At 47.7% G+C, this 227,332-nt stretch overlaps 5 protein-coding genes across 14 annotated transcripts; 2 read left to right on the forward strand and 3 right to left on the reverse strand.

The window, feature by feature from the left end:
* Window positions 1-559: 559 nt before the first annotated feature.
* THBS3 (thrombospondin 3) lies at window positions 560-57,556 on the reverse strand. 2 transcript variants are annotated; one of them, XM_080984564.1, is made up of 23 exons: window positions 57,431-57,556; window positions 39,087-39,293; window positions 37,096-37,352; window positions 34,434-34,536; window positions 33,654-33,680; window positions 32,683-32,765; window positions 32,014-32,065; window positions 30,579-30,727; window positions 28,888-29,028; window positions 27,796-27,873; window positions 26,073-26,225; window positions 22,292-22,402; window positions 21,324-21,431; window positions 20,046-20,205; window positions 13,522-13,640; window positions 13,073-13,125; window positions 11,784-11,977; window positions 10,187-10,365; window positions 9,685-9,733; window positions 8,464-8,660; window positions 5,905-6,077; window positions 1,943-2,082; window positions 560-965 (listed from the first exon to the last, which is right to left on the reverse strand). In XM_080984564.1, the coding sequence occupies exons 2-23, from the start codon at window positions 39,256-39,258 to the stop codon at window positions 910-912; spliced, it is 2,754 nt and encodes a 917-aa protein (XP_080840690.1). In that variant the 5' UTR covers window positions 39,259-39,293; window positions 57,431-57,556; the 3' UTR covers window positions 560-909. The 2 variants fall into 2 exon arrangements, with proteins under 2 accessions (XP_080840690.1, XP_080840689.1); XM_080984563.1 differs by lacking the exon at window positions 57,431-57,556 and adding an exon at window positions 46,445-46,605.
* Window positions 57,557-57,741: 185 nt separating this feature from the next.
* Window positions 57,742-70,256, forward strand: MTX1 (metaxin 1). Its single transcript, XM_080984823.1, has 8 exons — window positions 57,742-57,968; window positions 59,291-59,360; window positions 60,827-60,906; window positions 62,016-62,108; window positions 65,417-65,599; window positions 65,946-66,022; window positions 67,981-68,135; window positions 69,871-70,256. The coding sequence occupies exons 1-8, from the start codon at window positions 57,888-57,890 to the stop codon at window positions 70,095-70,097; spliced, it is 966 nt and encodes a 321-aa protein (XP_080840949.1). The 5' UTR covers window positions 57,742-57,887; the 3' UTR covers window positions 70,098-70,256.
* An 18,697-nt stretch (window positions 70,257-88,953) lies between these two features.
* On the forward strand, window positions 88,954-116,195 carry LOC308464950 (lysosomal acid glucosylceramidase-like). Its single transcript, XM_080984682.1, has 11 exons — window positions 88,954-89,107; window positions 98,726-98,830; window positions 99,725-99,916; window positions 101,117-101,266; window positions 105,132-105,265; window positions 106,725-106,897; window positions 108,389-108,626; window positions 109,327-109,551; window positions 111,493-111,656; window positions 113,105-113,221; window positions 115,209-116,195. The coding sequence occupies exons 2-11, from the start codon at window positions 98,773-98,775 to the stop codon at window positions 115,345-115,347; spliced, it is 1,590 nt and encodes a 529-aa protein (XP_080840808.1). The 5' UTR covers window positions 88,954-89,107; window positions 98,726-98,772; the 3' UTR covers window positions 115,348-116,195.
* Window positions 116,196-118,245: 2,050 nt separating this feature from the next.
* LOC308464933 (lysosomal acid glucosylceramidase-like) lies at window positions 118,246-163,068 on the reverse strand. Of its 8 annotated transcripts, none has more exons than XM_080984640.1 (11): window positions 162,816-163,068; window positions 142,910-143,009; window positions 139,153-139,344; window positions 136,335-136,481; window positions 136,106-136,242; window positions 133,497-133,669; window positions 129,839-130,079; window positions 125,364-125,588; window positions 124,114-124,277; window positions 122,594-122,719; window positions 118,246-119,787 (listed from the first exon to the last, which is right to left on the reverse strand). In XM_080984640.1, the coding sequence occupies exons 2-11, from the start codon at window positions 142,974-142,976 to the stop codon at window positions 119,631-119,633; spliced, it is 1,629 nt and encodes a 542-aa protein (XP_080840766.1). In that variant the 5' UTR covers window positions 142,977-143,009; window positions 162,816-163,068; the 3' UTR covers window positions 118,246-119,630. The 8 variants fall into 8 exon arrangements, with proteins under 8 accessions (XP_080840766.1, XP_080840769.1, XP_080840767.1 ...); XM_080984643.1 differs by lacking the exon at window positions 162,816-163,068 and adding an exon at window positions 157,751-158,117; XM_080984641.1 differs by lacking the exon at window positions 162,816-163,068 and adding an exon at window positions 157,293-157,625.
* Window positions 163,069-180,238: 17,170 nt separating this feature from the next.
* On the reverse strand, window positions 180,239-218,306 carry LOC308464954 (lysosomal acid glucosylceramidase-like). 2 transcript variants are annotated; one of them, XM_080984691.1, is made up of 11 exons: window positions 217,922-218,306; window positions 196,227-196,373; window positions 194,318-194,509; window positions 192,429-192,575; window positions 189,418-189,551; window positions 188,274-188,446; window positions 186,420-186,657; window positions 183,955-184,182; window positions 183,262-183,425; window positions 181,792-181,917; window positions 180,239-180,843 (listed from the first exon to the last, which is right to left on the reverse strand). In XM_080984691.1, exons 2-11 carry the CDS (start codon window positions 196,288-196,290, stop codon window positions 180,741-180,743), a joined length of 1,569 nt encoding a protein of 522 aa, XP_080840817.1. In that variant the 5' UTR covers window positions 196,291-196,373; window positions 217,922-218,306; the 3' UTR covers window positions 180,239-180,740. The 2 variants fall into 2 exon arrangements, with proteins under 2 accessions (XP_080840817.1, XP_080840818.1); XM_080984692.1 differs by lacking the exon at window positions 217,922-218,306 and adding an exon at window positions 199,901-199,992.
* Window positions 218,307-227,332: the final 9,026 nt, after the last annotated feature.

A 227,332-nucleotide genomic window follows, 5' to 3' on the forward strand; every position in this document is an offset into this window, starting at 1 on the left:
CTTTCCTAATAATCCCCAGCACTGAATTTTGCCTTTTCGTAGTTGTCTCACAATGGAGTGATCTTTTCCATCCACTACAATCCCAAGGTCAGCAACCTATGGGCATATATGTGAAATTAAGATCCACATAAAGGTCAGCTGTTTTAATAGCTATTGGTCCATGAAGCATAGCTCAGTCGGTAAGCTCTTAATCTCAGTGGGTTCAAGCCCCACGTTGGGCAAAAGATTCCTGCATTGCAGGGGGTTGGACTAGATAACCCTCGGGGTCTCTTCCAACTCTCTATGATTCCCAGTAAACTCTGGGGATTCTAGTCCTCTCTGAGGTCGAATGGGGAAGTGAGGCTTCTTTTAACAAAGACTTCTCAACCCAGAATTCTTTATGGGAAAAGAAAAGGATGTCATAGTGGTATAAAGCAGCTGTTTAAATATCTGGCTCCCTCATTCCCTCGCTGAAAGACGATTCCTTTGAAGGTGAAACACTGAGAAAACTAAGTCTTCTACTATTTTGGACCCCACCCACCCACCAGTGCCCTCACCAAACAACAAGAGGAGCAAGAAGTTAGAAAAACAGCCAGGACTTTTATGGACAAATCGTTTCCCAAAATGAAGACAGCAAAAGACGGGACATAGTGGGAGTTTGCTTCGTCGCCACCCTCTCTGATTGGCTGGGCCCTTGCTGGCCCAGAACCCTTTGCTGGTCCCTGTAGCCAAGGAATCTTGAGAACCCCACGGAAGAGACTGCGGCCAGCAAACTCCTGGGGGGTTCCAGAAGCTTATGGGGTGAGGTCTGCTAGTTTTCCAGTCCATTGTGTGTGTGTGTGTGTGTGTGTGTGTGTGTGTGTTGTGTATGGGGGTCTGAAATGATGCCCACTTCTAGGACGGGTGCTGAGCCCTTAGTTCAACCTTAGTTCAAGCCCCTTCCAGTAAGATCCGGCGGAACGGCTCAAAGTCCACAGGGATGGTATCTACAGAGAGAGGGGAGAAAAAGAGAGAGTGTATTAGGTAGAGTGGAATCATCATAGTCAAGGTTTTGCATTGGACCTATGGAAAGCAGAGCTCTGGAGAACATCGGTGGCTTCCCAGATGTTGTTGCACTCCAGCTCCCATCAGCCTCCAGCCAGGATGGCCAACAGTGAGGGGAGATGGGAGACGGGAGTCCATCTAGAGGGGCACGTGCTCCTCAGCCCTCCTTTACACATCTGTAAATGTATTGAATATGTGATCCCTGATAGGTTGGGACACGGGTCTAGGAAAGGGGTGAAGAACCCTGTGGTCCTCCAAATATTCCTGAACTACAACTCCCATCATCATGGGGCTGATGGGCGTTGGGAGTTCATCAACATCTGGAGGGCCCCAATCCCTGATGATGGAAGGATCTGTTGATTCAGTTGCTCTTCATCTTCTCCTTGTTAAATTCAGATCTTTTTGTGGGGGGTTTTTAATCCTCATGAAAGTCTTCTGCATTTTAGTGTCAATTTCTCATGAAGAACACATTTTGATCAATGCACACAATCATGCATGCCATTTCTCCTAATACAAACCCCTTTTCTATGTTATTTGAACCAACATATTCATTTTCGATGTATACTTTTACCTAATGTGCATTTCTTGGTAAGCACCGGTTGGATAACTGCATTGCAAAATTCAGAAAAGCGCAACTTTTCAAGCATGGCTTTAAATGCAAACTGAATCAAATTCTGCCTTTGTCTCCACCTGGTATATAGAATTTCAACCTCGGTGATAAAAACATCCTGTCATTTTCCCAGAACAGGCTCAACTATTTGGGGAGGGCAGAGGGGATACTACCCCCCCCCACACACTCTGATCTGGTGGGAAAGACCTCCATGGAAATCCCACCCCCCACCCGGGTCTAGGAGAATGAGGCCTAGCTCAGGTGAGCGAAGCCCTGCTTTGAACCACCCCGAATTGTCCCACAGCTGACCGTTGCAGCGATACTGCAGGTTGGACCAGATGATGTTCTCCTGGGAGAAGCAAAACACCCCCAAGCGGCCCCCTCGCATCGTCGTGTCGATGATGACGCCCGAGTCGGCCACCAGCTGGGGTCCCTCGTATAGCAGCACCCTGTGAGGGGGAGACAGGAGGGGGTCAGATGCGTGGAAAGTCCTTGTTGGGGGGGGTGTCACGATGATCAGGAGAAAAAAGAAGGTAGATGAATGGCAGCCGACTTGCAAGGATGGTTTTGAAGCAGGGAAGGTCGCAAAGCCCAGGGCCGGCACAGACATGAGTGGACTGGGATAGTTGGCCCTGTCTTAGACAACCCTGAGCCTTCCTCAGCTCTTATCTTGCAACAGCCTATCCCTCCCAGCTGCTGAATATTGAGAAAGACTGGATGGAAGACCCACTCCACCTTTGGGCTCAGCTATCATAAGGACTGGCACCTGGAGTTTTCCTCTTCCCTCCTCAGCCCCTTCTCCTCTTGTGTTGTACCTTTCACATGGCAAGCCTGAGGGTCAGGGAATGCCTTACTTTTATCGATCTCACACAGGCTGCTCTGGGGCCCTTTCCAAATGGAGAGAGGGGTAAAAACTGCTTATAACAGAAGCAATATGTCCCGGTATAGACAATGGTGAGGCCGCCACTTCAGGTTGTCCCCATTTCAGGGTGACCCACCCTTCATAAACACAATATTAAAAGCAGTTTAAAACAACTTGCTGTCACAGAAACAAGGCAGGTCCCTATTTACCACAGTGCAGTGATACCTCGTTTTTCAAACGCCTCTGTAGTCAAACGTTTCGGAACTGAAACACCAAAAACCTGGAAGTAAGCACCTCGGTTTTCAAACACGCCTCAGAAGTCGAACAGGAAACGTGGCTTCCTTTCTGAGTTTTCCGTATTGAGGCTTCCGTTTTTCGATTTTCAAAAACTGAGGTACCACTGTATATTCATTCTCGTTCCTGGTATTTGGCTGGGGAACAGCATTGCAAAATTCAGAGGAATTTCACAGGGTGGCTGGGTTTTGTTTCACACGTTGTTTTGGAAACAGCAAAATCGGCAGACTGAATTCAGCAGCACCTGAGGACAAGAGCGCCTTCATCTTCTGTGGATCTCAATGGCCGGCATTCAGAAACATAACTAAAGCTGGACCCTTTACTCTGAGTAAAGACGCTACTCTGAAGTGGCCAGAACATCTGAAGGACGTTAGGAGACATGTTCCTTCCAAGCCACCATAACCGCGCAAGCCATCGTAAGGCCTCTTTGCCTCTTGTCAAAAGTTGGCGTGTTTTGAGGGTCTACAGAAATGTAGGGATCTAGTCCGGTTCAAGGTGCAGGGGGGGGCACAGGCCGGGTGGTGGAGTTGCAGTGGAGAGATGGGGAGATGTCCCCCCCCCACTCTTTTCCTGCTCTTTCCGCAAAGGAGGGGGGGAAAAGAAAGTTCCCAGGCTTCATTCCTCCTCCTCCCGCTCTGCCCTATTCTCCGCAGGATTGCCCCCCGCCACCTTTCCCCATTGTCCAGACTTCTTTTCTCCCTTTTTTTTTGCATTTTAAAAAGGTCTGCTGAGGGCCAAAAGCATTCCACCCAGACTCGGGTTGCCATGGTGAACCAGACAATGGGCCTTGGGGCCCATCCAGTGAATGGTTCTTGGGGAAGGGAGTGGAGGGGGTGGGGGTGAACTCGTTCCCAGTGGAATGAGCCACCCCCCCTTTATACACACACACACACACACACACACACACACACACACAGAAGACCGGCCACATTGTTAAACAAGGAACAGCTCAGACTCTACGCCAGCTGGGAGAGGGGAGGCTGGTGGTGGCGGGGAAAGAGAAGTATTCAACCCCCCCCCCCAGCCTTTTTACTATCTCCCTCTTACACTCAATCCAACAGATTCATAGTCCCCTCCCTCAATCTACAAATTATCCTTTGCCACTCTAGAGAGGTCGAGCGAGCAAGCCAAACTGCACAAGCTAAAGGAAGGCTGAGATGTACTTTTAACATATCAAACAACACTTGCAATATATGAATGGATTGCTTATAGTTGCAGACTTTGTTTGGACAAATATAATGACATTTGGTATGAGTTTATGCTGTACATAGGTAAAGGGACCCCTGACCATTAGGTCCAGTCGTGGCCGACTCTGGGGTTGCGGCGCTCATCTCGCTTTATTGGCCGAGGGAGCCGGCGTACAGCTTCCGGGTCATGTGGCCAGCATGACTAAGCCACTTCTGGCGAACCAGAGCAGCGCACGGAAATGCCGTTTACCTTCCCACTGGAGTGGTACCTATTTATCTACTTGCACTTTTGACGTGCTTTCGAACTGCTAGGTGGGCAGGAGCAGGGACCAAGCAACGGGAGCTCACCCCGTCGCAGGGATTCGAACCGCCGACCTTCTGATCAGCAAGACCTAGGCTCTGTGGTTTAACCCACAGCGCCACCCACGTCCCATGCTAAACATAGTAGACTATTAAAAATCATATATGCTATATATATATATATATATATATATATATCTATCTATCTAATAATGTATGGAAGAGTAACTGATTATATTTAGTGTACTATTTCTTTCTTTCTTTCTTTCTGTATTTTTTGTACTTTTTTCTGTCTCTCTTCCTTCTTTCATCGCTTTATTTTCTGTAACTGAAATTCTTTCCATAAAATATTAGTAAAAAACAACGTATTAGTCACCCCTGAAAATAGTGCAGGATAGTGAACAGCACATCAGACACAGACTGAGGGGCATCTACAAGTCCCTTGCTCACTGGGTGGGCTATGCATCGCCACGTGACCTCCCTCACAGGGTCGTTGTGAGGATAATTTTATCGCAAGGGAGGCATCCCAGGCTCCCTGGCAGAAGGGCTGGGTTCTACATGAAACATGTGAGTTAATCATTGAATAAATTTAGATGGGCCAGCATTCATTTCAAAACCTCAACTTGAGGAGGTGAGCTTTTGAAGGAAGGGTGTGCTTAGGATGTAATAATCAATAATACCTTACTGGCCTGAATATAAGTCACACGTTTTTTCCAAATTCCAACCATGAAAAGTTAAAGTGCGGTTTAAATTCGTGGCCTTACAAAAATTGGCTTTTTTATGATATCACTGCTGAAACAGGCACACGGTAAAATGGAACAGGTGTGAGTGCCTGTAGGATTTTAAAGGAGTGGCTTATATTCAGGTATTAACTTTTTCTCTCCCTCCCCCCCGTGAATTTTAAAAGTGCGGCTTATATCTGGGTGCGGCTTATATTCGGGCCAATATGGTACATTAATGACAAACGTTGTTCAATCAGCCTAGCCTTCGCTCGAAAACCTAAAGTTGAGGAGGTCAGCTCTTGGCGGAAGTGTGTGATCAGAATTTATTAGCTAGTTAGTAATAAATATTAAAGGTTACTTAATTTAATTAATAGTAATGTATTGACAATGATAAGTCAAGATGGAATAGTAAGTAAGTAAATAAATAAATAAATAAATAAATAAATGCTTGAGGTTAGGAGGCAACGTCCACCTTAACTATTACAGTCATACCTCGGGTTGAAGTAGCTTCGGGATAAGTATTTTTGGGTTGCGCACTGTGGCGACCCGGAAGTAATGGAGTGCATTACTTCCGGGTTTCGCCGCTCGCGCATGCGCAGACGGTCAAAACGACGTCACGCGCATGTGCAGAAGCGGCGAATTGCAGCACGTGCAGACGCGGGTTGCGTTCGCTTCAGGATGCGAACGGGGCTCCGGAACGGATCTCATTCGCATCCAGAGGTACCACTGTATTATGCCTCCTTAGTTTTCATTATCACCTAATTATATAAGATAATGATTAAGATGACTTCTAATCTCAGAAGGTAGCATAATGTCAGAAGGGTGCTTGGCTGTTCCCGTCATGAAACTGCCCTTGTCAACCTGCCCCCTCACCGCTGAAGCGACCGCTGCAGCCCCACACCTCACCTGATGTAGCCCACTTGGGGCCGATGGAGGAGCCGCAAGCGGTAAGAGGTCTTGTCCTTCCAGCCCACGTTGCGGGGGTCCTTCCAGAGCAGGCGGACGTGGTCGGGGGTGTGGCCCGTGTGCCACAAGGCGTTCCGCAGGTATTCTCCGGGACCGGTGCTAGACTTCACCGCCTGCCAGCAAGGAGAGGGGTTGTGGGGAGCAGGAGAAACAGCACGCATCATTTCAGCCAGGAGAGAAAATATTAGGCCTTGCAGAAGCCAAGCTGGTTTCTGCTTCAGCAAGACTCGTTCGCACCATACCTTTGAAGCGCTATGATACCACTTTAAACTGCCGTGCCAGCCCTCCCTGCAGAGAATTCTGGGAGCTGTAGTTCGTTAAGGCTGCTGAGAGTGGCTGGGAGACCTCCCTGTTGCCCTTACAGTTCCCAAGAGCTCCCCGGAAAGGAGGATCGGTTGTTAAACCACTCCGTAGCTCTGGAAGGGAAACGGAGGTCTTCCAGCAAGTCTCAACACTGCAGTCCCCAGATGACGTTGATGGATTATGCTGAAATGGCTAAAAATGACTGAAAAATCAGAAATCAGGAAGATCAAAATTTTAACAAGGAATGGGGAAAATTTATAACTTATCTTAAACAGTTAAAACCGTTAGTAGGTTTGGAATATCACCAGTATTTTAATGGTGAATTTTATACAATTTAGGTAGTTCTTTCCCTATAATTCCCAAAAGAAAAGCTTCTGGGGTTTTTGATCAAAGTTATTTTGAACATCCTTTTCAATTCATTATATATCATTTCCCAGTAAGTTTTAACCTTACTACAAGACCACCACATATGACACGGGTAGGCAAACTAAGGCCTGGGGGCCGGATCTGGCCCAATCGCCTTCTTAATCTGGCCTGCGGATTTTTACATGAGTAGAATGTGTTCTTTTATTTAAAATGCATATCTGGGTTATTTGTGGGGCATAAGAATTTGATCATTTCCCACCCCCCCAAAAAAATATAGTCCGCCCCCGACAAGGTCTGAGGGACAGTGAACCGGCCCCCTGCTAAAAAAGTTTGCTGATCCCTGACATATGATAAAAAGAACCTTCTTTCTCTTTACATTTCCAGCATTTGTTTGATTTAGATTTATACATTTTTGCCCATTTACTTGGTGTTAGATACTATTGATATATCATTTTGGACACAATGGAGAGGTAAAAGATTTGGATTATAAAAAAAAAATGCAGCCGGGAATGATTAACAATAGGACCCAGAAAGGGGAGGAGGGAAGTCCAAGAGATTCCTTGGAATCTTGTTTTTGTGTTGTATGTTGCACATGTGACTGTAAAATTTCAATCTGAAAAACCAAATTAAAGGGTTCTTTGTGGGAGGGGGAGGGGTCTCTCCTAACAACTCTCAGCACCCTTAACAAACAAAATTATATTAAAGTATATTAAACTATTATATTAAAGTGATATACTGCTATAGACTGTATAATGCAGATGAGGCCTCGCTGAATGCTGGGAGATTGGATGAGGTGATCCATCAGGTCCCTTCCAACTCTGCAATTCTATGTGTCCGGCTCATAGTTGATTCCTTGACATCCACCTTTCTTCCTGCCCAGGGCAGCCCTGCCCTCTTCCTGCCCCTCTACAAGTCACTTGCTTGCTGGGTGGGCTATGCATCGCCACGTGACCTCCCTCACAGGGTCGTCATGAGCATAATTTTATTGCAAGCAGACGCATGTATAGCATCCCAGGCTCCCTGGCAGAAGGGCTGGTTTCTTCATCAAACATGTGAGTTATTCATTGACTAAATTTAGATGGATCGGCATTCATTTTGAAACCTCAGCTTGAGCAGCTGAGCTTTGGAAAGAAGGGTGTGCTTAGGATGTAGTAATGAATAATCAATCATACATTAATATTTTTTTTAATCTATCAGCCTTTGCTTCAAAACCTAAACTTGAGGAGGTCAGCTCTTGACGGAAGTGCGTGATCAGAATTTATTACCTAATAGCAAATATTAAAGGTTACTTAATTTAATGAACAGCAATGTGTTGACAATGATAAATCAAGAAGGAATAGGAATAAATAAAAATAAGCCGATGTTATATAAAGAAACAAACTAGCATATAAATAAATGCTTAATGTTAATAGGCAACATCCACCTTGATTATTATTATGTCTCATTAGTTATCATTATCGTATAATTATACAGTGGTACCTCGGGTTAAGAACTTAATTTGTTCTGGAGGTCTGTTCTTAACCTGAAACTGTTCTTAACCTGAAGCACCACTTTAGCTAATGGGGCCTCCCACTGACGCCGCGTGATTTCTATTCTCATCCTGAAGCAAAGTTCTTAACCCGAGGTAATATTTCTGGGTTAGCGGAGTCTGTAACCTGAAGCGTATGTAACCCGAGGTACCACTGTATAAAGTAATGATTAAGATCACTTATAATCTCAGAAGGTAGCATAATCCTGGGCATTTCAGGATCAAATGAGAAGCTGTGGTGGCTTTCGTAATTCTGGGACTGTCCCTGGAAAATAGGAACACTTGAAGAGTATGGCACTCACTTTGAGCTGCAAGCTCGGCTCAGCCGTGGCGCGGAAGGGCGTAGCCTGCCAGTAGGTCTGCTCTGTCTGCTTCCACATGACCACGTAGAAACTGGCGCTGTCCTGGTAGGCGAAGATGAAGCCGGCGTAGTCGTCGTCGGTGATGGTGTTGACGTGGAAGGTGCCTTCAAAGTCCACCCCGTTGAAGGCTGTGTACCCTGCCCCGTGGTTAGAGAGAGGAGAAAAGAGTTAGCGGCCGTCTCGCTGAGATAGAGGAACGGACTGGTGGGCACAGGCCATGGGAAATATTTTTCTCTGCTTGCTTGAAACCCTGAAGAACAGTGGCTAGGCCACACTCAGACCATAGGCTTCAAGCGCCATGATATCGCTTCGAACAGTCATGGCTTCCCCCAAGGGATTCTGGGAACTATCGTTTGTGAAGAGTGCTGAGAACTGTTAGGAGACCCCCCATTTCCCTCAAAGAGCTACAATTCCCAGAGTTCTCTGGGCAGAGGGATTGGTTGTTAAACCGCTCTGGGAATTGTAGCTCTGTGAGGGGAATAGCAGGGTCTCCTCTCCCTCAGCACCCTTAACAAATCACAGGCCCCAGAATTCCTGGGCGGAAGCCATGGCCGTTTCAAGCAGTTTCGTAGTGCTTTAACTGTATGGTTTGAGTGCAGCAAAGAATCATTGGCGGCCGGGTATGTTTACCGTATTTTTCGCTCCAATAAGACACACTTTTTCCCTCCTAAAGAGTAAGGGGAAATGTGTGTGCGTCTTATGGAGTGAATGCAGGGGGGAGGCAGGCAGGAAAAGCCCCCAAGAGCCGCATACAAGCTCCGCGCGGCTCTTGCGGGTTTTTCCCCAGGAGGGAGAAGGGACTGACGAGGCCAGTCTCCCTCCTCGTAGAAAAGCACACAGGAGCCGCACGCTCCTTAAAGGGTGCGCGGCTCCTGTGGGCTTTTGCGGGAGGTGGGGGAATTGCCATAGCCCGGCTGGAGAGGTTGCGCACAGCTAAAGAGGAAGATGGATCCCACTCACTGTCTTGGCTTCTTTGCTCTTTGGGGCTGGGGAGGGGAATCCGGGCTTCCCCCGGCAGCCCCGAGAAGCTCTGGGAGAAGCGGACAGGCTGCGCGCTTCTCCCAGGGGGAAATAATATTTTTTTCCTTGATTTCCCCCTCTAGGTGTGCCTTATGGTCCGGTGCGCCTTATGGAGCGAAAAATACTGTATATTCCTCTTACCGACAGCCAAGCCTGGGTCACTGTTCATCGTCTGTACAATCTCCATGCCCTGGAGGTTGGGAAGAAAAAAGAGAGAAGGAAAGGGTGGTGACGAGACGGTCGAGTATAAGCAAAGGGCAAGGCAGCTGCCAGACTGACCCCTGGGGTTTTGCATCTAGCACCCAAGCACCGAGAGAAGGGCCATAGCTCAGTGGTTAGAGCCCTTTAAAGACCAGATTCGGTAGAGGGCATCTTCCTATGCCCCTGTGGCACTTGACCCCCAGGAACCAAGCCTGATAGGCAACATGACCACTTGTCTACTCGTCCCCAATGAACCCCAAAGGCCTTTGAAGTTTTTCAACGGGGGCTTATCCTGCACTGTGCAAAGACTAAGGTCTTCTCTACCCAGTGGCTCACCAATATGCACCAAGATTTACTGACCCTTCCCCCTTTTGCCCATGGAACCAATTGGGTTTATTTCGCCTCCGAAGCCTGCAGCATCTTCCCAGCTCCCTTGCCGTACCTGATTGAGAACCACCCAATTGGGATCGATCTGGGCATCGCCCTCGGGATCCAGGATGACCGTCTGGTATGCGCGGAAATCGGTCAGCGTCACCTCGGAGCTCTCCGGGCAGACATCCAGCGGGTCAGCCACCGTGTCATTGTCAAAGTCCTCCTCGCACACGTCCCCTACGCCATTTCCTGTGCGAAGAGCAAAAGATGGTGAAGGCCCAGCCACTAAAGCACGTTGGAAGATGTTTCGCCATATTCATACCTATCAGGCGTGGGGGAAATGTGGTCCTCCAGATGGATTACACCCCCCATCATCCCTGACCACTGGTCATGCTGGCTGGGGCTGATGGGAGTTGGTGTCCAACAACATCTGGAGGGCCAGGGGTTCCCCATCCCTGCTTTATACCTCTGTAAGTGCATTGGATAAGGGACGCGGGGGGCGCTGTGGGTTAAACCACAGAGCCTAGGACTTGCTGATCAGAAGGTCGGCGGTTCGAATCTCCGCAACGGGGTGAGCTCCCGTTGCTCGGTCCCTGCTCCTGCCAACCTAGCAGTTCGAAAGCACGTCAAAGTGCAAATAGATAAATAGGTACCGCTCCGGCGGGAAGGTAAACGGCATTTCCATGCGCTGCTCTGGTTCGCCAGAAGCGGCTTAGTCATGTTGGCCACATGACCCGGAAGCTGTACACCGGCTCCCTCAGCCAATAAAGCAAGATGAGCGCCGCAACCCCAGAGTCGGCCACGACTGGGCCTAATGGTCAGGGGTCCCTTTACCTTTAAGTGCATTGGATATGGGATTCCTGATTGGTTGGGGCATGACTGGTCTAGGACAGGAGTGGGGAGCCTGGATCGCCCCAGATGTTGCTGGACTCCAGTCCCCATTAACCCCGATGGCTGAAGGAGCTGGAGACCTGCAACCTCTGGCCTGCCTTGGTTGTGGTGTTCATGATCTGAGTGGGGAAGTGAGCAATGATCTTAGTTTGGGGTATCGTATAAGGTTCTCCCCCTCCCCAATATTCTGTTTCAATCCTCACAACAACCCTGTGAGGTAGGATGTGAGATGGGTGGTGAACCTGTGTCTCTCTAGACGTCACTACAACTCCCATCATCCCTGACCATTGGCTCTGCTGGCCGGGGCTGATGGGAGTGGAGTCTAGCCACATCCACAGGTCTAATAAGTCCAATTTCATCTGCAATTCTGTGTGCTCCCTTCAAGGCACTACTCTTTGAGAAGGAGGCAGTCTGGGGACCGCCAGTGTGACACACTCCTCCTCCTATGGTGCCTCAAAAAGGTCTCAGTAAACAGATGTTGTCTCTGTTCTGTACAAAGGAGAGGTGTAAAGAGCTTCTTTCTGCGAGCGAGACCAGCGGCGGTGGATGGAGGTGCCTTTTCACGCACTGAATGGACATCCCCTCACAATTTTGTGGTCCTGTCTCTTTTTCTGTTCTCCGAGGTGCGGCAGCCATTTTGCGCTACGCCACATAGCAGGGCATCCATTTTGTGTCGTGCCATACCCCCCCCCCACGCTGCAGCAGCCATTTTGTAGCTGGTGCCATTGACGTAAAGAATTCTGAACGGATTCCACTTTCAATTATCCTGCGCTCACCATCAGAATCCTTCTGGTTGGGATTAGGGACGAGACGGCAGTTGTCAGGGCCCGGGGGCACATAATCGGGGATCCCGTCGTTGTCGTCGTCATTGTCACACTCGTCTCCCAGCCCATCGTTGTCTGAATCGAGCTGGGAGCTGTTGGGGATCTCTGCACAGTTGTCTTTCGTGTCCTGGTGACCGTCGCCATCACTGAACAACAACAACAATTTTATCATTTGTACCCTGCCCATCTGACTAGGTTGCGCCAGCCACTCTGAGTGGCTTCCAGTATATAGATACAGTGGTGCCCCGCAAGACGAATGCCTTGCAAGACGGAAAACCCGCTAGACGAAAGGGTTTTCCGTTTTGGAGGTGCTTCGCAAAACGAATTTCCTGTGTGCTTGCTTCGCAAGACGAAAATGTTTTGCGAGTTCCTGCGGGTTTTTTTTCCTTCCCCCCCCTTTTTCCCAAGCCGCTAAACCGCTTATCAGCTGATGGCTAAGCCTCTTATCAGCTGATCTTTAAGCCGCTTAACAGCTGATGCTAAGCCGCTTATCAGCTGATCTTTAAGCCGCTTAACAGCTGATGCTAAGCCGCTTATCAGCTGATCTTTAAACCGCTTAACAGCTGATGCTAAGCCACTTATCAGCTGATGGCTAAGCCGCTTATCAGCTGATCTTTAAGCCGGCTAAGCCGCTAATACTGTAGCGCTAAGCCGCTAAACCTCTAATGGGCTTGCTTCGCAAGACAAAAAAATCCGCAAGACGAAGAGACTCGCAGAACGGATTCTTTTCGTCTTGCGAGGCACCACTGTATATGATAAAGTGATATGATAAAACATAGAACATTAAAATCTTCGGTGCTGCTTTCAGTTGTACAGTTATTTATTTCCTTGACATCTGAGGGCAGGTGCCACTACTGAGAAGGCCCTGTGCCTGGTTCCCTGCAACCTCACTTCTCACAGGGAAGGAACTGCCAGAAGGCCCTTGGAGATGGACCTCAGTGTCTGGGTTGAACAACCGGGGTGGAGATGCTCCTTCAGGTATACTGGGCCGAAGTATCTCTTTTTCTAGAGAAATAGCACTGGGAAAATAGCAGTGAATTCAAAATACCAAATTGATTCAAAATGGGGTCCAAACATAGACCTAAACCTGCTCCTTGATATCAGGGGCCATCATGCCAAATTTGGTAATGATATCTTAACAGGTATCTGAATACATAGAAGGACAAACAGACAATATAGATTCTGAGATCATGCATTTTCGTGGGTTTTAGGTTTGGGATTTCGTTTTGCTTTTTCCTCACCTGTCCACGTTCGTGTCGCAGACGTCACCCACCAGGTCGCTGTCCGCATCTGTCTGAAAGAGAGCATGGCCTCAGGTGAGTAAGCAAACGAGCATCCCTGGAGTCACACGCAAACGCCCCTCTCATCTTCACCGCACATTTAAAGCATGATGATGTGATTTTAATCACCATGGCTTCCCCTAAACTGCAGGCATGTCCAAAGTCCATTTAGGGTTCCCAATCCGGACTGCCGGTCGGTTTAATCCAGCCCCTGTGGCAGTTTATTTCCTGGGGTAAAATCCTAAAAAAAACCCTCAACAACTTCAATCCTAAAAAAAGGTTAACAACTTTGGTCGGCCGTTTGGTTGGCCCTCACGGCCCTTCACCATCAAATCTGGCCCTCTTTGAAAATAGTTTGGACACCACTGCCTGAGGATCCCGGGAACTGTAGGATGTTACAACGCTCATACCTGAGTGGGGTTGCTGATCTCAGGACAACTGTCGCAGGCGTCTCCCACGCCGTCTTCGTCGCGATCCGTCTGCAGTGGATTGGGCACTTTGGGGCAATTGTCAAGCCCATTGGGAATTCCTAGGGAAGGGGAGAGGGGGAAAGGGGCTGTTTCATAGGAGCACAGGAAAGTGCCTTAAACCGAGTCCATCTAGCTTAGTGTTGTCTACACTGATAGGCAGCAGCTCTCCAGGGTACAATTAATTACTGTATTTTTCGCTCTATAAGACGCACCAGACCACAAGACGCACCTAGTTTTTGGAGGAGGAAAACAAGAAAAAAAATATTCTGAATCTCAGAAGCCAGAACAGCAAGAGGGATCGCTGCGCAGTGAAAGCAGCAACCCCTCTTGCTGTTCTAGCTTCTGGGATAGCTGCACAGCCTGCATTCGCTCCATAAGACTCACACACATTTCCCCTTACTTTTTAGGAGGGAAAAAGTGAGTCTTATAGAGCAAAAAATACGCTAAGTTGAATTGCTTCCCAATAGCTTTTTTTTTTTAAATTAAAAAAACCCAAACATCCTTAGAGCATGTGTTGTCATGCTTCTGTACTGGATGTGTCAGGGAACTGCCATCGGAAGGAAGGGAAGTGAAAGGGCTCACACAGGTTGGGAGAGACTCAGCAGCTGAAGAGGGAACCAGTAGGGGGAGAGGAGCTGAGCTGAGGGAAAGGGAGCTGGAGGGATGGCTCAGAGACACTTCCAGCGAAAACAGTGGGGAGGTTTCAGGACCTCCTGTAGGGACACCCACTCCTCGCCGGAAACTGTCACGCAGAGAGTCCAGAAGACGTGTTTCCGTTAAGGAGCTTTTATGTTGGAAGCGATTCCGAAAGCAACCACTGTCGGAATCTGCCAGCGACTGAAGGAGCCATGTTTAAGGGGCTCCGTTACAGACAGAGGTTTGCAAACTTGACCAAACTCTGAGGGACTTGGATTTTACACACAAGCAGCTCATCGTCCCATCACAGCATTCCGACAGTCTCCGTGAGCAGCTTGTGCAGGAGAAGGCATCATGAGCAACCCAGCCGGAACCGGAGAAGCAGGAGCTGGAGCGGGTCCAAGCCTGGAAGAAAGGTACCGGGTGTTGGAGGTCCAGCTAGCGCTGCAGACGGCGAGGCTTGAGGAGAGGAGGGCTCAGGATGCAGACAAAAAGGGGAAAGACACCCAGCTCGTCAGAAAGGTACCAGGATTGGTGCAGAAGTTTGGGGGGGAGCCCAAAGACTATCATGGCTTTCGGACAGAGATGCAATATGCCCTCAATCTGCAGTTTGATGAATTCCCTGACGAGGAATCACGAGTGGCTTTCGTGATTGGGCATCTTGAAAAGGGGGCGAGAGACTGGGTTAGACCCCTGATGGCAGCGAATAGTGACGTCCTAAAGGACACGATGAAGTTCTTTCGCGCCATGGATCTGATGTTTTCCAGCGATATTGAACAGGGAGTGGTCCGCAGACAGTTAATGGCTTGCAAACAGGGGAGCCGATCTGTCCGTGAGTACTGGACTGAGTTCACCATGTTGATCCATAAATTGGGGTGGGATCTATCGGCGGAACCCATTCAAATGCTCTTTGAAGAAGGGCTTTCTTCGGCTGTGAAAGACGAACTTTCCCGGGCGCCCAGGGCGGAGTCTATGGACCAGCTGACCAAATCAGCGCTGACCATAGGAGCGCGCCAGGAGGCGAGAGCATTGGAGAGGCGGGAAGGGAAGGGGGAACGTTGGAAGGAGTTCCGCATTCCAGACATTCCAGAGCCAACTTTCCCGCCGGCAGAGCCGATGGAAATCGGAACAGCGCGCGCGCGCGCAGTTTCAAAGCCCAGTGAGGGGGGAAAGAAGGAGGGAAAAGGCGCCCGGAAATGCTATCTCTGCCAACAGCCAGGTCACTTTGCCAGAGTCTGCCCCCAGAGGAAGGAATGGCAAGGGATGGTAGGAGCTGTGGAGGGAAGAGAGGAAGAAATACCGAAGCAAGTAAAAGCCAACGCCTGGCTGCCACCGTCGGGGCACAGCAGCCAGGCCAAAGAGCAGTGAAAGTGCCCACGCCAGAACCTCCTAAACCCGCCCTAGTGATAGAAGTGGCGCTAGAGCTGCCAAACGGACACCCTCTAAAGATAAAGGCACTGTTGGACTCAGGCAGCTCCTGCAATTTCATGAGCAAAGAGTTTGCAGCTGAACACCAGATACAGACGATCCCTTTAAGCAACCCCCTGCAGGTGACCACGATCGATGGCAGGGAGCTGTTGGGAGGAGAAGTCAGCTTGCAGACCGTCCCAATGATAATGAGGGTGGCAAGGCACACCGAACTGATAGCGTTTAATGTGGCCACCTTGGGAGGAGCTCCCATTATATTGGGGATGAGCTGGCTAGCGTTACATGATCCGCTGGTGGGCTGGCATCAGAGAGTGGTTTCTTTTGGTTCAGCACATTGCTTAGAACACTGCAAAGAGGGAAAGGGTTTGGCAGGGGCCCAAGCCACCCTAGCAGGGACTGAAGTAACGGAGAACGTGAAGGTACCACGACAATACGCAGATCTCCGCGACGTCTTCAGCGAAAGGGAAGCTGACCAACTACCCCCGCATAGACCCTTTGACTGTCAAATCAATTTACTCCCTGGGGCACAGCTCCCTGTAGGCAAGCTGTACGCCATGTCAGACAGAGAGATGCAGGAGCTAAGAGAGTTCATTGACAAGAACCTGAAGAGAGGGTTCATCAGAGAGTCCAGGGCGGTGGGGGGCAGCCCAGTGTTTTTTGTGGATAAAAAAAACACGAACAAGCCGAGGCTTGTGTGTGACTTCAGGGCCTTAAATGCAGTGTCAGAACCAGTGGCTTTCCCTATGCCCAGGATTGACGACATTTTGACAAGGGTCAGGAAGGGAAAGATTTTTACTAAACTGGACCTAAGGGGGGCGTACAACCTGATACGAATAAGGAAGGGGGATGAATGGAAAACCACCATGTTCACCCCTTTGGGGGCATTTGAATATTTAGTTATGCCCTTCGGCCTACAAGGAGGCTCCGCGTGCTTTCAATCGTTTATGAACCACGTCCTGGGGCCTTTGCTTTACAAGAATTGTGTGGCCTTCTTAGACGACGTGTTGGTGTATTCTGAGAATGAGGAGCAGCATGTGAGAGACGTCAGAGAAGTGTTGAGCAGGCTGCAAGCCAACCAGCTGTGGGTGAAACTGGAGAAGTGTCAGTTTCATACCAAGGAGGTGGAATTCCTGGGGTATCGCCTGTCAGACAAGGGATTGGCCATGGATCCCGGCAAGGTCCAGGCGGTGCTGGAATGGAAAACACCCAAAACAAGGAAGGATGTGCAGAGGTTCCTAGGATTTGGGAACTTCTATCGTAAGTTCATCCGAAACTTTGCCCACCTGACGGCGCCCATTACGGACTGTCTCAGCAGTAAGAAGAAGTTCGTTTGGACTGAGGAGGCGGAGCGAGCATTTGAGGAACTAAAAAGGGCCTTCGCCTCGGAACAACAACTCCTGCATGTGGATTTACAAAAACCGATGAGAGTGGAAACTGACGCATCAGACAGAGCGATTGGGGCGGTGCTTCTGCAGCCAGGGAAGGAGGAGTCAGAGTGGAGACCGTGTGCCTTTTTTTCGCGAAAGCTGAACAAATCCGAGAGGAACTACACGGTGTATGACCGAGAACTACTAGCCATTCATGAGGCGTTCCGGAGATGGAGGCACCTGCTAATTGGCGCACAACATAAGGTGCAAGTGTGCACTGACCACAAGAACCTAGAGTATTGGAGGACGGCACGAGTGCTCAACCAACGGCAAGTGAGATGGGCCCAGGAGTTCTCCAAATTTAACTTTGAGATTTGTTACGTGCCAGGCCCAGAGAACATTAGGGCGGACGCTCTCTCACGCAAACCTGAATATTTGGAGGGGGAGGGAGCACCCGAAGAGAGACATGTCATTCCAGAGGACCGCTGGGTGTGTGGGGCGGCATTGGTGGGACAAAGAGAACTGGTAGAGGAAACAGAGAATGATGAATACGCCCAGAATAAGCTCAGAGGTCTTAGGGGTGAGGGAGAGGAACCAGGGGGTTTCGAGGAAAGAAATGGAGCTTTGTATTACAAAGGGGCACTGTATATCCCTGAAGGAGACTTAAGGGGGAGGGTACTCAAGCAGTTGCACGACAGCCCCACGGCGGGGCATTTTGGACAACACAAAACCATGTGGTTGGTCACCAGGGAATTTTGGTGGCCTAAGGTGAGGGAAGATGTACGGGAGTATGTAAGAGGGTGTGAGCAATGCCAGCGAGCCAAAGGGGAGAGGCGGGCACCGGCGGGGCTATTAGAACCCTTACCAACCCCAGAACGACCTTGGGAGGCAGTGTCGATAGATTTTATGACTGATCTGCCGAAGTCCAAGGGGAAAACAGCCATCATGGTGGTGGTAGACCTACTAACAAAGATGTGCCACTTTGTAGCCTGCTCGCATGCAGTCACGGCGGAAGAGACAGCGAAGTTATTTGTAGAACACATTTTTAGGTTGCACGGGGTGCCATTGAGGGTGGTCTCAGACCGAGGAAAACAATTTACTTCCAGGTTCTGGAGGAAGCTCATGAGCTTACTGCAGGTGGAGGTCAACTTTTCGACTGCCCGGCACCCTGAAACCAACGGGCAGGCGGAAAGAGCAAACGGTGTCCTCCAGCAATACCTGAGGTGTTATGTCAATGACAGAGAGAATGACTGGGTAGAAAAGTTGGCGCTGGCGGAATTTGCCTACAACAATGCCGAGAATGTGTCCACAGGGATGAGCCCCTTCTTGGCTAATTATGGGTGTCATCCCAGGGGTTTCCCAGGGGGAGAAGGGGAGAGATGGAGCGTCCCGGCAGCCGAGCATTTTGTAGAAGAAATGGAAGCAATCCATCGTCAGCTCCAACTCAACTTAGAAAGGGCGAAGGAAGAATACAAGAGGCAGGCAGACAAGAACCGAAGGGAAGGTGAAACCATAAGGGTGGGAGATAGGGTGTGGCTGTCAACCCAAGGGTTGCCGTTCAAAGGAGGTTGTAAGAAATTAAGACCCAGGAGATTGGGTCCCTTTGAGGTCATTCAACAGGTCAACACAGTGGCTTTCAGGCTCCGGTTACCCAACCACATGAAACTGCACCCAGTATTTCACAGGTCGTTACTGTCACCGTATGAGGGGGGACGAGAAGGGATGGCCACTCGGGGACCGGTCATAGAAGAAAGGGAATGCAGCAGCCATGTGGCAGAAATCCTCGACGCCAGGTGGAAGGGGGATCAGGTGGAGTATTTGGTAGCGTGGGAAGGAGAACCGGAGTCAGAAAACACTTGGGTAATGGCAGAAGATATCAATGACGAGGTATTGATAGAAACGTTCCATCAAAGGTTCCCAAGGAAACCTCAGCCTGTGGAGAGGTTCCGGAGGGAATACTTTGGGACCACCGATGAGGAGGAGGAGTTGGAAGGATTCTCGGACTCGGAAGGGGAAGGGGAGATGGACTCTGAGGAGGAGGAGTACTTCGAGACCAGGAACCGCAACAGGTGGAGAGAAGTGTTCGGGACATCGGAAGATGAAGGAAGTTCATTCCGGGGTTTTGCCTCCTCACCGCCCGTAGAGGAGGGGGCGAGAGGGGATGAAGGGGGCCCTGGAGGGGAGGTGGATGTCAGGGAACTGCCATCGGAAGGAAGGGAAGTGAAAGGGCTCACACAGGTTGGGAGAGACTCAGCAGCTGAAGAGGGAACCAGTAGGGGGAGAGGAGCTGAGCTGAGGGAAAGTGAGCTGGAGGGATGGCTCAGAGACACTTCCAGCGAAAACAGTGGGGAGGTTTCAGGACCTCCTGTAGGGACACCCACTCCTCGCCGGAAACTGTCACGCAGAGAGTCCAGAAGACGTGTTTCCGTTAAGGAGCTTTTATGTTGGAAGCGATTCCGAAAGCAACCACTGTCGGAATCTGCCAGCGACTGAAGGAGCCATGTTTAAGGGGCTCCGTTACAGACAGAGGTTTGCAAACTTGACCAAACTCTGAGGGACTTGGATTTTACACACAAGCAGCTCATCGTCCCATCACAGGATGTTAAATTTTTTTTCTCAGATCAGACATATTAACTGTGTTATAAAAACCGTAACCTGAGAAACCTGTGCCTGGGCTTGGCCTTTCCTCCTCCCTCCCATTCCCTTTTCCTCATCTGCTGTGCGTTTTCTTTGAATGCAATCTTAATATTGATCTTTGGAAACCACTCTAGGAGATCCTTTTTTGGCTAAAGGGTGGTGTACAAAGACCTGAAGGAAATAAATAAGTGTTATTTCTCCTTTTGGGGAGGGCTTACATATTTCTTAAACCTCAGAAAACAGGACAGGACAGAACTATGACTGAATGAATGCAAAAATGGGCATGGAATGGAAAGAAGACTCATCCGTCTGTCCTTAGCTTTGGTGGGTGCTGGCTCCACCTGTATGACAAAGCCAGCCATACGAACTCTACCAGGATTTGACCTTTCCACTCACCGTCACCGTCGATGTCATTGTCGCAAGCGTCCCCCTCCCCGTTGCCGTCTGTGTCTTTCTGGTCATTGTTGGGTACGTTGGGGCAGTTATCACAAGCATCCCCAAAGGAATCCGTGTCTGAATTCTGCTGGTCTTTATTGGGGAAGAGACGGCAGTTGTCCTATGACCAGGGCACAAGAGAGAGAAAAAGGTGAATTCAGACATGGGGAACATCGCCTGAGCTTTCCTGATTGCAGTGCTGGTTCTTCTGCCCCGTTTCCTGATGTTCCTTTTGTGGAAGGTTGCAGTCAAACATAACTATGCGTTGCTGTTAGTTAGTGCATGAAGGGGGTAAACAACCACAGAGTTGCACTGCTAGATAGACTCAGCTAGGTCACGCCCCCTCTCCTCTGGAGACGGAGACTTTCTACTCCCCCCCCCTCTCTCATCATGCAGTCCACCAAGACAGACATGTGTGAGCTCGCTCCCAAGTTTGCAGCATGTGTTTGGAACTATATTCTGCATTTTCTACCCAAGAGCATTTTGCCTGCGTTATCCTTGCTGCTGCATGGAACAAAGCATGACTGAGACCTTGAATCTGTAAGTAAAGCGTTCTAAACATACTTTGCAGTGTGTGGTCTGATCCTTTGCAAAGGGGCTAGAAACAGGGGAGTGTTGTATATGGGATAAGAAGGTCTAAGAGCCTATATCCTTAATGCTTCTAGGGATGGGACGCCTCAGGCCCAGGGCCCAATTGCCCTCTCTGTCTGACCCATGGTCCTCTGATCCAGCCACACTCCCTTTTCCCTGGCCACACCCTTCACCAGCCTTCCTCTGCACAATAAATAATAATAATAATAATAATAATAATAATAATAATAATAAAATAATAATAATAATAATAATAATAATAATAATAATAATATATTATTATTATTATTATTATTATTATTATTATTATTATTATTATTTATACCCTGCCCATCTGGCTGGGTTTCCCCAGCCACTCTGGGCGGCTTCCAACAAAATATTAAAATACAATAGTCTATTAAACATTAAAAGCTGCCCATCCCCTGTGGTTCTACCTAGTTGGAACAAGTACTTGGAATGGGATAATGCCTCATGCTTGTCTCAATGGGAAGATGGAGAATGGGGTGTGTCTCTGGCTGCACCCAGCTTGGTAAGCGGCCCCTGGGAGGTTGCCCACGAGTGTAATGTGGCCCTTGGCCAGAAAAGGTCCCCTACCCTCACTCTTGTCCGATACATCCAGCCTGAGTGGGAAGTTGCGCTTGGGCCTACCTCCACGTTCTTGATCCCATCGCCATCTGCGTCGTCATCACACTGGTCCCCGATGCCATCGTTGTCAGCATCCTCTTGACCCGAGTTCGGCGTAAGCCGGCAGTTGTCCTGCGTGAAAAGGGGCAAGGTGGAGGGTGGGACAAGTCAGAAGAAATCCCTAACCGGCTGCGACTGTTCAGGGTTTCCGACATAGGTTTCCCCCAGTCCTCGGTGGAGATGCCAGCGACCAAACCTGCCACATCCTGCACTCATAGCACAAACTCTACCCCCTGAGCTACAGCTTTTCCCTTAAAACATAATTCTATGATTTCAGTCCTCATGTTTCTGAACAAAGGGATGATTTAAATGGGGTTTTAATTCTCCAACAGCAGCTGCATGACGACAGGCTTACATTCTTATGTATATAGGAAGATATGTCAGGAGAGAAATACTTTGATTAAATATATATATAAGACACACATATATATGGGACGCGGGTGGTGCTGTGGGTTAAACCACAGAGCCTAGGACTTGCCGATCAGAAGGTCGGCAGTTCAAATCCCCGCGACGGGGTGAGCTCCTGTTGCTCGGTCCCTGCTCCTGCCAACCTAGCAGTTTGAAAGCACGTCAAAGTGCAAGTAGATAAATAGGTACCGCTCCAGCGGGAAGGTAAACGGTGTTTCCGTGCACTGCTCTGGTTCGCCAGAAGCGGCTTAGTCATGCTGGCCACATGACCCTGAAGCTGTACGCTGGCTCCCTTGGCCAATAAAGCGAGATGAGCGCCGCAACCCCAGAGTCGGCCACGACTGGACCTAACGGTCAGGGGTCCCTTTACCTTTAAGACACATATAACAGCACTCACCCCTCCTGTGGTTTCCAGGAACTGGTATTCAGAAGCATTACTCTCTCAGACTGTGGAGGCAGAGTATAGCCAATGTGGTTAGTAGCCATCGATAGGCCCTTTGGTTCCTCCTGCCGCCACATCTTACCTTGGAGCAGTGCTTGTTGTTATCAATGCAGGGCAAAGGCTCGTCTGGGTAGCCATCGATGTCGGTGTCGCGTCCGCACACATTGCCGTTCCCAGCCCAACCCACGCTGCACTGGGAAGGCAAAGAGGAAACAATATTTTTGCAACAACTGGTACTACAGGTATCACCCCCCATGTCCCCAACTGTCTGCAAGTTGGGGGCGTGGGGACATTTGCCCCCCGCCTCATATGAATAATAATAATCTGTCGATTTCAGCCTTCATTGAAAAGAAGAGCTAGCTTCTAGAAATCGTAGAACCTGAGGTACAAGGCAAAAAGGCAGTGTGGTGCAGTGGTTAGAGTGCAGGACTAGATGTGGACAAGATGGACTGTTTCAAGAAGTGGCAGAGAGATATTTCTAGATTTGTCTGGCAGGGCAAGAAGCCCAGAATAAAATTTAAGATATTAACTGATGCAAAGGAAAGAGGTGGATTTGCCCTGCCAGACTTTAAACTTTATTATGAATCAGCAGCTTTTTGCTTGTTGAAAGAACGGCTACTTCTTGAAAATACAGACATTTTGGATTTAGAAGGTTTCAACAACGTATTTGGATGGCATGCATATTTATGGTATGATAAGGTCAAAGCACATAAAGCATTTAAAAACCATATTGTCAGGAAAGCACTGTTTAATGTCTGGATAAGATACAAGGATTTATTGGAAAATAAAACCCCAAGGTGGTTGTCACCGATGGAAGCGAAAGCTCTGAAAAGGCTCAATATGGAGGCCAAATGGCCGAAATATTGGGAAATTTTGGAACAAGAAGGAGACAAATTGAAATTGCAGTTTCGAGAAACTAAAAAATAAAGTGAGAGATTGACTTCATTATTATCAGATAATGGAGGCATATAATTTGGATAAGAAAATTGGCTTCCAGGTGGAAAAATCAAAACTAGAAACAGAACTGTTAGAACCCAAAACTAAGAACTTGTCAAGAATGTATAACTTGCTGTCGAAATGGAATACTCAGGATGAAACAGTGAAATCTGCTATGATTAAATGGGCACAAGATGTTGGACATAATATTATGTTTGCTGACTGGGAACAGTTATGGACCACAGGTATGAAGTTTACGGCATGTAATGCCCTAAGAGAGAATATTATGAAAATGATATACAGGTGGTACATGATCCCAGTCAAGCTTGCAAAAATCTATCATTTGCCCGATAATAAATGCTGGAAATGTAAAGAAACTGAAGGTACATTCTTTCACCTTTGGTGGACGTGCCCAAGGATTAAGGCTTTCTGGGAAATGATATATAATGAACTGAAAAAGGTATTTAAATATACCTTCTTGAAGAAACCAGAGGCCTTTCTTCTGGGCATTGTCGGCCAATTGGTGCCAAAGAAGGACAGAATTTTTTTTATGTATGCTACAACAGCAGCAAGAATACTCATTGCAAAGTATTGGAAGACACAAGATCTACCCACTTTGGAAGAATGGCAGATGAAGGTGATGGACTATATGGAATTGGCAGAAATGACTGGCAGAATCCGAGACCAGGGGGAAGAGTCGGTGGAAGAAGATTGGAAGAAATTTAAAGACTATTTACAGAAATATTGTAAAATTAATGAATGATAGAATGATGTTGGATAGTAATTAAGCGGTTTCTAGCTGTAATGCTTTAAGAGAATATGAAAAAAAGGGTTATAAATGGGTGAAAATCTAATGGTAAGGATTTGCTGAACCAATAAATTGAAGTGGAATAGAAAAAAGGGAGGTACGAGGAGGTCCGGGAAACAAGCTAAAGGAAAATAAGTAACTGAAAATATGTGTGTTTTTAACTGTTTTTATTTTGTATTTTTCTCTTTTCTTTTTCATTTTTACTGTAATATTTCAAAAAAACCTTAATAAATATCTTATTAAAAAAAAAAAAATAGAGTGCAGGACTAGGACCTGGGAAACCCCTACCAGGTCATGAAGCTCATTGGGTGACCTCATTGGGTGACCCGGAAACTACAACTAATCCAGAATGCGGCAGCTAGACTGGTGACTGGGAGCAGCCGCCGAGACCACATAACACCGGTCTTGAAAGACCTATATTGGCTCCCAGTATGTTTCCAAGCACAATTCAAAGTGTTGGTGCTGACCTTTAAAGCCCTAAACGGCCTTGGTCCCGTAAATCTGAAGGAGCGTCTCCACCCCCATCGTTCTACCCGGACAATGAGGTCCAGCTCCGAGGGCCTTCTGGCGGTTCCCTCACTGCGAGAAGCCAAGTTACAGGGAACCAGGCAGAGGGCCTTCTCGGTAGTGGCACCCACCCTGTGGAACGCCCTCCCACCAGATGTCAAAGAGAAAAATAACTACCAGACTTTTAGAAGACATCTGAAGGCAGCCTTGTTTAGGGAAGCTTTTAATGTTTGATGCATTACTGTATTCTAATATTTTGTTGGAAGCCGCCCAGAGTGGCTGGGGAAGCCCAGCCAGATGGGCGGGGTATAAATAAATTATTATTATTATTATTATTACTCCTGACTCCCAGCCTAACCTACCTCACAGGGTTGTTGTGAGGATAAAATAGGGAACAGAAGTATACCCGCCCTCTTGAAGAAAAGGTGGGATATAACTGCAGTAAATAAGTAGATAAATAAAATGTATGGATTCTTCTAATTTGGAGGTGGGGTAGAAACAATTAACCTGCTCCCTCTTTTCTGTGTTTTACTTTTCCACACACCCCGTCCCCTGTCCCCTCCAGGGGAAAACCCTGTAGATGCCCATGACTGCAAGATGTAGAATGGAATTTGTACGAACACAGGATCAGTTCCAACTCAAAAAAAAAGACACTGCAGAGCTGGGGGAAAGGAGGCAGATTGATTTGTGTTGTGCGAGAGAAGTCTCTTGGCCGCTTTGCAATGGTGGCAAGATGGAAGACCAACAGTAGGTGGCGCCAGAGCCAATGGAAAGCAGGGGCAACGTGCAAGTCCACACCATACATTTGAAGCACTAGGATGACCCTTTGAACTACCATGGCATCCCGCAGAGAATTCTGGAAGGTGCAGTTTGTTAAGGTTGCTGAGAGGTGTAGGGAGACCCCTATTCCCTTCACTGGGCTACAATTCCCAGAGTGGTTTAACACACAATCCTTCTTCTAGGGAATGCTGGTATTTGTAGTTCTGTGAGGGGAATAGGGACTTCCTAATAACTCTTGAGAGTCCCATGGACTGCAAAAAGATCAAACCTCTCCATTCTGAAGGAAATCAGCCCTGAGTGCTCACTGGAAGGACAGATCCTGAAGCTGAGGCTCCAATACTTTGGCCACCTCATGAGAAGAGAAGACTCCCTGGAAAAGACCCTGATGTTGGGAAAGATGGAGGGCACAAGGAGAAGGGGACGACAGAGGACGAGATGGTGGGACAGTGTTCTCGAAGCTACCAGCATGAGTTTGACCAAACTGCGGGAGGCAGTGGAAGACAGGAGTGCCTGGTGTGCTCTGGTCCAGGGGGTCACGAAGAGTCGGACACCACTAAACGACTAAACAACAACGAACAACTCTCAGCTCACGTAACAAAGTGCATTTCCCAGAATTCTTTGGGGGAAGCCATGCCTGTTTAAACTAGCATCATAGCACTTTAAATGTATGTAGAGTTGCCATACACCCAGAATACTGCAATAGGAAGCAGTGTCCAGGGGAAATCACAAGAAATGTGGTTTTGGAGATAGCTCAAAAACATCATTTTCAAATTTGGCAAAAAAGCTCAACAATATGGCACCCCTAAATGCATTCGCCCCAATTTTGCCTCACCGCGCAGGAAACGTCCCCGTTGCGTTCAAAGAGGCAGTATCCATTGATGTCGCAGGGGTTGTGGCTGGGGCTTTGGCAGGTCTTCTGCGGGGTGCAGCTCCCGTTCTGGTTCCCCACAAAACCCGACTTGCAAGGCCCACATTTGTAGGATCCCTACCAAGGGAAACAAAACGAAAAGGAAATGTGGTTTTTGTGTGTGTTGGTTTTTTTGCAGAAACGTGGAACACTGTTGGTCCATCTAACTCAGTAGTGTCAACACTGACTGGCAGCAGCTGTCCAGGATTCCAAGCAAGAGGGGCAGATAGCCACAGCCCTACCTGGATATGTTGGGGATTGAACCTGGGACTTTTTCTGCAGGCAAGGAGGGTGCTCTCCCACTGAGCCACAGTCCTGCACCCAAAAAGAAACCAAGATTCCAGTCCTCATGGTTTTAAAGGACTACAGTGGTACCTCGGGTTACATACGCTTCAGGTTACAGACTCCACTAACCCAGAAATAGTACCTCGGGTTAAGAACTTTGCTTCAGGATGAGAACAGAAATCGTGCTCCAGCAGCGCAGCAGCAGCGGGAGGCCCCATTAGCGAAAGTGGTGTTTCAGGTTAAGAGCAGTTTCAGGTTAAGAACGGACCTCCAGAACGAATTAAGTTCTTAACCCGAGGTACCACTGTAGTTCAAATAGGAACAAAGGGTTCTTCAGAGCCAGTGCCACAAACCCACTTAAGCAGCCTTAGGCAAGCCGCTCTTTCTCAGCCTCCAATATGAGGGATAATCAATAGTTTACCTTACAGCAGGGGTGAGGAACTCTGAGCCCAGGGGCGAAATGTGGCCTCTCCCCCCTCCGGCAACCCTCCTTTTGCATAATGAATGTGGCACGCACACACTATTTAAATAACAATGCCCATCAACTTTGGGGGCGAAGGGACCTTGGCCCCTAGGAGTTGGCTCCGATGCTCTCAGGGCTCTCCCTCGGCCTCGCCCCTCACAAGCCCTGCTCAGCTGGAAGTTCCACAGGGAAGGGGACTGTTTGACTTCAGCTGGAAGGGAACTGCGCAAAATTGGACTCACACTCCTAAATGCACAAGTTCTGATGGATACAAGATGTGCATGCCCCCAAGTGTCACAGAAAAACTGGAACATCCCATTTTTTTACTGTGAGAGAACGGTTGCCATTTTGGTTGCCTTGATCTCATGTGATTTTGTGGCATGATTCTCGCCCCCAGCAAAAAAAACCCCTTTTTTCGTGGCCGCAACCTTCGTGCGGCACCCAAAAACATGCATTCTGGGGCGCCGCACTCCAAAAGTGCTTTTTTTAGGAGGGGAAACCACAGTGTGAAATTGTATGAGAATGCAAGAACCAAAATGGCTGCCGTGCTCTTGTGATTAAAAAACGAGAAAGTGGCAACCGGGAAGACGGTGTCCAGGATTTTGGCCTCAAAGTGTTGGAGCGTGTGGACGTTTATATGAGGCATGGGAGACCCCTAGCATGGTTGAGCCCTAGCAGTGGCTCCCCCAAACAGCTCCCTGATTGGGCAGGGAAATAAAGGATCAGGTGATCCTTGAAGTATCCTGGATCCAAATTGTTCAGGGCCTTGCAAATCAATACAAGAACCTGAACCAGTCCCGGTAACATAAGGACAGCCTGGGCAAGTAACCGTAGCCTCTTCAGTCCCTGGGGCCTGTTTTCACATGGAGGACCCCATTTCTTCACCCTAGACAGACTCACCACTGTATTGGTACAGATGGCGTTGGGGTCACATCCGCCATTGTTCCCATCGTTGCATTCGTCAATGTCTGTGCAAGTCTGGAGAGACGAGAGAGATCGTTTTGATATATAAATGCAATACATAAAGAAATAAAGGCCCCTCTCGAGTTTTTATTTATTGGAACCTTTGCTTATTCATCTATTCATTATTGATTTATTGCACAAAATTTATATATCGCTCAATCGCCCACAAGCATCCACTTGCAACGGTTTTAGTCCAATTTTAAACCCGTCTGTTGTTTTTGCCTTTTTAACTGTTTTAAATTGCCTTATGTGGAAATCATCTTGAGATGGTGCCTTAGAAGGTGATCAATAAATCGACTGTCATTGTAATAGCTAACAGCACATGTAAGAAAACACCTCAGAGTGGTTTACAAAAAGAATAAAACAATGAAATGATTGTTGAAACACAGCTAAAAACACACTTGAAAGGTAATTAAAATGAACAATAAGATAAAAACGTGACAACATTGTATGTGTCTGGATAAAAGGTAAAGGTAAAGGGACCCCTGACCATTAGGTCCAGTCGTGACTGACTCTGGGGTTGCGGCGCTCATCTCGCTTTATTAGCCGAGGGAGCCGGTGTACAGCTTCCGGGTCATGTGGCCAGCATGACTAAGCCGCTTCTGGCGAACCAGAGCAGCGCACAGAAACACCGTTTACCTTCCCGCCAGAGTGGTACCTATTTATCTACTTGCACTTTGACGTGCTTTCGAACTGCTAGGTGGCAGGAGCAGGGACCGAGCAACGGGAGCTCACCCCGTCGCGGGGATTCGAACCGCTGACCTTCTGATCGGCAAGTCCTTAAGCCAAAACTTTTTTAGCAGAAAAGAATGTGGCAAACGCCCCTCTTTGGTGTCAATAGGCAGGGAGTTCCCAAGTGTAGATGCTGCTACCCGAAAAGGTTGGTGTCTTACAAATGGGGAACGAGCATTTTGCAGCACCAGTAATGGTGCCTGTTCCACCATGTGCCTGGGACAAAGCAATATAACCCCATGGGCAATCTTGGTTTTATATAAAAGAAACACCCCCCCCCCAAAAAAAATTCCTCACCTGTTTGCTGGCTCTGGCATAGTCTGCCCCTACTCCAGATATGAGGTTCCCCTTGTAGCCGGGCGGGCAGGGTTCGCAGCGGAAACCGGGTGCCGTGTTGAGACATTTGGATCCAGGGAAGCAGGGGTTGGCATGGGCACACTGTGGACGACAGGAGACCTCCGTTGTGAGTCCTTCCTCTTCAAATTGGCGCCAACCCTCAACACCATGCTACAGTGGTGCTCCGCAAGACGAATGCCTCGCAAGACGGAAAACCCGCTAGACGAAAGGGTTTTCCGTTTTTGAGTTGCTTCGCAGGACGAATTTCCCTATGGGCTTGCTTCGCAAGACGAAAATGTCTTGCGAGTCTTGAGATTTTTTTTCCGCTTCCCCCCCCTTTATCTAAGCCGCTAAGCCTTTAATAGCCTTTTAGCAGCTAATCCACTAAGCTGATAAGCCTTTAATAGCTGCTAAACCGCTAATAGCGCTAATCCGTTAAGCCGCCAATAGGGTTGCTTCGCAAGACGAAAAAACCGCTAGACGAAGACACTCGCGGAACGGATTAATTTCGTCTTGCGAGGCACCACTGTACCTGCCTATCTCATTTTTTAAAACAATCACTTTGTTTATTAGGTTTTACAAAATTCTCAGGCCCTTCCAATACCCACAACTTGCTCTCGACGGGTTATACTGATGCATAATAATCACACAAAACTGGCAATTATTCCAAGATAATTTCATCGTTTGATGTGACTCTGTCTTGGTAGCGTTAATGCTGCTCTATGACCATAATAAAGATTTGCATTGCTGTGTCGGTAGCAAGATTCTGTTAGGTGTGTTTACTAGAAGTTCCTCTGTTTTGTTTTCTTGAAATCAAATAAAAATTAAGGAATGGCGGGTGAAGATGATGGATTTTTTGGAGCTGGCTGACCTGACCGGAAGAATCCGCGATCGGAAGGAAGAGGAACCTCAAGAAGAATGGAAGAAATTTAAGGACTATTTGGCAAGATACTCAAACATAAATTAAGTAGAACTACTTGAAAGTACCAAATTGGCCTAGGAGTAAAATAGATTGATTGTTTAACATTATGGATTGAGAGCAATATGAAAAGAAAGAAAGATGTTAATGGAACAAGTTAATTTTATTTGAAAGTGGATATTGGAAAACTGCTAAAATGAGTATTATGGAAACACAGTTGGGGGGATCTGAGGAAATCACCTAACAATGTTATTTAAAGTGGGATTCTAACAGTTAAGATATATGTTTGTTTGTTTGTTTGTTTGTTTGTTTGTTTGTTGTATGTTTTCTTTTTGTGTTTATTATAAATTTGGAAAACCAATAAAAAAATTGGGGGGGGGGGATTATTCAACACACACAAAAAGAGAAGAGTTAACAGCAGGCAAAAATCGTTCAGAGTTATTGCCCAAGGAAAGAAACCGAACAAAGAAAACACTTGACCTTAAGAAAGCGGGGTGGGACCATTAAGCAAGATCATCTGTAAATCAGCCTAAGAGTTTGTGGTGGAATAAAACTCTTTGCCAAAGAATGACAAATCTGATCTGGCATCGAGCTGGAAACTGCGAGGTCACCGAGATCTGAGCACGACCGTGTCGACTCCAGCACAGAGGATGATGAATCTGGCTGGCAGCTAAACCTCAGCCTCAGGACGGCCAAATTACTAGCTGAATGACGCTAAAACTACCATGCTTACCTCGTTGATGTCGGCGCAGTGGGTGCCGTTGCCTTCAAAGCCTGGCGGACAAGGTCCGCAACGGTATCCCGGGTACTCGTAGGTCTCCATGCAGTCGACGCCGCTGAAGCAAGGATTTGGGTTGCAGCGGGAGCGGTGTTCGTGAAACCCTGTCGTGGGGAGGAGGGGGAACGATGGCAGCGAGGGGTCAAGTCACAGAATACTGGAGCAAAGGAATAATAAGGGGAAGGATGCTGATAACCAGAGCCTGCATCAAGGGTTGGGCATTTGCTCTGGGCCCATATTCCAGTCCTATTGCAGACCCACCAAGTGCCCCTATTTTCCAGGGACAGTTCCGGATTTACAGAAGCTGTCCCAGTTTCTGATTTGATCCCAGAATGTCCCGCTTTCCCCTAGGACGTCCCTATTTTCATCAGAGAATTGTTGGAGGGTATGGATTTATGCAACCCCAGAGCCAAGGAAATAAGTAAATAAACAACCTTTAGAAAATATCTGAGGGCAGCCCTGTATAGGGAATTTTTTTTATGTTTGATGTTTCATTATGTTTTTATATATGTTGGAAGCTGCCCACAGTGGCTGGGGTAACCCAGTCAGATGGGCATGGTGGTAATAATAATAATAATAATAAGGCAAGTGACCCACCCACCCCAGAAGGCTGTGCTAGGATGACGCAGGGGGACACATGCCTCTAACCATTTTGTGAATCTTTGTACTTTTGTCCATTTACTGTATTCATTTCCCCCGATTTGAACTATAAAATGGTGATTTTCTTGAGTCAAAATGAGAGTACCTCTAAACATTTTTGTTAGGAAAAAAAGTACTGATTATAGCACATATGTTTAAAACATTATAAAACACTTCACAGATACAGTGGTACCTCGCAAGACGAATGCCTCGCAAGACGAATGCCTCGCAAGACGAAAGAGTTTTTCGTTTTTTGAGTTGCTTCGCAAGACGAATTTCCCTATGGGCTTGCTTCGCAAGACGAAAACGTCTTGCAAGTTTGTTTCCTTTTTCTTAAAACCGTTTCCTATGGGAAACCGTGCTTCGCAAGACGAAAAATTCGCAAGACGAAAAAACTCGCACAACGAATTAATTTTGTCTTGCGAGGCACCACTGTATACACAAATGGCAGACAACTCTGTGTGCAAGACAGGACTTTAGGGCTTTCCTGAGCTGAGAGGCTTTTAGCACAAACTTCACTGTGTTAAATATAACCAGTTTGTCCAAGCCAGACAGCAGGTAATAGATTTTATTGATGTTGCTAAATGTGGCAATCGACTCAAGGGGTCTCTTTAAGTATTTAGTGCTGGGAATTTCATGTAACTTACAGCCCAACATATAATCATGAATGGTGCTTGCCTCACAGTCCAGGAAAGCACCCAATTTCACGTCATTCAGTCTTTCCCACCCAGTCCCCTCCCTCGGCACTCACCGCACACCTGACATTCCATGATGGTGTTCCGGATCAAAGACATCTCCTTCACCTGGGAAGAACAGAGACACATCACTGTGCGCAATAGAGTGCGCCGCAGATGTGGCGCTGGAGCAATGGACAAGGAAATGGGGCAGCAGAGTAGTTTGCAACAACTGCGCAGCAAACCAAACAATACAAAAAATATTAATAATAAGAAATTGGGTAGATGTTAAGTTGTGGGTGAACATATCAGACGACACAGCGATTCTTCAGACAGCTCTTGTTTATTCACAGGCCAGAACAGAACTGAACTGAAGGGCTCAGTCAGCCTGCTTATATAGAGCTCAACTACAAAGCAACAGTAACAACTTTCTGTAACTACCCAATCACTGAACGTCACTTTCAATTCCTTATTTGCATATGCGGACCTGAGTGAAAACTATCTACAGTATCCCCCTGCTGGCCCAGGGTGAGAACTTCAGTACATAACAGTAGCTATTTTGAAAAGATGTATTCTTTGACTCTGACCGAATATAAAAAGTTTTCAGTCTAGGGTTGCCATATTTCAAAAGGTGAAAATACAGACAGACACAAAAGTGGTTGAGATTTGATTTTTTTTTTTTTTGCAAAGTTATATACCCCCCCCCCCCAGGTTGACCTTACCTGGACTTATTGTCCCCCTCTCACCTGGTCTCTCATGTCCTCCTGAAGTTCCATCAGGATCTGGTTGAAAAGGGTGAGTTGTTTCACGAGGGCCCTGGTTTGCTCCCCTGTCACAACAATGGGGGGAAGTCAATTGCCTCGACTTATTTATTTTTATGGAAAATTCATTTATGTACAAGAAAAACCACCTCAGAAAGTGTTTTACAAATGCTGAAAGAAATGCTGAAATTATCAGCGGGAAAGCAACCGTTTAAAACATTTGAAAAATAATTAAGATCGTCGATAAGCTAAAAAGCCAGGTCAAAACACATGCCGATGTTCCACAGGTCTGGATAGGCTTGCCTAAACAATGATATTTTTAGCAGGCACCGAAAAGTGTATTGCAAAGGTGTCTGCCTGACGTCAACAGTTCAGGTACCGCCAAGCTAAAAGACTGACCTCTTATAAATGCAGAATAAGTATCATGTTGCACGTGTAACAGAACCGGTTCCACAGATCAAAGTTGTCAAATGGGAACATTAGGGGTAAAGCTATCTCTCGCAGGTAAACTGGTCCCAAGCTGTTAAGGGCTTTATGTACTGCTAGTAACACCTCACAGGGGTCAGCAAACTTTTTTAGCAGGGGGCCAGTCCACTGTCCCTCAGACCTTGTGGGGGGCCGGACTATATTTTGGAAAGGGGGAAATGAACGAATTCCTATACCCCACAAATAACCCAGAGATGCATTTTAAATAAAAGGACACATTCTACTCGTGTAAAACACGCTGATTCCCAGACCCTCCATGGGCCGGATTGAGAAGGCGATTGGGCTGGATCCGGCCCCCAGGCCTTAGTTTGCCTACCCATGCCTTAAGACTTAAGATGCTTGAACCAAGAACATCATTGCCCGCACAAGCTCTGCAACTGAGGAAAAAGCTTGTGCTTAAGAAGACAAGATTTGTTCTGTGACACGCATGGATGAGGGGGACATAACCAAGGAGCAGTCATCAGACTCACCAAAGAGGGAATTGATCACGTTGGATACTGAAAGGGAAAAGAAAACAGAATTAAAATGTTATGTAAGGACTTGAAAAAGTTCAATAACACACTGGTGGACTCAAACCGAGGATGTGGGCCTCTGCTATCAGAATAAAGTGGAACCTCCGTTGTCGAACATAATCCATTTCGGAAGACTTCCGAAATGTTTGACGACTGAGGCGCAATTGCCAGTCGGCAAATTCCTTTTTTAAAAATGGAGAAACGCTTCGACTTCCGAGGCGTGTTCGAAAACGGAAGCATTCACTTCAGGGTTGTTGACATTTGGGTTCCAAATTGTTTGACTTCCGAAATGTTCAACAACCGAGGTTCCACTGTAACTCAGAGGAAGCATTCACAGCATCCATTTAAAAAGCTCTCATCCCACTTTAAGCAGCCCTGGCTTCCCCAAAAATATTATGGGACCTGTAGTGTGTTAAAGATACCAAAATTGTTTAGGAAACCCCTCCTATCCCTCCCAGCCCCGAACTACAATTCCCAGAGTTCTCTGTGAGATTGGATTGACTGTTAAACCACTCTGGGAATTGTAGCTTGGGGTGGGTTTCCTTACAACTCTTAGCACCCTGAACAAATGATAGCTCCCAGAATCCTTTGGGGTTAAAGCGGTCCGACACGGCTTTAAACGTGTTGTGTGAATGCGGCCATAGTGGGAATGCTCCACAGGACCCTGAGCCCAGATCCTGAACGTGAACGGAATATCCCGCTCTGGCCGTTCAAATAAAAAACCGGAGAAATCCTTACCTGTGTTCTGCATGGATTCATCCCCCTGGAAGGGACATTCGCTTAAGGCTCCCACGCGACTCATTGAGCCTCCCAGGATCAGCTTCAGGGATTCCAAGAAACCCTTCGATGGAAATGGGGGTGAGGAGCAGTGTCAGTACACCTAGGTTGCAATCCCCTAAATGGGGGCAAGTGAGACTAGTAAAGTTCAAGGGCCACATTCGCCTTCCAGGGGCCACATGCAGGCGGTGGGTGGAGCCAGAAGCAAAAGTGGGAGGAGCAATGAATGCAATGCCCCCCCCCCTTTGTACGGTAGGCTGGTTATTGCAAACACCCCTCTCGAATTCTTCTTCTGGAGAGGTTAGAGGCATCATGAGGAATTCAAGGACACATTCCAGCCTGGCAAAAACATTAGAGGAGGGTGCAAAGCAAGGGTGGCGAGGGGTATGGCTTGGGAGACACTTCTGATATTATTATACGGTCCTGTATACCTGAAGGAGCGTCTCCACCCCCATCGTTCAGCCCGGACATTGAGATCCAGTGCTGAGGGCCTTCTGGCGGTTCCCTCATTGCGAGAAGTGAGGTTACAGGGAACCAGACAGAGGGCCTTCTCAGTAGTGGCACCCGCCCTGTGGAACACCCTCCCTTCAGATGTGAAGGAAATAAGCAGCTATCCTATCTTTAAAAGACATCTGAAGGCAGCCCTGTTCAGGGAAGTTTTTAATATTTAACGCTGTTCTGTTTTTAACACTTGATTGGAAGCCGCCCAGAGTGGCTGGGGGAACTCAGCCAGATGGGCGGGGTATAAATAATAAATTATTATTATTATTATTGAGGGCCAGATAGTGCTTTTGCCCAAGGCTTCTTCAACCTCAGCCCTCCAGATGTTTTGAGACTACAATTCCCAGCATCCCTGACCACTGGTCCTGCTAGCTAGGGATCATGGGAGTTGTAGGCCAAAAACATCTGGAGGGCCGAGGTTGAGGAAGCCTGCCTTTTGCCAGTCAACTTATCTCACCCAACCCTACCTCACAAGGTTGCTGTACAGATAAATGGCTCAGGACCTCAATACCTCAAGGACCGCCTCTCTCCATATGAACCAACCTGGACCTTGACATCTTCCTCTGAGGTCCTTCTTTGTGTGTTTCCTCCATGTGAGGTCTGGAGGGTTGCAACACAAGAACGGGTCTTTTCTATGGTGGCTCCCTGTTTGTGGAATGATCTCTCCAGGGAGGCTCAACTGGCGCCTTCATTATATACCATTAGGAGAAAATGTTCCTCTTCAACAAAGCCTTTGGCTGACGGATATCAGATGCATTTTTAAATGTGTCGTGGAAAGGGAGGGGTGGATTATTGGCTTGGTTTTTGTTCTTATTTTTATTATGTTCTTTGTGGTTTTTATATTGTAATTTTACACTGTGAACCGCCCTGAGATCTACAGGTATAGGGTGGAATACAAATTTAATTATAAATAATAATCTAATAATAAAATGAGGGAGTGCTATAAGAGAGGAAGGCTGAATTTTTCTTCATTAACATAAATCAGCTTCGTAACGTAATAAAAAGCTTCAGCCATTGTCTTATGGAGGAAACAGAAAGGTCAGCTCTTAAAGATCCTATGGGCATGGTGAGAATTAAAACGGCACCACAGGAGCCAACTCCTAATAAAATATTTGAGGGGGCCGGGGGCCCCCAAAGTTGATGGACATTGCCATTCTACTGGTGCATCATGTCATGCGATTATGTGTGGTGAGGCTTAGCTGCCCCCCCCCCATATTTAATCCAAGTTGTCACTCCTGATCATCACACTCTCCCTAGAGATCTGCAGCCATTGCAAACCGGGACGGCCCCTTTCTGTACTGCCCCTCCCTTTCATTTGCATAGCCCCGCCCTTCGCTTCCCATCCCATTTGTACATTGAAAAGTATCAGAGAAATCAGTGTATTATATAAAAGGCCAAACTATCATAATATTGATGACATCTAAAGTAAAAAGTGTTTGGTTTTATTCTAAGCCTTAATTGGAGCTTTAGTCGCCTTACCCAAACAGCATATTATAGCAGTTCAACAACGAACACCATTTATGTAAAAATGTTATTGGGCTATTGTTTTTAACTTTGATTTTGTACCGTATTTTTCGCCCCATAGGGCGCACTGGCCCATAGGGCGCACCTAGTTTTCTGGGGGGGAAATAAAGAAAAAAAATTATTTCCCCCCCAGGTGCGGGGCTGGGGTGGGGGAAGCCCGAGCTTCCCCCGACCCCAGCCCCCAGAACAGGCTGCTATCCTCAAGCCGTGGGAGAGCTGCGCGAAGCCTGAAGCCTGGGGGGCGCTGAGCTCAGCGCGCCCCAGGCTTCTGGGTGCAGGCAGCTCTCCGCAAGAGAGAGACTTCGCGCAGCTCTCCCACGGCTTGCGGAGAGCTTCCTGAAGCCTGGAGAGCGAGAGGGGTCGGTGCGCACCGACCCCTCTCGCTCTCCAGGCTTCAGCGAAAGCCTGCATTCGCCCCATAGGACGCACACACATTTCCCCTTCATTTTTGGCGGGGAAAAAGTGCGTCCTATAGGGCGAAAAATACGGTATATTGTGATCTTTTCTGTGAACCACCCAATCAATCAATCAATCCCTCGGTCACACTAAAGGGTGATGGAAAGGCGGCAGCGGCTGGGCTCTTCTTCTCCTCCCTTACCTGTGAGCGGAGATAGCCTTTCTGTCCCGTCCGAACCTCCACCGCCTCCACCTGCTCCGGGTCGAGGGGCGCCATCTCAGGCTGCCCGGCGCTGGAGTCCACTAGCTTGCAGTCCACGTAAAGCTCCACCGAGAGGCGGCCGCCTTGCAGGCCGCTCATCCGCAAGAGGGCGGTGTGGCTGCGCCCGTCCACCAGGTTGGTGTTCTGCAGGTTCACCGAATGCACCTTCCCGTCGGCCCGCAGGTATCGGAGGTGGACTGGGGGGAGAGAGAGAGAGAGAGAAAGAAGGGATGGGCATGGTATTCAAAGCTGTGTACAGTCGTACCTTGGTTTTCAAACAGTTTAGTTTTCAAATGTTTTGGCTCCTGAACGCCGCAAACCCGGAAGTGACTGTTCCGGTTTGCAAACTATTTTTGGAAGCCGAATGTCCGACGGGGCTTCTGTGGCTTCCGATTGGCTGCAGGAGTTTCCTGCAGCCAATCAGAAGTCGCGCTTCGGTTCTGAACATTTTGGAAGTCAAACGGACTTCCGGAACAGATTCCGTTCGACTTCCAAGGTACGACTGCAAATGCTATAGTTGCGATGGCTGTTAGGTTGTGGGTGAACATATCAGACGACACAGCGATTCTTCAGACAGCTCTTGTTTATTCACAGGCCAGAACAGAACTGAACTGAAGGGTTCAGCCAGCCTGCTTATATAGAGCTCCACTACAAAGCAACAGTAACAACTTTCTGAAGCTATCCAATCACTGAGCGTCACTTTCAATCCCTTATTTGCATATGTGGACCTGCGTGAAAACTATCTACAGTATTCCCCTGCTGGCCCAGAGTGAGAACTTCGGTACATAACAATGACCAACTCCTTAGACATGTAAATGGACTCACCCCGATAACTCTCCCCAATTAAATATAGTGGACTCATGGCACGCCGATTAAAAATTTTTCTACAATTTACCGCAGGCTATCTTTTGGGGTTCTCGTGGGGGGTGCATCTTCATTCCGGGAGTCTCAGGCAGGGGTTGATCGAACAATAAAAGTTTTATTTACGGAGAAAAAAAGGTTGGTAAAACAAAGTTGGGTCAGGAGATGCGTTTCTTTCAGGTCAAAGTTAACTTATTACAGTGGTACCTTGGTTTATGAACTTAATCCGTTCCTGAAGTCCGTTCTTAAACCAAATCCGTTCTTAAACCGAGGCGCGCTTTCCTTAATGAGGCCTCCCGCTGCCAGTGCCCTTCCACTTTTTGGATTCCGTTCGTAGACTGAGTTAAAGTTCGCAAACCGGAACACTACTTCTGATTTTGCGGAGTCTGTAAACCGAATACAGTGGTACCTCGGGTTACATACGCTTCAGGTTACAGACTCCGCTAACCCAGAAATATTACCTCAGGTTAAGAACTTTGTTTCAGGATGAGAACAGAAATACTGCTCTGGCGGCACGGTGGCAGCAGGAGGCCCCATTAGCTAAAGTGGTGCTTCAGGTTAAGAACAGTTTCGGGTTAAGAACGGACCTCCGGAATGAATTAAGTTCTTAACCTGAGGTACCACTGTAGTTCGTTAACAGGACTGTTTGTAAAACGAGGTACCACTGTACTTAAACTCAGGACTTCCCCCCCCCCCAGCTGGAGCAACAGTTAGGAATCAGCTTGCAATTTTTTAAAAAACAACCAACCTGGGGATTGTAGTTTGTTATAGGTGCTAAGAGTTTTTAGGAGACCCCCCTCCTACAATTCTCAGAGCGGCTTATCGCTCAATCTCTCTTCCCAGGCAACTCCAGGAATCAGAGGGGAACGGGGGACTCCGAACGACTCCCGGCGCCTTTAACAAACTACAGTTCCCAGAGATCTTTGTGGGAGGGGAGCCGTGGCTGTTTAAAGTGGCAAATGCTGCTTTAAATGCTTGGTGCAGGTGGGGCCTGAGACATTCCTGGCCCTTTTCTTTCCCCCTGGACAGGGTGGCGGGTTCAGATCCTAGGTTTCCTCGCTCTCACTCACCTTTGTTGGTCTTGCCCACCACTGTGGCTTCAAGCCAGCGGCTGTTGTCCTTCTTGTAGTAGAGCCCAAACAACACGCCGCCTTGTTTGGGGGGCAGGCGGAAGGTGGAGAGCAGGTAGAGGTCACGGACGGTCAGCAGCTCCGTGCGGATCTTCTCGGCCACATTGGCCATATGCCTGGGCTCCGTCACCGACAGGAGGTCAAGTACTAGGGGAGGAGCAGTGGGAGAGCAAAGGTCAGGCATTGGCAGAACCGGCTGTCCGTCACAGAAGAAAAAGAGTTTGTGTTGTGGCACTTTGTCCCTCTGCCTGTCTGATGTGCGTTCGTAGACGTCCGAGGTTCAATCCCCGGTGGCAGCTTCACACAGGGCTGCTTGAAACCCTGGAGAGAGCGGCTGCCAGTCAGTGTAGACAATACTGAACTAGATGGACCAATGGCCTGATTCATAGAATCATGGCGAGTTCTCGTCCATCCGTCCCCCAGTGGAAATAAAGACACATGACACAATTATTAAGGTTAATGGGCTAAATAAGGCCACAACTTTATTGGTTACAGGTGATGAGAGGTATTGGCTTAGGCACTGGTCCTAACCAACTATATCTGACCAGCCTGTCCGGAAGGATTAACCACCAGTAGGGGGAGTCCTGCTAATGCACATCAACTAGGAACTTCCCATAGCTGTCAACTTACAGATTTGAAAATAAGGGACCAGCAGCCTCGAAAATAAGGGATCAGAAGCCAAAATAAGGGATTTTCCCAGCACAGGTATGTTCAACTTCTGAGCCCCTCCGAGCCAAAGGCAGAAAGCCCAGCCAGCAGCCAAACGAAGCCTCAAGCGGTGGTTCCCACAGCGCAGCAACCCGGCAAAGGGGATGCAGCAAGGAAAACCACCATCACCTCCCCGCTGGGAAGCGCTGAGCAAAGGCAAGTCCCCAGGCAACGCGGCCGATTTGATCGGCACAAGGCATGCAAGCTCCACCCCCCCAGTCATTCTTAGACTCCTTATTGGGTGAGCAACGCAGCCAAGCAACACAGTTGGAGCCTCCCTCCTCCCTGGCCGACAGGGAGGGAGGGAGAGGAGCTGCTTCCTTTGAAACCCGGGAATTTAAGGGACATCATCAATAAGGGACAGCAGCGGGACACGGCGCTGGGATAAGGGACTTTCCCGCCAAACAAGGGTCGGTTGACAGCTATGCTAGGAACTCCCCCAGGGTAACTGCTTGGGGGCGTGCCTTGGGCCCTCACCTCCCTAGGGTTTGGACAGGGCCAGCCCCCCCCCCGGAGTCCTTTATCGGACTTCCCTTCAATATGCGGGGCAGGTGATGGCGCTTCCTCCCCTCTTCCAACAACAGAACAATACCAATGCCTAACCGCCAATACCAAGAAAGTTGTGACGATTTGCTACGAGGCAGGCGAAAACCAAGTGGCTGGTGCCAATTTGCCAAGTGGAAAAAATTCCTACCAGGCCCCTTAACGGTGACCAACCGAGGTCCATAGCAAGGTCAAGGACGAAAACCTTAAAGGGTGGGGAACCGGAGCAGCTGGAGGCGGCAAAAGAGGGAGATCCCCGGCTGTGCCAGCGATAAATAGGGCAGGCCATGCCCCCCCCCCGAGCCAGCCGATTGGCTGTCCAGGTGGTGACGTGGTTGGGGATTCCCTCAATTGCGCAGGGGCTGAGAGCCAGCCACAGTGCACGTGGTGGGGGCGTGAAGCCTGCAACACCACCACCTTTGGCAGGGCGGAAGTGGCTTTGTATAGCTGGAATCATCCTCGTTCAACCCCCTGCAATGCAGGAATATGCAGCTGTTCCCATACAGGACTTGAACCTGCAACCTTGACGTTATCAACACCACGCACCAATCAGCTGAGAACCATGAGGACTGGAACCCTACCGGTCTATTTAAGGCAGGTATAGGCAAACCCAGATGTTTTGGTACTGCAACTCCCATCATCCCTAGCTAACAGGACCAGTGGTCAGGGGTGATGGGAACTGTAGTCTCAAAACAGCTGGAGGGCCGAATTTGCCTATGCCTGATTTAAGAGAAGGGCCATAGCTCGGTGGTGGGATCTCTGCTCTGTGTGAACAAGATCTTGGGTTCAAGTCCCGGTATCTCTAGGTAGGGCTAAAACCCTGGAGAGCTGCTGCCAGTCAGCGCAGTCAGTACCAGCCAATGGTAAGAGGTAGCTGCCTATGCAAGCCAAGAAGGCCACAGACAATTTCCAAGTGTTCTGCAGGACGGCAGGTAAGTTTGGCTCAGGAAAAGATGCTGTGCTTTTTGAGCCAAGTGCAACTCCTGATCTCCACACAAGGTGGCAGGCTAGATGAGTTTCAACCTTTCCCAACCCTCCACCTGAAGTAAGGTCTTCTTGACTTTAGGATTTTATTCCACACCCTCCAACATTTCTCCTATGAAAATAGGGACATCCCATTCCATAATGATGATTTTACTATTTATACCCCACACATCTTCCTGGGTTGCCCCAGCCACTCTAGGCAGCTTCCAACATATATAAAAACATAATAAAAATTAAACATTTTTTAAAAACCTTCCCAGTACAGGATTGCCTCCATACCCTCCAACATTTCTCCAATGAAAATAGGGATGTCCTAAGGAAAAGAGGGACATTCCAGGATCAAATAAAAAAGGGACGCCTTCTCTAAATCAGGGATGTCCCTGGAAAATAGGGACACTTGGAGGGTTTGTTATTCTCATCTACCTTGATTTCTCTGCCCTCCTTTCACATCAGGATAATTTACTGCATTTCCAGAACAAAATGCAACCATCCAGCTTGTTCCTGCGTCAAAACATTACCCACTGCAATGCAATCTCGTGTGCGAGTTTTGTTTTTATGATTGGAATTATTATAATTTAAAGGCAGGGTGTGTTGCCTTGAGAGTGTCTAGCTGAATGTCTCTTTCATTTGCAGTCGCAGCAGACAATGTTGGCAGGACTGCCCCACTCACCCAACCTTCATGTAACTGAGTCACTGCAGAATAATACCAGGATGGAGATGGGTGTAGCAGGGAGGTCAGCGCAGTGGGAACATACTGGCAGGGAGTCTAGTTCTGCTGGTGAGTTTGCACCAGGTCAACTTTGCTGCTGCTGAGCCCTGCCTCTCCCCAACTCAGTATGCTGTCTGCTGCCTCACTCCAGAAAGGATATTGTTTAGCTGGGAAAGGTTCAGGGAAGAGCAGTTAAAATCACCAAGGGGGTGAACTGAAAGGTTGCAGTGTTTGGGACTTCTTAGTTTAGTGAAAAGGTGACATGATAGAAGTTTATAAAAATTATGCCCGGCATGGAGAAATTGAATAGGGAAAAGTTTTTCTCCCTCTCTTATAATGCTAGGACACATGGATATCCAATCAGTGGCAGGGTGTGGGGTGGGGGCCAGAGGGACGGCTTCCCCAGGTGAAAAACTGTTAGGGGCACAACATTTTGACACCCGGTGCTGCTTCAACATAGCTGCGCGCTTGCATCGCTGGGCTCCGTTCAAAACGGCTTCTCAGTGCGAACCAGGAACTGACCTCTCCAGACAATAGAACGACTCTTCTTTTCTTATCTCTGCAGCTTCAGGGCAGTTGAATGTCTACGTTTCCCTTCCTCCCACACATGCTGCCCCGGGCACCAGCAACCCATGCTACACCACTGCAATGAAGCTGAATGTTGGAACAGATAAAAGAAAGTCTTTCTTTGTTAAACTGTGGAACTCAATCCCACAAGAGGCATAGATGGCCACCAGCTTGGATGGCTTTTAAAAAGGTAAAGGGACCCCTGACCATTAGGTCCAGTCGTGGCCGACTCTGGGGTTGCGGCGCTCATCTCGCTTTATTGGCCGAGGGAGCCGGTGTACAGCTTCCGGGTCATGTGGCCAGCATGACTAAGCCGCTTCTGGCGAACCAGAGCAGCGCATGGAAATGCCGTTTACCTTCCCGCTGGAGCGGTACCTATTTATCTACTTGCACTTGGACATGGTTTCGAACTGCTAGGTTGGCAGGAGCTGGGACCAAGTAACGGGAGCTCACCCCGTCGGGGGATTCGAACCGCTGACCTTCTGATCGGCAAGTCCTAGGCTCAGTGGTTTAACCCACAGCGCCACCCGCGTCCCTTGGGTGGCTTTAAGAGGACAAAATCTTGGAGGAAAAGGCTGTCCATGGCTACTAGCCATGACAGCTACATTCTACCTCTACGGTCAGATGCATTCTGCCTCTAGGTGCCCGTTGCATGGAGTCGCAAGTGGGCAGAGTGTTCTTGTGCTCAGGTCCTGGTCGGCCACTGCGAGAGTAGATGGAGTCAATGGGCCCTTGGCTGTCCTTGTGTACTTATGGAAGGCACTGCAAATCCTGGGAAAAGGGGGCCTCCGGCTTGCAGCCTTCCAGCCCGATATTTATTTACAAGAATGGATTGAGCACACTGTCTCCGTTCAAGCACACAGAAGCCTTTGCATCTACTGGGGGTTCTGTGGTCTCCTTCTGGGCAGGAGGAAAGGCTCCATATTCACAGCTTCGCCACCCGCCCCGGACCAGACCTCCCAAAGGTGTGTGCAGTGTCTGATAAAGAGTCCACCTGGAACATCTTCGGATTCCACTCCCTGGCACAGAAGTCGGGGCAGATCCTGCCCAGAACTTGGAGTACAAACAGATTAACTATATATATCTAAAACCAGGAATACTGTTAACACTTAATTTGGACAGCTGCTACGGAAAGGAATGTTACAGCCGTTGGCGACGATTTGGCCCCTGGATGGATTAACAACTTGCCTGGTTTTTTTGGGGGGGGGGGGTTGGCTGCCACTCTGAGCAGCACAGAACCTTGTCACAGAGTTAAGCATAAGAGGAAAAGACCATAGGAAGAAGCTGCCTTACACTGAAACAACTATTGGTCCATCTAGGCTAGTGTTGCCTACACTGACTGGCAGCAGCTTTCCTGGAGTTCAGACGGGGTCTTTCTCCCAGTCCTACCTGGAGATGGTGGGAATTGAACCTGGGACCTTCTGCATACAAATCAGGGGCTTGATTCATCCCCTGTTCACACATGCATCTGGACAAAGCATTGGAATGGACTGTGCCACTTGGACTCCAAGTGAAGGGGAGGTTTTATTCCACCCCTCCGCAACACAGGCAAATGCTCCTCTCTGTAAAAAGCTCCCTGCCCATTGCTCTCCCTGAAGTGCTACATTTCTCCTCACAGAGAGTTCAATTGTTTTTTGTATGTGGAGGGAGAAGCTTCTCAAAGTGTCTGGAGTGATACAGTCCATTCTATTGCTTTATTTTGGTTATCTGTAGACCCTGATTGAATGGTCTGTACCACTTTAGGCCATAGGAGAGAAGCACCACTTCCAAATGCTCCTCCACATTAAGATGACAACAAATCCCCGCAAGCAGAAACACAGCTCATCAGGGAGATGTGTCCTAGGAGACCAACGGTTTGCCTTTGGAGCTGGCTTTCTCCATGCAGGGAAAGGATGGTGTTAATGCAGGGCAGCATTCAAAAATGTGGCATCCCCCCCAACAACATTTGAAGCGCTGAACTCTTAAACTTACGATATTATCTCAGTCCCCCTCTACTTCTCCACCACCACTCTTCCTATTTTGATCACTTGTTAGATTTGCAGAACTAAGAACACCAGCACCAATATATTGCTTTATTTATCGATACTAAACTATTTCTTTTTTGAATTATGGTGCTGGAGGAGACTCTTGAGAGTCCCATGGACTGCAAGAAGATCAAACCTCTCCATTCTGAAGGAAATCAGCCCTGAGTGCTCACTGGAAGGACAGATTGTGAAGCTGAGGCTCCAATACTCTGGCCACCTCATGAGAAGAGAAGACTCCCTGGAAAAGACCCTGATGTTGGGAAAGATGGAGGGCACAAGGAGAAGGGGACAACAGAGGACGAGATGGTTGGATACTGTTCTTGAAGCTACGAACATGAGTTTGACCAAACTGTGGGAGGCAGTGGAAGACAGGAGTGCCTGGTGTGCTCTGGTCCAGGGGGTCACGAAGAGTCGGACACGACTAAACGACTAAACAACAACAACAACAAACTATTTCTTTACATTGACAGCCAGTGAACCTTAAATGTTTAGAATATTTAACTGGAGAGAGTCGGGTTCAGAAGCTCAGCGTCTCTTGGCTCAGCCTACCTCGAAGAGCTGTTGTGAGGATAAAGGGAGAAGGAAGAGGATGTAAACTACCTTGAGCTTCTCGGAGAAGAGAGAGAGAGGGGATAGAAGGATGATTTAAAAAGCAGATCCAAACGTGTGTGTCATGGGATTAGAGATGGCCATAGTGACTTGGGGACAGGGAGGGTTAAATTGTTGTCCTCCTTGCCATCTTCCCTTCCTTCTCTTACTCAGAGTTGCACCATCAGCTTTGCAGGCGAAAGGTCTCCCGTTCAATCCCTGGCATCTCCAGTAGGGCTGAGAATGCCGTTGTCCCGCCTCCCAAACCCTGGAGACTCCCTGTCCAAGCTAGCTGGACTAAGAGTCTGACCGCGAGGAAACATCTTGCTGAAATCAGCCCTTAATCCAGAGTCATGAGGACTGGACTCTTACTTTAGATTTAAGGGAAGGACTATTGCTCAGAAGCAGAGCATCTTCTTTACATGCAGATGGTTCAGTCCCCGATGGCATTTCCAGGTGAGGCAGGAAAAGATACCTGCTAGGTGGAGCAGCAGTCTGCGTATCGTCCGATGCTCCTGTTTAAATCAGCCTCCCAACATGAGAAGGAACCTGGGACATTCTGAATTCAAACCACATGCTCTGCTGTTAGGTGGTGGTTCTTCCCAGAAATGTGAAGCAAGAATCCAGACCTCGTGGTTTTGGATAAAAGGTCGTCAGTATTGAGCCAGTTGGACCAGTGGTCTGGCTATTGATCAGTGCCCTCTCTTGTGATTTAAAGCAACCATGAGAACTAGAAGCTTACTCTGCGTTTAGAAAAGGACCATTTTTGCATTCGGCTGATTTAAACAGATTGTCTCATATACAAGTCAGACCACTTGGTCCATCAAACTCAGGACTGTCGACACTGACTGGCAGCAATTGGACCATTGGGTCCACCTAGCTCGGTATTACCAACACTGACTAGCCCCATGCTGCCAACACTGACCAGCAGCAAAAAAGACCTGTCTAGCTCCGGATTGTCGACACTGACCGGCAGCAATCCGACCACTGGGTCCGCCTGGTCGACACTGGCTGGCAGCATCTCTCCAGCAATCCCTCCCCGTGATCGAACCCGGCACCTTCTGCCCCTAAACCAGAGCTCGGGCAGCGCTTCCGGACGAGCGAGCCCTTCGGGGATCGAACCCGGGACTTTGGCTGGGCTTGGACCGAGCGCGCCGTCCCCGCCGCCCGCTTACCTTGCAGCCCCTGCCTGGCTGCGCCCGCTGCGCCCAGGAGGAGGAGAAGGAGGAGCGGGAGGCGGCGGAGGGCGGCCGGGGGTCTTCGCAGGAGCCGCTCCATCCTCGCAGCTTCCAGGCGCAGGAGGAGGAGCGGGGCGTGGACCGGCGGCCGGCGGGGCGGCCGGCGGGGGCTGCGGATGGGGGCGCTCCGAGGAAGGGGCGGCGCCGCCGCAGGGACAAAGGGCAGCGGCGGCAGCCGAGGCTCGCTTGCAACGGCGCGGCCGAAGAAGCGCTGCCTCCTCCGGCGTCCCTCGCTCCCCTTCCACGATCCGAGCCGAGCCCTCCCTGCCTCTGCGCCCGCGGATCGGAGCAGGTTTCCGGGCAGGGTGGAGGGCACGGATCGGGGGGAACAGGGCGGGCTGAGGATGCTCTGCTCGCCCTCCCAAAAGGAGAAGGGAGCACGACTACAGGACCTCGCCTGTCCTCAACGCGGACCAAGTCGCGGCGTCCGGGCTCCTGTCCCTTTAAGGAGTCGCTTGCAGTCGCGGGTTTCCATCTGATGTGGTTTCGCTCGCGCGCGCTCCCCCCGCCCACTAACACACATCAAAAAGATGCAACGAGGGGAGAAAGCTGCACGGGGTGGAATTTTCCGTCCCGGGATCTCTCTTAAAGCGGCAGGAAACGCTGCTGGACCGGATCGAAAGAGGGTTCCCTCCAGTCCACCGTGGGCTTTCCATCCGGTGGCCAAGCCAAATAAACAGCATAATCCTGCGACAGGGGCAGCAGAATATGCCCCTCTGCTGTCGTTGGGCCCAGTAACTGGTAATGAGGTAGACTGCCCCTGATCCTGGAGGCTCAGTTCTTGGTCCTCAGGGCAGATAGATAGATAGATAATTTATTATGGTTGGAGACCAGCTTATAAAACGCACTTGGGGGTACAGTCACAGAAAGAAAACAAACAATTAAAACAATGTACAACAATAAATTTAAAATTTATAAATGCGATAAGCATATAGACACTTAAAACTTTAAGATAAACTGCCGCAGGGAGCTGACCCAGAGTCACCCATGGAACCGAGTTTGGGGATTTTCTTAACGAACTAGTTTGAGCCGGGAGATGGTCTGCGCCTGCAGATCTGTACACAGAATCTGGTGACCATCCGGGTCGTCTTCTGATCTTTGCCTAACAGGAAAAGGTCGAATTTTTGCTTTTCCTGGAGGTCAGTGAGCCTCACCAGTAGGGGATCAATGGTCTTACTTCGTGCCTCTACATAAAAGGGACATCTAAAGAACAAGTGCTCTGGGCTTCCTATCTCCCCCAATGAAGAGGCGCAAAGTCTCTGAACACATGGGATTTTTTAAAGGCTCCTTCCAGGACAGGCGAGGACAGAGCCAAGCTTCTGGCAAGTGTAAAGGCCCTTCTTGCATTTTTCGATACGAGAAAGAAGAGATATGCTGCCTGTGCAGCTATATCTCTCTCGATTTCTCCAATTTTATACTCGGGGCACCTTGAGCAGTCCTGTTGTCTCTCGGTGTCTATGATTCCGTAGATTTTGCCTGGCCCAACCCCAGACATAGAAGGGCTTGAGGGGCAAAACCCAGTTTCTGAAGGGTGTTCAGGACTGCTGTCTGCCAGGGTCCTCAGGGCAAATAGCCGCTGCTAGCCAAACAACGGAACATGTCTTGGGACTCGTCTACACTTCCGCTTTTCCCCGGGGGAAATGGGAAAGCACTCGGACCCGTGCTTTAGAGACACAAGACGAGCAAAGTGTGAGCGAGTCCCTGGCGATTCTTTATCAGAAGGACACTGGCAGACTGCAGAAGAAGCACCAAACAGGAAAGTCCTGGGGTTCTGGTTTCAAAAGGTGTCCAGACAGATGCACCCACTGAAGGGGGGTAGATGGCTGCCCCCCACCCAAGCTATTGGTTCTGCAGGGTGTGATGTTCACAGGTAGGCTGCCTCTGAAGATGGCGTGTTGACTCTTGAATTTATTAAGAATAAAGGTAAAGGGACCCCTGACCATTAGGTCCAGTCGTGGCCGACTCTGGGGTTGCGGCACTCATCTCGCTTTATTGGCCGAGGGAGCCGGCGTACAGCTTCAGGGTCATGTGGCCAGCATGACTAAGCCGCTTCTGGTGAACCAGAGCAGCGCACGGAAACGCTGTCTACCTTCCCGCCAGAGCAGTACCTATTTATCTACTTGCACTTTGACGTGCTTTCGAACTGCTAGGTGGGCAGGAGCAGGGACCGAGCAACGGGAGCCCACCCCGTCACGGGGATTCGAACTGCCGACCTTCTGATCGGCAAGTCCTAGGCTCTGTGGTTTAACCCACAGTGCCACCCATGAACGTAAAAAGAGTCCTCCTGAACCAGATCAAAGGCCCGACTTGCCCAGCATCCTGTTCTCCCAGGGGCCAACTTGGTGCCTATGGGAACACCACAGCTAGGAAGACCTGGGTGCAATAATCCCCTCTGTACTTGTGGTTCCCAGCCACTGATATTCAGAGGCACCTTAGTATCCCACCAAGAGTAGAGCTGGAACACAGCCTTTGAGGTTATATTCTCCATGAATTCCTCTAGCCCAGGGGTGAGCAAACTTTTTCAGCAGGGGGCCGGTCCACTGTCCCTTAGACCTTGTGGTGGGCCGGACTATATTTTGGGGGGGGAAATGAACGAATTCCTATGCCCCACAAACCACCCAGAGAGGCATTTTAAATAAAAAGACACATTCTACTTGTGTAAAAACATGTGATTCCCAGAACGTCCGCGGGCCGGATTTAGAAGGCAACTGGGACGCATCCGGCCCCTGGGCCTTAGTTTGCCTACCCATGCTCTAGCCCTCTTTCAAAGCTGTGCCTCACTGTGGCAGTGAATTCCATCATTTAATTATAACTTGAATAAATAAGTCCTTTCTCTTATCTGTCCTGAATGGATGTCCAGTGGATATCAGGGATCGAATGAGAAACTTGCCTGTGCCTAGGATGTGCTCTCCTTCCCATTAACAGGAAGAAATATGGGGCAAGATCCCTTGAAAGCTTGGGGAGGACATCACTACCAGCTGGCAACCTTCCCTCAGAAACAGCCCAGCAATGCATGACTTGCAGGAGAGTACATAGTTGTGCTTGGCTTACGAGTACAATGGCAAGATCCGTGAAGGCCGGCCTGAACTGGGGATGGACAGCTGGAGATGGAAGAAAAATTGGATCCAGTTTGCATTTAAAAGCAAACCTACCTAATTAGCCCTTTCAGAAAGAATGCACAAACCAAAACAAAGCCATCTTTCCAAATTCTCACTTCTCTGAATTTTTGCAATGTGGTTCCCCAGCCAAGTCATGGTTACAAAAATGCATGTTTTGGTAAAGCGTGTGTTGAAACCCTATGTGGGTGAAAATAACACACAATAAGGCATTGCATCACTTTAGGGAAAATGGCTTTGCAAAAAAATAATAATGTGTCTATCAGGCGAAATTGCATACAAGAATGCGTCCGTTGGGAGAAATTCACACTAACGTGCTGTTATCTCATAGAAACCTAGAGCTGGAAGGGACCCTGAGGATCGTTCTAGTCCAAGTCCTTGCAATGCAGGAATTTGCAGCTGTCTGGGATCGAACCTGCAACCTCGCGGTGTTGTCAGCAATACGCTGTAACCAACTGAGCTATCCAGCTAAAATGCATAATAAATAAATAAATAGCAAACTGATGTGGAAAACTGAATAGATCATAAAAACTAAAAACTGGGGAAAACCAAAATGGAGAGATTCGCCTAGAATATATCCCAAATTGCCAGTGACGATGCTCTTGGGTTTTATGGCAGATGAGTCAATGCAGAAAGGACACTTTGGCACCAGTTCAGTGTCTACTTCACAAACATACACACACACACCATTCCAGCTGCTCATATTGTTTCTGGCCTGACGCTCCCAGCATATTCTTTGTAATGGGATGCCTCGTGGGAAGCAGTTCCTAAATGAAATAAATCTTCCTCCTCCTCCCTAGCTTGTGTAGACAAGGACTGTCCCATCTCTGTTCCCCCTTTGCCCCACCACCCTCTCTCTCCTCCGATGGATCCTTGAAGGTCTGGGCTCTTGTCTTTCACAGCGCTTCCAAGATGACCTCATTGTTTTTCTTCCAAGACTTGGGTCGGCTCCCAGGAGCTGGAGAGGGGTGCTTTTTTTTGTTTTTTACTGCTGTTGAGGTTTGGCCCAGATCCCTCTCTCCACCCAGCGAGCAGCAGGATTGCGGGCACGTGGCATGTCCTAGGGATGAAGGGAATCCCCTTCCCATTTTTCAGAGGCGGCGGGGGTTGAGCAGGGAATACATATTCTGAGAAATCTCCCTGCAAGGCGCATTTTTCTGTGGCTGAAAATGAGTGCATCCCTTGTAGGACCCAATGGAAGCGGGAAGCCCAGATGTTATTCCTGCACACATACACAGCCATCAGTATGGGGCACAGTTATCTTAGGAACATAGGAACACAGGAAGTCAGTCCATTTGGTCCATCTAGCGCAGTGTTTGCAACACTGACTGGCAGCAGCTGTCCAGGCTTTCAGGCAGTGGGTTTCTCCGAGCCCTACCTGGAGATGTAGGGGACTATAAGAAGGCTGATCGACGAAGAATTGATGCTTTTGAATTATGGTGTTGGAGGAGACTCTTGAGAGTCCCATGGACTGCAAGAAGATCAAACCTATCCATTCTTAAGGAAATCAGCCCTGAGTGCTCACTGGAAGGACAGATCCTGAAGCTGAGGCTCCAAGACTTTGGCCACCTCATGAGAAGAGAAGACTCCCTGGAAAAGACCCTGATATTGGGAAAGATGGAGGGCACAAGGAGAAGGGGATGACAGAGGACGAGATGGTGGGACAGTGTTCTCGAAGCTACCAGCATGAGTTTGACCAAACTGCGGGAGGCAGTGGAAGACAGGAGTGCCTGGCGTGCTCTGGTCCATGGGGTCACGAAGAGTCGGAAACAACTAAACAACAACAACATAACTCTACCATTGAGCTACTGTACAAGCCTGCTAAAAATAAATCAATATTCCAGTCCTAATGGTCCCAAATAAAGGGTTGGTTGAAATAGGAACAGAGGGTTCTCCAGCACCAACTCAGGGGTCTTGAGATGCTCTATTACTGAGCAGAGCTCCCTTGAATGGGAAGACTTCCCAGTGGTTTGTGAGTCGGCAAAAAGCACAAGCCACCTGTGGAACTCCCTGCCCCAAGAAATTAGGCTATCTTCCTCTCTGTTTGCCTTCTGTCCAAATCATAATCATATCTTTATTTGTACCCTGCCCATCCAGCTGGGTTGCCCCAGCTACTTGGGGCAGCTTTTGCCTTTCAAACTTTCGGTTCTGCCGCTGATTAATTCAATTTAATGTGAACTCCGGTTTCGGTGTTTTCCGTGTGCGATGGCCAGCCTACTCAGAGCAGACCCATGGAAATGAATAAAGTTAGTCGTGCCCATTGATTTCGCCCTTGACACACACAAAAATGTGTTTCAGCCCCTTGTAAAATAGGGAAACGCAGCTGTTGGTGGCTGGGGCAGGACCTGCGAGAAGCCTCCCCTCCCCAGAAAGTTGGCCAAGACGGTTGTCCCCTGAGCGGCGGCCAATCCCTCAGCCGGGGCCGCGACAGGCCAAGCTGTGTTTACGCTTTGTTTCCCCTGCCGCCATAACAACGGGGCCTAGTTGCGTCCAGGTGGGCCTTCCCTCCGCTTCTCCTCTTGCCTAGGGGAGCCTCATCAGGCCGCAGAGACAAACTCGAGCCAGGCTTTTGTGGCCAGACAGGGCCCCGATCCAAATATTTCCTCATGAAACGGGAATTGGAGGAATATTCCTTTCTGGATTCCCTCTAAATTACAGAGCGAGGGTTCCTCCCCTTCCCTGCCTCCAGAAGCCTTGTTGTCTTTCCATAGCAACCCGTTTCAGAGAGTGTGGCGCGGGCTGGGTTTTGGATCCAAGCCTCACGCCACCTCCCACAAAAAACCAGTCGGCTTCTGGCAAGGACTGCAGGCTGAGGGGATGAGCAAGGCGGCTGAGAAGACAGAGGGTCTTTGCACATTCGCATGAAAAGCACTCTCTTTCAGAAGCATCGCTGCTTCCCGACTGTAGAAGCAGAGCGTAGCCATCATGGCTAGTAGCCACAAATTTATCCAGTCCTCTTTTAAAACCTTCCAAGTTGGTGACCAGAACTGCCTCCTGTGGCAGGGAGTTCCATAGTTTGAGTCATAGCTGTCAACTTTCAGATTTGAAAGTAAGGGATCAGCAGCCTCGAAAATAAGGGATCAGCAGCCTCACCTATCCCGGGGACAGTCTACGGGATATCTAACAATCAGGGATAGCAGCAGGAAGCGGTGCTGGAATTATTGAATTTCCCACAAAAAAAGGGAAGGTTGACAGCTATGCTTCGAGTATGCGCTGATTATATCTTGTCCAACCGAACTGGATAGTTTCCCTGAGTTGTCGGGATCTGGAGAAGTACGGTAGATATCAGGCTGCCTGTCTCTCTGAACTCTCTATAGATTCTCCTAACCTCGGTTTTAATTGCTATGGTTTCTTTGACAGTCCAATCGCCAATCCCCCTCTTCTTAGGTGACCTATGCAAGTGCAAGTGGGACAGTTCAGTTATTAAATGTCGATAAATTTGTCAAACCGGGTGACTCCAACAACAGGGGAAAGATCACCTTTCTCTGTCGAGAACAAACGGATCACACGGTCAGAATTCACCAAACTTTGGAAAAGAGACAGAGTGTGCTCATTGACTCGTATCCTTGAATGCTGGGGTCTCTGCCTCCTTTCTTTTAGCAAATGTTCTGTGCCACTGGGGAAGTGGTAATTCTGTATTGATTTGTTTTGGATGTTGTATGTGATGCCAATAAAAGGTTTTATGGTACAATAAGAGTTTGCCCTGTGCAAAGGAGGACTTTATCTGTCCTGAATCTTCCAACGTTCAGCTTCATTGGAAGAGGGAGACAAACTTTTCTCTATCCTTCTATAAACTTCTTACTCGCCTTTTCTCTTCCAGCAAGGCGTTTGCCAGCAGCGGTTGTTGCGGATTCAGTCCCTGAATCAAAGAATCATTGAGCTGGAAGAGAGCTTGAGGATCATCTAGTCCACCCCACTGCAATGCATCTTATCTCTTATGGGGCTCGAACCTGAAGCCTTGGCGTTATCAGCACCACGCTCTAACCTAGGGTTACCATATGTCTGGGATTTCTGCAGTCCGGAATACTGCAGTCGGGAGCAGTGTCCGGGTGGAAATTGGTAAAAATGTCCAATGTCGGCAGTGCCGTTTCTGCCGATCTTCCACAAAAATTGCTGGAAAACAGCATTTTTTTGCGATTTTGCCAAGAAAGCTCAACAACGTTGGGCAGAACTAAAAAATAAAAAAGCTGAACAACTTTTCTGCCCGGGTTGCCATATTTTCACTGTTTGAAAGACGGCAACCCTACTCTAACCAACTGAGCTAAAGGTAAAGGTAAAGGGACCCCTGACCATTAGGTCCAGTCGCAGACGACTCTGGGGTTGCGGTGTTCATCTCGCTTTATTGGCCGAGGGAGCCAGCGAACAGCTTCCGGGTCATGTGGCCAGCATGACTAAGCCGCTTCTGGCGAACCAGAGCAGCGCACGGAAACGCCATTTACTTTCCCGCTGGAGCGGTACCTATTTATCTACTTGCACTTTGATGTGCTTTCGAAGCAACTGAGCTATCCAGCTGCAATAAAGCCCCAAACGCTGCCACCTTTCATTGTGGAGCTGCTCTGTCCCCTGGATCACTTGGCTTGCCCTTTTATGAACCTTTCCCAACTCTACAATATCCTTTCGGAGGGTTTGAGAGCTTCTGGAGAGCTGTAGTCCACCCACTCTGGCTCCCTCTGCAGCGGCAGATCTGAGCAACAGCGTTGTAAAAGAGGCTTTCTCCCTCCCTTCCTCCTGTGTGTGTGTGTGTGTGTGTGCGCACACAGACTCCTGCCCAGAATGTGATGGAATCGTGTTCTGGTGTCCCCTTCGAATGAGATCATTGCGGAGGCACTATTTTTTGCAAGGGAAATATAATGAGGCAATAGCCACAGAGGAATGTGCTGGCTGGCTGCCTGGGCAAATCCGCCTCTTTTCTGAGACAAGGGTACTCCCGAGATTGAGTTCTCTGCCTCAGACAGGAACAGAGGCCCATCTGCTGCAGCCTCAGAGCTGGATCTCACCTCCCTTGGCAAAAGGGACAGGATGCGTGTCTCTCCCTCTCCCCCCAACCAAATCAATCTCTTCTTGTTTCCTCTGGTTTGGATCCTTCGCTCCTCTGCAAACACAAGAGAGCCTCCTTGACGTCAGTGTCTGTCTTTCGACTTGTGCTTGGCTGAACAGGGGGCAAAAATGAATGGTTATTGTTAAAATGGAGGGGTTGCGTCCAATGTTAGCCCTACCTGGAGGGAGAAACGAAGGAACATGACTAACTTGGGTCCATTAACAGCAATAGGTTCGATCTTGAGTAGACCGTAGCTGGACAGTCAGAGACAGTGCGGTGGAGTGGTCAGAGTGTTGGACTAAGACCTGGGAGTCCAGGGTTCAAATTCCCTACTAGACGCATGATTAGGGCTGCCATATGTCTGGGTTTTTCTGCACATTTCCAGGAATTGGGCTCTCAAAACGGCATCCGGGTGGGTTTTCGCTGAATTGGCAAAATGTCTTGGGAAACCCAGACATATGGAAAGTTGGACTTTTTTTTTAAAAAAAATGCTTTAAAAATAAAAAAGCACCCCAAAAACCTCAACAACTTTGTCCGGATTTTCACTTTGGGGAATATGGCCACCCTACCCATGATGTTCCCTGGGTGACCTTGGAGAAGTCACTTACTCTCAGCCTAGCCTACCTCACAGGGTTGTTCTGTGGATGAAATGGGGAGGAAGAGGAACCATCTGTGCTGTTCTGAGGTCCTTGGAGGAAAGGTGTGATATCAATGTAATCAATAAATGAATGAAAATAAAGGATAAATGCAACCCAGTGTCAGAGAAGGCCTGTCCATAATGTAGAATCATAGAATTGTAGAGTTGGAAGGGACCCTGAGTATCATCTAGTCCAGGAGTCAGCAAACTTTTTCAGCAGGGGGCCGGTCCACTGTCCCTCAGACCTTGTGGGGGGCCGGACTATATTTTTGAAAAAAACAACAACGAATTCCTATGCCCCACAAATAACCCAGAGATGCATTTTAAATAAAAGCACACATTCTGCTCATGTAAAAACACCAGGCTGGCCCCACAAATAACCCAGAGGTGCATTTTAAATAAAAGGGCGCATTCTACTCACGTAAAAACATGCTGATTCCTGGACCCTCCGTGGGCTGGATTTAGAAGGCTGCTGGGCTGAATACGGCCCCCAGGCCTTAGTTTGCTTACCCATGATCTAGTCCAACCCCTGGCAATGCAGGAAAATGCGAATCCCATATGGGGATCAAACCTACAGCCTTGGTATTATCAGCATCACGTTCTAACCAAACTGAGCTATCCAATGGCTTCTGCATGTGTGTGTTTGTGTTGTGCAAGGGGGGGGGGGAGTTGTACAAAGAGAGATGCTCCCTCTTTTGGTAATACACAAAAAAGCAGGTAGAAGCTAAGAATGTTAACACACCAAGGCCCTCTCTGCTCTGTACATTTAAAGCATCACCATAGCACTCATGGCTTCCCCAAAAATCCTGGGAACTATAGTTTGTTAAGGGTGCTGAGAGCTGTTAGAAGGCACCCTGCTCCTCTCCCAGAGCTACACTTCCCAAAATGGTTTAATGACCCATCCCTGTTCCCAGGCGACTTGTAGCTCTTTGAAAGGATTAGGGGTTAGCCCAGAGGCAAAATGAAAGCAAATTTTAGTCCTCTGCGAAAGAGGACTGGAGGGCTGCATTTGCCCCCCTCCCCGTGGGCTTTAAGTTCCCCACCCCTGTATTACGGTAAAGGAAAGGCATGCTCAGAGAAACTTTTCCTTTAATGGTTACCCAGAGTGAAAATCTTCTCATGCACACAGCAGCACTGGAAGTCTGGTCCCCATTTGTGTGGGGCCTGAGTAGCCGTTACTCAGAAGTAAGGCAAAAGCCTTCTGTGCTTATCTGTCAATGGTTAGGGGTGACACATTGAGAGGCTTCTCTGTGGCTGCTCCCATGTTGTGGAATTCTCTCCTGAGAGAGGCCAGACTGGCTCCCTCCTTGTTATCCCTTCTGTAAAGGTAAAGGTAAAGGGATCCCTGACCATTAGGTCCAGTCGTGGCTGACTCTGGGGTTGCGGCGCTCATCTCGCTTTACTGGCCAAGGGAGCCGGCATACAGCTTCCGGGTCATGTGGCCAGCATGACTAAGCCGCTTCTGGCGAACCAGAGCAGCGCACGGAAACGCCGTTTACCTTCCCGCCGGAGCGGTACCTATTTATCTACTTGCACTTTGACGTGCTTTCAAACTGCTAGGTTGGCAGGAGCAGGGACCCAGCAATGGGAGCTCACCCCGTTGCAGGGATTTGAACCGTCGACTTTCTGATCGGCAAGTCCTAGGCTCTGTGGTTTAACCCACAGCGTAGGTCGGATAAAACCTTCCTGTACAGACCAGCCCTTGAAAATTAAGGCCGCTGTCAAGATCACACTGCATTTTAATTGCTGGCTCCAAATGCGTTCTGATGTGTTGTAATTATAGCTTATCTCTATCTATTTTTCAATTGAATTTGTATACCACCCTACACCCGTAGATCTCAGGGCAGTTCGCAACATAAAATCACAATATAAAAAACACAAGATACGTAATAAAAACAAAAACAGAGACAACCCAATAATCTCTCCTTCTGCGACACATTTTAAAAGGGCATCAGATGACAATCAACTTAGTTTGCTTTTTCTACTTTGTATTTTATAAGGTTTGCAAATGTTGGAAGCCATCTTGAATCCTGGCGATAAAAGGCCAGATCTAAACACTAATAATAATAAGTGCTTTTTCTGGGGGTACTCAAGGGTACGCAGAACCCATATGTTAAAAGTGTGGCACTTACTGTAACTATTTCACGGTGAGAACTGACACCTTTGGGGAAGCCATGAGCTTTTAATGATGCGTGTTGCTACAAGCACGCCACTTTGGTGGAAGAAGTCTGCGATCCTAGTTCCCCTTCCCCGAGAAAAGCAAGCCTCTCCAAACTCAGTGGGGCTTACACCTGGGTAGACCGTGGCTAGGAAGAGCGCGCTGTTTGAAGCCTTCGTGCGGATACTCCCGAGTCAAACCCGCCCCTAGGGCTCGGGTTCAAGAGAAAATCGAGGGGAAAGCTCCCCCTTGGCCATCGAACGCAGAACCGGGTTGAATTCCCGCGCTGCGATCGGGGCCGTTTTTCCGCTGCGCCCTAAGCGCAGAGCGCACGCTTTTACGCGCGGGGACTGGACGGAATCGGAGTGACTTCTCTTTTCTACCCCCCTCTTTCCTCGGAGGGTGTTGTTCCGGGTCGGAAGGGCTGCATCATGGCGGCGCCCATGGAGCTGTACTGCTGGGCTGGCGGCTGGGGGTTGCCGTCGGTGGATCCCGACTGCCTGGCCGTTTTGGTGAGCCTTGGAGACCGAGTGGCGTGGAGCGGGGGACCCCCTCTCCAAACGCGGGCGCCGCTGGCTCTCCCCAAAAGCTTTGCCCTTTGGGACGCAGCCTCTGCCTCTCCCCTGCCACGGTGGGGAGGACTTGGAAGAAAGACGAGGGGCCACGTCTTTACCTCCTGGCTGCTCTTCGCCCTTTCCCTGGGCCAACTTCAGTCCCCAGCGCTGCTCCGGTGCTTTTTAGCAGGCAGAAAGTTGGCAGCGTTGGAGCTTTCGAAGCCCTTAAGCAAAGCAGGATATTATAAGAAGCAAAGCGCCCAGGATGACGGTTTCCCCCTTCCCCGCCTTTTTAAAACTAAGGAGCAGGGCCAGTTTAAGAAAATAGAAAAGGATGACAAGCAGACCTGCAATTCCCAGGGGGTTGTTAATATTTTAAAGGAACATGTAACCCTTAAACTTTCTCCCTTTCCTCCATGACCTTCTACCATATGGCAAAAGGTCTTTTAGCTAATTATGGGCCAGTGGTGTGTTTATAGCTGTGATTTAGTCACTGACTTTGGGTTTATTTTTCCCCCCTGGGGTGGCTCTTAGGCTTGTTTGCAGCCTCCCCCTTGCAATCATATTTTTAAAAGTTTATTTTTAATCTGCCGATTTGACAGATTGACGGAGACTAAGACTTATCAGGGGCTATTGCCAAACCAGTTGGGCCTACCACATTAGACAGAACAGTTATTGGAAATCACAAGTGGAGAGACAGCTGCTGTTGCGCCCGGGTCCAGCTTACGGGCTTCCCATTGGGGCAACCGGTTGCCCTAGAGCTAGATGGGCCACTGGGCTGATTGGTCACGGGTTCCCCCAAAGAATTCTGGGAGCTGTAGTTTGTTAAGGGTCTCAGAGCGGTTAGGAGACCCCTGTTCTCCTCACGGAGCTATAATTCCCAGAGTTCCCCAGAGAGAGGGATTGATGGTTAAACCACTCTGGGAATTGTAGTTCCAGAATAGGTGTCTCCTCCAAACAATTCTCTTCATCCCTTCACAATCCCTTAACAAACTACAGCTCCCAGAGTTCTTTGGTGCAGGGGGAAGCCATGACTGTGTAAAGGGGTATCATAGCACTTTAAATGTGTTGTGTGAATTAGGGTTGGGAAGACCGGCGTTCAGCCATGGAGCTCAAGCGTGCTTGATCACTTATTGCTTCATAGCCTTGCCTACCTCACAAGATTGTTGTAGGGGGGAGAGGGGATTTTATAAGCCACTCTGATCTCCTTGAGGGAATGTAAAAAATAAATACATGTACACTACACAAAAGCTCAGTTTGTTTCCCCCCCTCCTTTCCAGACTTATGCCCGTTTCACAGGTGCACCCCTCAAGGTTCACAAAATCACAAATCCTTGGCGAAGCCCCTCAGGTAAGATTTTCGTGGGAAGCAGGGAAATTGAGGGACGTCTGCCTCCTTCTTTCTGCACAAGTGGTTGGTAGTAATGTTTGTTTCTTTTTTTATAATTTTTAAATTAATTTTCCAACATATCATTTTCAACAGTAATTAAACACTTTCCTATCTTACACCATTTTTTTGACTTCCATCAATCACATCTGAAAATTTTCCAGCCTATTCACTTAATATACATTTCTTACTTCAATATTACATTTATCTCATAACTAGTATCTCTGTTCTTTCTCTACTTTGCAGTGTTTCATACATTTCTCCTTACAAAACTTCTTGTAGTCCTACTAGCGTAATTTGTTGATTACAGTTCCACTTCAAATAGTTCGTATATTTCTTCCAGTCTTCTGTGAATCTCTGATCCCTCAAGTTTCAATCAGATCCCTCTGATCCCCCTGTCATTTTATCTAATTCTGCGTAGTCCATTAATTTTGTCTGCCATTCTTCTGTCAGAATTTCTTCTTGCTTCCATTTCTGGGCTAACAATACTCTGGTAGCAGTGTTTCAGAACACCAGTATTTGGAAATCACAGGAGGGGCGAGGGCTCTTGAGTTCGGGTTCTGCTTGTGGGTTTTCCAAGAGGCACCTGGTCGGCCGCTGTGAGAACAGGACGCTGGACTAGATGGGTCATTGGCCAAACCTTATTCTTCGTTTTATTTTTTATTAGAGCATACGACACGCAGCGGTTACACAAAATGAAAATCAAAAATAAAACAATTGCAAACACTCAGAGAAACGTCTTCAAATGCACTAACAAAGTTATGTCAGAGTGTATACCAAAACCATCACAGTTTTAACAGACACAAAACGATGCATCACACCATATATTGGCTTGGATTGTTGACTACAAAGAGAGAGATTTTGTTTCAACAGCAATTATGATCTACAGGAGTTTATATGAAGGCAGGAGGAAGGAGCAGAAAATAATAATTAAAATATGTGCTTTTTGCACACCAAACTGTGCGGTAGACGATGGGTACTGCTCTCCCACATGCCTCACTATTTGTGCAATTGAAGTCACCCCAGACTGCATAAAAATTGTTGTGTTTCTTTTAGCCTCTTGCTCCTTTTAATTTCTCTGTTGGTTTTTCCAATAATGCTGTTTGCCCAATTGCATTATGACATTGGTCCATATTGAATAATTGCAATGATTTCCATGTCCTGGCAATGGTTGTTCTTGCAGCGGTTAACAGATGTGTTATGAGTTCTTTTATTTCTGATTTGCAACATATACATATTAAAAAGAACCAGCCATGGGAACTTTGTGTGCCTTGTGATCAAAGGTATCATTTCCCCATAACTTTTCCTTTTTTGGGACACTCCCTGATTCAGTGGGTCACTTGTGAAGGGCTTCAGGGCTGAAACCCAGCTCTCCTAACTGTGCCTGGGAAACAACCCAGTCACCTGCCTCTGACGTCGTCTGTTTGCAGGGACCCTCCCGGCACTGAAGACAAAAGATGAAGGCATCATCTCAGACACTCAGCAGATCATCACCCACCTCAGGAAACAGGTACCTCCCTTACAGTCTCCTTGGGATCGCCTCTGGGGCAATCTTGGTCGGGTGGGGGCAAAGGTAGGGAGTCCCCCCTGATTCTGAAATCACAGTTGCCCAACCTCTCTAGCACTGATGGACACCCAAGGCCCTTTTAAAATGTGTTGGGGGGTGGTTATTGGGTTGTTTTCGTTTTTATTTATTGTGTGTTTTCATTTTGTGAAATTTTGTTGTAACTGCACTGAGACCTGCGGATATGTATGGATTTAAGGTGCTTGTTTTGACTTTTAAAGCCCTTCACGGCCTAGGACCCTCGTACCTACGGGACCGCCTCTCCCGGTATGCCCCACGGAGGACCTTAAGGTCCATAAATAGCAACACCCTAGAGGTCCCGGGCCCTAAGGAAGTCAGATTAGCCTCAACCAGAGCCAGGGCCTTCTCAACACTGGCTCCGGCCTAGTGGAATGCTCTGTCTCATGAGACCAGGGCCCTGCAGGATCTGATTTCTTTCTGCGGGGCCTGTAAGTCAGAGTTGTTCCGCCTGGCCTTTGGCTTGGAATCAATTTGATTCCCTCCCCCTCTTTTTTTCTCCTGTGATGGAACTCCTATTTGGGGACTTCCCTGGCTTTTTTCTGGCCCATGTAGGACCAGTCTGGATAGTTAGCCTTGGTGAAGACCTGATGTTTTCATCTCCCAAAAAGTTTTTGATTTGAGTTTCCATTGAAATGAGGCTGCATTTTAATTTAAATGTTTGAATGTTGTATTTTAATCTTGTTTTTAAGTTGTATTTCAATCAATTTGTTTTTATATCGGTTGTTAGCTGCCCTGAGCCCGGTCTTGGCTGGGGAGGGCGGGGTATAAATAAAATTTATTGTTATTATATATAGGGTTGTATACAAATTTAATTAAACAAACAAACACTGCCCTGTGATCTTTTGATAAAGGGTGGTATAACAACAACGACAACAACAATCTGATAATAATTTGATGGTAATTAAACATAAATAATAATATAAACCCACCACATGGGCCCAAATGTGCCAGCAGCACCCCCTCCCCATGCCAGATCTTAAGGGAGCTGTGGGGGACCTCCGTCCTTGCCCTGATCCTCTCTCCCCCCATCGCAGAAATTCAACGCAGACTACGACCTCTCGGCTCGGCAGGGAGCCGACACCCTCGCCTTCGTGTCCCTGTTGCAGGAGAAGCTCCTGCCTGTGCTGGTGAGTTGGGGCAGGTGGGAGAAGTTGCTGCGTTGATCGTGGGGCCCTCATCCACCCTACACTCCAAGCTTGTAGGGTCAGGGCCCAAACAGGCTAACCCCATTGTGTTTGTGACTGACGGGTCTGACTTTCCCTTTCATGCAGGAAAGGGAAGCCGAGTTTGAATGAATAAAAACAATAGATTATGCAGCCACACACACAAAAAAACACCCCTGCTTCTTCTCGCAGCACATAGTTAAACTATGGAACTCGCTGCCACAGGAAACAGTGATGGCCAAAAAGAGGGTTGCAGAGATTCACAGAGGACAAGACTATCAGTGGCTGCTAGCCGTAATGGCTATGCTGTGCCTGAATGGCTGGAGGCAGTAATAATTCTGAATACAAGTTGCTAGAAGCCACAAGATGGGAGAGTGAAGTTTGACTTCCTTCCCCCTCTTTCTGCGGTTCCTTAAATTTATTTTTTAATATCTTCTGCATATCCAAATTCATTTAATTTGCTCATTTAATTATCTACTTTAAATATATACTCTTACGAATCCGCAGGTTATTACAATAATCCTGCTAATGTTTTTATCTGTTTGCAATTTAATTGTAAATATTCAATAAACCATTTCCATTCTTTTATTAAAAAAAAGTTTGTTATCTTGATTTCTTATTCTTCCGGTAAGTTTTGCCATTTCTGCATATTCCATAAGTTTTTGTATCCGTTCTTCCTTCTTTCCATTTTGGGGCAAGTAGCATTCTTGCTGCTGTAGTAGCATACATAAATAAATTTCTATACAATTTAGGTGGTTCTGTCCCTATAATTCCCAAAAGAAAAGTTTATTTTGTTCTTAACCATGAGGACCAGAAACTTAAAAGAGTAGCAAAGCTGCTGTTGCACCCAAACGTGGCATCAGGCACATGGTTAGATGTTGCGTTCAGCCCCTGGGTCAAGGAAGCAAGGTTAGGTACAGCCAGTGTTGTGTAGTGGTTAGAGGCAGGGCTGTCTTTAGCACAGGGGTCAGCAACCTTTTTCAGCCGTGGGCTGGTCCACCATCCCTCAGACCATGTGGTGGGCTGGATTATATTTTTTGGGGGAAATGAACGAATTCCTATGCCCCACAAATAACCCAGAGATGCATTTTCAATAAAAGGACACATTCTGCTCATGTAAAAACACGCTGATTCCCCGGACCGTCTGAAGGCCGAATTTAGAAGGCGATTGGGCCGGATCCGGCCCCTGGGCCTTGGTTTGCCTACCCCTGCTTTAGCATATGCGCCTCCGGAGTGCAAAGATCCGCCCACTGCCCCCAAATTTAGTTTAGCCCCCAAATTAACTATTATTATGCTTATGTCACTATTATCATTTGATAAACAGCGCTCACGCCTGTGTGGTTCCAAAATGAGGTTTTTTTGTGGGTTTTATTTAAAGCCAGCTTTTCTAAAGACAAAGAACACATTGGGAGTCGGTGTAAAGACTCCACGCATGCGCTTACGGTCATAGGGAGGTGTCTGAAAGATGAGACAGGAGAGCATTGTGCGCATGCGTGGGAGAGCCATTTCGGGCAGCCTTTCATTGTGGGAGCGTTATGGCTAGCAATTTCTAGAGGAGCTGGAAGGGCCCTTGTGAGCGCACATATACAACTTCTTGAGAAGGTTCCGGAGCCTGTGTGCGTTCCGTCACTAGATAAGCGCATTCTCCTTCTGTCTGTCTCTCCCTCTTTCTTTCTTTCTTTCTTTCTTTTTTTGAATTTGCATTTTATTTATTTGTTAACATTCTTACATTACATCGGTAAACGTTGCCATATTACATTACAGGACTTACTATAACAATAATTTACAACATGTATTCAAAAATTATATACAAATTTTATATACCTAGAAAGAAAATGAAACAAAAAAAAAAGAACAAGGAGAAAAAACAAAAACAATTTCCCCCCTAAAATCATATACATACCAACACACTAGACTTCCTGTCTTTCCCGTTGTATATTCCTTTTTTACATATGAATGTACTCTTATTATTGTATATTTCTTTACATATTACCTAATACATTCCTATATCAGTATAATATAATAATAATAATTATAATAATAATAATTTATTTATACCCCGCCCATCTGGCTGAGTTTCCACAGCCACTCTGGGCGGCTCCCAATCAAGTGTTAAAAACAGTACAGCGTTAAATATTAAAAACTTCCCTGAACAGGGCTGCCTTCAGATGTCTCTTAAAGATAAGATAGCTGCTTATTTCCTTCACATCTGATGGGAGGGGGTTCCACAGGGTGGGCACCACTACCGAGAAGGCCCTCTGTCTGGTTCTCTGTAACCTCACTTCTCGCAATGAGGGAACCACCAGAAGGCCCTCGGCGCTGGATCTCAGTGTCCGGGCTGAACAATGGGGGTGAAGACGCTCCTTCAGTATGTGCTCTTAGTCTTATTTCTCAACTCAGTCTCACTCCAACGTCAATCAAATGCTTTCCTGTCACTCCCCTTCCGCCCGGCTTTGGTGACCAAGAATTTCAAGAGAGTTCTCCCTGAGCCTGGGGCCCCCCAGAATCTGGCGTCCGGGTGCCTCGCACCCCTTGCACCCCCGGGTAAAGATGGCCCTGGTTAGAGGGCTAGACTAGGACCTGGGAGAGACCAGGGTTCAAATCCAGACGTGAAACTCACTGGGTGACCTTGGGCCAGCCTCTGCCCCTCAGACTAACCTACCTCACAGGGTTGTTGTGGGGAGAGAACTGAGGAGTGGGGAGAGAAAGGAATGATATACCGTATTTTTCGCTCTATAAGACGCACATTTCCCCCTTCAAAAATTAAGGGGAAATGTGTGTGCGTCTTATGGAGCGAATGCAGGTTCCTTGGCTTCAGTGATAGCAGCGTGAAGCCTCCGAAGCACAGAGGGAGCGCTCCCCCCACGCTCCGGAGGCTTTGCGTTGCTTTTGCTGAAGCCGCCTGAAGTGAACTCCCGCTGCGCTCCGAAGGCTCTGAAGGCTTGCGGATAGCCGCCTGAAGCCTGGAGAGTGAGAGGGGTCAGTGCACACCGATCCCTCTTGCTCTCCAGGCTTCGCTTCACTGGAGAGGCGCTGCACAGTTTTCCCTCTCTTCGCAGCGCCCCTTCAGTGAAGCGGGAGGAGAAATGGAAGGGGCTCTGTTTCTCTTCCCGCTTCGCTGAAGGGGCGCTGAGCAGAGAGGGGGAGAATGTTTTCCCCTGTTCTCCCCCTCCTATGGTCCGGTGCGTCCTATAGAGCGAAAAATACGGTAAATGCAGAAAACAATAAAGAAAGGGAGCTGTTGTCCCACCAGGCTTCGTTTTCTCCGACAGATCCACACGTTCTGGGTGGACGCCAAAAACTACGTGGAGCACACCCGGAAGTGGTACGGGGAGGCCATCCCTTTCCCGCTGAACTTCTTCCTCCCGGGCCGCATGCAGAAGCGGCAGCTGGAGCGGCTGCAGATGGTCTGCGGGGAAAACTGCCTGGACAACGAAGAGGAGCTGGAGAAGGAGGTCAGTGGGTGCAGGATGAGGCCGCAACAAGCAGGGGCAGCGACAGCAGGGTGGTGGAGAACTTCAGAGGCGGCCCTCCTGCCCTCTCCCCCTGGCCCTCGGAACTCTTCCGAGGCCCCGCCTCCTTTCCTCAGGGCCACACCTTCTGCTGGCCCCGATTCGCCCTCCCTTGAACTCTGATCTTTGCCTCTTGCTTGCCTGGACAGAGGGTCTTTTCCACAGCCCGAAGAAGCAGGCCCTGGTTCTTAGGGGGGTGAGGTGTTTGGGAGGTTTATGTCAAGGGACAGGGCTTGAGAATGGCAAGGGTCACAGCCTGACAGCGTTTTTCTCTCCCTGTGCCCCACAGCTGTACCGGGAAGCCCGTGAGTGCCTGACGCTGCTGTCCCAACGCCTTGGCAGGCAGAAGTTTTTCTTTGGAGATTCGTAAGTTCGCCGTTTGTGAGCGGAAGTATAGGCTCCCATGAGGGCGTGCGAAGTCCCTTAGGAACTGGAATCCCTGCAGTTCTTTAATGTCTCCTTACTCTGCCGTGAGTGGGAGCACACTCTGCCCATGCTCAGAGGCACTGTCTTCTTTCACATTAATTTAGCCAAACGCTGGCGATGCTTGCCATTTATTTACTGTGTTTATAGACAACCTTTTCTTCCAAGGAGCTCAAGGTGGCACATGTGGTAATAATAATAATAATAATAATAATAATAATAATAATAATACGTTCGTACCTTGTAAGTCGAACGGAATCCGTTCCGAAAGTTCGTTCGACTTCCAAAACGTTCGGAAACCAAAGCGCGGCCACTGATTGGCTGCAGGAAGTTCCTGCAGCCAATCGGAAACCACGGAAGCCCCGCCAGACATTCAGGTTCCAAAGAACGTTCGCAAACTGGAACACTCGCTTCTGGGTTTGTGGCGTTCAGGAGCCAAAACGTTCGACTTACAAGGTGCTTGGGATCCAAGGTACGACTAATAATAATAATAATTTATTACTTACCATATTTTTCGCTCTATAAGACACACTTTTTTCCTCCTAAAAAGTAAGGGGAAATGTCTGTGTGTCTTATGAAGCGAATGCGTGGTTCCTGGAGCCGAATTGCCCAGGGGCATAAAGCAGATCATGTTTGTTTGTTTTTTTTTAAAAAAGAGGGAAGTGAGTGTTGAAACAAAGCCGCTGATCGCAAGCGAGATAAAGGACACTAGCAATAAAGGAGGCTGCCTGGGAGGAGGGAGGTAAAGACAGAGAGGAGACAGGAAGATTAAAGCAATGAGGAGAGAAATTAGAAGAAAAGGAGGAGCAAAAAACTGCTCCAGATAAGGAAAAGACACTAAGGCAAACAAGAGGGAAGGGGGTGTTGAAACAAAGCCGCTGATCAGCAAGGGATCGGGAGGGAGATAAGGGACTCTAGAGATAAAGGAGACTGCCTGGGAGGGGGGGAGGTAAAAGCCCATGGATCCTCAGGATTTCTGCATTGGGTCACCCCAAATTCACCAGCAGATAATAATAATAATAATAATAATAATAATAATAATAATAATAATAATTTATTTATACCCCGCCCATCTGGCTGAGTTTCCCCAGCCACTCTGGGCGGCTCCCAATCAAGTGTTAAAAACAGTACAGCGTTAAATATTAAAAACTTCCCTAAGCAGGGCTGCCTTCAGATGTCTTCTGAATGTCAGGTAATTATTTATCTCTTTGACATCTGATGGGAGGGCGTTCCACAGGGCGGGCGCCACTACCGAGAAGGCCCTCAGCGCTGGATCTCAGTGTCCGGGCTGGACGATGGGGGTGGAGACGCTCCTTCAGGTATACAGGACCGAGGCCGTTTAGATCACATAGCATGTCCATGGCTACAGCCTGCACCAAAAAAAACCCACACATCCACTGTTTCGTGGGGCCGCAGTGGCACAGAAACGTGGTTACAAAGCACGGATCAACATGGATTCTCAGGATTTTTGCATTGGGCTACCCCAAACTCACCGTCAAATCACATGTCATGTCTGTGGCCACGGCATGAACCACAAAAATCATACATCCACTGTTACGTTCAGAATATTTTTTTTCTTGTTTTCCTCCTCTAAAAACTAGGTGCATCTTATGGTCAGGTGCATCTTGTGGAGCGAAAAATACGGTATATGGTTCTCTTTCCCTCCTCATTTAATCTCCATTTATTCTTTTCATTGTGTATCATTTTGGTAAGTTTGGGTTGTGAAGTGGTTTGTAAACCTGCAGACAGATGGCCACAGGATTTGAACCCTGGACTCCCAAGTCCACCACACTGCTGACAGGAGAGGGTTAGCCTTCGCCTCTTGCCCTCCTGGGGATTCCCTCACCTCTTCTGTTCTTTCTTTCTTTCCTTATTTCCTTCCTCCCTCCCTCTCTTTTCAGGCCTGCCTCCCTGGACGCCATTGTCTTCAGCCACTTGGCCCCGCTCCTGAAAGCCAAACTGCCCAACGGGAAATTCCAGCAGCACCTCAAGTCCCTCCCGAACCTCTGCAATTATTGCACGTCCATCTTAAGTCTCTACTTCCCCTGGGATGAAGGTGGGTGCTTGGTTCTGTTGCCTGGGGGGGGGGGGGAGCGAGGAAGGGACCCAGGGTAGGAGAGGAGGAAGGAACCACAGCAAACCCCAAGCGGCTGGAAAAAAATTGGCATAAGATCAAGATGGCACTGGAAAATTCATTATTTATAATAACCAATAATACGATAATTTTAAGAATTTTATTATTTGTACCCAGCCCATCTGGCTAGGTTGCCCCAGCCACTCTGGGCAGCTTCCAACAAATATAAAAGCATAATACAGTGGTACCTCACAAGACGAATGCCTCGCAAGACGAAAAACGCGCAAGACGAAAGAGTTTTCCGTTTTTTGAGTCGTTCCGCAAGACGAATTTCCCTATGGGCTTGCTTCGCAAGACGAAACGTCTTGCGAGTTCTTGCGAGTTTGTTTCCTTTTTCTCAAAGCCGCTAAGCCGTTAATAGCCGCTAAGCCACTAATAGCCGTGCTTCGCAAGACGAAAAAACCGCAAGATGAAGAGACTCGCGGAACGGATTAATTTCGTCTTGCGAGGCACCACTGTAAAACATCAAACATTAAAAACTTCCCTATACAGGGCTGCCTTCAAGTGTCTTCTAAAAGTCAAATAGTTGTTTATTTCCTTGACATCTGAAGGGAGGGCGTTCCACAGGGCGGGTGCCACTACTGAGAAGGCCCTCTGCCTGGTTCCCTTTCAACTTCATTTCTTGCAGTGAGGGATATATATTGCATTTATATCTTACCTTCTCCAGTGAGCTCAAGGTGGCGTACATGGTTCTCTGCCTCATTTCTTCTTTAATCCCCACAACAACCCGGTGAGGTAGGTTAGGCTGGGAGGCACCCAGTGACTTTTCACGGACGGGGTGGGGATTTGAATCCTGATCTCTCCCTAATCCTAGTCTGACACTCTAACCATGATGCTGACAAATCAGGCATTTCAAATCCATTGACTGATTTCTTATGTAATGTATTATTTTAGAAATTTAGGCATGTTTCTTAGTTTCCACTCAGAAGAAGACCCATTAAAATGAATAGCCCTTAAATTAGTCATGCGCATTACTTCAGCAGGTCTGATCTTGAGGGCGGCCAGCAGGGGGGCTTATTTTTATTTAACAACATTTATATACCAATATTTCTTTTTTTGAAAAGCAACAACAGCAACCCCCCTCTAAGTGGTTTGCAGCACCCCAATCAGATGGGTGTCACATTAATAATAATAATAATAATAATAATAATAATAATAATAAATAAATAAATTATTATCAAGAAAAGACAAGCTAAAAGTACGTATTGAAAATATTCCAAACGGTGATTTTAAAACCAACGGTAGCTTAAAAAGAAATAAAATGATTTCTGCATGTCTGGATAACTTGCCTAAGCAAAAATGTTTTAATCGGGCACCGAAACCAGTATGGCATGTTGGTAACTTGCTGGGAATGGAGGCCCATGGGAAATGGGATTTCACCCCCTTCTTCCCATAGCTAGGGAGAACCTCCAGTCGCTTTTGGACTCCAACTCCCATCAGCCCTGGCCAGCGATGATGGCGGTTGTAGTACCAGAATGTTCTCTGCCTCCCAGCCGCCAGGAATGAAGGGAGCTGGAGTCTAGCCGCGTCTGGGCAGCGCCAGCTTCCCCAGCCCTGCTCTGACCGATGAGTCGCCTCAGCCGCCACGCCTCCGCCATCTTGCCTACCTCACGTTGCGATTCTTCCCCCTGACGGCCGCGCCGGTTCTCTCCCTCAGGCGACCCGCCGCCCAGCGTCCCCAAGGCAGCCGCCGGGGACGGGAGCGATGCTGAGGAGGAGCCGTACAAGCGCCGCAACCAGGTCCTGTCGGTGCTGGTGGGCCTGGTGGCAATGGTCGGCTACGCTCTCCTCACCGGTATCGTCTCGGTCCAGAAGCAGCAGCCCCGGCCCGGCGGCCCTCGCGCCATCGCCCTCGAGGAGGAAGAAGAGGAGGAAGAGGAGTGAGCTCCGGGGACCTGCTCTGCGTTCTCCAAACGGACCGTTGTTTTTGTATCTCGCTGGACCCAGACCGTCCCTGTTGCCCCCTCAGACTCTACCCTCTTGTTCATTCCAGAATCATGGGGGTGGGCGCCCAGCCGGGCCCAATAAACCTCTGTGAACCAACCTCTGCCAGACGACTTGCTTTCGCTTTGCGTCGCCAACCTCTAAGCCGGATCGAAACCTGATGTTTGGGGGGGAGACGGCCGTCAAAGGGTCCAGACCGGCCTTCCCTCCCCAGGAAATTTGAGATCCAGGAAGTTCCTCTATAGCGGCCTTTAAAGCTTTGCTGAGGTAGTCCGTGGCATTAAATATCCTTACTGAGGGTTTTTTAAAACAATAAAAATAAGAATTGTTGCTTCTTTTCTTTCTTAGATTGCATTTTTGTATTGCATTGCAGTTTGAATTCCGTGGAATGTGAATGGTAATGCAGTAGAATATCAGTGTAAGAAATAGAAAAACAATAAAATGCAATTTTGAAATGCAACGTTTAGCACATCTAAAGGTAAAGGGACCCCTGACCCCTGGCTGACTCTGGGGTTGCAGCGCTCATCTCACTTTATTGGCCGAGGGAGCTGGCGTACAGCTTCCAGGTCATGTGGTCAGCATGACTAAGCCGCTTCTGGCGAACCAGAGCAGCGCACGGAAACGCCGTTTACCTTCCCGCCAGAGCGGTACCTATTTATCTACTTGCACTTTGACGTGCTTTCGAACTGCTAGGTTGACAGGAGCAGGGACCGAGCAATGGGAGCTCACCCCGTCGCGGGGATTTGAACCGCCGACCTTCTGATCGGCAAATCCTAGGCTTGTGGTTTAACCCACAGCGCCACCCGCGTCCCTTTTAGCACATCTACAGGAGGCAAAAAAAAAATCCCAACTGCTGAGACCACCTGTGATTTTCAAGTGAGGGGAGGAGAAATGTGGAAACCACTGCTCTAGATGTTGCTACTGACATTATCCCTAGCTGCTGGCCACGTGGAATGGGATAGACAGATTCTGCATCCGTAGTGCAGGACAAGAACTTTCTTAGGTTGGCCTTGAATCAGGGGGCACCATCAATTTTCACTGGCTGATTCCACCAGCATAAAAACATAAGAGTTCTGCTGGATCAGGCCAAAGGCCCACCAAGTCGGTAAAGCATAAAATCACAGACTTGGAAGCTCAAACAGCTCTTACTGTTGGGAAGTTTTTTCTGATGATTGGTCAAAATCTCCTTTGCTGTAACTCGAAGCTGGAGCAAACAAGCATGCTCCATCTTCCATGTGGCAGCCCTTGAGATATTTGAAGGGGAGGCTAGCCTGTCTCCTTTCCATCTCCTTTTTCCCAGGCTGAACATACCCAACTCCATCAACTGCTCTTCGTAAGACCCTCAGTCATCTTTTTTTTAAAAATAATTTTATTAAGTACAAATTAAAAAAACATACATATTCACAGCAAAAGAAAATACAAAAGAAAGAGAAAATACATCTAACCAAGGAAAAACAATTAGAGAAAGTTTTGTCTCTTTTCATATTTACATTATTTATACCTCTATAAAATGCTGTTTACAATAAAGCAGTGAAATGAAAGATAAGATATCGAAAAAAAGAAAAAAGAAAGAATAAAGAAGTAAAAGAAAAAGATCATTTTTGAAAAGAAAAAAAGATTTCCACCGTTTACCTCACGCGTTTTTAATACTCTGTTCGTCAGAACCTCTGTTCTTCATATTTTCCCTTTGGATTTCCTTAATGTCTCACTTTGTATTTTTTATATTACACACAAGATTATTCTAAACACAAGCAGATTTTTGTAGTTGAGCCCTGGTTTTGTAAATAATCATTTAAGCACTCCCATTGCTTCATAACTATAGTTTTGGATTTTCTCCTTATTATATCTGTCAGTTTTGCTAGTTCCAGGTACTCGCAAAGTTTCCCCAACCATTCTCTTTTTGTTGGGATGCGTTCCTCTTTCCAATAGCTAGCAATCAAAATTCTTGCCGCTGTTGTCACGTATAGAAATAAGTTAGTTTTATCTTTTGGGATCTCTCTATCTAGAATTCCTAATAGATATGCCTCTGCCTTTTCTTTGTGTGATGTCCTTATCAATTTTTTTATTTCGTCATGGATCATGTCCCAAATGGACATGACCCTCAGTCATCTTGGTTGCCCTCTTCTGCGCACCTTCCAGCTTGTCAACATCCTTCCTAAATTGTGGTGCCCAGAATTGGATGGACACAGTATTCCAGGTGTGTGGTCTGACCAAGGCAGAATAGAGACTCTTAATCTTATTTTTTATTTTTTTATTTTGCCCATTCTTTATAATCACACTTTCATCCAGGGATGTCAATAACTTACAAAATAAATCATTCAGTTGAAAATCTAACAATAACATACATCAAAATTATCCTCCTATTAGTTATGCATAACAATATATACTTTTGTCCCTACTCATTTATCCTAATTTCCCCCCCCTTCCTCCCTCCCTCCCCTTTAACCCCCCCCCCCAAATTGTTCTCTCTTCAAATCTTTAACCATGTGCACAGATTATTCATTCTAATTTGGATGCTTGGGTTGGCTTCCCCCTGTGCTATCCAATTCCTATAACTTGTCCATTGATTCAAACTCTTAATCTTATGAGACTCTTAATCTCAGGGTGGCGAGTTTGAGCAAAGAAGATTCCTGCATTTCAGTGGGTTGGACAGGCTAACTCTCATGGCCCTTCCAGTTCTGCGATGCTAAGTCCAGCATCCTGTTCCCACGCTGGCACACCAGCTGCCTTTGGGAAACTCGCAAGCAGGACTTGAGCACAAGAGCATTCTGTCTTCCTGTGGTTCCCATCAGCTGGGAACCAAGCATTGCTGTCTCCAACCAAGTTTTTCCTTTCCCCCTCCCTGCCAAGCTGGGCTCCCTCCATTTGCTTCTGACCGTTGGCCTGGCTGGCGGGGGCTGATGGGCAGTAGTATAGCGGCAAATTCAGAACTGCACGGCACCTTCATGATAGCCACAGCCGCGCCCCATTCTAAGAAAACCCCATTCTAAGAAAACCCCATTCTAAGAAAACCTTCAAATATTATGCAGTATTGTCTTGCACATTAATAACAGCTATGAGTGCATGGGACGCGGGTGGTGCTGTGGGTTAACCACAAGCCTAGGACTTGCCGATCAGGAGGTCGGCGGTTCTAGTCCCCACGAGAGGGTGAGCTCCCGTTGCTCGGTCCCTGCTCCTGCCAACCTAGCAGTTCGAAAGCACATCAAAGTGCAAGTAGATAAATAGGTACCGCTCCGGGGGGAAGGTAAACAGCGTTTCCGTGCGCCGCTCTGGTTTTGCCAGAAGCGGCTTCGTCATGCTGGCCACATGACCCGGAAGCTGTACACTGGCTCCCTCGGCCAATAAAGCGAGATGAGCGCCGCAACCCCAGAGTCGGCCACGACTGGACCTAATAATCAGGGGTCCCTTTACCTATGAGTGCATTGCATCAATCTAGTCAGATCTCCATGCTGCAGAAATAGTAATGGGTGTTTGACCCCCGGCAACCCCACACCACTGCTTGCTGATAGGAGCCTGCGCCTTTCCAAGCCTAGTGGCTCTCTGGTGGCCCAATGGAACCTCCATGTGCCAAAGCAGCTTACCTGTAAATACTGCCTTGCTCTGAATGTAGGCCGCACTTCTCAACCCCAGCTTGTATAAAACCTGAGTGCATCTAATTGTGCGCTCTTGTAGGTGGAGAAGCCGTGATTTCAGAAATCTCATTTTGGGGACACGATCTGTCTTTGGACGAGGCTGGACAAACAGCGGAGGCTGCCTTCCTCAAAAGATCCGCTGGATCACAGAAACGCCCAGAATCCTTTTTCCCTTAGTGGTTGTTTTGATGCTTCTGGACAACCTGTGAGCAGGGCTGCTCACAGCAGCTGCGATGCAACAGGGCTAGTGCCTCAAATTATTTTCAGCAATCCTGAGGGAAATAAATGGGTGGGTGGGTGGAATCAAAACAGCCCCCTAGGGACTTGTTCCTGCTCACTGGGCACTGAACACTGAACAGCAAGGATGGCGGGGAATGGGATGGCACTCCCAGGAAAAGGGCATGACCGGCTGAGTGGCACTCGCAACATGGGCTGTCCAACGATAGCCTAACCTCCCGGTTAATGGTTCTTACTGGGACTCCATAAGTGGGTCATAAATGATCTTCATCAGAAAAGGCTCCGGGAGCAGCGTACATAAGCAATTGATGGCAGCTACTCAGCCAAATAGGGACACGGGTGGCACTGTGGGTTAAACCACAGAGCCTAAGGCTTGCCGATCAGAAGGTTGGCGGTTCAAATCCCCACGAGAGGGTGAGCTCCCATTGCTCGGTCCCAGCTCCTGCCAACCTAGCAGTTCAAAAGCACGTCAAAGTGCAAGTAGATAAATAGGTACCGCTCTGGCGGGAAGGTAAACGGCGTTTCTGTGCGCTACTCTGGTTTGCCAGAAGCGGCTTAGTCATGCTGGCCACGACCCGGAAGCTCCCTCAGCCAGTAAAGCGAAATGAGCGCCGCAACCCCAGAGTCGGTCACGACTGGACCTAATGGTCAGGGGTCCCTTTATCTTTTACTCAGCCAAATGACTGGAATAGCCCTGCTTCAAATCGCTTACACTTGTGCCGATTCCTTGTGGCAATGAGTTCCTTATAATAAAGCAAGGAACTTCCTTCTCCCCTCAGTTTTACTGGGTTTCTCCCTGAGCTATACCCTTAGAAAGGAGAGGAAGGAAAAACCCTCCACCTTCTCCATGCCACACCCTGATCTCATATAGACAGCCTCCCTTGTTTCGCCTTACATAAACCCCAGTTCCATGCGTAATCCCACAACCCCCTTCGCACAGCTGGATCCGCTCTGTTTGGTGAGGCTTTGAGGCCTAGGCACCCACGGCTTTGGCCAGGGGATCGATTTCCTGGCAGCCTTTGCCAGACAGAAGCTCCTGCCTGACTTGTTGATCCAGACAGGGTGACGTCGGCTCTCCCTCGCCTGCCAAGTTCCACAGCCGCCTGCTTCTGTATCCGCAACGAGGTCTGGAAACGGGCCTGAAGCCTCTTTGCCCCATGCTGGCCGGACGTCTCTTGTCCGTCGGCCTTTGGCGTTGCGGTTGACCCATTTATCTTGGCAGCGCTGTTCACGGACCCCCTTCTTTTCCCCCCCTCCCTGCCTCAAACATGAATTTCTGGAAACCAAAGTCCTTGTGGTGAGGAATTGGTTCTGCTTTTTGAAGGTTCTTCTGAGCCATACATTCAGCCGCTGACGTGATGGGTGGTCCTGAACATCTGGGTATTCGTTTTGGTTTAGAAGTCTGTGACCTTGAGCCAGTTTTTCTTTCTTTCTTTCTTTCTTTCTTTCTTTCTTTCTTTCTTTCTTTCTTTATGTTCTCTCTCTTGTGCTCAGATCCATGTAATCCCTAAACTGGAAGCTCTGCCCCCATAATCCTGACATACCCTCCAACATTTCTCCAATGAAAATAGAATAATAGAATCATAGAGTTGGAAGGGAGCCCCAGAGGCATCTAGTCTGACCCCCAGCCATGCAGGAATCTCAGCTAAAGCACATATGACAGATGGCCATCTAACCTCTGCTTAAAAACCTCCAAGGTAGGAGAGTCCGCCATCTCCCAAGGGAGACTGTTCCACTGTCGGACAGCTCTGACAGTCCTTTTATTCCATAATAATAATAATAATAATTTTATTATTTATACTCCACCCATCTGACTGCATTGGCTCAGCCACTCTGGTTGGCTTACAACATATAGGAAAAACATACTAAAACATGAAAAACTTCTCTGTAGATAGCCTTCAGATGTCTTCTAAAGGTTTAGAGTTACTTATCTCCTTGGCTCAGGGTAGGGTGGGATCACATAACACACAAGGATGGAAAAGATCAAACTCAGGCCTCTGAAACAATTACTCTTATAATGACCATCAAGCCTAGTTCAGGGGCAGGAGGTGCCTGATGGAGCCGAGCCTTAAGAAAGCAGTCGAATTGAGCCCTGCTTCCCTTCTCTCCCATCGTTGTGGGTGCTCCTTGCAAGGACTCGACTCTATATGATCTCAGGACACACTGGAAGGGATGCTAGCAAGGTCCCAAGGTGTGAGTGCGGGCTCCAAGGTCAAAACCACCAGTTCCCTGGAAACAGATTAGCAGCCAGGGAAGGTATTTGCCGATCGGAAGGTCGGCGGTTTAAATCCCCGCGACGGGGTGAGCTCCTGTTGTTTGGTCCCAGCTCCTGCCCACCTAGCAGTTCGAAAGCACATCAGTGCAAGTAGATAAATAGGTACCGCTCTGGCGGGAAGGTAAACGGCATTTCCGTGCGCTGCTCTGGTTTGCCAGAAGTGGCTTAGTCATGCTGGCCACATGACCCGGAAGCTGTCCATGGACAAACGCCGGCTCCCTTGGCCTATAGAGCGAGATGAGCGCCGCAACCCCAGAGTCGTCTGCGACTGGACCTAATGGTCAGGGGTCCCTTTACCTTTTTAATATGTTCCTAGCATCCGGTTCCATTTAGCAACCTTGCAGCTTTACTCTGCACCAGCAGAAGTTCCCAGGCCGTTTCCATGGGCAGCCCCATGTGCAGCACATTGCAGCAGTCTAGGTTAGCGGGACATGGATCTCTGAACTCCTCCAAGTACAGTTGCAGCTGGCAAAAGGCACTGGAAAACACAGAGACCACTTGAAGTTCACCCTCTCCAGATACGTCAGACTCCAGCTCCCATCAGACCTAGCCAGCATGGCCAATGGGCAGGGATAATGGGAGTTGTAGTCCAGCAACATCTGGCAGGCCACAGATTCCTCACATCTGCCTTAATATCTCTGAGACAGATCTCCCGTGGGGTAAATAAACATTGTTGTTTCTGATGAAATTCCTTTAAATTGGACGCTCAGGGTCAGTCTTGCTACCTGCTTAGAAGCTGAATGGTAGAGTCTAATAAAGCTAATAAATAACCATTGAAATTAATCAATCGATTAAGTAATTACAGCGGATACTTAATTCTTCTCATTGTTTCCAGACGGACAATCTTCTGTTTGGATTCGGTAAAGAGAGTGAGCTATCCCGCTGAATGTTTATATATTTAATTTTTTTTTAAAGTAAATTAGGTTTGAAATAACATGATAAACTAAGGTGGCATAAAAGCAAACATGTTGATGACAGAAAATTGTGTGGGGAAATATATACGGTAATTATAGAGGGCACATGAACAGCATACACTGAAAGCATTACGGTACCACTTTAAACTGCCAAAGCGTTCTGGGGTCTGTAGTTTGTTAAAGGGCGCTGAGAGTTGTTAGAAGACCCTATGATCCCCTCACAGAACTACAATTCCCAGAGTTCCCTGGGAAGATGGGTTGATTGTTAAACCACTCTGGAAATTGTAGCTCTGTGAGGGGATCAAGGGGCGGCTAAATTCTGGATGTTGTTGGGCTCCAACTCCCATCAGCCCCAGCAAACATGAGCTACACTGACACCATCCATGTAAAATACTAAAGATACCATAGCTTCCTCTTATGTACTGAGTTGAATAGGATCCAAAATGCAGCAGTCTGATTGGTCCACAGGAGCCGCCCAATCCAGCTCCAGGTGGAAGTGAATCCACGACCTGATTGGGCTACAGGAGAATCCCGGAATTAGCCAATCACGTGGGGCCCATTATGTAAATAATGTATATAAAGCAGACATTCTGGGGGAACTTCCATTCCTCCTCACCATTCCCTCAAAGAATGCTGGGAGCTCTAGCTTAAAGGTGTCAATAATTATTGAGATATGCTTCTTCTTCTTCCCATAATTCCCTGGGAAGAGGAATGGTTAAACCACTGTGGGAATTCCCACCCTATTTAAAAGGAGGTTGGGATGCTCTCTCACTGGAAATGTTGCTTAATGAAGAATAACCTGATTTATAAGATAAATGGGAACAATGTAAATCAAGACAGGTGTTCCGGCAGGCCGGCAGGAATAACAAGAAGCACCTCCAAGTTTGTGACATCTCCGGCAGTTAAAAATCTCCGGTGAGGGAGCTGGGAGGAGGCCCTTGGGACTTGAGAGGAGAAACTGGGAGGAGTTATTTATTCCCCCCTTCTTTTCCTCGTGTATTTCAGCTTTAGATCCATTTTCATTTGTGTGCAGAAGAGGTTGCTACACAGCCTTGGCTTTCATTGCACTATATACACTTCACTGACCTGTAGAGGACGCCTGCAAGCAAATAATTGTGCGTAGTCAAGAGATGCAGTAGACATTGTGTTTCTGGTGAAGAAAGCATCTTTGCGGCCCCATCCACCATGCATATGATCTGATACCACTTTGAAAGTCAAGGCTTCCCCCAAAGAATTCTGGGGGAATTATTCAGAATCCCTCTCACAGAATCGCGACTGCCCAGATCTATCTTGTCTGTGATCTTCATCTTGTGTCTTGCAAAGCTTGGGCTTATCTCTTGCGACAGAGGCACTCCTTGCTCTGAGTTTAAAAGAGGATTGGGCAAGTTGCGGGAAGATAAGGCTACTAGCCGAGACAGCTGCGCTCTGCCTCCATAGTCAGACCCCGCGATGGTTCTATAAAAACCCCATAAGGGGAGGGTGTGCTCTTGTCCTCAAATCCCGCTTGTAGGATTCCCACTAAGGCAACTGGTTGGCCATTGGGAGAACAGGATGCTGGACTAGGTGGGCCTTTGGCTTGATCCAGCAGGCTATTCCTGGGTTCTTAACCGCTTCAGTTAGAGGGCCCAAAACCGGGGAGGATTCTAATCAGAGGGAGTTAACTAGTGAGAGTTAATAGTTGCTGTTGTTTTTGGCATCCGTTTGACTCGAAAGACAACGGCGCACATACCCACCAACATTTCTCCGATGAAAATAGGGATTTCCTATTCCATAATACAGTGGTACCTCAGGTTACATACGCTTCAGGTTACATACGCTTCAGGTTACAGACTCCGCTAACCCAGAAATAGTACCTCAGGTTAAGAACTTTGCTTCAGGATGAGAACAGAAATCGTGCTCCGGCAGCACAGCGGCAGCGGGAGGCCCCATTACCTAAAGTGGTGCTTCAGGTTGAGAACAGTTTCAGGTTAAGTACGGACCTCCAGAACGAATTAAGTACTTAACCCAAGGTACCACTGTAATAATAATAGTAATATTGTTCTTGTCGTTACTACTATTATTATTATTATTACCCCGCCCATCCGACTGGGTTGCCCAAGCTACTCTGGGCAGCTTCCAATATATATAAACACATAATAAAACATTAAGCATAAAAACTGTCCTGTACAGGGCTGCCTTCAGATGTCTTCTAAAGTTTGTATAGTTACTTATCTCCTTGGCTTGGGGGGTTGCATAACAATATAACACCCCTTCCTCATTTGCCCCCATCGTATGGTTATTCTAAGGTAGATTGCCTCTGAATGTGGAAGTTCCATTTAGCCATCATCAGCAGTGGAAGGCGTCTCTGGAGAACAGAGGAAGAGCCTGGCTGCTGGATCAGACCGATGGCCCATCTGGCCCAGCTCCTTGTACAGTATTCACTCTCCCCAACAAGAATCCCACAAGCCGAACCTGAGGGCAACAGCAACGCTTCCCTTCTGCATTTTCAAGAAACTCATATTCAGAAGCATTACTGCCTCTAGCATGTAGGTGGATCAAAGTCAGAGAGCTGAGTGGCCATCAATAGCCTCGGCCTCTGCTAATGTCTTTAATGTTTAATGCTGTATTGTGTTTTAATATTCAGTTGGTAGCTGCCCAGAGAGGTTGGGGAAATCCAGCCAGATGGGCGGGGTATAATAATAATAATTATAGCACTTTCCCATAGTTACTCTGATCCTGCTTTGAACCCCATACCCTCCAACATTTCTCTGATGAAAATAGGGACATCCTAATCAATAATAATAATAATAATTTTATTATTTACTGTATACCCCACCCATTTGACTAGGTTGCCCCAGACACTCTGTGCATATAAAAAACATAACATAACATTACACATTTTTAAAAAACCTTCCCTATGCAAGGCTGCCTTCAGATGTCTTCTAAAGGTTGTATGGTTACTTATCTCCTTGGCTTGGGGGGTCGCATAACTCAATAACCTCTGATGAAAATAGGGACGTCCTAAGGACATTCCGGGACATTCTGGGATTAAATCAGAAACTGGGACGGCTACTGTAAATCTAGGACTGTCCCTGGAAAATAAGGACACTTGGAGGGTCTGTGGAGCATAACTCTAGGGGTGATGTGAAACTGCCGGAGAATCACAGTGCCTGCTGTGGCTGTAGAGACCGGTAACTCATAAATGCCGGTAACTCATAACTCCCCCCAACCCACAAACTGGGAACTATCCGACGGTTTGGGGACAGTAGTGCAGTGTCAGATTCAGAAATGCAAGGTCCCGAGCACAATTCAAGGTGTTGGTGCTGATCTTTAAAGCCCTAAACGGCCTCGGCCCAATATACCTGAAGGAGCATCTCCACCCCCATCGTTCAGCTGGTCACCTTCTGGCGGTTCCCTCCCTGCGAGAAGTGACGTTGCAGGGAACCAGGCAGAGGGCCTTCTCGGTAGTGGCGCCCACCCTGTGGAACGCCCTCCCGTCAAATGTCAAGGAGATTAATAACTATCTGACATTTCGAAAGACATCTGAAGGCAGCCCTGTTTAGGGAAGTTTTTAATAACTGATGTTTTAATGGACAGTCATGCCTCGGGTTAAAGTTGCTTTAGGGTGAGCATTTTCAGGTTGCGCTCCGCGGCGACCCGGAAGCAATGTTTACTTCCAGGTTGCACCGCTTGCGCATGTGCAGACGCTCAAAATGAGGTCACGTGCATGCGCAGAAGTGATGGATCGTGACCTGCACATGTGCAGACGCGCAGACGCGGGTTGCGTTCACTTCAGGATGCGAACGGGGCTCCAGAATAGATCTCATTCGCATCTAGAGGCACCACTGTATTTTTAATATTCTGTTGGGAGCCGCCCAGAGTGGCTGGGGAAACCCAGGCAGATAGGTGGGGTATAAATAATAAATTATTATGTATTATTATTACACCTTCGTGATCATCTTATAATTATCCAGGAATAATAATTAGGGGTGCATTGCAACCCTAATTATAACCCTAATTTCAACAAGCAATGCAGATTTCCATGCTCCCTGAGTTCCCTGGGAAGAGGGATTGATTATTGAAGCTCTCTGGGAACGTTAGGTCTCCTAATAGCAATCCGCATCCTTCCCAGGTTCCAGAATCCTTTGCAGTAAACCATGACTGCTTAAAGAGGGAATCATGGAATCTGTTGGAAGGGACCCTGTGGATCATTTTCTAGTCCCCTGCAATGCAGGAATATGCAGCTGTCCCATACAGGGGCCAAACATGCAACCTGGGTATTATCAGCACTGCCTCTAACCAGGCAAGCAGCTGGTAATTGTGGGGCTTTAAATGAGTGGTGCAAACCCGGCCCCCCTGGTGTGGATGGCAAGTGGTGGGAACCAATATCTACCACAACCAGGGCCGGATTTAGGTTTATGAGGCCCTTAGCTACTGAAGGTAATGTCCAGCTGTCCTTTGTCAACAACAAATAGTCGCGCTTTTTTGTGTTGAATATGCTATGCAGTGGTACCTCGGGTTACATACGCTTCATGTTACAGACACTTCAGGTTACAGACTCCGCTAACCCAGAAATATTACCTCTAGTTAAGAACTTTGCTTCAAGATGAGAACAGAAATTGTGCTCCGGCAGCGCGGCCATTAGCTAAAGTGGTGCTTCAGGTTAAGAACAGTTTCAGGTTAAGAACGGACCTCTGGAACGAATTAAGTACTTAACCCGAGGTACCACTGTATGGTAATTTATGGACCTAATAGGTATCTAAAGCCATTTGTGCATGTTGCCATGCAACCAGTCCATGCAGAATGCAGGCATCCTATATATAGAAAGGAGCAAAACCAGTTATATTTTAGGGAGCAGGCTAGCAGGCGGGGCCCATGACTTACGGTACATCACAGGGACTTCACAACACAAAACACTGTTGCTGTATGTAGGTTTTATTTTATTCGCTTTTTATCTTATATTTTGGAAATGGACATCCAGGGTTTTTTCCCCTTTAAATTTTTTGGGGACCCCAAGAGAGTGGGGCCCTAAGCTATCGCTTCTTTAGCTTATACATAAACCCTGCACTGACCACAACGTAGAAAAGAGGTGCAGCAGCTGATGCATCACCTCTGCACACAGGGAAAAAACTAGAGAGATCCAAACACGGGCTTGCAATGTCAAACTCCTTATTCTTCAAACTCTTCACTCTGCCCAGACACGACTAATTCCCAGTGCCACCTAGTCAGTGACGGAGAAACCCTCTCCGGCACCCGGGGCGGGACATCAAGGGGCGTGGTGAACCGCCCGGTGACGCACACGTGACGTCTGTACAGACTGTGCATGTGCGGCATCCCATACAGAGTGCACACACGCGGCGAACATACGGGATGCCACACATACGCAGTTGGTATGGGATACCGCACATGCACACTCTGTACAGGCTGCCGCTCGCGCACGGCGGCCTCACAACTTCTATCCGTGGGCTGTTAGGCTGCTGAATGAAAAGATAACAACAGGGCAACTGACTTTCGGGTTTGATGTGTGTGTGTCAGTAAACGAGGGGAATTACGACTAAGAGAACTGTGAAGTGATGGACATGAGGCAGGAGTTGATAATGCAGGTGAGCTGCGCACAGGTGAGCTGCATGCTGTTAGGATATTTCCGTTCCACCTTAAAAGGGAGCAGGATGTTTGTGTCACAGCCTGCGTATTTCCTGTTCACAGGATGTTTCTGTTGTGTCTATGCTTTCGTTTCTCTCTCTGTGCCTGAGACACCGAAGCAGGCAGTCATGTTTTCTTTGTTCTGACCAACGCTGAATAAAATTGTAAATAATGCTCTCCTGCGTGCATCTTTCGCTGTGCATTATCTGCTGATAGAGCGTGCATCAGCTCTGGAATGTGGCAAGCTATTTCTGGAGCTCGTGTCGCTAATTGCTGATACTGTATCTACGGGAGATCGATGGATTGTCCGGAGGCGACGTGGAGTCATGATGGACTTCGTCTCCCTGGCAGTATCCCAACACATGCAAGCTGCCAGCCAGCCCTGTGGAGCCTCCTTTTATTGAGACAAACATGCAAACCAGGCAGATACATTTGGGGCTGTGACCTTTACACATCTTCCGGTTCCGAGATCGTGGGGTGGTACAAAGTTATTTTGGCACCTGTTTCCACCGCGTCATTTCCCCCTTAAACATTGTGTATGACGAAGGAGACAAAAGGTCTCAGAGACCAAGGTCACAGACAGGACACTGCTGACTACTGAGATCGCAAAAGCTTAGACAGGGTACAATGTTCAGACAGCTGTGGCTTGTCTGTGAGGAGGGGTGTGCCCCGCACCCCAAGGTCACGCGTGCAGGCAGACTGTGGCTGCCTCTGGGTGGAGACTGGGCTCCCTCCGGACCCCACTCCCCACTCCGCGATCATCCCTATAGACCTGAGTGGGGGGTGTTTTGTGTAATCTCACTGTATACAAGTTGTGTTGTTGTTGTTGTTTAGTCGTGTCCGACTCTCCGTGACCCCATGGACCAGAGCACGCCAGACACTCCTGTCTTCCATTGCCTCCTGCAGTTTGGTCAAACTCATGCTGGTAGCTTCGAGAACACTGTCCAACCATCTCATCCTCTGTCATCCCCTTCTCCTTGTGCCCTCCATCTTTCCCAACATCAGGGTCTTTTCCAGGGAGTCTTCTCTTCTCATGAGGTGGCCAAAGTATTGGGAGTCTCAGCTTCAGGATCTGTCCTTCCAGTGAGCACTCAGGGCTGATTTCCTTAAGAATGGATAGGTTTGATCTTCTTGCAGTCCATGGGACTCTCAAGAGTCTCCTCCAGCACCAGAATTCAAAAGCATCAATTCTTCGGGGATCAGTCTTCTTTATGGTCCAGCTCTCACTTCCATACATCACTACTGGGAAAACCATAGCTTTTACTATACGGACTTTTGTTGGCAGGGTGATGTCTCTGATTTTTAAGATGCTGTCTAGGTTTGTCATTGCTTTTCTCCCAAGAAGCAGGCGTCTTTTAATTTCGTGGCTGCTGTCACCATCTGCAGTGATCACGAAGCCCAAGAAAGTAAAATCTCTCACTGCCTCCATTTCTTCCCCTTCTATTTGCCAGGAGGTGATGGAACCAGTGGCCATGATCTTCGTTTTTTTGATGTTGAGCTTCAGACCATATTTTGCGCTCTCCTCTTTCACCCTCATTAAAGGGTTCTTTAATTCCTCCTCACTTTCTGCCATCAAGGTTGTAAGGCATCAATTACACAGGTGTAATTATGATGCAGCCGCCGTGAACCTCACCTCCAGGCCTCCTGACACACCTTGTCTGCTTTCCCACACCCTCTCTTTGTGGTGGCAAAAAAAACCTGTCCGATGAGAACCACGACGATTGCTACATGTACTTCATTGCCTTTTCACAAGCCCAGAACGTTTTAATCCATGGCGCCGACTCTTCCTTCGTTCCCTTTCTTGGGTTCCTTTGAATGTTTCGCAGCTGGAAGGTGCAACCGAATCTGGCTTCCAGATGTGTTAGCAAAAACGCTCATCGCCAAGTTTCTAGATCTCATGGTCCCGGAGAAAAATCTTGAACCGAGGAGTGTTGGTGGGTCAGTGTGCCGGGCTGTTAACCAGAAGGTTGGTGGTTCAAGCCCACCCAAAGACAGCTGTGGACAGGATTTCTGTGCCACAGAGGGTTGAGTTAGATGACCCTCACCCTCAGGGGTTCCCACCCTAGGATGATGTCAAATGATGTCACTAGGGATGGAAAAGTCACTTAAACTCATCTGGTTTCTCATTTTTACAATCCTAAATTCAGTTCCCCACATCTTGTAGCAATGTTGTGAGATATATACCATATTTTTCGCTCTATAAGACACACCTTTTCCCTCCTAAAAAGTAAGGGGAAATGTGTGTGCGTCTTATGGAGCGAATGCAGGCTGCGTGACTAAGCCAGAAGACAGAACAGTGAGAGGGAGCGCTGCCTAGCGTTCCCTCTTGCTGTTCTGTCTTCTGTCTTAGCCACGCGAAGCCTCCGCAGGGCACGGGGAGCCTTCATCCCGCTGCCCTGCGGAGGCTTCGCGCGGCTAGCCGTGGCTCTTGCTGGAGGTGGGGGAAGTGACGGAGCGTGGCTCTCTCACTTCTCCCGCAAAAGCCCCCAAGAGCCGCGCTCCCTTTAAAGAGCCACGCAGAACGTGTGTGCGGCTCTTGGGGGCTTTTCCCTGAGGAGAGAGAAGGATTTTTTTTCTTGCATTCCCCCTCTAAAAACTAGGTGCGCCTTATGGTCAGGTGCGTCTTATGGAGCGAAAAATACGGTAGATAGCTATAACAGCTATATCCTCATGAAGACTCATCAGCAAATTTCTCTACTTCATTTGTTTAATTTATTGACTTGCTTTGTTGCTTGATTGATAACATGTTTATTTACCGCTATGAGAAAGATCAAAGCACTTTGCAGTAATATCTACATATATTTAAAAACAAATTAGAAATGTATATTGTTCTTTAAGGGAGGTGATCAGAGCTGTACACAGCACTCCAAGTGTGGTTGTATCACAGATATAACAACAACAACAACAACAACAACAACAACAACAACAACAACAACAACATTATTTGTACCCTGCTCATCTGACTGTGTTGCTCCAGCCACTCTGGGCAGCTTCCAACATATATAAAAACATAATAAAACATTAGATCTTAAAAAGCTTCCCTATATCTTTATGGCAGACTGGCAGTTTTATTTTCAATTCCCCTCTGCAAAGGAACAGACTTTGTCTTTTTCACAATTGTCATACACTGGGGTGACATTTTCATCAAGCGAATTGCCATGAAACCCTGAGATCCCTTTCCTGCCAAATGTTCAAGAGTATTTGTATTTATTTATTTTTTTAAAAAAGTTCAAATCACAAATTGCGGCAGAAATGTGCCCCCTGCCACCAACTGCCACCACAGGGATATTTGAAGGACAAGTGGCAAAGAAGCATTAAAAGCTTTCCCCTTAACAAACAAGTTGTCTTTTCCATTCTTTCATAACTTAAAACAACAAACAAAAAGCAACCGATGCCTTTTGTTGTAATAATCTTCTGCAAACTGCTCTATGAGCTCCACCTGATAAGTGGCATTTGCATACTGCAAGTAAATAAATGGAGAGGACTGATGTGGACAGCTCAATCCATCCCTACATAGCCTGTGGGTATTCTAAAACAGTTAAAAAAACACTGTAAAAACAGTTAAGAACATTCTGGAAGTCTCAAGGGGTGAGGCAGGAAAAGATGGCAAGCGTGATAGGGAGACTGAAGGACAAGCAAAGAAACGTTTAAACATTTCAGTGTAGTATATATATTTGCAGAATATGGATAGATACCTTTTCAAAACGAGAGCAACAGCATCAAATGATCCTGAGTACGATCTTTTCCTTCCGATTATATTTTATTAAGTTTCAACATACGCAATCAAAACACAATTTCACCTTTTCTCTCATTTTTGTCGACTTCCCGCCTCTTTTTCCACAGAGTTGCTGTTTCTCTCCTTCTGCTGCATCCTACCTTCTGTCTATCAAATCATAACTGCAGTACAGTTGTACCTTGGGTTACATACACTTCAGGTTACATACGCTTCAGGTTACATACGCTTCAGGTTACAGACTCCTCTAACCCAGAAATAGTACCTCGGGTTAAGAACTTTGCTTCAGGATGAGAACAGAAATCATGCGGTGGCAGCAGCAGGAGGCCCCATTAGCTAAAGTGGTGTTTCAGGTTAAGAACAGTATCAGGTTAAGAACGGACCTCCGGAACGAATTAAGTACTTAACCTGAGGTACCACTGTATTATAATCAAATGACTTCTGTTGCTCCACAGCTCAAATCCTGCTCGCGAGTTCACCATACTGTAATATTTCTTCAAATTGTCCGAGAAAGACGTCCGTTCTTCTCCTGAGGACAATCCTAGTTGTGATCCGGAACCGCTGTTCGAACAGAGTCCAGCCTCCTGTTCTCACAGCGGCCAACCGGATACCCATGAGAAACCCACAAGCAGAATTCAATCACAAGAGCTCTCTCCTCTCCTGTGGCTTCCAGCAACCAGTATTTGGAAGCACTGCCACCGTGGCCAGAGCACAGCCACCGTGGCCAGTAGCCATCAATAGGCCTCTCTCCTCCATAAGTAGTAATAATAATAATAATAATAACAACAACAACAACAACAACAACAACAACAACAACAACAACAATAATTTATAATTTATACCCCGCCCATCTGGCTGGGTTTCCCCAGCCACTCTGGGCAGCTTCCAACAAAACACTAAAATACAATAACCTTTTAAACATTAAAAGTTTCCCTAAACAGGGCTGCCTTCAGATGTCTTCTAAAAGTTTGGTAATTATTTTTCTCTTTGACGTCTGGTGGGAGGGTGTTCCACAGGGCGGGTGCCACTACCGAGAAGGCCCTCTGCCTGGTTCCCTGTAACTTTGCTTCTTGCAGTGAGGGAACTGCCAGAAGGCCCTCGGTGCGGGAACTCAGTGTCCGGGCAGAACGATGGGGGTGGAGACGCTCCTTCAGGTATACTGGACCGAGGCCGTTTAGGGCTTTAAAGGTCAGCACCAACACTTTGAATTGTGCTCGGAAACGTACCGGGAGCCAGTGTAGGTCTTTCAAGACCGGTGTTATATGGTCTCGGTAGCCGCTCCCAGTCACCAGTCTAGCTGCCGCATTCTGGATTATTTGTAGTTTCTGGGTCACCTTCAAAGGTAGCCCCACATAGAGCGCATTGCAGTAGTCCAAGCGGGACATAACCAGAGCATGCACCACTCTGGCGAGACAGTCTGCAGGCAGGTAGGGTCTCAGCCTGCGTACCAGATGGAGCTGGTAGACAGCTGCCCCGGACACAGAATTGACCTGCGCCTCCATGGACAGCTGTGAGTCCAAAATGACTCCCAGGCTGCACACCTGGTCCTTCAGGGGCACAGTCACCCCATTCAGGACCAGGGAGTCCTCCACACCAGCCCGCCCCCTGTCCCCCAAGAACAGTACTTCTGTCTTGTCAGGATTCAACCTCAATCCATTAGCCGCTATCCATCCTCCAACTGCCTCCAGGCACTTTTTCACTGCCTTCACTGGTTTCTCTAATTCCCTTTCAAAGTCACCCGAGTTGGCAGCCGTCATGGCCTCCTGTGGGAGGGAGTTCCGAAGTCTAACTGTACGCAGTGTAAATAAGAACTTCCTTTTATGTGTCCTGAATCTTCATTGGATGTCCCCAAATTCTAGTGTTATGAGAGAGGGAGAAACGCTTTTCTGTAGCCACTTTTTCTATGCTGTACATCATTTTAAAAACTCCTGCTGTGTCACCTCTCAGGAGAACAGCTACCTTTCAGAGTTCCTAAACTGTATTCTTCCCGACAGTGCAAGTGGACACAATTCCACCTAGGCACTTTCCTTTATTAAATCCCCACTAGAGAAAACTGGAAATTCAAGGAGGGAGACCAATCTATCCCTGGTGAGTCAGGAAGACCCTGCAGTTCCACGGCTGAGTTTACAGCCTTGCAGTTGCCTCAGCTTTTAATTTAAAAGCAGGCCTCTGCCCTGAAAATTTGGGGGTTTTTTTCTCTGCCTAAGACTTGGAATGAGCAGGTCTGTGTGGCCCTGCGGCGAGGCAGAACTCCTGCTTCCACAACTCTGGGCGCGTCAGAGAAAGCGCTTGCGACACCAGGCCCCAATTCCCAGAGGAATTGCAGATCCAAAACAGGGGGAACCAGGTTTCATCAGGGGTGGATTTTCCTGTTGAGCCAGACGGGCAGGATCCCTCCCACTGATGCTTGCCAGATCCACCAGCCAGTTGCTCTCAGGTGTTTCAGGATCCCGGGGAGCCACGCAAGGGAACTGGGTTCTGGAAGCATCAAGACTGAGCCAGGGGTCCTCCGTCTCACATCTGTGGCGGACAAACAGGTGAGTTGGGGCAGGGGTTGTCGCAGAGAGTGGGGGACAGGGCGTGGATTCCATCTTTCCCACATGGGAGAGAAAGCTGCTATTGAATTTCTTCCCCTGGCTAAGAAAATCACCGCATCTGGCTTTTTTTTTATTCTTATTTTGTAGAATTCTAAGGTCTCAAATATATATATTAAAAATTCATAAATGTACAAGGCAAACAGATACATAAGTATATAAACCACATGTCTGAAATAGTACAGAAGAGCATCTGGGGGTTTTGAGCTTGAGAGAAAAAGCAAGTAAGAGCTCACATTTTGGACTCACAGCTGTCTATGGAGGCACAGAAAAGGAAGTTCTTACAGTGGTACCTCAGGTTAAGTACTTAATTCGTTCCGGAGGTCCGTACTTAACCTGAAACTGTTCTTAACCTGAAGCACCACTTTAGCTAATGGGGCCTCCCGCTGCCGCTGTGCTGCCGGAGCACGATTTCTGTTCTCATCCTGAAGCAAAGTTCTTAACCTGAAGCACTATTTCTGGGTTAGCGGAGTGTGTAACCTGAAGCGTATGTAACCTGAGGTACCACTGTATTTACACTGCGTATAGTAAGGGCATGAATTCGAGCCATTTCCCCCTTGCCGCACTCCTTTCACAGGGAAAACCCACTCTTAGCTCGGAGCAATGTCAGCCTGGAGAAAACCCAAACTGAGCCCTAAAGAGCTGGTTTCCCCCCAGGAAACAGGGGGTGGGGGCGGGAAGAGAAATGGGATGTAAGCAAGTGTGGATGAACTCTTAAGAGGCGACACAGCAGAAGGTGCATGTCTTTTACTGCTTCTTTTAATTTTTTCCAATTACCTTACGGAACTCCCTGTCGCAGGAGAAAGGGATGGCTTCCAACTTGGAATGGCTTCGAAAGTGGATTAACGGAGGCAGATTAGCAGAGACAAAGGCCACTGATGGCTGCTAAGCTCTCCGACTATATCCACCTCCACGGTCAGAGGCAGTAATGCTTCTGAATATAATTTTCTTGAAAATACAGAAGGGGAGATTTGCTGTTCCCCTCAGGTCCTGCTTGTGGGATTCTCATTGGGGCGAGTGGTGTTGGGGGATGAGTGTTCAGACCCCTGGGCTCTCACTTGTGGGGTGCCTCAGGGCTCCGTCCTCTCCCCCATGCTTTTTAACATCTATATGAAGCCACTGGGAGAGATCGTCAGGGGGTTTGGGCTGGGTGTTCATCAGTATGTGGATGATACCCAGCTCTACCTCTTTTTTAAATCAGAACCAGTGAAGGTCCTGTGTGAGTGCCTGGAGGTGGTTGGAGGATGGATAGAGGCTGAATCCTGACAAGACAGGAGGACTGTTTTGGGGGGACAGGGGGCAGGCTGGTGTGGAGGACTCCCTGGTCCTGAATGGGGTAACTGTGCCCCTGAAGGACCAGGTGTGCAGCCTGGGAGTCATTTTGGACTCACAGCTGTCCATGGAGGCGCAGGTCAATTCTGTGTCCAGGGCAGCTGTGTATCAGCTCCATCTGGTACGCAGGCTGAGACCCTCCCTGCCCGTGGACTGTCTCGCCGGAGTGGTGCATGCTCTAGTTATCTCCCACTTGGACTACTGCAATGCGCTCTACGTGGGGCTACCTTTGAAGGTGACCCAGAAACTACAACTAATCCAGAATGCAGCAGCTAGACTGGTGACTGGGAGCGGCCACCAAGACCATATAACACCGGTCTTGAAAGACCTACACTGGCTCCCAGTACGTTTCCGAGCACAATTCAAAGTGTTGGTGCTGACTTTTAAAGCCCTAAACGGCCTCGGCCCAGTATACCTGAAGGAGCGTCTCCTCCCCCATCGTCCAGCCTGGACACTGAGGTCCATCTCTGAGGGCCTTCTGGCAGTTCCCTCGCTGCAAGAAGTGAAGTTACAGGGAACCAGGCAGAGGGCCTTGTCGGTAGTGGCACCCGCTCCGTGGAATGCCCTCCCATCAGATGTCAAGGAAATGAACAACTATCTGACTTTTAGAAGACATCTGAAGGCAGCCCTGTACAGGGCAGTTTAAAAAAAATGTTTTATTATGTTTTTATATATGTTGGAAGCCACCCAGAGTACCTGGGGCAACCCAGTCAGATGGGCGGGGTATAAATATTATTATTATTATTATTATTATTATTATTATTATTATTATTATTGAATAGGATGTCCCTATTTTCATTAGAGAAATGTTGGAGGGTATGCTAACCTACCTCACAGGGTTGCTGTGAGGATAAAATGGGAAGGGGGGAGAGATTTATATGTGCCACCTTGAGTTCCTTGGGGTGGGGGAAGTAGGCTATAAATTTAATAAGTACAGTGGAACCTCGGGTTAAGAACTTAATTCGTTCTGGAGGTCCGTTCTTAACCTGAAACTGTTCTTAACCTGAAGCACCACTTTAGCTAATGGTGCCTCCTGCTGCCGCTGTGCTGCCGGAGCACGGTTTCTGTTCTCATCCTGAAGCAAAGTTCTTAACCCAAGGTAATATTTCTGGGTTAGCGGAGTCTGTAACCTGAAGTGTATGTAACCTGAAGCGTATGTAACCCGAGGTACCACAGTACATAAATAATCTCATCCACAAACCATGGGGGTCCTTGTCCCAAATCAGCAGGCCACGAAATACAACCATCTAATTTCTCCCAAGCCTAGCCTAAAACCTTTGAAGTCTTTTTGCCTTCCTAGAGCAGGAAGGCTATCCTCTGATCATCTGATGTTGTCTGCGCCTTTTCTCGAACCCTTGGCCAGTGGTGGTGTCACAAAAAGCAACAGATGCCTTGCTCCGTTTCCCTGGTGCTGCAAAAAAAAAAGCATGTGCTGATTGCATCTGCGCAATCACCGCAGTGTTGACTTTGATCCTGAGATTGTAAGCTTAGTGGGGCAGGGACCTGTTCTCTTAATCCATTTCGCAATTGATTGCTTGATTGTAAGGAAACCGCAAAGCAATTACTAGGACTTCCAAGGAGACTCTCTGTACTTTGGAAAGCTGAGCCGCTATAGAGCAGATCAGGGAAATACCGGTACCTCCTTTTTTGCAGCTGGAGAGCTGCACTCACTTCCCCACAACCTTCCGAGGGCCACTTGCCAGCGGCGGGAAGGGCCAGAGACAAAAGTGGGAGGTTTTTATATTTGTGCAATAGGCTAGCTTTTTCACATTCACACTTCCCTCTATCCAGAGGCGCCGAGTTCTGTGCAGCATGCGGGCGGGGCGGGGCGGAGCTTGTCGAATGCACATGATGTCACACGTATGACACACACGTGTGACATCACACCTGGCGGGAGGAAGTCTTCCTTTGTTCTAGATATAATTTTATAGTGTTGTGAAAACTTCAATAACAATTTGTAGAAGGAGGCTGCAAGTCCCTACAGGGCCCTCCACTGCTATGGGGAGGACCTGCGGGGACCGGTCTGGGCCCTCAAGATTGTGGGGGGGGTCAGGCCCATCTCCACATATTTTGGGGGGGTCTTTCTTTCTTTCTTTCTTTCTTTCTTTCTTTCTTTCTTTCTTTCTTTCTTTCTTTCTTTCTCTCTCTCTCTCTCTCTCTTCCAGCCAGGCAAAGCATCCATTCCAACCAAGCCCATACCGTTAAGGGGGTGTGTGTGTGTGGGTGGGTGTGTGTGCGCGCGCGTGCCAAGCAGAATCAATGAGGGATCTGACCTTGGAAGGATCCCCCAAAAGAGGAGGGGGATGCAGAAGAAGGACCATAGCTCATTGGCAAAGCATCTGCTTTGTATGCAATCCCAGGCATCTCTACGTTGGGCTGGAGAATGAATTTTATTATTACGGTCACAGACCAGTTCCGGCTCACTTACAATATCGGAAAAATCATAAAACACAACAGGAATACATTGGATTGCGATTGGGTTTAACAGAGACACTTCCGATATAACAGCAGTTAAAAATATACATTAAATCTTGATCACTAAAATATAACCTAAAATTGTCATTGAAAACCGTAATCATTTTGGTAGTACAGCCTGTTCCCTAAGTTGGAAGCTGGAGAAAGACTCCTTTCCTAAGACCCTGGAGAGCTCTTGCCACTCAGTGTGGACGATGCAGAGCTCGCCGGACAAATGATCTCATGGAGCCCAAGGCAGCTTCCAATGCAGATTAAAAACTTTTCTGCCTCTCTCCTAGCACTGGAACTCACAGTCATCCACTGCAGGTGAACGCTGGCAGATTTTTACCCCCCCCCCAAAAAAAAGATTTATTAGTTTTCTCTTATAAAACACAGACAAAAACACAAAAGAAAAACATTACATTTGACACAACATAAAAACTTAACAACAGTAAAAACATACAAAATAAAAGAAGAATTTTTTCCTTCTTATTCCTTGGTGTATTTACATGGCTAAAAGACTTCCTCGACACCCTCCAATCTGGATTTCATCATATCACATATTTAGCAGTTCCCAATTTCCTATTTATAACATCAGTATCTTCTGAACAGGGACGCGGGTGGCGCTGTGGGTTAAACCACAGAGCCTAGGACTTGCCAATCAGAAGGTCGGCGGTTCGAATCCCCATGATGGGGTGAGCTCCCGTTACTCGGTCCCAGCTCCTGCCAACCTAGCAGTTCAAAAGCACGTCAAAGTGCAAGTAGATAAATAGGTACCGCTCTGGCAGGAAGGTAAACGGCGGTTTCGTGCGCTGCTCTGGTTCACCAGAAGCGGCTTAGTCATGCTGGCCACATGACCCGGAAGCTGTACACCGGCTCCCTCGGCCAATAAAACGAGAGGAGCGCCGCAACCCCAGAGTCGGCCACGACTGGACCTAATGGTCAGGGGTCCCTTTACCTTTACCTTTGAGTTGGTGATGCCAGGTGACGCTGACCATATTGAGCACAATTAGAATCTTGCTTGTGGGTTTCCCAGAAGTGGCTTGGCCACTGTGAAAACAGGATACTGGACTAGACGGGCCCTTGGCCTGATCCTGCGGGCTCTTCCTAGGTTCTTATATTTAGCTACTGTCATTCTTGGAGAACTGAACTGAAGCCCGAGGGGTGGGAGAAACTTGGAGGATCAAAAGAGACAGGTTGGCCCACCTGCATGTTCTTCCATCTACGGATTCAGCCTTCAGAGCAGCAGAACACAGAACTAATAGTCCTCTTTAGGGAAGTTTTTAATGTTTAATGCTGTGTGTTGTGTTTTAATATTTGGTTGGGAGCCGCCCAGAGTGGCTGGGGAAACCGAGCCAGATGGGCGGGGTATAAATAATATATTATTAGTACTACTATTATTATTATTCTAGCACTTTCCCATAGTTACTCCTATCCTGCTTTGAACCCCATAGCCTCCAACATTTCTCTGATGAAAATAGGAACATCCTATTCCAGGCTTCCTCAACATCGGCCCTCCAGATGTTTTTGAGACTACAATTCCCATCATCCCTGACCACTGGTCCTGCTACCTAAGGATCATGGGAGCTGTAGGCCAAAAACATCAGGAGGGCCGAGGTTGAGGAAGCCTGTCTTATTCAACAACAACAATAATAATAATAATAATAATAATATCCTGCCCATCTGACTGGGTTGCCCCAGCCACTCTAGGTGGCTTCCAACATATATAAAAACAGAATTAAACATTAAAAAGTGAGATACGTCTCTACACAGGGATGCCTCCAGATGTCTTCTAAAGGTTGTATAGTTACTTATCTCCTTGGCTTGGGGTTCGCATACCTCCATACCCTCCAATCTTTCTCTGATGAAAATAGGGATGTGCTAAGGAGAAGCGGGACATTCTGGGATCAAATCAGAAAACGGGACGGCTTCTGTAAATCCAGGACTGTCCCTGGCAAATAGGGACACTTGGAGGGTCTGCAAGACCGGCCCACTCACGAGACAAGGTGCAGCGACTGCCTCTGGAGGCAGGTACCACCAGGGCAGCAGATCCTGATGTTGATCTTTCCTCCCTGCTTTCTCCTGATGCAGATCTGTCCAAACCCCTTCTTCGCTGGTGGGGAAGGAGGCTGTTATTTTGGGGGTCCACCTCAGGTGGCAAATTGTCTTGGGCCAGCCCTGTTTGCACCTGCAGACTGCCTGGGGAAAATATTCTCCCAGCCGCCCTCTCCCTCTCATCCTCCTACGCCAGCCACACCTTAGGGCCTCCTTGGCCCATCCCAACAGACACAGGCGTATTTGTTTTTGCCTAATGCTGTAGCAACTTGCCCTCCAGTCGGAGCGGTTGCCATCTTGTTTCAACTGGTCCTGCTCCTCTGCCTCTTAATGGACGCCTGGCAGACAGAAACTAAGCCAGAGAAGCTCTTCCTCATCACTTCCTTTTATGTGCTCTGATGTCTGTCAGATAAGAACTAGCGAGGAGGCTCAGGCACTTGCCACAGCTGATTTGCATCCCTTCCTTACAAAAAATAAAAATAAAAAATGGCAAAAAAAGCATGGGCACCATATATTTGAATAGCATCGTTTTCCCTTCCCTGCAAAGACTCATGGGAAGTGTAGTTTATACCTCACAGAGCTCCATTTGATAATCATACAGTTGGAAGGGACCCGAGGGTCATCTAGTCCAACCCCCTGCAATGCAGGAATCTTTTGCCCAATGTGGGATTCGAACCCACAACCCTGAGATTCAGAGTCTCCTGCTCTACCTACTGAGCCATCTCAGTACCCTTAACAAACTACAGCTCCCAGGATTCTCTGGAGGGAAATTATGTGTTTTAATGTGTTTTAGATGGACCCTGTGTGCAGCCACACACTGCTGAGCATCAGTCAAGGTGGTTTGCCTGATCCAAGCAGAGAAATGCCTCTAACCCAGATTCCTGTTTCCAACAGGGGACAGCCAAAGTGCTTCTGGAAAACAAATGCTGAATGCCCTCATGCTATGCTGATTCTTTTTCTCTCTCTCTCTTTTTAAAAAAAGCATTTTTCCTTCCTAATATGCATGAATGTTAAAGGGAGCACGAGTATTCAGCTTAAAAGGAACAAGGAGCTGTCAAATTGAAACGTTTGGGATCTCTGTTGGCAAGCAGTGAGTTAACAGTTACGCAGCATGCGATGGCCAAAAGGGGGTCGGTTTATGCAAATATCACACCAATGGCCGTCGAGCTGACCTGACAGACGGCTGAGAAATGGATACAATCAGCAGAATCCAGTATTTTTGAGATTAAACTGCCCATCAAAAGGCTGGTGCGTTGGGCAACAGAAGCAAAAACGTTGCCCGAGCATGTTTTGTGGAACTGGAAACGGTGCTGATTCCGTGGGGGCGGCGAGCGCTTTGCAGTACCAGGTGCTCACCGACAGCTCAAAAGGCATCGGGAAAGGAGACCCGCTTAATTTTTGGTCAGCTTGGTATCGCTTCTCGGCCTTTTGGCTAAGATCAAGTGTAGTATCTGTTCTTATCAGTTTAATATCTGATATGTCCTCTATTTGAGGACTATATATTAAATGGATTTTTGGAGCTGGGAGATGGAATAGGGGCTTGCTCCATCCACTCCATGCATCGACCTGGTATTGCAGTACCTCCAGGAACGGTGCACCTCCCTCTGGGGGGAATATTGCTGGTGCGAAAAAAAGATCAAAAGAAGTCTAACGTTTTTGTAACCTTGCATAGTGACGACGGGTGGTGCTGAGCCTAGGGTTTGCCGATCAGAGATGGGGTGAGCTCCGTTGCTGGTAGCTTCTCCTGCCTATCTAGCAGTTCGAAAAGCACCTCAAAGTGCAAGTAGATAAATAGGTACCACTCCGGTGGGAAGGTAAACGGCCAGAAGCGGCTTAGTCCTGCTGGCCACATGACCCGGAAGCTGTACGCCAGCTCCCTCAGCCAGTAAAGTGAGATGAGTGCCGCAACCCCAGAGTCGGCCACGACTGGACCTAATGGTCAGGGGTTCCTTTACCTTTACCTTTATAGTGGAAGCAGTGGAATTCTACGTTCCTTCCACTACATACATGCAAACTCATTCAGCAGTAAGGGTGTTTCATGTTCTCCCTAAACATTGTACAGTGGTACCTCGGGTTACATACGCTTCAGGTTACAGACTCCGCTGGCCCAGAAATAGTGCTTCAGGTTAAGAACTTTGCTTCAGGACGAGAACAGAAATCATGCTCTGGCGGTGCGGCGGCAGCAGCAGAAGGCCCCATTAGCTAAAGTGGTGCTTCAGGTTAAGAACAGTTTCAGGTTAAGTACGGACCTCTGGAACGAATTAAGTACTTAACCCGAGGTACCAGTGTATGGAACATTTCGCTGTTATTCCTCGTCTCATTCGATTCCACAGAGCCTAGGGATTGCTGATCAGAAGGTCAGCGGTTCGAATCCCCGCAACAGGATGAGTTCCTGTTGTTCGGTCCCAGCTCCTGCCAACCTAGCAGTTCGAAAGCACGCCAGTGCAAGTAGATAAATACCGTAGGTACCGCTCTGGCAGGAAGGTAAACGGCGTTTCTGTGCGCTGTTCTGGTTCGCCAGAAGCGGCTTAGTCATGCTGGCCACATGACCCGGAAAAACTGTCTGCGGACAAACATCGGCTCTCTCGGCCAGTAAAGCGAGATGAGCGCCACAACCCCAGAGTCGTCCGCGACTGGACTTAACGGTCAGGGGTCCCTCTACCTTTACCACTTTCTGAAACAACACGAGAAGCAAACCACACCCATCCTTCCAAATCCACATTTGGCTCAGTTTTGCAGTACAGCTCTCTGACCAATGTTCACAAAAATGCAGAGATCAGTGCCTAAAAATGAGCATGTTGTTTCAAATGACACACAGAGATGCGTTATAGTAGGAAAAATTGCTTGCAGAAATATCAAAACTTTGTTAAAAATGTGTTTCTTAGAAGTCACTAAAATGTGTGTATGTGTGGTGGACTAAACTGCTGTTTAATTTCCATGAGGATTTTAAGAAAAGAAAAATGGGAATTTGCTGCAGGAACGAGGAGAACCAAAACTGAGATGGATAAAATGAGAAAAAGAAATGGACGGATCCTTCTGTCCGCCCTCACAAGGGAAGCGTGCAGATGACTAAAGGCATCTGGTCCAGCCCCTCGATTGGCTCTGCCCCATCTCCCAGATCCCAGTCATGCAGAAGGAATTTGAGTCAGTTTGCATTTAAAGGCAAACCTCCCTCATTCGCTCTTTCTGAAACCAGTAGATGAAACTTTAAGATCTTTCAAAATTCCCTCCACCTCTGCATTTCGCAATGAGCTTTTCCAGCCCAGTCACGTTCATCAAAATGCATACATCAGGATAAAATGTGCATCAGAATGCATATAATTGCAAAAATCATGTACCCAAATGCACTATATTAGGGGACCTGGATTGGAAGCAGTACATTAGGAAATATTTTTTTTCCATAGAATCATGAAAAATGCCTGCTAAAATGCTGATTAATTCTCATGAGATCTCCCACCCCCCTTTTAAGTAATAATCACAAACTGATGAAGAAATGTGGAGAACAGCACTTAAGACTGGAAAAATGAGACGGGCAGACACTGAAACAGATGAAGCCACCTGACTCTTTTTGCATTGCACTTTGCACATGGCCATGGAAGTCTTGTTGGACAAAGCACAGCTGGAGGGAGAGCTGGCTAGCTATGAGGTTATCAATGATGAGCCTTGAAATCATGACTGAACACGCCCCCCCCTTCCCTCTCCCCTTTATTTTTGTTTCAGGACCATCTTTCCCAGCAGCAGCATTTACTGCATCTGGCTGTGAAACCATGTGGAAAGGGGCTGTTGTTTGCTTCCTGCTTCTCCAGCTGACGGTTGCTGTGACAGGTGAGCGGCATTCGACCGAAGGTTTACGATTACAAACAAGCCTGGCCTTACCAACCAAGAGATTTGCCTCCAGAAGATGTGCCAGTGACCTCCCCCTGCCCCGTTTGAGGTCTAAGTAGAGCATCCACACCAGAGGCAGTCTACCTGTGGTGATGAAAGGTGTTGCTCAGTCATTGTGGTGCTGGATGGCAAAGGGGGGCTTTCCGATGGGGGCTGAATATTGCAGAAGCAAGATGGGTCATTAGCTACCGGGCTGTTTTATTAACAAAAAAGGTCAATTCCCCCCCACCCCCCGCTTCCCAGAAAGGAAAAATTGGGAATAATCGGGGAGGAAGGATGTGGGCTGATGTGGGCACTGCAGAGAATTGCAGGTATGAGGAGCACTGATTATCTCACAATGAACACCCTTTTAGAAGCACTTTGGGTTCTGGAAATATAATCCAAGGCTCAGCCACCATTGGCCATTCTTTAGCTTTATAACTATACCAGCTCTCTGGGCTTGCCATCACTTCACCCCCACTCTCCCAACTGCGACATCATAGACCAATGAGGTGTCCCTGATGTTTCCACCTATCAGGGAAAAGCCATTTCTATTCCTATTATGGTTGTCCCTCTGACACTTGCTCGGATCACCCACCCACTGCCTCTTGTCATGCTGTAGTTCATAGCGCCACCTGTCTGTGGTCAAGCCAACTGCAGTGTGATGACATGTTTACATTTTTATTATATGCACAGAAATAAATTGCAATTGTTCTAGAGCATACGGCTTTGTGTGGATACTGATTCGACAGAGCTTTCCTGTTGAGATAAGGCTTCCTCGACCCCTTCCTGACTTACCTCTCCGCTTCCCATAAATGGAACAAAAAAAGCCAGATTTTTCCTTCCTTTCCCCAGGCGGCCGTCCATGTTCTGCCAGGAATTTTGGGCATGGCTCGTTGGTGTGTGAATGTGGGGCTTCCTACTGTGACACCTTGGAGCCTGTCTCCCTCCTTCCTCTGGGTTCCTACGTCAAGTATGAAAGCAACAAAGCTGGGTCGCGTGTGGAGCGCAGTGAAGGAGTCCTGCACAATGACCCTCCAGGAAAAGGTGGGTTTGTCTACTTTTTTAGATCTACCTCCAAGGAGACTCTCTCTCTCTCTCCCTCTATATCCTAACCTTTCTCCAAGAAGATTAAGCTTACACACTCCCTTTTATCCTCACAACGACCCTGTGAGGTAGGCAGGACTGAGATATGGTGGCTGGAGAAGGGAAGGTTAAGGGGAGACTTCAGATACCCAAAGGGCTGATGCACTGAAGGAAGTATAACTTCCTAAGGGCATTACTTGTAGTACAGTGGAGCTGCCTGCCATGGGGTGAGTGGCTGGGCTCTTCTTCTCTGGAGTCATTCTGACAAGACAGGAGGACTGTTTTTGGGGGCCGGGGGTGGGCAGATGTGGAGGACTCCCTGGTCCTGAATGGGGTAACTGTCCCCCTGAAGGACCAGGTGCGCAGCCTGGGAGTCATTTTGAAATCACAGCTGCCCATGGAGGCGCAGGTCAATTCTGTGTCCAGGGCGGCTGTTTACCAGCTCCATGTGGTACGTAGGCTGAGACCCTACCTGCCCACGGACTGCCTCACCAGAGTGGTGCATGCTCTGGTTATCTCCCGCTTAGACTACTGCAACGCGCTCTACGTGGGGCTGCCTTTGAAGGCGACCCGGAAACTACAACTAATCCAGAATGCGGCAGCTAGACTGGGGACTGGGAGCAGCCGCCGGGACCACATAACACCAGTCCTGAGAGATCTGCATTGGCTCCCAGTACGTTTCCGGGCACAATTCAAAGTGTTGGTGCTGACCTTGAAAGCCCTAAACGGCTTCGGTCCAGTATACCTGAAGGAGCGTCTCCACCCCCATCGTTCAACCCAAACACTGAGATCCATCGCCGAGGGCCTTCTGGCGGTTCCCTCGCTGTGAGAAGTGAGGTTACAGGGAACCAGGCAGAGGGCCTTCTCGGTCGTGGCGCCCACCCTGTGGAACGCCCTCCCTTCAGATATTTTTCTTTGTGGTTGTTGTTGCGTTTGCTATTGTTTGTTTTTTATTTTTGTTAAATTTCGAAAATTTAATCAAAGTAAATAAATAAATAACTGATGCGGAAATTTAGAATTTAAGGCTGGAAAAATAAGAAAGCGAGGGAAAACTGCAATGGACACATTTAGCCCATCTCTACCCTAAAGTAGCTGCATCCGCTAGGAATAAGCAAGCAGTGCTGTGCAATCTAAGCCACCTTCCTTCTTCCTTCACTATAGAAACCCTCACTCTGAAGATCAAGACATCCCAGAAATATCAAAAAATTAAGGGCTTTGGTGGGGCCTTGACAGATTCTGCGGCAATCAATATCCTGGCGCTTTCTCCAAAGGCTCAGACAAATCTCCTCAAATCCTATTTCTCAGAACAAGGTAAGTTGCCAAGAGGTGGGTAGCAGCAGCCGGGTTGCCAACTTACTCCGCTGGTTCTGCTCCTCTGCTATTTCAGTGGGTGGGGGGGAGAAAGCTCTGCCCCGTCTAATATCTGCATGCCACCCTGGTGTGGAAGGCAGAAGAGCAAAAACGTTGGCGAACCTGAAGGAAACTGACAAGTCCCAGAGTTGGTGTAACAGTCCAAACCAGGCATAGGCAAACTCGGCCCTCCAGATGTTTTGGGACTACAACTCCCATCATCCCTAGCTAAAAGGACCAAAACATCTGGAGGGCCGAGTTTGCCTACGCCTGGTCCAAATCTTCACAGGGAACTCTGGGAATGGTAGTTCTGCGATGAAAACAGGGGCCTCCTCCTGTCAACTCTCAGCAATAAACTACAATTCCCAGAATCCTCTGGGGGAAGCGGTGTTCAAAGTGGCAGGATGCTGATTCAAATGTACAGTTGCAGATGGAGCCTGAGAATGGGAAGATGAGAAACTGCAATGGACAGATTTATCCGTTACTACTCTAAGCAGTTATGCTTTTTTTTTTTAATGATATTTATTGGGAATTTAAAGTTACAGAAAAGAGAGAAGAAGGAAAAGCAAAAAAAAAAGAGATTAAAAAATACAAATCAATAAAAAGAAAATAAAAAATACCAAACATACAATACATCAAAAACAAAAACAAAAAAATAAATATAAAAACAAATCCAATATTCCCATACCCTTATCTTCATTAACTTATTTCCTCGACCTCCTCACACCTCCCTTTTTTGTATTCTAATTATTAATTATCTCAGCAAATCCTTTCCATCTTTCACTGTATTCTGTCCTTTAATTGTCTTAATTTATTTTAGCCTTATCTTACCACAAAAAAACCCTAGAACTAAAAAGCTTATTTATACATAACTCCTTATAACAATTCTACTAAAGCCTAATAGTTTCATTCCAGGATTTTCCTAACAGTCGTTAATTTTGCAATATTTCTCTAAATAAATTTTTAAACTTTCTGCCAATCTTCATCCACTGTCTCTTCTTCCTGGTCTCGGGTTCTTCAGTCCTTTCTATCTGTTTCATCTAGTCCATCAACCTGGTGATCTTATGTCCGAGGCTCTTAACTCTTTTCCATGTCCCTTCTGCAAATCTTCTTCATAACTGTACCTGCACTTTACTTTGTCTTCTGCTGGTCTTGTTCTTAATTTCCTTCCTTTGTCTCTGAGGAGTAGATCTCGGGGGAATAACCTAAGAGTGTCTTTATCCCTTCTCAGCCGGTCAGCCCGTTCTCCATAGTTAGCACTAAAATCCAAGAAATATTCCAAAACATACTTCAATGCCCCTCCAAAGTTGAGTGCCTCGACCACTCCAATCTCCTCCTGGCCCAAAACCAAATCCAAAGGTCAAAACATCCCTGCATAGGAGGATCTGACCAACTTGCCATCTCCAGTCTCGACAGGACTCCATCTCTCCAAGTCTGTCTCACTCCAGATTCAGTCCTCAGAAACAACAGCTTATGCTCCTGCAGGGCCGCATCTCTTTCAACTTGTATTACTTGAGGTTCAACAACAACCTCCTCCTTTGTCTTCTTTGCAACTTGCCTTGTCAGAGCAGATTCCTGGGTCAGTTGTTGAGCAGGTTCTATATCAGTGGTCACTGTTTGACCAAAATTATCAATTGCAGTAGTCATCAAATCCATCTTCACATGAAGCTGCTCCAACAAAGCACTTGTCCTGCACAAAGCAGACACTAAGGTTTCCTGTGTCAACATTCTTATCCAAGGTCAGAGCCTGTTTCCCACGCTCTCTAATCTTCTACAACTATAGAGTTCCCCAGGTCCACTCCAACAACAGTTCAAAAGCTCCCTCTAGAGGAAACAATTTCTATTTGTATCCATCCTTTTACAAGCAGATCCAGCAACAAAATTGCTTTCGTTTTTCAAATCTTTGTTCCTTTTTAGTGCAAAAGGACACATTGGAGTCAATATGTTTCTCTTATTTAACTATCTGTCAACGTGCGTTATTATTCACAGTCAATGAACTTTCCCCAAACGTCTATCTTTGACAGCCCGTTCCCAGGTTCAAGACGATAGAAATTTATCTTTCTTTACTCCCTCTCCTGCAGGCTTGAACAATTTAAGATTTCCCCCTCTTCTCCTGCTTCCAAGGGGGGTTTGTAGTTTAAACCTATGGAAATTTAGTCGTTTACAGATGACTTTCCAGACTTTAGCTTACGATGTCTTTGCTTCAAACTGTTTACAAAAGCGGAAGGCGGACTTCCTGTTTAGACCTTCCCGCTCCGGTGCCAAATTACGAAGTTTAGTAATCCAATTTTCCGTTCTACTCACGGGTACTTGTTTAGAGTCCAATTGTCCACAGGAAAAAGTCGGCGCTCTCCGGCAACAGCAATGCGCCTTCACTCCGTGAAAAGAGCAGTCGATTCGAAGCACCGCGCCGCTCACCCCATGTCGCTCCGGATCCCCGAAACCGGGTTTCCCCGCGAGTAGGGGAGGCGCTAAAGGTGCCAGCCGAATCCCAGGTCCACAGGCTTCTCCCGCCTGTGGTTTTTGATGGGTCTCCGCCTCGCCGTGGCGGTCCAGACCCTAATTTTCACGGAGCGGGTTCCTCCAGATCAGAGGAAGCCCGCCATTGCTGGTGGCGCTAACCCGGAAGTCTCTAAGCAGTTATGCTCAGTCCTCACTAGACTTTTTCCACTGGCTTCTTCCCCTGCCCCTCATCCTCCCACAGTAAATATATATATTTTTTAAACTGCTGCAAACCATGGGGCTCCCTGCAAGCTTCTTGATACTGCCATCTTGTGTATGGATGGTGCCATTGCACTAGGGTTTTCTTCCTTTCCTTATACAGTGGTACCTTGGGTTAAGAACTTAATTCGTTCCGGAGGTCCGTTCTTAACCTGAAACTGTTCTTAACCTGAGGTACCACTTTAGCTAATGGGGCCTCCCACTGCCACTGCCACGTGATTTCTGTTCTCATCCTGAAGCAAAGTTCTTAACCCGAGGTACTATTTCTGGGTTAGCGGACTCTGTAACCTGAAGCGTATGTAACCCGAGGTACCACTGTACATAAAAATCGCACGTGACCCCAGAGGGCAGCCCCATACAATGTCCTTAGCAAGCATGTTGCATTGTCCTGTACCATAACTCCCAGGAAGATTTGCCTCATTTTCCCCCCAGCTTGTGGTGAAATTGCTGTCTAACACTGTTTAACTCTCTCCCTAATTCATTCTAACTCACTAACTATTCTAATGCTCAAACTCTGAGTTTCACTCTGTCTCAATCTGTCTATCTAGCGATCTGTTCTCTCTCTCTCCCTCCTATCTATATTAGGACCCAATCTATTCTCTTGGTTGTTTTAAACTGATTTAAAATATTATAGTTTTACACAGTGTTTTTTTCTGAGGGGACGCAGGGGCACACATGCCCCTAAACATTTTGTGAATCTTTGTGCTTTTCTCCATTTACTGCATTTATTTTCCCCTATTTGAACTATAAAATGGTGATTTTCTTGAGTCAAAATGAGAGTACCCCTAAACATATTTTTGTTATAGAAAAAAAGCACTGGTTTTACATCATTGTGACCTCCCCTAGGACCCCACGGTGACGGGCAAGAAAGAAATTGAACAAGTAATAATAGCCACACTCATCACCTCCAAAGATCCAACAGAATTTGTTAGGCATGTGGGTTCCAAATCAGACTTTGTCCAATTTACACATTAATTTGGGGATCAGGTGAATTCACTTTGAAATGTGGAAGGACCCCCCCCCCCAAAAAAAATAATTTTCCTCAGTGAGTCCTATTTCTGGGAGTAACCCTGCTCTGTCTGCCTTTGGCTCCACTTTCTCCAAGGCATCGAATACACCTTGGTCCGCGTCCCCATGGCGAGCTGTGATTTCTCCGTGAGGCTCTATACGTACGACGATTCGGAGGACGACTTTGAGCTGAAAAACTTCAGCCTGACGGAGGAAGACACCAAAATGAAGGTGAAGGGATTCGCCGATCCCAGCATAAAGATTTAGGCCCATTCCCAGGGGAGAAAGTGGATTCGGTTTGCTTTTTAATGTGAACCCGTTTCCTTTGTGCTTAGGGGGACCAGCTAGTCCTTGACTGACTAAGAAACCTTAGCCCAAGACTCTCAGGCTCCACTTTGAACCCCGAATGCCATTTTAGAAGATAAAAGAAAATGTCCATAGCTCACTGGTAGAGCATCTGGTCTCAGGTTCAATCCCCAGTCCCCTGTCTAAAACCCTGGAGAGCTGCTGCCAGTCAGTGCAGACAATACCAAGCTATTTTATTTAGTTATTATTTTATAGCTGGACAGACCAAGGGACCAATGCTCTGACCATAGCAGCATCCTCTATACTAAGCAGCTGAGTCTTCCAGGAAAATTGTTGAACTGCAGCTCTGCATCATCCCTGACTATTGGCCAATACTGGCTGTGGATGATAGGAGTTGTAGTCCGCCAATAGCTGGAGAGACACAGTTTGATCTCCCCTGCTTGGCCAGCTCTGTTGCCTTTACAGCAGATCCTAAGGACTGAACCGCAGATCTTCTGTGTGCTCTCTTCCACTGATCTGGAGACGAGGGGACCTGCTATCCTTCAGAATATAATTGGACTCCAATGCCCATCATCCACATCCAGTACTGGCCAATAGTTAGGGACGATCGGAGCCGCAGTTCTTGGCCTCCAGCTCTCACCATCCCCATCACAAAGCATGGCCAATGGTTAGGGATGGTGACAGCCCAACAAGAGCTGGGGGCCACCAGAGGAACCTGAGAAATGCGTCAGGAGCTCGTCCTACACTAGAGTAGGACCCTGGCAGAGACACATGCCCGACTGGCATGTTCTCTCCCTCCTGATCGTTTGTTTGGCAGCTTCAAAAGCTTTCTTCTGCCTGAACATCACAGCGACTGATGCCAACAGACATCGGCACACCTAGGGATCCGCAGAGTCTGCGCAGTTTGTGTGACAGACCTCAGCAGCTCAGCATTTTGGCTAATCTACTTTATTTACATATGAACACACACGGAGCACTGCAACATGGCTCCCTCTCTCTCTAGCATCAGACAGCAAAGAGAAAAAGGACAAAGGACAATAGTCCCATTTCATGGAACACAGTCATAGCTGTCAACTTTTCCCTTTTCTTGTGAGGAATCCTATTCGGAATAAGGGAATTTCCCTTTAAAAAAGGGAAACGTTGACAGCTATGAACACAGTAACACAAACATCCTGTCATTTCTCACTCTGTGGAGTCAAAACATATACCATCATGTGATAGACAACATTCCCATGACTGCAATCACGGAGCAGGAATTCTAACAAAATGTTCTCTCTGGCCACCGTGTGAGAGCAGTGAAATCACTGAGACACGACACAGGTATTGGGTGAAATCAGGCCAAATCTTCATTGATGACAAACGCTGTTCCACATCCCCTCCCCAGATCCCAATCCTTCAGCAAGCCCAAGCGGTGGCCAAGAAGCCACTTGCCCTGTACGCCAGCCCTTGGACCTCCCCAGTGTGGATGAAGACCAACGGGGCCATGACAGGCCGAGGGACCCTCAAGGGGAAGCCGGGAGACAGATACCACAAGGCCTGGGCCAACTATTTCATCAGGTAACGACACCAACCACTGACGTCGTTTGGTTCCATTTTATTTGACGGCTGACCAGTTTGCAACAGCCACAGAGCAATAAAGTTGTTAGGCACACAAACAAAGCACACAGCTAGTGCAGCAAAGGCTCCTGGGAGATGTGATAGGAATTTTGACGTCTGTAAAGGTAAAGGGACCCCTGACTATTAGGTCCTGTTGTGGCTGACTCTGGGGTTGTGGCGCTCATCTTGCTTTAGTGGCCAAGGGAGCCGGCGTACAGCTTCCGGGTCATGTGGCCAGCATGACTAAGCCGCTTCTGGCGAACCAGAGCAGTGCACGGAAACGCCGTTTATCTTCCCGCCGGAGCAGTACCTATTTATCTACTCACACTTTGAGATGCTTTCGAACTGCTAGGTTGGCAGGAGCAGGGACCGAGCAACGGGAGCTCACCCCGTCACAGGGATTTGAACTGCCGACCTTCTGATCGGCAAGTCCTAGGCTCTGTGGTTTAACCCACAGCACCACCACGTCCCTTTTGAGGTCTTAGATATATGTTAAATGTTCATAAGTGTGCCAACCAAGCACGCACATAGATCAGCACAGGAAGACCGACCTGAAACCATTTTGATTCCCAGACTGACCAAATATTTTCCCTGCAAGGAGGGAGGTGGGTCAGGGAGCCTTCCCATTGTCTCAGGAACTGAGTAACCAGCATTCTAATAGGGGACAGACTATCAGGAAAGGTAATCAGATAACCTGGCAAACAGGAAAAACAACATCCAAATTTCTGTTTTTGACCGCCTTTTCTGTGACGTAGGTATGATGTTTCTGGGGGTGGTCTTGATCTACAGAGTGGCAATTTCAAAAGTCTATATAAGGCCTTGTGCGCCATTTTTCGGGGTTCCTCTTCCCTCCTGCATGTGGTGAGGACCCTGTTGCAACAGATCAATAAAGATCAGGCTTACTAGCTGCTTTGCTTCTCAATATTCTCTGGTTGGCCTCTGTTATTTTCTCCTACCAATAGGAAACCTACGTAAGGACTCTATATGGGCTCTTGGATACCCCATAAGGGAAAAGGGCAGATTTTTTGTTTACAACAGAGAAAAATGGCGGAGACGCGAGGAGACAATTCAGCACCAAGGGGTCGCCTTCTTCCTCAGGGAAGAAAAATGATATCGTAGAGCTGAGAAAGGTTCAAAAATCATCAAGGGGAGGGAGCGACTTCACTAGAAGGAAAAGTTGCAGCATTTGGGACTTTTCTCTTGGAAAAAAGGCGGAATGAGATGAAATGGTGGATGTTTATAAAAGTTATGCTTGGCCGAGAGAGAGCGGATAGACAAAATTATTGTATCCCTCTCATAAAACCTGTGGACATTCCATGAAGCTGAAAATGGGAAGAGTCTGGACGGACAAAAAAGTTTAGTTTCTTAAAAGAAAAATCTCAGGAAGTAATATCCTCAGCGACATCTTGGCTCGCAGCTCCTGCTAACTTTCTCTGCCATTCCCCTCTGCAGGTTCTTAGACGAATACGCCAAGTATAACTTGACTTTCTGGGCTGTGACGGCCGGGAACGAGCCAACGGCTGGCGACATCATCTTTTACCCCTTCCAGTGCCTGGGCTTCTCCCCTGAGCACCAGCGGGACTTCATCGCCCAAGATCTGGGTCCTGCCTTGGCCAACAGCTCTTACAAGGGCATTGAGCTGATCATTCTGGATGACCAAAGGATGATGCTCCCTTACTGGGCCGAAGTGGTGAGTGGGCCGCCCTGGACTGGTGGAACTCCAACCCCAGGGGCTCTGTTTTCCTATTTATTTTGCTAAAGGCGCTGGAGCTGAGGCCACGTTGGCACCATGCATTTAAAGCCCCAGGAGGCCGTTTGGACAGTCATGGCTTTGCCCTAAGCATCCCTTGAGTCCAGAGCAATAAATTGTTGTTGTTATATGATACAAATAAACCAGGAAGGATCAGGCTAAATACCGGTATCTATCGAGTTTGGAAACCCAGCCACATGGGTGGGGTATAAATAAATTATTATTATTATTATTATTATTATTATTATTATTATTATCTCCCAATCAGAGCAGCCGGAGGAAGGACTAATTGCTCTGGCCTGAGGTCTAAACTGATTGCCTCAAGGGGAGCGGGGTACACAGGTTACCCACATCTGTGGGGAGCAATTGCTAAATTCCCTTCTTCATAATCCAGGACAAGGAATTAAATTTCCCCTCCCACTCCTCACCGTTACCTTACAGAGTCTCAAATGTGCACATCCTGAAGATAAGGCCCACTGAAACCAGCTAGCCTTGAGTTTGCTTTGGGGATTTGTAGCTCTCATCTTCACTCTCCTCCATGAGGTCTAGAAACATGCCAGTGGGGGGTGGAAAGGCCAAGAATATGAAGCTGTTAAGAGCTCTGTGAGCTTGACAACTCTGTTTTTATTATCCCTTCTAGGTTCTCAAGGACCCCGTGGCAGCCAGTTACATCAGTGGGATCGGCATCCACTGGTATTTGGATTTCCTGGCCCCCATCGACTTGACTCTCTCTATCACTCACCACCTTTTCCCCAAGTATTATCTCATCTCCACCGAGGCCTCTACAGGATCGTATTTTTGGGAGGCCCGTGTGGTGCTGGGGGAGTGGGACCGCGGCAGCAAATACAGCCACAGCATCCTTGCGGTAGGAGCGCGAGCTGCAATGACTTCCTTTTTTTTTAAAAAAAGAAAAGTTTAGTAGAATTTCAGAGCCTGACATTTGTTTCTTTTTCTGAACAAAATTTATATACCAATATATATATCAACTTGAAGGAAACCTCTCTGCAGTTAACGAAAAATACAAAATGAAATATGAAAGCAATAGATTAAAAAACCCAGTGAAAAATGAGTACAGGCAGCAACAGTTTTTAGGCGCGTCTGATATGTTCGCAGTGACTGCCCATTGTGCCGCTCAGACGTGATCTGAAAACGTCGCAAAAAGGGGTGGAATGGGGTGTTTTCAGGCTTTCTCGACGGGTGTTCAGATTGTAGGCGATTTCATGGATGTGCGCCAATGTCTCGGAACATAACACCTGCACAAATCGGCCACTGCCTGCTTTTTAAAATATTCAAAAGCTCATTAAAACCAGCTAAAAAGAACTAAAACACCTGTAAACTTCTACGTGTCCGGGTTGGGTTTGCCTAGACAAAGACGTTTTCAGCCGGCGCCCAAAAGAGTACGGTGAAGGTGCCTGCCAATTGGAAGTCAATTTGCAGGGAGTTCCAAAGTTTAGTGTTCTTGAATTCTACTCAGTATTGATCCAGAACAGGATTCCCCAAAAATAGACCAGAGGCAATTGTATTTCATCCAGCAGAAGTTTACTGGTACTGAAGGCAATTGAGCATAATGGTCACAAATCCAATACATTCAGAATTGGCACTGTTCATAAGAAATCCAGCTGCAGCAGACTTAACTTAAAAATTCTAATAACTTATAATAAGACTGAACCTTAACAGTATATACAGAATGCCACACCAGAAGGAAAAGAGATAGAACGAGAAAGTCAAATCCAGGCTCCTTGCGGTCTATTTTTATAGTCAGCATGATCTTGACAGAAAGAGATAAGAGAACCAGTTTAAGCCATCTGTACTCAGCTTCTCTGAAGCAATAACCCAAGCATCAGGAACTTTCTGCTTGTTTCTTTCACACAGAGACGCTTCCAGAACCCTCTGGAATTAAGTAGAATAGGAAAGGTCTCTACACATCAGATCAATACTTTCATTACTAAGAAATGCAAACTGACATTTAGAACACTAAAATATCGGTTTCTTACAACTGCTTAGGAATTCCCTCCCATTAAATATTAGGCTCCATTTCTATTGCCTTAGTGGTTCCTCCTAAAGACCTTCTTCTTTCAAGGAGACTTTTCAGTAGAGATACAAATCCAAGTTTGCTTCTGCATTAGAATTGCTCTGAAGATGTTTTAAAGATTTCCTGAATCTCCAATTGTTTTATCATTGCTTGTTTGCTGCCCTCAGGTGGTTTTGGGAGGAAAGGAAAAGCAAAAAATTGAATTACGGTAATGAGTAAATTAAGCCTATTAAGAGGCATGTATGACTATGATTGGGACGCGGGTGGCGCTGTGGGTAAAACCTCAGTGCCTAGGACTTGCCGATCGTATGGTCGGCGGTTTGAATCCCCACGACGGGGTGAGCTCCCGTCTTTCGGTCCCAGCTCCTGCCCACCTAGCAGTTCGAAAGCACCCCTAAGTGCAAGTAGATAAATAGGTACCGCTTTATAGCAGGAAGGTAAACGGCGTTTCCGTGTGCTGCGCTGGTGCTGGCTCGCCAGAGCAGCTTCGTCACGCTGGCCACATGACCTGGAAGTGTCTCCGGACAGCGCTGGCTCCCGGCCTCTTAAGTGAGATGAGCGCACAACCCTAGAGTGGGACACGACTGCCCCGTACGGGCAGGGGTACCTTTACCTTTACCTTTTATGACTATGATGCATTGGTTTCCTTCCTTAGTTTGAAAAGTACTTCTATGCAGCCGGCGCATACAATCTGATCAACCTAGCGGTACATTAAAAATGTAAAATAAATAAGAATAATAAACGAATCAAGTGTTCTTCTCCGCCTTCCTGCAGAACCTCAATAACTACGTCACAGGCTGGACGGACTGGAACCTTGTCCTGGACATGGAAGGAGGCCCCAACTGGAGCAAAAATTATGTTGACAGTCCGGTCATTGTAGACGCGGCCAATGATGTGTTTTACAAACAGCCCATGTTTTATCACATGGCACACTTCAGGTGAGACAGCGGGAACCTCCACAAGTCCCCCAAGCAGGTGACCCCCCTGCCAACCATATTGAGTCCTAAAATGGGGAGACCCTGTGGGTGACACCACCTCAGGCTGCGGCCTGCTGGGCTTTGATGAGTGACAGGGCCTTCTCGGTGGTGGCTCCTTGTTTGTGGAACACCCTTCCTGGTGATGTGCGCTTGTCCCTCGTGCTGTCGAGTTGCAGGCAGATTTTTTTAATGTGTTCCCGTTCACCCAGGAATCAGATGGCTGATAGATGTGGGCCAAGGCAAGGGTGAAATTAAAAATCAGGAGGGAATATGGTTGCTCCAGAGGGTGGCAACTCAAGAACATAGCCTTCTCTGCAGTGGCTCCCCGTCTGTGGAATGCTCTCCTTGGGGAAGTTCACCTGGTGCCTTCATTATACACCTTTAAGCGCCAGGAAAAAATGTTCCTTTTTAACAAGGCCTTTGGCTGACCTGATCAACATCCTGTACCCTTTTAAAATATGGCTTTTTTTGGGGGGGGGGTGTTACCAGTAATTGTTTTTACTTTGATTTTATATATTGTGATCTTTTATGTGAACCAACCTGAGACCTCCATGTATAGGGCAGTATATAAATTCAATCAATCAATCAATAAAAATAAACGTTTTAGATGTTGTAAGTATGTTTTTGGAAGGTTTCCCCCCGCCCCAATCATTATTATTTTAAACCGTAATGTTTTTAAATATTTGATATTTGCTGCCCTGGGCTCCTCTGAGAGGAAGGTACAGTCATACCTCATGTTATGTCCGTTTCATGTTATGTTCTTTCAGGATACGTCCCGTGGCGACCCGGAAGTACCGGAAAGGGTTACTTCTGGGTTTCGCCGCTCGCGCATGCGCAGAAGCACAAAATGACATCATACGCAGAAGCGGAGAATCACAACCCGCATGTGCGCAGACGCGCTGCTGCGGGTTGCATTCTTTTCATGTTGCGAACGGGTCTCCGGAACGGATCCCGTTCGCAACCAGAGGTACCACTGTACGGGATACAAATTTAATAAACAAGCAAACAGATTAGCACTCTCAGGCCCAGCCCCCCTCCTCCAAACCCCCTCAGGATAACCCCCTTGGTTGTGTTGAGATGGGACTACAGTGGTACCTCGGGTTACGAACTTAATTCGTTCTGGAGGTCTGTTCTTAACCTGAAACCGTTCTTAACCTGAGGTACCACTTTAGCTAATGGGGCCTCCTGCTGCCGCACAATTTCTGTTCTCATCCTGAGGTAAAGTTCTTAAGCTGAGGTACTATTTCTAGGTTAGCAGAATCTGTAACCTGAAGCGTCTGCAACCTGAAACATCTGTAACCCGAGGTACCACTGTACTAGACCCTCACTGCAGCAGCAGGGCTGGTCCTGGGCTACTTAGATCTAACCATATTCCCCGTTCCCCCTGCTTCTTTGATATGCTACTGCAGCAAGTTCCTCCCGGAGGGAACCCAGAGGATTGAGATTCAGAGGAGCAAGTGGACCGACCTGGAATATTCGGCCTTCCTGCGTCCAGATGGCTCAGCGGCCGTTGTTGTCTTGAACAGGTGAGTGGGAGCCAGGTGGCCTCCGAGCTGCCGCTGAACGGCCGTCAGACGAAAATAAGACGAAAACCCGAAAGATCACCTTCTCAGTGGGGTTTCCTCAGTGGGAAACCAGCAATCAGGATTCGCACACAGGAGCAACTCTCCCCTCCTGTGGTTTCCAGCAACTGGTATTCAGAGACATTGATGCCTCCAGCTGTGGCCATCATGCCTACTGGCCATTGATCGCCCCATGAGTTTGTCAAGTCCTCTTTTAAAGCGATCTAGGTTTGTGGCCCTCGCTGCCTTCTGTGGACGGGAGTTCCATAGTTCAACCAAGCACAGCATAAAGAAGTTCCTTTCTTTCATCGGGCCTGGATCTACCCACATTCAGCCCCCTCCAGTTCTAGCGCTGCAAGATTATTATTGGGGTTGTGGGTTCAAGCCCCACGTTGGGGAAAAGGTTCCTGCGTTACAGCTCCATGACTCAGATTCAAAGAAATGAAGAAAAACGTTTCAGTATCTACCGTATTTTTCGCTGCATAAAACACACCTGACCATAAGACGCACATAGTTTTTAGAGGAGGAAAACATGGGAAAAAAATATTCTTAATCAAATGTTGTACTAAACTATTTAAAGCAGCAAAGCAGACAGGAGCCGCTTACACATCCCTCTTCCACGCAGCATTCACTTCATAAGACGCACAGGCATTTCCCCTTACTTTTTAGGAGGAAAAAAGTGTGTCTTATGGAGGAAAAATACGGTACTCTCTCCACGTCACACAAAAATACAAATTTATTTCTTGCTCGCCTTTCCCCTAAACTATAAAGCCCCAAATTCTGTAACCTTTCCTCTTGGGCAAGTTGTTCTGTGCCCTTGATTGTTCCGGTTGCCCCTGCCATTCCGTCAGCCTCGTGCGATTCTGTAGCATTAAAGGCACTTTGTGGGAATCACAGAATTGTAGAGTTGGAATGGGACCCCAAGAGTCATCTAGTCCAGCCCCCTGCAATGCAGGAACCTTTTCTCCAATGTCTTCCTCTTCTCTTCCTTGACTCCGCTGCCCGGCCTTTGAGCTCGTTTCGGTTGCTGTTTTCTCGTGGGCCAAGGAAGGAGCATTTCCCTGATTTTCTCCCAGGGTGCCCTCCAGAACTATTCCTGGCCAGTGCCAGATTTACGTATAAGCTAAACAAGCTATAGCTTAGGGCCCCACTCTCTTGGGGGGGGAGGCGGGGGGGGGGCAAAAATGTAAAGGGGAAAAAACTGGAAGTACATTTCCAAAATATAAGATAAAAAACAAATAAAATAAAACCTGCATACAGTTAGAGCTTAATAATTATTTCACTAGCAATATATTTCTTCTTAATTGTATTCCACTATTAATATACTTCTTAATTGTATTTCAGTTCAACAATTGCTTTGCTAAAACACACATTTTGTTATGTGCAAATGGCTTTAGATACCTATTAAAAGGTAAAGGGTAAAGGGACTTCGATGATTAGGTCCAGTAGTGGCTGACTCTGGGGTTGCGGCGCTCATCTCGCTTTATTGGCCGAGGGAGCCGGCGTACAGCTTCCGGGTCATGTGGCCAGCATGACTAAGCCACTTCTGCCGAACCAGAGCAGCGCACAGAAACGCCGTTTACCTTCCCGCCGGAGCGGGAAGTATTTATCTACTTGCACTTTGTGCTTTTGAACTGCTAGGTTGGCAGGAGCAGGTACTGAGCAACGGGAGCTCACCCCGTCGCGGGGATTTGAACCGCCAACCTTCTGTTTAACCCACAGCGCCACCCGTGTCCCTTAGATACCTATTAGGTCTATAAATTACCATAAAGCATATATTCAACACAAAAAACAGTGACAATTTGTTGTTGACAAAGTACAGCCCCATTACTTTCAGTAGCTTAGGGTCTCATCAAACTGAAATCCGGCCCTGTTCCTGGCCCAGATTTTCCCTTCGGCACACCGCCTGCCTGTCTTTCTAAATCGTTTCCTGTCTCGCCCTCTTCCTCAGGTCCCACAAGGATGTCCCGTTTGTCATCTCTGACCCTGGCGTGGGCCACATCGAGGCCGTGTCGACCGCCGATTCCATCCAGACCTACCTCTGGGAGCGGCCCAAGGAGGCGTCGGCAGAACCCCCCACTCAGCAATAAATGTTCTGCGCCCGTGAGATGGGTTGGCGTGAGCAGGGAGAGGGGGAGATCAGGATGCTGCAAGAGTCCTGGGGATGGGTCTGCCCGCTCTACAGGAAGGCCTGTATGACCCAGGAACTGAACGGGGTGTTTTCTCTGCAGCTGGTGTTGGATAGGTTTAACGCTCTCAGTTTTATCCAGAGAGCAGGGGTCAGCAAACTTTTTCAGCAGGGGGCCGGTCCACTGTCCATCAGACCTTATGGAGGGCCGGATTATATTTGGGGGGGGGGAATGAATGAATTTCTGTGCCCCACAAATAACCCAGAGATGCATTTTAAATAAAAGGACACATTCTGCTCATGTAAAAACACGCTGATTCCCGGACCGTCCATGGGCCGGATTTAGAAGGCGATTGGGCTGGATCCAGCCCCCGGGCCTTAGTTTGCCTACCCGTGTGTTAACGTTACTGGACCCAAGCTAGCCATGCCCATTACTTCCAGCGGGTCTACTCTGAGGAGGGCCAGCATCGGCTGCATAAAAAGGCCATAAGATCTTTGAGCCGAAAAATGTTGCCGAATGACCGCTCCCATCCATGAGTGCGGCTGGTGGAAGGTAGATTTGAACCATGTTCCTGTCTCCCAGCTCCCAGCAAGCATGTCCAAGGGATGGTAGGAGTTGTAGTTCTGCCACATCTCAAAACCCCGCACTGGCTATAAAACGCCGAGTTTTATAAAACGCCTCTCCTTGCTATTTGAGTTGCCATTCATTCCATAGAGGGCTTTACCATGCTCACCTCATGGGGCTGATCGCTTCCTCCTATCTCAGATGTTTTCGTACAATAAACCAGTTTTTTTTTCTTTTTCTAAAAACCCACCTGCTTCCTGGCTTTCTTTCATAGTCTCTCGGGCTGGGATGGAACTGCAGGGGGGCAGGAGGAGGGCTGTGTTGGCGCTGCTTCCCATATATTGTGAGCTCTTTCCCTGTCAGTGTTTCCCAAGAAGTGGAACGACAACTCCAGGGTTTCCCAAAGCCTGAGATGCAAAGAGCGGGAGGCTTGTGACATTGGGTGGGGTTTGGGCCTCGTGGTGCCAAAGGCCTTTTATGTCTTAAACAAAGGGTTTAAGACAAAGGGAACCTGTGGCCTTTTGGGTGCTGCTGGGCTCCCAGCTCCCATCACCAGTCATGGTGGTTGGGGCTGCTGGGATCCAGGAATCCTACATTATTTCTACACTCCCCTTTAGCCTGGGATTGTTATCAGGTTTAGCAGATCTCACTCCATCCATCTTGTGTGGCTCTGCTCAAATAAGGACCTTAAGGGGGGGAGGAAATGTATTTTGGGTGAAATTAGTCCCCAAGGGGCAATACTCAAGAGGGAAAAGGAAGAAGGGGCAACCATTTGAATCAAATTCCGTCCCAAGTAGTTTCCAACCAAAGGGCTGGAATATATATATTAAAAACCCACCTACAGAAATGTTCTTGGAGCTGAAATGTCAGTCCTATCGAAAGAGCTCTTGTATGTTCACTCTCCAACCAACCCCCCTGCAAAGCGAGTAAAACCTAGAATCCGTTTCCGCACTTTGTTGCCTAATGGAGTACATCTTCCTTTTTTTTTGTGTGGCTGCATTTCGTGAAATCATTGGACGAAATTTTCATCTTAAAACTTTGCACAAATAATCTTGGCTGGGTCTGTGGACAGATGACTGTTTTTGTCAATTTTCCCCCCTTTCGTTTGGTTGGCCTGAGCAAGGGAAGAGCTGTTTGAAGCGTAATAGTGCCTTCTGCAGCAATTGCCAAATAGCTGGCAGATTTCCTGTGAATAATTTTTTGGGGAGGGGTTGGGGGGTTGGGGGGGTGCTAATTCTGTCCTGTAACTTGGGAGGTGGCGGAGGCAGCTGTGGTGATGGAGCTTCAAGAGACTCCATCTGTCTTAGCGCCACCCAGGTGACCAAGAGCCAGTGTGGTGTAGTGGTTAAGAGTGGTAGACTCGTAATCTGGTGAACCAGGTTCGATTCCCCGCTCCTCCACATGCAGCTGCTGGGTGACCTTGGGCTAGTCACACGTCTTTGAAGTCTCTCAGCCCCACTCACCCCACAGAGTGTTTGTTGTGAGGGAGGAAGGGAAAGGAGATTGTTAGCCGCTTTGAGACTCCTTAGGTTAGTGATAAAGCGGGATATCAAATCCAAACTCTTCTTCTCTTCTTCTTGTAGGGGAAATACCATGTACACATTTTTAGCACTATGCAACAAACACTCTTTCCAAACCCAAAGGCTACCTCCTGTCTATCTCACCTACCTACCTCATCTCTTCCAAAACACATGCAAAACTTTTAATGGCGTATTCTATCGCTGTAACGCACCCTTAGGGAACCTCAGGGGTGAGAAGGGTGGGAAATAAGTAAACAATTCACTTTGAATGGGAGACTATTCCCAACCTCCTTTTCAGTTCTCTGGAAAACTCAAAATACCCAAGTTGATGGGAAAGGATGCAGGTCAGGGATACAGCACCAGCTTCGCATATTCCTAGTTCAATCTCTGGTTTCTCCAGGAAGGGATAGGAATGTCTCCTGCCTGAAATGATGGGGAGACGCTGCCAATCAGAGTTGCCAGTACTGAGCGGCATGGGCCAGTGGTTTGGCTCAGCTAAGGGGAAGTTTCCCTTGCGTCCGATGTTCTTTTGTTGTCCTTTATCCTAAGAACAAGCAATCTTCCATGCAAAACAAGGGGATTAATGCCTTCCTTTAAGATAGAGTATGGAAACCTCATGATATGTAAAATAGCACAAGTACAAAAATCCTGAATACAAAAGGAGGGATGTCATGGAATTCTACTCAGTATTGATCCAGAGCAGATTCCAGCGTATAGTTAGCAGAGTAAAAACTTAAACACGTTGCAAGATTCCCCAAAAATAGACCAGAGGCAATTGTATTTCATTCAGCAGAGCTTTACTGCTACTGAAGGCAAATGAACATAAAGGTCACAAATCCACTACATTCAGGATTGGCACTGTCCGTAAGAAATCCAATTGCAGCAGACTTAACTTAAAAATTCCAATAACTTATAATAAGACTGAACCTTAACACTATATACAGAATGCCACACCAGAAGGAAAAGAGATAGAATGAGAAAGTGTAACCTAGGCTCCTTCTGGCCTATTTTTATAGTCAGCATGCTCTTGACAGAAAAAAAAGAGAACCATTTAAGCCAGCTGTACTCAGCTTCTCTGAAGGAATAACCCAAACATCAGGAACCTCCTGCTTCTTTCTTTCACACAGAGAAGCTTCCAGAACCCTCTTGAATTAATTAGAATGAGAAAGATCTCTGCACATCAGATCAATACTTTCTGCACTAAGAAATGAAAACTGCCACTCTCTACTTCAAGAATAAAGCCTCCAAGCTTTTAACCCAGCTATAGACTAAACCAATTCCTCCTCCCACCCCCAGCACAAAACCCAAGAAGGAGCACACAAGTCCCGTCCTCGTTCTCTCTGCTTGGACCCCGTCAGCCACACGAATGCAGAAAAACATATCTGCGTTAGGGAGGGTTCAAATCACATTTAATGCTTGAAAAATGAGTGTCTGATTATAGCCCTGGGAAAAAGGAAGAGAGTTTATGTATGCCTTTTGGTGGGGTGGCGGAAGGGACGCGGGAATCTGTAAGCAGGCATCTCCTAGCCTCCCTATTCCAGGTCTGGGCAGAGTCTCACCTCCTTTCCACATTGTCCCAACAATTGCCAGGGGCTGCTGGACTGAGGAGGAATGGTGGGAGTCACTGCCCCCTTCTCCTGAAGCTTCCCAAGGGCAGGAGGACAGTATTGAGTTAGAACAGTGGTTTGCAGAAGGGCATAGTCCAGCGGGGGAAAGCTGGGAAATACTGGGTGAGGAACAGCTAGAAGAGGAAACACCAGGAGGGAGACATCTGGCAGATTCAGTGTCCTTGGACAGCATTCCTGACCCCCCTTCGCCTAGGACTAGACGGGCTCCAAGAGTGATAGAACAGAGAGCGCAGCGGCAACAAGCTCAGGTTACCCGACGTAGGAGTGGCACAGATTAATGGGGACAGAGCAGGGGAAAACCTTTACTGGGAGCACCGCCATTTCTAGAGAGATATGCATTCCTTTGTCTCTCGCTGTGATTATTAAAGAACTAACTGGTAAGAACGCTCCTTTAGTTTGATCTGCTTATTTACTGGCACCGGGGAAGGGATCTGATTCCCCGAAAGCCTGACAACAATCAGGCTCTATCCACGATCTTGAGGTTTGCAGGGTGAGGCAGGGGGAAGATTGAGGCTGCTTCCATGCATCCGGGTCACTTTGTGGGGAGAAGGCATTTCCCTTGCCCCTTTCCTCCGAGGCAGGTAGTGGACGTCTTCCACAGGTAAGTCTGGATGGAGTTGGCCGGAGCCACATCCTCAATGTAGCCAAGCTGACCATCTGAGATGCTGAAAGGCACATTCCAGATACACCTGAGGGAGAGAGGAAAGGTCTGGGTCAGGGGTTGGGATGGCGCAGGGCACAGAACCACCCCTATCCCCACCAGGGTTGCCAGGAAAAGGTAGGGGCACCCCTAGAAATATTTTATATAGTTTTTAATAATTTCATTATTTATAACCCACCCATCTGGCTGGGTTGCCCCAGGCTTCCTGGTGAATTTCTGCACTACTGGGAAGTGGGCAGATTGGGCATGCAAGGGGTGCCCTAGTATAATCCCTGGCATCTCCAGGCAGGGCTGGGAAAGACTCCCTCTTTGAATGCCCTAGAAAGCCAGTGCCAGTCCCCGCAGACAGTTCTGAGCTAGGTGAACCCATGGTCTATGCACCAGGTGATGAGCCCAGGTGGCAATGTGGGGGGCAGGCAGGGAAAAAAAGTACCGTATTTTTCGTTCCATAAGACACACTTTTTTCCTCCTAAAAAGTTGGGGGAAATGTTTGTGCGTCTTATGGAGCAAATGTGTGGTCAATCGCTGGCTCCCTTTCCGGCTCCAGCCCCTTGCCCAGGCCTCCATTGTTGAATGTTCTGCAGACGGAGGCTGTTTGTTTCCCCAGCGACATGTGACTGGCCAATTAGATTATCTGTCTGGAAACTGTAGAAACGGCTTCCTTTCCTTTCCTAAAGAAGCTGCAGAACTGTGAGTTGAACCCCATAAAAACAGGATTTTTCCCCTTTGCAAAGTAAGCTCAACAACTTTGAGCTGATCCTCAAAAAAACAAGGCTTTTCCCCTTTGCAAAAGAAGCTGCAAAACTTTGAGCTGATCCTCAAAAAAATAGAGCTTTTCCGCTTTGCAAAAGAAGCTGCACAACTGTGAGCTGATCCCCCCCAAAACGGGGCTTTCCCCCTTTCCTCCTCTAAAAACTAGGTGCGTCTTATGGAGCGAAAAATACGGTATATCTGAGTCCCAACAAGCCAGCAGTCAAAAGCGAGGCAGCTGATGGGGAGATGCAAACTGCCTTGCTTTCAACAAGAGGTAGGGTTGCCAGATCTCCAGGGCGGAACCGAAGCCTTCAAGTTTGTCTGGCCTGTTCTAGAGAGCCAGGATGAAGCTTGAGTCTCCATCTGGGTCAGAGCACCCAATATTTGTTTATCACTATTCAGAAGACTGTGCATGCAGCTGAAAGCCGCAGCCCAGCAGCAGCTAGCCTCAGGCTGTAGCATGGGTTCCCCGGGTCTCCTAGGTCATAGATTACCGTCGTAGAATTGTAGAGCGGGAAGGGACCACGAGGGTCATCCATCCCAACCCCCTACAATGCAGGAATCCTTAGCCCAACATGGGGCTCTGTGGGATGTATCATCACTGTAGCAGTCAAATATAACATTTCCTGTTTCCTAGAGTGGACGCACAGGGGAATGTTGCTCCAGACAGGGAGGACTTCCTGTCATACCTGTTCTGGAGCCTCCTCCCCCTGTGTGTGACCAGGTAGATGGGCGTGACTCTGGGAGACCCTATAAAAGGGCTAATCACGCAGCCATCTTCCTCTTTTCACCTTTTCCCATTTCCTCTTTTGCCATCTTCCTCTCTGCTGGCACAAGGCTCATCCTTACAGAGGATGGAAGCCACAAGGTAGAAATGTAACTGGAACCACAAGATTAAAGCCTGCCTTCAGGACACTACTGTGAACTGAATGTAAGTAAACTTTGCCATTACTTTTAAAGAAGACTGTTGTGTTGCTGTTATTTTTAAGAGAGGGAAAAGGGGGAATTTACCAGGAACAATCCAATCTGGACAAGTCAGACTGCATTGCTCAATTTACGTCCTTATCTCTCTCGCCCTGACCTAGCCACTGTGATCCACGCGACGGTCACCTCCAGACTGGATTATTGTAACTCGCTCTACGTGGGGCTGCCCTTGAGACTGACCCGGAAACTCCAGCGGGTGCAGAATGCCGCGGCGAGACTCCTTACGGGGTCCTCGCTGCGGGATCACATTCACCCAGTGCTATACCAGCTGCACTGGCTCCCGCTGGAGTACAGGATCAGGTTTAAGGTGCTAGTTTTAACCTTAAAAGCCCTATAAGGCCTAGGACCCTCGTACCTACAGGACCGCCTCTCCTGGTATGTCCCACGGAGGACCTTACGGTCTTCAAACAAAAACATCCTGGAGGTCCCAGGCCACAGGGAGGTTAGGCTGACCTCAACCAGAGCCAGGGCTTTTTCGGCTGTGGCCCCGATCTGGTGGAACGCTCTGTCACAAGAGACTAGGGCCCTGCGGGACTTGACATCTTTCCGCAGGGCCTGCAAGACAGAGCTGTTCCACCAGGCCTTTGGCCAAGGCACAGCCTGACCCCCTCCTTTGGTGATCCTCATAGAACTCTAGCCCAATGGTTGCCATTAATTTGATTTAAACTGATTTTATAATGAATTGATTTTAGAATGCTGCATTATTTTACTGTTGTTAACCGCTCTGAGCCAGGCTTCGGCTGGGGAGGGCGGGATATAAATAAAATGTATTATTATTATTATTATTATTATTATTATTATTCTAACAAAACCATCAACTTGCTTCTAACAATGTGCAAGGGAATGTGTTCTGCTTCTTGCTCACTAGCCGGAGTGAGGAGGGATAATATTTAATCAATATATCCTCACCTATGTTCCTCAACATTCCCACAGGCTCGAACCCAAGACCCTGAGATTATAAGAGTCTCATGCTCTACCGACTGCGTAGTTTTGCTGCAATGTGCTGCGTGCTCCAGCCCCGAAGTTCTCCCGGGGCCCCCAAATACATGCTGACAGCCAGGCAACCTGCTCTTCCTTCCCCAAGGCTGCGCACTCACTTGTTAAGCACAACCACCACTGCCACGCCATCCGGGCGTAAGAAGCCCTCGGTCTGTAGTTGGCACTTGCCCAGGAGGCTCTTGCAAGCCAGGAAGACTCGGACGGAGCCTTCCGGGATGAACTTGCTGGGGAGAGAAAAGAGAAATTAGGAGGAGGGTGGCGGGGAAAGAGGATTGACGCCGTGCTCTATACGGCAACCCCGTGTCATCGGTATATCTTTGCATCTGCATAAAAAAGTACATTTGGGGTGCGAGGGGTAGGGGGAGTCAAGGGGGTGGGTGAGGGGTGAAGGGAGGGGGTTGGTCAGGGGTAGGAGAAGGGCCAAGGGGTAGGCAGTAGCGACTAGGAGAGGCAACCCCCAGTATATCTTGTCTTTGAAATACTACTCAGGATTGATCCAGAGCAGAACTCAGACGTATAGTTAGCAGAGTAACAACTTAAACACGTTGCAGGATTCCCCCCAAAATAGGCTAGAGGCAATTAATATTTCATCCAGCAGAGCTTTACTGCTACTGAAGGCAAATAAGCATAATGGTCACAAATCCACTCTGTTCAGGATTGGCACTGTCCGTAAGAAATCCAGTTGCAGCAGATTTAAGCTTACAATAACTTATAATAAGTCTAAACCTTGACATTATAGCATACTATGTACAGAACACCACACCGGAAGGAAAAGAGATGGAAAGTCAAATCCAGGCTCCTTGCGGTCTATTTTTATAGTCAGCATGATCTTGACAGAAAGAGATAAGAGAACCAGTTTAAGCCATCTGTACTCAGCTTCTCTGAAGGAATAACCCAAACATCAGGAACCTTCTGCTTGTTTCTTTCACACGGAGAAGCTTCCAGAACTCTCTTGAATTAAGTAGAATAGGAAAGGTCTCTACACATCCGATCAATACTTTCTGTACTACAAAATGCAAACTGACCTTTCTGTCTGTATGAATGTGTATATTGTTCCATGCTATCCCATTCTCTAAGGAGAGCACACCCAGGTTTGTGTTTCTTTTTGGGAATGAGGGAGGCTGATATATGGTTTTTTTACACATATATCGTTACCTGAGCCTACGGTGGAGCCGCACACAGCATTAACAGCCCAAGATAATTATGACAATTAGCATTTTTAATTAAGCTTTAATTATCGTTGTTATGTACTGAAGTTCTCACCCTGGACCAGCAGGGGGATACTGTAGATAGTTGTGCAAATAAGGGATCGAAAGTGACGTTCAGTGATTGGATAGTTTTAGAAAATTGTTACAGTTATGTTGTACTGGAGCTCTGTATGAGCAGGCTGACTAAACCCTTCAGTTCAGTTCTGTTCTGGCCTGTGAATAAACAAGAGCTGTTTGAAGAATCGCTGTGTCGTCTGATATGTTCACCCACAACTTAACAGTCGTGATTACCAGAACCAAGATAGCTACGTGAAAAGGTACATTATGCCGGTGCGACGGGGCTTCTTTGATTACCCTCAGGGGCATCCTTGGTGGGCAGTTACAGCCAAAGTCACCCTCTGAAGCCTTACCTGAAATGAGCTAAGTGGTAGAACATGGGCTGCTTGTAGAACTCATCTTTTGCAGCATTCACGATGATTGGGCTGTCCACAAAGTTCTCAATGAAGTTGGGTCCCCCGCGCATATCCAGGGCCAAGTTCCAGTCGATCCAACCCACAACATGGTTGCTGATGTTCTGCAAGGGCTCAAAGGGCATAGGTCAGCCAGGGAGGTGGGAGGGAGGAGGGGGTGGCCCACCAAGGGGAAGGGGCAGGGGGCTCCACAGCAGAGCCTGCAAGAGGTCCCAAGGGTCCCATCTCTGGGAAAGGACTTCTGCCAGATTCCCCCCCAAAACCACTTCCATCCAGGGCTGGATCTACACTGACCTGTTTAGCGTTATTTCCTGCTATTATAATTATATTAGATACAGCGGAACCTCGGTTTTCAAGTATCTCGGAAGCTGAATGGCCCAAACCTGGAAGTGATTGCTTCCGTTTTCGAACGACTTCTGCTGCGTGTTTTTCTTTTTTTTCTCAATGGCTTTTGCCAACTGCCCATCGCTCCTCGGTTTTCGAACGTTTCGGAAGTTGAACGGTCTTCCAGAACGGATTATGTTTGAAAAACGAGGTTCCACTGTATGCCGTTCTAAAACATCACAGAGCACACGTGTTCATTAAAATGTTTTTTACCTTGGCTTTTTCCCATCAAGGTAAAGATGTAGGATGTCGTATGTCCATCTATGTTGCCAAAACCATTCATTAACCCTCCCTTAATGTTAAAGAAGGGATGCGGGTGGTGCTGTGGGTTAAACCACAGAGCCTAGGGCTTGCCGATCAGAAGGTCAGCGATTCGAATCCCCGCGACGGGGTGAGCTCCCGTTGCTCGGTCCCAGCTCCTGCCAACCTAGCAGCTCGAAAGCACACCAGCGCAAATAGATAAGTAGGTACCGCTCCAGCGGGAAGGTAAACGGCGTTTCCGTGCGCTGCTCTGGTTTGCCAGAAGCGGCTTAGTCATGCTGGCCACATGACCCAGAAGCTGTACGCCGGCTCCCTCGGCCAATAAAGCGATATGAGCGCTGCAACCCCAGAGTCGGCCATGACTGGACCTAATGGTCAGGGGTCCCTTTACCTTTAACGTTAAAGAACATGAGTGTAGATCCAGCCCTGACCTGCGTGGGCACCGCAGTGCGTTCGCTCACCCCCACCCCTCAGATGAAGATTTTCGGAAAGCTCCCTCTTCTCAAGTTGCTGCCACAGTGGGCCCATGGGTAGCAGTACCTTACCTCCAAGATATTCTGGCTATACTTGACGCCCCGGTCCCAGCTCCCGAGGTCCACTCTCACGACATTTGGTGGATAACCGTTACAAGATTCCGTGTAGAGCAGGAAGTAATTGGGGAAGAGGGAGTGTGTGGGATCCAAAGTCAGGCTCGGAAGGGTTGTGGGATCGTAGTACCAGTGGATTCCAATGCCTGCAATGTACCTGGCGGAACTGCTGTTTCCAAGGATCTGCCAAAGGAGGGGGGGAGGGCCAAAGCTTTAATTCTTATTTGCACCAGGGAGGAAGGAATTCGAGTGTCCTTTGCCTATCCCTTGGCTTGTGCAGTTTAAAAATATTGTCTCCCATCCCTCCACCCCACCTTAAAGATAATGGCAGGCTGATGTGGTTCTCCTTGCTCAGGCAAACAGAAGATGGAGTGCCGAGTCAAAAGCAGCGTTCCAAAATGATTGGGTGCAGCTACACACCCCTCAACTGCCCCGGTTTTGCCGGGGAGGTCCTGGAATTCGTAAAGCCATCACGACTTCTGACTTGAAATCGCCGCGAGGGAGAGAGAGGTGGTGGTGGCCGATCGCAGAGGCTAGGCAGGGTCTCCAAGGTAAATGCTTGCTTTTTAATGTTAGGTTAGGAATAAAAGGGGAAGCGGGTGGCGCTGTGGGCTAAACCACAGAGCCTAGGACTTGCTGATCAGAAGATCAGCGGTTCGAATCCCCGCTACGGTGGTGAGCTCCCGTTGCTCGGTCCCTGCTCTTGCCAACCTAGCAGTTCGAAAGCACGTCAAAGTGCAGGTAGATAAATAGGTACCGCTCCGGCGGGAAGGTAAACGGTGCTTCCGTACGCTGCTCTGGTTCGCCAGAAGTGGCTTAGTCATGCTGGCCACATGACCCGGAAGCTGTACGCCGGCTCCCTCAGCCAATAAAGTGAGATGAGCGCCGCAACCCCAGAGTTGGCCACAACTGGACCTAATGGTCAGGGGTCCCTTTACCCTTTACCTTTACCTAGGAATAAAAGAGGGGGGGAGAGAGGGGAAATGGTGAGTGGGGTGCGGTGGGGTGGTTATGTTTCTGTTCTTCTACTTAGTGTATGTATGGAGTTTTGTGTCAGTGTTACTTGTATGGGTTCTCTTACTATTCACTCATCGTGTATCCTTGGTGGTGAGAGTGGTTGGGGTGGCCCAGGGTGTGGTTGGTTGTCTTTGGTTGCCTGTAGTGAGATTTGTTTATGTGTGTGAGTGGGGTGTGTGTGTGTGTGTGTTTGAATCAGGTTAGCCAGATTGATTCATATGCTATTGGCGATTTTTGTTGGACTATGTATGTGATGAAGGAGAGCCATACCGGGGTGAAGGTGTCCTCTTCTATTTGGCCCCCTGTCTGTTTCAGTTTATCGGTTAGTTTTTCTAATAAGGCTGTTTCTCATACTACAGCGGTGCCTCGCAAGACGAAAAGAATCCGTTCCGCGAGTCTCTTCGTCTTGCGGGTTTTTTCGTCTTGCGAAGCAAGCCCATTAGCGGTTTAGCGGATTAGCGCTACAGTATTAGCGGCTTAGTGGGCTTAGCGGATCAGCTGATAAGCGGCTTAGCGATCAGCTGTTAAGCGGCTTAGCGATCAGCTGATAAGCGGCTTAGCGATCAGCTGTTAAGCGGCTTAGCCGATCAGCTGATAAGCGGCTTAGCGATCAGCTGATAAGCGGCTTAGCCGATCAGCTGATAAGCAGTTTAGCGGCTTGGGAAAAAGGGGGGGGGGAGGAAAAAAACCCCGCAGGAACTCACAAGACATTTTCGTCTTGCGAAGCAAGCACATAGGAAATTCGTTTTGCGAAGCACCTCCAAAACGGAAAACCCTTTCGTCTAGCGGGTTTTCCGTCTTGCGAGGCATTCGTCTTGCGGGGCACCACTGTATTTGATACCATTGGTCCATGATTACTCCTGACAGGTCTCTCCAGTGTCTGGCTATGTTGTTTGCAGCTGCTGAGAGTAATAATAATAATAATAATAATAATTTATTATTTATACCCCGCCCATCTGGCTGGGTTTCCCCAGCCACTCTGGGCGGCTTCCAAAAGAATATTAAAATACTATGTTACATCAAACATTAAAAGCTTCCCTAAACAGGGCTGCCTTCAGATGTCTTCTAAAAGTCTGGTAGTTGTTGTTCTCTTTGACATCTGGTGGGAGGGCGTTCCACAGGGAGGGCGCCACTACCGAGAAGGCCCTCTGCCTGGTTCCCTGTAACTTGGCTTCTCGCAGTGAGGGAACCGCCAGAAGGCCCTCGGTGCTGGACCTCAGTGTCCGGGTAGAACGATGGAGGTGGAGACGCTCCTTCAGGTATACTGGACCGAGGCCGTTTAGGGCTTTAAAGGTCAGCACCAACACTTTGAATTGTGCTCGGAAACGTACTGGGAGCCAATGTAGGTCTTTCAAGACCGGTGTTATATGGTCTCGGCGGCCGCTCCCAGTCACCAGTCTGGCTGCTGCATTCTGGATTAGTTGTAGTTTCCGGGTCACCTTCAAAGGTAGCCCCACGTAGAGCGCATTGCAGTAGTCCAAGCGGGAGATAACCAGAGCATGCACCACTCTGGCAAGGCAGTCCGCGGGCAGATAGGGTCTCAGCCTACGTACCAGATGGAGCTGGTACACAGCTGCCCTGGACACGGATTTAACCTGTGCCTCCATGGACAGCTGTGAGTCCAAAATGACTCCCAGGCTGCGCACCTGGTCCTTCAGGGGCACGGTTACCCCATTCAGGACCAGGGAATCCCCCACACCTGCCTGCCTCCTGTCCCCCAGAAACAGTACTTCTGTCTTGTCAGGATTCAATCTCAATCTGTTTGCCGCCATCCATCCTCCAACCGCCTCCAGACACTCACACAGGACTGTCACCGCCTTCACTGGTTCTGATTTGAAAGAAAGGTAGAGCTGGGTATCATCTGCATACTGATGAACACCCAGCCCAAACCCAGAGTAGGTGGGTTATGAGCTCTTCATGAAGTGAGTGGGCATTATTATCTTGGAACATGTTTAGTAGGGCCAGTTCTGAGGTGACCTCTAATACTTGCTTGGTTATTTTGCATATTTCTTGTATGATTGCTGTCCATAGCTGTCAACTTACAGATTTGAAAATAAGGGACCAGCAGTCTCGAAAATAAGGGATCAGCAGCCAAAATAAGGGATTTTAGTCAACCAGCAGCCAAACAAAGCCTCAAATGGTGGTTCCCATAGCACAGCAACCCGGCAAAGGGGATGCAGCAAGGAAAACTGCCGTCACCTCTCCGCTGGGAAGTGCTGAGCAAAGGCGAGTCCCCAGGCAACGCAGCTGATTTGATCAGCACAAGGCATGCAAGCTCCACCCCCCAGTCGTTCTTAGACTCCTTATTGGGTGAGCAACGCAGCCAAGCAACACAGTGGGAGCCTCCCTCCTCCCTGGCCAGTGGGGAGGGAGGGAGAGGAGCTGCTTCCTTTGAAACCCGGGAAATTTAAAGGACATCATCAATAAGGGACAGCAGTGGGACACGGCGCTGGGATAAGGGACTTTCCCGCCAAATAAGGGACGGTTGACAGCTATGTTGCTGTCCAGACGAGTTGGATTTTGGGACATTCCCACCACGCGTGGAGGTATGTGCCTGTGGAGGTGCATCCTCTCCAGCAATTTGGTGAGGTTCCTGGGCGTATTAGCGCTCGTTTCCTTGGTAACAGCTATAAGTGAGTTTCAGGGTGAGTTCTTTCCTTTTCGCTGATACAGGTTTAAAGGGAGGTTTAGACCACATTCTAGGCCATTGGGTGGGGTTAATCCAATAGCCTATGTCATCCTCTCATAGTTTTTTTATTACATCAAGTGGGTTTGTGGGATTTTGGAGCAGCAAGGTAAGTGCTTGTGGCCCGGTCCACATGGATCCTGCCTCTCAGCCCCTCACAATATAGTTGCCCGCTCCAGACTGGGCAACGCAGCCTGATGATGTCATTTGCCAGGGCTCCGCTGTGAACCAGAGGCAGAGAGACAGAGTGATACAGAAGGGCATGGGCTTAAAAGGGCCATGGTGCAGATTAGAGCCAGCGGCCGTGGTGGGTGAGAGGAGGGCAGGAGGAAAGGGAAGGAGGGTTGCTCCCCAGCACTTAGAGTCCTACCCGGTAACGTGCGAGGGAATGAAGAGGTGGCAGTAGCCCCTCTGAACATGTACAGAGTATTTCTGTGACCTTCGCTTTCCCCCAGCCAGTAACACCTTGAATTCCTCAGATTAAAATGTGGGCCACATTGGTGGGGTCAGTTTGGATGGCAAACTGGCATTTCAGATCGCCATGCGGCCTGCCTGCTCATTGGGATCTGGTGGAGGCGGACACCAGGGAGCCAAACAGCAGGCAGACCCAGAGCCAATTTTAGGTGGAGTCAACAATTGCAAGGCCACACTCCCACCATGCATTTCAGGCACTATGGCACCGCTTTGATCGAGCGCCGCTTTAATGGGAGATAGTGAACTGGGGACCTACCACTTTGGCCCAGTCGAGGATTTCGGACCTCTGGTCATCATACATGATGAGCAGGACATCTTTGTGGGAGCTGGCGGCCAGTTCAGGGCCCAGGTCTAGGATGATGAAGTCTCGCGCCTCTTCGGCCGTCTGGCGGTTGACGGGGAAGTCGCCACTGGGCGAGAGGACAGCACTGTTGGGCTCGTTCTGGGGTGTCACCGCCCAGAAGGTGATGTTGTGTCTGGCGTATTCATCCAGGAACCTGGACCCCAACAGATGGAGGAAAGAGGGGATGTTAGCCCCGGCGCTCAGTACATGAAAAGGGCCAGAGCTATGCTCTGGGAGGGGGCTGCGAGGGTCTCAGGGATTTTCTACCCCATCCCCAAATGTTCAGCTTTAAATTTAGATTAAAGTTTCTATTCCTTTTGCTTACAAAGAGGCAGCGGAGCAGTTGAGTAATCCTGGACTTTGGGGTTAAAAGTCCTAATGCAGGCCTTCATCCTTTAGAATTTAAAGTTTTGTTGGTAATGGGCATAGAACCTTCTTTACTGCAGATTATTATTATTATTAGTATTACAGTGGTACCTCAGGTTACATACGCTTCAGGTTACAGACTCCACTAACCCAGAAATAGTGCTTCAGGTTAAGAACTTTGCTTCAGGATAAGAACAGAAATCGTGCTCTGGCGGCACAGGGGCAGCAGGAGGCCCCATTAGCTAAAGTGGTGCTTCAGGTTAAGAACAGTTTCAAGTTAAGAACAGACCTCCGGAATGAATTAAGTACTTAACCCAAGGTACCACTGTATTAGTATTATTATTAGTTGTTCTTGTTGTTGTTGTTGTTGCTGCTACTACTTTGTCCTCCATGAAGGGGGTTCTGGTAAAAGTGTTGGCAGGACCTGAGAAATTTCTGTCTGTTGACATCGGAGGACAAAAGCTCTTAATATATGTCTAACATTCTGGACTTTTAAGTACCGCATTGCATTAATTCCTATGAATGGAACTGAAGTTGCCTTCAGCTAGGTAAAGGTAAAGGGACCCCTGACCATTAGGTCCAGTCGTGGCCGACTCTGGGGTTGCGGCGCTCATCTCGCTTTATTGGCCGAAGGAGCCGGCATACAGCTTCCGGGTCATGTGGCCAGCATGACTAAGCCGCTTCTGGCGAACCAGAGCAGCGCACGGAAATGCCGTTTACCTTCCCGCCGGAGCGGTACCTATTTATCTACTTGCACTTTGACGTGCTTTCAAACTGCTAGGTTGGCAGAAGCAGGGACCGAGCAACGGGAGCTCACCCCGTCACGGGGATTTGAACCGCCGACCTTCTGATCAGCGAGTCCTAGGCTCTGTGGCTTAACCCACAGCGCCACCCGCGTCCCATTGCCTTCAGCTACAATAGCCCTATTCCCCCTGCTGCTAACGTTACATCTTCCACTTTCCCAGACACTTTTACAGTGCGGAAGCTGCTGAAATCGGAAATATGTCTATTACTCTGGTTCATTTCTTTTAACCAGATCTTGCTGTGCACTGATGATGCAAATGCACAAGTTGGACTTTTGCAGTGTTATTTACTTGGAAACTAATAGATGATGCCACTAGATGTCGTGATGTACATTTAAAGTGCAGATTATTTGTGTATGTTTTTCCACCAGGAGGCAGAATGTTGCACTGTGATCTGACCACTTGAATATTTCACATCAGCTAATATATCCCATCATCAAATATACAGCATATAGTGCATATAATAACAACATTTTACTATGTTTTTATATATGCTGTAAGTCACCCAGACTGGCTGGAGAAACCCAGTCAGATGGGGAGGGTATTATTATTATTATTATTATTATTATTATTATTATTATTATTTTAACTACCCTTTGCCCTAAGTTCCCAGGGTGGGTTACAACACAATATTAAAAACAGTTTGAAAAAACTTGAAAAAAGGTGGGTCCTAAAAAAAAAAATACCGTATTTTTCGCTCTATAAGACGCATCAGACCACAAGACGCACCTAGTTTTTGGAGGAGGAAAACAATAAAAAAAATATTCTGAATCTCAGAAGCCAGAACAGCAAGAGGGATCGCTGTGCAGCGAAAGCAGCGATCCTTCTTGCTGTTCTGGCTTCTGGGATAGCTGCGCAGCCTACATTTGCTCCATAAGACGCACACACATTTCCCCTTACTTTTTAGGAGGGAAAAAGTGAGTCTTATAGAGCAAAAATTACGGTATACAGCTCAGGTCTCAAAAGCCAGGGCAAAGAGATGCGTCTTCGGCATTTGACAGAAGCTGCATAATGAAGGTGCCAGTTGGATCTCTGTGGGCAGGAACTTCCACAATTTAGGGGCTGGCGCAGAGAAGGCCCTCTCCCAGGCTGCCACCTGCGAGGGTTGCCATATTCCCAACAGTGAAAATCCGGCTATCTTTTTTTGGCAATGCTGTTGAGCTATTTTAAACGAAAATCGCCTCCCACGGCACTGCCTCCGACTGTGTTTGTTCAGGGCTTTAAACTGTGCGAATGGTGCATCCAAAATACTACGCAAAGGGTTAATTCTGTAGCATAAGGATGTCTCACCACAGAAGGCAGTTTGGTCAGTTCGCTCAGCTATCGACCGCTGAGTGAGTTTTAACTGTGAGAGCAGCAGGCGTGCGGTTTGCATGTGGCCGTGTGCCTCAGAGTCAGTCTGCAAATATTAGCCAGTCTCAGATATGAATTCAAGTAAACATGTTTCAGAGACACAAGTTATTATCTACCTGCCTTGTACATTCAATCTGACAAGGACAAATATGCCGAGTCAAAGCCGTGTGTTCTTTTAAACTCTAAACCAGTGGTTCCCAACCTTTTTTTTTTTTTTGGCCATGCCCCACCTAAGCAGATGTTAAGGAAATAAACAACTATCTACCCTTTATAAGGTATCTGAAGTCAGCCCAGTTTAGGGAAGTTTTTAATGTTTGATGTTTTATTGTGTTTTTAATATCCTGTTGGGAGCCACCCAGAGAGGCTGGGAAAACCTAGCTAGATGAGTGGGGTATTATTATTATTAATAATAATATAATTATTAATTATTATTATTATTATTAATAATAATATCCTGACACACACACACCCGTGACATATAATTTTTATTATTAAAAAAGTGAACTATTCATGTGGAGGAAGCCTAAAACGCCATTCACTGTTAATAACTCATTCTCAAATTGCCCCCTCCCCAAATCAAATTGCCCTCCTGTGGGGCCTGTACCCCACGTTGGGAACCACGGCTCTAAGCCAAGTACCTCGCACAGCCTTTCCCCCGAGAGAAAAACAGTACAACTAAACAGGGTCAAACGAATTCCACACAACTCTGTAAAGTAGAATTACCACATAAACAACAGCATGAGATGCTCAAATTGCAATAAGCCAGCCTTGTTATTCTGGGGGGACCTCTCCTTCTGCTGAGTGGAGCATTTGCCCTCCCCCCCCCCAAGTTCTTGTTGGGGTAATTTGGGATTGCATGTGAAATTGCATTAACCGCTTGGCCTGCGTCTCGGGTACCCCCACGTCTCAATTCGGGGTCAGGGCGCCAGCAGCGTTGGGCTGTTTGAGGCAGCTCCAAGCCACGGGTCTCTGTGGCACGACTCATCCCATCCTCCCTTTCTCCAAAGAACGTGTGTGCGCATCTGCGCTGGCGGACCAACGGGTGTTACCTGACGAAGTAGCGGGCCCACGTTTTGTGGTACATGTTTCCGGCTTTCCCCTTCAGCCTCGATTTGCCCTCCACCTTGCCGTTGACTCTCATCCAACCTGGGCTAGACCACGGACTGGCAATAAGGGAGAGGGGTCGCTTAGATAAGGCCAGGATGCGTTGAAGTAGAGGGATCTACGGGGAGAGGTGATGGGGATCCAGTGAGCAGATCCAGGAGCATCCCAGAGATATTGAAGCAAGAAAACGGGGGCTACCCTTATGCTATTCATATAATCAGTTATCAGTAATCAATATATTCATATATGCTCACACATAACAGGGCTTACAGTGATTTTATAATCCATTTGAATCAAGAAAAGCTTTTGCCTAAGCTAACTGCAAACTGCTTGGAACCACAAGTCCAGAACCGACCTTTTACCTAGAAACATCCTTGCACCCTAGAGGAAAGGGGGAGCCATGAATCAGAAGACACTGGTACAAACTCCCCCTCAAATCCAGGCTAAAATAGTCCACGAAACAGGAAGGGCCAAACCACAAAAACTCCCTACATGAGGCAGAATGCATAGGGGGAGGTAGCGCCAGGAGATTCCCTCCCCGAGTCTCATTTCCCCGTACTGTGAGAACTAGGGAAAGGGTCAGACTGTGCATCATTGTGCAGACAATGGAAAGCAGAAGTTGGGAGTGAACTCTGTGCACGGCCAGGGGCATGGCAAGAGGCGCTAATTGGTTATTTTTCGCTGGCGTGCGTGACTCTCTCATGATTGTCTCATGATCTGTGATTTGCTCAGGTATATAACCTCAGGATTTGTATGCTTCGGGGTCCCAGTCTTTTGGAAAAGATTCCAACTGGGTCCATTATTGCTCAGCAATAAACCCTCACCTTCTTTTTCTCCAAAGCTGTGTCGGTCTGGTCCTTGTTCCGCCCTAAGTGGGTACCACTATATTTTCATGTGCTTCAATATTAGGGCCCATACCTGAGGCCTAGGGGGCCAGCCCCAGGGACGTCATCGAGCGGGGCAGGTTAAGCATGGAGCGCAGTCCCTGGGGGCATGGCATTCAAATTTAAAACACAGTGTCTAAACCAGGCTTCCTCAAAATCGGCCCTCCAGATGTTTTGAGACTACAGTTCCCATCATCCCTGACCACTGGTCCTGCTAGCTAGGGATCATGGGAGTTGTAGGCCAAAAACATCTGGAGGGCCGAGGTTGAGGAAGCCTGGTCTAAACAAACGAGGAATTTACATTGCTGGATGGAAATGGAGGCAAACCTTTGCTAAAGGTCCAGCGAAGGGAGGGGATCCTTCCTTCTTAACCTGCTTAGGGAGGCCGGGTGGAGATTGTGCTCTCATCCACCTGGGGGGATGGGGGCGAGCAGGAAAATCCCTATAGACTTCCAAGTTGGGTTTGGGGGTCTGGCAACATCCACAGCCCCACAAAAAGTCACCCCATTGGCCAGGCTCTCCTCTCCTGAGTAGCCTCTGGAGGAATTGCATAAGCCCCTGGGGACTGAGGGGATTTGTAGTTTTAGGGTGTGTGTAGGGATGGAGGCGAAATCCGGTTTGGTTTTTGTCTTTCAGCGCAACACGCACTAATACGCATGGGCTGAGGAAGAGAAATATCCGCCGGAATGGGCACTTCTCTTAAATTTGCAATAAACCAAATAACGTTTATCAAAATGTGTGTTTTAGGGGGAAATGTTGGGGTGGGAAATCCATATTGTATACATATGTATATACAGTGGACGCTCGGGTTGCGAACATGATCTGTGCGGGATGCATGTTTGCAACCCGTACCGTTCGCAACCAGCGTCTGCGCATGCGTGGGTTGCGATTTGGTGCTTCTGCACATGCGCAAAGCACGATTTAGCGCTTCTGCATATGTGCGACCTCCAAAACCTAGAAGTAACCAGTTCCTGTACTTCCGGGTTTTGGCGATCCGTAACCCGGAAAAGCGCAGCCTGAAGCGGCTGTAACCCGAGGTACTGTATATACATATATGAATATGTATACATTCATGAAAATAAGATACAGAAATACATTATGTTAGGGAAATCTACTTGCAGAAATGTGTACAGTGGTACCTCGGAAGTCGAGCAGATTCCATTCTGGAGGTCCGTTTGACTTCCAAAACGTTCTGAAGCCGCGGAAGCCAAATCGGGCGTTCGGCTTCCAAAAGAGCATTCGCAAACCGAAACGCTCACTTCCAGGTGTGCGGCGTCCGGGAGCCAAAAACGTTCGACTCGCAAGGCGTTCAGGATCCAAGGTACTTTAGGGGGAAAGTGCATCTTAAAACACTGGTGAATTTTCACGAACTGTCCTGTGGCTGTTCCACAAAGCTACATTTCAGTTTTTAAAACAGAATTTCTCGTCGTAACTTTAGCTCTTCGTTGTTGTAAAACAAGCCTGAACTGCAGTTTTGTTAAGGGTGCTGAGAGTCCTTAGGGTCAGTCAGAAGCCTTTCGTGGCTGTTGAAAGCATCAGCATAAAGCTTTCATTTTTGTGGTGTGAATGTGACCTCAGGTTGGCCCCTGGAGAAGGGAGTCTGCTATTGGTATCTGGGAGAACCACAGGAGGGGACCAGAGGCCTCCTCTTTCAAGCCAGCTCCACTCACTCTGAACCTGGTGTCCTCCTGCGCCAGGCTGAAACATTTCAGCTCAAAGTCGTCGGGGCAGTCGTCGTCGTAAGAGTACGGGCGAGTGGAGAAGTCCGAACAGCCAATGGGCAAGCGCAAAAGGTTGTACTCGATGCCTGCAGCGAGATGGGGAGGGAAACAGGGGACTTTAAGTGAATCGATTTATGGATTAAATAAATGCAAAATACAAACCTCTGGATTTGCTTACCGTCTTTGGAGAAGTAGGACCGGAGCAGGCGCTCTTGGGCTGGTGGAGACAACTGCAGGATATTAATTGAGGATGAGTCTGTGTGGGAGCCTCCAAAACCTTTAATACACTGGTAGTGAACACAGGGATTGTAGGAATACAGGAGCCCTTTGGAGGAGGTAGAGATGGAGGGAGTGAGTTAGGTCTGGGAGAAGAAGAGGTTACTAGAGCTGCTCGTAGCCTGCTTCCCTCTGACCCGATCTTGGCCCCCAATTGCCTCTAACCCAGCCCAGAATCGCCCCATGTCCATTGCGGTGGGATGGGGAAGAAAGAGTTGCTACTTCTTCTTCCTCCGCCCTGACTGAGAGCAGGAGGGTTGACTCCCAGGGCCGTCTTTACCCAGGGGTGCAAGGGGTGTGGGGCACCCGGGCACCGAATTCTGGGGGGCGCCCAGCAGCAGCCGTGGGGTCAGCTGCACCTTTGACATGACTGATGTCACGCTGCCGAGATCAGTCGTGCCAAAGGTGCCGCTGACCCCGAGTGAAACACTGCAAATTGTGTTTTAATTTCATCACTTACAGTTCAAATTCATTTAGAGAATTCATTATAAAAATAACGTTTATTTTCGCTAATTGTCGGCATTTTCTTTGACTAACTACTTAGTACTTAGGGCTCTACTTCACATGCGTTTCAGCAATCGATTTTAGTTTTCAATTTCTGCAAAAAAGCACCTAGAGCGCACAGACACTATGAATTCCGCAAGCTGCATTTTTTCTTCATTTTGCGACAAATGCTAAGCGAGAAACACATTTTGGAGTAATTAGAAATTCATGGGGGCTAAACTAAATTTGGGGGCGCTGGGCAGATCTCTGCACCCCGGCGGCGCTTATGCTAAAGACGGCTCTGTTGACTCCTGCCAGGTTTTGTTTCGCCAGCATGTTAGGGATCGACATAGGAGGCCCGCCCTGACACAGGTATTCTGGGATCAACGTGGAATCAATCCTCCTTGCCCCGCAAATTGGCCTGATGTGGTTCAGGATTTGGCCAAATGTGGTACGCTGTCCTTTATTGTGTTATAAAAATTCTAAAGCGTCACAAATAAAATCAATGTTCCTAAGTGCACAAGGTAAACATGCATACTTATGCTCATAAACCGCATGTCTGAGGTATTGCAGGAGAGCAATCCCAAAGCCAGGACGCAGGTGGCGCTGTGGGTTAAACCACAGAGCCTAGGACTTGCCAATTAGAAGGTCGGCGGTTCGAATCCCCACGACAGGGTGAGCTCCCGTTACTCGGTCCCAGCTCCTGCCAACCTAGCAGTTCGAAAGCACCTCAAAGTGCAAGTAGATAAATAGGTACCGCTCCGGCGGGAAGGTAAAGGGCATTTCCGTGCACTGCTCTGGTTCGCCAGAAGCGGCTTAGTCATGCTGGCCACATGACCTGGAAGCTGTATGCCGGCTCCCTTGGCCAATAAAGCGAGATGAGCACCGCAACCCCAGAATCTGTCACGACTAGACCTAATGGTCAGGGGTCCCTTTACCTTTTAATCCCAAAGCCATCTTGGCTCTCTTAAAAAATGACCCCAGATTATTTTCTCTGCAGTAGAAGGAAAAACATTTCCCAATGGTTCTTTTCACTTGCAATATCCTTCCAAGTTCCTGAGAGTGGATGGACTTCTCACATGAATAGAGGAGCTCTGGGACAATTCAAGAACTAAGCTGTATTTACCATTTCAAAACAGTGGCCCAAACAGGCCAAGATGGGACAGTCAGAAAGAATTATCAGGTATCTTGACAAACAGGAAACAAGCCAAACTCTCTCTGTTGTAGACGTGCTTGTAGGTGGTCTTTGGCTAAGGGGCTGGGCAATTTCTGAAGCCCTTAAAAATGGTCACACATCTTTGTTCTGGCTCCCCTCACCCTCTTGCAAGGTGGGGGTGACTCTGTTGCAACAGAAAAATAAACATCTTCCTTGCTTTGACTGGTTCCTGCCTCCACTCATTCTCCTCTGACCAATAATGAACTTAAAGAGTTTGTCTGTCAAAGCCAACCCCAAATTCTTCTTATATCGATCTATATTTATTGAGAGCGTTTGTACCCTGCTCAAAAAAAAGGCGTAAAGGTAAAGGGACCCCTGACCATTAGGTCCAGTCGTGGACGACTCTGGGGTTGTGGCGCTCATCTCGCTTTACTGGCCGAGGGAGCCGGCGTACAGCTTCCGGGTCATGGGGCCAGCATGACTAAGCCGCTTCTGGCGAACCAGAGCAGCGCACGGAAACGCTATTTACCTTCCCGCCAGAGCGGTACCTATTTATCTACTTGCACTGGCGTCCTTTCAAACTGCTAGGTTGGCAGGAGCAGGGACCGAGCAACTGGAGCTCACCCCATCGCAGGGATTCAAACCGCGGACGTTTTGATCGGCAAGCCTTAGGCTCTGTGGTTTAACCCACAGTGCCACCCGCGTCCCTATGCATGAAGAAATTGAATGCAATTTAAATAAAAACATGCAAGAAATTAAAGCATTGCAGTTCTTGTCTGCAGGCTTACAGTCTAAGAAAACATGACATGCAAGGGAGACGGGACAAGAAGGGAAGAAAGTAGGAAATTAAATCGGGCACCAGTTATTAGGCAGTTATAATGACCAGCTGGCACAGCTCAGGGACAAGAAGCACCTGATGGAGCTGGGCTTTGGGGATGGCTGATGAGCCTCACTTCCCATCTCTCTCGCTGAGGCAGTCTGGTGGCACAGCTACTCCCAGGCAACAGCGGAGGAAGAGAAAGCCTGATGGAGTGGCATGTTTCTTCCTCCAACCCACCTGTTTAGAGAAGGCCCTCCTTACCTGAGTGTTTCCTGTTTGCCAAAAGCTTCCCTTTGCTTCGCTCCAGGCGCTTGCCAGCCTTGCTGCTCAGGTACTTGACGAAGGTGCCTTCGGGCGGGAGGGAGAGGGGGCCCATCATGTCGCAGTAAGTTGCGTTGCAGACGCACACCATGGCACCAGGGCCGACATGCTTGGGCGCGCAAGGGGAGCTCGCTAGGTGAGAGATGGAAAAGACACAAAGCTGAGCAGCAGGAGGGAAATGGCTCCTTTCAGAGGGGGTGCTCTGCACATGCTCTGAGGTGGCCTTCCCTAACATATTTATTGTTGTTGTTGTTGTTGTTCAAATTTAACAACCAATAACTGTTTTCAGACTCTCCAAGTGTCCCTATTTTCCAGGGACAGACCTGTATGTACAGAAGCCGTCCATTTCTGTTTTGATCCCGGAATGTCCCCCTTTTCCTTAGGTAAAGGGACCCCTGACCATTAGGTCCAGTCATAACCGACTCTGGGGTTGCGGCGCTCATCTCGCTTTATTGGCCAAGGGAGCCGGCGTACAGCTTCCGGGTCATGTGGCCAGCATGACTAAGCCGCTTCTGGCGAACCAGAGCAGCGTACGGAAACGCCGTTTACCTTCCCGCCAGAGCGGTACCTATTTATCTACTTGCACTTTGAGGTGCTTTCGAACTGCTAGGTTGGCAGGAGCAGGGACCGAGGAACGGGAGCTCACCCCGTCATGGGGATTCGAACCGCCGACCTTCTGATCGGCAAGCCCTGGGCTCTGTGGTTTAACCCACAGGGCCACCCGTGTCCCCTTGGACGTCCCTATTTTCATCGGAGAAATGTTGGAGGTTATGTGTTTAGCCAGGGCATTTGCTGACTGAAGGCTACTGTTCCAGGCAACTCAAGATACCTGGATGGAAGACTGCTTTTAGCCGTAACTGCTTTTAGAATGTTTGTATTTTATTTTATTTTATTTTAACATAAATTGCTTTTGGAATGTTTTAACTGTTTTAAGATGCTTCTGTTGTGTTTGTGCTTTTAAATTGTGCCCTGGGCTCCCTTGGGGAGGAAAGGCGAGGTATTATTTCAACAAATTACAAAATAATAATTGCGGTTTCTCTTTTTTCCTATCTTAAGTTCAGCTCACCACATCTGGGTTTGGGAAGGGTGAAGCTAATTGCAGTTAATTGCTATAACTGCTGTAGGGACGCCCACAGATCCCTCAACATTAGTATAAAAACAAAAAAAAGGAGAAATTCTGGTTGTACACACTGGAAACATTAACACTACAAGGCCTCAACCTTGAGGACAGCACCAGTGTCCCTTAGCTTGCACCCCCTCCAACATTTCTCCGATGAAAATAGGGACATCCTTCAAAAATGACAAGCGTAACAGTCTGGGATCAAATCAGAAACTGGGACTTCTGTAATTCCAGGACTGTCCCTGGGAAATCAGGACACTTGGAGGGTCTGTTATTTCCTGAACTGACGTTAATACAGGAAAGACAGGATCCTATTGTTAATAATAATGATAATATAATAATAGAAAAGTTGAAAGGGACCATGAGGGTCATCTATTCCAACCCCCAGTTGGAATCTCTTGCCCAAGGTGGGCTCGAACCCACGACTTTGATATTAAGAGCCCCATGCTCTGCCAACTGAGCTCTCTCCCTCTGCCCTAGAGATGAGCAGATTAATAATAATAATAATAATAATAATAATAATAATAATAATAATAAATTTATTATTTATACTCCGCCCATCTGGCTGAGTTTCCCCAGCCACTCTGGGCGGCTCCCAATCGAGTGTTAAAAACAATACAGCATTAAATATTAAAAACTTCCCTAAACAGGGCTGCCTTCAGATGTCTTTTAAAGAGAAGATATCTGCTTATTTCCTTCACATCTGAAGGGAGGGCGTTCCACAGGGCAGGCGCTACTACCGAGAAGGCCCTCTGTCTGGTTCCCTGTAACCTCACTTCTCGCAATGAGGGAACCACCAGAAGGCCCTCAGCCCTGGAACTCTATGTACATTTAATAATAATAATAATAATAATAATAATAATAATAATAATTTATACCCCGACCATCTGGCTGGGTTTCCCCAGCCACTCTGGGGGCTTCCAACAAAACATTAAAATACAATAACCGATTAAACATTAAAAGCTTCCCTAAACAGGGCTGCCTTCAGATGTCTTTTAAAAGTTTGGTAGTTATTTTTCTCTTTGACATCTGGTGGGAGGGCGTTCCACAGGGCGGGTGCCACTACCAAGAAGGCCCTCTGCCTGGTTCCCTGTAACCTGGGGCTCTTTGGGGCTCTTTGTTGGCACTGTTCAAACTGGATCAAGCCAAGGGGCCCATCTAATCCAGAACCCTCTTCTCAGAGGGCCCAACCTTATGCCTTCATGGGAAGACTGCAAGTCAGGCCAGGGTGCAAGGGCATGGAATGGGGGTGACTGCTTCCCCAGCCTGACTCTTCCAGAGAAGAAGGAGGCAGCTCAAAATTACAACAGGGGTTTGAGTGAAGCTCACAGCTCAGAGGAAGATGAGGGGGAAAGTTGGGAAATAATGGGAGAGGAGGAGGAGGATGAGCGGGCAGAACCAGAGCAGCTGGCTGACACGTTATCACTAGAAAGCATTCCAGACCCACCATCTCCCAGAACCCGGCGAGCCTTAAAAGTAGGAGAGCAAAGGGCTCAGAAGCAAAGGGGCCTCAGCGCCATCCGTAGAAAGGATGACGAATTAGGATGTGGGAGAGAAGGGGAGGGGAGATTTACTCCGGGCAGCGCCATTATTCCAAGAGGCTGCATTTCCAACCCTCTCTCTGTAAATATTTTATTTTATTTTATTTTAATAATACAGCAAAAACAGAACATCAACAGAAGGGGGTGGATGAAATTTCAAAAGAAGAAAGAAACACAGTTCAAAAACATTGAAAACAAATATACTTGTTGCATAGCATTCCCACCCACGGCTTCTCTCTGCCACAATTCGACTTCTTTAAATCTCTATCTCCACATTTATCCTTGCATTCTCCAAATATATCGTTGTTTGTACTTCTTTTATCTCTTTCCTTTTCCAGCTCGTACATATACTTTACATTCTTATCCTAAGCATATTAGCACATCTTTCTTAGAAAAATATTTTAACATATACTGTATTTTTCGCTCTATAAGACACACCAGACCATAAGACGCACCTAGTTTTGGGAGGAAGAAAACAAGAAAAAAAAAAATTCTGAATCTCAGAAGCTAGAACAACAAGAGGGATCGCTGCGCAGTGAAAGCAGCAATCCCTCTTGCTGTTCTGGCTTCTGGGATAGCTGCACAGCCTGCATTTGCTCCATAAGACACACACACATTTCCCCTTACTTTTTAGGAGGGAAAAAGTGAGTCTTATAGAGCAAAAAATACGGTAATCTTCTAAACATTCTCTCTCTCTGTAAATATTGAATAAAAGCAGATGGTAAGGACTTTTCTTTGTCTTATCCGTTCCTGGCGACCTGCCTTGGGGGTTGGTTCCACTGCCGCCTGATACTCCAGCTCCCATCAGCCCCGGTCGGAATGGCCAATGGGCAGGGATGATGGGAGTTGTAGTTCAGCCATGTTCTTGGACTCCGACTCCCATGAGCTTCAGCAGCAACTGGAGAGCACCAGCTTCCCCTCTCCCTGAAACAGAGGGCTGTTCTCTCTAGAGCTGCCCTTAGATGACCCAGCCCAGCAGCGCTCTTGAATCTTTATGTCTCCCCTCCCTCACAGTACAGTGGCCCTTTCCACTCACCTGTGGCACCTGCGACCACCTGAAGGAGGAAGAAGAGGAGGAAAAGGCTGGCCCCCACAGTCCTCATGCTGCTTTCGTCAAATCTTGAGAGAAGTCGCACCTATGTGCAGAAGGGTTGAGACCTGCTTATCAGGAAATCACACACACACACACACACACACACTTTGACGTAACCCAACAACTGCCTTGCAATGTGACAAGACCCAGCGCAAGATAGGGAGCGTTTCCCAACCTATGTGCCACGTTGCCTTCTGCAAAACCTTCCAGGGGCCGTGTGCCAGTGGTGTGCGGTGTCAAAGGAAAAGTGGGTGGGGCAAATAATGCCAGTCTTACCTTAGTGCAGTCATATCTCATGTTGAAGATATATACGATATACGATATCTTTATTGTCATTGTCCCATGCAGAACAATGAAATTGAAAAAAAGATGCTTCAGGTTGAGCGTGTTTGGGTTGCGCTCTGCGGCGATCCGGAAGTAATGGAACGTGTTACCTCTGGGTTTCGCCACTTGCGCATGCGCAGATGCTCAAAATGGCATCACGCGCATGCGCAGAAGCGGCGAAACACGACCTGCGCACGCGCAAATGCGCAGACGTGGGTTGCGTTCTGCTCTGGATGCGAACGGGGCTCCGGAATGGATCCCATTCGCATCCAGAGGTACTAGTGGTACCTCGGGTTACAGATGCTTCAGGTTACAGACGCTTCAGGTTACAGACTCCACTAACCCAGAAATAGTACCTCAGGTTAAGAACTTTACCTCAGGATGAGAACAGAAATCGTGCAGCAGCAGTGGGAGGCCCCATTAGCTAAAGTGGTACCTCATGTTAAGAACAGTTTCAGGTTAAGAACGGACCTCCAGAACGAATTAAGTTCTTAGCCAGAGGTACCACTGTATACAGTAGGCTAGTTTTGAGCTACACATTCAGACACCCAATTCTCTACCCAGGAGGCATCGTGAGAGGTCAACAGAACAGTAGAGTTGGAAGGGACCACGAGGGTCATCTAGTCCAACCCCCTGCAATGCAGGAATCTCAGCTAAAGCATCCATGACAGACGGCCATCTAACCTCTGCTTAAGAACCTCCAAGAAAGGAGAATCCACCACTTCCTAAGGAAGACCGTTCCACTGTTGAACAGCTCTTACTGTCAGAAAGTTCTTCCTGATATTGAGTCGGAATCTCCTTTCTTGTAACTTGAAGTCATTGGTTTGAGTGCTACCCTTCTGAGCAGGAGAAAACAAGCCTCCTTAATCTTTCACATGACAGCCCTTTTGATATTTGAAGATGCTCCATTAGTCAAGAAACAACGCTTTGAATGCGTTATAAACATGCAACAGCAGATGGCACCAGAGAGCAAAAAAAATTCTATGTGATTTTTACATAGGGTTTTTCTTTTTCTTTTGTTATAACTACCGTATTTTTCGCCCTATAGGACGCACCGGCCCATAGGACGCACCTAGGTTTTTTTTGGGGGGGGGAAATAAAGGGGAAAAATTTATTTTCCCCCCAGACACGGGGCTGGGGCGGGGGAAGCCTGAGCTTCCCCCGACCCCAGCCCCCAGAACAGGCAGCTCTCCGCAAGCCGTGGGAGCCCAGCGCCGGGCTCCCACGGCTTGCGGAGAGCTGCGCGAAGCCTGGAGAGCGAGAGGGGTCGGTACACACCGACCCCTCTCGCTCTCCAGGCCTCAGCGAAAGCCTGCATTCGCCCCATAGGACGCACACACATTTCTCCTTCATTTTTGGAGGGGAAAAAGTGCGTCCTATAGGGCGAAAAATACGGTACTTAATTTCTAACTTATTGATGGCATTCCCCCCCACATCCCTCGTGTGTACATCCACTCTCAGTCTCCTCTTTTCCAGGCTAAACATACGCAGTTCCCCCGACTGTTCCTCATAAGGCTTGGTTTCCAGACCCTCGATCATCTTGGTTGCCCTCCTCTGCACATGTTCCGGCTTGTCAACACCCTTCTTAAACTGTGGTGCCCAGAACGGGACACAATATTCTGGGTCAAGGACATGTTCCAGCCAGGGAAAACAGGACTGGTTAGGGGTATATATGCTGTGATGAGAGGGGTCATGGCTAGTAGGGAGAGAGTCCTAGAGGGCTGCATTTGGCCTCCCGGCCCGAGGTTCCCCATCCCTGTGTTGGACTATGATCTGGGAGAGCAGAGTTCGAATCCCTACTCAGCCATGAAGCTCACTGGGTGACCTTTGGCTCAGGCACCATCTGTTAGCCTTACCTACCTTGAGATGCTTGGAAGATACAGGTAGTATATACATGTAATATATAGATAAATAAATAATATATTGTTTTGATTTTTTTCTGGTTTTTACATTTTTTGTTACCTGTATATATTTACAAGAAATATTCAGGGTTTTTTGTTTCTGAGCTTTTTGTGTGTGTGTGTGTGTGTGTGTGTGTGTGTGCACTAATGCAGTTGGGAGACTCCCGAACCCCAGCTGAGCCAGCTACACACACACACACATACACACTACACCAGTGTGGTGTAGTGGTTCAGAGCAGTAGATTCGTAATCTGGTGAACCGGGTTCGCTTCCCTGCTCCTCCACATGCAGCTGCTGGGTGACCTTGGGCCAGTCACACTTCTCCGAAGTATCTCAGCCTCACTAACCTCACAGAGTGTTTGTTGGGGGGGGGAAGGGAAAGGAGAATGTTAGCTGCTTTGAGACTCCTTAGGGTAGTGATAAAGCGGGATATCAAATCCAAACTCTTTTTCTCTTTTTTGCTCTTCCAAATATGGAACCCCTAAGTAACGGCCAGAGGGGAGGGGAGCTTTACTCTGCGCAACATCAGATTGAGAGTAAGATGCTTTTTCTGAGTTGTTGTATTCCAGTTGAAATAAAAGAACTGAAAAGTGTGCTCTCTCTCTCTCTCTCTCTCTCTCTGTGTGTGTGTGTGTGTGTTTCTGATTTCCTGGGCGGTTAGCCAGGAGCCATTGACAACATGACATGCTGCCATCCTCTGGGCCAAAGCTGCAGTCCAAACATCGACCTGGGATGAACCTATTGTACTTGTACTTTGTACAATTTATTAAGTACAACCAAACCTCAGTTCCTGGACGGCTCCGTTTTGGAACATTTCGGCTCCCAAACGTCGAAAGCCCGGAAGTAAATGCTCTGGTTTTCGAACGTTTTTCAGAAGTCGAACGTCTGACGCGACTTCCGCTTGAGTGCAGGAAGCTCTTGCAACCAATCGGAAGCTGTGCCTCGGTTGTCAAACATTTCGGAAGCCAAACTGGCTTCTGGAATGGATTACATTCAACAACCGAGGTTTGAAGTATAACACTTCTGGCAGGCAGAAATGATGGAGTGGATTTCAAGCGCTTTAGGCAGTCCCCTTCTTCTTCTTCCCATTGTAATAGGAATTTTATGGTCTTAGATACCGGTATATGGTAATGTTCATAAGTGTACCAACCAAGCACATACATAGGTCAGCACAGGAAGGCCAACCTGGAACCATTTTGATTCCTAAACTGACCAAATCTTTTCTCTGCAAGGTCAAAATGGAAAAGCCTCTCCATTGTCTTTTCCTTCACAAATCCTGTCTGTGTTTGAATAGGGTGTGAGCCTGTGACCTGGCCCAGGAACTAAGTATTTATCATTACAAAAGACTGGCCAGGCTACCCAGGAAATCCAATCAAGTAACCTGCCAGACAGGTGATAAACAAGGACAAGAGATAAACAACATTTAAATTTCTGCTTAGACCGCCTTTTCTGTGATGTAGGTATGATGTATCTGAGGGGTGGTCTTAGGTTACACCCCTTCTGTCATGTATGTAAAAGTCTTTATAAGGCCTTGCACACCATTTTTCTGGGTCCTCCTCCTCTCCTGCGTGTGAGGGGAGTACCCTGTTGCAACAGATCAGTAAAGATCAGGCTTACTAGCTGCTTTGCTTCTCAATATTCTCTGGTTGGCCTCTGTTATTTTCTCCTACCAATAGGGAACCTATGTAAGGACTCTATATGGGCTCTTGGATACCCCATAAGGGAAAAGGGCAATTTTTGTTTACAACACCATGATCGTTCAACTCCCTGGAATTTTAGAGGCCCAAACTAGCTTCCTTCCTGATTCCAGTGCCAACTCATCCTGCCCTGCCTTTTGCACCAGACTTGGCTAGACCTTTGCATTAACTCTGTTTCTCATTTTCCCAGTTCCCCATATTTTTCATTTTTGGGATAAGAAAAGGCGAAGGGGTAAACCCTACACAAATCTGGAGTGGAGTCTCTAAGATGGTTGGATGGTGCCTTGTACGCCTCCTTCTGGCGACTCCTGCAGCCTAGCTGGTACCAAACTTATTGCTCTGCTTTCCTTTGGACCACATCAGCGAGGTCAAGAGGGGGATATTGCCGCCTGGGCAGCCCAGGACCTCCATACACACTGGCCAGGACTGCTCCCTGGAGAGGTTATTTTGGTTCTGCTAACGCAGCAAAAACAGCACAGGAGGCAGCAGTTATATGAGTTACCAGTCTCTGCAGCCACAGCAGGCGCTGCGATTCTCCAGCAGTTTGACTTCACCCCCGAAGGCACATTCCATGATTTTTCGATACAGACAGATGCCAGCAACACACATTCTGCAGCCATTTGCAACTTTTATATTTAAAAAAATCCTCATGGAAATCTATCAGCATTTCGGAGCCTGTTGGATTGTGCTATCATAGTCCAACACATATTTAGCCATTCTCAATGTTAAACCTTCATTCCACTACACAGCCATTCAATTTCAGTGTCCATTAAACCAATTATACTTAACAATTCTGAAATTGTGTACACTGAAATGTGTACAGTGGTACCTCGGGTTACATACACTTCAGGTTACATACGCTTCAGGTTACAGACTCCGCTAACCCAGAAATAGTGCTTCAGGTTAAGAACTTTGCTTCAGGATGAGAACAGAAATCGTGCTCTGGCGGCGCGGCGGCAGCAGGAGGCCCCATTAGCTAAAGTGGTGCTTCAGGTTAAGAACAGTTTCAGGTTAAGAACGGACCACCGGAACGAATTAAGTACTTAACCCGAGGTACCACTGTGCTGCTAACATGGTTTTTTCCCCTACACTAGTTTTCTAAGGGACTCTAAGCTCCTAAATGATTACCTGTTGATTGTTTTCTGTCACTCTAAACTGAATGTAACCTTTAATCATGTGCCAAAGGCAAGGAGTTGCAAATCCTCATCTTGAAAGGGTGGTGGCTGTTAGTCTTTCTCTGAATGCCACAGAGAACAAAAGGATGTGATAATAATGGCTCTCCAGGAGGGACATAGCCTTAGGCAGCCTAAAGCAGACTGGAATGAGAGAGAGACTGTTTTGATTTCTGGAGCGATCTTTTATTTCTAAGATGCTGAGCCTGTGCTGGACATTGCACAAGACCTTGTGATATTTGGGATGTATACTGTATTTTGCATTTGCTGTATTTACTGTTTTTTGAAGGGTTCTGCAAGTAGACTTTGAATAAAACTTTTATGGGTCTGGACAATGATGACTTCCAAAAGGAGCCAGTTCTTATGCACCACCCAGTCGCTTCAAACCACACAATATTAATATCCGCACTAGGCCTTCGGTCTGTCACTTCAGAGGTACACAGCCTTCGAACATGAAAGGTCCACTGAGCTATAGGTAAAGGGTAAAGGGACCCCTGACCATTAGGTCCAGTCATGAGCGACTCTGGGGTTGCAGTGCTCATCTCGCTTTATTGGCTGAGGGAGTCGGCGTACAGCTTCCGGGTCATGTGGCCAGCAGGACTAAGCCGCTTCTGGTGAACCAGAGCAGTGCACGGAAACGCCGGAGGGGTACCTATTTATCTACTTGCACTTTGACGTGCTTTCAAACTGCTAGGTTGGCAGGAGCAGGGACCGAGCAACGGGAACTCACCCCGTCACAGGGACCTTCTGATTGGCAAGTCCTAGGCTCTGTGGTTTAACCCACAGCGCCACCCACGTCCCTTCCACTGAGCTATACCTCATGGCTACTACCTGTTGGTAGATTATTCTGTTGTTTAGTCGTTTAGTTGTGTCTGACTCTTCGTGACCCCATGGGCACGCCAGGCCTCACTCTGCCTCCTGCAGTTTGGTCAAACTCATGTTTATAGCTTTGAGAACACTGTCCAACCATCTCGTCCTCTGTCGTCCCCTTCTCCTTGTGCCCTCAATCTTTTCCAACATCAGGGTCTTTTCCAGGGAGTCTTCTCTTCTCATGAGGTGGCCAAAGTACTGGAGCCTCATCTTCATGATCTGTCCTTCCAGTGAGCACTCAGGGCTTATTTCCTTCAGAATTGATAGCTTTGATCTTCTTGCAGTCCATGGGACTCTCAAGAGTCTCCTCCAGGTAGATTATTCCACCTTCACATTTTTGTCTCGTCCTTCGCCCCACCCCCCTTAAACCCATCTACCTGAGGGGCTATCATAAGCCTCTTGTGATCATCATGTTGACATTGGCCACAGGACAAAGCCACATATCTGAGACGAAAACAAGCAGGGAAGCTGCCCGTACATGGTGAGAACAAGCCTTTCTAGACCTTCATATAGTTTTGATTCTGTTAAAGAGGCCTCTTCTTGAGGAATCTGCTGTCCCAAAGAGATAAGTTTCGATCTAAGAACACATACACTAAAAGTTACTAGCCCTCATGAGTGCATGTGTGTGGAAATCTGTCAACCCTGTGCCATGCGTCGAAGAGTGAGACAGCTGCAATTATGATTTTCTGGAAGCCCCACAACCATCTAGAGAGATACTTGGTGACCTACAAGCTGCTCCCTGGGAATAGAAGAGTTCCACTGTTTCCTGTTGTGGGATCCTTCTGCCTCCGAGCTTGAGAGATAAGCTGCTGATTCACTTGACTCCTCTTCGCCTCAACCGGGAGGTTAGACTTCCTAAACTAGTTTCTGTTTGGTGCCCGAGGCTTGTTTCTGTGCTGTTACTAATTTGCACATTATTCATAAGATTAGAAATGAAGAGGGAACGCACAAGCTGGCCATGGAAGGGAGGGGTGTAATTTTAAAATGCGCTGTTGCGCATTAACCATAATTGCTTCCTTTGGAACTGCTCATGTGTGATGCTTCCCCCAAAGAAGCCTGGGAGGTGTAGTTTGTTGTTGTTGTTGTTTAGTCGTTTAGTGGTGTCCGACTCTTCGTGACCTCATGGACCAGAGCACGCCAGGCACTCCTGTCTTCCACTGCCTCCTTTAAAGGTAAAGGTAAAGGACCCCGGACAGTTAAGTCCAGTCGCAAACGACTCTGGGGTTGAGGTGCTTGTCCCGCTTTACTGGCCAAGGGAGCTGACGTTTGCCCGCAGACAGTCTTTCTGGGTCATGTAACCAGCATGACTAAGCCGTTTCTGGCGAAACCAGAGTAGCGCATGGAAACGCCGTTTACCTTCCTGCCGGAGCGGTACCTATTTATCAAATTGCACTGGCATCCTTTCCAACTGCTAGGTTGGCAGGAGCTGGGACCGAGCAACAGGACCGCTGACCTTCTGATTGGCAAGTCCAAGAGGCTCAGTGGTTTAGACCACAGTGCCACGCGCATCCCTACTGCCTCCTTTAAGGTAAAGGTAAAGGGACCCCTGACCATTAGGTAAAGTCATGACCGACTCTGGGGTTGCGGTGCTCATCTTGTTTTATTGGCCGAGGGAGCCGGCATACAACTTCCGGGTCATGTGGCCAGCATGACTAAGCCTCTTCTGGCGAACCAGAGCAGCGCATGGAAGCGCCCTTTACCTTCCTGCCAGAGTGGTACCTATTTATCTACTTGCACTTTGACGTGCTTTCGAACTGCTAGGTTGGCAGGAGCAGGGACCGAGCAACGGGAGCTCACCCCGTCGTGGGGATTCGAACCGCCGACCTTCTGATTGGCAAGTCCTAGGCTCTGTGGTTTAACCCACAGCGCCACCCGCATCCCACCTACAATTCCTTCTTTGAGTACTCAGACCAGGTATGGGAGGTGCTTGGAGAAGCGAACTCCGCAGGGAAGGGTGAGGCGAAGGAGCAGCAAGCGATTATTATTATTATTATTATTCACCCCACTCATCTGACTGGGTAGCCCAGTCTGGGCGGCATTCAACATATATAAAAACATAATAAAACATTAAACATTTTTTTTAAAAAAACCTTCTCTAAGGGCTGCCTTCAGATGTCTTCTAAAAGTTGTAAAGTTACTTATCTCCTTGGCTCAGCGGGGTCACATAACTCCATACCCTCCAACATTTCTCCAGTGAAAATAAGGACGTCCTAGGGAAAAGCGGGGGTATTCCGGGATCAAATCAGAAACTGGGACGACTTCTGTAAATCCCTGGGAAATAGGGACACTTGGAGTGTCTGGCTTTGATGCCTACCAAACTGGGTGGCTTTTAAAAGACGTCTGGACAAATTCATGGAGGAAATAGGGTTGCCATATGTCCTCTTTTCCCAGGACACATCGTTTTCTTTCACGGTTAGAGCCATTATAACGATCCATAGTTAAAATTAGAAGCCGGCAAATGTGTCCTCTTTTTTTGCTCTTCAAAATATGGCAGGCCTTGCTGGAAGCCACAGGAGGGGAGAGTTAATAGTGCTACAGAAATAGGGAGGGGGATCCCCCACCATAGAAATTAATAAATGCTCGGTTTTGGGGTTCTTTGTGATACGAAGGCAGAACGTAAGCTGCAAGGGCTGCCTTACACAAACCTGGCTGGCTGGCTGGCTGGCTGGCTGGCTGAGGGAAGGGCAGAGCTGCTAGCATTACAAGGGTCGCCCACAACTTCTTATCCCAGGTGTGACCAAAGACTGGAGATTTGAAAGGTCAAGAGGCCCATTGGTTTAGACCACAGCGCCACCCGCGACAGACCCCAGGAGCGTGTCTGGAACCTCCCTGGACTTGCAGAGAGGGAGGGTGGAACATGACTTTTATAACAGTAGCATTGCAGAGTTGGAGATGACACACAAAGAAGATAACCACATTCCGTTCTTCTGCCGTTCTTCTGGACCCGAAACCAAAAATGTCGGGATCTCCGCTCGGCCAAGCTGATAAAGCTCATTTTCCTCCAGCCGAGTCCTTCGGAATTAACGACCTGAGCCTTTGATGAGGCCTCAGGCACATTCCCGTTCAGCAGAGTTTCCAGCACAGGGAAGTGATGAAATTTATGGCTACATGGCTAAAGAGTTTTATTTCTCGCTACGCAGACAGCAAAGAAAAATACATCCTCCCTCTATGAAAGCAGAGAGCAACTGAACAACAAAGGAACAAAGGAACAGGAAACCAGTACATCACATCCGTCTCCCATGAGACTTCCAACAGTATGGAATATGTGGAATGTAAACAGAGCCTTGTGACTCAGCTGCTCAGTGGCAAAACAGAAACTAACAGACCCTGAGGGTCCAGGAGTTGCTCTTATGCTCAGATACTGCTTGCTGCCTTCTCATAGCCACCAGGCAGGCCACTGTGAGAGCAAGGTGCGTGACTAAGATGGACCATTTGCCTGATCCAGCAGCCTTCTCTCATTTTCATCTCCATGATCTGCTCCTGATGCAGCATGGAATGGTTACATCACAACCACCACAACAACAACACACTAACACACCCAGAGGTTGTGCATCTCCTCATCTCTCCGTCTTCCCCTGTTCTAGCCATTGCCTGCCTGTGAGGCGTTCTCAAAGTAAAGGAAAGATTGAACTCTGATTACCGGTAATAAGAATACACACAGAGGCTTGAACCAGCAAGACTCTGGGAAGGGTGCGTATAATAATCTCTCTCTCTCTCTCTCTCTCCCTCGGCCCAGGTCGTTTTATTCACAAAAGAACTTTTTACAGGGTGTTCGTAAGAACCAATCAGATTTCTTCTGAGCATTTCCACAAACCCCACGTGGGAACAAAGTTAAACTACCAAAACTAATTAAGCACGAGGTAAACAAAGAACAGAAATGCAAAGGAGAGCATTTGGCAACCCGGGAGGTGATAAACAAACAATATACATGATAAGAAGGGTGGCCAGGAGGACAGCGATCATTATCACCTTCATGTGAGATCTGTTTCCCGCCCTAAGATTAACATCCTGGGATTAACATATCAGAAAGTTACATCAAAGAAACTTGCCCACTATCTTTGATGACCCAGGAGCCTGCCTGGCGAAGCAACTGGGCTGTGTACGTGACTTATGAAGAGAGAGATGGGCAGTAGAGGAAATGGCCAGAGATGCAGAGGGTTGTGGGATTTGATCAGAAATTATTGTCAATGTATCAAACCCAGTCAACACAATGCATTCATCGTGGACACAATGACTTGATGCATATTTTATAATTCCTCATAGTAATCCCACCTGACCCCACACTCTGAATATTTGTACTCCTACAGCCTCTCCCTTAGGGGGAGTTTGAGGACAGCCACTCCTTGCTTTTGGGGCCAGGGAGTCTGAATCAAACTTTGAAATGAGCCTGGGTCGTGCTTTCCTCAGGCTTGCCTCGGCAATTCCTCTTCCTCCTTTCCTAGGTTCAAAAGGCAGGCTGCCTCCCACATGGAGCGTTTGGTGTGGGTGTGGAAATGGAACGGAGTATCTTGGGAAAGGGCATGGCCGGCTGGAATCCAGAACATGAGCTCGGCAGTCCATTAGGACTAATGGGGCCCTTGCTTCACCAACCCTTCTTGCTTGCAACCAGTTCAGAGGCACTGCCTCTCCTGCTGAACTCAGGAAGGAGAGGGCAAACGGGGACAAAACAATGGGTTCTCTGCCTTCTGATTCAGCAGCCGCAACAGGCATTAACTAATCACCTCTCCACATTGCGATATTTTGCAACAGGCCAGATCGCTTAATTCAGTGATGGCCAAACTTGGCCCTCCAGCTGTTTTGGGACTACAACTCCCATCATCCCTAGCTAACAGGACCAGTGGTCAGGGATGATGGGAACTGTAGTCCCAAAACAGCTGGAGGGGTGAGTTTGGCCATCACTGGCTTAATTAATCACTTTGTTTGCACAGAAATGGGGGCTTTGCGTGGGCCGTGTGGTGCTCCCATTTACCCCAAGTGCCAGAGAGTAGGTGGGTGGCATAGAAGACCCAAAGGGGTCTCCATCGAGTGCAGAGGGTCCCAAGCGTATTTGGCCTACAGCCCCCTTTTCAGAAAAAAAATTACCCAGCCTCTGTCCGCCCCCGCCCCCCAGATATCTACTTTCTTTAAGCAAACAAACAGAAAGATGCAGTGACAAATTTGCATTGTATTTTTGTCAGCAGCATTCTTAAGTCACCGCAATTAGCTATTTACAATCGGTGTACACACACACACACACACACACACACACAGTGGTACCTCAGGTTACAGACGCTTCAGGTTGCAGACGCTTCAGGTTACAGACTCCGCTAACCCAGAAATAATACCTCGGGTTAAGAACTTTACCTCAGGTTGAGAACAGAAATCGTGTGGTGGCGGCGCGGCGGCGGCGGCAGCGGCAGCGGCAGCGGGAGGCCCCATTAGCTAAAGTGGTACCTCAGGTTAAGAACAGTTTCAGGATAAGAACGGACCTCTGGAACGAATTAAATTCTTAACCCAAGGTACCACTGTGTGTGCCTGTAGACACACACACACACACACACACACACACACACTTAGCTTGCATTTTGAGTATCTATGTGGAAAATAATCACTACGACTTTAACTCCATGTTACATTGGGCGCCATTACGCAACACATCAAACACGTACAAACCCTTCTCAAATTATTCTTCCCTTCTTTCTCTATGCTTTTGCTACCCCCTTATTTTTATTTAATGCCCCCCCCATTGAACCCAAGGCTACTACCCCCCCCCGATCATTTCAGTGCCCCCCCAGGGGAGGTATATGCTTTTGGGAAAGCCCCATAAATAGAGCACAGGAGCCAACAGACCTTCACTCGCTTGTGTCCCTCAGCACCATGCACTCAGAGGTAGGCTGCCACTGAGCATGGATGTTCTTTCCCTAAGAAGATCCCATTTCCCCCCCTCATGGCAGCCTGGTAAATGTCTGGCAGCCCGGCAATACACCCCACAAGCCTCCCACCCTCTACAACTAAGCATATATTTAAAAAGGAAAGAAACTTGGGATCTGAGGAATCAGAATATGCAGTCTGACTAGTGATCCGGCCACTATTAGTATTTCTGCTACCAGAAGATGTCTGGTTAAAGGCTTAAAATGCACTTCCAACTTGCTTGCCCCATAAGATTTATGTATTCTCTGTCCTGTAAGTATGCCAACTTCAGAGAAAACTGAACCCACAAAAGCCTGATCCTTATATGCCTTCCTTAAACACTTTTCAAGCTGAGCTGCTGGGTGTGACCCGCTTGCAGTGAATTTGGATGTGGTTTCTAATAAAAGAAAGGTATAATCAATCCATTTCTGCAGCTGCCCCTCCCTGCCCCCCCCCCAGCTACGCCTATGGCCCCAAACAAACATTTCCTCCCTCCCCTTTATACACTCCCCATGCTGTGAAGATTTGGGCTCAGCTGCCAGGGGAATAATAGCACCTTTCCTGTTGGTTCGTCCAAGTCTTAAAAGTTCAGTCCTATTCATTCCGGTCCAGGATTCTTTAACAGTCCGGGATGAAGCAGCGACAGGCTATTGTTTAAGGGTTCAGCCAAACTTACCTATTGCCCTGCGCTTTCTAAACACAGGCTAGATGGCTCGGTTGGTTAAAGTGTGGTGCTGATCACGCCAAAGTTGCAGGTTCGATCCCCGTAAGAGACAGCTGCATATTCCTGGGGTTGGACTAGATTGTCCTCAGGGTCATTCACAACTCTATGATTCTAGGTTTGTGCTTTAAAGCTCCCTGTCCAAGCTTTCTTCTCCTTCTTCTTCTTCTTCTTCTTCTTCTTCTTCTTCTTCTTCTTCTTCTTCTTCTTCTTCTCCTCTCTGCTGCTTTCTCCTGGAAAGCCTGTTCTTTAATGCTGAATCAAGACAAACAGCAACTTGGAGTTTCCATGAGTTGTAGTTTGCTCTGGTTCAGCAGTAAAGAATGAGTTTTGTGGGTGAAGCACGAGGGCAAAACCAAAATACATTGTGTCAGAGCTTTAAAGCTCAGGCCCGGCCCAGAAACATGACACAAAAGGAAGCCATTAATCTTCATGACAGAACTTTAAATCTCCGTGACAGAACTTTAATAGGCGCTCTAAATATTTCAGTTTTATTAGAAAGTGTTGTCCTGCCACAACCTGCTCTGCTCGGGCCAAGCCAACAGATGGATAACATATACAGTCATACCTCGGGTCGAAGTAGCTTCGCGTTACTTCTGGGTTTCGCCGCTCACGCATGCACAGACGCTCAAAATGATGTCACGCGCATGCGCAGAAGCGGTGAATCGCGACCCCGCACACGTGCAGACGCAGGTTGTGTTCGCTTCAGGATGCAAACGGGGCTCCGGAATGGATCCCATTCGCATGCAGAGGTACCACTGTACTCTGGAAGCTTTTAGAGCAAATGAAGCGCAGAGACCGTGATCGGTGTGTGGATACTATATTTTTCCATGTATAAGATGCACCCATGTTGAAGACGACCCCCTTTTTCAAAAACCCCAAATTAAGAAATTAAGTTGTTTAGCTTTTTGGGAGGGTGGGGGAGGACACTTCCACCAATCGCTCACCCACCTGCCCGCCACTGCCAATCGCTTGCCACAGCCACTGCCAATCGCACACCTTGCCGCAGCCGCCAATTGTCTGCCCACTCGCCGCCACAAAATACCCGCCGGCCCACTTGCCACAGCCACCAATTGCCTGCCCAATTGCTGCAGCCACAGCCAATCTCCAGCACACCTTGCCGCAGCCACCAATCACCCGCCCAATCGCCGCTGCCATTTTCCTGCTTGCTGCTGCCATTAATCGCACGTCCCCCCTCTGCATTCACTATCAGTGTTTAAGACGACACCCAATTTTTGCCTAATTTTTTTTTTTTAGCAAAAAGCATCATCTTAGACACAGAAAAATACAGTAACTAGCCGCAGTGCTTTTATTCAGCCGGAGCGTAGTTCCAGCCCCTCTCATGTGGGCGCCATTGCAGGCTGGCACTTCCTCTGCCTGCTACTTGCCTTTACGTACTTCCGAGAAGCCCAAAACAAACATCTTGAGTCAAAATGGAAGCTGGCCAGCATGTGTGAGTTTGCACTTGTTTACTATGACTCCACCTAGGTCCTAGCTGTTCCTAGCCACAATTGAGCTATGGACTGGGGCCAATTATTATTTCTTCAGTCCATCTCCCGTACAGCAGCAGTAGGCTTTAAGCTTTGCAGCCAGGCCTCTAGCATTGCACGTGGACATGTTTCCACGAGGGTCCTTCTGAGATGTCCTAGCCGTCTACCTGAATCTCAGAGAATGAGGGAAGCGGGGTGCATTTATTTGACCGGTACCAGAACCAGGGCCGGCCCCGAAACCAGCTAGGGAGACAGCTTGTACCTCCGTGGGCGATGGATGCGGCTGTTGCCAAACCGGCCTCTGTTCAGGGCTGCCCGGAGTCGCCCGGCAACTAATGGTAACAACTTCGTGGTGAGTTCCGGCACCTATTTTCCTTGAAAAAAAGCACCGGCTAACAGTACCGGGTTGGTTTCTGCAGGTCTGGGCAAATCTCAGGACCCAACAAGGCCTTTCTTATGTTCATGATGTTAAGGCCGCTAGCCACAATTGCTCAGCCAACAGCCACAATAGCCGCCACCCAGAAAAGCAACCATTGCCACCTGCTACAGGGCTTCTCAGGAGAACCACTGGAGACCAGGCCAGAGGGGTGTGTGGTCCAGTCCTGGAGGACTCGCCTTCTCTTTCCAAACAGCCAGGAGGGGAACCTCCATTTATAAAAGCAGTCTACCTCTGATTCATAAACGCTGAGGTCAAAGAGCAGGCGGTGACTATTTACTTACTCACAGCAGCTTCACTCAACCTGGTGTTTTCTACTCATGTGGTTGAACTGTAGCTCACGTCATTCCTGACCAGACAGGCTGGGGTTGGAAATCCAACATCATCCATTGTTATGTGTTGAAGTTCTCACCCTGGCCACCAGGGATATTGTGTATATAGTTTTCGCTCAGGTCCACGTCACCTGATTTAGGTGGGAAACCCTGGGTAGTTGTTGCTACAATGTTCACCGGACAAACTGCACATGTAAAGCTGTATGGTGAATAGGGTCAGTTAATATGTGATGGTGAGTCTTACGGGCGATATTGTTAACAGTGAAAAAGCTATGCCTGCGAACTTGTAAAATTGGAATCAATATGCTTATGTGCCTTGTTGTTGTTTAGTCGTTTAGTCATGTCCGACTCTTCATGACCCCCTGGACCAGAGCACGCCAGGCACTCCTGTCTTCCTCCTGCCTCCCGCAGTTTGGTCAAACTCATGCTGGTAGCTTCGAGAACACTGTCCAACCATCTCGTCCTCTGTCGTCCCCTTCTCCTTGTGCCCTCAGTCTTTCCCAACATCAGGGTCTTTTCCAAGGAGTCTTCTCTTCTCATGAGGTGGCCAAAGTATTGGAGCCTCAGCTTCAGGACCTGTCCTTCCAGTGAGCACTCAGGGCTGATTTCCTTCAGAATGGAGAGGTTTGATCTTCTTGCAGTCCATGGGACTCTCAAGAGTCTCCTCCAGCACCATAATTCAAAAGCATCAATTCTTCGGCGATCAGCCGTCTTTGTGGGCCAGCTCTCACTTCCATACATCACTACTGGGAAAACCATAGCTTTAAATATATGGACCTTTGTTGGCAAGGTGATGTCTCTGCTTTTTAAGATGCTGTTATGCACCTTACTGAAACCAATAAGGATTTTGCTGTATGTAATGGAACTAATATGATTGTAACTAATGCCTTATCTCGGTGGGGAGGGGTGTTATGTGTTGAAGTTCTCACCCTGGCCACCAGGGGGTATTGTGCATATAGTTTTCACTTGGGTCCCTGTCAGTTAATTTAGGCAGGAAACCCTGGGGTGTTGTTGTTACAATGTTGACAGCCGCTCCCTATAAAAGCAGACCGGCTGAGCTGTTCAGTTCAGTTCAGTTCCAGCATACTTATAAAGGACTACTTGGAGAAATCTCTGTGTTGTCTGCTATGTCCACTCACTACTTAATATCTATGGAGAGCAGCCCATTTGGGAAAGGCTAACTGGTGGTACTGTGGGTTAAACCACAGAGCCTAGGACTTGCTGATCAGAAGGTTGGCGGTTCAAATCCCCGCGATGGGGTGAGCTCCCGTTGCTCGGTCCCTGCTCCTGCCAACCTAGCAGTTTGAAAGCATGTCGAAGTGCAAGTAGATAAATAGGTACCGCTCCGGCGGGAAGGTAAACGGCGTTTCTGTGCGCTGCTCTGGTTTGCCAGAAGCGGCTTAGTCATGCTGGCCACATGACCCTCGGCCAATAAAGCGAGATGAGCGCCGCAACCCCAGAGTCGGCCACGACTGGACCTAATGGTCCGGGGTTCCTTTACCTTTACCTTAACTGGTGGTATTATTATTAGATCTGTATTCCACCTTTCCTGCAAGGAGTTCAAGGTGGCATGCATTGTTATCTTTCTCCCTGTTTTATTCCCCCCCCCCCAAAAAAAACCATGTAAGCTGAAAGACTGCCCAAAGTCACCAAATGAGTTTTATGGCCGAATGGGAATTTGAACCCACGTCCCAGTCCAACATTCTAGAAACAGCGCCACATTGGCTCTCACATTCCTTGCTCTATCCATCACAAGGTCCTGTCTGCAAGGACAAATCTGGCACAGGTAAATATGACCTCCATGCAAGACAATCTTCCCTCCCATTCACTCCTCTCTCTACTTACCGTATTTTTTGCTCTATAAGACGCACCAGACCTAGTTTTTGGAGGAGGAAAACAAGAAAAAAAATATTCTGAATCTCAGAAGCCAGAACAGCAAGAGGGATAGCTGCGCTGTGAAAGCAGCAATCCCTCTTGCTGTTCTGGCTTCTGTGATAGCTGCGCAGCCTGCATTCACTCCATAAGAAGCACACACATTTCCCCTTACTTTTTAGGCGGGAAAAAGTGAGTCTTATAGAGCAAAAAATTTGGTATATCAGCTGTAGTTGAGAAACATCAAATGCTAAAATGCAATACAGTGGTACCTCGGGTTACATACGCTTCAGGTTACATACGCTTCAGGTTACAGACTCCGATAACCCAGAAATAGTACCTCAGGTTAAGAACTTTGCTTCAGGATGAGAACAGAAATCGTGCTATGGCAGCACGGCGGCGGCAGGAGGCCCCATTAGCTAAAGTGGTTCTTCAGGTTAAGAACAGTTTCAGGATAAGAACAGACCTCCAGGACGAATTAAGTACTTAACCTGAGGTACCACTGTACTTAACCCGAGGTACCACTGTATGTTTAAAAATAAAAATAATCATAGAATCATAGAATCATAGAATCATAGAGTTGGAAGAGACCACAAGGGCCATCGAGTCCAACCCCCTGCCAAGCAGGAAACACCATCAGAGCACTCCTGACATATGGTTGTCAAGCCTCTGCTTAAAGACCTCCAAAGAAGGAGACTCCACCACACTCCCTGTCCCGACCCATTCTCCAAAGTGTGACCATTTTGCAGTTGGCAGGTGTATTGCATCTCATGGTGTTCTAGGATATCAAAGCAACCTGTACTCTGTTTGGAAGCCTTGCCTTTGCTCCTAGACATGGCTTCTGGTTCCGGTCTGCCTTAATGGAGGCAGCTCCCATGACAGCGGGAGATCCTTGGCAAAGAAAAAACAAGGATGATTGAGGATAATTATCCTTGCAAGTTCCCCCCCCAGGACGGGGGGATGGGCTTCACTTGCAGTTTGTCTCGTTACCTGCCTCTCACGCTGGCATGGAATGCGTGGGGCAGGGAGGCGCTGATTGCAAAAGCACTTTGCCTGCCAGAAACCCTCCAACGCCGCCATTAAGAAGCAGAGGTTCTCCTGTTAATTGGAGCTTAATTTGGACTAAAGTATGGGCGTGTGCTAGAAGAGATGAGATCCTAAAATGCGGAACAGAACCAACTGCAAGGACTTTAAGGTTTGAACTTGAGATCAGACTTCATTAGGTGCAAAAGACTGTGTCTGGGGAGGGGAGGCTACAGTTTCTTAATATTAAGTTTTCTTCTCTACGTTTATGATTCGGCAACCCTCCTTTGAACATTAGTTCAAATTATATTTGTACAGTGGTACCTTGGTTCTTGAACGGCTTAGTCGTCGAACAAATCAGCTCCCGAACACTGCAAACCCAGAAGTAAGTGTTCCAGATTGCAAACATTTTTCAGAAGCTGAACATCCGACACGGCTTCCGCTTGAGTGCAGGAAGCTCCTGCAGCCAATCAGAAGCCGCACCTTGGTTTTTGAATGGTTTCGGGAGTTGAATGGACTCCTGGAATGGATTAAGTTCGAGAACCAAGGTACCACTGTACAAGCGAGGAGGGAAGTAATTGGATTATAGATATGGAATATAACATTAAATTAAACTTTGTGTGTAAAAAAAAAAAGGAAAAGGAGAGGGAAACTTGATTTTGCAAAAAGTTTACGATGGAAACTTAGAGCCGACTATTCCCCATCCTTTATTATTTATGGAGTGAACTGAATAACGCTAAGTGGATTTAGAATTTAATTCATTTGGATGGAAGGATGACAGGAGTCTGCAAACTTGCCAAGGAACTGAGTCATCTGCAGTTTGACAGTTATTGAGTCATCTGCAGTTTGACAAACCACTCTTCTTCCTAGACTGAGAGGGAAAATGGCAAAAACAGGATATTCATTGGGACAGAGTGGTTTTTGCAGCTGTTGTTAAAGTTTCAAAACAACGAAGTATGGGACAGAGGGAGGGAGAAATTTCTGGAACAACAATGGGATATCAGCTCCACCCAAGGCATGATGGATAACAGCAACAACCGGGGGGAAAACAGACATAACATTTTACAAGGACAGAAAGAATAATTGCCACACGCAGGAAGAACAAGGATATAGTTTGAGTGCCTCACTTGTAGTTTCATAAATCATTTCATGTGTCAACACAAATAGTTTTTATATTATATTATATTTTATATTATATATTATATTGCAGTTGTTGTATAAGGCATTATTAGTTTGACAGGAATGTAATAGAAATTAATAAGATTTTGGAATGCAGAAATAAAGAAAATAATCAAACCATCAGTTCTAGCATGCGGGGGGGCACTTTATCTAAATTATATAATCCGGCATTTGAACGATTGGTATTAGTAATTGTATTATAAATTGGTATTGTTATAATGAGGCTATTATTGGATTGTAACTGAAAATTAATAATAAAAAAATACTGTATTGGCCCCAATATAAGCCGCACCCACAAATAAGCCACACTTGTAAAATTCAGGGAGGGGAAACCCCCCCCCCCAATATAACCCGCTCCCTTAAAATCCCACAGGCACTCACACCCGTTCCGTTTTACCGTATGTCTGTTTCAGCAGCAACATCGTAAATGCCATTTTTTTTGTAAAGTCACAAATTTAAGCTGCTCTTTTAACTTTTCATGGTCAGAATAGGGGATGGGAGGAGTGTGGCTTATATATGGGAAAATACAGTACAGTGGTACCTCGCAAGACGAATGCCTCGCAAGACAAAAAACTCGCTAGACGAAAGGGTTTTTTGGTTTTTGAGCTGCTTCGCAAGACGATTTTCCCTATGGGCTTGCTTCGCAAGACGGAAACGTCTTGCAAGTTTGTTTCCTTTTTCTTAACACCGTTAATACAGTTGCGACTTGACTTCAAGGAGCAACTCATAGAACGCGGTGTGGTAGCCTTTTTTGAGGTTTTTAAAGACTTTGGTGATTTTTGAAGCTTTTCCAAAACTTTCCCGACACCGTGCTTCGCAAGACGAAAAAAATCGCAAGACGACAAAACTCGCGGAACGAATTAATTTCGTCTTGTGAGGCACCACTGTATTATCAATTCTTGTTTGCACCTTGTTTCAGTTCCAGAAACCCCAGTGTACTCACCCCAGATCTGTTCCGCCCGGAAATTCTTCCCTGCGACGATTCAGAAGGAAGCTTGTCCCTGGGGCCCTTGTGGCCATGCGAGAAGGTCAAATTGAGAAGGTGCTGTTTTTGGGTGGCAGGTGCTGCTCACAGCTCTTTGCTGACGGAAGACCAAAGGCTCTGAAGGCTGTATCTTTATAGGGATGTCTTTGGAGCCAGTAGGAACTGAGATGGAAATTCAAGCTCTTCAAGCCGGGTGGCATCTACAGTTAAAGAGGAGGATCCCCAGAACTGAATTAATGTGAGACAGTGCGAGGAGATGATTCCAGGAATGTTTCATAACCTTCTAATTGCAATTTTGTTGTTGTTATCCATGGTCCCTGTGGCTCAGACACGTCACATGTAATATGGGTGACACCATCTGTTAATAATAATAATAATATTTTATTTATATCCCGCCCCCCCCCAGCCAAAGCCGGGCTCAGAGCGGATAACAACAGTAAAATAAAACAGCATTCTAAAATCAATTCATTATAAAATCAGTTTAAATCAAATTAATGGCAACTATTGGGCTAGAGTTCTGTGGGGATTACCGAAGGAGGGCGTCAGACTGCACCTTGGCCAAAGGCCTGGTGGAACAGCTCTGTCTTGCAGGCCCTGCGGAAAGATGTCAAGCCCCGCAGGGCCCTAGTCTCTTGTGACAGAGCGTTCCACCAGATCGGAGCCACAGCCGAAAAAGCCCTGGCTCTGGTTGAGCCCTCCTAACCTCTCTGTGGCTCGGGACCTCCAGGATGTTTTTGTTTGAAGACCGTAAGGCCAGTAAAGCGAGATGAGCGCCGCAACCCCAGAGTCAGCCATGACTGGACCTAATGGTCAGGGGTCCCTTTACCTTTAAGGAAAAGAGGGGCATTTGGGGTCAAATCAGAAACTGGGATGGCTTCTGTAAATCTGGGACTGTCCCTGGAAAATAGGGACACGGAGGGTCTGATCTACACAAACATATCCTGTTCAGAGCCCATGAGGGGAGGTGGTTAGAATGTCGGACTGGGACGTGGGAGAGACTAGGATCAATTCCCCACTTGGCCATGTAGCTTGCAGGATGTGACTTTGAGCAAGCCGCTATGTCTCAACCTAAACTACCCCGCAAGGTGGTTGTGGAGATTAAAGGAGGAGGGGGAGAACATTTAGGCCACCTAGAGCTCCTGGGAGGAAAATGGCAAGACATGAATGCAATAAATAAAGGGATAAATATTCCCCATATGGTATATGAGGAAAACTGGAGGTTATCATTTAGGGTTTTTTTATTCCTAAAAAGGTACAGTGGTACCTCTGGATACGAACGGGATCCATTCCGGAGCCCCGTTGGCATCCAGAAGCGAACGCAACCCGCATTTTTCCGGGTCATGTGGCCAGCATGACTAAACCGCTTCTGGTGGAGCAGTGTATGGAAACGCCGTTTACCTTCCCACCGGAGCGGTACCTATTTATCTACTTGCACTTTGACGTGCTTTCGAACTGCTAGGTTGGCAGAAGCAATGGGAGTTCACCCCATCGCGGGGATTCGAACCACCGACCTTCTGATCGGCCAGCCCAAGAGGCTCAGTGGTTTAGACCACAATGCCACGGCCCCAAATAACCCCGCACACATTTGCGCTTCCATCCAATTAAATAATTTAATCCAATTAAATATGTATGTTTATGGTGATCATGGATTAATCTGCAGCTCACAGGTAGATACATTTGCACATTAGGTAATATTCTGAAACCGGAAGCCAATTTCTATTCTGTGATGCTTTTGTGTATTCTTAGGTCTACTCTGCTTTACACTGCGGACAGAATAATTGTCACACACAGGAAGAACAAGGATATAATTTGAGTGCCTTACTTGTAGCTTTATAAATCATTTAATGTGTCAACACGAATAAGAGTTATTAATACTGCAGTTGTTGTATGAGGGAGTATTATTGTGATGGAATGTAATTGAAATTAATAAGATTTTGGAACACAGAAATAAAATCATCAAACCATTCATTCTAGAATGCGGGGGGGGGGGGGGACCAAAATTATATAACTCGGTATTTGAATGATTGATATTCGTAATTGTATTATAAATTGGTATTGTTATAATGAGGCTATTTGTTGTTGTTGTTTAGTTTTTAGTCGTGTCCGACTCTTCGTGACCTCATGGACCAGAGCACAGCAGGCACTCCTGTCTTCAATGAGGCTATTATTAGATTGTAATTGAAAACTAATAAAAATTAATTTTTTTATTAAAAAAAGTCTGTTTCGCCCTGCTTTATATGAGTTTTAAAAAAACCGCAAACACACACTTGCAAGTAAATTTTATACATTTTGTTCACAGTCTTTCCCTAATACAGTGGTACCTTGGTACTTGAATGGCTTGGCTCCTGAACAAATCGGTTCCTGAACACCGCAAATCCAGAAGTGAGTGTTCCGGTTTGCGAACGCTTTTCGGAAGCTGAACGTCTGACGTCGCTTCTGCGATTTCCGATTGAGTGCTGGAAGCTCCTGCAGCCAATCAGAAGCTGTGCCTTGGTTTTCAAACTGTTTTGGGAGTCGAACGGACTCCCGGAATGGATTAAGTTCAAGAACCAAGGTACCACTGTATAGTATATACATTCTTTGTATGCATCTCATCATGCATTTCCCATTAAGTATCGATTTTTGTGCAATTTTCTGGCATCAAATTTGCATCGTTAAAATTCAGAGAAATGTACCATCTGAGCGATTAGCTGCATTCCAACCGCCTATAAGACCAGGGACGGAAAGTTAGTTAGGTTCTTTTCAAAATAATAATAATAATAATAATAATTTATTATTTATACCCCGCCCATCTGGCTGCGTTTCCCCAGCCACTCTGGGCGGCTTCCAAAAGAATATTAAAATACTATGATACATCAAACATTAAAAGCTTCCCTAAACAGGGCTGCCTTCAGATGTCTTCTAAAAGTCTGGTAGTTGTTGTTCTCTTTGACATCTGGTGGGAGGGCGTTCCACAGGGAGGGCGCCACTACCGAGAAGGCCCTCTGCCTGGTTCCCTGTAACTTGGCTTCTCGCAGTGAGGGAACCGCCAGAAGGCCCTCGGTGCTGGACCTCAGTGTCCGGGTAGAACGATGGAGGTGGAGACGCTCCTTCAGGTATACTGGACCGAGGCCGTTTAGGGCTTTAAAGGTCAGCACCAACACTTTGAATTGTGCTCGGAAACGTACTGGGAGCCAATGTAGGTCTTTCAAGACCGGTGTTATATGGTCTCGGCGGCTGTTCCCAGTCACCAGTCTGGCTGCTGCATTCTGGATTAGTTGTAGTTTCCGGGTCACCTTCAAAGGTAGCCCCACGTAGAGCGCATTGCAGTAGTCCAAGCGGGAGATAACCAGAGCATGCACCACTCTGGCGAGGCAGTCCGCGGGCAGATAGGGTCTCAACCTACGTACCAGATGGAGCTGGTACACAGCTGCCCTGGACACGGATTTAACCTGTGCCTCCATGGACAGCTGTGAGTCCAAAATGACTCCCAGGCTGCGCACCTGGTCCTTCAGGGGCACGGTTACCCCATTCAGGACCAGGGAATCCCCCACACCTGCCCGCCTCCTGTCCCCCAGAAACAGTACTTCTGTCTTGTCAGGATTCAACCTCAATCTGTTTGCCGCCATCCATCCTCCAACCGCCTCCAGACACTCACACAGGACCTTCACCGCCTTCACTGGTTCTGATTTAAAGGAGAGGTAGAGCTGGGTGTCATCTGCATACTGATGAACACCCAGTCCAAACCCCCTGATGATCTCTCCCAGCGGCTTCATATAGATATTAAAAAGCATGGGGGAGAGGACAGAACCCTGAGGCACCCCACAAGTGAGAGCCCAAGGGTCTGAACACTCATCCCCCACCACCACTTTCTGAACACGGCCCAGGAGGAAGGAGCGGAACCACTGTATGACAGTGCCCCCAGCTCCCAGCCCCCCAAGACGGTCCAGAAGGATGTTAAGGTCGATGGTATCAAACGCCGCTGAGAGATCCAGCAGAACTAGGAAACAGCTCTCACCTTTGTCCCTAGCCCGCCGGAGATCATCAACCAGTGCGACCAAGGCAGTTTCAGTCCCGTGATGAGGCCTGAATCCCGATTGGAAGGGATCCAAATGGTCCGCTTCTTCCAGGCGTGCCTGGAGTTGTTCAGCAACCACTCGCTCAATCACCTTGCCCAAGAATGGAAGATTTGAGACTGGGCGATAGTTGGCCATCGTGGCCGCATCTAAAGATGGTTTTTTAAGAAGCGGTTTAATAACCGCCTCTTTCAGCGGGTCTGGGAAGGCTCCCTCACGGAGGGAAGCATTCACCACCCCACGAAGCCCATCGCCCAGCCCTTCCCGGCTAGCTTTTATAAGCCAGGATGGGCAAGGATCAAGGAGGCAGGTGGTTGGTTTCACTCGTCCAAGCAGCCTGTCCACATCCTCGGAGGTAACAGATTGGAATTGATCCCACACAACTTGACTAGACAGGACTCTAGCACTCCCCCGCCCCGGCCCTGCTCCCACGGTGGCATCTACCTCTTCCCGAATCTGAGCGACTTTATCTGCAAAAAACTTTGCAAAATCATTGCAGGAGATCATGTGGCCCGTATTGGGCCCCGATGTAGCAGGTGGTTCCGCTAAATTGCGGACCACCTGAAAAAGTCTCCTGCTGCTGTTTTCTGCAGATGCAATAGAGGCGGCGAAGAAAGCCTTCTTCGCCGTCGCTACCGCCACTTGGTAGGCTCGACACTGAGCTCTAACCTGTGTCCGGTCAGCTTCAGAATGGGTCATCCGCCACCGGCGCTCTAGCCGTCTCAACGATTGTTTCATTGCCCTCAGATTCGTGGAAAACCACGGGGCCGTCCGGGCTCCATGCAATCGGAGAGGGCGCTTCGGAGCCAAACAGTCAATAGCCCTGGTTAACTCCACATTCCAGCGGGCCACCAGGGAATCAGCTGAAAGGCCATCAACATGGGATAAAGCATCCCCTACCGCTCTCTGGAAACCATTTGGATCCATTAAGTGGCGGGGGCGGACCATCCGAATCGGTCCCACCTCCCTGCAGAGGGGAAGGGTCGCGGAGAAGTCAAGTTGCACCAGGAAGTGGTCTGACCATGGCACTTCTTTTGTTTCGCTTTTACTTAGTGTCAGAACACCAACATCCATGGAGGTAAACACCAGGTCCAAGGCATGTCCGTGGCTATGGGTTGGGCCAAACTTATTCAGGGACAGCCCCATGGAGGCCATGCTTTCCACGAAGTCCCGAGTGGCCCCTTGTAAGGTCGTGTCGGCATGGATGTTAAAATCCCCTAGGACAACCAAACTAGGTGTCTCCAGGAGAACATCCGCCACGACCTGAAGCAGCTCGGGCAGGGAATCCTTGGTGCAGCGGGGAGGTCGGTACACCAAAAGGAATCCTGTACTGCCCCTATTGCCCAACTTCCAGAACATGCACTCAGAGAACTGGGTCTTCCCAATAGGATGCCTGGTGCAAACTAATGACTTCCTAAAAATCACTGCAACCCCCCCTCCCCGCCCACAGGGCCTGGGTTGCTGTGCGTAAGAGAAACCTGGTGGACAAGCAGCGGCAAGAACAGGCCCACCTGCTTCATCCAACCAAGTCTCTGTTACACAAGCCAGGTCAAATCCTCCATCCATGATCACGTCATGGATGGCAGTGGTCTTATGAATCATTGACCTGGCATTGCACAGCAGCACCTTCAGGCTATGTGGGTATCCCTTGCTGATTCTAGTATCCGTCCGGACAGGACCAGACCCGGAGGCAGGGATAGTCCTCAGACAACGACTAAACCTGCCTCCTCTGTAATGACATGGTCTGGTCTTAGCGTAACTCCTCCTCCTACCCGTGATCACTGAGATCGGTTGTCCCAGCGCATCCCCCTCCGTGGAACATACCCCAGCCATTTTGTTGGCTGGGACCCACTCCCCGGCAGCCCTGACCCTTCCCCTTAAGAACAAAATAAGACCTTAAAACAATAAAAAACCCCAGAAAACAAAAAACAATACAAATGAAAAACTATAAAAATTACAAATCCATTAAAATCAAACAAATTCCCAACTAAACATCCATCCCACCCCCATCCCCGTCCCCGCATATACAAAAAAATGAAAGGAAAAGGAACATTTTAAAACAAACTCTGCGCCCCTCCGGATCCCCCTGGGTCGCAGCAGCAGTGACAACAACCGTCCCTGTGAGTCCTTCAGGCCCCGCCCCGGGCCAGATGGTGAGTGGCAGGAAGGAGCAGGGCCCTCAGACACCCACACAGGAGAGTCCTCCTGGGCAGCAGAACGCAGCAGTCCCTGTGAGTCCTTCAGGCCCCGCCCCGGGCCAGATGGTGAGTGGCAGGAAGGAGCAGGGCCCTCAGACACTCACACAGGAGAGTCCTCCTGGGCAGCAGAACGCAGCAGTCCTTATGAGGCCTCAGGCCCCGCCCTGGGCCAGATGGTGAGTGGCAGGAAGGAGCAGGGCCCTCAGACACTCACACAGGAGAGTCCTCCTGGGCAGCAGAGCGCAGCAGTCCCTGTGAGTCCTTCAGGCCCCGCCCCGGGCCAGATGGTGAGTGGCAGGAAGGAGCAGGGCCCTCAGACACTCACACAGGAGAGTCCTCCTGGGCAGCAGAACGCAGCAGTCCTTATGAGGCCTCAGGCCCCGCCCTGGGCCAGATGGTGAGTGGCAGGAAGGAGCAGGGCCCTCAGACACTCACACAGGAGAGTCCTCCTGGGCAGCAGAGCGCAGCAGTCCCTGTGAGTCCTTCAGGCCCCGCCCCGGGCCAGATGGTGAGTGGCAGGAAGGAGCAGGGCCCTCAGACACTCACACAGGAGAGTCCTCCTGGGCAGCAGAACGCAGCAGTCCTTATGAGGCCTCAGGCCCCGCCCTGGGCCAGATGGTGAGTGGCAGGAAGGAGCAGGGCCCTCAGACACTCACACAGGAGAGTCCTCCTGGGCAGCAGAGCGCAGCAGTCCCTGTGAGTCCTTCAGGCCCCGCCCCGGGCCAGATGGTGAGTGGCAGGAAGGAGCAGGGCCCTCAGACACTCACACAGGAGAGTCCTCCTGGGCAGCAGAACGCAGCAGTCCTTATGAGGCCTCAGGCCCCGCCCTGGGCCAGATGGTGAGTGGCAGGAAGGAGCAGGGCCCTCAGACACTCACACAGGAGAGTCCTCCTGGGCAGCAGAGCGCAGCAGTCCCTGTGAGTCCTTCAGGCCCCGCCCCGGGCCAGATGGTGAGTGGCAGGAAGGAGCAGGGCCCTCAGACACTCACACAGGAGAGTCCTCCTGGGCAGCAGAACGCAGCAGTCCTTATGAGGCCTCAGGCCCCGCCCTGGGCCAGATGGTGAGTGGCAGGAAGGAGCAGGGCCCTCAGACACTCACACAGGAGAGTCCTCCTGGGCAGCAGAGCGCAGCAGTCCCTGTGAGTCCTTCAGGCCCCGCCCCGGGCCAGATGGTGAGTGGCAGGAAGGAGCAGGGCCCTCAGACACTCACACAGGAGAGTCCTCCTGGGCAGCAGAACGCAGCAGTCCTTATGAGGCCTCAGGCCCCGCCCTGGGCCAGATGGTGAGTGGCAGGAAGGAGCAGGGCCCTCAGACACTCACACAGGAGAGTCCTCCTGGGCAGCAGAGCGCAGCAGTCCCTGTGAGTCCTTCAGGCCCCGCCCCGGGCCAGATGGTGAGTGGCAGGAAGGAGCAGGGCCCTCAGACACTCACACAGGAGAGTCCTCCTGGGCAGCAGAACGCAGCAGTCCTTATGAGGCCTCAGGCCCCGCCCTGGGCCAGATGGTGAGTGGCAGGAAGGAGCAGGGCCCTCAGACACTCACACAGGAGAGTCCTCCTGGGCAGCAGAGCGCAGCAGTCCCTGTGAGTCCTTCAGGCCCCGCCCCGGGCCAGATGGTGAGTGGCAGGAAGGAGCAGGGCCCTCAGACACTCACACAGGAGAGTCCTCCTGGGCAGCAGAACGCAGCAGTCCTTATGAGGCCTCAGGCCCCGCCCTGGGCCAGATGGTGAGTGGCAGGAAGGAGCAGGGCAAAATGTAGATGCCAACAACAAGAATTGGGGGTGATTGGTTTGGGGTTGTTCTTATTTTTATTATGTGTTTTGTGTTTTTTTATATTGTCATTTTGCGTTGTGAGCCGCCCTGAAATCAACAGATGGTGAGCAGTATACAAATTTAATAAATAATAACAATAAAACAAAACAAAATGAAGAAGAGGAAGCAGACTGAACAAATCTTTGCTTGCTCCCTCCAGAAGGATATGAATCTTCGTTGTGGATTAAGAATGAAAATACATGGGAGGAATTTTAATTGTGTAGTTTGAGCAGTTTTACATCCGTGGCTTCATTAATTCAAGTGGTATCATTAGTTTGCCTGCCTTGAGGGCAGATTTGTGTACCTTTGAGGTGGCAAAATGTCGGGGTCCTTTTCAACTCCAATCCCGTGATTCTGTGATTCTATATTAAAGGAATGTAGGAAGGAACTAATAAATTAAATGGAAACATAGCAACTTGTGTGCTCCTGCAATGACTCTTTTGTCTTTTGTCTTTTAACAGGTGCATGAAAAGAAAACAAAGCAACAGGTGAAGCTTTCTCCCTCCAACACAGAGGAAAGCTGCACCTGCTGAATTTCTGCCCATCCTCGAGTTGTCATACGCACAAAAAACCCTCCTAGGGAGAAAGGATTATTATTTTGTTGTTTAGTCGTTTACTCATTCATTATATTTCTTACCCACCCTACTTCACGAGACCACAGGGCACGTTGCAGCAATCTAAATACTCAGTGTACGCAGTATTTAAAATGGTTAAAACAAATCTAGCCAAATGGCTTAAGGTACATCTCAAAGATGAAAAGGTTTATTTCATTTACTTATTTCATTAAAAATTTATACACCACATGATTTTCTGAACTGTTTTGAGGTTCCTTTTTGCTACAAAGAACAAAGCAATAAAGTTCATGGCAAAAACTGTTAAAAGCAACTATTTAGAACATTTTTTTAAAAAATCAGTGATGAATTAAAAATGGGTAGGGCTCCTTGCTCCCTCAGCTGGCAGATAGTGAGAAGGACAAAAACCAGAGTTTAGAGCAGAGTTTTGAATAATAAAATCAAAGAATTGTAGAGTTGGAAGGGACCCCGAGGGTCATCTAGTCCAACCCCTTGAATGCAGGAATCTCAACTAAAGCATCCATGACAGATGGATAGCTAACCTCTGCTTAAAAACCTCCAAGGGAGGAGAATCCACCACCTTCTGAGGAAGACCATTCCACTGCTGAACAGCTCTTCCTGTCAGAAAGTTCTTCCCAATGTTTAGTCGGAATCTCCTTCTTTGTAACTTGAAGTCATTGCTTCAGGTCCTAGTCTCTGGAGCGAAGAAAACAAGCTTGCTCCATCTTCCATGGGACAGCCCTTTAGATGTTTGAAGAGATGGCTCTCATATCTCTTCTCAGTCTCCTCTTTACCAGGCTAAACGTACCCAGCTCCTTCAACCGTTCCTCATCTGACTTGGTTTCCAGACCCTTGATCAACTTGGTTGCCCTCCTCTGCACATCTACCACCTTATCAATCTCCTCCTCAAATCGTGGCACCCAGAACTGGACGGGGTACTCCTGGTGTGGTCTGAGAAAGGCAGAACAGAGCAGTACTATGACTTCCCTTGAACTGGACACTGTCAGGATCTCCGCTCGGCCAAGCTGATAAAGCTCATTTTCCTCCGGCCAAGTCCTCCGACGATAATTAACGACCTAAGCCTATGATGAGGCCTCAGGCACATTCCCGTTCAGCTGAGTTTCCAGCACAGGGAAGTGATGAGATTTATGGCTACATCACTATGCTTTATTTCTTACTACGCAGACAGCAAAGAAATAATCATCCTCTCTCTATGAAAGCAGAGAGCAACTGAAAACAAAGGAACAGGAAACGAGTAAACATCACATCTGTCTCCTGTCTTCCGTGAGACTTCCAACAGCCTGGACTGTATCTGGAATGTAAACAGAGCCTTGTGACTCTAAGCAGCTGCACAGTGGCAAAACAGAAACTAACAGACCCAGCCATGAGAATGAAAAATACTCTGGAACAGTGCTCATGCGATTATGTAGTCACTGTTCCGGAGTATTTTTCATTCTCATGGCTATTATATCAATTCGAAAAAAGATTGGTCAATGAAGAAATTACACATCTTTCTACTTACGAGTGTTTGTTGAACTAATTGGCTGATGAAGAACTGAACGAAACAGTAATTGCTATCCAGAAACACTGTTCATCAGAGTTCAGAGTTGGACATCAGAATTGGACATTTGCTGATTATACAAACCTTTACAAGCTTGATCTCTGCAGGGTAAAGTCTGGCACTGTGACTTATTCAAGGACTTTCAGAGACTTCAGTTTGATAGTTTTGATGTTTTGCATTATTCCATAAAGTTTTCTACACTGTAATTGTTTCTGGCCATTGTGTTGCTTTCGATTTTGCTGAGGCATCATGTCTTCACCTGGCACTTTGTTTAGTTTTAAACTCTCTATCAGATATTTTATCTCTACAGGGGTCACCGCTTGCCACTCTGGTAAATTTGACTGATCGATCATCACCTCTGCATCGGGCGATTGCCCTGTCTGTTCTCCAAAATGTTCAGCGTAGTAATCCACCCAACGTTGTACTGATATGGTGGCGTCTAGTGTTGATCTTGATTCATTCATGCCCTGAGATACCAGAAGCCAAAACTTGTCCTCTCTTTGCTCAGCCACTGCCAGCGCTAGTTCTTGCCACTGGCTTCTCACAAAGCTTGCTTTCTTGTTCTTGAGGATTTTCTTATATGCTACTCTGCTCCTTTCGAGATTTCCTTTATTGGTTTCGGAAGGTTTCCCCCGATAGATTCTAATAGCACTTACCAGATCTTTCTTTGCTTCCTTGCATTGCTCGTCAAACCAACCCCCCTGATTTCCCTGTATACAATTTGTGGCCTTGGCCTTAGCTAAGTAGGGTCTGAAGAGTGTACTGATTTGTTGAGGTGTTTATGAGGCGGTGTTGTAGGCTCTTCATTAAATCACTCTCCAAGAGCCTATGTATTTCATTATTCACCTTCATGTTGGCTATTTGCAGTTTAGTTGCGCTGCAGAAAGCTTGCTGGGGAGACCACGCTTTACAAGGAACTCAGAAATAACTTTATCAAGGTTTTAATAACTAAAACTCCTTTTACACTAAATATATCAACAAGCATGGCCCAACCACCGACCCACCCCCCAGGGTACTGAGAGAGCTAGGTGCTGCTCTTTATATACTATACCCAATTGCTGACACAGCTTAATTATCACAGCTCAGCAACACCTGCTATACTGTTTCACAGCTGTAAAACTGGGTCACATTATTTGCTCTGGCTGTTAAAGACATACACATCTTGTGGAACAATAATGAACCTCCACATTTAAAGAGACCATTCAACACTTCAAAGACCATTTCACTCTTGACATGCCCGAAGATTCGCCAACTGAACACGTTGTCTCTGCAGGGAGCTGACAATCCAGGAAAGGAGCTAAAGTAACTAAAAGCGGGAAATGGTCGCTTTTGGTTCTTACCAACACATCTGCTGTTTTCACTAGGCTGAAAAGTGGTGGTGAAACTATAAAGTAGTCTATGACACTTCCTCCCCTACTGTGTAAAAAGGTAAGTTGGCCCTTAGAGGCGTCAGCTGGGCATCCATTTAATATTAGAAAATCATGCAGAAAAGCCTATTCTAGAAGTTTCAGTCCTTGAGGGTTAACTTTCTTATCCATGGAAGTGCGAGTAAAGTGGAAAATGTCATTCAGATCTATTCCTTGTGATGTTAGGCTTCCTTCTGAGCCATCCCCAATGCAGGCGTTGAAGTCCCCGCATAGTAGAATTCAGGCAGCTGGACATTTAATATTTATTTGCTCTATGAGACTTGTTCAGTTTTATAGTCACAACAAGGCTGTGAGGTCGACTAGGCTGAGAGGCTGTGAGGCTGCATGAATCATTTGCTACCCGGTAAACATTTGTTGCTTGTAGCCAGAGGCCATTGCAAATAGGGCAGAATGCCTATTAGCACAGACATAGAACCATGCATAAACATACTCTCTGTTTAAAATGCAATCAAAATTAAAATGAACCTTAAAACCTCCTGGGTTTTACTCTTTAAGATGTTGTTGTTGTTTAGTCGTTTAGTCATGTCCGACTCTTCGTGACCCCATGGACCAGAGCACGCCAGGCACTCCTGTCTTCCACTGCCTTCCGCAGTTTGGTCAGACTCATGTTTGTAGCTTCGAGAACGCTGTCCAACCATCTTGTCCTCTGTCGTCCCCTTCTTCTTGTGCCCTCAAATCTTGTGCCCTCAGATGTAGCTTGATCAAATCAATGAGTCAGCTTTTCAAACTGAGATTCTCACTGCAGTTGCCAACAGCACAACTTGACACTCTATATACTTATGACTGTTGGATGACTCAGAAAATTGCTGTGTACAGTGGTGCCCCGCAATACGAATGCCTCGCAAGACGAAAAACTCGCTAGACGAAAGGGTTTTGCGTTTTTTGAGCTGCTTCGCAAGACGAATTTCCCTATGGGCTTGCTTCGCAAGACGAAAACGTCTTGCAAGTTTGTTTCCTTTTTCTTAAAACCGTTACAGTAATACAGGGTGCATTGCTTGAAGAGGTGCAGTTGCGACTTGACTTCGAGGAGCAACTTATAGCATGCGGTGTGGTAGCCTTTTTTGAGGTTTTTGAAGACTTTGGTGATTTTTGAAGCTTTCCCAAAACTTCTTTTGCAGCCATTTGGTAAGTTAAACTTTTAAAACTTTTTTGGGGGTTTTTGGATTTTGGGTTGGGGTGTTTGGAATTCAAGGACTTGGTGTTGGGGAGGGGTTTGCAAGAATCTGGAAGCTTGTGTGGGGTTTTTTTTTTTTTGCATTTTTATGATTTTCTGTGACAATTGGGCCACTCTGCTGTTTTTTAAAAAAAAAATTCTGGGTTTGAATTTCTGTGTGGTGGGTGGCTGGGGGAACAGTCGAGGAGGGGTTTGCAAGAATCTGGAAGCTTGTGTGGTTTTTTTCTGAATTTTTATGATTTTCTGTGACCATTGGGCCACTCTGCTGTTTTTTTAAAAAAATTCTGGATTTGAATTTCTGTGTGGTGGGTGGCTGGGGGAACAGTTGAGGAGGGGGTTCTTCAGCAAGAAGCAAAGAGTGGAAGAGGAACCTTCTTCGAGTTGTCCCCCAGAGTCTTAGAAAATGTACTGTACACTTTGTTGATTTTTAAATGTTTTTCTGTCATGTTTAGAAACTTAATTTATTGTTCCTTCAATTTTTGAAATGCTCTTTACAGTATGTGTGACTTTAAAGAGCACTTAATAAACTCTTGTTGTACCAAATTTGGCTTTGTTTGGACTTTTTTTGACCATAGGAACGCATTAATTGAATTTCAATGCATTCCTATGGGATTTCGTGCTTCGCAAGACGAAAAATTCGCTAGACGAAAAAACTCACGGAACGAATTAATTTCGTCTTGCGAGGCACCACTGTATTTTGAAACTAGCTTCCCACATCCAAATCCTGACACACTGAGTACTCACAGGCTATGGCATTGGTAGGCAAACTAAGGCCCGGGGGCTGGATCCAGCCCAATCGCCTTCTAAATCCGGCCAGCGGATGGTCCGGGAATCAAGTGTGTTTTTCCGTGAGTAGAATGTGTGCTTTTATTTAAAATGCATCTCTGGGTTATTTGTGGGGCATAGGAATTCGTTCATATATATTTTTCAAAATATAGTCCGGCCCCCCACAAGGTCTGAGGGACAGTGGACCGGCTCCCTGCTGAAAAAGTTTGCTGACCCCTGGGCTATGGTTTCCAGTGCAGTTTTAAACTCTGCAACTTTAAAGCTCTGGCTTCAGCTCTCCGACGAAGCCTGAACAGTCTCCCAGGGCGAGTGTAATGGTGGATGGGATAGCCAACTGTGGTTTCCCCACTCTCTGGCAACCTTCTGTTGTTTTCCTACCACGTCATTATTTTAATTCCCACCACGTTTTCTCAGTTTGTTTGTTGTCCGCCTGCATAAGGTTGCTGATTGCATAGGAAAAGCGAGGGGAAGTGGCGGTCTCACTGCATATGCGTCATATGTGATGTATTAAAATAGGGCTGGGTAAGAGATTACAGCTGTGTGTTCCAAAACTACAGTGCAGTGCAATTCACCTGGGTTTGACTTCCTGGCCAGTTTCCCCTCTGTTCCGCATTCCTGCCTGATGGGCAGGGAGGAAACTGGAGATAATTTTCCTTCATCGCCCAGCCAATGTGAATATTATTAGGAAGTAAACAAACAAAACTTCCTCAGTGCAGCAGTTTCAGTGTTTGTGAAAATTCCATGACATCACAGCTGATCAGGAAATAGCTGAGTTTTAGTCGGTTTAGCTGTGTGTACATCACAATTCCATGGGTGCAAAGACACAAAATGTGCTATTGGTGGAGAAGTCGGGTTGCTTTTCTTTCTTTCTTTTAAAAAAAGTTTCTAGTCATTATGGTTGCGATGGAATGCTTAAAAGGCAGTGCTTTTTTTCTTTGAAAAAATGTTTAGGGGTACTCTCGTTTTGACTCAAGAAAACCACCATTTTATAGTTCAAATCAGGAAAGATAAATACAGTAAATGGACAAAAGTACAAAGATTCACACAACCTTTAGGGTATGCGTACCCCTGTGTCCCCCCAGAAAAAAAACACTGCTTAAAGGTTTGGGGGCAATGCTTGCTGTAATCTCAGAAGGGTGTCTGCACGCCTCCTTCCAATGAGCAGAACCAGAAGAAAATCGAACTAATTAAAATTACAGAGTACAGTGGAACCTTGGTTTTCGAATGTAATCCGTTCTAGAAGTCCGTTTGACTTCCGAAACGCTCGAAAACTGAGGATCAAAGGGCTAGCTGCAAAGTGAATGGAAAAATAATGAAAAACGTGCCTTAGAAGCCATTCGACTTCCAAGGTGCATTCGAAAACGTAAGCATTCACTTCTTTTAAACAAATACATGTGCATTTGTTCTTTTATTTTCTGGTGATGAACTGGTTAAATGCTACATCCTGATTAAAGTAATGCCTGTCAAGTTCTCTTGTTGTAAAATAAAAACAAAAAAGTAAAAAAGTAAGCATTCACTTCCGGGTTTTCGGCATTTGGCTTCCAAAACGTTTGGCAGCCGAGACGTTTGAAAACCGAGGTTTGAATGTTTTGTTTGTTTGTTTTTTAATGCAGGCCAAAGATGCAAAATGAGAGATGGAAATGTGGGATGTCATGAAAGGCTTAGAGTACAGTGGTACCTCGGGTTACAGACACTTCAGGTTACAGACTCCACTAACCCAGAAATAGTACCTCGGGTTAAGAACTTTGCTTCAAGATGAGAACAGAAATCGTGTGGTGGCAGCGCAGCACCAGTGGGAGGCCCCATTAGCTAAAGTGGTACCTCAGGTTAAGAACAGTTTCAGGTTAAGAACGGACCTCCAGAATGAATTAAGTTCTTAACCCGAGGTACCACTGTACATGTCTGTCCAGAAGTAAATCAAGACTTAATTGTCTCTATCCAGCAAGACAGGTACAGAGAGAAAAACTCCCAGCACTATGACAAATTCCAGCCCCACTTAGTGAGTAAACTAGGCAATTTTTATATTTTGCAAAGATGAGGGAGACTGCTTCCACACTGGGCAATTATTGTGGAGTCATACTTTGATCATATTATTATTTTTTATTATTACTCTGTGACTTTAACCCCTTCCAAAACAGCATTGTCGTTATATCCATTTCTTCTCTTAAAGGTAAAGGACGGTTAAGTCCAGTCATGAACGACTCTGGGGTTGCGGCGCTCATCTCGCTTTACAGGCCGAGGGAGCCGGCGTTTGTCCGCAGACAGTTTTTCCGGAACATGTGGCCAGCATGACTAAGCCACTTCTGGCGAACCAGAGCAGCGCACGGAAATGCCGTTTACCTTCCCGCCGGAGCAGTACCTATTTTTCTACTTGCACTGGCATGCTTTCAAACTGCTAGGTTGGCAGGAGCAGGGACTAAGCAACGGGAGCTCACCCTGTTGCAGGGATTCGAACCGCCAACCTTCTGGTCAGCAACCCCAAGAGGCTGAGTGGTTTAGACCACAGCGCCACCCCCTCTAAACTGCAGTCGAGGGGCAGGAATAATGACTGAGAGTTCACCAAGTGAGGAGAAGTATTTCATAGAATCATAGGCGTGGATGGGAACCCAAGGGTCATCTAGTCCAACCCCCTGCAATGCACAAATCACAGCTGAAGAAGCCCTGACAGTTGGCCATCCGACCTCTGCTTAAAGCCATCAAATAAAGAGAGTCCACCACCTTCCACCTTAAACACGCCCACCAATAATAATAATAATAATAATAATAATATTTACTTATACCCCACCCTCCCTGGCCAGAGCCGGGCTCAGGGCGGCTAACACCGGTAAAATTACAGTAAAAGCATAATAGGGGGAAAAAACAATTTAAAATACAAATTAAAATGCAATTTTAAATGTAGCCTCATTTTAGTAGTAGCCCATAGATCAAAACCATAAGGGGAGGGAAACATAAGGGTCAGACTGAGTCCAAACCAAAGGCCAGGCAGAACAGCTCTGTCTTGCAGGCCCTGTGGAAAGATGTCAAGTCCCGCAGGGCCCTCGTCTCTTGTGACAGAGCATTCCACCAAGTCGGGGCCAGTGCTGAAAAGGCCCTGGCCCTAGTTGAGAGCAATCTAACCACCTTGCGACTTGGGACCTCCAAAATGTTGTCGTTTGTGGACCTTAAGGTCCTCCGTGGGGCATACCAGGAGAGGCGGCCCCGTAGGTACGTGGGTCCTAGGCCGCATATGGTCCCAGTGAAAATCATGCCCCCTTATGTCAACGTTGGGGTCTGAGGAAAAGGCTGGGGCACATCCTCACCATATATTTAAAGCACATTTATAGCCATGGAAAGAATCCTGGGAGTTGTAGTTTTCCCCCCCTCACAGAAAGGGGGTGGGGTGGGGAGTGTTGTGCTTTAATGCACGGGTGTGGAAGTGACCAGAAACTTAACCTGGGATTTCAGAAACCCGAAAGCAGAGTTGCCGTTCCACTTGTGGTCGAAGCAGAACAGCAATGGCTGAGTGCTGCTGAACTAATGCCTGGAAGTACCCACAGAGGTTAAAAGAGACCCAAAGTGGTGCAGCGCTAAAACTGCGAGCACATTTTCAAAGCTAAGCAGGGTCTGGTCTGGTTTCCAATTGGATGGGGGACCGTGTGTCGCAATAGGGCGGGGTTGGACTAGATGTCCCTCAGGATCCCTTCCAATGAGTCTAATTGGGGGATCCCCGAGGATATAGGTACACCTGAGGGTGCGTGTGTGGAGGAGCCACACAGCTCTTGCCGATATGAGGAGGAAACACAGAGAGCAGGCAACGTGGCCAAGTGGGATCTCTTTTAATGCCAGAAGTCCGACGAGAAAAAGAATCACACATAACAACAACAACAACAGGCTCCTAAGTAGCAGGCAAAGAGAACACGTTGTTCCCCTTTCAAATCTGGGCACCCATCCAGCAGGGCCTTCTTCATTTTATTTCATTTCATTTCATTCAATCTGGGTGCTCTCATGCTCAGAGTGGTTTCCCTTCTTGCGCTGAGCAAGAGAACAAATTTCCGGTCGTTTCCTTCAGGTCTCCCTGCAGTCTGGCTCATTTCAAATGTGCGGCAGAAACAAAAGCGTCGCCACTTCAATCCGCTTTAAGTGCAAGTTCATGAGGTAGATCCCAAGCCAGGCCCGGTCAGTAGTAGATCCACCAAGTAAGGCCCACTTGGATCTGAGAGGAAGCGAGGCAGGCCTCAAACCAGGCCTGGGTATCATTGTGCATAGTGCTGAAGAAGCTCACAGTTTTCCGAGTGTGTGGGGTGAAATCCTGAGCGCTGGGCTCACTGGCGCTTCCACAGATAAGTCTGGATGGAGTTGGCGGGGATCTCAGTCAGAATAAGGCCATTCAGGTCGGAAATGGCAAAGGGGACATTGAACCCGGAGCTGAGTAGGGGGAAGGAAGCAAATTAAGAACGTGAGAGGAGGAATAAACAATACTTGGTAGCAGGACTGCATGGGTTGGTATTGAACAATGACAGGGCTTTCTAGGTGGTGGCTCCCTCTATGTGGGATCTCCCTGGTGAGATGGGTCTCCCTCCCTCTCATTATTAACATTGAGGAGTATTTTTTTTAAAAACAACAACAACACATTCCCCCGAACATTTCATGGCTGAAACAGACTGCTCTCAGAAGCCTTGAAATTAGCTTAAGAGGATTTGACTGGTTTTTTAAAAAATGTTTTTACTTTTCTAAATTATCTAATCTCTATTTTGGGGGGGGCAGGGGGGAAACAGTCTCTGTACTGCTCCTATGTTTTGTAACTTTGATTACGTTTCTTCTCCCTGCATACAGATCAGAATGAGTGCTCATTAGTAGCACGTGCTGAAAAACAAGACTGCTCTGGAAGAATAAGGCTGACCTATCTTTTTAAAAAAGGTTGGATTGACATGATATGGTCAACTGTGCTTTCTGAACAGCGCACCTATCAGGCTAGACTCCCCTGCGGTGCCAGACTGCTACACCACTGTGCCGTTTCTCTCTTCGCTTTTATAGTGGACGCTCGGGTTGCAAAAGTGATCCGTGTGGGTTGCATTTTCGCAACCCACAGCGTTCGCAACCTGCATCTGTGCACGACTGGGTTGTGATTCGGCACTTCTGCGCATGCGCAAAGTGTGATTTATCGCTTCTGCGCATGCACGACTGCCGAAACCAGGAAGTAACCCATTCCGGTATTTCCAGGTTTCGACGGTCCGCAACCTGAAAAAACGCAACCTGAAGCGGCTGTAACCCGAGGTATGACTGTACTCTGCTTGCCACTGGCTTCTCTCCCTCTCTCAGTTCCCTGCTTGCAAGATCTGCCCTGTGCCTTCGACCCAAGTGCCCAACACTCACCGGTTAAGAACAACGACCACGGCAGCTCCGTCGGGGCGAAGTACAGCCACGTGCTCCAGGCTACATCCGAAGCCTTTTTGCACCACGCTCAGCCCAATGCGCTGGGAGCCTTCTGGAATAAATTTGCTGTGCAGAGAGAAAGAGAGAGGAAACAGAGAGTCTGATAAGTGCCAGGTCTCAGCCAGGGAGTTCCTCATCAGAGGAAGACCAGGAAAACCTGGCCTTGTGGTAAGCGTTGGGGGTTTATTATTATTATTATTTTGGTAATGATTTTTTTATTAAATCTTTTATTAAACCTTCCAGATTATGTAATAATTCATAATTCCAATCATACATACCGTCTTGGCCCGAATATAAGCTGCACTTTCCCCCCAAAAAAATTCCGACCGTGAAAATTTAAAGTGTTGCTTAAATTCGCAACCTTACCAAAATTGGCTTTTACGATATGGCTGCTAAAACAGACATAAAGTAATACGGAACAAAGAAATGTTTTATTGCCAATTTGTGGGCTTGAGACTGTTGTGCAATTAATTCTAATGTCATCCATCACTTTCCCCGTATTTTACAGTGCAGTATTGATTTTTTATTTGCATTTACGGTGCTACGAACAGGTGTTTAACCCACTGGTGGGTCCTCTCTAGAACCCGTAGGATTCTCTTCTACATTTGCCGTTTGCAGGTGTGAGTGCCTGCGGAATAGCAATTTGTGATTTTAGCTACTGTTTTCCAAATACAGTGGTACCTCGGGTTAAGTACTTAATTCGTTCCGGAGGTCCGTACGTAACCTGAAACTGTTCTTAACCTGAAGCACCACTTTAGCTAATGGGGCCTCCCGCTGCCACGCCACCGGAGCACGATTTCTGTTCTCATCCTGAAGCAAAGTTCTTAATCTGAAGCACTATTTCTGGGTTAGCGGAGTCTGTAACCTGAAGCGTATGTAACCTGAAGCATATGTAACCCGAGGTACCACTGTACTAGATATATGGCATATGGTAAAATAAAACCACTATTTTATTCCCTGAATTTAATTTTCTTTTCTTTTCCTCTCCAATTTTAAGGGAGCAGCTTAAATTCAGGTACTGTCTTTTTTCTCTCCCCCCGCCCTTAAATTTTAAAGACGCGGCTTATTTGCGGGTGCGGCTTGTAATCGAGCCAATACGGTATCATTTTGTTGTTGTTACACATTTTCTTCTTGACTTCCTGTCGCCCCTTCCCTGGTAATTTTTTATTATACCCCCTTAGTAGCTGCAAACACATCTATATTTATTTTCTAAGCTCCCAAAGTCCATTCTCTACGTTCTTCCGTTGCTCCTATCTCAAAGCCTGAACGTGATTTCGTATAAGAATGATAGTCTGATAGGTAATCCAGTAAGCGCTGGTTGGGTGATTTGAACCCAGGACCCAGGCCAGGCCTCTAACCAGTACACCACAGGGGCAGCAAACACGCCAGCTCCAGGCATCATCATCTCACCTGAAGTGACCCATGTGGTAGAACATCGGCTGCTTATAGAAAATATCGTTGCCCGCATCCACGATGATGGGGCTGTCCACAAAGTTCTTGACCCAGTTGGGTCCGCCTTCCAGATCCAAGGCCAGGTTCCAGTCGATCCAGCCCGTGACGTGTTGGTTAAGGTTCTGTAAGGAGAAGCTGCTAGGTTTTAACTGCAAAGAGTCAGAAGGGTCATCTGTGGCTCTGATCTGGTGGAACGCTCTGTCACAAGAGACTAGGGCCCTGCAGGACTTGACATCTTTCCGCAGGGCCTGCAAGACAAAGCCGTTCCACCAGGCCTTTGGCCAAGGCACAGTCTGGCCCCCTCCTTTGGTAATCTTCACAGAACTCTAGCCCAATGGTTGCCATCAATTTGATTAGAATTAATTTTATAATGAAATGATTTTAGAATGTTGTTTTTTTATTGTTGTTAGCCGCCCTGAGCCCGGCTTCAGCTGGGGAGGGCGGGATATAAATAAAATTTATTATTATTATTATTATTACTATTATTATCTAATCCAAACCCCTGCAATGCAGGAATCTTTTGCCCCATGTGAGGCTCGAACTCACAACCCTGAGATCAAGAGTCTCGCGCGCTGCTAACTGGAGGGGAGAGGAGAGAAGGAGCCAGGGCGGCCCAAACCACCCCCCCACCCCGGCCACCACAGGTCCTACCGCCAAGATGTTGCGGCTGTACTGGTTCCCCCGATCCCAGGAGCCGAGGACCACGTCCCTCTCCCAAAAGTGTGACCCGGCGCAGGCTTCGGTGGAGATAATGAAGTAATCCGGGAAGAGCTGTTGGGTGATTCCTACTGTGCTGGCGATGGGGGCAATGAAGTCCAGGTACCAGTGGACGCCAATGCCGTGGACGTAACGGTGAGCCGGGCTGTCTCCGCTCAGCACCTAGCAGAAGAAGAGAAGGAAGCGTCAGTTGATCATCGAGCCTGGGGGAAGAAATTCACACGGACAGAGAAAGAAACGGAACAGCAACGTCAGGACGTCACGTCCGGCAACCCGCAATTTTCGTTGGCACCTCTGATTACTGCCAACCTCTGTAGGGGAAGAAGGGGGGCATATTAATTCAAAAAAACAAAAAACCTGCAGGTGGAAGAATCATTTACAGTGGTACCTCGCAAGACGGAAAACTCGCAAAACGAAAGGGTTTTTGGTTTTTTGAGTTGCTTCGCAAGACGATTTTCCCTATGGGCTTGCTTCGCAAGACGGAAACGTCTTGCAAGTTTGTTTCCTTTTTCTTAAAACCGTTAATACAGTTGCGAGGAGCAACTCATAGCACGCGGTGTGGTAGCTTTTTTTGAGGTTTTTGAAGACTTTGGTGATTTTTGAAGCTTTTCCAAAACTTTCCCGACACCGTGCTTCGCAAGACGAAAAAAACCGCAAGACGAAAAAACTCGCGGAACGAATTAATTTCGTCTTGCGAGGCACCGCTGTAAAAACATACACATTATTATTATTATTATTATTATTATTATTATTATTATTACGCAGGGGGGAATCACATTCAAAAACATGTTCAAGTACCGTATTGGCCCAAATATAAGCCGCACCCACAAATAAGCTGCACCTTCAAAATTGAAGGGGAGAAAAGAAAAAGAAAATAATACCCAGGCTGCTTCCTGGGGGAGCTTTGCTGACAACATAAGGTTGCGAATATAAGCCACACTTTAACTTTTCACAGTCAGAATTTGGGAGGAAGGGTGGGGAAAACGTGGCTTATATTCAGGCCAATACGGTACATATCTTTTTTTCCCCTTTCCTTAACGTGTGCGCCGCTCTAGCCCCGCCACATTGTGGTAGAGGAGGACTGCTTTGCTCTACCACAAAGTGGCACGGCTAGAGCAGCTGGCTCTTATTTTTCTTCCTTTGCTTGACGTGCCGGCCGCTCTAACCGTGCTGCTTTGTGGTCGAGCAAAGCTGTTCTCCTCTACTACAAGGTGGCGCTTTGGTGTGATCCACCAATGCAGGTCTACAACAAAGTAGCCCGGCTAGAGCGGCTCACACGGCAAGGCAATAAGGGAAAACAACAACAACTATTAATAATAATAATAATAATAATAATAATAATAATAATAATATTATTATATTTATACTTTAAAAACCGGGCTCAGGGCGGCTAACAGCAAATATAAAACAATGATTAAAATGCGACTTAAAAACAACATAAAAACACATAATGCAGTATCAATGTCAATAAAATTCAAAAATTCAGGGTCATTTTTTTGCGGGGGGGGGGTGTGACCCAGTCAGAAAACATCAAATGATCACCAGGGCTAACTGGCCAAGTTTGTCCTACTAGGGCCAGCAAGGAGACCAGGGAAGAGTATAAATGTGGGGTCCCAGAAGGGTATCTTCATAAAAAAAGGAAAGGGGAAACGTAACAGAGAATCAGGCTAATTCAAATTGAAGGCCAGGTGGAATAGCTCTGTCTTACAGGCCCTGAGGAAGGAGATCAAGTCCTTCAGCTCTAGCAGTGCTACTTTCACACCAAAACACCTCCAGTGGGCCGAAAGCAGCAGTGGCGGGGGGGGGGGGACAGGCAGGGGAGGGCATAGCTGTCAAGCGTCCCTTATATAGCGGGACAGTCCCTTATCCCAGCGCCATGTCCCGCTGCTGTCCCTTATTGATGATGTCCCTTAAATTTTCCGGGTTTCAAAGGAAGCAGCCCCTCTCCCTCCCTGCCGGCCAGGGAGGAGAAAGGCTCCAACTGTGTTGCTTGGCTGCGTTGCTCACGCAATAAGGAGTCTAAGAACGACTGGGGGGTGGAGCTTGCATGCCTTGTGCTGATCAAATCGGCCGCATTGCCTGGGGACTCGCCTTTGCTCAGCGCTTCCCAGCGGAGAGGTGATGGTGGTTTTCCTTGCTGCATCCCCTTTGCCGGGTTGCTGCGCTGTGGGAACCACCGCTTAAGGCTTCGTTTGGCTGCTGGCTGGGCTTTCTGCCTTTGGCTCGGAGGGGCTCAGAAGTTGAACATACCTGTGCTGGGGAAATCCCTTATTTTGCCTGCTGATCCCTTATTTTTGAGGCTGCTGGTCCCTTATTTTCAAATCCGTAAGTTGACAGCTATGGGGGAGGGAGCTTACTGGCACCTCCTTTTTTCAAATAAAACACCGTGCGGTACTCACCACTTTGGCCCAGCTAGGCAAATGTATGCGGTTGTCATCCAGGATTATGAGCCGGATATCCTTGTAGGAGCTGTTTGCCAGGGCAGGACCCAGATCCAGAGCAATAAAGTCCCGCTGCTGCTCAGCTGTGAAGCCCAGACACTGGAAGGGGTAGTTTTCCAGAAGCCCCGCAGTAGGTTCATTTTCCGCCGTCACCGCCCAGAAGGTCACATTCCGCTTGGCGTATTCATCCAGGAACCTGGCAGAGGGACGGGGGGAATATACCTGTTGCTTTAAGTGAGACTGCCTTGAAACCTTCGATTCTGAGCAGCGACACTAAGGTATAAATCTGTGGTGCGACTGCCTTTGGAATGCCGTGTTCGGTTCTGGTCGCTTCAGAAACAATACTGTAGGGTTGGAAAAGGTTCAGGGGAAAAGGGTAACGGAAATGAGGAAGAAGCAATTGTTTGGGACCTTTTAGTTTGGAGAAAAGACAGATGTTTATGAAATTTACACCTGGCATGGGGTAAGTGGGCAGAGCAAAGCTTTTCTCCCTCCTTCCTATCAGAAGAACTTGTGAACGTTCAATGAAGGTTAAAAGCTGGAAGTTTGAGGTGAGGACAGATAAAAAAAAAGGACTTATTCATGCAGGGCTAATGATGGAGCTTGCTCCTACACCAGGCAGTGACCGGCCATCAACCTACATGGCTTTAAAAGAGGATTAGGCCAATTCAAGGTGAAGGTTGCAAATGGCTAGCAGCCACAATGGCTAAGATTGCAGACAGGAGGCAACAGCCAGGCTGGCCCAACTCAAAAAAACTACGTAGATGGGTAAGGTAAAGGTAAAGGGATCCCTGACCATTAGGTCCAGTCGTGGCTGACTCTGGGGTTGCGGCGCTCATCTCGCTCTACAGGCCAAGGGAGCCGGCGTTTGTCCGCAGACAGTTTTTCCAGGTCATGTGGCCAGCATGACTAAGCCACTTCTGGCAAAACCAGAGCAGCACACGAAACGCCGTTTACCTTCCCGCCAGAGTGGTACCTATTTATCTACTTGCACTTTGACGTGCTTTCGAACTGCTAGGTTGGCAGGAGCAGGGACCGAGCAACGGGAGCTCACTCCATCGCGGGGATTCGAAGCGCCAACTTTCTGATCAGCAAGTCCTAGGCTCTGTGGTTTAACCCACAGCGCCACCCGCGTCCACGTAGATGGGTAGTACGTGGCTGTTTTCTTTCTTTCTTTCTACCAGGCCTAGAGACTACTCTCTCTCTCTGTGTGTTTAAATGAAAGCTCACAGCCCCTGGCCAATGAAGGCCCTCGCACACATGCCATGGCTGGCAGCCTCTGGACTAGATAGCCAAGGGCTTTGGCTTAGCACGAGGCAGCTTCGTACGTCCATCCTCACAACAAGGTCGGTCAGACTGAGAGACTCAGCGAATGGGCCAAGCCTTCCCAGTGAGGATGTGAATCCTGGTCTCCCAGAGTCCAGCACCATGAATCCACGCTCAGTGGTGGAGGAAGGGGGGGTGCGGTCTGCCCCAGGTGTCATCAGTGGAGGGGGGGGCAACAAAATGAGTTTTTAAAAAATTGGACTCATGAAACTTTTTAGGAGTGACGTGGTGGCTTAGACGCCTGCAGGATCTGCGCTGCCTGAAAAGGCAGCGTGGGACTTGCGTCTGCCTACCGCCTCTCCCTCAGCCACCCTATAGCTGAGGTGGAGGCGGCGGAGAGGCTTGCCCTGTCCGCATGGTCACGGATCGCCCTTCCACCGGCGGCAGGACACATCCCCGCACCAGGCACCCGAGCGGCTAGCTACGCCACTGTCCACGCTCTCTCTCTCATCTTCGGTCCCTTCCCTCCGCTAATACCGATTTTACCTGACAAAATAGTTGGCCCACGCCTTGTGGTACCGGTCTCCCGCCTGCCCTTTGAGGGACCCCTTCCCTTTCCACGCATTGCTGGTTTTCATCCAAAGCGGAGAGGACCATGGGCTGGCCATAAGGGATAAGGGTTTCTTAGACATAGCCTTGGCACGGTGAACGAGGGGGATCTGTGGGTAGAAAGAGAGCAAGGAACCGGTGAGGAAGATTTCAGACAACAGGAGCTGAAGCTCCGGTTATTCCTTCAAAAGGTGCAACTCGTTTGATTACAGCTCAAGGCCGGAAGGACGTCTCTGCATATTCTAGAGCAAATCCTTTTAAAACCATTTTTGGGGTTGTTGCCATATCATCATAATCATCATCAGGTTCTACTGGTCAAACCAAATACCGGTTATAGCGAAAAACAAAGAAAGAAAGAAACGACGGGTCTCACAAACATAATATAGCTCATATGATGAAAACAAATGGCAGAAAACTTAGGGCACCAGACAGGACTCTTGGGCTTTCCTGAGTTGAGAAGCTTTTATTGCAAACTTTGCTGTGTTAAACATAACCGGTTTGTTTGAACTGAAGGCAGCAGGGAATTGATTTTATCAACTGGCCGCCGTATCTGAAAAATAAAGTCCCACTGCAGGTCATCCAGGGAGAGGGTGGCCCAGAGACAATAAGAGTTGAATTTCAGCAACATCTGGAAGGCCAAAGATGTTCCCCGCACCTGATATAAATTAAATAAACACCGACAACTGGGAAATACTGGCTTGCGAGCGCTCCAATTGGAGAACAGCCTTTACCAAAGGTATCATGGGCTTTAAAGATGCTCAAACTCAGGACGAAAAGGAGAAACGTGCTAAGAGGAAGGCACGCTTGGCAAACCCTCACCGTGATCAACTCCCGCCCGGAAACCTATGTCCCCACTGTGGAAGGACGTGTGGATCCAGAATTGGCTTCCACAGTCACTTGCGGACTCACTGTTAAAACCGTGTTTATGGAAGACAATCTTACTTGGCTACGAGGGATCGCCAAAGAAGAATATAAATTAAGCAAGATAAACGACACAGGCCTCTGCCCACAAGGGAGGAAGGCTGCAGCCGCCACCCCCTGCCTGCCAACCCCCCGCCACCTCCGCGGCCGCCCCACTCACTTTCAGTTTGATGTCCTCGTGAACCAAGCTGAAGCTCTTCAGCTCAAAGTCGTACGGCGAGTCGGCATAAGAGTAAGGGCGCACGGAGAAGTCGCAGCTTGCCATGGGCATGCGCAACAGGTTGTACTCAATTCCTGCAGGTGTGGAGGGAGAGAAGACCACCTTATACCAAGTCAGAGCACCGATCCATCAAGCTGAGTGCTGCATCAAGCTACAGGTGAAACTCGGAAAATTAGAACATCGTGGAAAAGTTCATTTATTTCAGTTATTGTTGTCGTTTAGTCATGTCCGACTCTTCGTGACCCCATGGACCAGAGCACGCCAGGCACTCCTGTCTTCCACTGCCTCCCACAGTTTGGTCAAACTCATGCTGGTAGCTTCGAGAACACTATCAAACCATCTTGTCCTCTATCGTCCGTTTCTCCTTGTGCCCTCATCTTTCCCAACATCAGGGTCTTTCCCAGGGAGTCTTCTCTTCTCATGAGGTGGCCAAAGTATTGGAGCCTCAGCTTCAGGATCTGTCCTTCCAGTGAGCTTTATTTCAGTAATTCAACTTAAAAGGTGAAACTAATATAAGACTCATGACATGCAAAGCGAGGTCCAATATTGGTCTATTTGCAATCCTTGTTTTGCTGATTTTGTTTAATATTCTAATTTTCTGAGATTGTTAATTTGGGGTTTTCATCAGCTGTACGCCATGATCATCACAATTATAACAAATAAAGGCTTGACATATCTCGCTTTGCATGTCATGAGTATATCTCATATATTAGTTTCACCTTTTAAGTTGAATTACTGAAATAAATGAACTTTTCCACGATATTCTAATTTCCCGAGTTTCACCTGTATATTCTATCTTTATCACCAAACTCCGGATATAATTGCACATTGTATTAATTAACATTATTTTTTAATATATTAGTGGCCATGTGATAATTTTAGCTTATAAATTTTATTATTTAATGTCTTAACTTGTATATTGAGGTACTTTTATAGCTCTGTAGCTGAGTAGGTAATGTCTTGATAATATAAATGTTTTAAGTTTTTTGTATCAATCCAGTATATTTTCTTTTAACTGTTGAATGATTCTGTGTACATTGCGGCAGCCTTTGGCTATGTGCAATAAAACTGACTGACTGACTATGAGTCTCCTGGAAGCTGCTGGACTCCAGCTCCCACCAACCCCCAGCCAGCATGGCCAATGGGCAGGGCTGATGGGAGTTGTAGTTCCATAACGTCTGGAGGACCATAGCTTCCCTGGTCTACTCCAATCAGCAGCCACTCTTCCAGGATCTCTCTCAGCCCTTCTACCCAAGTAGAAATGTTGGGAACTCAGCCTTCTGCATGCAGAGCCTCTGATCTCTAGGGCTGGATTAACCATTAAGCAAAATAGGCACATGCTTAGGGCATCACGGGAAAGGGGGCACCATGTAAATTTCCCATTGCCTAATTTTTAACATTAACGGTCACAGATTGCTCGGCTGAGCGTTCATTTTCTCAGCTGGAGTGTATCAAAAAATTCCAGCAGAACTACTATGCAATAAGGCAGCTGGATGCCTCGTCTCTACTAAGTATAGAAGCAGATGTGTTACATAAGGATCTGATCAAAGACTTTGCAATTAGAAAAAGCAGAATTTTTAAAAAATATAAATAAAGTGGAAGTATAAAAAAACAAACATTATTCCCCATCTTACTGTCTGTTTTGTTTTGGGGGAAAAAAAACCTACTGTATTTTTCGCTTCATAAGAAGCACCTGACCATAAGACGCACCTAGTTTTTAGAGGAGGAGGAAAGGGGCAAAGCCCCGTTTTTGGGGGGATCCGCTCACATTTGTGCAGCTGCTTTTGAAAAGGGGAGGCTTTTGCAGCCTCCTTTTTTGAGGATCAGCTCAAAGTTGAGCTTACCATATTTTTCGCTCTACAAGACGCATCAGACCACAAGACGCACCTAGTTTTTGGAGGAGGAAAACAATAAAAAAAATATTCTGAATCTCAGAAGCCAGAACAGCAAGAGGGATCGCTGTGCAGTGAAAGCAGCAATCCCTCTTGCTGTTCTGGCTTCTGGGATAGCTGCGCACCCTGCATTCGCTCCATAAGAAGCACACACATTTCCCCTTACTTTTTAGGAGGGAAAAAGTGAGTCTTATAGAGCAAAAAATACGGTACTTTGCAAAGGGAAAAAATCCGGTTTTTATGGGGTTCAACTCACAGTTCTGCAACTTCTTTAGGAAAGGAAAGGGAGCCATTTCTACAGTTTCCAGACAGATAATCTAATCAGCCAGTCACATGTCGCTGGGAAACAAACAGCCTCTGTCTGCAGAACAGTCAACAATGGAGGCCTGGGCAAGGGAGCAGGGCCAGAAAGGGAGCCAGCGATCGACCACACATTCGCTCCATAAGACGCACAGACATTTCCCCAAACTTTTTAGGAGGAAAAAAGTGCGTCTTATGGAGCGAAAAATACGCTATTCTACAATTTATTGTTATCTGTATTTTGAATTAGATATATATGGAGGGCACCAAAGCTTTGAAGTGCTTGGGACCTCTAAAGATCATGAGGCCGGAGGAACATTGCCTGGCTGTGAAGGCCACTCCCTGCAAGGTCTTTTTCACCTGGTCTAGGGGGCGAGGCCCAGCCTCACCAGCCCTACTGAAGAGGCTGCTCATGAGGCCGGGGAAACATCGCCCGGCTATTGTTTTATTGATTGATTTACTTAATATGCTGTAAACCACTTTGAGATTTTTATTAAAACTATAAAGCATGAGGTTCCTAGTTCTAGGGGAATTGTTGCTGAATCTGGTTCAATGGACTTCTGCCCACCATCCTGGGCTCCGCAGCCCCTCTGATCCCCCCAGCTCAGAGCCAGGAACCAGGTCTGGATCCTTAGCTGTTGACAATGTAGCCTCAGACCCAAAGACCTGGTCACTGCTGGATGGATCCAGCCCTTTCCCTGGTCTCCCCAAGTGCTGATTGCCCCAACCCACTCCAACCACCAGTCCCTGAGCCCTTACCTTCATCTGAGAAGTAGGAACGCAGCAGATTCTCCTGGGTTTCTGGTGTCAGAGAGTAGACATTTATGCCAACCGAGTCAGTGATGGAGCCCCCAAAGCCTTTGATGATTTGGTACCGCTGGGCCACCTCCAGAACCAGGACCAGGGCTGAGTGGCAGAAATACAGAAGGAATGAAGGGTGTGCTTTCAGCAGGAGTGAGACACCCACCAGGGCCTTTTCAGTACTGGCTCCCTGGTATGCCATCATTATTACCTTTCCAAGGGAAAACATTCGTGTTTAGCCAGGCTTATAGAATTGTAGATTAGGAAGGAAACCCCAAGGGAAATCTAGTCCAATGCAGAAATCTCAACTAAAGCATCTATGACAGATGGCTATCTAACCTCTGCTTGAAAACCTCCAAGGAAGGAGAGTCCATCACCTCCCGAGGGAGACTGCTCCACTGTCAAACAGTTCTTGCTGTCAGAAAGTTCTTCCTGATGTTTACTTGAAATATCCTTGTAACTTGAAGTCATTGGTTGAGTGCTACCCTTCTGAGCAGGAGAAAACAAGCCTGCTTCATCTTCCACGCGGCAGCCCTTTAGATATTTGAAGATAGCTATCCTATCTACTCTCTGGACTCAGCTCCATAAGTCAAGAAACAACGCTTTGAATGCGTCATAAACATGCAACAGCAGATGGCACCAGAGAGCAGAAAATTTTTCCATGTGATTTTTACATAGGGTTTTTCTTTTTCTTTTGTTATGGCTACTTAATTTCTGACTTATTGATAGCATTCCCCCACCCTAGCTTACAAACTATCCCAACTCTCTGATTCTCTCACACCCAGAGGACTCCAAAAAGTCACCAGCGCTTTCATGCAAAGCCGTCACTTCCCCGAAGCCTCTTGGGTCAAGGAAGTCTTGACCTGCCGGCCAAAAGGAGGGAGCCAGCCTCATTTCTCTTGGAAGGGAAGTTCCAACAAATGCTGCTTGTTCATGTGAAACTGCAGCTGTTGTTCATAAAGCAAATATTCAAGGCTGTATGCAAAGTGGGCCAGTGTCATCTTCATGTCAATGTCATCTTAATTTGGGGGAAGTCAAATCACTATACAGAGAGATTTAATAATGCAGGGGGGGAGATAGGATAGAATATTTTAGATTTTCTCCTCTTTGTTGTTTATTCGTTTAGTCGTGTCCGACTCTTCGTGAACCCATGGACCAGAGCACGCCAGGCACTTCTGTCTTCCACTGCCTCCCACAGTTTGGTCAAACTCATGTTCTTAGCTTCGAGAACACTGTCCAACCATCTCGTCCTCTGTCGTTCCCTTCTCCTTGTGCCCTCCATCTTTCCCAACATCAGGGTCTTTTCCAGGGAGTCTTCTCTTCTCATGAGGTGGCCAAAGTCTTGGAGCCTCAGCTTCAGGATCTGTCCTTCCAGTGAGCACTCAGGGCTGATTTCCTTCAGAATGGAAAGGTTTGATCTTCTTGCAGTCCACGGGACTCTCAAGAGTCTCCTCCAGCACCATAATTCAAAAGCATCAATTCTTCGGCGATCGGCCTTCGTTATGGTCCAGCTCTCACTTCCATACATCACTTCCATAAACCCCTTCATGGATCACTGCCTTGCCGTGGCGAAGGGGCTTGAATAACTCAGAGAAGCTATGAGCTATGCTGTGCAGGGCCACCCAAGATGGACAGGTCATAATGGAGAGTTTTGACCAAATGTGATCCACCTGGAGCAGGAACTCGGCAAGCCACTCCAGTATCCCTGCCAAGAAAACTCCATGGACAAAGACAACAGGCATTTTCCCCTCTAGATTTGTGTAATTAGTTTTATGTACATAATAGCAAAGTTTTACGTGAAGCAATAAATGAGAAAGAAAAAGAAAAAAACAAACAAAAAGGGGTACCTGGGGTGGTCGTTTTCCCCTGGAATTTCCCTTCGCTGCGCTCCATCCGGCTAGTGGACTTGCTGCTTTCGTACTTGACGAAGTAGCCGGCCGGCGGAAGGGAAACCGGGTCCTGCGTGTCGCAATAGGTGCTGTTGCAGACGCAAACCATCGAGTCCCAGCCAAAGAACTTTGGGATGCAGGGCCGGCTACCTGGATGGGATAAGGAAGAGGTCAGTTGTTGGGTGGGGCAGAGCAAGACCCACATCTTCACTCCAAGGCCCTCCAGGAAAGACAGATGTGGAAGGAGGACAGGGCAGCCCTTGCAAGGGGACTCAGCATGGGAAAAAACCCCAAAATGATATATCATACTGGTCATGCTATGTGATCTGATGGTGAATTTGGGGTGACCCAATGTAAAAATCCTGAGGATCCATGGGCTTTTACCTCCCCGCTCTCAGGCAGCCTCCTTTGTCGCTAGCCTCCCTTATCTCCCTCCCGATCCCTTACTGATCAGCTGCTTCCTTTCAACGCTCCCTTCCCTCTTGTTTGCCTTAGTGTCTTTTCCTTAGCCGGAGCAGTTTTTTGCTCCTCCTTTTCTTCTAATTTCTCTCCTCATTGCTTTAGTCTTCCTGTCTCCTCTCCTTGCAAGTTTGCTGTCTTTACCTCCCCGCCCCCCCTCCCAGGCAGCCTCCTTATCTCGCTCCCGATCGGCAAACGATCAGCGGCTTTGTTTCAACACTCACTTCCCTCTTTCAAAAAAAGAGCATGATCTGCTTTTTGCCCCTGGGCAATTCGGCTCCAGGGACCATGCATTCGCTCCATAAGACGCACAGACATTCCCCCTTACTTTTTAGGAAGAAAAAAGTGTGTCTTATGGAGCGAAAAATACGGTACACACATTATACCGGGCCACTACCCCCAAACAGTGTGACTGACCCCTGGGGCTCTGCACGTCTTTAGGAACGGCCCTGCATCATCCGCTTGCAGGTCCCACTTGTTGTATACTGATGTTCCCGGTCCTCTGAAACAGTTGACCTGAAATAGTTCTTCTGCTCTGCTCCGGGCAATGCAGTCCCAAAATAGTCAAGATACTTGTTTATTTCCTTTACGTCTGACAGGAAGACGTTCCACAGGGCAGGCACAACTACCGAGAAGGCCCTCTGCCTGTATTCCTGCAGAGTATTTAATTTTTTAAAATGGCATAGTGCCCTGGAACCACAGAATCAGAGGCAAGCGCACTTTGGCCTCTGCCATTGGTGAGGAAATGCAGCAGGAGGACTCACAAATTCCAGAGTGGTTTCTCCATCAATGCCTCTTCCCAAAGAACTCTGGGAATTCTAGTTCTGGGAGGAGAATATGGGTGTATCCTAATAACTCTCAGCAAGCCTTGACAAACTACAGCTCCCATAATTCTGTGGCGGGGGGAGCCAGGACTGTTTAAAGTGATAAAGTGTTCTAAATGAATGTGGCCTTAGCATCTAGCTGTTTTGAGCTGTGCATCCAGAAAACTGCTCCCAGCTGGTTCTAGGTACACCTCATTCTGCACTTCAGACATGAGGTAATGATTCTGGGCCCATGAACAGACTAGAGCAGCCTTTCTCAACCTGTGGGTTCCCAGATGTGGTTGAACTACAACTCCCATCACCCCTAGCTAGCAAGGCCAGAGCTCAGGGATGTTGGGAGTTGTAGTCCAACAACATCTGAGGACCCACAGGTTGAGAACCGCTGGACTAGAGGAATGAGAAACAGCTTTACTCTTCAGAGACTCCAGGGTCAAAATTGTGCAGCAGCAACTAGGCTCTTGGTTCAGGCTGTCAACTGACCGACTTCTCAGAACTTAGGGAATATCTCCAAATAACAAACTCTACACAAGTCCTTGGTGATTTTCTCCCCAGCGCGCAAACAGCTTCACCAGCGTCTTACTCACCCATCACTCCAACTGCTACGTGCAGCAAGAGCAAACCCAGAAGTCTGGCTCGGCAGAACCCCATCGTGGCGCTGGAGTCCAAACGGTGTCAAGGCTGGGCGAGGATGGACCAGGGAGAACGAGGTCCACCGTGATGTCTCTTTGCATCTGCACACAAGGAGAAGAGACTTTTAAAACCCTTTAAAGCATTTTAGACAGTTGCCCCAAACCCAGAGTTGGTTCCAGCGAGTCTGGGCTCTTCTGCGTTTGCAGCAGGGCGATGTATGCTGATAAATGCTGCAGGTGCGCCCATTTATCCGGGTCTTTGACAACTGAGATAAATACTCAAATATTCGGATCAGGGGTGTGTGTTTTTTAGCTGGAGCTTGCCAGAGCACAGCACTGCCACCCCTCAGCTGGGCAGCACAGCTTCTCGGCTAACAGCTGACACATGGGAAAGCTGTCCTGGTCCTTTCTGCTTGGAGCTGGAGAGGCAGGGCTGGGGCATAAGGATGGAGCCTCCCCGCTCATCACCACACGCAATATCATGTATGTGCGTAGGCGCCTGGAACAGAACCTCTGTGTAAAGCGGGAGTCACCTGTACTAGAACAAAGGTCCATTCGCGGGGAGTTCCAGCACCTTTTCTTCTTGGAAGAAAGCACAGATTAGGGCACATCTTGTTCTAATTTGTTTTAAACTAATTTTTAATGCATTTTTATAATTGCTGCAACTGCCCGGACACTGAGGTCCAGCGCCGAGGGCCTTCTGGCAGTTCCCTCGCTGCGAGAAGCCAAGTTACAGGGAACCAGGCAGAGGGCCTTCTCGGTAGTGGCGCCCACCCTGCGGAACGCCCTCCCACCAGATGTCAAAGAGAAAAAGAACTACCAAACTTTTAGAAGACATCTGAAGGCAGCCCTGTTTAGGGAAGCTTTTAATGTTTAATAGGTTATTGTATTTTAGTGTTTTGTTGGAAGCCGCCCAGAGTGGCTGGGGGGACCCAGCCAGACGGGCGGGATATAAAGAATAAATTATTATATTATTATAACTGTGTCCTTGGGGCGAAGGGTGGGTGATGAAATGGAAAGGAAACCGGCATGACAACAAAAACAGCAGCCTGACTCAGTCTAAAGTTGCTTCCTGTTTTCTTCAGATACCAGCTTGACCCGCACCCCTTCTGAGCCAGCGGCGGGAAGGCGGGTGGCGTAGAAATGCGATCCAGCTCGCAATTCAAAGCAGCTCTTCCTAATCTGCACTTTTGAAAACTGCAGGCGAGCCGAAACATAGCCAGGGCATGCCTCTGTGAATTTCGCAATGCCGTTCTCCGGTCAGGTAACGTGTACGAAGACATTATAGACAAAGATCAAAAACTGCATGATATGTATTGCGCCACGGTGGCTGCTAGCGCCCTTTAGGACTAGGAGAGCGGAAGGCAGGGAGCCAACAGTAGGTGGCGCCATACGCAGCTGATTCCACTTTTGCCCCTGTGCTGGTCCCCTGGGTTTCTGTGAGGCGAGGTCCGAGTCCAGACCGAGGTCAAGGGTGCAGTATTGAGGCCGTCCATCAAAGCTGAAGCTGGGTCCAAGGCAGGGAGTTGGGTGAGGTCAGGAGATTTGGCAGGTCAGGGTGCAGGCAGGAACTGGCTACCAACAACGTTGCTCCTGCAACTTGGGACTAGGGCTGGCTGGCTTTTATCTGCCCTGAGGCATAGGGCGGCCCCGATCCACAGGTGACTCGCCTCTCCTGGCCTGGAGGCGAGCACTCCTCCTGCTGGAACTTAGTTCCCTCCGCCTCTCTGCCCTGAGCCTCTGCAGCTCAAGAGAGGCTGGAGGGTTACCGGACCCAGAGGCAACCTCAGCCTCCCCTGACGGGGCTGAGAGTGGAGCACCTGCAGGCAATGGGTCCTCCATCACCTCAGGAGCCAGAGCGGACTCAGCTGGTGCCTGCACCTGAGGATCCAGCACAGATTAGGACCCTTCAGGCTCAGGCCCCAGCCCCGGCTCAGCAGGTTCTGGAGCCGGGGAATCCACCCTGCTTCAGATGGATATTTCTCTGACTGTTATTATATCTAATTTCAATGACCTTCCTATTTCCATCTTTACCGCTTCGGGTCAATTTTTGGCGCAAAAGAATTCAATTAGTCAATATGAATTCATAACAGCAAGAACAAAAACAACTGAGTCATCACCCGGCCAAGAGAAATCTCACCTGGATTAATTGCATGCGTTGAGCCAATCCGTGGATTGGTCAGCTTGATTTGCATGCATTTGCCTGAGCATAAAACCATCTTCCTGAAGGGGGAAAGCCCTCCTTCCTTTTAGAACATGTGCTTCAATACCAGCAAGAGAGGCGCTCCTCTCCAGATCCAGTTAGCAACATAGCATGCTTATTCTGGGCTAGCTACAGTTCCCCATCTGTCTTCAAGGGCAGCCCCACGTAACACACATTGCAGTAATCAAGCGCTGAAGTTCCCAGGGCATGGATAACTGCAGCTGCTCACTGTCTGTGCATCAGCCTCAACCCAAACAATGTTCTTCATGCCACTGAGGCTACCTGAACATGAAAAGATTAAGTTAATTGGTCTCCTTGGGCTGTGTTCCCTATCTGTTAAAGAAAGTACTATGTGTTCCAGAATTGAATGAGCCTGCCAATTATTTCAGTCAATAGTCCTGCCCTTGAGCTTGTGTTAATTCTGTTCAAAGCACACGTTCTGAAATCTGTCATCACAAGTCCTTGGAGCCATGCATTTCAGTGGGTCTATACCGGGGTGGCCAACTCCCAAGAAACTGCGATCTACTCACAGTTAAAAACAGTGAGTAGATCGCAGTGATCTACCCCCATTTTTTAGGGATTCAGGATTGAGTTTTTTTTAAGAAGGAAGGCCCTGTTTTGAGGGGATCAGGCCTATGTTCTTGAGCTTCTTTGGGGAGAGCCATTGATCTACCACAGTCCAGTGATCTACTAGATCACAATCTACCTGTTGGACATACCTGGTCTATACTAGCCAGAACTTAGCTGACTTACAACTATTGATAATTATCACCCTTATAAACCACCCTTATAAACCACATTACTGTCAAAAATGCATTCTTACTGTAAGTATTCCGCAAGTGCATCCCAGTCTATAAGGGGGTGATTTGACCTAAGACAACCGACACCGTGAAACAGCCGCAGGGATCGTGTCCTTAGTGAGTTTACAGCCGGGACAGCCTCTGAACCTAGAGCATCTTGGCTCATAGCTCACCCTCATCTGTGTCACGAGGGAGGGGCAAAAAGGCGCAGGCCACGCCCCCTGAACCAAATGAACCAGAAGGCCCCAAATCCCCATCTTGCATTAAAAAGAGAGAGAAAGAGAGAGAGAGAGAGAGAGAGAGAGAGAGAGAGATTCTAGCACTGGTAGAACCTGAGATATGAAATGAAAAGTTACAGGCCCTGTTCTTATTTTTTCCGCAAGAAATTAGCCTGCTCCCCCTCTTTCATCTTACTCGCCCCCACTGGCAAAAACTCACGCAGACCCCCACTTTTCCAAGCGACGCTGGGGAACCTGCGTCCCTCGAGATGTGCTCGATTCCAGCTCTCAGCTGCCAGCACAATCGACGGTCAGGGACGATGGGAGTTGTAGTCCGTCAACATCCACAGAGCAAAAAGCTCTCCATCTCCGGTTTAAATCGTTGCGCCACATGGCTCTTTAACCTACCCGTCAAACTTCGCTCTCTCTGCTTCAGATTAGCAGTTGTGCCCTCCCCGTGCCATTCATCCGCCACCTGCCTACCTCCATGTCAACCCTCGGCAGTTTTATTTGCACCGCTGACTCACCCACTCTTGCCACACCCCTTCTGCGGGCAATGGGCCTCCCCCTGGCTTCCCTTTCTAGGTCAACACACCCTGTATCCATATGAAATCAAGAGGCCCGCAACACTACAGTGGCAATAAAGATAAGCCAATCAGTAGGCAGACGGTTCCACTGCTTGCCCAAGTGCTTTTTGAGAACGTTCCAAAATCAAATCTCTGCAAAGATCTCGCCTGACTTCTTGCAGGAGGTGACGATCAGTCATATTCCGGCTTCGAGGCCAGATGGCATCTGTCTACAGAGAGCCACACACTGCTCATCCCTCCTCCACACCCCTGTGAGTGTGATTATGTGATCCCTGACTGGTTGGGACATGTGTCTGGGACAGCGATGATGCAGCTGTGGCCCTCCAGAAGTTGCTGGACCACAACTGCCACCCTCCCTTCCCACCAGCCCTGCAACGTGGGGCTGGCTAGCCCATTACTTCTGGGGTGTATCATTTTGAAGTAAACAATAATTAGCGAGATATGCGCCAACTTACCTGTTTTCTCTCCCGAAAAGCTAAACAAACACACACACTTAACAGCACCTAGTGTCCTTCAACACCCTTCCCCAACCTCGTGCCCTCCCATCACCCCCTCACAATTAGCCAATGGCACCAACGCCATCTAGAAGGCACCAGCTTCCTCCATCCTTGCCTTACACCTCTGTTATGTGACCCCTGATTGATTAGGACACGTGTCAAGGAGAGGGTTGAGGCCGCCCAGATGTTTGTGGACTCCGACTCCCATCATCCCTGACCACTGGCCATGCTGGCTGGGGCTGATGGGAGCTAGAGTCCAGAATCTGGAAGGCCGCAGACTCCCAAACATCTGCTCTCTAACTTCTCTGCTGTTCATCTGCATTATCCTTTCCCTAGCATCCGACTAATCCAATTTCAACGAATATTTCAGAACAAAGCAAGCAAAAGTTAATATTGTTTTGTTTTGCCCAACCTGCTGAAGAGTCCATAACGGGGCACCACATCACCTGGAATTGGGGTTTTTGCTGCCTTCTGCCTAATAACAGCGGATCACCATTCTGCCACTAGGTCTGAAGATGGCTCACCCTCTTCCTCTGCTGTCTCTTGCACACACCCACACCCCGGATGTGTAGTGTCATAAATTGAGTGAAACATCTCGCTCACTGGAGCAACCACACAATTTGTTAAGTTATACTTTCCCATTATCTATTTATTTACTTGCGGTATTTTTATCCTTTTTAGAGGTAAGAATCTAAGAAGAGCTCTGTTGGATGAGGCCAAAGGCCAATAATAATAATAATAACAACAACAACAGAGAAGAAGAAGAAGAGTTTGGATTTGATATCCCGCTTTATCACTACCCTAAGGAGTCTCAAAGTGGCTAACAATCTCCTTTTCCCGTCCTCCCCCACAACAAACACTCTGTGAGGTGAGCTGGGCTGAGAGACTTCAGAGAAGTGTGACTGGCCCAAGGTCACCCAGCAGCTGCATGTGGAAGAACGGGGAAGCGAACCCGGTTCCTCAGATTACAAGTCTACCTCTCTTAACCACTACACCACACTGGCTCTCCAGTAATAATAATAATAATGATGATTTTATTATTTATATGCCGCCCATCTGACTGGGTTCCCCAGACACTTTGGGCGGCTCCCGACAAAATATCAAAAACACAATAAAACATCAAACATTAAAAACTTCCCTATACAGGGCTGCCTTCAGATATCTTCTAAAAGTCAAAGAGTTGTTTATCTCCTTGACATCTGATGGGAGGGCATTCCATAGGTAGGGTGCCACCACCGAGAAGGCCCTTCACATATACGGGGCCAAAGCTGTTTAGGGCTTTAAAGGTCAGCACCAACACTTTGAATTGGGCTCGGAAACATACTGGCAGCCAATACAGATCCCTTAGGACCGGTGTTACCTGTTCTCACAGGAGCTGCCCCGATGGGAAGCTCGCGAGCAGGTTCTGAGTGCGACAGCAACTCTCCCCTCTTGTGATTCCTAGCAACGGGCATTCACTGCCTCTGACAGAGGAGGTAGAACATGCACAGAATGTCTGCCCTATCCCAGCCTTTTGCAATTTGTCAGAAAGGAAGGAAAGGCCCTAGGCCTAGGATCTACGATATTTATACTACTCCTGATGGTTGAGATCTCTAAGAGTCCAAATTACGTATGACGCGTGGAATTGTATTCAATGATTGTATCCGGTGATTTAGACGTGTCTGGTTTTATTTATTAATCTGTCACATTTATATCACCCTTTCCAAGGAAACACACTGAATATTTAGTTCATATTATATCTGGACAAGTGAGGATGGAAGGAATTGGATTATAGATATGGAATATAACATTAAAGGGAACTGTGTGTGTAAAAAGGGGGGGAAAGGGGATGGGAAGCTCTATTTTGCAAAACGTTTACAATGGAAACTTGAGCTGACTCTGAATAACAATAACGCTAAGACGACTTGGAATTTAAATTATGGTAATTGGAAGTAAAACTGCTCATTTATCTTCAGTCAGACGGAAGAATGAAATGAGCCTGAGAACTTGCCAAGGAACTGATAAGGTTCATTATTGAGTCCTCTGCAGTTTGACAGACCACTCTTCTTCCCAGACTGAGAGGAGAAATGGCGAAAACAGGATATTTATTGGGAATGCGTGGTTTTTGCAGTTGTTCTTAAAATTGCAAAACAACGAAGGACAGAGGGAGGGAGAAATTTCTGGAACAACAATGGGATATCAGCTCTGCCCAAGGCATGATGGAGAACAGCAAGAACTGGGAAAAGACAGACATAAAATTTTACAAGGATGGAAAGAAACACCACGGACAGTATAATTGCCACACACAGGAAGAACAAGAATATAGTTTGAGTGCTCCACCTGTAGTTTCATCAATCATTTAATGTGTGAACATGAATAGAAGTTATGAATACTGCAGTTGTTGTATAAGCAGGGACGTCCAACAGGTCAGTCGCGATCTACTGGTAGACGCCTGGGAGATATTGGTAGATCTCGCCGGGTCCCTTTCCATTCCAAATCTATTTGTAATTTAGAATCCGGCCCTGCCCTCCATTGTTGCATGATCTGCAGAACGAAAGACGGATCTCCAAAAAAATGGGGCTTTGATCTGCACCTCCAAAAAGGCAGTAGATCACTGGCAGTTTTTAATTCTGTGAGTAGATCACAGTCTCTTGGGAGTTGGCCACCCCGGTAGAAGGGATTATTATTATGACCGCAATGGAATAGAAATTAATAAGATGTTGGAACGCAGAAATAAAGCAAATAATCAAGCCATCAATTCTAGCACCTTATCTAAATTACAGTCCTTCTTCCGCTTACTTATCCTTCTGGTTATGTAAACTTCAGGATACATAAGCAGCAAACCCAGAAGTATATTTCCGGGGTTTTGCTGCGTGCGCATGCGCAGAAGCGCTTTACCATTCTGCGCACGTGTGCAGAAGCGGTGCCTCCGGTTGCGGAAACCTCAGAATCCGACCAGAGCTCAAGAACGGATCCCGCCCACAACCGGTGGTACCACTGTATCTAATTGTATTACTGTATACAATTGTATCTAATTGTATCTAATTGCATTACCTCACTGTATCCAGGGAGAGAGGAAAAAATAGTGGAAGTGAACAGCTGGCTTCGCAAATGGTGTAAACAGGAACGGTTTGGATTCTTAGATCACGGACTGCAGTTTCTTGAAGATGGACTTCTGGCAAGCAATGGGCTGCACCTCACAACGGTTGGGAGGAATGTTTTTGCCAAAAAACTCAGAAACCTCATCAGGAGGGCTTTAAACTGACTAATGTGGGGGAGGGAGACAGTGCTCCTGAAGGTAGGAGTCTATCAATTGATGAAGATGATCATCCAAATGTCATAGACCAAATGGAGCAAACAGCACGCAGACCTAGTGGTGGGAGGAAAAAATCCTTAAATAAGAGGTACGGGGGAATGATTAATGGACTTCAATGTCTGTACACTAATGCGCAAAGCATGGGAAATAAACAAGATGAGATTGAGCTCTTGGTACAGCAAACTAAATATGACATAATAGGCATCACTGAAACCTGGTGGGATAAGTCCCACGATTGGAATGTAATAATGGAGGGATACAATCTATTTCAGAGAAACAGATCAGACAAGAAAGGAGGAGGAGTGACGTTATATGTCAGGGATGTGTATACCTGTGAAGAGATCCAAGATTTAGAACCTCAAAGCCAAAGTGAGAGCATTTGGGTCAAAATTAAGGGAGAGAAGAATAACAGTGACCTCATTGTGGGAGTTTACTATAGATCCCCAAGCCAAATGGAGGACATAGATGATGCCTTCCTGGAACAGATGGCCAAGCATGCAAAAGGAAGGGAGATAGTAGTAATGGGGGACTTCAATTACCCGGATATTTGTTGGATGTCAAACTCAGCCAAGAGCATAAGGTCAAACAGATTCCTCACTGGCCTTGCAGACAACTTCATTGTCCAGAAAGTGGGAGAAGCAACAAGAGGAACAGCCATTTTAGATCTGGTCCTAACCAATGTTGATGACCTGGTTAGTGGGGTAGAAGTGGAAGGATCATTAGGCGCGAGTGATCATGCTCTTCTGAAGTTTACTATACAGCGGAAAGGAGCAGCCAAGCATACTAGGACTCAATTTCTTGACTTTAAGAAAGCCGACTTCATAAAACTTAGGGAAGTGCTGGGTGAGATCCCATGGACAGTAATACTAAAAGGAAAGGGAGTTCATGATGGCTGGGAGTTTGTTAAGAGGGAGATAGTAAAAGCACAACTTCAGGCAATACCAATGAGACGGAAACATGGAAGGTGCCTAAAGAAGCCAGAGTGGCTATCTAAAGAATTTTTAACTGAGTTAAGATTAAAAAAGGATGTGTACAAAAAATGGAAAAGGGGGGAAACCACCAAAGAGGAATTCAAACAAATAGCCAGCACGTGTAGACACAAAGTCAGAAAAGCTAAAGCACAGAATGAACTAAGGCTTGCTAGAGAGGTTAAAAACAACAAAAAAGGCTTTTATGGGTATGTTCATAGCAAAAGGAAGAACAAAGAAACAGTGGGGTCACTCTGAGGAGAAGATGGTGAAATGCAAACAGGGGACACAGAAAGGGCTGAACTCCTCAATGCCTTCTTTGCCTCAGTCTTCTCCGATAAAGAAAACAATGCCCGACCTGAAGAATTTGGAGCAAATGATTCAGCAGAGGAAACACAGCCCAGAATAACTAAGGAGACAGTACAAGACTACTTGGCTAGTCTAGATGTATTCAAGTCTCCAGGGCCAGATGAACTGCATCCAAGAGTATTAAAAGAACTGGCAGATGTGATCTCAGAACCACTGGCAGTCATCTTTGAGAATTCCTGGAGAACAGGCGAAGTCCCGGCAGACTGGAGGAGGGCAAATGTTGTCCCTATTTTCAAAAAGGGGAAAAGAGAGGACCCAAATAATTACCGCCCAGTCAGTCTGACATCAATACCAGGGAAGATTCTGGAGCAGATCATTAAGCAAACAGTCTGTGAGCACCTAGAAAGGAATGCTGTGATCACCAATAGTCAGCATGGATTTCTGAAAAATAAGTCATGTCAGACTAACCTGATCTCGTTTTTTTGACAGAATTACAAGCCTGGTAGATGAAGGGAACGCAGTGGATGTAGCCTACCTTGATTTCAGCAAGGCATTTGACAAGGTGCCTCACGATATTCTTGTAAAGAAGCTGGTAAAATGCGGTCTAGACTATGCTACCACTCAGTGGATTTGTAACTGGCTGACTGACCGAACCCAAAAGGTGCTCATCAATGGTTCCTCTTCATCCTGGAGAAGAGTGACTAGTGGGGTGCCACAGGGTTCTGTCTTGGGCCCGGTCTTATTCAACATCTTTATCAACGACTTGGATGATGGACTCAAGGGCATCCTGATCAAATTTGCAGATGACACCAAACTGGGAGGGGTGGCTAACACCCCAGAGGACAGGATCACACTTCAAAACGACCTTGACAGATTAGAGAACTGGGCCAAAACAAACAAGATGAATTTTAACAGGGAGAAATGTAAAGTATTGCACTTGGGCAAAAAAAATGAGAGGCACAAATACAAGATGGGGGACACCTGGCTTGAGAGCAGTACATGTGAAAAGGATCTAGGAGTCTTGGTTGACCACAAACTTGACATGAGCCAACAGTGTGACGCGGCAGCTAAAAAAGCCAATGCAATTCTGGGCTGCATCAATAGGAGTATAGCATCTAGATCAAGGGAAGTAATAGTGCCACTGTATTCTGCTCTGGTCAGACCTCACCTGGAGTACTGTGTCCAGTTCTGGGCACCACAGTTCAAGAAGGACACTGACAAACTGGAACGTGTCCAGAGGAGGGCAACCAAAATGGTCAAAGGCCTGGAAACGATGCCTTATGAGGAACGGCTAAGGGAGCTGGGCATGTTTAGCTTGGAGAAGAGGTGGTTAAGGGGTGATATGATAGCCATGTTCAAATATATAAAAGGATGTCACATAGAGGAGGGAGAAAGGTTGTTTTCTGCTGCTCCAGAGAAGCGGACACGGAGCAATGGATCCAAACTACAAGAAAGAAGATTCCACCTAAACATTAGGAAGAACTTCCTGACAGTAAGAGCTGTTTGACAGTGGAATTTGCTGCCAAGGAGTGTGGTGGAGTCTCCTTCTTTGGAGGTCTTTAAGCAGAGGCTTGACAACCATATGTCAGGAGTGCTCTGATGGTGTTTCCTGCTTGGCAGGGGGTTGGACTCGATGGCCCTTGTGGTCTCTTCCAACTCTATGATTCTATGATTAATCAAAATTATTATCAAGATGGATTGAACTAACTTTATCACCAAACTGGCTCATGTTGTAAGGGAAAGACGTGTGCTGGAATTAGTTCCTTAGGGGATGTTGAACTTGGAACAGGTTCCTTTTTAAGAACGAGCTTCCTGAGCTGAGGAATCGATTTCTAGGGGGCATTTGGAAAACCGCATGTAACTCAGGCTTCAAAAAACAATCACAGTGTTGAAACACCTTAATGAGGAAAGGCTAAAGCTTATGCTTTCTTTGTTTTCTTAGGTTAGCACTCAAGTGCCCCGTGGCAACATGGCATTCAGAGACACCCCCTTGGCTAAGGCCTCCTGCTCCCCTCCATTTTTATTTAAGGTATTTTGGCTTTTGTTGTCATTGTTGTCACTGTCCCTCAGCCTAACCTACCTCATGGGGCTGTAGTGAGGATATACAGTGGTACCTCAGTTCTCAAACGTAATCCGTTCCAGAAGACCGTTCGAGTTCCGAAATGTTCGAAAACCGAGGCGCAAAGGGCTGTCTGCAAATTCAACTGAGAAAATTCAAAAACACGCAGCGGAACCTCTGAGGCGCATTTGAAAACGGAAGCATTTACTTCCAGGTTTTTGGCGTTCGGGTTCTGAAACAGACGTTCGAGAACCGAGGTACCACTGTAATAGGGAGAATCGTGTACTCCTTGGAAGGCACGGCATTTGTAATAGCAAATAAAGTACAATTAAACCTCTGACCACAGAGCAGTCTTGGGATTCCAGAGATCTGGAGTCACATCCAAACCACAGACTGATATGGGGAACTGGTTCCAGACTGTAATTCCCCATTGCTTCCTCATCTCTGTGGCAACTAACTGTTACATCTGTCTCCTCTTTTTTGCAGGGTGTGAGGTGGCTGGCAGATGGGACCAAGCTTACCTGGTGCTTGAGAGACAAGGCAGCACCCATCATTGGCTCCAAGGGCTGTGGCAGAATCCAGAGCCCCCACCAATTAAGGCATATACGATACGGTACGGTACAATACAGTGGTACCTCGGTGTCAGGGAACTGCCATCAGAGCCAGGGGGAGAGGGAGGGCTCCAGAGGGATTCCGGAGAGCATCCCGGGAGGGAGAGAAGCAGCACATCTTCTGGGGAAGGAAATCAGCGTAGCACCAGTGGAGAAGGGGGGCAGATGGGGGAATCGGCGAGGTGGCTCCATGACTCATCGCCGGGGACCAGCGGGGAGAGCATGGGTCCTCTGCTGCCCACACCCTCCCTGCGCAGAAGGCTTCCGCGCAGGGAGACTAGGCGGAGACTAGGCGTCAAAGAACTTCTTTGCTGGAAGAAGTTCAAGAAACGCCCAAAGACGGATTCTGCCAGCGATTGAGACAGCCACGGGCGAGTGGCTGTCCGGACAGAAAGGGTTCACTCAGGCAACCCAGCCAGGTGTGGCGCCGATTTACGCGCTGATCAGAAGGTCGGCGGTTCGAATCCCAACAGGGTGAGCTCCTGTTGCTCAGTCCCTGCTCCTGCCAACCTAGCAGTTCGAAAGCACGTCAAAGTGCAAGTAGATAAATAGGTACCGCTCTGGCGGGAAGGTAAACGCCGTTTCTGTGCGCTGCTCTGATTCGCCAGAAGCGGCTTAGTCATGCTGGCCACATGACCCAGAAGCTGTACGCCGGCTCCCTCAGCCAATAAAGCGAGATGAGCGCCGCAACCCCAGAGTCGGCCACGACTGGACCTAATGGTCAGAGGTCCCTTTACCTTTTAAACTCGGTGGCAGAACATCTCCTATACATGCAGAAAGTCCCAAACAAAATCCCCAGCATTTCCAGGTGGGATTGCGGGTGGGAACCCTTGCCTGAAGGGCTGCTGCCAGTCAGTGTAGACAACACTGAGTTAGGTCCACGGAAAAGAGCCTCAGCAGAAGACCTTAAGCATCTCGGTGCCTCAGTAACCTTGACAGCAGCCCTGTTTGGGTTAAAAGCAGCCCCGGGTCTGAAAAGGTTGAAGAAACCTGGCAAAGCATGGGACTCTTAATCTCAGGGTTGGGGGTTCGAGTCCCACACTGGGTGAAGGATTCCTGCATTGCAGGGGGTTGGACTAGATGACCGTAGGAGTCCCCTTCCAACTCTACAATGCTATGTTCCTGTACTTTGTCACCAGGTTTGACATCTGGCTTTACAGGATTTGGTTTGTTGGCCCAGTCCCAGCACGCCTGAAGAAGCAGAACCGGTTCCACCCACTCTGCACCTTGCCCACTCACAAAGGGGGAAATTCCCCGGGAAGAGGGATGCTCCATTTAACTGGAATCATATGGGGAAATAGGGGCCTCCCCCCAACTCTCTGAACAAACCACAATTCCCAGAATTCTTTTGGGGGGACAAACTGTGACTGTCTAGTGCAGCGGTTCTCAACCTGTGGGTCCCCAGATGTTGTTGGACTACAACTCCCATCGTCCCTGAGCTCTGGCCTTGCTAGCTAGGGTGATGGGAGTTGTAGTTCAACAACATCTGGGGACCCACAGGTTGAGAAAGGCTGGTCTAGTGCAGTGTTTCCCAACCTTGGGCCTCCAGCTGTTTTCGAACTACAATTCCCATCATCCCTGACCACTGGTCTTGCTAGCTGAGGATTATGGGAGTTGTAGTCCAAAAACAGCTGGAGGCCCAAGGTTGGGAAATGCTGGTCTAGTGCTTTGAATATATGCTGCTGAGGTGACCCTCCGGCCCGCAGTAGAAAACTGCAACAAACCTCCTATAAATCACACAGCATGTACATATAGCAGTGGGGACTCTCCCTCCCTCCAAATCTCTCCTTTTCCTACACCTACAGTATCTAAGCCTAACGCTATGAAATCTAAATAATCCACCTAAGCCTCCTTCCCACTCCATTCCCTCGGGTGTTCTCTCTTCTGCAGCGATTTTTTGACTGTAAGCATCTAGGGGCAGAGACCTCCCGCCTTCTATTAATGAACTGACAAGCATTATAAGGGAAGGCTAATAATAATAGGGGGGCAGGCGTCTTTAAGCAGCTGGATTTCACCAGAGAAGCCGGAATCCCCTTTTCTATACACAATAGTTACAATGCACAGGAACCTTTGGAATATGGCCACCCTAACAATAATTATTTAAAGGTAGGAGGTGAGGTGGGGGTGAGAGACTTGACGTTAGTTTTAAGCTAGAGACATCCCCGTTTCCTGGGGACAGTCCCCGGATTTGCGAATAAGTCCCCGGACAAATTCCATCCCTGGAATGTCCCCGGATTTCATCTAACGTCCCTGGGAAACGCAGCAGCGGCAGTCTCAGCAGCCCAGAGCAGTTGGCTCTGGCTGGCTTCAGGAGCTGCTCGGAAGTCCCCATGTGATGGTGGTGCAAGGGCTCAAAGATGCAGCTTCCGGGCTGCTTCCACCTTCCCTGAACCCAGCAACTAAGCTGTGAAGGGAGGCTTCATGATGCCTATCGGAGCAACCCTGATCCCAACTCCTACTTGCATGCAAGAGGAATCGGGGCAGGGATCTCTCAGTTAGGCAACGGGAAGCCTCCCTTCCCAGCTGAGGGATCCCCACCCCCTCCTGCTTGCAGGCAAGTAGGAACAGGATTGGGGCTGCTCCATGGAAAGGGAGGCATCGCACTGCCTGAGAGATCCCTGCCCCCTCCTGCTTGCACACAAGTAGGAGTTGGGATGGGGCTGCTCCGAAAGGCAAAGCTGTCAACTTTCAGATTTGAAAATAAGGGTTTGTTTTTCCCATGTTTTTTTTCCTTCTTTGTCTCTTTGTTTTTTCTGTAATTTTAAAATGCTTAATAAATATCATTAAAAAGAAAAAAGGGATCAGCAGCCTCAAAAATAAGGGATCAGCAGCATAGCTGTCAACTTTTGGATCTGAAAATAAGAAAACAAACCCAGATAATAGAAAGTCAAGATGGCGGCGAAGGCAGCAGCCTAGTTAACTTCGTCTGCTTTTAGATTAAGTCTTAAGTAGTTTTAAGTAGTTATTTTAACCCCCGCTGGGCTTTTATTGTTTTATTGTTTTAGACTAAGTTTTAAGTAGTTCTAAGTAGTTTTTTTTTTTTACCCCTCTGGGCTTTTATTGCCTTATTGTTTTATCACCTGCTTCGAGCTTCAGCCTTGCTGCCTTGCCGCACCCCCGCTGTGCATTTACTGCTGTGGAGCTGAGTAATCTTCTGAAACGAGTGAGTGGGGAAGGGAAGAGGTCTGGCCTGACTCCCCTGCCGTGAAGGGACCCCCGTCACTGGAAAGGGAAAAACTCAAGGTGGGTGATCGGAAACACCGAAAAAAGGGCTGAAGCAAGTCCTCTTCGAGTCCCGTCTGAGTTCCATCTGAGTGAGTAAGACCGTCTTCAGCAAATCAGGCTGATAAAGAGGCCCGGCTTGGAAAATAATTACCATCCTTCACCTTATATCAATTAACCCCCAGCTTCTATCAGCTTTTATCAGTAAAAGGACACTGGGAGCTGACGGAAGAGCTCTCAAACCTTCCTCCCTTCCTCCCTCTTCCAGCTCCACCAAAGAAACATAATGAGAATCAGTGCTCGCTGATGAGCTAAGCAGGAGAAAGCTGCAGATACACCTCTATTCATCCATTGGCCCTGCTAATTAGGCAGAAACACTGGGGGACAACTGGCTTTCTAAAAGGAAGACAACTACCCAACATGGTCCTCACTAGAAAGATATGTAAGGAGTTGGGTATCTTGCCAGATACGCCACTTAGCCCCCCGGGACCTGGAAAGAGTCAAAGTAAAATTATAAATTACTTCCCCAAGAGGGAGGAATGCATGAGTGAACAAATTGAACCAATTATTGATGAAGTCACTCCTCCCCCCCTTACCTATCTTGACCGGTCACATTACTTCAAAGAGCTTCAACAAAACTCTGGACACATAAATCCCCCAAGAAGCCTGGCGCAAGAGCTAGTTCTAGCTGAGAAACTTGAGGAAAATATTTCTGTCACCTATAATCAGCGGCCCCCGGCAGAATTAACAACATGCCACCAAGACCAGGCGCCCACTTCCAAATATACTCAAACTGAACTGAGTGATGGCCATTTTCAGGCCCACTTCCAAGATATGAATACAGACCTCTCCAACATAAAAAATTACTTGACAATAACAAATGGGTTATTGCTGACCCTTGTGGAAAATTTTATTCCCCAACCAAAAGAGACAACAGCAACTGATGCACCCCAAGTACATAAACCAGATGAACTTGTGCATAACCCAGATGAACAAGTGAAGATGAGACAAGCAGTAACAACCAAGAAACTGCAAAAAAATAGACCAAAAGCCCGGGAAAAGAAAACTAAGAACATTAAAACAACAAGGAAAATAAAGATAAGCCGACATAAACAATGGCAGAAATTATTTAATCTACTCCCATTGGACTCAAATAAATCTGCTGCACGAGATAAAAAAGAGAAAGGCAGGAAGGGGAAAAAGAAGGCAACGCCAAAGCTAATGGCTAAGGTGGCATCTCTGAACCAGAGTTTAGAACTAAATGGGAGGATGGAAGCAACATCCCAGAGCTCTGGTAACAGTTCACTCAGTGAGCCAGATTCTGGGGGAGAAGTGGTCCCTAATAATAAAGGCAGCAAACCGCTTAGCAAATCGGGAAAGGGGGACGATGCAACGCCCAATCGCGATGACAACACTATACAAGATGGGCAAACCTTTACTCAGGCAAGATGTTGGAACCTGATTTTAAATCCCCAAAAATTGGTATTTACAAACTTCCCAAAATCAAAGGGCTTCCTTACAGGGAAAGATCGAAGAATGAGCTCTTTGAACATTCTGAATGATATATTGCCAGGAGCAGTAAAGCCATATGACATTATTTCTGTAGATTATTTGCATCATGATGGTTGTTCAGTGAGAGCAATGATCACATTTAGAGACCAGAACCTGGCCAAGTTTATCTACAGATCAAGATATATATTCCTAAAAGCCCAGATAAAAATTCTCAGATTTTTTGAAAACAAGGCTCCACTGAATCCCCTTCTGGAAGCTAAGCACGCAAACCCTAGTAAGGAGAAACAACCTCCCAAAACCCGACCTGGTCTCCAGAAACAAGAGCTTCAAAAACTAAAAAGGAAAGATGCCCACCTGCAAGACCTGCAACTTCAAGAGAATGAAGATGAGGAGCTTTTCTCCGTGGAGGAAAATACCTTAATTAGGCAATTTTGCCATTTTCCATCCCCAATACGGACTGAAATATTAGAAAGATTGGATATGCTAAGAGTTAAGCTGGCTGGGAGAGATATAAATGGGGAGATCAATGTGGACGCCCATAAAAAGGACCAGACTTCCTTTAATTTGAACCCTATACAAGAACAAAACCCAGCGGCCTGTTGGCCATGTTACCTTCAGACAATGGCTGAGATTAACCTACCCCCAATTAAGGAAGCCCAGCACACTGAAGAGAACACTACACCACCTCCAATAAGGAGAACCATCCCTAAGGTGAACTCACCAGGCTCTTGGGACAAGCTGAGGTACCTGGATGAGGCAGAGTTAGGCCACAATCAGGTACCGGAAAAATACCTACGGAAAGAGATAACACACTTCAAAGGCCCGGTGACCACTAATGTCAGTATTAAACAGTTAACAGCCGAAACTATAGAACACTTGGCTAGTCTGCCATGTATGGAGAGCAATGGGCCGGCTCATAAAAGAGTAATCCCTAAAAGCACCTTGGGAAACAATTGACAAAGATTAGACCAGAGACAAACACCAGCCGGCTCCCTATCTCCGCGGAAATCCGACATCATTAGATATGAACAGACTCAACCCTCACTCACAAATCAAGCAAAAGCAGTTCTTTCCTTGAAAGATGCACCCAACCCATCCCAGAGCCTTAAAATTGTCTCCTGGAATGTTAACGGCTGGGCGACAAAGCAAATGGATCCTGAAGCAATGAATTTCATCTCTTCTTTCGACATTGTGTGCCTCCAAGAGACCTGGTCCCAACAAAGTATCGCTCTCCCAAACTATTGCTCCTTTAGCTCCTGTGCTCGTAAACTAACCAACAGGGGTCGCCCCCAAGTTGGCCTCGCCTGTCTTATTTCAACCAGCTTATCCCTCACTGTTTGCGAGGAAATTAAATCTTCCCCTTACATCTCCCAAAGACCAAAAGCCCATGGTTGATAACTACAGTATATCTGCCCCCAGCAATTAATGATTTCGACCGCAATGAAAGGTGGTCTGAACTTTCGTCTTGGCTCCATGATCTTCAAACAACTAACCCAGGACTTCCTCAAATCCTCTTAGGCGACTTTAATGCAAGAATAGGTCCCAACGACGATGATATAGTATCTCCCGCAGCACTCCTGGACAATCCCCTGCAGCCCCCCTGGGGAAACAGATGCTCTCTTGATCCTATAACAAATGCGTCGGGGAGGCTGATGGCCCAATTGGCCATGGAAAACGATCTCTGCATCGCGAATGGTAACATTACTCCCTTGTCCTCGCAGCAATTAACGTGCATCACTTCCCGGGGAACCAGTGTTGTCGACTACATTTTATTGACGCCGGAGCTATTCTCAATTTCTACAAAAATGGAAGTGGCTGAATATTTTGGTGGTGACCACCTTCCACTGACTCTATTGTTAAACCTAATAGAGCCAATCTCAGTCCCCTCAAACTATAGAACCACGGTACAAAGCCACCCTGTATACAAAACAAAGAAATGGACAAGCCTCAGCTCCTCTCTTGCCCTGGACATACAAAAATCATTTGATATGTCTGCAGTTCCCTCTGACCCAATCCTGCCCGCTGATCAATACCGGAAATTACTTGATGCTTTCTCAACAACTTACATAACCACCGCCTCGCCTACTCACCAACGCCTCTTCTCTGAATCGCCTTGGTTTGACAAGGAATGTAAAGCCCTAAGAAGGCGAATTAGGAAAATGGTCAGAATCATCAAATTTTCCAACGACCCCCAAACCCGTGCAAAGCTCATAGATATTAAAAGGACATACAGAAACATGATTCATTGCAAGAAACAGCAACACATCCTTGAGGCTTGGTCCACTCTTCGTTCGGCTGTAGAGAGGCATGACTCCCGCTCCTTCTGGCGCTTAGTTAGACCTTCGGCACCATTCAATCCAGCTACCCAGATTTCCGCTGATGAATGGATTGCCTACTATTCAACCAGTTTTGCTTCTCCAAATCATCTTACAGATCTCCTTCAATCCCCGTCGGACCTCTGTTCCTGCTCTCTTAGTCCCACTTCATCAATAAACTTTACTTCAACTCGCATTTTCAACATCATAATGTCAATGCGAAGGAATAAGGCCCCCGGCCCAGACATGGTCCCGTTGGACCTTTTCCTGTCTGATCCTCTTTGGTGGAGCGAACACCTGACTCCTGTATTCACCGCCATCTCCTCCGCCCTAGACATCCCCGACTCCTGGAGAGAAGCTATAATAGTTCCGATCTTCAAAGGCGGCCAGCCAAACATCCCTAGGAACTATCGCCCCATCAGTTTATTATCCATCCCGGGGAAAATATTTGCCGCTGTTTTACTGGAGGAACTTCTCTCATGGGTCCAGGAGAGGAACATTCTACCGCTAGAACAGATTGGTTTCCGAAAGTCAGCATCAACCATGGACCACTGTCTAACTCTCTATCACCTTGCCAGTAAATACACTGCACCAAGGCAAGGCCACCTATTTGCCGCTTTCATGGACCTGGAGGCCGCCTTTGATTCCATTCCTAGGCAGAGATTATGGTCCAAACTTGCCCATCTGGGAATTGATCCGCACCTCCTCTCCCTAATTATTTCCCTTTATTCAAACACCACAGCTCGCGTCCGAAGTGGTCCCAACGGCTCCCTCACTACTCCATTTCCAACGGCCAAGGGCGTCCGACAAGGTTGTCTCTTGGCCCCTCTACTGTTTAATCTCTATCTTCATGATGCAATTTCCACTTTGAAGCTAGCATCTAAGTATCCTCCTCACTTAGCAGGCCACCCCGTTGCTTCCCTTTTCTATGCTGATGATGCCGTCATCTTATCCAGAACAGCTGCGGACCTAGCAAATGCAGTTAATGCATTTATCACCTATTGTAAGGCGGAAGCTCTTAATATTAATTATAAAAAATCGAAAGTCCTCCACTTCACTCGTTCCCGCAAACTCAAGTTGGAGCCGCTTAAGATCACAGGTGGCTACTTAGAAAAGGTAAAAGCCTTTAAATATCTAGGCTTAATTTTCACTTATAATCTCTCCTGGACCACCCATCTACAATCTGCCTTTCTCGCTGCAACCACGACCTCTAACGCCATTGTCCGATTTTACCACCAGAAGGGCGGCAAACACCTTCCAGCAGCAATTCAAATATTTAATGCCAAAGTTGTCCCTAAATTATTATATGGATGCGAAGTATGGACTACAGCAATATCAGGTAACTTGGACCGCCCACTTCATATGTTTCTGAGATCTCTTTCCGGCGTCCCGAGATGTGTCTCAGGTGCAGCCCTACGACTCGAGTTCGCCCAGCCCTCAATTGTTAAACGAGCATGGAGTCGAGCCATTTCCTACAGCTTCCACCTATTAGCATCGGATGCTCGAATTAGAGGTGGTTTTTCCAATCTGATCCTAAGAGATATTCATAATTCCCCTTGGAAAACTACAATTAACCTCAAATTCCGCTCTCTTCTCAATTTGAATTGTAAAACTGTTCTTAACTTAGAGTGTATCAGCCCGGCGGCCCTACCTCCAATTAAAAAGAAACTACAGCAACTTGACTTCTCTAACACAGCTTCCTATGCAAGAGGGCCGTGTTCAGGCCTAGCCCTAGCTATTCCACCCCCTGAAGGGATCCCTCTATACTGCTTCACAATTTCTTCGGAGGCTAAGCGAAGGGCCTTTACCTGTGCCCGTCTCAACTGTTTTCCTACAGCAGTTCTGTCGGGTCGTTATTCCAGAGTTCCCATCGCAAATAGAACATGCACCTGTAACGACACGGCCCTGGAGACTATGGAACATGTAATGCTCTTCTGTCCTAACTGGACAGATGAAAGATCTCGGTTTTTAACTCCCCTCGTGAATAAGCTTCATCTCCCAATCCAGCCTTGGATAGTGTCCCTCCTTTTGCAGGATTCTGATTGTTGGATTACTGAGATGACAGCTAACTTCCTGCTTAGTGTGATGAAGAGGAAAGCGGCACTAACTTCTTCCTTAACACCACAGCTGCAGTCAATACGCCGCACAATCGAACGAAGTTCCAAGTAGTCTTATTGTACAAGGACAATGGAGTTAGGATAAATCTGAGGAGCTGAAGGACCCTTTAACGGTCCTCCTCCAGCTTCAGCAGTTTTTTTTTTGTTTGTTTGTTTGTTTCTGTACTATCTGTCGCTCAATGTTTTAAATCCCCTGTCGCTTTAGTAACCCCCCCTTCCCCCCCCTCTTTCTTTAAGTATTCGCCCAGGAAGATATCTACCTTTACCTCCCCACCCCCATTTCATGTTGTTATTTCAATGTATATCATGCTATGGCCACACGGCTAATGCAATAAAATCTATTGATTGATTGATCTGAAAATAAGGGATCAGCAGCCTCACCTGTGAGACAGTCTATGGGATATCTAACAATCTGGGATAGCAGTGGGAAACAGCGCTGAAATAAGGGAATTTCCCGCAAAAAAAAGGGAAGGTTGACAGCTATGCCGAAAGGCAACGTGAACCCCACCCCCTCCTGCTTGCACGCAAGTAGGAATGGGATTGGGGCCGCTCTCCGCCCTCCTTCTCTGCCTTCCATGCCTGACCCACCACCACCACCGAAGAACCAACAAGTCAGGGGCTGCCCAGGCTCATGGAGAAAGGAGACAGAAGCCTCAGAGGAAGGGGAAAGGTGGCGGTTGAGGTCAAGGCAGCGGCTGCCCCTCTGCCACCGCCATCGCTGCAGCATCAACGTCCCGAACGTGTAGTATTTTATTTTATTTTATTTTATTTTATTTTATTTATTTAAAGTGTCCCCGGATTCATTGGAAAAAATCTGGTAACCTTATTTTAAGCCAGTTCATAAAAGAGTTTGTGCCAGGAAGCAAAGTGGGGAGGCTCAGAAGCATCCCTCCCCAGCATGAGGAATAAGATAAAAAATATAAAGAGACCCGCTTACCCAGCAAGACGAGAGTCGGTGTCTTTTTCCCCTTCCAGCAGCCACCAGGAAGCAGACGGTAAAGATTTTGCAGCTGGACTTTTACAGCCGGCCCAAGGCGAGCTGATCATATGATCTGCGGTCACATGACACCTGTGTTGCGGGCGGGTGGGGTTCGCTCTGCCGGCACCCGGCATCCGCCGAGCAATTAACCCCATGGGAGCTGAAGGGGCTCGTCTACTTGGGAGCAAGCGTGCTGCCTAGGATAGAGGGAGGCAGTTGCTTGCTTCGGAGCAAAAAAGTTGCCGCAGGGTCGGATCCGCCCTGCAAAGAAACTTAAAACAAGGAAATTTCTCCCGGCGTGGGAAGGTTTTGCTTCCTCTCCCCAATCGATCTGTTGGGTTGCAATTGTTGCTGCAGTTTTCTTTGCTGCAGCGGAGACTCCCGTTGTCACTCACCCTCTGGAATTAATAGTGATTCATAATAATTGGTAAATCGTGATCAGTCATCTGCTGTCGAAGCCTCCCCCAAAAACCTCCTCCTTTCATCCCTCCGCTCTCCCCCCTCAAAAAAAAATAAGCCCGAAAAAGTGTTCAACAACAACAACAACAACAACAACAATAATAATAATAATAATAATTTATTATTTGTACCGCCGCCCATCTGACTGGGTCGCCCTCTTTAACAGCTTCCATCATATACAGAAACGTCATCTGTAAAAATACAGCTCGCTGACTCCATGCTGAATATAATATGGGTAGATCTATTAGGCCATATATTTAATTTATGCATGTTTAAAACACATGACCCCCCCCCAAAAAAAAGAATCCTGGGAACTGTAGTTTAAGGATGCAGGGAATGGTAGTGGGGTGGGTGTGTGGGTGTGTGGGTGTACTACAGTTCCCAGGATTCTGTGGTGCAAGTAATGTGTTCAAAATGTGCTGTTGGATGTGGCTTAAATGTGTGTGGCTTTAATGCATTTGCACCTCCCTGTCTCCCGGTTAAAGTAAGGGGTCTACATGATGTCCTCACCATCTCTGTGTGGTTCCTGACCTCTCACACTCTTTTAATATGGAGTTTTTTACTTCTGGCCATTTTGGACTTTCAAAGGATTGGCGGCTGGGTGGGGAGCATAGGCGTAGCCAGGGGGCACGGGGGCTGTTGCCTCGCCAAAATAAGTAAATAAATAAAAATACTTAACTAAAAGAATAAATCATCAGAATATTCCAAGAGGCAGCTCTTGGAAGGGGAGGACCTCGCATGGATGCCCCTGAATTTAATTGAGAGACAGGCAGGTGCAAATCCACATTTTGCTTTGGTGAGGACAAACCCGTTAGATAATGTCACTAAATACATTATTTCGATTCTTTTACGTAGAACTTCCCTTCTCCTCCTTGCCCCACCTCCCCACTAACAGGTTTTGAAATCTACTTGCCTGCACCTTTTTAAATCTACTTGACCATCTGCCAAGGATACCAAAGTCACGAATAAATCTTGTGACGAGTAAACTCTCTTGTGATTATGTTCAGGCAAGATGGTGACCTGCCACTAATCAGGTACACTGTGTCCTCCGACTAGATTAGTTTAAGCCAGGGGTCCTCAAACTTTTTCAGCAGGGGACCAGTCCACTGTCTCTCAGACCTTGTGAGGGGCCAGACTATATTTTGAAAACAAAAATGAACGAATTCCTATGCTCCACAAATAACACAGAGATGCATTTTAAATAAAATCACACATTCTACTCATGTAAAAATACGCTGATTCCCGGACTGTCCGTGGGTCAGATTTAGAAGACGATTGGCTGGATCCGGCCCCCGGGCCTTAGTTTGCCTACCCATGGTTTAAGGCCTCCAGGGAAAGGCTTCCCTCTCATCAGGCTTGCTCTCCACCATTTTTAATTTTGTTGTTGTTTAGTCGTTTAGTCATGTCCGACTCTTCGTGACCCCATGGACCAGAGCACGCCAGGCACTCCTGTCTTCCACTGCCTCCCGCAGTTTGGCCAAACTCATGTTCGTAGCTTCAAGAACAGTATCCAACCATCTCGTCCTCTGTCGTCCCCTTCTCCTTCTGCCCTCCATCCTTTCAAACATCAGGGTCTTTTCCAGGGAGTCTTCTCTTCTCATGAGGTAGCCAAAGTATTGGAGCCTCAGCTTCAGGATCTGTCCTTCCAGTGAGCACTCAGGGCTGATTTCCTTCAGAATGGAGAGGTTTGATCTTCTTGCAGTCCATGGGACTCTCAAGAGTCTCCTCCAGCACCATCATTCAAAAGCATAAATTCTTCGGCGATCAGCCTTCTTTATGGTCCAGCTCTCACTTCCACACATCACTACTGGGAAAACCATAGCTTTTACTATACGGACCTTTGTTGGCAAGGTGATATCTCTGCTTTTTAGGATGCTGTCTAGTTTTAAGATGCTGTCCAGTTTTTAATTTTAAAAGCACATAATGTTATCATAAACTGGGATTGCAGTCCTGACAAGCCAGATGTGGCATTGTGGTTCAAATGAGGAACATGGAAGGCAGTCATAAATCTCATAGGTAATCAACCTAACTTCCCTCGCAGGCTCCTTGTGAGGACAAAGTTGTGATACGCATGTGATAAAATTGACACAGGGTAAAATTGAATGTACAGCTTGGGGGCTGCATTCTCTTCTGGGGTCCACATATGACTGGGGCGAGAGCGGCCAGAGGCAAAAGGGAACAGGGCTGTTATGGGGTTGCATCAGCGTTGGTTCTGCTCAAAGTGGACAAACTAAAACCAGTGGGCATGGTGAACTCGGGCCTATTATCTTCAACAGGCCTACTCTGAGCAGGAATGAGTTGGAAACAGCCCCTCTGTCTTTGTCCAGCAGGCTGGTTTCTACACAGACTCACTTCACCCACAAAGCAAGTCAAGAGCTCAAGGACACATTCCAGACCTTCCAAGTGTCCCTGTTTTCCAGGGACAGTCCCGGATTTACAGAAGCCGTCCTGGTTTCTGATTTGATCCTGGAATGCCCTGCTTCCTCTTAGGCTGTCCCTCTGCACATGGGCAAGTTGTGTACAGTGGACGCTCGGGTTGCGAACGTGATCCGTGCGGGTTGCACGTTTGCAACCCACAGCGTTCACAACCTGCGGCGGCGTGTCTGCGCACACGCGGGTTGAGATTTGGCGCTTCTGTGCATACGCAAAGCGCGATTTAACACTTCTGCACATGCGCAAACTCCAAAACCTGGAAGCAACCCGTTCCGGTACTTCCGGGTTTCGGAGCATCCGTAACCTGAAAAAACCGCAACCTGATGCGTCTGTAACCCGAGGTGTGACTGTATATTGATATAAATAAACAGTGGGATTTTGATTACAGTGGTGTCTTGGTTCTCAAACGCAATCTGTTCCGGAAGTCCCGGAACCGTTCAAAAACCAAGGCGCAGCTTCTGATTGGCTGCAGGAGCTTCCTGCACTCAAGCGGAAGTCGCGTCGGACCTTCGGCTTCCGAAAAACGTTCGCGAACCGGAACACTTACTTCCAGGTTTGCGGCATTTGGGAGCCAAGCCGCTCAAGAACCAAGGTACCACTGTATTTGGGATGGGAAAAGAGAAATACAAGCCACAGAGGAATTCCTGAGCTAGCCTAGGACATTAAGAAACAATGCCCGGGTCACTGGGGGCCACTGGCAATGCAAGAGAACAGGTCGGCCACGTCTTGATTCTCAAGACCCTCCCTCTGACAGAATGTGCAGTTTCTTAAAACGGAATGGTGTCTCCTAGAAGAGGGCGCACCTGGCTGAAATAGAGAACATTCCGCACTGGAACATTTTTTTCTGTACCAAGCAAGGCAAAAAAGTCAAGCGATTAAAAGAGGTGTGTTGTAAGACCGTTAAGAGGGCAAAACACAAAGAAAGAATTGTTAAAACCTGATCACTGGGGCAGTGACTAAATTGCTGATTAGCTGATGGCGCTGTGGGTTAAACCACAGAGCCTAGGACTTGCCGATCAGAAGGTCAGCGGTTCGAATCCCCATGATGGGGTGAGCTCCCGTTGTTCGGTCCCTGCTCCTGCTGACCTAGCAATTCGAAAACACGTCAAAGTGCAAGTAGATAAATAGGTACCGCTCTGGCGGGAAGGTAAACGCCGTTTCTGTGCGCTGCTCTGATTCGCCAGAAGCGGCTTAGTCATGCTGGCCACATGACCCGGAAGCTGTACGCCGGCTCCCTCGGCCAATAAAGCGAGATGAGCACTGCAAGCCCAGAGTCGATCACGACTGGACCTAATGGTCAGAAGTCCCTTTACCCTTTACCTTATAAACAAAAAATCAGAATAAGCTTCCTGCCCCGAGGCGCTTACACTGAAAATGGTACATTGCAGGAGATGGCAAGCACAAGGCTTTTTGTTATTGTTGTTAAATGCTGCTCTGATCGAACCTTTTTTTTAATGAAAAGGCTTTGAATCGATTCATGTCTGAATCCAACATATATAAAATAATAATGAAACATTAAACATTTTAAAACTTTCCTATACAGGGCTGCCTTCAGATGTCTTCTAAAGGCTTGGCGGGGGTCACATAACTCCGTACCCTCCCACATTTCTTGGTTGACAATAGGGACATCCTAAGGAAAAGCGGGACATTCTGGGGTCAGATCAGAAACAGGGACAGCTTCTGTAAATCCGGGACTGTCCCTGGAAAATAGGGACATTGGGAAGGTCTGGTTAAGAAGCTGAATGTTGGAAGATTCAGGGCAGATAAAACAATGCTGTTCTTCACACAGCGCATAGTTAGACTATGAAACTCCCTCCCACATGAGGCTGTGGTGGAGCACCAACTTGGTTCGCTTTAAATGAGGACGGGGAAAACTCAAGGAGGACAAGGCTATCCGTGGCTAGGAGCCATCGAGGCTATGTTCCACTTTCAGAGGTATTAAGCCTCTAAAAACCAGTTGCTGGAAACCACAAGCAGAGAAAGTGTTCTTGCGCTCAGATCCAGCTCACATGGCCTCCTCCCATAGGCTTCTGGTTGGCCACTGTGAGAACAGGATACGGGAATAGATGATCCATTGGTGTGATCCAGCAGGGCTCTTGAGGACCAAGGCTGGTAGTGAAAATTGTCAGGCGGCGGACGTCTGAAATTGAAGGCACCAAAGTCTGCCACGGCTCTTCTGATGTCTGACTTCTTAAGCACTTAATTAAGTGTACACTTGGTCTATTAAACAGGGAGGGGAAGGGTGGATTAATGTCTATTCTCTCCCCAGGCCTGGAACCTCCCTCAGAAATGCCAGAGAAGAGTCTGAGCTTCTCCATAAATTCAGTGCAAGTACCGATACCCAAGCGTGCTGAATTAGCACAGTTTATTGCCTTCTTGGCATAGAAAGAAGAGGAGGAAGAGCTTGGGAACCAGGCTCCAGTTGTACATATCCTTATGTCTATTGCCAGAATCAGGGGCATTCTTAGGCGAATGAGCCCATTCCCTCCAACATTTCTCCGATGAAAATAGGGATGTTCTGTTTCATCTTCGTTGTCATCATCATTTTGATCCCGGAATGTCCCACTTTCCCCTAGGACATCTCTGTTTTCATCAAAGAAATGTTGGAGGGTATGGAGTTGTGCATGGGACGTGGGTGGCGCTGTGGTCTAAACCACTGAGCCTCTTGGGCTTGCCGATCAGAAGGTCGGCAGTTTGAATCCCCGTGACGGGGTGAGCTCCCGGTGCCCGGCCCCTGCTCCTGCCAACCTAGCAGTTCGAAAGCACGTCAAAGTGCAAGTAGATAAATAGGTACCGCTCCGATGGGAAGGTAAACAGCGTTTCCGTGCGCTGCTCTGGTTCGCCAGAAGCAGCTTAGTCATGCTGGCCACATGACCCGGAAGCTGTACGCCGGCTCCCTCGGCCAATAAAGCGAGATGAGCGCCGCAGCCCCAGAGTCGGCCACGACTGGACCTAATTGTCAGGGGTCTCTTTACCTTTACCTTATGGAGTTATGCGACCCCCCCCCCCCAGGCCTAGGAGATAAGTAACTATACAACCTTAAGTAGACATCTGAAGGCAGCTCTATACAGAGAAGGTTTGTTTTTAAAAAATGTTTAATTTGTGTGTGTGTGTTTTTGTATATGTTGGAAGCAGCCCAGAGTGGCAGGGGAAACCAGTCAGGTAGACAGAGTATAAATTACAAAACCGCTCCTATTTCATCAGAAAAATGTTGGAGGGCATGTTCCTTATGTTCCTACCGGCCCAAAAATGTTGGCCTTACGTGTCAATGGCACATGACCCTGTTGCGGGTAGTAAGGTGGAATCAACCCTCAACCGAATTCCTCTTTCCTGTGGGACAGATCATCATTCAAGTACAGTATGGAATAGGAAATCATCACATATTTTGGCCACTGTCATCTTCCATGTGGGAGGGAGGAAGGAATGAGGTGGGGCCAGCCACCAAGGCGGTGTTTTTGCACACATTATTTATTAATCATAGTTACATTTACTGTATTTCATTTTTAAAAATCTTTTTCAGCCCCACCCAGGCCATCTTTTTAACTGATCAATGGGTTTTCCATAACCTATCCTAGTCGATGTACCAACATGCCATTTTAAATAGATTTTGACATCCCTCAAACCTCTCATTCCTAAATCTGCCAAATTCCAGAAACGTAGCTGTCATCTTTGTTTTCGTTGCAGCAAAAACAACAGAGAGAGTCTAATGGACGCTTAGACCCTATCTGTGCTAGAAATTGAAAGCTGTTTATACTACTTTAAAGGGACGCGGGTGGCACTGTGGGTTAAACCACAGAGCCTAGGACTTGCCAATCAGAAGGTCAGCAGTTCGAATCCCCGCGACGGGGTGAGCTCCCATTGCTCGGTCCCTGCCAACCTAGCAGTTCGAAAGCACGTCAAAGTGCAAGTAGATAAATAGGAACCGCTCTGATGGGAAGGTAAACGGTGTTTCTGTGCGCTGCTCTGGTTTGCCAGAAGCGGCTTAGTCATGCTGGCCACATGACCCGGAAGCTGTACACCGGCTCCCTCGGCCAATAAAGCGAGATGAGCGCTGCAACCCCAGAGTCGGCCACGACTGGACCTAATGGTCAGGGGTCCCTTTACCTTTTACCTTTATACCACTTCAAGCAATCATGACCTCTCCCCTCCCAGATTCCTGGGAACTGTAATTTATTACAGGTGGTGGGAGTTGTTAGGAGAACCCCCCCCATTCCCCTGAAAGAGCTACAATTCCCAGAGTGGTTTAACAATCAATCCCTCTGTCCAGGGAACTCTGGGAATTGTACTTTGGTGAGGGGAATGGCGTGTGTTTCTCCAACAACTTTCTTTAAAAAAAAAAAAAAAAAATTATTAACAGGCCAATCACATCACATTATCCAAATCACATTAGTTCCAAATTATACAGCCAAATTTTAAATTTTATTGGGGGTACCCATACATCAAGCTCCGTACGAGTCCAAAACTCCGAACGAGTCCAAACATCACTTATATCACTGCTTTAATTAGACAGTTCTATCCAGTTCAATCCAGATAGTCCTTTATTACTTTCTTTCTCTTCTTGTTATTATTGTAGATTCCTTTCTTTGTGATCTCTGATAATTTTCACAAGCAGATTGAAAACAGGCATCCTCTGTGTGGGTTTTGTACTCTCCAAAGATCATATCGCTCAGGGACAGCCTCTGTTCAACGCTTCCATTAAAAAAAAAAAAAAATCTTCGGTCTGTCCTTTACTTTTCTCAGGCTTGCCAAATAAATCAAATGAATCAGGAGGCTCTGTCAGGTCAAGCTTGCGTTCCAACATTCCTTCTCTTTCAAATGATCCTGAATCTCCTCCCCCTGTCCTTCTTTCTCCGGCAAGCCTGTCTTGGCGAGACGCCATTTTTTAACTGCGTCATAAAAATTTTTCTCACCGTTCACCAATCCTCTGTCCTGTTATAATCCATCCCACACAGTTCTTGAATTCCTCCTTGTGATTAGTAAAAACGCAACGATCTTATTTCTATCTGGGGTGAAGGGTTATTAATATCACATCGTGCAAAGAAAAAAAAGTTTTTTCCTCCACCCCCACTTCATTCCAAACATACAGTCTCCTAGTGGTGATTCATCAGAAGATTTACTTATCCATCCGTCACTCCCAGTCACAGAGATCCATTAATCAGCAGTCTTCTCTCTCGAACATTACTTGATGTATGTGCTTCAGCTTCATTCCAATCGTATGTTTCCAATTATAATTCCGAGCTGAAGCTAACCAGCATGCGCTAATTGGAATCGGCGTCACGAAGATCTGACTTCACCGAGGGCTCGTGCCAAGTGTTCGGCACCCCCATCTCTTGGATCAGGGGGTGCATTGTGAACACCGCTGGCAAGGCAGCGCCCCCCGTCTCCTGGGGGGGGTAGGAAGACTGCATACTTCCCATAGCAGCCCCTTAATTGCCTCGTATGGGTCAGAGAGATGTTATTGTCGGCCATCTTCCAAAGCGCCACCTGGTGGCCCCCCCACTCCTAACAACTTTCAGCACCTGTAACAAACTACAGTTCCCAGGGTTCTTTGGGGGAAGCCATGACTGTTTAAAATGGTATCACAGCGCTTTAAAGGCATAGTGCTGATGTGGTTTTTAGGATGAAGAAATGTATAATGCCACATTCCCCAGAATCCCCAAAAATAGTTTCAAATGGGGATTCCAGTCTGAAGCTGCTGATATATTTACAAATCTACTGTGCTCTGTGGAACAGGGGTGGGGAGCTGTGGCCCTCCAGATGGTGCTGGACTCCCATCAGACCCGGTGGCCACCATGGCCTATGGTCAGCGATGATGGGATCTGTAGTCTAGGGGGGGGGAACATTGGGGTGCCCTAGTTATGCACCCTTGCTGTAAACAGTTGGCACCATGTCAAATCCATAAACAAATTGCACACTTTGTGTGACTCAGCCTCAACAAATACTTGGCACAGAAATCTCATTCATGAAAACAATTATCTCTCCTTCAACGTCCTTACAATGTTGATCACCTCGTTCTAGTGGCATCTTATCAGCCGCTGCTGATTACACTGTGAGCCACACATTTGCCCTATTCTTTTGCTTGGAATTCGAGTCCAATTGCTTAACTCATTTCATTCAAAAAAAATAAAGACAGAGCTCTCTGTGTGTGTGTGTGTGTGTGTGTGTGTGTGTGTGTGTGTTAGCAGGGTCTATTGCAAACCAGGACTGGGGGGGCAGCGCTCAGAGTGAAGTGTTAGGGGTCAAATGCGGCTGTCTATGCCTCCCCCTCTGGCTTTCAAGACTCTCCACAGTCCTGGATGGTGGGCAGAGAGGGTTGTGTCAGTGTTAGGTCTTGGCTGAATTGACACCAAAATAGGAATGTCTGTGTACTGGTGAAAAGGTTTAACAAGGGGAGATTCCACTGAAGCTAAACAATAGCAGACCTTCCAAGTGTCCCTGTTTTCCAGGGAACAGTCCCGGATTTACAGAAGCCATCCC

The sequence above is a fragment of the Podarcis pityusensis genome (genome assembly GCF_964106645.2).
Source record: "Podarcis pityusensis genome assembly, chromosome: 16".
Taxonomy (NCBI): Eukaryota; Metazoa; Chordata; class Lepidosauria; order Squamata; family Lacertidae; genus Podarcis; species Podarcis pityusensis.

What these genes read in the sequence shown, in the direction of transcription:
- THBS3 (XM_080984563.1), bottom strand. Translation starts at nt 46,547, where the DNA reads ATGGAGCGGCTCCTGCGAAGACCCCCGGCCGCCCTCCGCCGCCTCCCG. An exon ending in AGGAGGACATGAGAGACCAG is followed by an intron (nt 32,066 to 32,682) that starts GTGAGAGGGGGA and finishes TGTTCTTCCCAG; the next exon opens with GTGAAGGAGATGTCTTTGAT. An exon ending in CAACCAGAAGGATTCTGATG is followed by an intron (nt 10,366 to 11,783) that starts GTGAGCGCAGGA and finishes CTCTTCGCACAG; the next exon opens with GAAATGGCGTAGGGGACGTG.
- MTX1 (XM_080984823.1), top strand. Translation starts at nt 57,888, where the DNA reads ATGGCGGCGCCCATGGAGCTGTACTGCTGGGCTGGCGGCTGGGGGTTG. An exon ending in AGAAGCTCCTGCCTGTGCTG is followed by an intron (nt 62,109 to 65,416) that starts GTGAGTTGGGGC and finishes TTTCTCCGACAG; the next exon opens with ATCCACACGTTCTGGGTGGA. An exon ending in CTACTTCCCCTGGGATGAAG is followed by an intron (nt 68,136 to 69,870) that starts GTGGGTGCTTGG and finishes TCTCTCCCTCAG; the next exon opens with GCGACCCGCCGCCCAGCGTC.
- LOC308464950 (XM_080984682.1), top strand. Translation starts at nt 98,773, where the DNA reads ATGTGGAAAGGGGCTGTTGTTTGCTTCCTGCTTCTCCAGCTGACGGTT. An exon ending in AGGAAGACACCAAAATGAAG is followed by an intron (nt 105,266 to 106,724) that starts GTGAAGGGATTC and finishes TCCCCTCCCCAG; the next exon opens with ATCCCAATCCTTCAGCAAGC. An exon ending in ACAGCCACAGCATCCTTGCG is followed by an intron (nt 109,552 to 111,492) that starts GTAGGAGCGCGA and finishes GCCTTCCTGCAG; the next exon opens with AACCTCAATAACTACGTCAC.
- LOC308464933 (XM_080984638.1), bottom strand. Translation starts at nt 156,743, where the DNA reads ATGCAGAGGGGGGACGTGCGATTAATGGCAGCAGCAAGCAGGAAAATG. An exon ending in AGGAGGACACCAGGTTCAGA is followed by an intron (nt 133,670 to 136,105) that starts GTGAGTGGAGCT and finishes CTCTCCCCGTAG; the next exon opens with ATCCCTCTACTTCAACGCAT. An exon ending in GTGGTGGTTGTGCTTAACAA is followed by an intron (nt 119,788 to 122,593) that starts GTGAGTGCGCAG and finishes TCTCTCCCTCAG; the next exon opens with GTGTATCTGGAATGTGCCTT.
- LOC308464954 (XM_080984691.1), bottom strand. Translation starts at nt 196,290, where the DNA reads ATGGGGTTCTGCCGAGCCAGACTTCTGGGTTTGCTCTTGCTGCACGTA. An exon ending in CGTAGCAGTTGGAGTGATGG is followed by an intron (nt 194,510 to 196,226) that starts GTGAGTAAGACG and finishes TATCCCATCCAG; the next exon opens with GTAGCCGGCCCTGCATCCCA. An exon ending in TTCCTACTTCTCAGATGAAG is followed by an intron (nt 189,552 to 192,428) that starts GTAAGGGCTCAG and finishes CCACACCTGCAG; the next exon opens with GAATTGAGTACAACCTGTTG.